Here is a 243,793-nt window from a genome sequence, read left to right as displayed (position 1 = left end):
TGGTCAACACAGAGGCCCCCTCACGACGAGGGATAACACATGCATTTCTTTTTTTCAAAATCACTTTAAAGTCATCAGCAGACAGTGCGGGAGAGGAGGTTTGGATGTGCGCAACGGAGCCACTGCGGGCACGGAGTGCGCGGTAGCTTTTATTTATTTTTTTAAATGAATTTTGCTTATTCGAGCTCAGAAGTATCTTTGTTTTTAATCCTCTACTCATCCTATAACACATTTACATTTGGGGAAACTCTACTTTGCGATGGAGCCTGCTGTCGAAGATGATTTGTTGCATGCTTGGATTGTATTCCTCTAACAAGTGGTGAGGTGGATCCAGGAATAAATCCACTGAAAGGAGAAATAAGATGTTTGATCTGAGCATTGTGTGAGTAACATTTCCAAACGTGATGTTCCTCCGCACTCTGTGACCCTCCGGTGTTACCGACGACTCAGCACATTTCTAATGAGGATGTCCTCCGCTGTTTGCGAGCAAGATTTGAGGATTTCACAGAAACTGGATTTCTTTTTTTTGTATTTGGGGAACAGGCTGATAAAAATAGCCCGCGTGCTGATGAGGTTACAATGAACAGGTTGGTGTTCAGCTGAAACTTCCAGACAGGCGGAACGATGTCTTGTTTTAGGACATTTTAAATCAAAGTGAGTGGAGCATCAAAGAAAAGAAAGAAACAAGGATCCGATCATTTATTTGTTTGGAACAATTTATTCACATCAGTGTAGTTCACACGAGGAGCGCAGAGACCAACAGGCGATCCTGGAAGCAGCTTGTTGATGGCACTGCGCACCGGGAGGACTTGGTTTGGGCAGGTCTTGCGCAGGGTCTTTCGGCTGCAGGGCTCCTGGTTCAGGCGATCGAGCAGTCTCTTGTGTCTCTCCGCGAACCAGGAGCAGGATCTGGGGTTCTGTCACCGGGATCACTACAAGGCGGCGGATTTCCACCGCTGCTCCGACTCCGGCGACCACCGCGGTCACCGTCACCGGAGCGCTCCTTTCTGCGCCTCCACCTCCAGGCGCTGTCCACACGGTTTTCCCCACGCTTGCTGCGCCTTCCCGGGGAATCCGAGGGGACATGAGCCCCTCGGTTGCCGGTTCCTGTTGGCCATGAAGCGGCAAAACGTGCGGACCTTGTCCCTGATCATCTGCACGTTTACATACCTGCTCGTCGGGGCCGCCGTGTTTGACGCCCTGGAGTCCGACTTCGAGATGCGGGAAAAAGAGCAGCTGGAAGCCGAGGAGAAGCGTCTCCAGGGGAAATATAACATCAGCGAGGATGATTATCGCAAACTGGAGACCATCATCATGGAGGCAGAGCCCCACAGAGCCGGGGTGCAGTGGAAATTCGCAGGGTCATTTTACTTTGCCATCACGGTTATAACCACTATAGGTAAGTGTCCGTTTCTTTAGGTGAGCCTCAGTCAAACCCGATAACCATTACAGGTGCTTCTCACTATGGTGTAATACAGCTGTTGCGCAACAGAACATGGTTTATTATGAGGACAATTACATTTGAGAGGTAACAAAACGGCAACAATATAGCGAGAGCACATGTTCACATCCAGAGCCGCCACGAGCTTTTCTCTTGAGTCTTAAGATAAAGTTTTTAAAGCAACATGTTGCAGTAGTCTCTCGCTGGTCCGAGGGGAGTTGTGCTTCACGAGAGGATATTTGGATTCATACTAAAGAACAACTGGAGGATGACGTAGCGCACGCACACTGTTTAAACACACACACACACACACACACACACACACACACACACACACACACACACACACACACACACACACACACACACACCATCTGTGTTGCAGCTGGAAGACGTTATGATTCCACTTTGAAAGTGTGACAGTTAACGGGTTTAAGGTTTCCTCTCTCAGCCTGCAGATATGGAGGATGACGAGGCTCTGTGGTGCTGAAGGGACAGCTCCTCTGGGCTCAGGAGTTCGGAGAGTTGAAGAGACTTCTCCTGATCCGGCTCTGCTTTCATTACATGTTCGGATCTCTCTGAGGTTTGGTGTGTGACCAAAGAGCTTCACTACAACAAGTGATTCTAAATGAAAAAGGGGTTTTGGGTGAGAGCTGGTCCAGTTTCCATGAATGCATTCACTTCTTCTGTTTCCCCCTAAAAGGAGACGTGTATTGCATCAGTGTGACGCGACTTACGATGATGCATTTACGTCATAAAGATTTATTTCAGGCAGTGAAGGGAGCACTGAGTTTCTCTCTTTACACTCCACAATCAAAACCACATTCCTGCATTTTAATCTCCAAAATACAGAATGAAGCTTCAGCGAATTGAGTTACAGTTTATTTAATTGATTCAAATGTGCACGTTACTAAAATGAGTTGGCGGCAGGACATTTTGAAATGAACTCTCTCGCCCTGCAGAGGTCACTCTGAGGAGCGCTTTCTCCATTTTTGAAGTCAGACAGTGTTGTTGAAGATGAGGACTTTTTTATCAGGGGGGAACTAATGCACCATGCCTGCCCTGCAGTTTGCCAGGCAACACTTAAAAAGAGACGTCTGCACGGAGCTGTGGATGTGGAGCCGCTGTTGTTTCTAGGCTACAGCAACGAGAGCCATTGTAATATTCATGTTCTGTGAAGTGGATGCATTTACTGCAGCGGGCTGAGTCTGTTCCAGGACGCTGTTATACATTATCATACTCTTAACACGAGGGAGAAGAGTTCAGTGGACAGTCAGAGTTTTACTGCAAAATGTACAGGAATTGAATATTTGAATGGAAACACTGAATAAGAAGGAAATGCAGTTAAAAGACAGGAATTGCATTAATTAGTTTGAGAACAACTCCTTCAGAACAAGTGCTTCTTCTTGCTGATTGCAAAGTTCAAATTACAATGTTTAAAAAATGGAGTCGGGTCATTAAGACGTTTCTAAATCTGCTGTCTAGTTGAATACATCCTGGAGACTTGTGATTATAAACTAACACATCAGCTGATTTACACATTTGCCAACTTGTGAATCATGAAAAACACAAAGGATTAAAGGATGAGTCTGGTGACGTTTTATACTTTTTATTATCGTCAGCAAACCTCAAGAAAACAAATAAACCAACAGTTCTGATCCTAAAACAGACTCTATGAATCCTGATGTATTATTCCTCCAATATCAATTAATCAATTAATTACAATCAACCTTGTAGCTTGTTGTGACTCAGTCCTACAAACACTCCTCTGCTGCTGTTAATACTAACAATAGAGCAACAAATGTGTATCAATCCGCAGCTGAAAATAGTCCCCAATGAACGCACAATTCCTTCCTTTTCTAAAACTTAAAAACGGAAGTGCTCAGCTGGTTTAGGAAGTCATTTAGCATATTTTTAAAATGAAACTGTACGTCCGGGAACGTTTTGACAGACGGACTTTTCACAGATTTGTTGACATTGAGCACACATGGCATCATCAAACCTCACTTCCACAGCGACACACAGGACATGACCTCGTTGTGAAACGGACGCAGTTTAAACACGTGGTGAACGTTGTGAAGTGAAACAAAAGATCTTAGTTTGGGTTCAACACGTTTTTCTTTCACGTAAAATAAAACAAGTCAACGTTGAGTTTTGTTTTTACAGGATATAAACAGCGAGTCATGTGTTCGGTCGACACATTCCTCCACCCTGACCTCCTCCCTCTGCAGACTTAGTCACTGTTTTTACTACGTCACCTTACTTCTTCTTTTGCTCCTGACATAATTACTTCGACCACTAAAGGTCGCCGCACCAATTAACGTAAATATGGGTCGTAATAAGCAGACAGGCGACCTATACGTCCAGTTTGGTCGGAGAGGATGGTCTGGAATATTACCCGGTTTATCCTTTAACCACAATGCCTGTAAGTCAAGTGTGAGGCCAAATGCATGAGCTGCGTGTCGGAGCGAAGGCCTGCAGAGTATCTGAACTCTAATTTACTGAAATGACCAATGACCACCATCATTACATGAAACACCAACAACTTACATGAACGATATGTTTCAGTATTCTTAATATTACTGCAGTTACTTGATCTCTCTCTCATCACCTTGTGCTCTCACCTGCTGAGGTCTTACACGTCATCTTCCTTCTTAGAGATAACAAAACTATATTCTTTCTTCTGCGCTCCATCAATGCATTTCCAAATAATTATTTTGAGCGCTAAAAGTGAAAAGAATCGAAAGCATCTTCGTGCAGCTGAAACCTGCTGCAAAGATAAAGAAAACAATTTGGACTCAACTACGAGCTGTTTGTGGAAACTAATTAAATGTGGGACAGTAAAAATGGTGCAAAGATGTGTATTAAGATATGTCGTGCTACGATTGTGGACGTGCACAGTGACAGCAGAATAAATCACCAGAGAACAAATAATACATTGATCATCTGTTCACTACTAACCTCAAGCTGCACCTTATCTTCTGACAAATATTATACATATTTATTTCTCTCTCGACATAAAAAGGAAATCCCACATATTCACAAAATAACATTTGAAGGAAATGTAAATAGTATAATGGAAAAGAATATGGAGTAAAAAGGGATTTAAAGGCTCAAGTCTCAGGAGCTGCATCATTATTAAATATCCTTGTAAAAGTAGTGTTAAGATAAGCGAAATCAACATCTGGAATAGATTACCTTGGTGCCATGAAGTTTGAGGCAATGGAAGTAGATCGATGTATGTTGCGACAGGGTTCGTGCAGCTCCGATATAAGGGGCAAGATTGTCTTTGTCTGAGGGACACTACGCGGTTGTGCTTGGAAGCAGGTAGTGTTCCCATTATTATTGTTTGTTGTGCAACGAAATAATAATTAATCAACTATATCTGTGTCTGTGCTTTATTGATTCCTCTCTGTTTCATACCACAATGTTGTGAGCGATAAATATCCACGACAGTAGTTCCGGTATTTGTAACCTTTAATAGTAGTAGTAGTAGTATGCATGAGCAGTAGACGGTGTAGACATTGCAAAAAGGCAGCAGTAGAATCTTGCACCGAATGTCTTTGAGTGTGTGGAACAGAAACAGTGTCATTAAAAATGTAGCAGCAGCTGGAGTGGTCAACGCAGGTGCAGTGGTAGTTGTGGTAACATTAGCAGTAGCTGCTGTATGAGAAGCCTGCACTTTAAACTGAGGCTGCACAGTCACTCATAGAGGACTAAACACACCTGCAGCTGCAGGATCAGCTTGTTGAAAACACAATGTTAATTTCTAGAGAACTTGTAACTTGTAGTGGTGATCTGTGAGCAGATGCTCATCATCATCATCATCCTGCCATAAACTGCTCCGAAAGAAACATTAATAAGACTGGAGGTCTGAAACTGGAGCCCAGCTGTGATACTGTCATACATGCCAGCTGCCCCCCCCCCCCCCCCCCCATCACCCAGAGAGACGCTGAGAGTTGACTTTATTTATACCTGCGACTAACTGCACCCAATGTGACACTAAGTGATGGCTGCATGTGGTGAGGGCAAATTGTTCTCATATGTATATATATATATATACAGTATATATGCGCACATATATATATATCATATGTATATATATATATATATCATATGTATATATATTACATTACATTACAGTTCATTTAGCTGACGCTTTTGTCCAGAGCGACTTACAAAAAGTGCAAACAATCATATATATGATATATATATATGTGTATATACATATATATATATATATATATATATATATATATATATATATATGTGTATATACATATATATATATATACATATATATATATATATATATATATATATATATATATATATATATATATATATATATATATATATATATATATATATATATATGATATATATATATATATATGTGTCATGGTCCCATCTGTATCCCTAGAGTTTTCCTGTCCAAGACCACTTCTTCTGCCCCACAAGACCGAAGACCCCTGCAGGCCACATTGTTGGTGAACCATCAAGCTATCTCCCTGCCAGCCCTGGTTGATTCTGGAGCAGATGAGAGTTTCCTGGACACCCAATTAGTGGTCTCGGCTGATATCGCTACTCAACCTCTGTCAACGCCCCTATCTGCTAGAGGGTTGAATGGAAGGTTCCTGGCCCAGGTCACTCATATCAATGAACCACTTCATCTCATCCTGTCAGGCAACCACCATGAAGAGATAAGGTTTCATGTTATGCCTTCTCCCCACACACCCCTAGCACTAGGCCAGCCTTGGTTGAAATTGCACAACCCCCACATAGACTAGTTAACTGGAAAAGTCAAGAGCTGGAGCTCTTTTTGTCACTCCTCCTGCCTGCAGTCTGCACTTTCCCCAGCGGGTTGCACCAGACCCACATCCAAACCCGAGTCAGTACACTTGTCTGCAGTTCCTGCTGTTTATCATAACCTGGGAGAGGTCTTTAGTAAACAGCGGGCCCTGTTTCTGCCTCCTCATCGACTTTACGACTGTGCCATTGACACTCTTCCCGGCGCTCCTCTAACCTTCAAGCTGCCTATTCAACCTGTCCCGACCTGAGTGAGAGGCCATGGAGGTCTACATCCGGACAAATCGCTTCGGCCATGTATTGATTATCGGGGTCTGAACAACATTACTATTAAGATCAAGTATCCCCTGCCCCTCATCAATTCAGCCTTCGAGCCATTACATGGAGCTATCATCTTCTCCAAGCTCGACCTCAGGAACGCTTACCATTAGGTCCGCATACGGCAGGGGGATGAGTGGAAGACTGCATTCAACACCCCCCCTTAGTCATTTTGAATACCTGGTGATGCCATTTGGACTCACCAATGCACCCGCCGTTTTCCAGACTCTAGTGAACGATGTCCTCCGAGACCTGCTGAATCGTTCTGTATTTGTCTATCTGGACGACATCCTGATTTTTTCCTGCACTTTGGAGGAGCATGTACAACACATGCAACAACTTCTCCAAAGGCTTCTGGGGAATAAATTGTTTGTGAAGGCCGAGAAATGCAAGTTTCATGTGGATTCGGTGGACTTCCTGGGGTACATTATCGAGAAGGGGTAGGTCAGGACGGATCCAGAAAAGGTTCAAGCAGGGGCTCAGTGGCCCCAACCTACCACTCAGAAGCAGCTCCAGCGTTTCCTGGGTTTCGCTAAATTCTATCGCCGGTTCATCAGGGACTACAGCCGGGTTGCCGGACCCCTTAATCAACTTACATCCCCGGCAGCATCCTTCTCATGGACTCCTCAGGCTGAGGGTGCATTTACAGAGCTGAAGAAACGGTTTACGTCAGCTCCGATCCTCATTCATCCCGACCCAGCTTTGCAGTTTATCGTCGAGGTGGATGCCTCCAACTCTGGAGTAGGGGCAATTCTGTCCCAACGCTCTACGACTGACCAGAAGCTCCATCCTTGTGCGTTTTTCTCCAGACGCCTGTCTGGGGCTGAACAGAACTACGACGTCGGCAACAGGGAACTACTCGCGGTTAAGCTGGCGTTGGAGTTGGAGCAGCCGTTCATCGTCTGGACGGATCACAGGAACCTGGCTTACATTCAATCCGCCAAGAGACTAAATTCCCGGCAAGCTCGCTGGGCATTGTTCTTCGGCAGGTTCCATTTCACACTGACTTTTCGTCCAGGTTCCAAGAACGGTAAACCTGATGCTCTGTCCAGACTGTTTTCCATTGACCAGGATTCGGCCGCTCCTGTTACTATTGTTCCCTCTTCCAGCATAGTGGGCGTTGTTACGTGGGAGATAAAGGGAGTTATCAAGAATGCTCAAAAGGACCAACCTGATCCTGGTAATGGTCCAAATAACCGTCTGTTTGTTCCAGATTCTGTTCTTCAGTGGGTTCATGCCTCTCGTTTTGCATGCCACCCGGGGTTAACCGGACACTTTCCCTGCTTCGCCGTCACTTTTGGTGGTCTTCGATGGAGGTTGATTCCTGGGCCTTTGTTCTTGCCTGCATGGTCTGCGCCCGCAGCAAGGGCTGCCGGTTTGCTTCTGCCGCTCCCAGTTCCTAGTCGCCCGTGGAGTCACATAGGTTTGGATTTTGTTACTGGTCTGCCCGGACAAGCCTGGTGGGTCGCCTGGAGGCTCCCGTTGAGGGGGGGCGGGGTTCTGTCACGGTCCCATCTGTATCCCTAGTGTTTTCCTGTCCATGTTTTCCCTGTCTCTTTGTGCGTGTGTGTGTGTGTGTGTGTGTGTATGTGGCATGGGCGCGGTCAAAGACTTCAGCAGCTGATCTCATTCAATCCATCAACTCCAATCTGCTCACCTGGCTACAATCAACTCATCCCAGCACAGTTTATCTACCCCGGTCTTCCAGCCACTCATCACCAAATTGTTGTTTCTACTACCCCGGAACACTGCATAACTTGTCGCTCATCTCCTGCCTGCCTGCCTGCCTGCCTGCCTGCCTGCCTGCCTGCCTGCCTGCCTGCCTGCCTGCCTGCCTGCCTGCCATTATTCTCGCACCATCCTTTTCTAGAGTCTAGTGTTCTGCGCCTGGGTTTACTCTGGACTTACCCATAAAAATATGTGTGTATATATATATATTTATTTAGTGTATTAATGTTTATATTACTGTAAGTATTTACTTTGGACTTGACTGAGTGAGTTCCTCTGAAACAACAATAAAACACAACATTAGTAAAGCTCTTCCTGAAACTCAGACTAATGAAGTTAATCAGGGTGAGCGGCTCTTTAAAACCCTATTAAATGGCAGACAAAAACATAATTGCTTTTTTAATGAACACCATATTTGCTACAAACAATAATCAAAATGAAAAAGTGTTCTGAGAATTAAAGTTAATAGAAAATTGCGTTTGGGCCTCTCCAGCACTTTGTTTCTAAATGTCAAAACTGACCAATAAGTCATCTTTAATGAAAGGCTGACGGCCGCGTCAATCGCCATCAGCTGATTAAACGGCAGTTTATTAGTCGTTATCTGGAGCAATGATTGGAGGTGGTGTGTCCTTACAACTGCCTCCTGATTGGCTCCGCTGTCATCTATTGGTCAGCTGGATCACCGCAGCAAAGTTCAAAATGTTTAGGCTGCGACCTCCAGTTTCCATAGTTATTATGACGGGAGCAAAGAATAAGACTCATTCTTGAGTTCCGAGACGACGTCTTCGTCCGGGTTGTTTCACAAGCATCTGATAAAAAGATAAATTATTGTCAACTGTCGGCTGACAGCTTCCAAGATTTCATTCTTGGCCAACGTGTTCGGCCTCTTCTGCATCAACTGTTTGTATTCAACCAAAGCCTGCTGGAATTTGATTGGTCAATACTAATCGGGCTACAAATGGAGAAACCAGAATGTTTCATAAATGCAGAATCTGTCAACATGTCGACTTATTTTGTCTTGCGTACATAACTTAAGTTACATAACAAACCTTTTTCTGACCCAAACCATGATCTTCTTCCTAATCCTAACCAACTAGTTTCATTGTTTGAATGTAAACGAGTTGTTTTGTTTCAAACTCGCTGTTAATCTCCAACCGTCAGAAATGTCGTTTTGGTGACATTAGCTGTTCTGTTGTGTTAAAATAACTGTTAAGATTCTATTTACAGAAAAATATAATCTGAGTATGTCACAACAAATGACAAATCACAACATCTGATATATTATCGGCTAATCATGCACAACACTTGCCTATTTACACATCCAGCACATTAGCATTCGTTTGGTTTCTGGCCTCCTGACAAATCGTATTTAATCTTAGTTTTGGTCTCCACCAACTAAAATATTGTCGGTTTCTTCAACTGTAGCGTACCGTACAGCCGGTTGATCACAACTTTCTTTCCCCCCCTGAGAATAGCTGCAGATGGAGAATCAAAACAATGAGCTAAAAGGCTATCAACACACTTAATTGCTGAGGGGAGCTGCAGAGTTGGATGTGCAGCTTTAATGTAAAACATAGTAAACACAGCGCATCACTGACCATAAAACACTCTTGTTATGCTAAATAAATAACTGCCGACAACGAGACAAGAGTGTTCGAATGCCAAAGTAACTCACGAGTGTTGAAAATAGTTCATGAATATTTACATAATAGTGGAGTCAACTGCAACCCCCCCTCACAGACACATTCAGCGGCCCTCCTTCCTAATGAAAGCGCTCTGTGAAGATGAGTCAGATGCCGGGCCCTATTGTGCCAGTCACAGTTTCCATTACGCTGCACAGCAAGTGCCACTTACAGATTTCTTAACTTGCACTCACACATTATATACAGTTTGTAGCAGTAGGACGAGGCCACTAAAGGAGAGTGCATTATGAATCAGCCCATTCAAAGAAGCCATTATAACGTATAAGGCATTTTATAAATGAGTGTAATTCTGTAGAGTATTATTATTATAAATGTAGATTATACTGCACAAATCCTGTCGCCTTAATGTGAGCCACTACAGGACATTAAGACAATATGTTTTTGTATTACAAGTTATATTTAAATATGCAAATGAAGCATTATCTTGTTAAATTTGTGCTTTTTTGCTACATTTCCGGAACAGAAATGTGAATATTGGATGAAGCAGGTTCAAAGTTCTTGTTTTAATTTGTTCACATATTGGAGTCAATGGTTTGTCACTCCATAAATCAGACAATACTGCCATCTAAGCCATAAAATATATCAATTTTCACTCTTCTTTAGGAAAGGGTTATGAAATATATGTGTACAAAGCTTGAGAATATAGAGAGGAATGAAAGTGGAAAGTTTGGTGTATGTAAGTGCTGCTGAAGTGGAGACTTCTGCTGAAGAATGTGAGAAAAAGCTCCTTTAGAGAAAAGCTCCTTTAGAGATATGTATTGTAACATTCATACATGTTGTACACACTACAGGTGAACAGAGTCATACATGTTGTACACACTACAGGTGAACAGAGTCATACATGTTGTACACACTACAGGTGAACAGGGTCATACATGTTGTACACACTACAGGTGAACAGAGTCATACATGTTGTACACACTACAGGTGAACAGAGTCATACATGTTGTACACACTACAGGTGAACAGAGTCATACATGTTGTACACACTACAGGTGAACAGAGTCATACATGTTGTACACACTACAGGTGAACAGAGTCATACATGTACACACTACAGGTGAACAGGGTCATACATGTTGTACACACTACAGGTGAACAGAGTCATACATGTACACACTACAGGTGAACAGAGTCATACATGTTGTACACACTACAGGTGAACAGGGTCATACATGTTGTACACACTACAGGTGAACAGAGTCATACATGTTGTACACACTACAGGTGAACAGAGTCATACATGTTGTACACACTACAGGTGAACAGAGTCATACATGTTGTACACACTACAGGTGAACAGGGTCATACATGTTGTACACACTACAGGTGAACAGTCATACATGTTGTACACACTACAGGTGAACAGAGTCATACATGTTGTACACACTACAGGTGAACAGAGTCATACATGTTGTACACACTACAGATGAACAGGGTCATACATGTTGTACACACTACAGGTGAACAGGGTCATACATGTTGTACACACTACAGGTGAACAGGGTCAAACATGTAACTAACAGATATCATGAAGCTTCCCCACTTCATGACTCACATCAACACAACTTTATATTACAAGTGTTTAATATGTACATGGGGCGTTATGTAATGTAGCTGTGGAGAGTTTAAATCTACACACACACAAAGTTAGAAGCACAAACTCTGGATGTGGATTTTAGATGTTTCTTTCCACTCGTCTGAAAGAAGACAAAAACAAATGTATTGACTATTTAGCATATTATGACTTTTTATTCATGTATACCAAAATAACAAGTGTTTATGTGTGAACATGCAGACCAGTCTCACACTTCTGGTTAGAACTAAACTGATCCCACAGCACAGGAAAGCATTTTATTCACAGACAATATAAGAAACATATTTGACTGAAGGATACGATGTGGCAGCTATAGGGGGATTGAAAGGTTTTCAAGGATGCATTTGACGTGCTGTTCGATCCGTCCGATTCTTCCTCACAGGGCCACAGGCGGCTAAAAGCCTCATAATACACTCTGTAATCTTAACGCGGATTGTGTGTGTGGAGTCCTGCAGATCTGAGGCATGTAGACGCTGATGAACATGAGTCAGCTGAGCTGGAGGGTGGCCCGGTGTAGCCAAACACACAGATCCTCCATCTGTGTTGTATGTACGATTAGAAGGGCATTTCCCCCTTTGCTTTTCCTCACAGGCTGCTTTCATCCCCAAAGAGAACCTGTTGATGCTCCAAATGTGTTCACGCTCTCGTCGAACATCAAAAAGCTCAAAAAAGCCCGTCTTTAATAACATACGGCTGTAATGCTCCTACTTCCTCAGTATGTATATGTGCATCTCCACTTCATCAAGGACACAGGATTTCACAACTTGTTTCCTCGAGCAGCAGTCAATAAAACGATCGAGCATATTTTAAATCCAGGTGATTGGCTCATTCATAATGCAAGATACTGAGTTTCATAACAGAAGGACATCAATACTTTGATTTATCGGCTTCAGAATGAAGAGACAATTTGTAAATGTCCTGATGAAAGTCTTTTTCACAGATTTTATGTTATTTTTTAGTCATCTAAGCAAAACAAATAAAATATAAAAAAGCACTCAGATCCTCATTTAAATGGCAAAAAACATAAATTCAGTTTTCTTTACTTTTATCCATAATTTCTGTTTCTATTAAACTTCTTCAGTCTTGTTTTTGAGATGTTTGGCTTCAAGGCATTTATTCAAAAATTCTGGATTTGTTGATTAAAATTACAATAAAACTTACCTGCACTTTTTATTTGTGGTCCTCACGGCATTGAAAACATAGAAAGATAAAACCTTTAAGTCTCATTACTCACACAAATCTGTTCGTCAAAGAAATTAAGCAGCAAATTGATTGAAACAACGATTTTAGCTTCAAAATTCCATCAATCTCTTTTTATTGGAGTTTTTGTGACAAGACAATAACTTTGTTTGTTGTTGTTTGATCCAGACAGATTACATTTTGTACTGATATTCATATTCACAGACGTTTCCTTCCTCGAGCTCCACCATGAGGTAGATTTCTGTTTGTCTCATGACACAGTCTGACTTGGTTTCCATTACAGTTGGTACAAAATATCACTAAACTGTTTATGCAAGTTCTAAGTTCTCAGAATCAGCTGTAACTTGTGTTTCGTGCTAATTAGCTAACGTTAGCATGCTAACACGATAAGCTAGCATGGTGAGCACAGCATGTTAAGATCGTGAGCATGTTAGCATTAAAGCTTCACACCGCTCGTCTTCTTGTTACTACATCTGTGTACATTTACTTCAGTAGTATTTATAGGAGGCTAATACTTCCAGAAAATAAGAAATATACGTCACTGAATGTACTCGTGAGATCCCATCGATGTCCCCACATATTCAGACATCTGGTGTCGACGTGGTCGCTCTACATTTGCGAAACTCTTGCAAGGTTGTTATGGTTCGGATAGGTTGTCGAGGGTTACCATAAACACACGACCCACTTCGTTTGAAATCACACAGATCGCCTGCGGCTTCAATAGCCGTGGACTCTGGACACTTAACTCATTCTGTAATGCACAACCTATAGAAGGACGTTTGTCTTCTTAACTTCACTTAATGAAGTCATTCATTTAATCTGTCATGTTCATTTTAAGCAATTTGAGCCGAGCAGTTGATGAATATGAGCTGTGTTGCTGTTTTTAATGTCTTTCATTTCACCAGTATTTGCATCTTGGATTTTTAAATGATGGCGTTTTTCATTACTCGTGTCTTCGAGTTTGATTTAGCACTTTTAATGAATTGATTAAAACTAAAATAAGTGAAGATTCTTGTGTTGCCGTCCCCTCGACTCTGCTGGTACATTAGCTGGACACATCCTGTGTCAATGATTAATGGAGTGTTGCTGAAGTGTTCTGTGGTTTCGTTCACTCCAGATAATATTTCCATGGCTCCTGTTTGTGAGATCAAATCTGTGCTTTGCAGCCGGCTGTGCTGCCTCATGCTGCTGGATGGATTTCTACTCACCTTTCTTCTCCAAGCAAGAAAGTTGTTAATATACGGTCTGACCGCTGCTTATTGAACAATGATTTGAGGCAGTCGCCCTAGTTGCACTTTGTTGCCAGTAGATTATTTTCACTTTGCTGCAGCGTCCTACTGGGAGCTTGATGAAGGTCTCCACACAGATCGATGGGAATGTGTTCCTGTGGCGCTGATGCTCTCTGTGGGAGTCACCCGCTCTCTTGAGCCGGCTGCTCTGTTTTCTCAGCACACAAAGTCCCTCGGTACAAAATACTCTAGTATGTCAACTATCCTCATCTTAAAGGGGCAGTCTTTGAGTCGGTTCGCCTGTCATAAGAAGTTCTACGAAGTATAATGTCGCTGTGGCTCTGAAGGGAACCTTTCAAAGTCTAAAAGAAAATACCTTTTAGTATTTCCTGAAGGCCTCATCAGGGGTTATCTCGGTTTAGTCTGAGGCAACACATTTATAGCGACACCTTCGTTACATACAGGAAGTGGAGCAAGAAAGACCACACACAAGATACGTTCAGGATGTGAAGATGCTTCATGGTGCATTATGGTAAATGAAGGATCCAGTGGTTTTTGGAGCTGTCAGAGAGGAGCCATGTTGGACTCTGGTGTCCCGAGAGACACAAATATCAATAAACTGCCATTAAATACTCTTTTAATATCATTTTAAATTCAGTCCTGATCATAACTACTAAATATTCTTACATTTTCATTGAATTCATTATTTTCTGTACACAAAATGCTAGAGGCATATTTTATATCCGTGTGGGATATGTTGATGATTAGCAACATTGATCTTCATGTATTTTTATTTATTTGTAGTAACAAGTACAAGTTTGAAGCCAAGGCTCAGATTGAAAGCCTGATACAATATCATTTAATGGGGACGCTGACTGTATTTTGGCTACACAGTTTATTACAGACTTATTGTGAGGTCACTTAATAAAAGAATACACAGAGTTTAAAGGAGAACCAACATGGCGTTACTGCCCCACTACAGATCTATATACAGAGTCAGCTTGGTGACTAAGCAGCTCTTTCATAATCTCTGTGTTGAAATTCCTTCTGGTTGGCAACAAATGTCCAAACAGAAATAGCATCAGGTATGTCTTTCAATGCACCTGCTTCCCCAGCTCTAACAAATGTTCACGGTGAACTCCTGCACTTTGCAATTAATAAAACAAGCACACCTTTTACCGTCCTGGCACAAACGCACTGGCTCTGAATGTGAATGTAATATTTGAGACGGTGATCCAGGAAAAGAAATGTTTGTCCCAATGAACTAAATCTGACTCCAGATCTCGATGTTCCAGCTTCATACCGTCTCCAACATCGCTCCCATGACTTCATAAAAAAATGAGGGGCATCCACTGCAAATGGGGTCAGCTGATTAATTATACAGAACGATTAATGCAGTTATTTCCTTGAAATATTGATTGAATCCTATAACATGCATTCTGGGATATATTATGCCGTATGTGAGATGGAATCAAAGTTCAGATTTTGAAACACAGATTCTGCACTCATGCTCCTATCAAATATTGACATCACATACATTATATTATATATATATATAATATATATATATATATATATATATATATATATATATATATATATTGTGTAACACATTTTAATTAATGTCTAAAAATGTTTAATTTATGAGGAAAGTTTTACATCTTTACAGATTGTGAAGATCCCTGAGGCACATTTTTAATTTGTGATATTAGATAATAAAATGTTATTATATTCTAATATGCAGGCATCATATGCTTCATTATTATTGGTTATTATAGCCTTTTTATTTATCGGGTTCTCTGGGAACCACTCAAAAGTTAAAGTAAAAATATCAAAAAGATATCGTTGTTTAACTTCACAGTTTATAAGTTAATAAGATATTATGAGCAACATTTTGTATTTGCTCACTTTAAGTTTACCTCTAAATAAAGTGCTTTGTTTCCAGCCATCGTCTCTGTAGCGATGTCACCATGTTGCCACTGGGGGACATCGTCCTTCCTTCTTGTAAGTCAAACCCACATAAACTTTCCTGATGCTGTAAAACAAACTCTTACTTTTCATCTACGGCTGAAAATAGTTTCCAACAAATGCACTTCATCCTCTTGTTTAAATAACATGTTCTAAAAACTACAGTTCCCAGAAACCATATATATCTGTTGGACATTTTTGGATTCTCTTGCTGACATACCTCTTATTACCGGCTGGTGAGGAGGTCATTAGCGTAGCTTAGCATCATGGCTGCTGTCAAACTGATTATTTATTTAAAGTCTTGGTAGCAGCAACTGTCTGATGGGTGGTGATGGCCTAGTGGTCTGGAGGTACGCCTTCCAAACGAGAAGGTCAATAGTTCAATGCCTCCATTGTATCCCTGAGTTGCTCCAGGGAGACTGTCCCTGTAGTTAGTTCACTGTAAGTCGCTCTGGATCAGAGCGTCTGTGATGTAATGTAGTGACAGGAAGAGGAATGCATTGTTACTTTTGGATTTGCTGGAAAACATCCTTCATCTTGTATTGTGAACTTACGTACAAACAAGTACACAAGTTCTCTCCTAATCGTTCTTTACACGACATCACTTCCTCCTTTGCTCCCTGAGTCATCCCACCAATCGACGGCAGAGTAACACCACAACACTTCAAATCAATGCTCCCGATAACACCTGATAAAATCCATTTATCGGCTGATAACATTGGAAGCGTGTGTTTGAACTTCACGCCTGAATCTAACAGATGTTTCCCAGCAGTGGGATCCAAGTGGACTCTGCAACACAAGTTCTGACATCTACCTCACGTCATCCTTTGGCTGCAGGTGTCATTCTGATCCACTCTGACACCCCAGGCTGTGAGTCAGCAGGACAGTGTCCAGCTGCCAAACTGCAGCTCACACACGAGACAGATTTACATTTCATCTTATTGTTATGCTCTTACACTGTGTTCCTGGAGTCACACGTCATGTCTCCCTCTCTGATATGCTTAAAGAGCTCCAGGGTATTTTATGTAATTTGTCAGTGGGTACAGTAAGCGTGCAGATGACCAACTCCATCACCACCACCACCTGCTGTTAGTTCCCTCCTCCTGCTAGACCCTGACAATCATCTCCCCTCTGTAGCGCTGCTCTGTAATGCACTCCCCCGCGGTCTTATCACAACCACTTGATTCCCTCTGTAGAAGGAGTGGGAGTGTGTGGTCTCCTGTATGAGTTATTGCCGTGGAACAGCAGCATGAAATGAGCGTCGGCGGCTGCTGCACAGTGTGTGGTCCGCTGGTGTTTTTGATACACGAGTAGTGTCTCTGATACTAAATGCGGTTCCCCCCGAGGGTGGAGAACAAATACAGTGTGATCGCACAGTGACGGTAGAATTAGGTTGAACAAGCCCAAACTAAGGCAGTGTGATGAACGCTGCCGCAGCATTCCCTTCACTCTGCGTGGCATTGCTCAGACTTGCATGTTGACATAGTTTGTTCCTAATTGTACCGATTATTAATTCTTGATAAATGAAAGGAATATAATGTGCAGCATGAAACACGATATGCAACTTGCTTTTCGGGACTGCTCCGTTGCGTGATTGCTGCCATATTATGCACGCAGGTGTTCGCTTCGTGCAAAGTAATCATGATATATATGATGATTTATGGAACTACAATTAGTTTCAAGTCATTGCATGCGTTTTATTAAGGCTGATATGCTGCAGGAATTAATTGTCATGAAAAGCGATGTGAAGTGTACCTTTGGTGAAGGAAGTATTCGGATCCGTTACACGCTGAACGCAGGATTTTAATATTATTGTTTGTTATTATTGGAATAATCTGCTGATTATTTTCTCCATTTAATGATCAGTTTGTAAAAAAAGCTCTGAAAATAGTGAGAGAGTCACACCTGGTCTTATTTTGTAAAGTACTATAAGTAATATCTAGAAGCAGAAAGTGACTCAATAATAACTGGAACAATAAGTAACAGCTTCCCAAACATGTTGTTTTAGTGCTTTGTTACGTTCCACTTCTATTTGGCGTCCTTCAGCCTTGGGGGGTCAACAAGCTGCAGCGTGGAGACGAGTTAGTGAACGCTAACCCTAACCTAACCCTAACCCTAACCCTGCTGAGACCAACATCGTCCGTCTTCGTCTCGCAGAGTTTTAGAGATGACCTTCTGACTGCAGACTGTTGGCAGAGAGGCAGCAGGGCACGGCGGGCCAAGTGGTGTCAGTTTCTCTGGGGAGGGGGTTTTAGCGGGAACAGCACGAGTGCCTGTTGCTTAGCAGCACTCAGTGGCTGTATTTCCCGATGCTTCATTAGGTGAGGCCTAACAGGGGACACAGAGCGACGCCTGGGACAGCTCAGAGTCCTGCCAGGAGCAGGCGGCAGGATGCGTCTGCGACGGGACTTTAAATGTCTGAAGAGATTGTAATGATTGCTCATCGGGAAGATTGTGATGAGCACGCTGGGCTTCAGCTCATGAGCTGTAATTGGTTCGGTGTAATGATCTGCACAGAGGGTTAATTGACATGTTATAGGAAGAGAAAGGAGATTATGCTTTGAAGTTAATGACAGTTATCAACACTGGGCAGAGCTGAGGTTTTAACTGTGCTCCAGGTCCTTCAACGCAACAGTTCATCTGCCTGAAGCAAAGTCAGTGTTCAAAAAATAAATCTTATACTCTAATAGAGAGAGAGAAGAAGAGAAGAAAGGAGAGAGAGAGAGAGAGAAGATATAAGAGATCGAGAGACCGCGCGTAAAGCTCACTCGTACTCTCATATCCCGCTCAGGAGAGATAGAAAGAGAGCGAGCAGAGACATAGACAGAGGAGAGAGAAAGAGAACAGAGAGACAAGACAGAGAGATAGAGAGAGATATAGAGAGAGAGAGAGAGAAGACAGCAACAGAGAGAAGACACAAGAAGAAGAGATAGAGAGAGAGAAATAGAGAGATAGATGAGAGATAGATAGAAAGATAGGAGGACAGAGAAGACAGAGGACAGGATACATATAGAAAACAATGGATAGAGATAGAGAGAGAGATAGAGACAGAGAGATAGAGAAGAGAGAACATAAGATACAGATGAGATAGAGAGAAGAGAGGAGAGAGAAGAGAGAATAGATAGACAGAGAGACAGAGAGAGAGAACGAGAGAGAGTATAGAGACAATAACAGAGAGGAGACAGAGAGCCAGAGGGAGAGAGAGAGAGAGAGAGAGAGACAAAAACAGAAGAGAGATGAGAGAGAACAGAGACAGAGGAATAGAGAGAGATATACCAGCGATTAATAGTATATATAGACGAGACAGAGAGAGACGAGAGAGAGAGATAGAGAGAGATAGAGATAGAGAGAGAGAGAGAGAGACATGAGTATATAGACGATGATGAGATATAGATATAACAGTAGAGAGACAAAGGTATAGACATAGACCAAATCAGATTCTACTATAGATCAGATACACGGACGATATCGAAGAGAGAGAGATAGACAGAGGAGATAGATAGATAGAGAGAGAGACAAGATATAAACAGATAATATAGACATATATAGATTAGTAGAGTATGATCAGTCCGAGGAGAATAGCATACTATATATATCTACAAGATAGAATAGAGAGAGACGAGAGAGCCACGTAGATAGAATATATCGAGATTCCAAACATCTCTTTAGACATAGATGATATAGACAATAGATACACAAAGATAGATATAATATATACAGAGAGAGAGACATAGATATACATATAGCTCTACAGAGAGAAGATGATGACATAGAATAGTAAGAGACCATAGATATACATGAGAGAGAGTCAGACAATATAATAGATTAGTAAGAGAGAGAGAAGATATAAATATATATATAAAAGAGTAGAGAGATATAGAGAGAGAGATAGGAGAGAGAAGAAAGAGAGAGAGAGAGAGAGATAGAGAAAAGAGAAGAGAGATATAGAGAGACAAGACTATGATTCTTATTAGATACTTCTACGAAGATAGATATAGATAGAGATAGATGATAGATAGACTATCGAGAGAGAGAGCAGAGACATAGCTAGAGAGAGAGCGAAGCAGATGACGATAGAAGAGTCGGAGAAAGAGAAGTAGATATAGAGCGGAGAGAGAGAGCGAGAGAAATCGAGAGCGGCAGAGAGCTAGTATACATATATAGCTTATAACATCTATCGTCTAATATAAGATAGAGAGAGATAGAATATATATATCTTTAGTAGATAAGCGAGAGAGAGAGAGAGACTAACAGAAGAGGAGAAGAGTGAGTAAGAGAGATAGATAGAGAGCAAGAGAGAGATGAGAGATAGAGAGAAGTAGAGAGCGCAAGTCGAGAAGAAAGAGATAGAGAGATATAATATGCTAAAGATACTATATTATTATCGACGATGTAGAGAGAGACAGGAGAGAGACTAAGAATATATATCGAGAGATAGATATAGAGATATATAGTATATAATAGATGAGTAGAGCGAGTAGAGAGAGACAGATAAGATAGACAGGAGAGAGGAGATAGATAGAGAGGGAAGAATAGATTATAGATAAGAGATATTCGCGGCTATAGATGATCTTTATTTATCCTGAGTGAAATTCAGGCATCCAGTAGCTTAAAACATGACATACAACAATTACCCATCTACCCCCCCCCCCCCCCTCCTGCCATTACAAATGTACAGTACAAATAAGACTTCAAATAAAATAAAAAGTAAAATTAAGTGATAAATGTTAGAAATACAATAAAACTGTTATAAATACAAAGTGAAAGTGAAAGTACAGGCTGTTGTAATTTGAAATTGAATTGAATTTGAATCCCCCCCCCTCCCCCATCACCAAGAGGAGTTGTGCAGTCTCATGGCCAGGGGGACAAAGGAGTTCTTGAGCAGGACGGGGACAGCAGTCTGCCGCTGAACAGGCTCCTCTGCCGGGTGAATGTCCTGTGCAGAGGGTGGGGGGCGTTGTCCAGGATGGATGACAGTTTATCAAGGGTCCTTCTCTCTGCTACTGTCACCAGGGGGTCCAGCTCTGTGTCCACTACAGAGCCAGCCCTCCTCACCAGTGTGTCCAGCCGCCCAGCGTCCCTCTTCTTGCTGCTTCCTCCCCAACACACCACAGCATAGAAGAGAGCGCTGGCCTCCACAGACTGGTGGAACATCAACAGCAGGTTTTTGCAGATGTTGAAGGACCCCCGCCTTCTCAGGAAGTACAGACGACTCTGCCCTTTCTTATGAAGAGTGTCCATGTTTGCCGTCCGGTCCAGCTTGTCGTCCAGCTGCAGGCCCAGATATTTGTAGGACCTGAACACCTCCACGTCGACCCCCTCGATGGACACAGGTTGCAGGTGTGGCCTGATCCTTCGGAAATCCACCACCATCTCCTCGGTCTTGGAGGTGTTCAGCTGCAGATGGTTCGACTTGGACCACCTCACAAAGTCCTCCAACAGAGCTGGAGAGGAAAATGTATTTTATTTATATTTGTATTTATTCAGTTTTTGCAGCAGCATGAATATAGTTAACAGATGAGACACGCAGTTCCTTCGGGAGTCGGGTCAGAGAGTCATCAGGTGGACACTTCACTCCAACTTAATGCTGATGTTGCTTCTTATCTGCTGGATGTGTTCATCAAATCATCTTATTACTGCACATTTCATCATTTGTATAAAGATGATCATTACTATACATGTGCCTGTGTATGTTTCAGGTATGCTCAGGAACCACACGAGGTTCAAAGTGCTTTTGTCTAAATGTCTTTTAAGAGCGGGTGGATGGGTGTTTACTACATGAAGCCCAGAAACCCTACGGTCAGTGAAGCAGCCTACTCTATCAACCCTGATGAAACTGAAGCATAACTTAAAGGATCATTATAGTTTGTTTTCATAGTTTTGACCATCATTTTAATTGGTTATGATGATTGTATTTTCTTTTTTGAATGTAAAACAAGATCCATCGTCTACCTCTGATCCGGGGTCGGGTCGCGGGGGCAGCAGCTCCAGTAAGGAACCTCAGACTTCCCTTCTCCGGGCCACATCCTCCAGCTCCGACTGGGGGATCCCGAGGCGTTCCCAGTGAGGAGATATAATCTCTCCACCGAGTCCTGGGTCTTCCCCGGGGTCTCCTCCCAGCTGGACGTGCCTGGAACACCTCCCTAGGGAGGCGCCCAGAGATATTAGTAATAATTCCTCATTGTGCACCAAAGGTTTATCAGGAAGTTGGTCTGTAAACTGTGAACTGATTAATATTTTGGGAGCATAATGAAGAATAAATAGATTTTCTTCGACTCCATTTCTGCATATCTTGCAAACACAAAATTCTCTAAAGCTGGCATTAAATATGAGACAGTTTCCCACATCGTCCAAGTACACACAACATGGAAGACACGTTTTGGTTCAGGCTAACGTCCTGCATCAAACATGTAAAGGTTGAGCACAAGCTGTTTGTTGTGTTTGTGATTCTCAGATTACAGAAGAACTTGTGGCCCAGCGTTGATGAAAGGTTCTGGTAGGGTGTAGCAGTCAGAGGAAGAACTCATTACATTTTTAGATTGGATCGGATACACACATTATGTTTCACTTATGGAAACGGCCTCGGCGGATGTCTGCACTCTCCTAATGCTCTTCTATGTTCCAAAGGAGTTGATGGCAAAAAATGACATAAGACGCACGTTGCAATAAACAGAAATCATCCTTCAAAGCTGCAATTTGACAACTTTGCAAGTTGTCAGTGAAAAACGACAACAAAAAGTAACTCTTTGAAAGTTTCAGTAATCCTGTAAGCAGACATCAAAACTGCACACAGCACATTTCATTTGACCAACTAGGCTGTTCTGTGATCATTCTTATACTAAAGGATACTTTAATATTACTTGATAACAGCTTTTCCCCTCCTTAAACGTTCCCTGGTGTGTCCTTAATGACACATCCGTCCTGTGTTTCTTGTGTGCAGCTCCCTGAGGGATAACAAACCTACATCGCTGACCTGCGTTTTCTCCCAAACCAATCCGTGTGTTTGTTTTTCCCGCTGTGAGATTCCCATGATGGCTGCGTTGTAGTAACGTCCTGCTGTAATGTGCAGCAGCTCGCTCGCAGTCTGAGACCAGCGGCACGGACAGAGGACACCACAAACACTCTCGAGAGGGGAGACTTCAAACACAGCTCATAGCATGCATTTAAAAAGGAGAAAATTAGCGAAACATCCTTTCAAATGAAATATGCAATTATGATTTCCCTTGAAGGTTGCAGAGGCATGAGTCACCTTTGTTAATACCCGTCTCCCCCGCGGTGGTTTATCACTGAAATTGCTCCCAGACAGCGTTGTGCTGAAGATTGGAGAGAGATGCTACAATGACTCTCTGATAAGGTGTTGGGTGACTCATTGTTGATTAGTAGTTTACAGATGATGGGTAGGATTTTAAGTCCCCTTTGTGTGTGTGTGTGTGTGTGTGTGTGTGTGTGCGTGCGTGTGTGTGTGTGTGTGTGTGTGTGTGTGTGTGTGTGTGTGTGTGTGTGTGTGTGTATGTGTGTGTGTGTGTGACTGAATGCATATGAGAGATAGTTGGAAAGATAAGTAGAGAATTGTAGGATTGTGATTTAAATCATTTCTATTTGTCTCAGACGCTCTGTTATTGTATCTCATCAGACTTAAAGATACCCAAATGAGTTGTATCAGTCCATTCATACACAGCAGGAGAATAATCTCCCTGATGAATAATATTATAATAAAATCCCTTTTATGTCCGGTGATCCTGAACTAATCTCTCCTGATCCTGCAGCTTGTGTTCTTTAGTTCGGTTGTGTGAGTTACTTCTCCAGAGCCAGTGCAACACCTACAGTAGATGGTCAGTACGCAGACAGGAGCACAGCAGGAAGCTGAGCGATGTACTGCTGGACGGGGGCAGCAGCACTGACTGGTGAAAATACTGTTTTTGTCAATGGAGCCTGGTGGCTTTGGCAAAAGCAAAGAGGGATGTGACGGCAAGGTGAAGCGGTGAAAACATTCAAAATAGCTTCTCCTGTCTGCTTCTCCAGGTAACACGACCCCACCGAACAACAATACGAACTTTCCCTTTCAGTACGTTTAAAGAGGAATTTATCACAACAATAAGTAATATTACGACAGATACATTTGTCAAAGCGTTGGCCTCTGCGACAGCTCGGCTGACTCATTATCAGCAGCGAGAACAACAAAGGGAGGAACCATAAATAATTCAGCCAAAACTGGAAGCTGCATACGATAACGGAAATGTGCAAAAGTCTTGTTACTTTATGGACGCATGTTTCATCCTTCAATAGAACTTTATACACACATGAAGTATTAGCAGCAGGTCAGGCTGCAGTGACGTCAAACGTGCTGTTTCTATTGTATCTTCATGCTATATAGATATAATATTAATACATATACTTCTATACGTTTATCTGGTGTCTGCAGTATAGAAGTAAAGTAAGTACTGCTCCTTATAGTTTTACTCAAGGGATTCACATATTCTAGCAGAGAGCCTATATCAAATATTAGGCTGATGTCACTGCCTCGTATATTGGTGCAAGAGCGTGCAATGTAGTCATATATAAAGTATTTACAAGCTAACTAAGCCCTCAAATATAAGTTCTGCTGAAAAAGTAATGTAGCAGAAGTAAAAAGCCTTAAAACAATGAATAATTGAGTAAAGCACACATTTCTCAAGTAAATGTAATTTCTCCTCTGAGTTCAGCTCTTTGTGTGTGGACTGCATTTTAAATGTTTGCATTGTGTATTTTCTGACTCCATGCTGCAATCATTGCTTTGCTTAAGAGTAAAAGTCTGCAGCCCAGAATGTGCTCAGGCAGATTCAAGCTAACAGCGCTTATTTTTAGCAAATTAGCATGTTAGCATAGCTCTAAAAAAGAACAACAAATGGTGGGAAGGCCACAGTTTTGCAGGTATTTGGGATTAGAAGTGAATTCTATGGATGGATATGAATGTTAATAAGTTGTCGAAACATTTCATTAACTGCGGATCTCACGTTGATGCTACAGCCGCGCTGTTTGTGAACATTTCATGGCAAGACAGCCAATCGCTTTGGAGATATTTCAGTTGGGAACAGAGTGGTGGAATGTAAAAATGCAGACATCACCTGTCTAACACACAGGTTGGTTATGTGTTATGTTCAGCAATAACTAAAAAAAACTGTATTCAGTAACTGTTTCAGATAAAATCAGATTGCATTCAGTAAAAATGGGCATATTATACAAATAAAGAACAATACAGTACCAGGCAGTTACACACACGTTACGACACTTCACGACACGAGTCTCACACAACGTCCGACATCAGGGAAAGAATGCTTTTACTGGGTGGAGGTTTCAACATTATTTTGGAGGCTTTTCGCTCTTTCCAGTTCATCACGATTATTCTTCCCGCCGAGAGGCCTCCCAGCGTGAAAAGAAAGAAGAAGAAGTTGCAGCATTTTCCTTTTTTTTTGTCTTTATTTGCATTTGGTTTTGAGGTAATGCAAACGTAAAGGGAAGTAATCAAGTTATGTAACTTTAATATTGTGATCTTTGAAGTACGCCTCCCCACCGTGCTTACTCCCGCTGTCCTCGTTAGGTCTAACTCCGTCTTATTATTCTACGTGTTACACGCTGCTGTCTGTGTCTGTTGTGACTGATTCTCCCTCTGCCATCCCAGATCCTTCTTTTATACTTTCTCATTACCATACTTGGCGATGGCATCTTGTGCATTGTGCGTGTCCCATATCTCAGTGACGTGTGTCTGTTGGCTTCTGTTCTTTATAGCCGTAGGGGGCTGTTTGTTGCGCTTCCTGCTGGATTCCTGCACTGCTGCTTGCATTCATCAGGGAGCACACTCATGAGAAGAGCCTATTTCACAAACATAAGAGTATAACCATTCATGGAATACATTTATCTCCATCCCTTATGCAAGTGTCATTGAGAGAATTACAGTCAGGATAGACATTACAGGAGATGGATTACATACCTAGCATGCATTGGCTGTACCTCAAGATTTAAGGAATCTGACATTCTCTGTGGAGCTCCAGCATCCATCTTCCCCCAGCAGTACTGAGGATTACCAGCCTCTCTGTTCAGACTCGCTTTTGTGTACCGTCTACCTTGTCTTTCCAAGAAATACTGAGCTCTTCAGAGCAAACAGACAACTGAGGGAGGACAGATTTGAGGCTGCAGTGTCCTTATTGTAAATTGACTCTGCAAGGGTACACTCGCTCTTCTTAATCCAGCTGATTTCACATTTTCTGCTTGACCTTGAGAACTTTTCTAACGCCACCCCCTTACAGGGAATGTATAAGTAAGTATGCAAGCAATGTGAGCTTTGATTGTTTGGCAGCTTTGTAAATGCTTCTCATTACAAACTGTCTTAATATGCATATTGGGTCTTTTTGTCTTCCATAAACTGATTCTTTTGTCAGACATTTACAGCCATACAAACATGTGTTTAACCTTGGGAAGGAAGATGCAGCATATTATAAGTTCTGTACTCTATGTGGCACTATGTCTGATCCATTTTCCAAATCGGAATGTTTCTCTCTTGTGTTTATGATTTAACAACAGGTGGAAACAAAGTTTTACCAGGTTAATCTCTCCAGGTTTTGTTAAATGATTTAAACAGGTGGAAAAAAAGGTTTTGCCATGATCACTTTTTTAGGTTTCTTTATGTGTTTTCTTTTTTAATACGTCAGCCACAAGACGCTGAACCACTATCCCATCTTCTGAAAAATATCTAAAATAATTCATGTTTTCTTCCCACTGAGTTGTAATTTCTACGAGCACGATTAACACAAAGTACATATATTATGTACTTGTATTGTGCACGCAACATGTTTGTAATTAAACCTCACCTGGAAGAAAACATGGAGGCATGGGGTAGTGGTGCACTTCAGCCTCTTGTGGACGAAATAGGTATTACAACAGAACATTGTTTTCATGTATACACAGATTCAATACATAATTATGGGGCTTATAAAGTGTAGTCTGTTCTTAAATCATAAACACAGGAGAGGAAACAATTTGGATGGAAAATGGATTTACCATTTAATTGTATTTTTTACTTACCGTATAATATAAAACATTTTGTGTTAAATAAGTTGGTTATTGACAGCAGAATTTAATTTTTGTTTGTTATGTGATCCCGCACTCGTGTCTGGATAAGAGCTGACAGAACACTTAACATATAAATGTGATTTTTCCAAGCTGCTGGCATGCATCTCTGATATTGGTGCGATGGCCTCTTTGTTGGCGTAGAATTTTACGTTTGACATTTCCCCCTCAACAATAGAGTTCAGAAGACCTGCAGCTAAAAGACCACAACCCTGTTGGTGCCGTAACAAAGTCGAATGGTGGGCGGTGTTTCAAAAAGCACTGATAGCGAAAGGTTCCCTGTCTGTAGTAGGTAACCATGGTGTTCCCACTTTCCAGACACATTAAGCTCTTGTCGGTGACGTAGTGAGACTCAGGCAGAGAGCTGAACAACGTGTTCTCTCCTCTGGGCTCCCTGCTCTTCTTGACCTTCATTAAAATGTCATGGCCTGTGAGCAATTAATGCCACCGGTGCACCTGAGGTAATACGAGACCGATTAACCTGCGGATCAAAGAAGCAAAAGGCGTTGGTTTAAGCAACTGCTCGACACTTGTAGAGTAACTACTGAGGCTGTGTGTGGGTACTAATGAGGGACTACCTTGATACTGTGATGAATAATGTATGATATAGATTACGTGTGAAAAAGTGAAAACCAAAGGAAGGTATCCTCGACTGCGTTCTCTGACAAAATGATGTGTTCAAAGGATCAAATGTTAAGTAGCTATGTTTCTATTTTAAGTTAGAAGTGAATATTATATACCGTTTGAGTTATTCATGTCCTCAATCCAATAAAAAAGACACTCGTATTTCAGGTATGCAGAACGTTTTTATTGAAGAATTAAACTTTTTAACCCCAACATTACAAATAACATAACATTTAAACTTGTACCAACATAATACCAGCAAGGGTTAATAAGAACATAAGAATAAACTAAGAACATTATTGTTATTTTGCAGTAACAATGGATCGGATGTATAACTTCAAAGGGGTCGCTGGTGGTGACGAACCTCAACATAATGTTTGTAGTTCCCCTCAGCTGTACTGAGCGTTTTAGCGTCTTTCAGCACATTGTTTTGGTTGCACGCCCACAGCCAGCTGTATTCAGCATAACAAATCTGATAAACCGAGATGCACCAAATGTCTGATTAGCAACTAGCTCGTAGCATTTAGCTGCTTCGGAGCTAAATGTTTTTGGTCGGTGGAGACACAAGCAGAGCTAAAAGGCGCATGACATTTATCAGGTGGACAAAAACACGACTCAAAATGAATGTTGCTTTGTGTCTGTTAGATGTGCAAATAAGCAACTCTTTGCTAACACATTAGCCATTTCATAAACTAATAATATTTGAATACATTCACTGAAAATAATGAATTAATGTTCTTACAAAAACATGATCACGTGCATCTTTTAAAGGCCTTGAAATAAAAAATGTACCTGCTTTTTATTGTTAGTAGTGACGTCCTACATAAACACATACTTATTTATTATTTAATAATAACACTTATGTTGCAGTTTTGAAGTTGCTTGCTTTGTGTTAAAAATAATAATGATAGATAACACCCAGGAATGATTTAACTTTAGTTATTTAGTCATGAATATTATTATTATTCTATTATCGTATTTTATTACTAGAATTGTTGCTTTGAGGATTAATGTTGAGTCACTCGGCAAATGAGAGGCTGCGAGATCTTCGCTTCTGAACTCGACGTGTAGGCTGTTGGTTAATTCATTAAGCCATTACATGACCGTGAGATGTTCCTTTTTCTAGTACAGGAAAAATCTAATATTTATGATTTAATAATAGAATGATATAATAATTGGATTTAGGCTGCCAGCTGTGTCAATTTAGAGTTTGAGCAAAATGACTCACTCTCACTCACAGACCTATGGAGCTCACATTGTGGGTGTGGGCAGACATTCAAAATAAGTCATAGTAAAGTAGATTGGAGCCAAACAAAGGTTGAGTCATGCAGTTTATGATGAGCGCTGCCATTGGTATATTCGTAAATGTGTCAAACATTAGAGGCACTCTGGATATAACTGTGGAGGCCTAATGGGGTGTGATACATTTACTCAACTATAGATTGAATTTTGTGATGAAAAATAAGTTTTTCAGTAGGTTTCATGTAGTGATGTCTTTGTACAGTTGTATCGTCTAATATTCTTATTCTTTGATTTTCTAATCGTCAATAATCATTTACATTCACATGTGTTCATTTGGCAGAAGCTTTTGTCTAAAGTGACGTATAACGACGTGAGGTTATAGTAGATCAAGAGGAAGCCTTTCGAGGTTTCTGACCCAATTTAACCTACATTAAGTTAACATGTAAGTGCCTAAAAATAATTTTTTAATTTTTTAGAAAGAGCTATGTAAAGATAAAGAGTATATTAGCTGAGTAATTACTCTCAGAGGAGCTCGGTCTTCTACCGATGTTTGGAGGGAGGACAACAGGAGAAGAGTTGCAGATTGTCGTCTTTCATTTGCAGATTGTATTGAAATCATAAAACCAAATGAGGGGATTCAGGCAGGTGGTGGCTGCCGTGCTAGTAGCCGCTATGCAGGCGAGCTTTAGCGACTTGAACTCAATGCTAGCAGCAACAGGGAGCGAGTGGAGAGACTCAAAATTGCAGTTTGTCTGCTACTTGTTTGTGCAATACTAATGACATTTCCATCAGCCTCAGATGTACTTCATGTTGAGGGCTTGTCAGCAAGTGTTAGCATGCTAACGGGCTAATCTAAGATGGAGAGAGCCTGCCTCATGCGCATGTTAGCACAGCTGCTAGCATGCTAACATTGAAGCCTCACAGAGCTGCGAGCATGACTGTAGACTCTTGATTAGTCGTAGCTGGAGTTGTAGGAAGAGATTGTGACCTGGAAGTATGTTGAGTAACAGTTTTTTTTTTACCTCTTCCTACTCTCAATGACTCTAAAAATATTTTCCTGAGGCCCCTTGTAGATGTGTTATCACACTTCCCACTCTAGTTTGTTCAAACATTTAAAGAGTGACTCAACAGATGTGCAGTGAAACAGAAAATGTTCAATTTCAAATGTTCTGAGAGGAACTTCTGCACTGAACTGACCTAAAATACAAGTATTTTAAACTCACACTAAGGTACACAGAATTCTTTTTACTTTGCTTTTCATTTTTCTTTGCAGATGGCGAGCAGATTTGATTTTATTCCACTTTTAAATATCAGCCTCATGGAGCAATGCTATAAATGATTTTTTTTTAGCTGCAGTTATTACAAAATGTGTTTTGTTCCATTAAAGCATTTAGTTTTTTAATAACCCAACCTCCTTAAATATTAAGATGAACTAAAAGAGGCCCAGAAGGATTTCTGTTTCACGAAAATCTGTTGAGGAGACAATTTCTCAAAGATTTCTTGTGCACTTCCCCACATCAGATTTACATTTGGGAGTCTCAATTATTGTGAATTGCTTCTCTGTTGCAGACAGACTTTGTGCTTCTGGCTGATAAGACTGATGTGTTTTTGCAAACAAATCTTGTCTGCTACAGCTGGCAGGAGAATATTGAAAATATGTCACACGTCTTCTCCCTCAGGACGCTTGTGTGGATGTCCAGAACATGACCCTCCATTTTCCCAAAGTGTCTTTTTATGTAATTTAAATGACCGGGCCTTTCTTGTGCTTTTATCCTTCATTACAGAGTGTGATTCTCTTTCCGCTGCACTACACACTGCGCTGAACACACGCGTTCACCTGTGCACACATGAGCACACATGAGCACAAAAGCACCTGTGCATGGCAGGGCTCAGTATGGCAGAGCAAATATGTCTGTTCCCAAGACAACAGCAGATAATAGAGTCATTATAACAGGACAAACAGATTACACGGAGCGAAAAACCCACACGTCTCATCGACGACATCCAAGAAATACTTTAAGAGACCGGCTGGGAAACAATTAGTCCATAAAAGAGGCCATAGTTGCATCAGAACTTGTGCAGCAGAATATTTTCCTCAAAGCAAACTAAACAACTTCATGAACTTTTATCAATCCATGTTAGACAGAAGCCAAGTAAACATTATATCAACATGTCACACATTATAACTTGTACGAGGTAATATTCGCTCTGCAGGTCATCTCACTGAACACCTGTTTGTCATCCTGATGAATCCTGATATCATAGCAGTTTATGTTTTAGGTGAAAAATGGATTTTGCCAGGATAATGTTTCTATATTGCTTTTTTTTCATCTGTGTAAATTGGTGGAAACAAATATTTGGCAGGTGATTTTTTTAATTGTACGTCAGGAGAATCTTTCTGTTGTGTTTGTTGTTGTAATACTCACTTCAACCACAAGAGGCTGAAGCACACAACTACCATGTTTACATTGAACTTAAAACAAGCAATTAAAATACATTTCTAGCCAGAATCAGAATCAGAATCAGAATATCTTTATCAGTCATTATACTCGTGTACAATGAAATTTCGCAGACTTCTCTCTATGTGTCTTAAAATAGTAAACACAATAAATAAATTAGAAAACAGTAAGTTGTAAACGGTAATAGCAGCCAAAGAAAGACATGACATGAATGTTACATAACTTACACACAGTATATGTATCTACCTATATAGTGTGATTGGAGACTCATCTGGCAGAAACCATGTATGCTTATAGATATATTATTTTTTTTTATTTTTAACATTCAGCCTCTTGTGGCCAAATCGAGCATTACAACAACTTTCACCTGTTAGACAGATGGAAGATTAACCTGGCAAAAACAGATGTTCACCTGTTCTTAACTCTCATACACACACGCACACACACGCACACACACACACACACACACACACACACACACACACACACACACACACACACACACACACACACACACACACACACACACAGTTTGATCAGACTTAGAAAATGGATCACCAGAACATTTCTTTCTTTCTCACTTGCCTCTCCGGGCTTCCACAGTTTTGACATCACTGACAAATCCCATAATATACAGACTTCATGACTTTGTGTGTTAGTTTTATCACTAACCAGCTGTGGCCGATGATGAATTGATAGCAAATACTCCCTTCTGATCACAGCATGGAGCGGCTGATGAGCTCGAAAGTTTATACAATGTCTTTGAGTGTAAAACGTAACGTTGAAACATTATCTTCGGAGGAGACTTGTGCTAATCTGTCTGCACACTGGAGTCGCAGCGCAAATCAAATGAAAGTTGTCATTTCTTCACAGCTGCCACCGTAATTCATTATGTCCTAATTACTGTGCGAGAACAAATTTAAGCAATATGAATCAATATCAATTAATTTGCTAATTTTAAACAAGAAGGGAAGAAGACAGAGGGCTGGGAGGAATACAAATCCATCCTGAGATGTAATTAGAATTGACCAACACTTTTTGGATGCCACAAGCATGTTTTGCTCTAACATGTGTACATTGATTGTTCACAAGCAGCACGTGGAGGTTAATATTTATGTCTGTATGAAAGATTTGTGTGTTTAACTAGGTTGTTGATACTGCTGATAGAAGCCTGTGGAAAAGATGTGCATATACTTATTGTTCAAGGAATTCTATCAGCTCATCTGCAGTCGGCACACACCAGCACTGCACTGGGCTGCTGATCCTTAAGACTCCTACACAGACCCCAATTTCCAAGCACCGACCAGTGTTTCTGCATGTTTTACTGCATTTACATATACTTTACCTTTTCCCAGAGCATGCCACAGTATTTCAGATTGTATTCTTGTAGCTCACTATGAACTTGCAAAGACTGAAACACACTTGAGATCATGCAAACAATCCGCCACACTGATTTGATTTAGCCTTAAGCATCATTAAAGTTTTCTCTGTTGCCATCACGTGACGTTAGTAGACCTTGAGTTTTTCTTTAAACTCCACCGATAAAACCTCAGGCTGATAACACACATTGTATATGCAAATATAAGTGTCCTGGTTGCATGTGCAAATAAGAAAAGCTAGAACCGAGTAATTTTTTTCAAAAAGTGCATAACTCAACACATGCTGGAGTGGGTGGAAAGCCATATGGGAAAACACAGAATCAATATTTCAGAGTGCAAAACACAGAACTTGCTCAGGACATATCTGAAATAAATAGATAAATAAAAACAAATGCCATAAAGTACACCAAAAATATTATGTCTCCATTTGGAAGGCTGTTGTTGAAGTGGTACACATGCCAACGGATGGTGGGTGTTTGTTGGCCATGATTTTGGTGTTTAATACTCACAGTTAAGGTCTGTGGTAGAGGAGCGATAATCAATACCACACTCTTTTTTCAGCCCTGCACATTCAGGAGCAGTCGGCTTCATTCATACTGTAAACTCCTGCTAAGCACATAAAATCATCTATACGGAATTGCAAAAATAAATCAAATATAGTGCATGAATCCTATTGTAAGCCCCACAAGTTGATTTCTAAAAGTCTGTTTGTGTGTGAGTCAGCAGTTTGTGGTCTAAAGATAAAGTTCAATTAAGCTAAAAGCTTCATTGGCTTCCCCCATGACTCCTCTCCAATCCCTCCTCCAGACCCTTCTGCTTCACCGGAAACTTCTGACTAATTGGACGCCCCACCCACCATAATCTTTGAGCCCAAATAAGATTAATGAGCGGACACATTTCCGTCCATGCACCTATTCAATAACCCTTCTGGCAGTGCTGGCCGTCTCTAAAACGAGATTTCTTGCATGGTCATGTTTGTAAACAAAAGCTGATCTGGGGGTTTTTGAGTAGCGGGTAGAGTTCGTGAACCCACTGCCACTTCACGAGCACTTTGGCCAAATCTTTCCCGCATCACTAATTTCTGCTGTCTGTCTGCTCTCTTCTCAGGCTATGGGCACGCAGCGCCAGGGACCGACGCAGGGAAGGCCTTTTGCATGTTTTATGCCGTCCTGGGAATCCCTTTGACTCTTGTTATGTTCCAAAGTCTGGGCGAGAGGATGAACACTTTTGTCAAGTACCTCCTGAAGCGTATCAAGAAGTGCTGTGGCATGAGCATCACTGATGTGTCCATGGAGAACATGGTGACTGTCGGATTCTTCTCCTGCATCGGCACACTGTGCATCGGCGCCGTTGCCTTCTCCCATTACGAGGATTGGAGCTTCTTCCAGTCTTATTATTACTGCTTCATCACATTAACAACTATAGGCTTTGGAGACTTTGTGGCCCTTCAAAAGAACCGGGCGCTCCAGAAGAAGCCCCTGTATGTGGCCTTTAGCTTCATGTATATCCTGGTGGGCCTGACGGTCATCGGGGCCTTCCTAAACCTGGTTGTGCTCCGCTTCCTGACTATGAACAGTGAGGACGAGCGGCGGGACGCAGAGGAGCGGGCCTCGCTAGCTGGCAACCGGAACAGCATGATCATCCACATCCAGGACGAATCGCTGCAGCGGGGCCGGCGGCGGCGCGAGCCGTACCGACAGGAAGTGACTGATTTGCAGTCAGTCTGCTCCTGTATGCACTACCACTCGCATGACTTCGGCAGCTCTGGGGGAGGGATGGGAGGCCTGGGCTGTGCCTTCTCCCATCAGAACTCGTTCAGCTCACAGCTGAATCCCAATCAGTACTTTCACTCGGTTTCCTACAAGATCGAGGAGATCTCGCCCAGCACCTTGAAGAACAGCTTCTATCCGTCGCCCATCAGCTCGGTGTCTCCGGGTCTTCACAGCTTCACAGACAATCACCAGCTGATGAGGAGAAGGAAATCCATCTAAAGCCTACCACACACGGGACAAATGAGTTTCCATGTTTTATACACAAGGTCAAACATTTCCAATGCTGCTCCTTACCAAATCATATTTCAGCAGTTATTTTCCTCTTTGGTCGTGTGTAATATAAAAAGTATTCTTGGAAACAGATGAAGAACACTGAGCAGAACAGCGTGGACACAATGAGATGCAAAGCATGAAGCATGGATGTCTATTTTTTCAAGAGATTGCTCCATTTACAAACACTACACGAATGACTTAACCTTCCTTAATTCAGATTTACAGTACAAAATTGTTATATTAACTTTGGCTACATGCCAAATGATGCACACTTGGGGAAATGCTATTTTTCAAAAAGGGAGTATGCTTGTTTCACCTTAACTTGAAGAAACTTTTACCATTATGTACTATTCCATTGCCTCACTGCAGACAGAGATTTTAAACTGACTTAAAGCATCAGGTATTGTTTTCTAGGAGCAATCATATATTCCAATGGTTTCACCACACATCAAGCCAAAATATTGTTGCCAATATAGCATGTGCATTAGATGTCATTTAACGAGTGTGCCATGGTTTTGTGACATTCTTCAGTCTGTTGATAGAACAGCCATACGAAGGTGTCTGTTTGTCTTGGATTCAAGGGATCATGCTGCTGTTATTAATACGTCACCCCTTCTTCTAAATCCGATCCGGCCACAAGAGCTTCGTTTCACTTCAGGCCTTTTAAATGATGAGATGTCAAATTGACCCAAAGGAGAATCCACCCTGCCCCATACACCTTTACACAGAGTTGCCTGTTATGGGGTCTGTATCATTGGTTGCCTGTGTTGTTGTCTTCCATTAATATTCATAGTGTAAATCAGTTACGTGCACTCCTCTGTGCGTTGATCATTTTGCACCAATATTCAGCATTTATATTCAAATTCACATTGAGTATTCCAGAAAGCTGGGACAAACAAGGGATAGATTTCTAAAAACGGAATAGTCAAGATCGATGCAGCAGAGGGTTACATATTCAGACTTTCATGCAGTGAAAGTTTGATTTGATTTTTCGCTCGACTATCTAGTACTTCAGCGATATAAACCCAAAAAACACATTTGGCTGTGATTTAATTGCAATAAATGAATCAAAATGACGCCCAAATAAAGACATTTTGATGCTGATTTGTAAAAAGTCGTAATTTGTGCTTTGTCAGGTTTGTCAGGTAGCAAACATCTTTTAAAAAGCTTGTTTTCTGAATGGAGTTCACACAGCATTAGTCCTCAGTAAGGATCACAAGCTCTACAAAACACTGAATCCTACAATTCCCATGATGCAACTCAATGGCATCTTTCATTCGACCCTCACTACCTTCGGAAATCCTACAACTCCAGTTCGTAACGGAAGCTTTCGTTTAAATGCCGAAGCTGAGATAACCCCGATCACTATGACGTCATCAGAGCTCCCTCCAGAGACACACACATTATACGACTGAGTATCACTGTCATGCACCGTAGTGGGTGGCCAGGTTGCTCCACACCAACCTTTTGTTTGAATGCAACAAGTTATCTTTTGAGAGGCATTATGGGAAATGTATTTGAAACCAATGAGTCAGGTTGAGGGAAGTGGATTTATGGGTTCTTGGAAAATGATCAAATGACTGTAATTAATGAAGTGATGATATGAGACAGTGTCAGAGGATCAGAAGGTGGACTTTTACCTTTAACCTTCAGCTACCAAAGTGCAATTAAATGACTCCAGTTAAATGTATAAGCAGTTTTAGATAAAAGGACTTGCATGATTATGCTCCAAAGTCCTGAATAGTACGCAATGCATGCCTGTAGCAGCTGACCCGGCGTCTGCTGATGAACCCTTCTCAGATCTGACGACGCAGCACTGACTGCAGAACTGTTCACGGTGACGGAGAAGCATGCAGATCTAAACTGACAACTCTGGAGGTTTGGATGCACTCTGGAGCCATTAGGGAAACACGGCCTGATAAACGCATCAACACGGAAATGAGCAGAAATAGTGAGTGTGAGTTAATGTGAGCGGACAGCTGAGGATCACAGATAAGAAAAAGTTAATAACACCAGTATGATCCTTTGGTTTTCTGTAAAATATTAGAAGAAGAAAAGGGGTAAGGACGATTTGTTTGTGTTTGAAAGATCTGATAAGTGCATGAACTTTGTATGATGAATGGGGAAATAATTTCATAATTTAAAAGGTATCTTAACAGCAAATGTTCTTAAGAATGATTTACAACACAAGCTGTTTCTTTTGCCAAAGTCCAGCAGGTTTTAAAAGGGATACACTTTATTTATTTTTAATTTCTCATTCAAACAAACTGTACAATAATGTTTGTTGTCAGGTTTGAATGAATCACCTTTTTTGTTTTTGGGTTTGCTCCTATAACGCAATCACAGAAGTGCATCGGCCAAATAATAACAATGTACATATCAAATCCTCATTTCCAAATGGTAGGAATTTTCCAAGAAATGAGATGCATCATCTCACTGAGGCCCGGGCTGCGTCTCATGCAGATACACCAGGAGTCCGTTTGCATTAAAGGCATCATTTGTGACAGGGCTGGAAAGTATTTGGGCAGTTCTGGATATTCATATTGATAACAGGCCTGTTTTAAAGCCCAAATACGCCTTTTCTGTCACATATTATGCCAGCTGTCAAAGACTATTCACTATCACTGAGCTCCTAAATTCAGCAGGATTCAAGCGCTACACATGATTTCTAAAAGCCTTTTAAGATGTAAATCTATATTTAAGTATAAATTGTTTGTAAAGACTGGAACAGCTTTTTTGTTAAGTTACACATGCAGAGCTGGGAGCTATTTTATTCCCTTAGCAAGTTCTATCCTTCAAAATCAATCAATACTTCTGGAAACCAACAATTCCTACACCAAATCTCTGGACTTTCAGGAAACGTTATCATCAGTATTCTTTGCAGCCGTGTGTTTAACAGGCTTCTGTTAATTTCCTGGGTAGTTGAGCATGCCTCGCAATGTGAAGGCCACTCTGTTTGGGCAAATGGCAGAACGCCATGGATCCCATCCAGCCGTGACAAACATAACTAGGCGTGGAGTCCGAGATAAGCCCTTAAAGCATTGTTTCATTATTGGAACTATAGCGGCTTGTCTAAATATCCTGTACAATATGTTTATAACAACCTTTGGAATAAAAAGGCCTTTTCATGGCTGAGATGCATATGTATTTTTACACATTAGCATACGTGCCTTGAAGAAACAGCGGTCAGTGTTTCTGTTGAAGTGGGCACATTTAAAAATGGTGGATCTGTTTGTGCTTTAGCAAACCTATTGGGAGATTACGTAAGTCTGGAGCGCAGATGTGGTTAATGTATAGACAGATCTAAGTCCTGACAAACAAGTTCATTTGAGGAGATGACATTTTACACCTTCTATAACCACATACACACACAGCAGACTGAAACACTTTTAAAAGACATAATCATCCTATAACAGCTTAAGAAGTAACTCCAGTGTATAACAACGTGGGTCTTCTTTTCATGGTTTTGACCAGAAATCCTGTCAGTAATAATAATACTGTAGTCACAGAGGTTGCTGAGATTTGGGAATGTCCACATAATTGCTAAAAAGAAGTTAGATGGTGCAGGTTACAGGTTTAAAGCAATGTTCCCTCTCTAAATCCTATTGAAAGTCCAACACCATCAATGATTTGATCCTAATAACAAGTATTTCCTATTTAGCCAAAAGCTGGATTGTTGCACTGACGGACATGTTCTGTTATTAAGGTGAATATGGGCACTGTAGTTTATTTTGAGTTGATCTCGAACCCTGAGAGGCAAGTAAGAAATAAGCAAATGTGGTTATCGATTTTCTAAGTCTGATCTTCGGCGTGTGAAGATTTGTTGTTGTTGCCATGATCGTTTGGTTCGTTGTTGTAATATTCATTCTGACCACAAGAGGCTGAAGTGCACCACTGACCCCGTGTTCTCAATAGGACCAACAGCATCAGTGTTTTCTCTTTGCGCTCTAAACACAAGAAGGTGCACAGCAAGTTTATCAATACTGTCACGTCATGGAGAAATTAGCTGAAAAACAGACATGCTTTTAGTATTGTTTAGAACATGGGGTAGTGGTGCACTTCAGCCTCTTCTGGCCAAAAATGAGTAACACAAGACTTAGAAGAATTATTCTGACTTTCAAGTTTCACCTGCCAAAACGTATTTCTTTCAACTGTCTAAAAATAGCAAATAACTAGCTACCTGCTTTAAAAGCTGCATTGCTTTTAGTTTTTTGGCCACTTGGGGGCAGCAGAACAAGCTGAAAACATTCTTATAGTTTATATTTATATTTAGAGTCATGTATCCGGAGACTTGATGAATGTAAGCCCAATATCACTCTCCCTTTAAGCTTTATTTTGGTCTCTACCATTTCCTGAGCAAAAAAAACATCTGTCTCATTAACTTGATAGATACTTTGCTATGTTCAACAGCTAGCCGCTAACTCTGTCTGCTTGCTGTTTGGCGCCGGACAGGTAGCATACAGTTGGTTTATTTTATTGGCTTAAATAATCCGGCTGAACTATTCGCTCGTCATCACTTGTTGGTGGTTTGTCTGATCATCGGACTTTGTCGCAGTGATGTTGCCTTGTTCCCAGATCTCAGCTGTTACTTTGGTGATTGCAATACCGTTAAGAATGACGGCCAGAGAAAACCCAAATTGTAATAAACTGCAATAATCTTTTTGAGCAAACATCTACATATAACGAGAGTCACTGACGGCGATCAGTGTCGTCTACCTTCCATTCTCTTTACACTCAAACTTTTCCAACATTTCGGGGGAATGTATCAGCCATAATGGATCGTTTTCTCTGAAAGGAAGCAGCAAACAAACAAAGTCATTTGCTTTTCATGAGCTGCAATCAGATCGTTTGTCATACCCTTCCCACACGCTCATATTACTCAGATTTGTCTACCATCACACCACATGTCATATTGATGGTCCTCGACTGAATGTTGCTCTATAACACAGATGGCACAGAGAAGCAGCCACACGCCACATATCTCTGCGGTGTTTCCCTGCCACACGGAAATCAAACAACACACAGGTGAACTGATCCCTGATTGGTTTGTTTTTTTCGGCATTTCGTACATAGCCGCTTGGCTTCCAGGCGTCATTTGCTGCACGTGGCAGCATGTGCAGCGCATTTCTCTGTCAACAGTGCCATGTTTTTTCCAACAGGGACAAAGAGACACAAATTGCACTACTGTCTGTGTTATACAATATAATAGGAAGGCTGTGTTCCATAACTTCTCTTTGTGAAATATCTTTTGCAATAGGTTCTTCTGTAGGTCTGATGAACAAATAATACCATGTACCATATTATTTACAGGAGATTATATCCCATCTCGTTGGCATCCGTGTGATTTCGGGTTACGTTTAACCGACTGACGTCTTCTGTCACAATTTTGAAACTGATGTCTGTACAGTGCAGTGTGGGTCCCGTCTCTTCTCGCCTCACGGAGAAGAGATTGTTGAGAGTTGTTCAGAGTGAAATTAACATTTTACATAACATTTGTATGTTTTCCTTTCTCTGTATTTGTTTTTTCTTTTTTTCCGGTGCGTGTGTGTGCATGATTTGGTGTGGATGACTCACTGGGTAACACAGCCTGAGTGAAGCCATAACACACTTGAATAAAAATGATGAGCCTCCTTCTGAAACCCCTGTCTTCTTCTGCCACCTCCAGCTGCTCCACTCAGAAGTTTGATTCACAAATGAGTCTTTTTTCCATTGTTAAAGCTCAAGCCTGGAGTTATATTACTAAATATGATTTAAAACAGCTCTAATGATTTACAAAATATGCCCGAGGCTATTTAACTGACTCAAGATCAACTTTGAACTTATTACTTTAATAATTCATTTAGTACCTCTTGCGTATATTACACTCACAAAACTAATATTTTAAAGTCAAGGTTGAGAGAAGTGTGGCCTTCGAAAAATACTCAAGCGAGAGAATCCAGACCTCCAAGAACATCTCCTGATAAATAGAGAAAGACACTGAATCGTCTTAAATATTCAGACTTCCAGGCAAAGATCAGATCAGAATAGAAAGAGATAATCTTATGCAAACTCCATCACTATGTTTTGACTATTTCATTTACATAAGTCTCAGTGTTTAAGGAATCTTTTGTAATTTTAGGAAATGCGCTTATTTGCTTTCTTGCCGAGGGCAAGATGAGAAGAACTGGGTGGCAAAAAAATATATTCAGTGTCTAAATATGGCTACAAGATATAAGTATCGGCAAAGAAGTCTTAAAAAACCAAGGTTTTTAAGACTTCTTTGGGGTGAAGGGCTACGTATCTGGCAGAATTTGACTGATAAAGAATTTCTGCTGTCCAGTCTTCTTCTTCTTCTTCTCCTTCTTCTTCTTCTTCTTCTTCTTCTTCTTCTTCTTCTTCTTCTTCTTCTTCTTCTTCTTCTTCTTCTTCTCTTCTTCTTCTTCTTCTTCTTCTTCTTCTTCTTCTTCTTCTTCTTCTTCTTCTTCTTCTTCTTCTTCTTCTTCTTCTCTAAGTGGCCCATGTTGTGCAGCTGGATGTTCAGTAGGTGGGAGATTGAGCAGCAACATCCCTTTTTATCTCTTCCCACACCGCAGTAATTATACTGTCAGCCCTGAACGTCGGGCAACGCAGAGGGCGACACAATAAGAACAGAGGCAGAGGGGCGTCGAGGCCATCGCTTGGTGTCAAGCCTGTAATTTTGCATCTTAAATGATCATGTAAGCGTAGCCAAGTTGTTCTGCAGCGGGACCATCGCCACCACACCAATGATATGATGAAGCTTTGCAATAAGCAGGTGCTGACATGCTGATTATTTTGGGTAAGGGGGGGCCCGAGGCGAGAGACTGAGACAACGGAGAACAGGAGATTTTCAACAATGATTGAGTCTGCTTGATGAAAAATGGATCTACTGTAGGAGGCACAACGGCCCGCTAATACCAGTCTCATCCATCGCAGGAAAACTCTACGACAGTCTGCCTCTAAATATAATAAACGAGGCTGACGTAGGAGCGATGGAGCTAAAATGTAAAAATAAACTGCTGTTTTGAAGTGATTAAGATCTGCAGGCAACACATCATTGTCTTATCTCGCCTGTCTGAAGATATTTACTGCGAAGACTATTACCACAGCTGATCAAAGTTGAACTCGAGTGACTGCAGATAATATGAAGAACATGTCTCTGATATTAAGCTGCAGTAGCTGTTTCCAATATTCAGTCGATTAGAAGGTTACACATCCTGTACTCTTTATATCTCCTTTGTGACAGTACGATATAAAGCTGGATTATTCTCAGTTTATTTAAGCTTAAAAAAACAATCATTTTAAATATGCTTCCAGTGTAAACACAAGGCTGTAAAACACTATGCTGGTGTACAAAGCGTTTGGTGTCTATGGGCTGAAACTCAAAACATGTTTCACCTCTTTGCACACAACAAACTGTGACGTCACAACAGATGATTTCCATTCGCTGCTACAAATCTAATCTTGTACGGAAGCCCTGAGAGGCAAATGAGAAAAAAAATCTGGTGATCCATTTACTAAGTCTGTTATAAATAGTTTTCTGTTCTTTGAAAAAGTTTCCTTAAATGCATTTTATTTATTTAGTTATTAGGTGGAAATAAAAGTTTTGCTAGAATAATCTTTGTCAGGCTAAAAATGTAAGTTACGTTATGTTACTGTCAGGTCTTTCGTTTGGCTAGAAATGTATTTTAATTATATCAATACATGTATCTTTGCAGTTAGAGCAAGATAGAGATGTACCTGTACAAAAACATGAATACTTTAAGTCCTATTTAGGACATGGGGTAGTTCTGCACTACAGCCTCGTGTGGCCGAAATGAGTATTACAACAACAAACACAACAAAACAAATAGATTATTTTGTCAAAACCATTTTTTCACCTGTTTTTTTCTCACTTGCCTCTCAGGGCTTCTGTATTTTTGGCTTGTATATTCTCATGTGACCCCCCTCATCACAGCCCCACAGTCTCATAAATACTTAATTGAAAAAACCCCAGTATATTTGGATAATATAGTATGCATATTTATCATTTATAAATATGTTGTGAGAATATCTCAAAGTGCAAAAGGAAGCTGCATTGAAATATTTGGAGACATAGCTTCATACTGTGTGTTATCTACATTATATTAACATGTGAACACGTACAGACTCGGCTCATGGAAGATGAATCCAAAGGACTCAACACGACTCTGTAGCGCTGATCTCCAGCAGCTCCATGAAGGCTGGCTGTGTTCCACACAGAACCATGACGAGGCCTCAAAACTCCACAGGTGATGCTTATATGCAGAGGAGGTCTCTGGCCCCATCTAGTGGCGACAGGAAGAATTCCTGCTACGTTCTTCTTCATTATCATCTGAGCAGCAACTTGCCATTCCCTTTATGTCAAGTGTAAAGTTGCACCGTGGACGATGAAAACAAAGTGGCCTTGTCATGAGTGTACACATTGGCTGCCACTAAGCTGGAGATGATTAGAGATCACTGCGCTCCACTGTGACCCTAATCTGCTTAATTACATTATAGCAGCTGAAAGCCTTTCCAACTGCAGTGACACGTTCTTCGCTCAGGTGGCACACACCACACAAACCCCGGGACAACCAACAGGATCGTTCTCCTGCACTGCAAGACATTGAAGAAGAAGTGGAGCAGGAGATGTTTGTCAAACCTGTGAGTATTCTGCACCTCGCCGACAAATGATGCGGATTAAAATGCTCCGTCAGCGGTGATGGACGCAGCTAATGTTAGTTTGAGTGACAGATTGTAATCAACTGCTTCAAGCATATTCAGTACTGCATATTAGGAAACATTGCAAATAAATATGTATTGTTCTTGGGTTTGATGAGGACATTGATATAAAGGATATTTAAGTAGTAAATATTATTAGTAGTTAATGGTTCCACTACCGCACCTTCGTCAGACATGATGTCTTTAGATGTGAGCAGTTTAACAGAAGAGCCTCTCAGATTCTTTCAGAATCTTAATCAGGAATACTGCATGGATCCCGGGCGGGAAACTGGGTGACAGAAATAAAAAAATAAGTTTTACTTTGAATCTTTAGGAGTTATACAAACACAGTAGAAGGAAAAACAACTAATACATTCTGTCTTGATTTGTCTCATGACCCACTAGATTCATCTTTTGACCATTTGCGGGGTCCAGACCCCCATGTTGAGAATCATTTGGTCCAAAATAAATAAAACAAAAATATTAGCATTTACATTAAGACGTGATGGCTGATAACCATTTAGTAATTCCATAATAATATTTATAACTGCAGAAGAAGTAAGAAACCTTTGACCCGATGATTACTTATTTTAAATATGCCAATAACTCTGCAGTTGTAAATATTAAGAAGCAGTTAATAAATAAAAAATATTTTAAACATTTAAAATATATTTAAAATAAAGCAGCTAAAGGTATTTCTTAGTACCTGCCACTGAACACATTTATATAAATAAGCCTTGTTAGAAGTGATTCATCTTCATTTGTTACATTGAAGTACTTTTATACTTTAATTATTGTGTTAAAGAAAGAAACACTGTGTGAGTTGTTTTGAGTTACTGATGTCTGCTTTGTTCAGGGGGCTTCCCAGCGAGAAGAAATGTTGACCCTCCAAGTTAAAAATACCATGTTGCAACTTAATGGTCAAAACGTCAGACTGGCGGCTAAAAATGGCCGCAATTCTAAAATACCTGGCCTCCATCTGTCAGCAACACATGGGAAGGAGACAGTGGGTCAGCTTACGGCCTGCACGCCGACCCAAGAGGGCACAGCACAGTTGGACTTGCTGTTGCTCAAGTCACCCAGGCCTGGCTCAGAGAGGGAGGCCTTGAATCAGCCAGTCAGACGCCCTCTGAAGCTCGCCCCGCTGGAGCTGCCGGAGGAGGTGAGGGAGGCTCAGAGGCAGAAACTTAAGTTCATCCAACAGGAAGTCAAACCTGCTTCCTGTAAACTGGATGTGGCGGTAAATGAGCCTCGTGTGAGGAAGGTGAAATCCTGTGTGAGACAGAGACTGGTGAAAGCTGCCGTGTGCCCTTCTGCTTCCACTGATCCACTCAGAGCCCAACAGCAAAACACCTCCTCAAGGCCCCAGCTGACACGCTCCATCCGCACAGAGCAGAGTGGAGACAAGCACCTGGTGGATGTGGCGTGTCGAGGCACCCCTGCTCCTCAGCGCAGCAAGCCTGCCCCTCCTTTGCTTTCTCCACGAGCTAAAGCTCCGGCCGCACGTGACGCGACAGAGGTGGCACGCCAAACCCCGAGCACCCTCCAGCAAGAGGTGGGGAGGAGGCGGCTGAGGCTGAGGAGAACACAATGCCTAGAAGAGGATCAGTGCAATCCAAACGCGTCAACAGGGGGATTATCTGCAGATAAAGACAAGCTGGCCCAAGGTGTTCAAGGCAAAGTGCAGCAAGGGGAGAGGGCTCCGAGAATCCGGCTGCATGCTGCTGGAAAAGGCATCAAAGAGCCTGCGGCAGCCTCCGGGGAGCACGGACGTGTCAGGAAAAACCATCAAGAGGATTCCAGTCAGCAATCTGCAAGATGCACTCCGAGTCGACAGTCGGCTAAAGGTGGAAGCGGCGAGCACGTGCTGGACAGTGTGAAGCCAAGTGCTTCTACCTGGAGATTAAAGAGGAAAACAGCACAACAATGCAGTCCATCTGGAACGTCTCCAACTGTAATTAAATTGGATCTTTCACTTTTGCAGCTCAGGACTTTGTGAAATGATGTCATGCTTAGAGATGCACCAGAAACAGGCTTATGAATATATAGGCTACTGAACCAATGATGTGAAGGATGCATGAACCAAATGATGTCATCAGAAGCTCTCAGAAATAAAAATGTTTCCAAGTCTGATCTAAATCGGTTTCCTCTCCTGTGTGTATGATTTAAGAGCAGGTTGCCAGAATGATCTGTTTAAGTTCTGTGATGAACAACAGATGCACCACCACCCTGTGTTCTTTACAGGAAGCACTCTGAACACAAAGTAATGTGTGTTGTGTAACATTACTGTCATGTCACAGTAATCTCCTCGCAAAACTATTTTTTACCTGTTTTCACACATGAAGAGAAGAAACTTGTTTTTTCTCACTTGGCCTCTCTGGGCTTCCGTACCTTGCTTCTACGTTCTCTTGCGACCCCTCTTCACAGCTCCAGGCTGAGAACCATCGGCATATATACTTAATTGAAAACATCCAGAACATTTTTCACCTTTTCTTCATAAAGTCATAAACACCGCAGAGGAAACAATTTAGATAAGACTTAGCAAATGGATCATCAGATTTCTTTATTCTCTTTCCTCTCAGGGCTTCTGTGAAAAGCTTTCTAACGCCATTATAAACTGCTTTACACGCATGACAAATAAAGATGATTTTAGACACTTTTTCTCAAGAGTTTTATTTAAACTGCACAGTCTGTATTGTTGAGATGTATTATTTGCAATTTTTCTTCCATGTTTTTATTTAATGAAATGGCCCGTACAGGGTTGTGTTGAGAACACAGCAGCTCGCTGGAACAAAGCCAGACGCATCTCGAGTTCATTAATGTTCCGGCTCACTTTCCCTCGTGTTCCCAAAATAGCAAAATAAATAAATAGATGAGCAACATTTCATAAAAGTGTATGCCAGGTCGCTCTAAGTTATTGATTGTCCCATTTCCAAAAGCGATTCCCCAGATCAGAGTCTACGCTGATTCAATTAGCAGCCGCTGCACAAAGCAGAGCTCCTGGCACATCACTGGCACAGTTACATCAGACGAGCCGACATAATGAAACCAAAAGTCCTCCGAGAAATAAAGTTGGTACATCACTTATTTAACACTTGATGACCAGCAGCCAATGAGCATCCTCTGATGGGTACTATACATCTTCGGGTCTGACTGTCCTGATACGTCACGTCCCTGTCACATGACACGTTCCCAGAAAACTTTAAATGGTATCAGCCTTGATTAGCTGCATCTTCAGTGACCTTTGTTCTTGGGATATTTATACAACAATGTGGTTTTTAGAGTCGTGAGGTAAAACAGTTACCTTAAAGGTTACACCTAAGCTCTACCTTTAATTATTATTATTTTTTTTAAAGCATCGTCTGTTCTGCTTCAACCCACATGATTGTTTTGAACATATTTCTAAGAGCCTCTTTCTAACGTGGGAGGTTGAAAGCTGGCTGTCACTCAGATGACAGGTGGCGTTCTGCGACACGACACGGTGTTCGCAGCCTCACGCTCGCTCCACAAGCTGGTCACCTCTTTAGCCCTCTCACATAAGGCGACAGACGGTTGCTCAGACTGACACCATCGCTCATACCGTGCATCTGCCTCAAATCATCAGTCCATTTCCCATCCACTTCACAGCGAGCCTAAATATAGCCCAGCCTGCGCTCACTTTCCTTGGCTTCAAAGGCACCACAAACAGGCCTGGATGTAACGGCTAACTCGTTTGTTGTCCATGACATTCAAATATTGACGCTGTTGTTTTAGAGCGTTTTTGGTGCCTCGACGGCTCCACGGCAGATCTGGGATGTGTTTTGCAATGCAGCAGAAGCATGCGGGGACAGCTGGAGGCGCACTCTAAAGAGGAAGGTTCAACCGAGAGCTGCCAAAATGAGACTTTGCGATGCAGAGGACTTTAGAGGAGAAACACAGAATGTCTGGCAGACAGAGAGCTGCTGTGTTTCACATGACGAGGACGTCAGTGTACGCTGGAATGAGAAATGACATCTTCTAAATGTGTAAAATCACAACACATGTAGATTTATATGTCAACACTCTGTTACAAGTAAAAGTACTCCATTCAAAAGTAAGAGTATTAGCATCAAAACACATACTTTACTTTAGTACTTTAAGGAGTCTCCTTTCATAATCATATCTATTATATTATTGGATAGTTATGAAAGCATTAATGTGTAAGCATCACAAATGCTTCTGCTGGTAAAGGTGGAGTTATTTTTAATATTAGTAATAAGTAATACATCCTAATTTATTCATTGATTTATGTTTTTTTATTAACAATCTAAATCTGCAAAGTAACAAGTAATTAATGATGTTAAATAAATAGTAGTGGAATAAAAAAGTACAATTTCAAAATGTATTATTAAAGTAGAGTAAATGGAAATATACTATAAATAAAGTAAAAATACTTAAAGTTTGTACTTAGTACTTCACTAAGACTAAGTTAGATATGTGACTCCAGGAGTTGTTTGCACTGTGGGGTTTGTGAGTGTGTTTGCTTGCTGTAAATAAATAATGAGATCTACAAAGCGAACATTATATAATAAAACTTTCATCATCTCTGAGGAAATTGGGATATTACAAAGAAACAACAAAATGTTTTGCACAGGAAAACAAATTACAATTGAAAAAAATGTGTTGAAATAAAACAAACAAGAGCAACAGAAACTACTGAAGCAAGTAAAACAAATAAATGAAAGATATATATTTAATATGTTATTATGGAAATATGAAAAGAAGAAATATGTTGCGGTCGGACATGATTGTAAACTTGTCAAAACAGCATGACATGAGTAATAGATCACAGGACTTCACCGTAACTCAGGACAGACATTTAACACAAAGCTGCGAGCACCAGTGTTCTGTAATCATTCCTCCAATTTAAATACAACCCTTCTCTATAAGTGTGTGGCTGCTTGAAGCCAACGCGGCCCGGCCCACCACCGGCCCCAGGGCGGCTCCGCTGCGGCTGTCACAGTGGCAAAGGCTGGACAGTTGAGGCGAGCTACCAAGAAGCCTTTTCTTTTGAGGGCAACACTTCAGATGGGCGCAGCCATAAAGGAGAGAAAATAAAGGACAAAAATATCCAGAAAGTTGCGTCTATAATTGGCTGCGCCTCTCAGCCTTCTTTCATGTGTGAGCACAGCCCAGTCGAGAACAGTAGAAGCCACTCGGTCCCCCAGTGAAACCCTACACTTTCCCCCCGCGCAGTCCCCTCCCACTCTGTCCCACTCAAGGTTTCTGTTGCTCACCTCACCTCACTTTTTAACAACACTGTACACTGGATTGTCACCCTGGATTAAATGATAATCTCATTTTGACTTCTGGCGCGTGCAGGGGAGATATTTTGGATTATTATCACCAGATAATGATGCTGCCCCGCTGCTGATTCAAGGTGTGATAGCTGGAGGCAGAAAGAGACGCACCTCAGGATCACTGACTAACAAGTGACAGGACAGGTAAGAAAGAAATTAGCATCATAAAATCATTCACCTCTCACTACTGTCTTGCTGTAACAACTCGTTTTAATATACTTATTTATTCTTTAACAGTTTTGAATTGTTGGCAAGAGCTTTTTTTGTGTTGTTCAGATGCTCAGAGAACAAACACTTTTTTTTCCTCTTCTTCTTGGGTTGCACATGGAAAAAACTGTTTCTGCTTTTCACATTTTGGGAATGGTAAATGTGGTGCTTCTGTTATAGACATCTACATTGCAGTCCCAGGTCTACCATTGAGAGAGGAAGTGGAAACGGGCCCGATGATACAGACCCACAGTTTGTAAGGAACCTGGCCTCAGGTTCAAATGTTGACGGAGGCAAAGCAGCTTGTTTTTAGATTTACTTCGGATACTGTATCTGCTTGTAAAACTGTGAATTGATTCAATGTCGCACTGGGAGAGACGCACTGTGCATTTAAATGTAATCAGAGATGAAAGAGAGACAAATTAGAATATGTTAGACTTGTGCAGAGTTGGGTAAAGAGGATTAGGAGCATGAATCCAAATCATGTTCAGCAGCTTTCATTGGGCGGCTGAGGTTCTTTTTTCATTGAAGTCTCTCTGGGCTGAATCCCTCAGATTTTAAATGCACACTAATTGGGGCAATTAGAGTGATTCAGATAGCGTGCCTATTCTGCTCATTAATAGTGCCAGTTAAACCAAGCAGCAGAAATAGCCCAATGGAGAATCAGATAAGGAAACTTGTATCTGGGGGCCAAAGCACTTTTCCTTTACCCACAGTAAATAATGCGCTCTCAGTTTCACTGCCTATACAAGCCAAGCCACAGTCAACAGGTTTCTGTTTCTAAATGGACCATTTCCTAGAATCATTTTCTGCTCAAATCTCTTTCTATTTCAATCATCATACAAACGAGTTCACTATAATTACATGTATTACTCCCACAAACTGCTCCTGCTTCATTTTAAGCCCCAGAATTCCACTGACCTTTGGTTCAAAGATGGAAACGTATTTATCTTTGAAACACGAGAAATGCATCATTTAATAACAACACAGCACAGTACAGTTCACATAACTTATTATTTATGAATCTCCATTAAAGGATTAGCTTAACTTTAAAAAAAACAAACAAACACGTAGGATAAGAAGATCGACACCGTTCTCATACAGCTTCAGCCAGGAGAGGGTTAGCTTAGCTTAGCTCAAAGACTTGAGGCAAGGGGAAACAGCTAGCCTGGCTCAGTTCGAATGTATCAAAATCTGCTACTTAAGCACACCTAAACTCAATTACTAACTTTTGTTTCTTGTGTGTTTTATGTGTACAAAAAAACAAGTTATGGTGTTACGGGAGGTTATGTGTTTATGGTGTTATCATGGTCACTAAAGTCACTTTGCTTACTCGCGGATGTATTAAGGCTAACTGGATACCACATTCAATGACGGCAGTTCATTAATTTTTGAGTGTATACGATGAAAAAGACTGTATATAAAAGAAGAAGCTTATTGGGCAAGTGTGCGTTACGTAATGAACGCGGAGGTTGCAATACCCGATGCAACCACTATGCCAAAATCGCTTCACAGTCCAGCTTCGCTCCTGGGGTCTGGAGTCACTTCTCTGGGATAAGAAATAACACGAAACACCACTGTAAAACCTCAACATGTCATTTTTACACTTCAGTTTTTGTGAGTATTAAACAAACGGGCTAAAATGTGGACCGAGCCAGGATTGCTGTTTCCAGTCTTTATGCTAAGCTATGCTATGCTATCTGTCTTAGTTATGAGAGCAGAATCAATCTTCTCACCAAACTCTCGACAAGAAAGAGAATAAACATATTTCCCAAAATATCAAAGTATTCCTGAAAGACATTCTTGACAGCAGCATGTAGGTTTGGATGCCAAGACAAAAACAAATAGCCCTATTCATAGACATTAACAATTTAAACGCCCGAGAGCGCAGAAAGGAGGTGAAGGATGGTTAAGAACCTTTTAGAACACTAGGGACTCGTATTATTGCTTTCCCGGTTGTGCATATCTCAGACTTTCCTCAACCTCCCCCTGGGATCCCCCGCAATGACACATATCTAACAGTCTGGATGAGTGCATGTTATGGCTACGGTCAGTGACACATCAGCCCTAAAGGCAGGCATCACAACCACCGGTGTACAATAACAGCAAGAATAGTTTTTTGCTTATATTACAGGTTTCTGTCAGTGCCACCCAGGTACAATGGCCTCATAAATGAACCCAACACAGAGATCAGATCAGAGGACTGATCGGCCCTTTGGAGGCTTGTGGATAAAAGCTGCACAAATTTCACTCCAGCAGCTTCGAATGACAGATACTACAGATACCTGCGTGAATTTCAAACTTTAAAACATTAGTATGGAGAAATCATGCAGTGCAACATCAGCTCACTCCGACTTTGTTGTTTTACTGTTTTGTGGGTGGAGATGGTAAAAACAATAGTTTGGCTGCGAGTTCTAACAGTCTTCAGTGAGTCCAGTTTTCTCTGGTGAAGTATTCACTTGCTGCTGTAGAGAGATGTGTATTTCAGTCTTACACTTTAATTATCATGTCCTGAGAATGAATAACATTTCCTGCCAGCTTCCATACCAGAAAGAAATTCAACTAGGGGACGATAGAAATACTGCACAATAGGGGGATGAGATAGAGAATTATTCTCTTGTTGGAGCCCCAGTTTCTTTATACATATAAAGTGCCAAATGCAATCTGAAATCAGCTTTCCACCAATCCTTTACATACTGTAGCGATGTGACAGCAGCCATTGTAGGAAGCTTGTTTTTGTTTTTACTGCATTATGCCTGCACTAGAGGAACTGCCTCATCTACTTTGGTTTCACTGTTGGAGAGAAATAATCGAAATCCTAAAATGTCTTAAAGGTCTGTTGTACATTTACAAAGAACCTCACTGTCGTGTCTGCGAGAGGCCATGTAATAGCATTGTTGATGTTTCCCCTGACCTTTTCCACAGACTGGAGAGCTTGATGGTGGTAATAAGATAAACAAAACAGACCCAAACCAAGGCCGAGATGGAATTACGACTGGGATTTAGGATCACCCTGATCTTGGTCATCCTGGCCTTGTCTCTTTCCGGCGAGACAGTGGAAGCACAGAGGGCAGGTAAGACCATTAAGGAGGCTTTCACATCACGCACCCGGGCCCGGATCCGAGTACACTTGACCCCAAAGTCCAGTTTGTTTGATTAGTGTGAACACTGTTTACCATACCTGGGCACGTTTTGTTTATCCGTGCCCAAGTCCGCTTGAAAAGGTGGTCTCAAGTACGAGCTATGTGTACTCGGGTGTGGTTCTGTAGCGACAACAGCAACAACTGTCTCGTAGATGATGACGCAAGTGTACTCGGGAACGGAACAACATTAATTATGTGAAAGCTGGGCAGCGGGAGGGTGGAGAGGGGGGCAATCAAACATCATAGTATTGAATATTCTGATACAGAGCTTGTATTTACTGTATGTGACTAAATCATCCTTTATTTACTTGGCAGGATGTAAGAATGTCCACTATGACTTGGCGTTTATTCTGGATACCTCATCCAGTGTTGGAAAAGAGAATTTTGAGAAGATCAGGCAATGGGTGGCAAACATTGTCGAGTCTTTCGATGTGTCACCAGAAAAGACAAGAGTAGCCGTGGTTCGCTACAGTGACAGACCCACAACTGAGTTCACCCTGAGTAGACACAAGACCCTGGAAGATGTGAAGCAGGCCGCCCGTAACATACGCTACCTGGGGGGAAATACAATGACCGGGGATGCGATCAGCTACACCACCACCAACATCTTCACAGAGCGGAACGGAGCCAGGCCCATTGCCAGAGGCATTCAGAGGGTGGCCATCCTTCTCACAGATGGCCGAAGCCAGGATTATGTTCTGGAGCCCTCTAAAACAGCTGCCAAAGCTGGCATCAGGATGTTTGCCGTAGGCATCGGGGAGGCGCTGAAGGTGGAGCTGGAGGAGATTGCGGCCGAGCCAAAGAATGCCCACGTCTTCCATGTGACGGACTTCAATGCCATCGACAAGATCAGAGGCAGGCTGAGGAGGAGGCTGTGCGAGAGTAAGTCAGTCACTCGGCTCAGTGCCAACACATCACTCACAATGCATGCCACATGGCTTCTGTTTGAAGCCTCACTTTACAGAGCCTGCCTCACCCTGAACGTGCACTTAATCAAACAAGACTCTTATTTGAACCTTAAAGGTCTATTCGGAGGAAAGACCCTTACCACAAAACCCCACCCCAACCACAAAGTGCTGCGGCACATGCATACAGTGCTATCATGGCTTACTGAATATGAAGCGTGTGAGGGGCGTGTTGCAACAACTGGCTTGTAGATGACAGTTTTCTAACCAAGACATTTCTGTGGTGTAGCTCCCTTTTTGACTGCTGCTTTGCTGCAGAGGTGTTTAGCACTGGAAAGCCTGTCTTAGGCAAACCTCAATGGTTTTTTCCTACCAGTGTGCTGGGAAAATCTTTCAACACAGGCACACAGGTTTAGAAAGTAGCTTACATAGTCAAATTAATTAACAAAATAGGCTTAAAAATGCAGCTTCATGTTGTCTGGGAGCTGAAGAGAAGTGGAGAAGTATCTGCGTGCGAGAAGATGAATGCTTTGCACTCCAACACTTAAATTCTTGCCTAAAATTAGCCAGACAGGAAAGAAAAAGATGCCATAAGTCTTAGCCGCCAACAGTAAATACAAAAATTACATGGTTTAGCGCACGGATGAGCAAAGACAAACTCTCAACTCTCACATTAAGTTAGAATTGTCAAGTTTGACAAGGTAAAAGTAGACATTCCTCTGAAGGAAGTGGTGAGTCAGACTCTAAAGCACCTTAATTTTATTTTAAAGGTATATCATCTTGCAGCACAGAGATTCATTTTAAAGCCACTGACTTTTCACCTTGACTCCATCGATTTTCAATCCGTCAATTAATAATGTTGTAAAACATGCTGTGCACGCACGTTCAGGACTCTGTAGAACTAACCAAAGGCTAAATTTACACAGACAGAAAGTTCCAGTGTTTTCTTTCTCTAATCTCTAAAGTCACCACGACGCAGTCTCTAAGTATATCAGTGGTCAGCACCACTGGCTCACCGAGCGGTGCAAGTTATTTTCTCCCAGAAAATTATAGCTCTAATGTTTCAATTGGGTCCAGTGCAGCCGCTCCAGTGTCCATACTGAACGATTTCACCTTTTAATCTTTAAGGTTTAAAAATGGACGCTACTTATTACGTTCTGCACTGATTCATTAGAGCATGTGTGGCCTCGCTTGTGTAACCCTTTTTAAAAAGTTGCTCTGATGTCCTAAGAGGACGAGAATGTCCATGTCAAATACTAAATGTATATATTAATTATTTATATTTTTAATTATTAAATCTGTAGTTTTAATCATCACTACCACATATTCATTCATTTTCAGGATTGATGTTTGAATAAGGCCACAAACAAACAAAACAAAACACAATAATGCAATCATTTTCTATAAGCTAAATGCTCTGGGGATTTTTCAGTGACAAGAAACTTAATTTTTATTTCGCAGTATCAGACAAAAAAACCCAAACAATAACCTCCCATTTGTTACTTTAGAGGACAACAATGTCCCTTTCTAAACCTGCTATAAAATACTAAATAATAATATTATTTTCCACTTCCACTGAGTTAGATTTTGAATCAGCATCTTTATTTTTAGAAATGTAACCATTTAAATGCTAGTTTGATTAAATAATTCCACCGTTTTATTTTATTTTAAACTTCGCCCATAATACAGATTACCAATATAAGTAGACCAACTCATAGGATCACACACTTGAATGTATATGACCCCAGGGACGGAGAACTATCATCCAAGCTCTTGTCTAACACCTGCACTGTGTTAAAAAAATTCAGCAGCCATAATGATGACTGTCAACGCTGGTAATAGTAAGAATTAAAGATTTATTAGACCCTGGCTGCAAAAAAAAGAGGGTTGTTATGTGTGTAATGCTCAAGTTTATTCTGATACTACGAACCTGTCTGAAACACTCGTTTCCAAAGGCAGGTTTGACATTGCTTCCATTTTAACTCACAGCCGGATCCCTAAATTATAGCTCTAGGGCCACGAGTGCAGGGAGTAGCTCAGCTATCTAGCATGCTAAGTGCCAGGGCTGTGTGACAACAGCGTCTTTAAAAAGAGAATGACGCACTTTCATTCATTCACGGAATGGTAATCTTTGGTAGACTTGCTGTCTTTTTAAACCATAAACTATCTCTTTTTTTTTGGATCTTCAATTATCACTTTAAAAAAGATTTTCAGACAACAGTAAAAACAAAAGAATCACTGCTTAGCAAACTTAAGACAGACACAAACAAGGACAAACTATACTGCTGGAATTAGCTGTCAAATGCAGATAACACCACTTGTAGAATCACTAACAAGTATGCAAGTGCTGACAGTTAAATTAGCTGCTTGGATTTTCCTATTAGGCATGGTCAACAACGCTGTGCTCATAATGAACACCACAAAGGTTAAAAGCCACTCCGACATGATGGTTTTTATAGCTGTGATTTAGGAAAATTGCAGGGCTTGATAGTAGATGTGTCACGGATACTTGATCTATTAGGGAAGTCGGAGCGTCTCACTGTGATATTTTCAGCCACAGATGATATTTAGGGCTGACAGTCAGGACGCAGACAAATTGTTGGGCTGATATTGTGTTTAATGAGAAGTTCCTCTGAACAGATTGATTACATGCCGATGACAGGATCCTGATTTGCTGTCGTACTTAATCAACAATGTGAAAATGTATCTTTCCATGTGGGACGGGTGAGAAGGCTCTATTCAAATTCACCTTGTCAGTTGTAAAATGAATGCAGGGGAGCAGATCAGAGTTATGTACAAACACTGATGAAATTTGTCTTGATAGATCTAAGATTTCATTTGTGTAATTAGATACTGGGGATGGGTCATTATTCTTTGTTGCAGCCCTGCTATTTAATTTAGATTAAAGTGGAATGTATTCTCACATAAAAGTCTTACATAATGCAGTGGTAGAGGCATGCGTCATCCTCTTGTGGTTTCAAGACATGCAAACAGTTTGGGTTTTATTTACCCAGGTTTCTTGCACCAACCAAATGCAATGGATGTAATAGGATTTTAGTTTATTGCATAGACTTTATATAAGAAGTGGACGTAGTTAACATGACGTCACCTTTTGGTTTGCTTTGGGTTTTGTACGTTGCCATCTTGGTTAGTCAGCAAGACGCATCTGTAATTCACATTAATGTTAATTAGGATGCTAATTTTAGCTAACGAAAGAGGCTGGTAAGTTTATAATGTACTTACCAGAACAAATTAAAAGCCGACTCCTGTGGAGTCACCCCCTGCAGGCCATTACAACGAATGCAAGTTTAAGGCTCTTTCACATTGGCTTCACTTTTCAGACCCAGTGGTTGCCTCTTGGTTTATTGTGCACACAACATTACAACATCACATTAATGCATTAATACGGGTCTACAGCCATGCTAGCAGCCATACTAGCAGTTTCATGGCAACACCTCCAATAGTTGTTGAGATATTATAGTCTAGGCCAAAGTGACAAATTGCCATTGCCATACTGCTAACACGTCTAAGCAACCTCGACTCGCCACCTCCAAGTGACAAAATATGTTTGTTGATTTTAGCAATTTAGTTTGAATTGCCCCTTTAAAAATGTCGATCTCAATTCTAATGTTGACATCTACTAAACTAAACAGAATCTGTACTATTTAGCAGTGAGGCTGGCCTCTTGACACAAATAGAAAATACCCCTCCTGCTGATGGTGTTGCCTTTCTCATGTGTCATCACCATCACTGAAATATGTGTGTGTGGAAATATGAAACTGTTACTGCTCCTTGGGCTTGTGGAGGTGCCTCCTGCTCTTGAAGATCCACACACTACACTCCCCACACATCCGACAGGAGAGAATGGAAGGCAGTCTGTCTACGCCATTGCTCCTCAGATCACATATCAGTCCAGAGGATGTGTTTCAATGACATCACCATTTCCTACAACAATCCAATAAGTCACAATCTTCTCATCTGACCCCTCATAAAGTTTCAGAATGACTGCTTCATGTCATAAAACATGATTGCCAACAGGAGGACACAAGGTTACCAATAAAAGTGTGTTAACAGTCCTCTTTGCCTACCATGTGCTCCCTGAAGATCCTCCTGATGTGTCTAACTGAACTATTGTGCTCTCTCCTCAGATGTCCTGTGTCCAAACATGAAGGTTCAACCTGATCGGTTCAAGCCCAACAGCACCAGTTATGGTCTTGAAGAGGTTCCAGGTATGTGCAAACTGTTGCTTTTCTAACGGTGACATGCAGCGCTGGCAATACTTGTCAACCACAAAGGTCAACCACAAAGGTTGACAAGTACACTCCCAAATTCAGCTTTGTTACGGGAAGAAAAAACGTTTTACTCACAAGTTCCTCTATTTCCATCTGATCGGAAACCAAATAGATTTTCTTCATGACTTGGAAATTGCTACTTTTCTGCCACATTAATTTTCTGTCTCGATATACTTTTTACTCTTTACATCTCAGCTCACAATTTTGCAAACCAAGCTGCTGTGTTTTAGATATATTTTGTTTACGGTCTAGAGCAACCATTGACTTCCATCCATTTCCATATGGTGTCCCAAAGTCCCATTTTTGTAAATAGGCCTTTTCGCTTTTTCAAAAAAGAAAAGCTTGGTAGCTAATGCGTAAATATCCGGTGAACACGAAAAAGTTGAAGTGTTATAAAAACAAACAAGCCGTTTCCCCCTGCTTTTAGTGTTTATGCTAAGCTAAGCTAACAGGCTGTTGTTGGTAGCTTCATATTTACTGTACAGTCATGATCGCATTCCTCAAAATGTCAAACTATTCCTTGTAGGAGGGAAAACTTGCAAACAGAACATGTTCCTTTAAATGCAGCTGATATTTAGTCGAACTAGTCGTCTTCTAAGTGAAGCGCATTACTAGTCCTCCAGCGTTTGATAACTTTATTCAATATATTCTAAGCTGCTGTGTTAAAGTTTTCTCAGAGCTCTTGAATAGCGTTTAACCAGAAAGGTCGGATGTTGTTTTAAGAGTGTCTTTTGGGGAATCTGAGTTCCTGTCTGCCTCTCCCACCCACATCCATCATGCTGAGAGAAAAAACAGATGCACTGGCATGACTGTTTGCACTCCTGCTATGTTGAAATTCATGGAAAGAGATGTCAGAGCAGTGCAAGCTTTTAGAAACTTTGATTCTTAACAAATTTGGCCGGCACAGTGACACCTTATAATCAACTGATATGGGTTTTCATAGAACATTACTGATATTTGAACCAGTATACAATTCAAATTCCTCCCAAATAGTAGTCTGTGTTTATAATAAGATACTAGAAGGTGGTGTTAAAACATTTGCAGACCACTGATTGTTCAGAGACTTGTCAATAGCGCGAAGCAGGACATCCTGTACAAACCCGAAATATATTGAGTCAAGATGATGTCATGGCAAATGTCACGCCTACACTGACATGGTACTGTTGCAGTGGAAAGTGTATAAGTCTAGAAATGCACCTGGTACCAAAGGTGAGTCGTGTCAAATGGATTTGAGCTGAACATGCAGATGAAATGAGGCATTAGTTGCTTTAGTTCAGCTTTAGTTAGTGTTGCTGTTGGGTAGAGAATGCTTTAAGTTTGATATCTACAACTAAAAGGGACTTTTTGGTCACAGTGTTAAAGAGCATACAATCACTGGGGACTTGGCATGCAGAGTATTAGTTTGTGATTCTGATCACAGCTGACTTCCCACTGTCGAGACATATCAGATAATCACCATAGAGCAAGTGTTAATTATGCTTTTTATGGCTTTTCATCTAAACTGCACAGGAATTAGAACAAACTTGAGATAAATCACTGAAACCCACGGATGTTTTCCAACGCATATGCAGCACTTTGTCAGATGTGCTGTAAGGCAGAAATCCTTTTGGGCTGTGTGTTGTTTGTCTTTCCAATCCAAGTCCTGTTCCACTGGAAAATTATATGAGAACGTTTTTTCTTCTAAGCCAAAACTGGGTTATTGTGGAACACACTATAAATATACTGATGTATAAGTTACCACCACACATGGTGCTCTCTACGAGCTACTATAATCATTTCAAATCCTTGGTTACTGTCATGGTGTAACTTTGGAAACAGATTTCTGTTTCGTAACGGTTCCCACAGTATGGTCCGAGGACCACCAGGAGAACATGAAGTAGACACATTAGGTCCCTCAGAAAGAAATAGTTTCCATTTTCCTTTGGATGTTGGCAGTGAGAGACGGTATGAGGAGGATTAGTGATATTCTGTACCTGCAGTATAGCACAGACAGATCTGAGAGCCCAAACCTGCATTGGGCCTCAGACGGCTGTTATCAAACGGCGGACTGAGGCCTGAAGCTCCCTGACATGACAAAGATGTCCGGGGTTTTCCCAAAATGCAGTAAGTCTGTAACTGAGGCCGAGTTTGAAGACGAACATTGTTATTTCCCTCAGTTTGCGGGTAAGCACATAGAGATTGTTTTCTACATGCAGAGAAGTACTGTACAGTATTAATCATCACTACACCAGTAGCTCCTGTATATAATTTTAATTGCCCAACAAATGTTCTGTACTGTACGCTGGTGCAAAGAGAGCTTATTACTCCATGAGAAATGACAAGACTATTCTGCCACTGATTATGATTTGACAGCAAGAGACCTGCGGTTTGAGTCAGACTTGTATTTATCATGGGCTGTCTCGTCTAACCCCTCAGGGTACCGATCGCACACACAAGAGGCTGCAGAGCATCTTTGTGGCTCTGCGCTCGCTATCGACTGCACAGCTGTTACCATCTGCTCTGATCAAAAGAATGCTGTGTGTATGCATTTTGCCTTTTTTCCCAGTCAGTGAACTCATCTGGCTTTTCCCGCAGATCACCCCATTGGTCCTTTTTGGCCGTCCAAAATAACTTTTCGGGTTGATTATACACTATCCACTGCCAGTCCAAATTACAGCTCAGTGCTGAGAAGGCCCCCAAACAGCCACAGAAATGGCGCGGTGAGCAAATGTGCACGATGCAAGCGCGGTGACAAAGAGAATCGAGGCCATCAAGACTCACAGCTGCATGGCTTCCTCGAGGCAAACCCTTCAGCGACGCTGATAAGCAGCAACACATCCCTGAGTATCGCATCACCGATGCAGAAGTTGCCTTTTCACTTGTTAAATTATTATCACAGGTCATTGTCGAAACACTAGATTGATTCAGAAGTAAGACAAGTGTTTTTACACCAGGCTTCTATCAGCGGGTTTCAATAGTTTCTTCAATTAGCTGCATGTGTTCAGCTTGAGATGTTTTCGGAAGTATGAGTGTGTCCTTTGGTTTTAAACATTGGAAAACCTAAAGACTACATAGGTACCTAGAACAATAGGTCTGATATCAGATATATTACTTCTCCTGATTAAGATTATAGTATAAGCAATTAAAGAAAGCATGCAGATATAAAAGCTACATGTATGCTGCTGTTAACATAGACAAGAACATCATCTAGTCGGCCGGACTCAGTTTAGAGTTGAAATACTGCGCCCTATTTCTTTGTAGCAGGTGGCTCAGAATTACACATTGAACCTTTAAACGCGGCCACCATTACACAACTTTCCCCCGTTTTTTATTTCCTTGTTCAACGTGGAGGCATGCGGAACTGAAGGTAACACGGCGTGAGTCATTTATGTACCTGATCATTTTGTAAGCCATGTATCTTTATGTTTTATCAGAAATCCTTTATTAGTCCCACAACGGGGACATTTATCTCGTCACAGCAAAAGAACATATAAAGTAAAAAGGCAGTACACAATAATTAAATAGAATAAAAAATAATATAAGTACCAAGTGGTTGATAGAAAATAGAAAAATGTGCACATGGCACAAATGATAAAAAAGTGAGTAATGGCAGTGGTGCAACAGTCTGTTCTTGGTGTGGGGGTCTACCTCTCTATCTCTCCATGTTTGTATGTTCCGCTCTGCAGAGAGCTGCTTGTTGGGCCAAACTCCGCCAAAGAGCGTTAACTTTATCCAAACGCACTTGGCCCTTTAGCTCGTGCAGTTCGGCATGTTTCGTGCAGTAATGACGCTCAAGATTATTTTTCATCACCACAAGTACGTGCGCACAAACTAGACACACTGGCAATTTACTTCCACAAAGAAATAATCGTTCGTCCATTTCTCCTGGAAAGTGCGACATTCCGCATCCAGCTTTCTCTGTTTTACACTGGCCATGCTGCGTTCACTGATGTCAACGACCGTCTCTATTAAAATTGAAGTTTTTTGACATGATGGCACGTTCCGCTCGTGTTGTGTTCAGGGACCCTGACCTTGGCCAGGAAAAACAGTCAGTCGGCCGTTTAAAATATTGGCGTCTAGTTTTTTTTGCTAGTGGATTTATTTTGCGTGTGTTTTACGAATTACCTCGAGGGCCGGATCAAATGGTCTCGCGGGCCGTATACGGCCCGGAGGCTGGAGGTTCCCCACTCCTGCTTTAAGCCAAAACAGAGACAGCAACATCTACTGACCAGTAGAGAAATGTCCCCTGAAAAAAAGTCTTTATTCATGTTCAAACCAGAACAGATGAACTCTCCCCCTGCGGTGAATGTTCACTTCACTGGCAGACAGAACGTAGCTGGGCTGTCATGTCTGTTCTGATGGCTCTTTTTTCACTGTTATTTTTTACTCTGTTGCTAATGGCACAGGGGCAGCCTCTGTGTCTGACCACCTGTTCACATGCTATTTCTAATGACCTCCACTAAGCTTTTGCCAGACTCTCACATTACCACCTTAATGTTCCGGTTTCCTCTTTGGAAGATTGGTGCGCTGGTGGGAATATTCCCCACCGGAAACCTTACATCTCATAGATGTTGCTGCATTACTGAGGCCGTGCAGGAATATGTTGACGCTGCACTCATCCTGATGGCTCACTAATGGCACCGTCTGCTTTCAGAAGAGCTCAATGCACACAACACAACCACCAGCTTTCAGAGAGATCTGCTGGACAAACGGGCATTGCCATAGCTACAGCACTTGTTTGTTGTACAAGGGAGTGTCCTTTCTAAACCACCTAAATATGACCTGTGGTTACACCACTTCAAATCGCACACTGCAGGGCAACTCACACACACGTGCACACACACTCTCAGAGTCACACGTGGACCTTAACGGCGATGGCAACTAGTTTTTTCCTCTGGCAGCAAATCAAACACATGTTGAATGACCAACAAATGGTTCTATTTTCCAGTTATTCAGTGATCTTAATCTCTCTCCTAAAAAGCCACAAACACAGTGGCTGCAGGGTGTGGTGGGGCTGACCCAATTAAACCTCGGTACACCCCGAGAACTCTGTCAAAGTCATAACTCAACCTCAACACATACGAGCCCTGTGTGCGTGTGTATGTGTGTGTGAGAGTAACTACTTCCCTGTGTTGCTGCAGGGTTCGACCTGATGCAGTTCTTCAACGTGAAAAATATTCTGGGAATCACAAATGAGGAAGGCCAAAGTTCTTACGTTCGTCTTGGCACCATGCCCATTGTGCAGCAAACAGAGTAAGTGAAAATCTGGACTCATACATACATACATTTCTTTTTTAAATGTGTTTCTTGAGAAAAGTCTAGATTCATGATGCGTTCTTAAAACACATAATTGTTATATTGTCATAATAATGAATTATAATTCATCATAATTAGCAGCTGAACGCCCCCACAATCGACCTGCAGGGCCGTGTGCTCACACAGAACTCAATAAGGAGAGTTGAGATAATTAAGTCATTACTGCCCAAACCAAAGAGGGTGGAGGTGCTCCTGCAGGATGCCATCTTCACATTTAGTAGCAACAGTAGTGGATATAAAATAACACAACAAAATGGGAAGCTATTACCAAGTAATGTGTTTTTTGCATTTATTAATTCACCTCAGAAGTCATCACCAGCACTTATAGATGATAAAACACAATACTATGCACAAATGTTTTGTTCATAATCAAAACAATGCAGCGTCGCTCTGCAGAGGAGGGAAGACACAGTTCATATAGACAGTAGTGGTTACTAGGTGGTTCTGAGATTGTACTTTAAAGTCTAAACTGTAACAGGTCACTGCAACTCTGTTTATCTTAAAAGTCCAATAAAGTACAGATTATTTTTGCAATAACAATGTTTTGTCCTGCAGGGATGTGTTTCCTCAAGGGTTGCCAGATGAATACGCCTTCGTGACGACATTCAAATTCAGAAAAAGCTCCAGACGTGAAGATTGGTACCTCTGGCAGGTTTTTGACAAATATGGAATCCCACAGGTGAGTCAGCTGAATGTAAATAGTAGTAAATGTGATTATTACCGCATGTGTCTGGATTTGACCGATTGCAAGGTCAACTGAGGATAGACTCAACTCACGCACTGAACTTGTCTTTTGTCAAGATCTTTTTAAGTAAAAGGAGCAACAATACTTACAAGTAAAAGTCCTGCATTCGAAGGTTTTAAGGTAAAAGTGCAAAAGTATTATGTAATGAAGGAGTTGCTGATCCGATACTTGCTATCAGTCCGATACTGGTCAAAGAAAATGGAACTGGATCGGATATCATATTTACTTACGATTTTGCAGATGTATAACTGGATTGTACTCATTGATTAATTAATGTGTACCTTTCTTTAATATTGCAGCTGGTAAACGTGGGGCTTTTTTTTAATGACTTTATATATAATCCTGAGTATCTTGTGAATTTCCACCTGGGGATCATAAATCTTTAGCTATAGAAAATAGATACTCAAGTAAAGTACAAGTACCTCAAAACAGTGCTTGAGTGCAGTACTTAAATACTTCATGTTACCCTCCATCCTGTCAGGTGTCCATCCGCCTGGACGGAGACAACAAGGGGGTGGAGTACAATGCCGTCGGCCTGACAAAAGATGCGGTCAGAGCTGTGTTCAAGAACCCTGAAGTTGACAACCTGTTTGACCGCAACTGGCACAAGATCGCCCTCAGCGTGGAGGCCAAGTCTGTGTCTCTGTACCTGGATTGCAAACACATCCAGACTCTGCCCATCGGGGACAGGGAGGACATCGATATCCAAGGCAAGACAGTGATCGGGAAGAGGCTGTATGACAGTGTGCCAATTGATGTGAGTCTCGTGTGGTAGATTGACAGTGAAATGGAGGGTTACAAGATGTAGTTATAGATTTGAAATTCACCAAAACTCTCGACTGTCTGTGTCCGCGCAGTTCGACCTCCAGAGGATGATGATTTACTGTGATTCCAAGCATGCGGAGCTGGAAACCTGTTGTGATATACCCAACGGACCTGTGAGTATTGGAGGCACCATTTGTTTCTGATTGCAGGTTTAACGCGATAAGCTGCTTTGTCTTCATCCTAAGTGTTGACTTTCATTTAAATCATGTTTTTAGCTGTTTTTGGTTTTGTTACCTGCAGTAGCTAACACCACCAGGCTCATTTTGTAATTGGACTGAATACTAATACTGAGCCAGTGGAGGGGGGGGTAACACTCTGAGAGAAGAATGTGAATTTCGAAGAATAAATTCATAAATTTCAGAGAAATAAACCTCAAAATCTTCAAGATTTAAGTCATAAAATGTACAAAAAAACTCACAAATTCACCAGAAAAACTGGATTATAAAGTCAAATATTGGAAAGAAAGAAATCAGAAATTCTCTAACTTTGAAGCAACAAATAGTGTTTTGTTTTTTTGTCAAAGAACTTGTAGTTTTCTTTCTTTTTTACCTACAATGGCTCTAACAAGCTGTCGTATGAAAGCGAGTGTAATCAGCTGCAGCTACACCGATGAATTCCAAAATGCCTACAAGTTGAGTGATGTTGCCTGAAAACCATTTTGTGTCCAGCCACAGTGATTTAATGCTCATCCGATACAACTCACCATTCATTGATTTAACTATTACTTTTAATAAATAAATCATAAATCTTATCATTTTAGTGCCCGAAGAAAGTTGCTACAGAAGCCCCCCCCGTGGAGATCCCCACTCCAACCCCGACTGCTGTGGAGCAGCAGCGAGGCCCTGCAGTGAACTGCTCCTGCCCTGCAGGAGATAAGGTAAAGCCCCCTGACTCGCCGCCGCTCTCTTATTTTCCCAGACGAGTGGGAATCATTTCCAAAGACGTTTCTATTTTCATTTCTCACAGGGAGAGATCGGTGCAGCCGGTGTTGCAGGTCCTAGGGGTGGAAAGGTCATCTACAGTTGGCTTTACTAGTTTGTGTTTGACGAAAGACTAAAGTTTCAACATATTCCAGTTTGTTCTACTTTTTTTTTATTGTGTGAACATACGTTTTCAGGGCGACTCTGGCCTTAAGGGCGCCACCGGAACGCCTGGAACCAGAGGAGAAAAAGGAGAAACTGTATGAACACTGTTTTGTTTTGGTTTTAATGGTTTTAATGGTTTTAATCGCTAGTTGATTTAGTGACACATCATGTGCAGAGCTGCTGGTTTCTGTAGACTTATTTCAGATTGCACGCCTCCCAGCTATTATCTCATCTGCTTTTCTTCCTGCCTCGATAATAATTGATCCTTATCGATTAATTATTTGCAGGGCAAAGTTATATCTGTCAGAGGTGACAGAGGTGAGAGGGTAAGTACACCTGCTCTTCCTGATGCTGCATGAGCATCACGCTAACCCACATTTGTCTCGGTGCATATTCTATATGCATGTAAATCTTTGACACAACATTTTCACTTTACTTTTCTGTCTTTCCTATTTTTCATTTAGTGTTTTTCCTTTTTGCGGTATTTTTGTTGTATTTCTTTTTTATTATTTGGCCTCTTTTCTGTCAGGGAGTGGCTAGGAAAATGCTCAAACAGCTGTTATTGTCAGAATTACAGGACAGGCGACCACAGAGGATGTGTAGCAGAGAGGGCAGGCCCACGCAGACGCCCACCCAGCCTGCTCAGATCACCGCCTCGGTGCTGCCTGGCAGTGCCAGCTGGGAGTCTCGCAGTATAATTTGTTCCTTGAGACAAAATCCTCAACATGCATCATTCAAGCTGTCCAGAGAAAGACACTTAAAATAAAGAAGAAGAAGACGAGACGCGGTCTTCTCACTCGTGTTATCGTCTTTGGTTGTGATAGTCAGACAGACAGCAGAACTCTACACATGAGAAGTTTTCATCTTCTAGTTCTTGCTGCTGGAAACTTTGCTGGTTTGATGAAACTGCATTAAATCAAACTTTAATGCAGAGCATCCCCTGTTGCTTTTCTATTTCTCACTTTCTGCATGAGCATCTGTCTTCACTTTCTCCCGGAGAAAGCTGCAATTTGTTGTCGTAAACTTCCCCCGAAGCTGATGAAGAAACATGACGTAAGCCGACCCCAAGCTGCGGTTCAAACCGGCTCCGTCGGTCATCCAGTCACATGGAGTGAAAGTGAATTCATCCGGCTTTGAGTGCGTCTAATTGCATCTTTAGCCAAACAGGCAGTTCCCCGTGTTATAGATAATGTCTTCGTCTTCGTTAAAGGGCTCAGCAGAGCGGAGGCCTTTCTCCTAATCTCTGCAATGAAAGAAATGACGAGCATTAAAGCGATATAAGCTGCTAAAGATAATTAAAGGGCTACCTTCTGTGACTTGTAAAGTGGTTTATGAAGCAGAGGGAAGTCTTGTGGTGGCCAAGACCTTTCAGTACTGTGTCATTTGACAAGCGTTACTTTTCACTCAGGCCGGCTTTTGAAATCCAAGAGATTCCTTGGCAAAGCGTTTGACTTCAGTGTACAGACAGTGTGAAGACAATGGGAAGCCATTGTTCCTTGAGTCTTGGGTTGGATGTGCGACCAGACCAGAGCGGGTCTTGGTCTTGGTTAACATATTCCAAACATTTACTCAAAGGTTTCTGTGTTTTTGTGAACCTTGACTTGTTTAACTCTTTGTGTTCTGTGTGATATTAACTTCTGTCTTTTGTCCAAATGTCTGTATTTACTGTTTGAGTCCATTAATTCATCTCTAACATTTGTTCTACATTAATTCCTCCAACCCTCATGTACTAAACCAGGCTTATTCAATTGGCTGAATCCTTTTAAAGACGTTAAACCGACTCTTTGATCATTTATAAACACAAATAAAAAAGCATAAATAATTTGTTTTATTAATTTCCTCCAATAGGAGTTTTTTATATTTATTTAAAATGAATGTATTAATTCAATCGCAACCTGCTAACATAAGTTTATAGGTTGTTTGATCATTAGAAGATAATCATTTCATCATTATGCTAATTTGCTAATGTTTTGTTAAAACGTTTTAACCCAGACTGCTTAAGCTGTCAATCAAACTTTAAAAAATGTTAAATGCAACATTGTGTTTACAACATACTTCTAATATTAAATAGTTGCATTGTTTTCACATTATAATTCTTTAGAGCTTTACAGGTCAGACATTGTAAATGTCCGGCCCCTTTTTTTCAAATCTGGCGCTTCTGAAAAAGTCATTGAGTAGGCCTGTACTAAACCGTGTTCTGTGACGCTACCAGGTTGATATTCTGACAGCACGCCATCGCCGCCTGTACTACCGGACATCTTGCATGCTTGTGCAGTACACACCCGTCAAAGTAAATACTTGCCTTCTGTCCACAGGGGGATTCAGGCAGGATAGGGTTGACAGGTGCTCCTGGACAAAAAGGAGAGAAGGTGTGACACTGAACCAGGACGTGGCGGATTTCTTTAATACGTTGAATCTTACGTTCACATCGTGGTATTAATCATGTGTTTCTGCTCCACAGGGACTCGGTGGGGTGCCAGGTATTGATGGCTTATCTGGAGACAAAGGAGACAAAGTAAGAAGAACACGCTTTGATAGTTCACTAAAGGTTTGCAACACGTACACATATGTGTGTTTTCATCCCTGTGTGTTTCTGCCAACAGGGTGCAGCAGGACGGGCCGGGGACTCAGGGCTGTCGGGTCCAGCTGGCCCAAAGGTGCGTGAGTGTCGTCTTCCAAGTGCTCATGCATCGGGTTCATCGTAATGTTGATGTGCTGTTAAGTGGGCGTACATACGCTTTTTCTGGACAATTACCCCTCAGCCTGTTATCGATTTCCTGTGAAAAAAGGGGCAGTTTGGTTGACTTTCCTTTTGGATGAAGCAGCAGCTGGTGGAGGAGAGGGGGTGGGGGGGTTGGCCAATGGACTGTGACAGGCTCGAGCGAGTGATCGCCCCCTTTAGATACAACACAGAGAATCCTCTCATGGCAGAGCGTCGACACACGACTTCAAGATGCGAAAATTGGCGTAGACACAGAATAAATAAAGAAACACACACACACTATATATATATATATATATATATATATATATATATATATATGTGTGTGTTTGTGTGTAAGTTTATACAGTTGCTTTTGACAGTTGCATACTGTGGAAGCCCATAGAGGAATTCCACAATAGAATTATATTTATTTGTTATTAATTGTGGTATTTAAGTAGAAATTAAATAAAAATGCAATAATCCAATTTGCATTTTTATTAAGGGAGCTCTATGAAGATATTCAAATGTATTACCCCCCCCCCCCCCCCCGCCCCGTGTACAGTGGACAATATTCAAACGTTAATTAAAACTTGAAAATTAAAATGCAAGATTAACGATTATATTTAAGTCACAGTGCAGAAATTAAAAAGGAATTTTCTAACGATTTGAAAAAGAAAACATTTAATATTTAATTTTATAAGACTGAACCTGCTGTTCAAATGTTAAATATCATTTGAAAATAAAAATGCAATATAAACAATGTAGCCAAGGAGTCACAAATAAAAGCGTTAAAACTCCCCCAGTCTCAGTGCATTTATGTCCATATGTCCGCACGCTCTTTTAGTATTAAACTGAAACCGTCCTCACATCAGGGCGCATCTTCGGCCACATACGTGCTAACGTTGCTTTGTGTTGTATCATTTTTATAATTCATATTTTAGGTGAAGCAGAGATAACAAAGCTTTTTGCCAGCAGGCTTACAGACTGAAAGTGGAAGACAGCTGAACTCCATATTAATTACAGCTTAGGACCATTTGACAGCAGCACAGGTGCTATAAATAATATTAACGATGGCTCAGTTCTATTCAAGTGTCCCAGTGAGACATCACTCATTTTAATATTTACACCTGTGCTTTTTGTCTGTGACATTTCAAATTGTCTTTCTCGACGAAGGATTATTTAATCCGTTATTCATTACAGCACATTAGTGCACATTACACAGCAGCAGCATCTTTTCTTTTTAATGTCATAAAACTAAGCTTTCAGAATCAAGCTGACAACATACGGATCGTTATTCACATATATAGTCATTGGAATAAACTTGATTGGGATTAAAAAGGAAGCAGAAGTTTTCAATAATACTGTGTTTACTTCAAACTGGCTTATTATATTACTTTACATAAAGAAGAGCAGCGATGAAAATAAAGATGAATATCAGAAAACACATTTCTTTGGCTTGAGAAAAGAATGAAAGTGAGGTCAGAGGTCAAAGTTCAAAGCACTGACAACTGCTGTCAACTGTTTCTTTTTTTTTCCGGGTTTCAGGTTTCTTATATTTCTCACATTGATTCACTTCTGACTCAGCTCTCCTCCACTTAGTCTACAGTATATCGCTGAGTAGCACAAAAGTCCCAATTCCCACTAGTAAAATGTTGTTTAATTCATATTTCATAGGGAATTCAAGGTGATGAAGGAACTGCTGGCTCACCAGGACCAGAAGGTGTCATTGTGAGTAGAATCTGAACCACTTTTACCAGGTGATCAGTTAAGATCTGATCATAAATAATAATATTTGTGTGTTTTGTTGTAGGGGGAATCGGGTATAAGAGGTGAAAAAGGAGCTCCGGGAGTCAGGGTAAGTTATGCTGCACCAGTTCTTTCACATAAGACATCACATGTTAGGCTTTAGCGTCTTGCTCAAGAGCACTTGATTCCGAATCCTGAGTTGCTGAAGGGCAACAGAGAGTTACACACTCACCTTCCCTGTTCATGTTTTCCCAGCATTGTCCCGGGACTTGAACCGTGTACTGTATGTTTGATTGGACCTGTGCAGAGTACAGCTCATACTGAGTTCTGAGGACAGGGTTAACTTCTGAGAGAGGCCATTCTTCTCACAGGAACTGAGAACTTGGGGGGCGTAATCATGCAAGCAGATGTGGCTTCCTTGATTCACTCTCCACACTTCCTGTCTGGGATCCTTTGGGGGCGTTTATGGCTAAATCGCGGCTCATTCAGGGCTTAGTGGAGCCGTGTTGATGTCTGAAGTTGTCCTCGGAGCTGCTCGCACCTTCCTTCTTTCGCCAACATGTTGGACTTTAAACTCGTCAAGATGTTTCTGTGATCATGATACTATAAGTAGCAGATAGAAGTACAAAAAAACAATGTATCAACTACTTGTGCATCACGCTGAGACATCCACTTGAGTTTGAATTCAAAGGACTTGGACATGGAGTGTGTATGAAGCAGTAAACAGTCAGGACACTGATTACTTTGCCATATGGCGTGAGGATGTGCAGCAGGTTCCTCGCCGTATTGCAACTCAATTCAAACATGCTGAGGCCAGGTTCAGAGCTGTCTGTCATCCAGCAGGACCCGTCACTAAGCAATATCCTGGAAAAACTGGAAAAGTACTTTCCCCAGTAAAGCGATTAAGGGGATGAACGGTTACGACGAGGCACCTGGGGTTGAAGTCAGGGCAATGTCTGCTGACTGAAAACTCAAGAATGTGTTTTTGGGTTACACAGCGCTGCTTAAAATCTGCTCTCTGTCAGCCGTGCTTAGCAGTGTGGCTGGATGGGAACATGCGGCACCACCACTTTGTTCCTAAGTAGAAATATCTCAACCGGATGGATCGCCATGAAATTTGGTTTGGAAATAAACGGAGCTCCGGAGACGAATCCTGATCTTTTAAGTGATCTGCTGGCCAGAAGGTCTCACAGATCCATTGGAATAACTTAGCACGAAAATGTAAAATCACTTAACCTGATTGGAAATGTGATAAAGGCCAATAATGTAAGAATAATAAAGTAATACCTTTCAGGTGAAAGCTGATGTAATAATTGATGGATAATGTAAAGTATAATAATACTGTTAGTGTCGTGTTGACCCTCTGAAGACACATTTGACTGAGACGTCGTTGCTGACATTTTAGTTTCTTGTCTATATCTGTGCAGACATGGCAGCTATTTCTGCACATGTGCTGGTTATGCAATTTCTTTTTATTGCAAGCAAACATAACATAAGCTGCTTCCTGAGTTGACTTGTGATTATAGACACTTTATAATGTTTTCTTCTGCACTTGTTTCGATGTTAGGGCGAGGCAGGTTTGGATGGATTCCCTGGCAAATCTGGTTTTCCTGGGAAAGACGTAAGTCGTGATCCTCAGTTTTAAGACCTGCAGTTACAAACAGACCTCACATATTAATGTGGCGATATTGTGAGTCACTTGTGTATTAATGAAGCTTTTTGTCTCAAACGTATCAGGGTGTGAGAGGACTGGCCGGTACCTCCGGGGCCAGTGGAATTAAAGGCGTCAAGGTTTGTCCCTCCCTGTGCTGCATGCAACCTTGTCCACTTGATTGGCAGGTATATCAGATGTTTCCTTAAGCGTAATTTTATTAAGCTTTGCTGAGGTATCGTCGGTTTCCCTCTCCAGACATTCTTCAGTCTCCTCTGTGCACCATCAAAGTCAGCTCACTCGTTTGTCTGAGAAAACAAAATGCAGAGTTCATCCGTCTGTCTGTAATTACCGACTTGATGATTATTCCAGCGGCGCACACATGCTCACACCACACCCATATGCACGCACGGGGATGCACGCAAACACACATATGCAAAATAAATTCCCAGCGCACTTTACCCACAAGTTTCACTTTCCTTTAGGCCTACAATAACGTGTCATCTCATAAATTATGGTCGTTGCCGTATCATTACCATAATGCCCGAGGTGCTTTAGCCTGAAAGTCTCTTGATTCTAATGAATCTCTGTTGTATCTCCGTCACAGGGGGAGAGAGGGCTTCCCGGATTACCTGGGGATGTGGTGAGTACCAGAAAAGGATGAAAAATGACAGGCCTGTTTAGAAATGAAGTAAATAATGTGAGTGATGGACAAAAGCAACAACGAAAAACAAGACAAACAAACGTTTTAATTAAAGTTCATATCGTGCATTTAATCTATGAACAGTTTTTTATGATTCTCACTAACCGGGTCACGATGGACAAGATTGACCTGCTGACCCTGTTATTAAACTGTGAACACGTTTAGTTGATTGACAGGCAGGTTTTTGATAATTTATTCATCATTTCATCATTTATTTTTAGCAAAACATACAAAAAACACTACAATATGATGCCTGTATCTGTTACATATGGTTTTGTACTTTTGCTTTGCTATTTTCTAATATTTTATTTGAAACAATTCATCCAAAAATAACAAGCAGAATAATTTAACATGAATCGTGAGTTGCAAGTGAAATACTACGGACGCCTAATATAAATAGTTTTCTCTTCTGTGTGATTTAAGATCAAGAGAAAAAAGGTTTTGCAGAACAGTATAATCTTATTTATTTCATCTTTGAAAACAAGTGAAAAATATATTAAATATATTGTTTGTTGCACAATATTGAAAGTTCTGTAACAGTTACTGTAAAGTAGTACCTTGTTTAGAGTGCATGCAGAAATTAAAACTCACCTGGAACATGAATACTTTAAGTCCTAGTTAGAACACAGGGTAGAGGTGAACTTTGGCCTCTTGTGGCCAGAATGGGTATTACATCAGCAAACACTTGATCTGAAATATAAAAATAAAAACTTTATTTCACATGTTTTTAAGTCTTAAAAGAGAGAAAATAACTTAAATCAGATTTAGAAAATGAATCACAGGAATAGTTTTTCTCACGTGAGTCTCAGTGCCTCCGTAAATCCTTTGACAGAAGAAGAAACCATCTTTTCTACATGAAGCAATAAATGTTTTTTGTCACACTAAAGATACCATTTTGTGTTTGATAAGGTTGCCACTTGTTTCCTGTGGCCTCATTTCTTACAATAATTAGTCGAAGGTAGCACAATGAATCTGTCAATTATTTGACTTCTTTAAAAATTATTATTTTCTTTTAATTTCAGTTTCAAAAAGAAGGATTACGTGGTGATAAGGTGAGTGATGTTCAATATCGTATCATGTTCATTCACAGGAAAGCAAAGATTGAAAGACTATAGAGTTAAAAATCATAAAGTATAATTAACTGTATATTGGGAAAATAATTGAGTAGCAGATAATTAATAGTGTTAATGCCATGTTGAGAAATGCAGGGATCAACACAAACACACCACTATGGACTGTACAAATAAACATATTAAAATATGTCTTTCAGGATTTGTTATCCACGGTGTGAACTGTAATCTCAAATTGCAATATAAATATATTATGTATGTAATGATACGTGTAATACTGAAACATTCTGAAACAGTTTTCTTTAATCTGTCTTATTAAAAACATTATAACTTTTACCAGAAGAGTCTTCGACCTTTCTTTTTTTTATTCATTTTTTTATTCTTACTATTTTAATGGTTTAATTCCCGTCTTTTTAATTCCTACTGCTCAGTTGCTGATCTTAATTATTTTAATACTTATTCCTATCCTACATGTATTATTTATGTTCATTTATGGCCCCATCTTTTATCTTGCTGCAGTGTCAGTCTTAGCTCACGCGTCGTGCAGCACATTGTGCTTCATAAATAAAGTTTAACTTGTAACTCATGTGTTTTATCTGTTTTAGGGAGATGCTGGACCTCCTGGGCCTCCAGGAGCCGAGGGCCCCCAGGGGTCTCATGTAAGGCTCATGATGTATTACTTCCTCCTTCCTGCTGTTTAGTCCCTTTAAGTGAAATTTGCCTTTTGTTGTTGTGGAAAAACCATCTGTTCAGACGTCGTGCTGAGCTGCTCAGTATGAACTGAACATTTTATTCCTCAGGGTCCTCCGGGTCTGCAGGGTCTACCGGGGGAACCTGGAGAGTTCGGGCAGCGGGTAAGAATCTCAGTTCTTTCTATCTTTCTGTGGTTTCTGGCTTCCATGTACTGCAGTAGTATCTCTGCCTGAATTTGGATTCTTTTCTTTTGTTTATGCACCTGGCATCGATCATTTAGGCTAATAGGGCATATCTGTACTTTGACGGAAGCATTAACTTGAACCATGAACTTATAACTTTGCACGGCAAGAATGAATTCAGCCTCTGAGGCCGTGTGTCTCAGTCTGCATACAAATAATATCCCATATTATATTGACAAGTTGTTAACAGTTTGTGTCTGTTATCATCATGGATAAGGAAACATTATTAATGAATATCTGGAAAGCAACACAAAAGTTAAATGACTTGAAGCTTAAGACGCAACATGCTTATTTTATTTATATGTAATTGAATCCCTGATCTTCCACAAACCTTAAACAAAAGGTTTGTTGCTCAAACTTAACCACAGCCAGGACTCAGGATGAGCGGTCTCCTGGAGCAGTTATGTTTCTGAACAAAACATGTACAGTTTAGTATATACATGTCATTTAAAGGAGACGGTTTGTAATCACGAGAAACTAGAAACCAGTTCTTGCAACACAATGACTACTTTTGTAAATCACAAGAAACCAAACCTCATAAAGTAATTAGTACGGAAGCCCTGAGAGGCCAGTGAGAAAAGACATTCTGGTGATTCATTTTCATTTCAAGTTTGATCTAAATTGTTTTCTCTTCTGTGTTTATGACATGTGAAAACAATGTTAATGATACAATGATAATCTTTGTGAGCTCCTGACTTCGTACCTGGTTGCGCTTGTTTTCTTCTCACTGGCATAATGTTGTGCTAATGAGAGAAAGTAATATCTTCATGCATCGTGTCTTGTTAAATATCTCAGCTTTCTGCTTCGTCCACTGAGTTTTGACTAAAATTTGATTATGTTGCCTTCAGAGAAGCTCTTGTAAAACAAAACAGTAATCCGCTGTAATTGGAAGAGTATGTGATCCCATAACTGTACTTATCATATTCCAATGGGATTATTTACAATGAAGAAAAGTGAGATCTATTTCTCATGCTAATGAAAGCTGATGCTGTAGCTGTTATCAGTAATTGTAGAATTAACTACAGAAAGTGTCCCTTGTCTCTCATATTACTTTCCATCCGTCTCACTCCACACTGGTCCCAGCGCACTGGTGTGTAATTAAAACAAGTAAACAGTAGTGGTTCTACATGACTTGTTCTTCCAAAAAACATTACAAAGATAGTGACCTCCCGTCTGTACTGGGAGCAATTAACTTCTCATTAGCAATATGTTGGAATCAACATGTGCAGCTGCTCAGCTGGGCAGCAGAGGCGAAGCGAACCCCCTCCGGACCTGAATTAAAGACTTTTCTACCACCAAAATTCACTTTGTCCTTTATAGCTTTATAGTTTATTTATATGAGTAAAGTGATTAGTGAGTAAAATTATTATTGGAGGTCCTGCTGAGTAGTTTGACAGTCCCATGAGATGCTTTGTATGTGAATCCTAAAAAACAAATAGATTGATTTATTTTTTCCAGGTTTGGGGTTGTTATAGCTCAGCTGAAGATGCACAGGGAGTGTGAGTGTGTGTGTGTGTGTGTGTGTGTGTGTGTGTGTGTGTGTGTGTGTGTGTGTGTGTGTGTGTGTGTGTGTGTGTGTGGGGAGGCTGAGAGCTGTGATAATAGGGTGGTCTCCACTGCTGCCTGTGCTGATAGAGTGGGCTGTATGGTTGAGTCGGTATAGATTGAGCCGCTCTCACCTCCACAGCTGCAAAACTGTCATCAGTCGTGTGTGTCACCGCTGCCGAGGTCGGTCTCTGCACCTCCAGCCTGATATGACAGCACCTACAAACACATGAAGAAACATACTTAAAGAGCAAGTGCCAGGATTCTCCTGTGGACAGTCCCACGGGAATGTGACAGGGATGCAAGTGAAAAGAGAATATCCACAGACAATGTTCTTTTAGCTCAGTTGTCCCTTTTAAACTAGTTTGTTCCCAAAAATGTACTTTATTTTTGACTATTTACAGTCCATCTTTCATAGGAATTACAGTAAGTGCTATATTTTGCTGCATCTGTCTGCATCTAATAGTAGATGTACTATTAATATCTGTATTGAAATCAACATAATACAAAGCAATACTTTTAAATACGTGATTTGAAGGTAGCTAAACCTACGTAGGTCCTTAGTGCTCAATGCATTGCACATGAAGAAAACACATTTTCACCAATTTGATAACACATGCTCAGCATTTAAAAAAAACCGCTGCAAATAGAGGAAACAACCAAAAACAGAAACCCTCTGCCAGGAGCACAACTGTTTCCAAGGTTCACTGAAGAAGTGATGCTCACCACTTGGAAAAGGCCGGCTAATAATTAGCAAAAGGCTAAAGCTAGGTTAACAGCAGATATCTGAATCTTGCCATCACAATGTTAAAACAAAGTAGCCACTAACTCAATGTTAGCTTATTTTTCTACACCACTGATGGATACATACGCCAAACGCCCCCAACATCAATTGTGTGTCAGCAGTTTCCGTTGTGTTGCTATTTGCAGAGCCTTCCTGTATTTGGTTGTGTTCCGTCTATTAGCATTTGTTTTCCTAAGGCTAAGGGTAAGGCTGAGGGTAAGGCTAAGGCTGAGGGTAAGGCTAAGGCTAAGGCTAAGACTGAGGGTAAGGCTGAGGGTAAGGCTAAGGCTGAGGGTTAGGCTAAGGCTGAGGGTAAGACTAAGGCTAAGGATAAGGCTAAGGCTAAGACTGAGGGTAAGACTAAGGCTGAGGGTAAGGCTAAGGCTAAGGCTGAGGGTAAGGCTAAGGCTGAGGGTAAGGCTAAGGCTGAGGGTAAGGCTAAGGCTAAGGCTAAGGCTGAGGGTAAGGCTAAGGCTGAGGGTAAGGCTAAGGCTGAGGCTAATGGAAACAGCTGATCCTGTCCATTGATGTCTTTTACCTTAGTTTTTAATTTAATTGAAATGTTGTCTTTCAGGGAAAGAAAGGTGAAAGTGGTTTGCCTGGAGTGGACGGCCTTCCTGGACCCCCTGTAAGTACAAATTCAGTTTTATGACAAGCAACATGTACATGCATATTAATAATACACTTGTTTAAAAATGTTTATGTCACTGCTTGTTCTTGCACATTCATTTGGTGTTTTAATTGCTCAATATTTAATGTGACCCACAACGTGGTGTGTTCACTGTGTGTTCTGATAGTGGGGAAATAAACAGGCTGGATTCAAAGCAACAGGTTATTTCAATTAATGTTCCAAACTGCTCCCTGGAGCAAAATAGAAATACACTTATAAGTGGTGCTCATGGTTGAAAGAACTGTAAACAGTTCTGTAATACCTCCCTCTAGTGGCTGCTCACTGGTACTAATGCACAATGTCTCTTAGCAGTGCATATAGATCCCTTCAAAAACCAACATTATATGAGATCTTTATGGGATCATGATTCACTGGTATTATTTTTATTTTGCAGGGTCCTCAGGGTCCAACTGCGCCACCAGGAAACCAAGGGCACACCGGACCTCCTGTAAGTGAGCCGATCAGGATGCAATCATTCCTAAATATGATCCTTTGTTTTGGCAACAAATGAATGAATACGCTGCTCTTTCTTTATGAAGGGTCTACCTGGTGAAATTGGATTTTCAGGCAAACCTGGAGAGTCTGGAAAGTCTGTGAGTTGGCCTTTTTATTCTCACATAAAACCATTTGATGTTATTGCTACTTTCAGTCAAAGGTGTTCAAACCGCTGTTGTTTCTCTGTTCCCGTCTCTAAATGTCGACCTTTCGTCACTGATCTTCAAAAGGGTCTTCCTGGTAAAGACGGACTGGACGGTCTTCCTGGAAACGATGGTGCCATGGTCAGTATGACCTTTAGAACGACCTTTCTTTTCTTTTCTTTTTGCCTTCCGTGCTCAAACTTCCTGTAATGCTTAAAAATCTCCACCAAACCAAAAATGTACATGAACAATGGTACAAATGACGATGTCTAATGTGAAAGGAGTTTCTTATAGTGACGAATCCACACAGAATTCTAGCATAAATCTGCAGTTCTACTCAGCTTTATGGAGTCTTTTAGCTCATTGTTTTGGTTGTTTTGCAACTTTTGGTTCATTCTCACTGCTCCATCTGCAGCAGGTAATCATTTACAGTGAAAAGATCAGAACTATATGCTCCAAAAGTGCAGTGAATACAAAAACAAAGCTAGAAGGACACTGAATATTGGACTTCATTTCCTCAGCTGGACAGAAACACGACTACATTTGATGCTATTGTTGCTTTGTGTCTGCTAGATGCGTAAATAGGAAACTGTTTGCTAACAAGTTAGCCATGTCAACTTTATGAATATGTCAAGTTCTGCCCACAAGGTTAATACAGCTTTAAGTTTATCACTGTGAGCGCTGCTCAGGCTATTGACTGTGAGGTTTATAACTTCTAAGTCTCTTAGATACAAGTCGTAAGTTTGCAAATATGGAAACATCTGCATAGTGTGTATAAACAATAATGTGGAACTTACTACAGTTTTTCTGGGAATCTCAATGTGAAGTTAGCAACAGAGTCTGCTTCCAGACATCTGAAGCATTTAAGACAATAATTCATTCAGATTATCAAAGAAAACAACAAACAGTTAAAGCAAAACATTGTTTTTTGGACATTTAATTGACAGTTCATGTGATGGGATTACCTGATGTTTCTGTCTGACGCAGGTTTTTGAAAGTATGACTTTTGTCTGTGCAGGGGCCAAGGGGAGAGCGCGGAGCAGATGGTTTTTCCGGCAAGGCTGGATCTAAGGTACTGCGACTTCACTGTACACCAGGAAACACTGAAAACATATGCAGCTTATGAGATAACATGTGTGTTTTCCATATGCAAATACGATTTGTTAATGTCTGCGCGCGTCTTCTCTCCAGGGAGACGATGGACCTCCCGGACCAAGAGGACCTCAAGGGGAGAGAGTGAGTTCACAGCTGCCGACTTTCTTTTGGTTTGGTATATTTTGTAAGATAGTGAATCATAGTTCGTCCTTTCACACGCATGTGTTTCTGTCTTTCAGGGACAATCTGGTTCCCCTGGTCCACTAGGTGAAGCTGGAACAAGAGGAGACAGAGGTGGTGCGGTAGGTGTAACATCCGGAGTTCACTCACAGCTGTAGAGATCGTCCCATGTTGTTGTTTATTGAGACGGTGTGTGTGTTCCTGTGTGTGTGTGTGTGTGTGTGTGTGTGTGTGTGTGTGTGTGTGTGTGTGTGTCCGTCTGTTCGCAGCTAATCTCACACACTATTGGTCCCATCAGCCTGATATTTCTTGTGCACATTTAAGCTCAACGATCTCTCCTGGAAGCGGCGATTCATAATTTTCGAAAAACGTAATTTATTGATTGATTGATTGCAAATGATAAACAACTGCTTTAGTAAGCAAAAGGCTTTACTGGCAATTGTCTCGGCTAAAAACAAGCCTCCCCTCGTATGTTGCAGGGAACATGTTCTGCTCTAGTTGTCATCTGCAGATTAATTATATCAGTGGTGGGCCGTCAGGGCCAGCAAAGGCCTTGTCTGCTGGCCTAAACATCATCAGAATATAAATTTAATTTTGAAATATTTTTTCCACAAATATGTATTACATTATCCCCCATAGTCTATTCTCTTTATTTCATAGCTTTCCTCTTGGTTGCGCTGCTTCCAGCCTCAGATCGAGATGTGGAGGTCTGGCCTTTATGTTAGAGCTTTTATCCAATCATATTTCAGCCATGATGTGTTGCCAGGGTCCAATAAATCTGCCCTGAGGCCTTCAGAATCAACAGTGCGGGCGCCTGTAGCTTAAAGTGAACGGAACAAAACTGTGGCGTTAACCAATCAGATTTCAGGCGTACGATAACGTCAGCACGTTTACTTCTTTTGATTGGATACGCACTATTGAGAGGCAGAGCTGTGCAGAGCTAGCAAACTGAAGTTGAACGAGCTAATTTGTGTAGATTTCTACAAGCTGTTTTTTTACAACCCACAATGGCTGAAGGAGGACAAGAGATCGATGTGGTCGCAAATATCATTACAACGCCATTTTCAAGACGAACTTTTCAAGAAAAGATAGACATTGACGCCAACCCCGACGCTAGCGAGCCTATCACAGGGTTTATCCGCCACTTTTAAATCACTAACTACGAGCGGTACCCCTGGCTCACAGCCTCCAAGAGGCACTGCACATTGTACTGCTGGGAAAGCCTGCTATTTACAACTGATCGATTTGGTGTTTGGAGCCACACAGGGTTTGGAAACTTGAGTTGTCTAACCAAGGCAGCAACGAGACACCAAAGCACGGCTGGGCACTTACAAGCAACGGTGCTTTTGAAAACCTTTGGGACACCCGAGTGGATCTACAGCTCAACGAACAAGTGCGCAGGGAAACGGAGCTCCACAACGAAAGGGTGAACAAAAATAGGGAAATGCGGATTTATTGATTATAAATGCTTCGGAAATATTAATATAACTCTGTTGTACTTGACTATATTAAGGTGATGCAACGCCCGGTTATACTGCGTTTCTGTCTAAATGTAGTTTCTAGAGACATGGCATCATAATGATGGTATTAAGAGGTGGAATAATTCAGGTAGGACTGTGTAGGACATCACTGAAGGCCTAGGTGGGAAATGCACGGCCCGCCACTGAATTCTATACCTGATACGTTATGATCCACTAAAGTTAGGCACCATAACAGATGCATACTTCTCTCTCTTTGTAATCTGTGCTGCTTTCTTGACTGTAAGGAAGCCTGGAGGGACATTTGAGATTCTTCCCTGTTTGGCAGCGCAGAGGGAGAAACACGCCGAGTGCACGTTTCTAGTTTAGTATTGAGTTGTGTAACATCTGCAAATGTGTATTGGAGACATCCTGAAGGTCGTTCTTATAACACCAAAACATTTGTGGTAACATAAACATTATTCAAATGAACTGTTAACCTTTGGACACCGTCAAGTGCTGCTGGTCCCCAGATGTCCCTCTGAGACACGCTGCTCTTGACTTCGGCATTTCCCTGCATTAAAATGCAAATAGCATCCGTGATCTGTAGAAATGTATTCAATTTGATTCAGAGGGGAAATTCCTTTTTTATATTTGGTCTCCTTCACAGGGAGAGAGAGGACAGGATGGACCACTTGGGCCAAAAGGTGATAAAGGCGACAAGGTAAATACAAACTGAGGGGTTTTCTGTACAAGATAAACATAAATGTCAAGTACATTCAGAAACAAATGTATTCTGAGGTGTGTTTCAGTCCAGCAGTCACAGCTCCTCTGTCTCTAATGGGCACCCTGCGGTGTTCGCTGTAATAAGGTCATTAGTATGCAGACAGTGTGAATATATTGTCTCTCGCCTCAGGGGGAAGTGGGAGGTCGGGGACTACCTGGCATTCCAGGAAATGTAAGTATCATTTCTGCTGTTTCTCGTGCTCATGTTAACACACTATAAAGACATAACCCTGATATGAATGTTTTTTATTTTATTTTGAACAAATAAGTGGAAAAAAACAAGAAATAAAGACATAGAAAACTCTCAATATATAAATCCTCACAAACAATATAAATACATTTTAGGTGTTGGAAGAAGTGTTGACTAACATGATTGTGTCTCCATAACTCAAACTGTTAAAGGCTGTAATGTTCCTTCTGACTCAGCAGCCATGTTTTTATCTACTGTTCTCTTTTTCTTCAGGTGGCAAACGTCATCCCTGAGCCTGGAGAACCTGTGAGTCGACTTCTTCTTCTTATTGTGTTCCTCATCTTGTCTTCTTCCTTCTCATTCAAACGTCCAGTGACTGAAGAAGTGTTTAGATGTTTGTTGGATTCCTGGTTAGAGTGTGTGTTCTTGCTTGCAGGGAGAGCCTGGAGACACGGGAGAGAAGGGGGATCAAGGAAAACCCGGAGAGATGGTGAGTTTCTACTCTTCGTTTCGTCGTCTTTCCCTTTTTACGGAACTGAACTACTTCTGCTGATACTCAGCAGAGTCCACTAGATGTCAGTAGAGATCCAGTGTGAAGAAGTGTGTGAGCTCAGGGGCCTCCCTTAGTAAATCAAACTGTAGGAGACGGTAATGCACCAGGACCAGCTTATAGATGCACAGTATGTTGGGTGGACCAGAACACCATGCATATATATATATATATATATATATATATATATATATATATTAGTATATGTAGGTTGAAGTAGCCCAGGAAGCAGTATACAAATGCACAAATGCATTATGTGCAATAATTAACACACACACACACACACACACACACACACACACACACACGCTTTAATCTATTTCCATTATCTTTTCCAAGCACCCTGTGAAGGTGTTTAGTTCATAATTTAGTCACAGAATATTGTAATATATCTTCGTGCATGAACGTTTGTCATTGTCTACAACTGAGAGTGTAAACTAGATTAAACTAGAACACGTTTCTAACAAACTGCACTGAGCATGTCCACTACATTTAGTGCACGGAAGGAAACAGTTCCTGCATCTTAATATTATTCTTATACATTTATATATTTTAAGTGGTCATGAAGAAAAACGCATATTTGGCGGTTCCTGTTTTAACTTTGACTTATTTACAGATTTATACATAATGTCATAAAATGTTAAGTGGGCACTTTAGGCCATTGCACTGTTAAATAAAATTTAAGAGCCGCACATCATGAAATGCTTTTTGTATCGCACACTGATAAACTCCTGTAATGGCAAACGGTGAGCTGTTTAGTCGTGTTGAGAGAAAGTGAGTTTTCTTTGGCACGTGAGGATTTCTGCTCTAGATGTGAAAATGAAACTTACCATCGTTATTAAACTTGTGTGTTCTTTCGTGTGCCTTCTGCTGCAGGGCCAAAGAGGGCTCCCTGGTGAACAAGGCTTCAAGGGACCGGCTGGATTAGCGGTAAAATGCTGGTGATCCCGTCGGTCAGAGTTCTGTACGGTGAGTTTAAGTGGAATACGTCTAATTTGCCATTTTTATTCCAGGGTCCAAAAGGTGAAACAGGACTAACGGGAGAGACTGGACGTGTTGGAGACCCTGTAAGTTGTGTGATATAGAGTAATACACCGTTTCACACTGTACTGTACCAACGTTAATATTATGTGTGTCTTCAAGGGTCCACCTGGTATAGTTGGTCCTCAAGGTCCTCGTGGATTACCAGGAAATGTGGTGAGTCTTTTCTAACCTTTTCAGACGCTAAAGTCACTGGTCACTTTTGAGAGTTTGGACTATTTAGCTTCTATAACATGTCTTCTTTCTGATCAATGAGAACGTTGTCCATGTGCGTGTGTGGATTTCTGCTAAACTCTCCACAGCTACATTACATAACGCCTCATGTACATATTAAACACTTGTAATATAAACTTGTGTTGATGTGAGTCATGAAGTGGGGAAGCTTCATGATATCTGTTAGTTACATGTTTGACCTTGTTCACCTGTAGTGTGTACAACATGTATGACTCTGTTCACCTGTAGTGTGTACAACATGTATGACTCTGTTCACCTGTAGTGTGTACAACATGTATGACTCTGTTCACCTGTAGTGTGTACAACATGTATGACCCTGTTCACCTGTAGTGTGTACAACATGTATGACCCTGTTCACCTGTAGTGTGTACAACATGTTTGACCCTGTTCACCTGTAGTGTGTACAACATGTATGACTCTGTTCACCTGTAGTGTGTACAACATGTATGACCCTGTTCACCTGTAGTGTGTACAACATGTATGAATGTTACAATACATATCTTTAAAGGAGCTTTTTCTCACACTCTTCAGCAGAAATCTCCACTTCAGTAGCACTTACATACACCAAACTTTCCACTTTCATTCCTCTCTATATTCTGAAGCTTTGTGCAGAGGGCTTTGTCCACATGTCACTCACAGCCTGAGTTATAGAACTTTTCATTCCTAAAACAAGCCGATTTATTATGTCTGTTGACAGTATTTTCTGATTTATGAAGTGACACAAACAGATAACAAAAATCCCTTCTGGAAAAACCTTTGACTCTAATATGTCAACAAAATGAAACAAGAATATTGAACCAAATGGCTTCAGATTTCTGTTCTGGAAATGTTTGCAAATGAGCACATATTTAATAAGGTAATGCATCATTTGCACATTTAAACGTAACAGTTCAGAAAACTGTTAATACGAAAAATAGCGGTCTTAATGTCGGTAATCAACTGAGGAAGTTTCATGTTTATATATATATATATATAGTATAATATGAACAGGATCATCACACATCTCTTCAGTTTGGATCTACAAGTTGTTTGTGTCTTCCAGGGCATCCCGGGGATCATCGGGCCTCCCGGTCCCGCTGGACAAAGAGGAGACAAGGTCAGTCATCTGTCTTTAAAAGCTATGTGTATATATATATATATATATATATATATATATTTAATTTTTACAGTTTTCAGACTATGTTCAGAACGGGTTTGAAAAGGCAGAACGAAAATAAATCTGCAGAGAAGCAAGCGAGTGACCTTGTGTGTCCTGCAGTATTGTTTCAGAGAAGTTTTTCAATTTATTTCAATCCTGCAGCGACACGCAGCTGTCGAGTTTCACAATTCAGCAATTCAGAACACTTTCCACTGTTTCTCTCTGCTTCTCTTTGTTCTTTCTCTTTGTGCTCTTTCTCCTTCACGTTACGACAGCGGGATTTGATTCTGTTCCCACCGTGTCATTAGTGTTCGCTCCCTTAAGTTAAGATGAATCATAACGTGAAGTATTACACGTAGTAGGAGCGAATAGAAAGAGAAACTAAGGTTCCTACTGATGTACCTGCTGTAGCCTGTAGACAATGAAGTTCTTTCTTTCTTGTGATTATTTATTTTAGGGTGAATCAGGTAAAGCAGGACAAGCAGGTCCCACAGGCCCAGCCGGAGATCCCGGTTTGTCTGGACCCCCAGGACCACCAGGGAAGGGGAAAGAGGGGCAAAATGTAAGAAACTAATCTGGAGAAATTTTCTAAATTTGTCCAAACGGTTGTCTGGAATTGAGTTTTCCTTATTGTTTTATATTTAGTCTTTGGGCTCATGGGACTACTGGTCTGTATTTCATTATATTTAAGGATGAGTCCGAAGACTAAATATAGTCTGCTAATAAAGTGGCTGTATCTCACAAATACACTAAAATTCCATTAAATGCAAATATTCCAGATTATTTTGTACACATTTCGTGATGTATTTAATATCTTTACAAACATTTGTATCTCCATAAATTGTCTCAAAAGTAAAGTAGTGCTGTGTGTGTAATTATACCTCCCAGGACATTTTGAAAACAGAAATGCATGTTCATCAGTTCCCTTCCAGCAGTAATAGAAACCTCATTAATGTGTCTCTTGTATTCCACACGTGTTCAGCTTGTAAACGTCTCCCTGCATATAATACATGTTCAACCACAAACACACTATGAGCAGCTGCATGGGAGGAAAACCAGCACATTGGGCACATTTTTGCACTGCAGCTCGACATGTTTCTTCATAATGTTTCACCCCCGACATGTGGCCGTCCTGCTGACGAGGCAGCAGCGAACAGGAAGAACATTGTAAAGACATACAGTGTGGCATTAAAGCAACACAGGAGCGCAGCACATTGTGCTCACAGCAGTTCTGTTTTTTTTACAGCTGCCAGGTGCAGCCCTCAGGCCTCGCCGCGTCAAAGAACAACTCATACACACTTTTAGCTCTGAATTATTTATCCAAAAGAGGTGTTGTTCCAGTGTTTGAGTGGCAAGACATGTGATTGATGTCAATTTGCGATATTACAGGGGGAGCCTGGACCACAGGGAATTCAAGGACCCCCAGGGCTAAAGGTAATGTCATTTCAGAAGTTTGCAAGACGTGTGTGTGTGTGTGTGTGTGTGTGTGTGTGTGTGTGTGTGTGTGTGTGTGTGTGTGTGTGTGTGAACTGTGTGGGTTTCCAGAGGTTTTATTTAATCATGCACAGGTGCTCTTTTTGTTGATGTGAAAAACTTTTATTTTCTGGCATGGATAAGAAAAAACAATTCATTTTTGTTGAGAGCAGAAAAAGCAATTTCTATGTCCACTGCACTGTGACCGCTGCTTTGATTATGAGCGGCTCTTTGCCGTGAAGAACTGGATGTCGGGGGGGAACAGGACGGACAGCGGGCATTTACTGGATTTATGGTGTCAAATCGCTCACCCTCATCACCGATACCGTTTTCTCTTCTGAGTTCCAAAATGTCAGATTGTAAACAAAATGTTTTCATCACAGATTAAGACCAGAGGTGGCATTTCTGGGATCAGCAGGCATCGCTGAATGTGACATTTCTTTCAGAGATTCTTAGCCAAACAGCTGAACTGACATTATCTGCGGATGCTGTGAAGTAAACTTTGTTTTGTTTTTTCTTCTCCCAGGGCCAGTCCGGGTCACGAGGAGAAGCAGGGTCACCGGGGGACAGGGGTTCTGCAGGAGAAGGCAAAGTGGGACAATCGGTACGAGCATCAGTGTTATCTTCATTTCATTATTTCACCTCGCAGTTATTATCAGTCCGTTAAATTGCCAGCTATCATCGGGAGCTCAGATTTGAAGAGGCATGGCCCTACTGGATAACTAGCTCAGTAGGCTGTTATCATCTATTGGTGAGCTGGATCACAGCAGGGAGGATAAAGAAACGTTAGGTGGCGACCTCTAGTGACCGTAGAAATTATGACAGGTAAAAAACATATTTATTTTAACCCTAATTATCTTTTCCTTACCAAGTGGTTTTGTTTCAAATCACAACCTCAACAACCTGCTGTAGTTGTTGTGAGTGTGTGAGTAGGTGCAGTTTTCCGCGTCTGAAGCATGGTGATAACAACTGATAACGACCTATTTAATGGGCTGATAACATTCAAAATGGTTTATTTACACATTTGGAAATGTGCAATGTTTTTTGTTTTGTAGGGGCCTCCAGGAAACAATGGGGAATCCGGACCTGTGGTAAATATTGTCGAAGGATTCATATTGAATATGTTTGTGTCTATAAAAATGTGTTTCTCTAATATCTGTTTATTGTTGCAGGGCTTGAGGGGTTTACCAGGAGTCGCCGGTCCTCAGGGCCCAGCAGGACATAATGTGAGTCCAACAAAAAAATAAAACAATAGATCAATTAATTGTCCCATTTAGACCAAAACAACAGCTAATGACGTGATCTGCCTGGTTAGTTCATACAGAGAATATAATTTGTTTTGCCTTTGCACCAAATGCAGGGTTTACCAGGAAGGCCGGGAGACAAGGGATCACCAGGAGAGGCAGTAAGTACAGAAAGTATCAGGGAATAAGCAATAATATCTGCGGCACTGGTACTGTACATGTTATTACTATATTTGACTATATAGTCAATACATCCTCTGAATACTGTATAAAGTAGAGAACAATTATGCACTCACAAGCACATCATGCACACACTCTCTTCTTAAGGTAAATATTAATCTTACAGCTTCACTCTTTGATTCCCTGTCTCTCAGGGAAAGGCAGCAGACATCTCCGACCTGAATCTGAAGGTAAGGAGCATTTCCACCCGTCTTCAATGAGAAACACTTTTATATTTGGATCCTGAGAGCAATCAGCTGATCACAAACATTTCTCTGACATCTTGCAGGATGTTTGCTCAGACTGCCCTGCAGGTCCAGCTGGACAACCCGGTCTCCCAGGAGTCCCAGGAGACAAAGGACACCAGGGACTTGTGGGGAAAAACGGTCAAGATGGCTACCAAGTAGGACACAGTCATTAATATTCAACCATAAGCGCACTTCTCCTGTATTGTGAAGACTATGACCGCTCCTCTTTAAGGAGTATTATACAGTCATGGATGGACTACTGAACGGGTCTCAGGTCCAGAGGCCCCTTTGGCCTTCACCTACAAAATGTCAAAGACACACCTACGAACCAGGACACAGGACACAAAATGACCACAAAGAAACATGAAAGAACTACCAAGAGACACAGAATTACTAAGAACAGACCAAAACAACAACAACGAGATGCAAAACAGCTGGAAAGAGATTAACAACAGCTACAAAAAGGGGAAAACAACCACAATGACACAATGAAAACATTACTACAAAGAGACACAAATTAACTACAAAGAGACACAAAACAACTACAAAGAGACACACATCAACTACAAAGATACATAAAACTACTTCAAAGACACACAAAACAACTACAAAGAGACACAAAACAATCACAAATAAAAAATAACTACAAAAAGACCAAAACAATTACATAGTCAGACAAAGAAACTACAAAGAGACGCACAAAGACCACAAAGAGATGCGAAACAACATCATAAAGAGGCTGAACAACTATAAAGTCTGTGTGTCTTGCTCATATGTAGAAGAAGTAGTGGGGACTTTTGCATGTCTGTGACCAGGGGCCCATTGTCTCATAATCCGCCCCTGTATATAGTAAAGTGCGTGTCTCCACCGGATTAGCCCTGTAAGTGAGGCATATGGTCCGAGCTACACGTTTGTCATCATCAGTTCCGGTTGGTGTGAGCCGTGAGACGGATAGACTCTCTGTCTGCACCATTAGCCGGGCCTCCTCTGGGGGCAGCAGTGAGTGATTAGGACCCGTTTCCTGGACAGAGACTGATGCTCTGCCGTGTCATTACAGGGCCCGCCGGGAACAGTTGGACCTCAAGGGCCCCCTGGAGCTGACGGAGGAAAGGCAAGTTTGCGACACTAAACTGCACCTTTATTGCCCCCAAAGGGCCAAACGTTAATTAGTTGCTTTTTTCAACTGTTTTTTTTCAGGTAATAGGGAAAACAAAACACCCACTCAAGAATGTTGAATCATGTTGTAGAAACAGCAAATCTATTGTTACTCGTATCTTCCTCCCTTGTAGCATTTTGAACATTTTGAGGTTTTCTTTCTCTTTTGACCAATAGTTTAGGGATGGATGCTTTCCTCTCGAAATATGACATTTGGTCTTTCTTACCTTTTCACAACAGGGTATAAAAGGGGATCGAGGACCCCCTGGAGGCCCTGGAGACAAAGGAGACAAGGTATATTTGTCGTTTATGACTCACGAGTTTCTGATGCTTCATGAACCACATGATTTTAATCACTTTCTTGTGCATTAACAGGGTCACCCAGGACCACCTGGCCATCCAGGTACTGCTGGCCTAATGGGAACACCTGTAAGTTATTATTCACTATGTGCACTTGAAATGGTCTTAATACTTTAGCTTTTTGTAAACAGGGCAATTCTGCCTCACAGTCAGTCATTCTATTTCTGTTAACCTCCACTGACATGGTCTCTTTCCTCTTCAGGGTAACGATGGACAGCCAGGCCCCGTCGGCCCCCCGGGGCCCCCTGGAGAAAAGGTCGGGCTGCACTCCATGTACTTTTCCCCTCAGAAAACTTATTACCCATGTGTCATTATTGTACAAACCTCTTCCCTCTAGCATGTAGGTCAGCCAGCCTGTGTGGTAATAGTGGCCATTAATCACTTCTTTTGACCCGTTTGTATTTGTTTGTTTTTCACCAGGGCAAAGAGGGTCTCAAAGGAATCCAGGGACCGTCGGGTCTTCCCGGCTTAATCGTAAGAAAACTGATTTGATGTACAGCATAATGAACATACCCACTGTTCCAGCAGTGTTGTGTAAACAGGCTGAGTTGTAAACGTAATTGTAGACCTTTGCAGTTGCTAAATGATCACTTTTATTGATCCGCAGGGTCCGTCTGGAAACATGGGAAAAGATGGCAGAGCAGGTGAAACAGGAGAACCTGTGAGTAGATGTTTACCTCGTCAGACATCCAAAGAGTATTTACCTTGCACACATTGTCTGTTTTTAGACAAATGTGATAGTTTGAGGTGACAAGACGATGCACTTATTTCTGATTTATTTTCAGGGCAAGCAAGGTGAACCTGGACCAACAGGAAACCAGGGGCTCAGGGGACTCCCGGTAAGTAACCACCAGTAAACGGATCCGATCAAGGAAGCTGGCAGTGCACTTTACTGTGACTGATTCACTTATCTTCCTATACAGGGCTTCAAGGGCCACAGAGGAGAATCTGGAGCTCCAGGACCAAAGGTGAGTGTGTTACGTTGTGTTTTTCATGTATTGGGAAAAAGTCAAAACTTTCTCAGTGCTTCTGTACAAAGCAGTGAAAACTTCTACTTTTTGTGACAACAGTGTTCAATTTTATCATTTCACCTTTTACACATTTTTCAATGGTGGCAGTGTTTTTACTCTGTTGATGAGATGTGCAATTTGATGAGCGCTGCATGATGGAACAGCTGTTAACATAGCACTAGTGTCTCTTCAGGTCTAATGCAGTCATGAGTTTGACATAACATATAAATCTTATCAAATCATTTTCCACACAATTGGAACGACGCCAATTACCTTCATCAAATGACAATAATACAACTGAAAGAAAGTGTCTCATCTTCACACTTTACTGCAGTTAAAGACCTCAAAGGTATAAAAGTGGTGAAGAACATTTGGAGAGATAACCTCGTCTGCTCGACAGCCATAACTGGAACCATTCACTGCACGTCAGGAGACACAGACTGCCGCAGTGTCCAACACTGTGATGTCAAGATCTCTCTGACACTTTCTTCTACAAACACCTTCTCGAAGAGAACCGCTGCACCTGCTGCTTTGTCTCTAACACGGCACACACCCGCAGGACAGGTTCCTGCCACAGCGCCGTGACCAATAGCACGGCTCATTACAGACGGCTCATTACAGAAAGCTCTGACTGAGCCACAGCGAGGCGGGCGGCCGCTCAGCCCTGCAGCCCGCTCTGCTGCCACACACACAGCAGACAACTTATTACAGGAGCCGTGAAGTGTTTCCATACACACTGAAAGTGACTCGTAATCATTGTCACTAAATATCAACCTATATTAACCTGTTATTAAAAGTTAACGTATAAGTGTCATAAAGATCTGACTCTGTGGATCTCAAGTCTGCTTTTATCTCTTTTTATGCACAACAATTACTTGTCTTTATTATCTAATTTTATAACTTTATTTACCAATTTATTCCTATTTTAACTAATTTGTATTTTGGCATCGATACAATAATAACAATATCCTAATCTCGTTGTACTTGTACACCAACAATAAAGATATTCTATTCTAGAAGCACTTCTTGACAAAGAAAATCACACATGTAAATATAAGAAATATTGCAACATTTAAATATATGGAATCAAATATCACATAAATAAAATATATCATGTCACAAAACAATGCACGCTCCACCGATGAATATGTCTTCATCAGAAACTCTTTTGAAGAACAAGGCAGTACAATAAAACACAAGATGATATAAAGCATAAACACATGTTAAGGTAAACGTCACCTTAAATAAGAACTTAAAGTTTCTCTTATTCTGTCTTTATTTTGTCTTCTGTGCCAAATAGGGAGAAGATGGAAAGTCTGGATCTGCTGGACGTGATGGTAAACCTGGGAAGGAAGTAAGTTCAACTTTATATTTGTAGAAAGTTTAACTTTATAACTTAATAATATATAAACATTGAAAGTGGTTCATGTGATTTATTTATTTATTCATAAGGGAATAAAAACGGAAGCAATTATATGTATTATGACTCAACTGAAATCATTTTTAGTTTCCTTCTTAGACATCTGACACTTTCTGAGACACACACACACACACACACAGACACACACACACACACACACACACACACACACACACACACACACACACACACACACACACACACACACACTCACACACACACACACACACACACAATAAAGCTACTCTCTTACAGTAGCTTTCCTTTATCCATTTACCATATAACATTAATATAGTTGCCCCCACAGCAAACATTTGTCTTCCCCATTTAAATCCTGTCCACCATTCTTTCCTCTGCAGCATCTCTTCCTGGCTTAGTCCCACAGTCTGTGAATAATCACTATCGCTGCCTGGAACCAAATCCTCCATTGATTGAGGGAATGCAGATAAAACTCCTGAGATTAAAAAAGGTTTTGGACAGAATGCAACATTTGCAGCAGACCCCAGAATATGAAATCCCATCTATCTAATACTGGAGCTCCATTAGCAGCAGTGCAACACTTTAAAGCGGAGCAGCTATACATCTTTTGACATCGTGTGGGAGTTTTACACCATTTGTCTTCACCAAATGACACCTCTCACGTACACATTTAAAGGACTGCAGCACTTTTATCCCCACATTTGTCGAGTAGCAGGATGTAACACTTCACCGAAAATACCTTTTTAACTCATCCTCTGGCTGTGGGGCTCGGAGACAGAATGTTCTCACAGCATGTGAATGTTTCTCCCACTTCCTTTCACAAAAGGAAAGAAGGAGTTCAGGTTTAACACGTTTGCAGTTTTTCCTCCTCATGCTCTAAAGATGAGCTATGATGAGCAAGGAAAAGGTCAATAACAGGTACATAATAAAACGGTCACTTTCTTTTTGTTTTGGCAGGGCTCTATGGGACCTCCAGGCCGAGAAGGACTTAGCGGACCAAGAGGGGAGTCGGTGAGTCATTTTCAATCTCTTGCAGGGCTGTCTGATGAAAACAGAAGACAGACGCAGCACAGTGTCAGGCAGACGGATAGATACGGACATAAAGTGGCACTCAAATCGTTTCTCTCGCTGTCCTTCCCCATCAATTTCCTCATCCTGTCTTTTTCTTTCCTTTTGAATCGCAGGGCAAGCCAGGTGAACCGGGTCCATCTGGAAAATCAGGTCTTCCTGGAACTCCAGTGAGTTAATATTCCTACTGTACATAATCTTTAAATATGCAACAAGCTCTGAGCTGACTGACAACAGAAACAACTAAACACGTCCCTGCAACACCTCAATGCAAACTGTCAACTATAACATGTGTTTAACAAAGTCAACACACATATACAGAAGCCCTGAGAGGCAAATGAAGAAGGAAAAATAATCCTAGGGATCCATTCTATAAATTAGTTTTCTGGAAAACATTGTAGTTGTTGTAATGCTCATTTTGGCCACAAGAGGCTGAAGTGCACCACTGCCCCCTGTTCTAAATAGGACTAAAAGCGGTAGATTAACTCCGATTAGCGTTCATTCCTAGCCAATAGAAATGTATGACAGTAATGTAACATAACTTCCGTACATTTAATAGAATAAATAAGAAAAATGAGAAATAATTGGGCATTTTCAGAGCTAATAGATCAAACATTGTGTGTGGGATGCAACTGAAGTTGAGAGGAGGGTGTGAAGTATTTCTAGAGGAGATGAGCTGTCATATTATGATGGAAGATTGCAGTAAATGTTGTCCTGGCCTCGATGGGAACATCACTCCCGCCTAGAGCATCTGCTGGAGGCACAAGGCCGATAATTCCCTCCACAGGTTTGAATTTCAGACGTGCATCTATAGACAAATACCTACGCAGTCCCTTGTGACAGCGAGTCTGAAGCATCTGATGATGCAGAATGCATTAAGGTCGTGTGGGGGTCAGGATGGCAGCATGTCTCAGGGGAAACGCCCAGCCTTGGTCGTCCTTCATTTATAGGTGCCAGCCTTTCATGCAAAGACGTGCATGTGGAGCTGAGTGTGTCGCCTTTACACCTGGCATCAACAGTTACTCAATTATAATGGAAGTGATGGAAAAATGCATTAAATCCAATCGTAAATATTTCCAAATAACAATAAAGTTTGTTGTTATGGTGCGACTTTGGTGAAAACAACTCCCGTGTTCTGAAAGGTAAAATTATTGCTTTTGTCAATGGAGTCTGGCGTCTTTAAAGAGAGCATATATAACAGCTTTAGCTCCTTGTCTGAAAGGGCTGTCTGGCAGCAAGGTAAAGAGGTAAAATATTATAAATAAAGTGGAGATTTACACTAATATCCATTTTCTTTAGGTGGCCAAATTACTTTTTGCTGCTTCACTACGTCCACAGCAGTACATTGCTTAGCTCAATACTCCTGTCCAGGTTATACACTACTATGGTTAAGTACCTCATACAACCAAAACATCCAAACGAGACACTGTGTCAGGAAGTCTAGAGGAAGGAAACCAATGGAGGCAACGAGTGAACCTGGGAAAGACATAATCAGGATGAATCTAATCTCAATGTCTCCTGCTCAGATTCACAGACTGCACGTACTGTGTGGTTCTGTCGCGTCTGTGAAGGTTCAGGTCTATTCTGCCTTGAAAGCAGCAAGTGCCACAAGTGGTTAGGACGTGTGCACATCTTTATTCCTGACCCTCATCATCTTTAATCTTTTAACTTGTGAAATATGAGCCTTGTACTTACACGAGCAGTGCCGGTCCTCATAAAGCTTTTGGAGCCTTTATGTACTCTCACATTTCCGCTGAGCACGCAGGTGAGGTCAATTAAAGTCAGCGAGGGTTCGGTGATTACAGAGTTTATAGGGAGACACTGGCACCGCGGCCTGGGGACGAAGAGGAGGGAGAGGAAGGCAGAGGTCATCACGACAGATATAATATGTCACGGAAATAAAATGCAGTAGATAGAGATAGTGAGTCCTGTGAGTGAGGAGAAGTTTAAATGTCGCCATTATTTGCAGTAAAAATGTGTTTTGGACAGAAATAGAGGCGCAGTGTTCCTGGGGAGGAAGAGTAACTGTTAACTAACTGATATGCAGCCAGCTATCAGAGAGGAGTGGATGATATCAGTCAGCAGAGGGAGCAGATCATCAGAAATAGCCCGGAGGAGGCGAGCAACAGCCAGAATGAGAAAGGTTGAGAGAGGAGATAGAGAGGGATTTCAGAGGAGGGGGGGGGGAGGTATTTCCAAATGTACCACAAAGAGAGAGGAGGGTGCAGGGAGAAGCAGAGGAGATGTGCATCTATTCAAGAATATAAAGATCAGTGTGGAAGCACATAGAGGACTTTATTAAAACGATAATGTAAACTTCAAAACGTAGCATTGACTTTTCCTCATATGTGATATTTGAGTAAAAATGAAAAAACAATCATTTTAATTTTCACATATAAGCGTTCTCTGACCGTGGATGTTTGATAAAAACATTGTAGCCAAATGGTCCATTTGTGCAAACATTATTTAATTTAATTTAATTTTTCTTGAAAATGCAAACAGTATTATACCGTTCATTCACAAAGACTTCACCTGCTGCACAGTGGACTATAATCTGCACACATTAATACATTCCTTTACGCCGGGGTTACCATATCCAGCTTGTCTTCAGGCCCACATGTCCCCAGTAAATATGAATTTTAATCTCCTCAAGCTGGCATGTCCCACCACAAGATTGGTTTATGAGATTTCTTTTATCCAGGGCACTGTCGCTTGTTGATGCAGCTAAATGTTAATCTTGCTGGATCCTCAGTAATGAGCAAGGCTTTTAGAATACAAGTACAGTATGCCACGTGTGTGCCATGTGAGACACCATATCTCTGCTGTCATATAGGGTGTGAGGGGAGACAAGGGGGAGCCCGGCAACCCAGGATTACCAGGCTTCAGCGGGCCGAAAGGCCCAACGGTGAGCGGGAGATTTTACACATTTTGATTCTAACATCGCAGCTCACAAATATGACCAGCTGTGGGTAATGTTAACTTTTATATTCATTTCCAGGGTCCAAATGGTCCAATTGGTCCAGAGGGAAAACAGGTAAGCACTTCATAAAACTTTGATGACTAAGATCATATTTTATATATTTGTTTCTTGCTCACATTCGCTGTTTTTGGTGTTTTTAGGGGATGCCTGGCAGAGTCGGTGATCGAGGTCTTAAAGGAGAAAAGGTGAGTTCTAGAGAAGGAAATAGATATAAATAGATTATTCAGATAGAAAAAGATAATTTGCTCATAATAGATGAAAACCTGTGAACTGAGGGATACAAATGAGTCATAACTCAAGCAACAGACATCACACACACACAATCATTCAAATCCAAATCCAAAAAAAAGTGCCTTTATAATTTCCATCCATGTTCAGTTCAGTACAGTTCATTTAGCAGACAATAAGTGCAAACAATCGTGAGGATACAACTCCGAACAGCAAGAATCTTGCAGGTACATTATCTTCAAATAAGTACAATCCTTTAATTGTAGAACAAAAGCTTCAAATAAGCCAAACAAAAGAAACAACATACAGAAACAATTATTACAACTATTAGCTACACATAAGCCAAACCAATTAGTGCAACATACAAAGATCAGTGTTTTTTTAAATTATTATCATTTTATTTTTCTATCCATGTCTGTACAAAATAACAAAAATAACTTTTCTAGATTTTTATCAATAGTTTTCTCAACTTTATCAATAGTTTTCTCAACTTTCATCTCATTACATCGTATATATATATATATATATATATATATATATATATATATATATATATATATATGCTGAAACACCTGTTCTATTTCCACTATTATGTATCGCCACTTTAGACTGACTTTTATTTATTTATTTATTGTGATGGTTGGGTGCAAATAAATACAATTGCTGCTTTTAGATCTCATCTTAAAATATGCTTTTTCAGAAAGGTAGATGATTTCCAACTATTTCCGGGACACATTCAGTTATTTTAACGATTCTTCAAGCCTGAAAATGTTTAATTGTTGTCATCTAACCCAGGGAGACTCAGGTACGAAGGGAGATAAAGGACAAACAGGAGATTCAGGTATGCCCGGAAACCCTGGACCCTCCGGCAGAAAGGGCCACACAGGGATGATGGGCATGTCAGGACCGCCTGGAGAAATGGGATCTACTGGGTCACAAGGACCTTCAGGAAACCCCGGTATCCCAGGCCAAAGGGTGAGTCATAGTCCTGAGAGCTTTATTGTTGATGCCACAGTAATACGTGCAGAACATTAAGATTATTAATTAATAATGGAGTTAAAGATAAACATCTTTGATGCCACAGGGAGAGTCGGTATCACTGGAGCAGATGAGACGGCTCATCCAAGAGGAGCTGTCAAAACAACTAGACGGTGAGGAGGCGACTTCTCTTACTTCTCATCTTCTGAGAGAAGCTGAACACAGATACATGGACAACGTTTAACTAACTTTGCTTTTGTGTGCAGCCAAAATGGCTTACCTCATGGCCCAGATCCAGCCAGCACATGTGAAGAGTACAGCGGGCCGCCCAGGACCTGCAGGCTCTCCGGGTAAAGATGGAAGCTCTGGACGATCGGGCCCCCCTGGAGAGCCCGGTATGCCTGGACAGAATGGAGGAGAAGGACCCAGGGGACCCATGGGCCCTAAAGGTAGGATAAAGACTCACAGAAAGACGTGAAATGACCATCGCATTAGGTGGTGGTGGCACATATAGTGTTAGACAGGATTCAGGTTTGGGCAGCAACTTTGGTTTAGGAAAGAAAAGATCTTGGTTTGGGATAAAACAGGTGCGTTTGTCATGTAACTTTACTTACATAGTTTAAAATATGACCACGTTGACACCGACTGCAGTCTCCTGGATTAAAGTCTCGTGAATGACCTCTACATCCACCCCAACCTCCGCCCTTTGATTAAAACCTATTTCTGTGTCCATTGCGACAAACTTGACTTTCAATTGGCATTGTTTGTGTTGCCAGCACTAAATATAACTATAAACTGACTGGCTAACTGGCTCCCAGGAGACAGTAATGTCCAGTAATGTTCTAAAGTTCAGTGTAAAAAGTAACCAACAGGTTATGGTTCAGGGGGGTGCAGACTATATCTTGGTGTTGCACAGTGATTTCCTGACATGGAGTTCCCCTTTAAGTTGACTTTTTCACCCAGGGACATGCCTGATATTCCAAACAGTCCATCCATGTGTCATACGTTTCTACACACAGTAATGCTCACAGTTGATTGATAAATATAACAGCTTTTAATGTTCAGAAATCACAGTGAGTCTTTTGTTTTCCAAACGTCCAGGCGAGAAAGGAGGAAGAGGAGAAAAGGGCGAGCATGGTGTCGGTGAAAGAGGAGAACAAGGACCTTCTGGCGCAATAGGTAACAACCAGTCTCTTACTTTCCCATTTATTATTATTATTAGGTTGGTTTCACCCAATTTGGAGCTCTATTGGTCTATGTTGATGTTTTTTTTATGCTGTCTCGCACCTCATTTACATCCTATTTTGAATCAATTACTTTACTAATTGTGAATTAGAAAATGGTCACCCAGCTCCCTATCTGGCCGGTGGGCTGTAAGCATCACTCCCCTAATTGTTCCTCTTCTTACTAAAGGTCCAGCTGGTCTGCCTGGTTATGGTAAAGACGGAGGCCCGGGACAAGCCGGAGCCCAGGGAGAGGCAGGAAATCCCGGCCCCCACGGTCAGGCTGGACCTCCCGGTCCCACTGGCCAATGTGACCCCACCCAGTGTGCCTACTACGCCAGCCTGGCACACAGACCCCACACCAAAAATGTCAAGGGGACCTAAGAACAGAAGAGACACAAAGAGCTAGAAGTCCGGCTGTATTTATGAACTTGGTCTGAATCAAGAACCTTTTTCTTTTTCAGGATAACCTCAGTATGGAGGGCTGAAGCAATATGTGCTGCCGGTCAGATTCTTTGTTTTGTTAGTTTTTTGGTAAGACGCTTGGGATGGATGGAGATTCTTCAGATTTAATATTGGGTAAAGAGGGCAGCTAAAGTGTTTTTTCCTCACTCAAATGCTTCCTGTAAAATATATAAGGAGATAACAACAGATGATGCAACCCCCCCATCCTGAAGAAAGGTTTGTCTGATATTGTAGCATTTTAAAAGTAATCATCTCAAAAGTTCTGCAAGGCATTTTCTTACAGGAACCTTTTTCCTGCATCCCACCATTTTGCATCGATTCCCATTCACAGCCCACACTGTCCCACATTAAGCAATAGATGTCAGTCACTGCTCACTACATTGATCTCTTGCAGGGGCTCCTCTGTGAGTCTATTGGTAATTACTCAGTCAGGGGAATTATCTGTTTTATTGTCACTGATGGCGAAGGCGGAGGACAGACAGTGTGAGGCACAATCCCAAATAAAATAGTGATTTTGTGCAGGAGGAGTGTTAATGAGTTAGTGTGGAGAGTGATGAATTACCACTTTTGTGCACTTCCTGCCTCCAAGCAGCCGGCAGTTTTCTTCCTCGTTTTGCATTGGTGTCCCAAAACATTGCAGAAAAATAAAATTACTTTTAGAAAAGAATCCCAAGAATTGGATTGAAATTGGAAACAAATTGAGATTTTATTCTGGGAAAAGAGAGGAGGCAGCAGAAATGAACTCTATCACAACTCATAAATTAGAGCCTTGGCAACGTCGTTTCAAGCTTTTGGAGAGATTTGCAGTTTATTTGCCTTAAGAAAATGCAACACACAACCCACACTATCAATCGTTTAGTGTGACTAGGGATCATTTTATATGTGGATATTCTAATTTTGAAATGAAAGTATTTTGAATTGGCTTGTAAATGTGTCCAAAAATAGTAATACGATGACATGTACGCATCATTCAGGTCACCTATAGGATGCTTATTAAACCTGAGACAGTGGAGACAGGAAGAAATGTTTGATTTGTACTTTTATGTTTAATGAAGTGGCTCTGGTCTTTCTCTTTTCGGGGGTATGCGTAGCTTCGAGCAGTAAACAGCTTTGAGGAGGTGGTATAATTGCAGCCTTTGTTCACCTTTCCTGAAAAGCTGCTTGTTTCGCATCGCTTTCTCTAAATGTGTCACTTCCTTTCGGTCCGCTGAGGCTTATTAAGTGCCTGCACTGTGGTGGCGCCCGGGCAGCTCAGGCCGGCTCTGTATAGACTTTGCTTTTTTCTTTTCTTTTTTTTTGTCCCCTGGAACCTAAAATTGGAGAGTTGCTTTTCTGCATCCTGATGACCAGACCGTTGTGGTAACCACTTGAAAGATATTTGGACTTACGTCCCTCGAGGACCAATTACACTTTTCCCCAACCTCAGATGTTCTGGTCATCTGGAACTTGTTAAATAGCCTGGACAAAAAGGTTCCACATTTACCTTCCTCTCTAAAACATGAAGAAACAGATCGATAAGAGGTAAGACCTGCGGGTCAAAGTTCATCTTTCATCCTTATTGTCTCCTGCTCGGGTTACCAAACGGAAGGTCATTCATAAAAGCTTTTAAATGTCTCTGTCACAACTTAGTTTTGAAGATGTCGGTAAAGCAGAATGTAGTTTTGAGTTTGATTCATCGTCATTTAATTTGTCAAATTAACGCGAGGCAAAGAAAAAATAGCACATTCTTCATCTTACAAATGAAAAGTTGCAAAAAGCAATAATTGCAAAATTTTAAGGGCAAATTTAACATTTATCATTAAGACGTTTTGGACATTTTATTGCCTTCAGAGCAGCTTTGCCTCTGAGAAATGTCCGCACATTGGTAAATGTTTGTAGCTACAGCTAATTATATCTCCTTTCAGTCAAGTGGTAGAGAGCAGTTCAAATTTAAATCAACTTCAGAATCAAATTTGGTCCCACGTGTATGATCGGAGAGATACCATAATATCAAATAATCTATTAGCTTCTTTGTCGATGGTTTATTATCGAACAATCAAACCGTATCAGTATTGCCCTTTCTTGGTTTTGTAAATGCTTGTTACAGTGACTGCGTTATAGGGTAGGATGGTAGGTTGCTTAACATTTTGTAATGCATATAAACCAAACATCTTTCATTATTCAAATTAGCATTTCTTTGCTAATTAAACTTTTTTTTTTAAGTTATACTGCTAAATTATTCATGATTTGAACCAATACAAAATTGTTTTAACACACTAGCTAAAATGTATTAACCCGTTTTCCAACATTTGGTGCTAAGATATGTTAAATGAGTGGCATATTGTAAGTATGACACATGTACTGTACTGTATAATAAAGACTGGAAAGGATTCATTTTATAATACACCCTTCGCTTTGTTTTTTGAATGCTTGCGTCACGTTATTTCTCCTGTCATTATATTTAAAATCCATCATGTTGTAAGATGAATATGTAAACCAGCTGTCTGTCCCTAAATGAAATTGTACAAACCTTGTACACCCTGTAATTTATGCACATAACTTTAAATCCACTGGCTCCAAGCCATGAGACAACCTCTTAAATCAAAGCGACGTCCTCGGGATGCGAACTCGTCCCAGCAGCTTGGCAAAGGGCAGACTGTGTGTGAATGTATTTGTGCTGTGCAGACAGAGGTAGGGATGATGTTGACTGCCCTTTGTAACCAGGCAACAGTGAAATGTCCTCCTGAATCCAGATTATATCCATAACAAACAAGAGATATGTTCTTTTTAAAAATACAGAACCATTTTGCCGTCGAGGCGCCGTGGATTGTTATCCATCAACCACTTTGTGGAGACACTGCAGGTGAATAGGGTAAACATTTAAACTAAAGTGTATCACCATGACACTTCATCAATTTATTACTTACATTAAGACAGTATGTTTTTGTATTACAAGTTTTCTGAAAATGCATGTTTAGATATGCAAATTAGACATTATATTATTAAATATGTACTTTGTTTGCTACATTTCTAGAACAGAAATCTGAATATTGGATAAAGCAGGTACAAAATTCTTGTTTCATTTTGTTGACATTAGAGTCAAAGGTTTTCAGATTTGGATATCTCTTTGTATCACTTCATAAATCAGAAAATACTGTCAACAGACGTAAAAAAAAAAAGGAAATTTCTCCTTATTTGAAGAATAAAATGTTAATATAAATCAGGCTGTAAATGATTTATGAACAAGCCTTCAGAATATAGAGAGGAATGAAACTGGAAAGTTTGATGTATGTCTGGCTCAGAGTCCATACATGTTGCAAGACACTACATGCAGATGAATATATATTTTATGTTTAAATGCACTATGGATGCATTATCTAATGCTAACTTTTGGTGAATTTAGTAGAAATCTACAGACACAAATAGACAAAGTTAGTAAAATAAACTCCTAAATGTGTATTTTGCAGCTTTTCTTACCACTAGTCTGAAAGAAGACGTGTTATGGAAGCAAAATAGCCCAAAAATGAGAGCAGTTAGGTGAGACACCTTAATGTATCGTGCTGTGTATTCATGTGATTAATTGTTAATACTTATAGATGCAGCTGCTCTGAAATAGATTCGATGCTCCATTAAATGGGAAACTTAATGCAGTAATGTGCAACTCTTCCAAAACACATTACTTTATTACATCGTTTGAAACATTAACATGACAAAATCAGGAAAAACAGACAAATGATCGCGAATGAAAAAGCACATTGTTGGAGATGTCAGCTCAGGTCTGCACTTGTAGTGAAGTTTTTGATTCTTTTGTCGTTTTGTTTTGGAAGCAAAGACCCAAATTCTGTTCCTAACTGGCTCGTGACTGCAGCGGAGAAGCATCGGGTCAGAATGACTCCTGGTATGCTGTAGACAGGGAGCTTATTCAAGGGAATGAAGAAGTATATGCATGAGAGGAAATCAGAGGGATGTACATCTATAATACTTTACAACCTGCTGATATGTGTTTTCCTGAAGATAATGCATCTTTAGTTGTAACTGCACAGGTTTGTAAGGGACAACTCGTGGGCATGTGTGCCTGTCGTCAGCTGGAAGAAGTTGCTTTGGCTTCAGCTATCTTTGAACGTTAGATAAGCCCTCACTAAAATCACATACACGTTAAAACGTCTATACAGTATTCTACAATTGTGCCTTGTCTCTGTTTCCCTTTGTGTCTCTTGGATCCATGGTTCAGATGGAGGCTTGGAAGGACTCCCAAAGATCCTGAAACGTGATCACTGCAGGATGAGATCTGGAGTGTGTCCATGAGCTGTGATGTCTCACGGGTTTTTGTAGCTGGCGGACTTTTTCCCACTGACCATGTAGAAAGGTGGAAGTCTGCTTATACAGGTTGATGGATCACAAAGCCCGGGCGACCCTGAAGGTCCCCTTGGACCGGATGCGCCTGGGACACCGGAACTTCCTGCCTCCCCACGTTCTCCGTCTCTGCCATCCTGGCCAATGCCAGGATTGCCTGGTGCACCTGAGAAGAAGATACGAAACATTGGAAATATTAAAGAAAAGGTGATTGGTGCAACATGGGGACTGAAAGTCATGGATATATAAAGAGAACTGGATACAGCTTTGGAGCTGTTTATTCCTATAAAAGCTGCTCACTGGCACATGAAGCCCAACAAGTTTGATTTCAATTCAATAAAAAACTTGTCTTTAAACTCTAATCTTCCTCATGGAGCAAGCACCTCCAAGCTTCACTGTCTCAGGCTCATTCCAATCAGGAAGGAACATAACTGTGCTCTATTTTTGTTTCAGTTCCAGTTGTTAATAAAGAGAAGCAACGTGCTCTAATTACGACATGAATGTAGCCTTACCTTGTGCACCTGCTGCGCCTGGGCTTCCTTTGATTCCTACACCGTCCTCCCCCTTGTTTCCCTTATCTCCCTTATCTCCGGCATCACCTGCAGAACAGAAGGTCACAAAGAGGACACGCACATTAACGCTGAGATGAAATGGAGAGCCGAACTGTTTTGGCAGTTATGTGGGATGTAATTAGAAAAACTGTTACGACTCCACTTCTGATTCCACCTTGTTTAGTGACTCATTGATTGTGTAACGTTATACACGGGTGCATCCCCTCCATCCGCAGCGCTCTGCATAACTTCTCTCAGTGCTGTGACAAAGCGGTTTTCTCTAAAGGCTTCACTTCATTTCTTGCCACTGCATACGCTCAACTGTATGAGTTCTGGATGCTCTCCAGGAAAATAAAGGAAAAGCAAAACGCTATCGCAGCCGCACAGCTTATCTCTCACAGTATTTGCAAACCGCTTAAAGCTTTGCTGAAGGCAGCAGCTTTGGTTATCTTAGGTCTGGCTCTGTTGGAGTTCAGAATTGAGTATGTGGAGAAGGAATTTAAAAAAGCTTGCTGACCTTTCTTGCCCGGTGCACCTGGAAGTCCAAAGAAGCCTGGATGGCCTTTGGCCCCCGTACCCCCCGGAGCCCCATCTGCTCCTGCAACTCCTGCTGGTCCAGTGGGGCCGGCAGGTCCTGTAGGTCCAGGAGTACCAGGGGAACCAATGGCTGCTGGCTTCTTCAGGAACTCTTTCATAAACTCTAGTAATTGTTCTACAAAGACAACGCACAAATTAAAAACGGTAAAGCATTTTCACAGTAGTTTTTATCGAGGGTTAAATAAAAGTGAAGATGGATTTGATGAATTAAAGTGAACAAACTGCACCTTCAACAACGGCTGAACACATTTCACGAAGCTTCTCATCATTCACTTTTGGGCCCTGTGAATGAATGAATGAATGCTTGAATGAATGAATGAACACTGCAGAGCCGACTATATTGTGATTTTTATTTTTGAATTTGTTTTAAAATACTGTCATGACTTCTTGAAAATTAAATGCAATACTCTGACTTTTAGGATTATTAAGATAATAATTTAGGGTTTTTCTGTGACCTACGATACTATGACATTTTATTACATTTTTAGAGATAATATACTAGGATTTTTTTATGACATAATATATCATGAAATGATTAATGACATACTGTACTATGACTTTTTTAAATACATTTTTTAATAATATTTTATGACATTTTTTATTAATAATAATACATTAGATTTGTATAGCGCTTTTCTAGAAACTCAAAGACGCTTGAGAGATAAGAGATAATATACATTTTGTATGACATACAATACGATAACTTCTTTACAAAAGCAAAGAAGAGTTTTCTTCTTAAAAAAATAAAAATATTTATATTGTTTTGACACATATACTTGTTAATTAACAAGTAACACAAGGATCAACTTTTTCTTTTCACTGTATCTTTAAACAGGTATCATGTTTATGTTCACCATCTTAGTTTATCCTGTTAGCATGCTAACATTTCCTTATTAGCACACACTACATCTGATTCTGATGGGAATGTAATTAGTGTATTATGCAACGCTACCACTTACAGGTAGACCTCTGGGGCCTGGTGACCCAGGTAAGCCTGATTCTCCATCCAGCCCTCGAGTTCCCATCGGACCAGCCAAACCCTCGTGGCCCGTCTGGCCTGGTCTGCCCCCGTCTCCTGTAGCTCCTCGTGTGCCCTTCTCGCCATGCTTAATGTGGGAAAAAATAAATCACTTTTGTTCACATACAATGTTAGTAATAGCAGGTGTTACAGCAAACTACTACAAATAGTCGTGTGAGAGCTGCAGTGCAGACTGTAGTTGTATTCTTTATACCTCTCCTTTGATTCCAGTAACACCAGAAGGTCCCTGAAAACACACAAACAACAGTTGACTTCTTTCAGATCCACTCAGACAGGTTGCAGCATTTTCAACAGACATGACGAGTTCTTAAAACAACACTCAGCTCCACACACACCTGGTCTCCCTTCACCCCCAGATCTCCTGGCACACCCGTGTCCCCCTGACTTCCTTTTGGTCCCATTGGTCCAATCGCCCCCTGGACAACACATGAAAAAACTTTATGTACTCCACCGACACCTTGTGATTGATTTTTGAAAGTAACATCGGTAAAAGGAGATTTTTCTAACCTGATCACCTTTGTGTCCAGTGTAACCTTTTAGTCCTTGTGCACCAGTGTCACCTTTATCTCCTTTGTCACCCTGGAAAAACAACATTTTACATTCACGTATTCTAAACATTTGATATTTATAAAATCTCCAACTGTTTTGTAAAGCATTGTGGCTTTCACATGTGCTTTATAAATAAGGTTTCTTATGATTTAATCATCAACGTATATATAACTGTATATCAATATGGTCTCACCTGGATGCCTTGAGGACCTGTAACCCCCACTGGCCCTTGTTTTCCTGTTTCACCCTGGAAATTAATCATATATGGAGTTAACACAACAGCTGCAGTTTACATATCAACTTAGCAATACTGATGTCCATGAAACCTTTAGAAAAAATTACCGACACACAACTGAAAAGTAAATGTAAACTCACAGTGGATCCTTTATCTCCTGTTTTCCCATCTTTTCCATCTTCTCCAGGATCCCCCTACATGAAAACACATACTGGGTTTGAACATTTGACTTTGCAGGACATGAACAGTGTATATCGTGTAATAAGAGTATGATAGGAGGCTTGAAAGGAGACTCTCACGCTCTTTCCAGGAAGTCCAACGGGCCCGACGGGTCCTTCAGTACCAGTATCACCCTAAATCCAAAGCAGGGAGTGTGTTAGCCTACAAATTTCCATCAGCTCAGGCTGCGATGAGTTTTATTGACGTCTAATGGTGCGGCAATAACATTTTGGATGCACTGTGTAGACATGCCTCATTAAAGAGTTGATGATTTAAATTACCTCTGCACCAGAGGGTCCAACTGCTCCCTGCTTCCCTGGCAGCCCCTAGGAACACGGAGCAGAACAAAGAAATAGAACATTTTGTGTGTATGTATGGATGGATTTAGACTGTATTAACAACAGGAAGGTCAATGGGAACATCAAAAATATTTTAAACATGACTACAGCCATACTTATGCTGCATACTCGTCACACCAGAAGATTTATAGAAATAATGGCATCAAAAACAAACAAATATATATTCACACGTGCACAAAACCTCCTTTTAAATGTCATTAGTGGAGCAGCGTTAATGTATTATTCCACGATGGGTTGCAAATCGTTTACGACAAAAAAGTCCCCGGTGTGCTTCCTGTGTAAGGCTTCACAAATCATCTAGAAAATGTCTCTGGAGTGAATAAAAGAAGAGACTGCACAGCTTCTTTTCAGAAGATAATAAAAAGTGCTGTTCTTTTTCCACTGTGCTGGATCTACATAACCCTCTCACAGCGGAGGGAGACGCTCCCTCGGCATTAGATTTTCCTTCGGGTTGACTTTAATGTTGACCTCATTGACCTGCTCTGTCTATATGGGGCTTCTCCTCCATTACTTTTCCTTGCTTTGACTATTCAAAGTAATAATTACCCAAAATTGTAATGTGTAACAAGCTTTTGATGAATGAAAATGTAGTCAGACTTACTGGAATACCAACAATCCCCCTGACACCAACAGCTCCAGCAGTACCGGCCTCTCCCTATTGAATAAAGTATACGCATACAAATATAATAATGAATAGGATTACATATATTTCTTTAGGGCTGATGTAATGTAGTGCCTCAAAGAAAAGACTTGGAAACATCTGGCTACAATACAAAGGCTACAGAAGTGAAGTATATTGAATACTGGAACAGCAACAATGTAGAAGTCACCTTGACTCCATCAGCTCCAGGAAGTCCATCCAAGCCGTCTTTACCAGCATCTCCCTGTAACGTCACAACACACAGTTGTAACTCAGCCACACACTGAACAACGCTGTGCTAAACAATGAATGAGATCGTCCTCCATCAGCGTACTTACCCCGTCTCCCTTTTCCCCTGCAGGACCCTGCTCTCCTTGAGATCCCACAACTCCCTGATCAAAGCCAAAGTTTTTTTTTAAACGAAACATTTTCTCGAATAATATTTGGCAATATAATCCAAAAGTGGAAGTGTGGAACTCACATCCTCGCCCTTAGGCCCCTCCAAACCCTGACGACCACGGATTCCCTCCACGCCCTGAGAGGAGAGATCAGAGGCATATCTGAGAGTTAGTTTTTAGTTATATCCCGCTAACCTTCTTGGTGTGAATGCCAACGATCAAAGGACGTAGAAGTTATCAAACTGAGACTGCTTACAGGAGCTCCAGGTGGGCCGGTAGGTCCTGTGACACCATTGAAGCCAGGAGGACCCTGTGAACAGTAAGGAGGAAACAAATGTGTATATGAGCATCACATGCCAGTAGACGTTATCTTTATTTGTTATAATCTTTAGTTTAACGTACTCTATCTCCCTTTTCTCCCAGGGTTCCAGGGAATCCAATCGGCCCTCTTTGCCCCTAAAATGACAAGAGAGCATTAAAGAAAAAGCAGATATATTCTCTAACAACACACTGTGACTAAAGAAAACGTTTTCTTACATCATCTCCCATGCGACCTGGTGGTCCCTGAGGACCTTGCTCTCCATCTGTTCCCTGTGTAAACAACAACAAATTATTAAATTGCGAGAACAGGGCTGATCATATTAAGCTGTTTATAGGCTGCCGTCTAATAAGATTGTGTTAGGTATCCATCACTTTCCATACATATGACCTGTTACTGGAATCCACACATTCTTGGTGCAGAGGAACATGATTTATGAAGTGTCAGAAGAAAGGGAGGGATATACCTTGTCTCCAGGTACCCCATCTTTTCCAGCGTCACCAGCCAAACCTGTGTGTCCCTGAAGGCAACAATCAATTTTATTAACAATCTTGTGCAAATGCATTAACACATGTATTAGACTTTGATCTTCTTACTTAATTTTAAAGGTCTGAAAGTGTATCCAAGAGTTTCCCCTCCTACTGATTACCAACAGTGTTTCATTCTTACATGCACACCTCTGTGAGGTAATTAAACACACTCATTGTGCCTTTAAGGATCATCAAAGTTATAATAATTCATCATAAGGGGAACCATGAATGTCTGCACAAGATTTCATTACAATCTATCCAATAGTGGAGACATTTTATTCTGGAAAAAACATTTTATGTCAAAGTTTGCATCATGCAGTAAAATACAGCACTAAGGGGTTATTCAGAAACGACTTTGTTGTGTCTGACATTAAACAGCCACACTATTAACTTACAAAGCTACTAACTCCACACAATCTGTTTCATGATGTCCAGGTTTGCTGAGTGTTTGTCAATTTCTGAACCCATCGGCTATGGTTTTAAGACACTGGGGGCAAAGGTCAATATTTCTGGGGTTTCCCGTGTAGCCAGATAGCCGATGTGTTCCGACCAAAACGCGCTAAAACGCGATGGATCAACACTACTTGTACTATAAACGGAAATCAGAGCGCTTCTAATACCCAAAATATTTTCCCGTTGAATACAAATTAGTTCATGTGCAGATATCTGTTTATCAGGTGCTAGTCGTCTGTGTATGAATTCAATGCGGAAAGTCATCTGAGCCTTGTGTATCCTACAGAGGGAACAGTTCCCAACATTGCCTCACTCTAAATAACTCAACATTATGTTTTGTGTGGTCCAAAATCATTGAGATTACTCACCTTTATCCCTGGCAGCCCAGCCATTCCCTGTGGGCCAGCGGGGCAGGCAGCAGGACACTACGCATGAGAGATGGAACAGACATAACAGTCAGATACTCAACAAACAAGTGCTGCTGCAGAGCCTCTTCCCTTCAATGACATCAGAAATTCACCGTCACCAATCCAATTGCCATGCATCCCTGAAACATTTGGCAGTGTGAAAGAAAGACAGTTAAACACTCACAGGTTCCCCACTTTCCTCATTGCTGGCACCAGGCGGTCCCTAAAACACAGCACAGTGACATCTAAAACAACCGCACGGGGGTTTAGATGTTCATATAAATCCACAAGCAAAAGATTCCCAGAGAGTGAAACAATGTGAGAAGAGACGTCACCATGCAATCACGATTTCACAAGGAAATCTGAGCTCAAGAGGAAATGTTTGAGTGCCCAAATGGAGATGAGACATTAGTATGAGCGTTACACATGCTCAGAAGTTGGTCAAGATACAGTATGTGGAGCTGTGATTGCAAGTCATGCAGATACTGATCATTATCTTTACAAATATACTCTTAATTTGTGTGTACAAATCAAACACAGAATATAGATGGCTAAATATGGAAGATCTAAAATGCCTAAATACAAACAAAGAAATAAAATGACAAAGAATGCACATTGTAATATGTGTATTGTATGTATAATATGAAAATGATATATTAGTAAATGTAAAGAAAACAGGGGTTAGTTTTTGTACCGCAGGCCCTGGTGGACCAGCAACGCCCGGAACGCCTGGGATGCCGGCCTCCCCTTTGCCTCCAGGTTGACCCTGCAAGTACAGGAAATAGTGTCATAACATTTGATATTTGACTAACAACAAAGCTTCAAAATATTAAAATGTTTAATTCTGCGGTAAAAAATACCCCATTACAAGTAAGTAGTATCACTAACGTAAAAGTACTAAAGTATTGTCAGGAAAATACACTTAAAGTATCCAAAGTAAAAGTATTCATTCTGCAGGACATGATATATTAAAATGACAGATTATCAGAGTTATAATATTGATTGATCAATGTGTGAGCAGCATTATTATGCTGTAGCCAGTCGAGCTGGAGTTACTTTTAATATCTTTATAACAGTTTGGTATTTCAGTCCATTGGTTCCCAGCCAAGTAGACTAAAGGCCTTTACCGGGGGCGTGATGAATAATCGACATGAAAATGTGAAATACTTGCCTGCAAATATTTTGCATCAAAACTATTTATAACTGCAGGGATTCTGCCAGAGAGACAGATTTAACAACATAACACACAACATTCTCTATTTTATTGAGTTTTATGAAAATGCTCTGGATGAATTTGAGTTCCCGTTGGTAAATGAGCTACATTTATTATTATTATTATTACAGAGGCAGAATTGGCTTCCGTACAAATTGGACCATTGGCCATGCAATCAGGAGCTTTGTGAAAGGTAAGATCAGAAGAAGTGGATCTGGTCTGTGATTGGTTGATGGTTTTAGTCGCGGAGCAAAAGCTCACAAAAATGAAGAATGACGTCGCTTTTTCAACGCGTAATATTTGCTTTCCGTGTGAAAGTATTCATGACAAAAACAATCGGCCTTTAAAAAGTAAGTCTGAAATGTAATGAAGTAGAAGTTCAAAGTAGCGTTCAATCAAAATACTCATACTACATAAGATGAATACCTGAGTATATGTAATTAGCTACTTTTGACAACTGGCTATTTTCACGTTGGTACATATCAACATGTGTTCAAACTGAAAGTGTTTGATTATCCGACCTCAGGCCCGATGTTTCCTTCATCTCCTGGGATTCCTGGTTTCCCCGGAGAACCCTGTCAGAGACACACAGCGGTTAATACAGCAGCACACGTGTTGCTAAGCCATCAGAGCAGGTTTAACAATGTTTTAGAATAAAAAAAGAAGATGTAGAAACACATACGGCGGGTCCTTCACTTGTTGGGCCCTGTGAGAGGAGAGACAGAAGTTATAGATCATTGGCAGCTTCTAAACAGTCACATACGATGTAATCTTAATGCATGTTGCTTTAACGAGATGTGTTTCCACTTACAGCAGGACCTTGAAGTCCAGGAAAGCCAGGAAGTCCCTGCAATCAGGAGGTTTGAATACAAATCAGTCACATTGTCTATGTTTGTATAATCATTTCGGAGTGATATAAATAGTTACTCACTCTCTCCCCTACAGACCCTCTGGGACCCATTGGACCAGAAGAACCCTGCAGACAACAAACACACTGTCACAAACAGACTGTACGGGCAGATATTATAAAGAGTGAGTGTCAGTGGATGATGGGATGTTTCCTACACCAGCTCCTGGAAGGCCAGGCAGGCCTCTATGTCCAGGAAGACCGATCTCCCCCTGCTCCCCTTTGCTGCCCTAGGAAACAGAACACAACAGAAATAAAAACAGCTTTATCTTCTTCCTGGATCTCTCGCTGTTGTTGCTAAGATACACAGAGGCCGTGACAGTCAACATTTAATCAATGAAAGACGGACCACTCTTGTTGTTTCTTAGAACAACGACAACTCCAGCTCGTATAAGGCTATGCAGATAACACGGGGGTTTAACGGGAAAAGTGTAACAATAAACGAAGGAGGCACCAGGAAACATGCTGCCTCCACTTAACCATCAATAAGTAAGTTATTAAAGCATTTCAGGGCTGATATGTATCAGTGAAAATACATTGTGTGGAGTTATTTGTGTTATCTGTAAGATTGACTTGAAAACTAAAATGGTGTGAAATTAATGATAGAACATTGATCATCCTAAAATGGAGATAATCTGGTTCCTTCACCAGAGTGACAAAAGGGGACATAGATGGGGAGTAGGAGGGCTTGGCTTCCTTGCGTAACTTAAAGACCCACTAGAAGTAAACAAATCGCTTGAAACCGCCACTTCTCACTGCTACAAACATTGTCTGAATAAGCAGCGAGTTTCTGTGACTTTGTGTCAAGCATTTTTTTAAATCAAGGAAGTAAGTGATGTAGGAAAGATGGAAGTCCAGACAATGATCTTCCTCTTCTATATATGTTTCCAAAGGAAGTAAAGACTAAACCTTTACACACCAATGCAACGCTGTTTCTTTGTCAGTTTTTCGGAGAATCACGATGAGCTTTCGACTGGTCAGACTATTGTCGCCTGCAGCAATGCTTTAAAAGGCAATTAATTAGCATCTTACAGAAATGTGTTTCTCTGTTAGCTTGCACTGTGACCTGGCTCCAGATGAGCAGAGGAACATGGATTGATGGATGGATTTTTACTCTATGAAAGTGAAAGTGTCTTAAAAGTGAAATTGTTTGATGTTGGTTTACTATAGTCCTTTTTTATTGAATCCAGTGTGGATTAGAGGTATGTTATCCAAAGCTTCATACAGCAAAACAACCCAAACTCAACCTCAAACACTCAGAGCCTCTCAGGTTTGGGTCAGCTTCAAGCTGTCTTGGACAGTTTTGAAATGTTGTGAATGCTACACCTCAAGAGGTAAAGTAATTAATACATACACACAGAGGGAGAATGGATCCACAGTCTACACAGTATTTTGTCAGCACATCATTCAGCATTTCATACTTACAGAAGTCCCTGGACTGCCAGTAGAACCTGGAAGACCCTGGAGAGGTGAATACAACAACATAGTTAGAGAAAGCAGAGACACAAAGAGAAAAACACTTGATCTGTGTTAATAGAAATGATTCAGACAATGAAGGACTTAAGAGATTTGTAGAAAGAAAGAGAGGAGGAAACACTTACATCTCTTCCATCTCTGCCGTTTTCTCCTCCGGGCCCTCGGGGGCCCTCTGGGCCAGTCGTTCCAGGGGGGCCTTGGACTGATCTGTCAGGCTGAGAGTGGGGACAACCAGTCAGCAAATCACAGTGATATGATGAATAAAAAATGTGATTATAGCTTTTAATTAAACTCCAAGGATCGGCCTATAATAAATATTTTATATTATACTAAATGATATTTGATATATTGTGCTTATAATAAAACATACAATCAGAGAAATGCTTGGAGGACAATTTAATTTGGTACTTATATGTTAATGTAACATTCAACAAGTACATTTGTCTTTCTACAGCCTGCAGGCGTGTTTCTAATTTGGGACATTTCAGGTATAATTCAATATACCTGTGCCCTAAAACAGCAAACAAGCAAAACAACCATCATTAATTAGGTTTAGAACAAAGCAATGAGGCAATTAGGCAACCGAAGCACTGAAGTAGATTATTTGCTTAAAATCACAAAGCAAAAAGAAAGTAGAGTAGATAAATAAATACCTCAGCATTGGCATACATCTGAAGAAGCAAGAGAGATCAGATAAAGGGAGAGTTAGTGAAAGTAGTCACACCACCCTCACCAAAAGTGTCAGCAGAAGCCTGTTTATGATCATAGTAGTGAGTATATCATGCTGTCATTTGAATATACAGCCCACACTCCCCGTGTACAGAACCACCTCACAGCTTGATGCAGGAATGTTAGCCTGAAATGTAATAGAGCGCACCAGTCCAGGAAATATGTCTATCGTGGGAAGGAATATTTGCATCTTCATACAAGTGATTGAATAACAAAACTCTAGATGGTTCTAAGTAACTGCACTGCAGACTTTAAACAGAATGAGATGTGAGACAGCAGAGTGACTTTGTCATTATAGGCTACGCTTATTTCTCTCAGGCAGGAAATCTCAATAATCGTGCAAAAGCCACTCTGAAATGAAATGAAAGATAATATTTAGTCATGAATGCCAGAAACTGTACACAACTTTACATAATGAGTTTTCATCTCAGAATAACATTTGTCCTAACTTTCCTACTGGACCAACAAAAACAGAAACCATAAAATTAATGAAAAATAGCTACTCCATAGTTTTTTACTTACAGCACACTCTGTTTCGAGTTGCCAGCTTGCTGCGAGTTACACATCAACAAGGGTGGAGGAAACCACAGTTAATGGTCTCAAACAGCAGGCGGCAGGTGCTATATTGCATTCCTCTCAGCTGATAATCAAGTAGCAGCAGGTAGCGTGCTTGTTTTAGGAAAGTTATTTAAGGCAGGGCAACATACGCTACTTGTTAAAGCATTTTCTATTAGCCTACATTATATGTACAGATCACCGAGACTTTTAATGATGCCAATTTGGGTGTGGGCAAAATCAATGCAATAACTTTTCATTATAGATGTAATTATGCAAAACCATGTTGTTAGGCTTCATGTTGTTTTCATGTTAAAGGAAGTGGCGTGTGCTTTATTCTGTGCTGACTTGAGATGAAATTGCAACCACAAAAATCTAGCACTATGCACACTTTGCAGGTTTGGTTTCTGATCTCAGACTTTTAATTTGAACTTCCTCTTTGTTATTACAGTTTGCCAGTAAGCTAACTAGCGTTTGTGTTTTGGCTCCATGCATTGAGGTTTAACTCAATGAGATCATGTCTGCTCGCTCCTTAACAGTTCTGCCTCAAAGAAATGTTTGTAGAGCTACAACTCCAATCTGCTGTCCTGCTTGCGAATTGTTTTGGATGAACTGCAACCTCTGGATGTACTGAAGGAAACTCCTTGGCAGAGTTTGTGTTCTCAGCATTTCTGCCCTTGTTTTCTCTCAGCATGCTGTAAGCATCAACCCTGAATAAAACCACAAACCACAGCAGATGCTGAGCAGATCCGAGTCCTTGTTACTGTACCTCGGTGGCAGGCAGCTCGTTGCAGCTCTCTCTCTGGGCCCTCTTCGGGTCGCAGTGAATCAACATCCACTGGAGTTCAAACTGAAAAGATATGTTATAGTGTTACTGCATATACACTGGTCTACTATGCATTCATTTTCAGATGTGACACTGACAATTAATGTTGAACTGCTTCGTCATGGTGCCTCTGATTTGGGTTGTTTATTTGTTTGTCAGACGACAAGGGTGTAGTGCGGGCAAGGAAGAATCCCACCATTACATTTTGGAGTGTAAACGGTGGACACACAAATCATCTTCAACTTTCATTAACACTGCGAGATCGGGCCTTTGGCGGTCTGCGCTCTCCGAGTGCCCTTCTAGTTTCATTGTAGTTCTGAATCAATTCCCTCTAAGGGTTGTTGGGCATAATGTTCCACCAATGCTATTTTCTGCAGGGATTAAGTGTTTTTCTTTTTTTCCCACCGGAACCCAGCTGAGCAGCTTTGCTGTGACAGCAGCACTTTAGAATTATAACAGAGCTCAGCACACATATAAACCTGAACGTGTTTGTTCACAGAGAGCACCATTTCACTGATAGAGCACATTCAGTGAACAAGATTAAATGCAGCAGGTAATTCTCTGTCCTCGCTTACCACTACGGAGGCGTCAGGATCATAATCCAGTCTGCCAATAAGAGTGTCTCCCTCTGTGTTGATTGGGCCTTTGTCCTTGATGGGTCTCTGATCCACAGGCTGGCAGTCCACATACAGAGTGACCTGGTCGCGCTCCACGCCGATCATCACTTTGTGCCACTTGGTGTTGAAGAGCACAGAAAGGCCGGGAAAGGTGGCGGTCTGCAAGTTGCCATCGGCGCCCATCAGGAAGTACTCCAGAGCCTGCTGGTCGCCGTTCAGCCTCAGTCCGGCTTGTTTGTTGCCGTCTTCGTCCACTATTTGCCAGACGTTCCACACTTTGCTCACAGTGTTTTTGATCATGCGGAAAGTCACCATGAAGGAGTACTCGTCGGGGAAGCCGCGAGGAAAGTTTAGCCTGAAGGGGGAAATTGAGCAGAGTGGGTTCAAATCAGTTGAGATATCCGGGTAGAACCCGGCTTTCCTTGAACGACACTCAAAGGAAAAGAAACGCATCTCTCGCCCGATATGTTTTATGTCAAAGTTAATTCATGATCACAAAATAAACACCACTCAGCAAAGCTATCATTAAATCATAAGACATGGATAAAAATAACTTAAAGGCCTTGCCATCTCTGTCTTTGAGAGTCAAATACAAGCTACGAGCTTCAAAGACACAAGGCATGCTGTTAAATCAAAAAGGAGAAAGAGGCTGCCTCTGTGCATAAATCACTGCTTCAATTACAACATGCAGTCCAGGTTAGCATCCACAGTCTGGAGCTTTCTGTGTTTTTAACAAGCCAGATTCTCAGTAGGTGGTGCATTCATAGATGGGCGCTGCAGCCGGACTTTTACCATCTTGTAAACAATCAAGGTGAGGCAATAAAAAAAGAGTTTCCTGTATCCAGTAAAACAAATGAAGACCACTCTCCTGCTTTGCCTGAGGTGAGAAAGTCTAAAGTATGTGCTGCTTTTGTCCTGCAGAAAAAAGGGAGGGAGTGCAGCATGAAGACTGCTGGCAGCAACGGACTTCAAAGACACAGTCTGTGCCACGGGACTTGTGTGGAGAAATAAACATGTATTTACATTCAGTGTGACAGGCCCGAGAGGCGTAGGTGCAGGGTGCCAGCCAGTTGCGTAACACCTTTTAAGGAAAGCTGGCCTGCAGGGAAAGATTAGCTGAAACAGACTGGAGCAGGCACAGTGGAGAACACCAGGAGATGTCTTTGGTTATGTAAAGTAATAAAGCTATTAACCTGCACACTCTGTACTGAAACCAGTTTTGCAAGATTGTCTTAGTGTAAGAAACATGTAAATGGTTTTATTTTGATACTACAGTTGGGATGTAGGGCTGCAGTATAGACTTCAGTGAGAAGCTGCCCCAGGACTACGGAGGAGCTCAAACCCACAGGTTCACTATTTATCATTTTGTCTGTGGGCACTTCACATATTTTACACATGAAGTTCTGTTTACTTGCGATGAGGACAATTACTCAGTTTGGCTTTTGAGTTTGAAGGTTTGAAGGAATAAACCTGATCACTACAAATCTTTAACTGACAGCATGCGTTATAAACCAGGGCTGTGGAATTTGAAAAACATGGTCATTTACCTGACACTGAAGGTCTAATAAAAGGTGCTATTGAGATGCATTATGGGATACGTAAGGTTGAGTATTTTCATAGCTTGACTAATACTACGGACTTAAAGTTGTGGCTTTGATTTTGACCTAATTTGTCTTTTTTGCAAGTCCCTTAACTTTATGGAAGAGCATTACAAATAGGTAGAACACATATTTAATTATAATATCAACAAAATCATAGCTAGCTACATTAAGATAATGTAGATAATGTAGATGTGGCCCTTCTTTGTAAACATATACAACATACAATTGTTTTCAATATCAATCAATTAATACATTTATTATTTTGTCAATACAATGGTGAAAAATGCACATAACCAGAACGTAATTGCTTGAAGCAGTACATTTACAGAGATATACTCACATTGGAGAAGCTAATATGTTTCTTTAATGATAAATAATTTACAGTAATGGGTCTAATTTACCAAAGATGTGGATATTTACAAGTGAAGGACGGTCTTACAAAAATATGAAATTGGTTGCATTATAGGAAATGTAGGATTCTGCAGGAAGATGTCTAAATATCTTCCTTTTTAAATCGGGTAACACTTTACAAGATGAATTAACGATTCTCAAAAGTAATGTCCATATTCAGCTTTTTATAATTTGATTAAGTGATTTGAAAACAACATACCTTTCTTTTAAAGGGGTGGGATCGCTCAAAAGGGGCCCACAACTTATTTTTGCCCCAGGGTCCCCAAACCGGGTAATCCGGCCATGTTGCTACAACTAACCTTTAATTAAATACTAGGCGGAATCTTAACAGGAAGCTTGTGCTGTCTCTGTTCAGTCTAAACCTTTAAAGGAGTATGTGGAAGATAAATCATTACCAAAAAGGTGGTGAAATATGTCTTTGTACTGTACATTTACAAACGGCTTTAAGAAAAATGCTTTTCCAATCGTCCAATCCCTCACTCTCATACATAAAAATGTCTCTAAGAGATGCCAAATAGGTTCAGACATGTTTTCCTCTACCAATTATATGCTTTTCTCCATGTAGTAACATCTGTAGTGGACCTGTAATAATGGACCACTGCTGCCTCCCAACATTTCTGTGTGTTTTTATCTGTTTTCTTTTAAACCCTCTTTACCATACTTACATGGTTGGAATTTGGAAGTTGGCCTCTTTGTCGAGGCGGTAGGCCACCTGGAGGGTTGTGGAGCCGTCCACCTTCCTCACACCTTTCAGAGGGATCACATCCAGCTGGAACTGCGTGATCAGATCAAAACCTACAAAAGGATAACGTATGTTTATAAGATGGTGGCATAGATGGAGAGGCTGATTAAGTTTTTAAATCTTATTACAGTAAGTAGAAGTAATGCTAGTAGTAGCAGTTGCAGTTACAGCAGAGGTAAAAGCAACAACAATAACATAAACAGGCTATCATTAGCCTATTAGCATTGTACATACCACTGTTAGCCTTGGTGCTTTATCGTTACGGATAACAGATCTTTGGTTTTGGAAGATATTTTTAGTTCAGAATGTTGATAGGAACAACAGGCCCTATTTTCATGAAACTTGGTAGAAGGGTGAAGCATGGGCCAAGGAAAACCCCATTACAATTTGGAGCAGATCAGAATCAAGGGGCGGCTACTCGCCATGGAAATAGTCTTGGCGGAGGTCGGCCATTTACCGCACTCATAGTTTAAATGTTGTTTTCTGGTAATCATGCTAAAGTTTCTTTGTGACCACAACATGCTGCACGGAGCTCATTGAGACAAGGTAGTACATCATCTTCATGAAACAAAAGCAGTCAATATAGTTTTCTTGTAGCATAGCATTAGAGCATGTTGTCATGGCAATGGTATAATCACTTCACAGTTGCAGGAAATGTATGATAAAGTTCATGATGACAAAATAACTATGAATCACATGTGAAAAAACAACTTTTCTGTGTAACAATGCATCACTTCTACAAACCACAGAGCAGCATGAGCACAGATGTGTTGGAAACAAGGCAGTGGTGAGCAATTACAATCTTGCTGAGTTTGGATTGCTCCAACTCAAATTCCGTACAGCTCAAGTGGAACATTTTATTTGCCTCATTTGAAATCTCGAGGTGTTTTGAGGCACGAGGCGGCCCACCCTGTTCAACGCTCCTGTTTCCATTAAACGCACCATTTTATTTATCTTTGGATCGTCTATTTTCTCCTTTAGGGATTTTCAACAGCTTATATTTGTAGTTTTACAACAGCTTAAACCGCTGCTTTTACTTTTTAAAGCCAGAATATACAGTAGGTCATTACCTGGAAGGTCATCTTGTCCGTTTCTCATTGGTGGGCAGACGGTATCGCCATCCAAACGGTTGAGGTCTAGTTCTGATTGGACAAAACAAAAAGTAGTAATCTTGTTATCCTTTATATTCCTGCTCTTGGCTGAATTCAACAAATGCAATACATCACCGGTCAGTTTAATTCAGTTGGAGTCCAAATACAAGGGACAAATGTCAGAGGGAATTGACATCACTACGCACTGTGGTGCATTTTTAATGTGCGTTTCAACAATTCGAAAGCACAAACACTAATCAACTTAGATTTATAATGCAGACGGCTGTCAGACACCCATTGTGTTCCGAATATGTCCTCAGAGATAGAAACATAATGGTGATAAATATGGCAGCTAGTGTGGCATAACTGTGGCCAAAACGATATGACATTGGAAACATTTTAGACGGTCAATGTGGCAGGTGAGACACTTTCCTTTTTATTTATGTGTAAGATTTATCAGGCTGGAAGTCTCCTTTGGTTTAAACGCAGTTCATCATGCTGCCATTTGATTTGCGCTTTCATCATTACTGTTTTTTTTTCTGAAAACATCTTCACTTTTATGTTGGCAGAGTTTGTGTTTTGTTAATCTACAAAATAAAAGCCATTGACCCACAACCAAAGTGTTCTCTTGGCTTGACAAGACAAATCTGGAAACATTTTCAAAACGTTTCAAAACTTTTCAAAGTTGAGTTTTTACTATCAAATTATATCTAATATGTTGACACTCAACTACTACAAGGAGCACACTCAAGTATTTGGTATCTAGAAACTCAAAAGAAGTTGAATATTACTGATTGATCTTTCATGTCATCTAATCTAAACGTTGTTCTGTTGGATACTTGCTCAAAGTATGTCCGTACTAGATTTCAAGACTTTAGACTGATCAGAACAAATATTGTGACATTTTTCCATATCCTACTAAATAAAGTCTTTTGGCACAAATTATTATCAAACCGCCTTTAACGTAAATTATGAGTAAATTCAGAAACGCTTATACGTTGAAAGGATCCAGTTGAGGTGGTTCGGGCATCTAGTAAGGATGCCACCTGGGCACCTCCCTAGGGAGGTGTTCCAGGCACGTCCAGCTGGGAGGAGACCCCGGGGAAGACCCAGGACTCGGTGGACAGATTATATCTCCTCACTGGGAACGCCTCAGGATCCCCCAGTCGGAGCTGGAGGATGTGGCCCGGAGAAGGGAAGATTGGGGTTCCTTACTGGAGCTGCTGCCCCCGCGACCCGATCCCGGATAAGCGGTAGACGATGGATGGATTATACTTGACGGACTCATTCAGTTTCAATCCAACTGCTGTTTAGTTCTTGTTACACATTATGCAGCTCCCTATGTTTAAAACAACTGAAAAACACCCCAATTTCATACAGTGGAAAATCAATTCCTTGGATGTGTCAGAAGAGGGGGCTATCCCTGAGTCCCTGCGCTGCTGTTACGAAGGAGAACAGCCTCTAAAATAAAATCTCCATGAAACGAGGACGGTGACAGCCAGAGGGCCTCCCCAGTCAATAACCTGAGTCAGCTCATTTACAGAGAGCAGCGTGAACACATCTGGAAGCCGTTCCCAGATCCCACACAACTGCTGAGAAATGAGATAAAGTGGTGAGACGGTATTTATAATCCCATATTTACTACCGCTAAACACTTATCTGACTGTGCATGTGGGCCTCAAGTTGTTAAAGTTACTGCCTGCCGCGGCATAACGCTCAGAGAGCCAGTCATTAGTGCAATGAGCGGGAGACGAACCACAATTAAGATGTCACATGCCGTTTGCATGTGCGCGCTGTGGTAATGAGGCGAGTTTCAAAAAAGCAGTACACCTACTGTGTCTGGCACTTACTGTGTTCCTAAACAACAGTGGAGAATGGGCTTGTTTTGATTATCAGAAGGGACATTTAATCTGATTTAATCCTACAACACAGACCGGCTCAGTGTGTCTCTTATTTCTGGTCTTTGCTTTGTGAGTTCTGATAAAGAGAATGACCTAGCAACGGTCAACATGCGCACGTTACCTGAGTCCTCTTTGTCTGTGTTTACAGGACAAACAGTTTCATAGTGGTATTCATGCGATATACAAAAACACTGATGTGTCGAGTATTGTGCAGTGCACTATGGTGTGACTTACGTCCAAATGCTGGAGCGAGGAGGAGGGACAGCAGAGCCACGAAGACACAGGAGCACGGCGACATCGATGGACACCACGGTTGCTTTCTGTTCAGGAATGATGGAGAAAATCAGTATTCAGTCGTGCATCTAATTCTGTTTGACAGTTTCGTTGTGTCTGAATCAATAAAGCACCACAAGGATGACATGAAGCACTTTGCTGGTGTCTGATTCCTGAGCACATACAGAGAGAAAAAAGGTTTTCTTCAAATTGAGTTTGCTTTGCTTTGCAGTGAAGATGAAGCAGATTACTGTAAATGGAAGCTGACAGTAAATAGCAGGTGGAGGTACAACAGTTTTCTTTAATGAATTCAATAATACAGATTATTACTTGTTTAAGATGGGTATGCCCAACTATGTCTACCAGTTCAAGAGTTCAAGCCTTGGAACCTCTGTTTGATGCATGCTAACATAAATTACCTAAACTGCTCATTTTAAAACTGCTATAATATATATTTTAATATTAACAATGGATGAAATTACTGCGTGTACGTGAAAGAGTTTTCCCATAGTGATAAACCTACAGACATATATCACACATCATCCTTCTTACATTGCTGTCGAGTTCATTATCCTGAAAGTTAGCACGCTAGCTAATTAGCCACTTACTGTAGCTGAGAACTAGTTAGACATATTTTAGGTCAGGTGATCTACACTCGACCTGGACAACATGTAGCGTTACTCAGACAGACTATTGTTCCTTGGCTTCTCCCATTCAGGTCTAACTCAACCAATCAGATCATTTCACTATTAAAAACTGGAGAAGTTGGATAATAAATGACAACAATTTATAGTATTTTCCAGTCCCACTAAGAGCAAAGGCTTTCAGGCTTTTGTAGAAGAGGTAAGTGTACTAAATGGTGTTCATGTATGAATATTATCTTGCCAGTATCGTGACATTTTGTTTGCCACAGAACATATCTTCTGCCAAAATCCAATTGAAAAATCCTATTGGCTTTTTGTTGAAGATATCAGGATGATGCTAATTTACGTGTCGACCAACAAAACGTCATCCATTTGTCTACACTTTCACTCACAATAGCACACTCTCCTCCTTCTGCTTCTTTTATGTGTCTCCTACGTTGTGAAAGCTTTTAACAGCAAACCCAGATCCATCATCAAACGACTGATAGTGATTGTAAGGACTCTTTACCTAAAGCAAAGGTTGTAGCTCATCAATCTGAGGAATGAATAATGTGGCAACCCATCTCCGACGTCTGAACTCTCTTGCAATTATGTGTTTGCTTGAGGAGTTTGTTCATGTATGTGTGAGTGCACTGTCAGAGCAAAAATAACTAATGGCTAAGTCAGCAAGCTTTTCAGAGAAGACGCTGTGCTCTCTCACTTTGTGGCCTTCAAGTTAAAGGAGCATCTTCAGAGCCCCAGCGGGATTGGCTGCCTGCCATCCACAGTCTAGACAGGTGTAGCTACACGTCACTGATGAAATGTGACAAGATGGAAGCTTTCAATGCCGGACTATTCAAATGTATTACCCTATTGTTATTTAGGAATAGTTTGACATTTCAGCAAATATGCTTATTGGCCTTTTTGGAAGAGAAGATTGATACCACTCTCATATTTGAACCTTTTAGCTAGCTTTTCACTTGCTTCCTTTATACTAAGCTAAGCTAACTGTTTCATGGACACGGTTTCAGATATTTCTGTCTGGTCTGTTGTGTCACTTCATTTTGCTCTTAGATTAGTCCAATGCAATCTCTACAGTTTTGTGAGTAAATACATTGTGAGGGGTTTTTAATCTGGAGACTATGCTGCGCCTGATGAACAGCTCTGCACTGAACTGTGAAATGAGCTTCTAACTATTGTTTTCCTGCAGAAGACAAACCCTTTCCTAGTATGTCAAACTATTCCTTCAAGACATGAGCATGAAGAAAATGAACACCAAATGAACATCATGTACAAATCAGCTTCTCACTCCTCACAGTGTTCAGTCACACTTGTAGCTCTGTGTTTAGCAACCGAAGAGAATGCGAAGACAAATATTGAATCATTATCAACAAAAGCCTTTTTTTTTTTGGTACAAAATAAACATAGTGACATCTGTCCTCACGTTTAGGCTAATAAAGCGAACAACCTCGCAAAAAAACAATTACTGCTTGAAGTTTTGTAGCGTAGCAGGCGAAGAGAACCCTTGAGGGGAACGTTTTCATTGTAAGACATGAAAGCCATTTGAAAATTAAAGGATTCAGAGTTCATCTGTCTTAATGTAGCTGCCTGCACGACTTCTTACATTTTTACTCGTATTAGTATTACTCTATAATACTAACATGAAATGCTGTCAAACATGCACCCATGTCATATTTTCTGTAATTATACATGTGTGTAATCTGTATCCTGCGAGATTAAAGGTGCTGTTTAAGAGTTGTGGTTGAAGAAAAGAAATTCCCCAAATATATTCCAGTAAGTATCCCGTCATGAAAACAATCAGTCGAGTCAGTTAGCTAATGACATGTCATCTGCTTTAGTTCCTGACATTCATCAACATTTGATGGGACTTTCCTTTTGCTGCCACTCGTCTTTCATGTCCCTCAGGTGAGAGTGAGCCGACACTGCTGGCAGGACTTCTGCTCTCTCATTTGTTTCAATTACCCCAAAATGGATCGCTGGTGAGCATGAAGCAATCAGCTGTTCAATCCAGTCATATGAAAGTAGACTGTCGGACTTTGAGCAATAGATGAGTGGAAATGTCTTCACAGATGATGCCGTGAGGCGTTAATGAAATGTAGATTCATCATACAATATATATTTCCCAACAAAGTGATTGAAGCGCTGAAGACTTTTACTGAAACGTCTGCATGCTGCAGAGTTTACAGGCTGTGTGTGTGTGTGTGTGTGTGTGTGTGTGTGTGTGTGTGTGTGTGTGTGTGTGTGTGTGTGTGTGTATGGGCCAGATTAAATGGAAAATGGCCAGTTTTTTAAATCTGTGCTAAACTACAGATTGTATTGAATCCAGTTTACCAGTTTCCTGCTTTTAAAAGGAGATTCTGAATGTAACTAAGTACATTTACTCAAGTACAGTACTTACTTACTTTATGCTACTTTATACTTCTACTGCACTGCTTCTTACTCCACTAACAGCTTCAGTTACTTTGCAGGTTCAGATTATTAATACACAATTAACCCCACCTTTACCAGCTGCAACATCAAAGTGATGCTTACATATGAATGCATCAATATAATATTATATATATGATTCTGAAATGGGCCACTCTGTATAGCGAGTACTTGTCCCTTTGGTACTTTAAGTATATGTTGATGCTAATACTTTAGTTTGTTTTTGAATGCAGGACTTTTACTTGTAATGGAGTATTTTCACACTGCAGCAGAGCTAAAGATCTGAACACTTCTTCCACACCCAGTATGAAGAGAGTCTTCATTAGTATGGAAATTATACGAAAAGCTCAAAGCTCAAAAACAGAAATTCAACACGAGATATTTACCTCTTCAAACCAGAGCTGGGGAAGGCCATTTTTCACTCCCCTCCTTGATGGGAGACAGTCAGGTTCAGCGACGAGCAGCAGAGGTGAGATGCAGGAGCAGAAGGAGCCACAGAGATGAAATTCCCTCCTGAAGTCAGTCCAACCTGCACATGTTGAGGACTGACAGAGAGAAGCGGCGCAGGAGATGCTCAAGCATTTTCTGAGGACACATAAAAATTAGTTCAATGTGTTCCCATTGGCCAGGAGTTCTTCAGGAGGTGGTGGCTACATTTTATTACCAACACTTAAAAAGATGCAGGCCTCTATGTGGAACCCCCCCTCTGCTTTTTTTTCTTCACGGTGCCTCCTAATGACACGTATGCCTGTGTGTAATTCTCTTAATAATCATCGTCAGGATCGGGAAGAAGCGGCAGTGATGAAATGTGGATTTCATAATCACGTGTACTCATCAGTGTAGGTGAAGAATGCATGTTAGCCTGTCGTGTTGACATGAAGAAAGCCTTGTTATTACCAGAAGGGCCTCAGGCACACATGCTGTTTGCATCCTGCATGTTATGTAATTGATTCTATGGCGTTTGATCTTTGATTATCGCTGTGAAAGCCTAGAAGGAGCCGCGACGGGCTGATTCCCTGCAAGAATATAACATTAACCTAAATCAGAGAACACATTGTGTGGCAGTCTTTATTGTTACGACTTCATTAAGCTCGTACAGACACTTTGACATTTCTCACAGGTACGATTGTCTCATGCCAAAAAAGATGTGTCAGCTCCGATGATACACAACCGCTTTGATGTGACGGGAAGCACTTTGCCCGCCGGGCACAGAAGCGTCTGCAGAAAATGTCATTTTCAAAGCATGAATGTGCAACGGGTTTTTGCAAAACTTGCTTTTAATGGAAGGCAATTGTGATGTGAGAAAGTGATAACCACCACTGCTGCCCAGGAGCATAATGCTCGCTTTCACTTGGACATGTTTTTACGAGGGTGCAAAACTTAAAAGGACAATTTATCCCCAAATCCAAAATGCATATTTTTCATCTCACCTGTAGAGTTATTTATCAACATAGATTGTTTGGGTGTGAGTTGCTGACTGATGGAGAGATGTGAGAGAAGAGAGGAACTATTTCACCCGCCAACGAGTCCATGATGAAATGTCTACTTCCTACTGATGCAGTTTGTGGGTGTAGTTCTGCAGAAAGAAGATAGTTCCTGCATGAAACGGCTCACAACAGTGCCATCTAGTTCCATTATATGTAAGAGAAGGCCGACATCTCTACAGACGATATCTCGGCAACCCTAAAAACAAAAAGTTAAATATCACTCCAGGTCAGAGAAAGATTTTGTATTTTTGTTTTTGGGGGTGAACTGTCCCTTTAAGTATTTTTCCAACGCTTTTATTCTGAAAAGTGTTTTCCTGTGTGTATATCTTGGGTCATTGGTTTATTGATCCTGGCAGTTGCTGTCTCTGCTGCGTGATATGATATGAAGGATCAATAACCTCACAGTCATCTGATAGTCTGCAGTTTACTTCAACCAATAACATAAAGGTCACGTTTCACATATTTGTGACTGTATCATGTGGCATGATTTGATTCTTTTTGTACCGACACCACAATGGTCATCTGAGAGCGCTGCAGGGGAAACTTGATGCAGTGACTTGGCCCCCTCAGAGACGTGCCAGAGAGATCATGTGTCCAGCATGGATAATTGAGAGCTCATGCTCCCAATGAGCGCGTCGCCGCAGACAGTGCAGGCGGAAGGGAAGAGAAAACAGTTTGTGATCATTCATCCACGCAGTCCTTCTCATGACTAGCACACTTGTGACCCAGAGTCTCGTACGCCCAAGCCCTCCAGCTTCTGTTGTGAGAAATGTGTAATGGTCACAAAGCTGCAACATCATGCTGTGGAGGGGGGGGGGGGCAGCTTTACACCTGGTAAAAGCTGTGCAGTGGGTGTAGATTATTTAATGAGAGGTTAAAATAAAAGTTTGAGGATCAACTGTTTCTAAAAATGATTAATTAATGAGGCAAAGCAAACTGTTGTCCTGTCGTGTGCTGTAAGATCAGATCAGGTGACCCGACAGCCAGCGAGACCTTCAGGTTCAACATGTGGCTTTAATGCTTCACCTAACAAGTGAAAGAAGGCGGTGTGACTGTTCCAAAGCATTCGCGTCTTCAGATTCTCCTGCTACGTGTCACCTGTCTGAACCAGAGTTATCTGCCAAATCAAATCAAAAGCAAAATGCGACCACAGTAATCACAGTTGTCCTCTGTGCTCTTACCTTTATAGACCAGAAACAATCATCTAGCTTTGATATATCGGACTGTGTAAGAATTAGTGTCCTCTCTGTGTAACCTCTTGGAAATTATTTCTCATCTGGGCTGTGGGAACGGTTGAAAGAAGAAAAAGAAATCGATTCTCTTTTAATCAAGAGTGCTTGGAGCTTATGGCAGAACGCCATCATAGAAAAAGCAGCAATTGACTTTGTGTTTTTAAGGAGGAAGGTGAAGCCGCTCGCAGAGGAGGAGCCGGCGTCCTGCATGGGTTCACTGGGTGCGTCAGAGGTTTAAAACACCCAAAGAGACCCACAGAGAAAACGTTCCTCTTGTTGACGACTGTTAAACACACAGTTAGCAACGCAAACAGCTTATGAACCACGGACATTTTACATGTTACATAATCCTCCCCCCCCCTTATCTGACAAGTGATTAGTCTGTGAGCGGTTGTTTAACCAGGACAGATGGCTTTTTATTGCAGTACCTGTCTGCCAGGAACACACGAGACAGTGCTGCTTGTCTATCCTTAGTTACTCATATTGTTCCGTTTGCTCCACTGAGATGCTTCAGAGGGTGAAACAAACATGTGTTCTTTAAACTGAAGCTTTGTTTTATCAAGTAGAGTTTCCATAGACCTCTTGACTGACACTGTGTGTGTTTAATGCTCTTTAACTGTTATTCAGTCATCCACTTGCCCTGTAATTCATTTATTCTGCAGCTCTTTCACGCATATTAACCTCTAAATGTCTGCGAGAAATGTCATGTTTGACTTCCTCCTTGATGGTTAAATGTATATTTAGCACAAGCAACATAACACCAGATTGCAGAGCACTTTGCACACGGCCAGATTAACCTGCCAGAGGGCCCGTGGGCAAAAAGGAGCTGTTGGACCCCTATTATGAAATACTGTCTGGCACCTGGTTGCTGCATTTTGAAGAGGTTGACGCTCAGAAAGGATTCTATAGATTGTTTTTATTAGTACAATTACTCATTCTTGCCTTTAAGGTCCTCAATATGTCGACTGATGTTGAGCATATTCCCAAACCAATGGTTTTAGGGCCCCTGGAGATCTGGGATAGCAGGACAGTAGCACGCTTTCAGGCAATTTTCTCAGGTATTGATTCTGGTCAGTTTGGGAATATACTGTATATAACTATATATATATATATATATATATATATATATATATATATATATATATATATATATATATATATATATATATATATAGTTATATACAATCTTTTTAGATGAGGTTCCCACAACAAACACCTATTATCACAATATTATATAATCTAGTTACTATTTGAAAGTGGCAACCCGTGAATGAACCATAAAGCTTGTTATCTACATCAACTGTCAACCAGACAAAAGGGGATAATTATAAATCAGCAGTTACAGTTATCTTGTGTCTTACCAGTTGTATTGATTTCTTCCTATATTAACAGTGTTCCTATACGTTTGTAGTGTGTAACATTGCATTGCCAGAGAAGTTGTTTTTTGCTCCACTAATCCTCCGAGTCACGTGACACCCGCATGCTTTTATTGCATTAATGTTTTTGTTTGCATAACACTCCTCCTTTGGTTCTCAGCATGGTCATGGCAGCACGGTTCACTTCAGCTTTTAGGGGGCAGGCTGTGACGTCAGCTCGCAGATGGACGCACACACTAGCCTACAGTGCAGCAGCAGCAGGACACACCACACACACACACACACACACACACGCACGCACAGTGACTGGGTGCTGCTGATAATTAATATTCCCCTTATGAAACTACCCACAGACAGTCTGTATGTGTTGTGTGTGCAAAACACGGCACGGACCGGGAGGATAAACACAAAGGCGGATTCCGCGACAGACGCTGCCGCACTTTCCCAAATTGAAATCCTCGTCAGGAGGGAGAGAGAGAGAGGGAGAGAGGAGAGGAGAGGAGAGGAGAGGAGAGGGGGGGGGGGGACTTCACTGCAGAACATACAGGCTCTGGATGAATAACCATGGCAACAGCAGCAGCAGCAGGAGAAGCGGTGTTATAAACATTTCAAACGGCGCATCTCTCGCCAAACAGCGTTGTACTCCGTGAAGGCTGGACCACGAACGCTGTGCGGATATCATCACTGCTAAGGTGAGGATGTTTTATTCTACATGTGACACCCTCCTTCTGCGTTAGTGGGATGCTTGTTGTGTGCATGTGTGTGGAACACGAGAGGAGCGTTTACCCTCCTGCAGGCTGCAGGGGGGTGAGAGCGCTGTCAGCCTGAACGAGGATGGATTTGATAGGAAACATATGAGTCTAAAGGAGGATTTATGGATCATGCTTCTGTAGGGCAGGCGACAGTCTTTGTCTGACTATTGCATGTGTGGTCACTGGTGTAAATAGATCTAACACTGATCCACGCTGAGTTAGCAGAGCAGCAAAGGACCATTTAAATCACATTAGCCTCTCAAATAAAAGTATTAATTAAAGGAAAACATATTCAAGCACTTGATCTTAATGAATGTAATTGAATTTAGATTGACAAACTACGCTGTTGTGCTTGTGCTGTCTGCATCTCTATGGCAAGCGACGGTGTTTGTCCAAGCTGTTCCAGCGCAGTAGGCTCCAGTGTCTTCTGTTTATTATCAGTATTTCACAGGCTGGAGTCTGAACAAAGTCCCACACTGCTGTGGAAAAGGAACAAAGCTTAAGCTCCTACTTCAACATGAAACAATGCAGAGTTGCCACAAAAACAAATTAATGGTTGGATCAGAGTTGTGAATACAAATAGTGAGTGTGTTTATGGTGCTGAGTGCAGATCGCTCCAGCAGCTCTCCAAACTGTGCACAAGACTTCTGAGGAAGTGAACCACGTCTACTCCAAATTACGAAACTGCTTCCCAAATGAACGTTAAATCAGCGCTAAGCTAGGTACATTACGTGAGTTACGTAGGTGTTCATTTACGTAACGTTGACTTTTGGTTTCACATGGGACGCTCTGTGGCGTCCTGGGTTAAAGTCTTGAGTTTGTTTGACCTTTGCATCCACCCTGACCTCCTCCCTACACAGACTTTGTCGCGCCATATATTCCATCACCTGACTTCCTTCTTTGCTCCCATCATCCTTACTACTCGTTTCACCTGCTACATGGATTTACTCAGACTTTGATTAGAAACATATTTGTGATGGGTGAAACCAGGAGTCAGTACTTTCTGACTGGAGACCAGATGGTAACTTTATCTGTCTTTGATCATAAAATAATCTCATGTGATAGCATTAATGCAGGTCACATCCTCTAGAAGTCCTATACTGACTCTCTTTAGCTTGATAACTCCACTTTTGTTTGTCTTTGCAGGGATTTGTCTTTTTGACAACGAAGAGCCTAATACAGCATCACGGAGGGTATTAGCTAATGCTAGATTATTCCCTCACGTGATGCTGCCTCAGTGTTTTCCTGCAAAGGGCCCTCTGCATGTCCAGTGTGCAGATTCCTACCACTTAAAATCAGAAACATTGTTACAGTAACTTGGATTTGAGGGAAGTTAATACGCTTAAAATTCTTTAAAACCTACAGAAATGACCAACATTTGCATTATTTCCTGTCTTTTCATTGGTTGAAGGAGTTGATGTCCCTCCATCACATGTCCCTATATTTTGAGATAGTCCTGTTCCTGTTATTGAGTTCTGCAAAGGGACTTAGATGTTAATGAATGGAATAATGCCTGATATTAATTTCCGGCCCTTTTGAGCTGTGCACACATACAGCAGCTCCCAGTCGTGGCACACAATGACTCTCTGTGTTACACTGACACCTACGCCTACGTAGCCGCACAATCTCATTCCACATTCAGTAACTATGAACGCGTTGCCTCTTCATCCTCCCCAAATTGAGATGGGAGACGTCAGTCAACGTTTTCCAACTGAGCTGACAGCACCAGGAGCGGCTGGGAGTTTTTCATTTTTCATTAAGGTGCAAAAATGAATGCAAAATTCAGCCCTCCAAGAAAGCCAGCGTGTGTGTCATTAAATAGTAATAATACAGCAGATGGCTGTTTTGTAATGATTAGCGTTTAATGATTCGCTGCAAGTAGACAAGAGATAAAATGCACAAGCGGCAAAGTTTCAGCATTAAAGTGTTGAGTTTGTGCAGCTCTGTGTGGGACAGCAGCCATCAGAGCACAGCATGCACTTCAACTGGGATTTGAAGAAATCCCTGATTAGGAAAATTACTTTTACTGATCAATTGATTGATTGTTGATGTGTTCAAACGTTTTCTATTTCACTTGCTTGCTCATCAGTCGATCATGCCAACTGCAGTCTTAGTACTCAAGGCACGCAGCTCAGACACAAGCTGGTTACAGCTATTGTGAAATAGAAAACAATTTACATTTAAACACTAGTTGAGCTGCTACCGTCGAAATCCAGAAGAAGAGCAGCGGATGTACTTTATGTGTTCACAGTGCAGCCACGCAAACACATGCACGCTGTAGGTCAGCTTTACGGTTTAGTGTCTTCAACTCTATTTTCTTCAATATTTATGTAAATGTAGCAATTATTTCAACAACTTAATGTAATATCAACACAATTAACTAAACTAATCTGATTTTTTAGTTATTTACAGGAAGCTTTCAAGATAATGATTAGGGATTTATGCAGAACTAACAAGCACATGAAGGTTTAAGTTCTGTTTTCAAAGCTCTGTGAATCCCCTGTGGGGAGTTACTACATCCTGGTTGAAATGAGTAGAACTAAGGCTTAAAGAAAAAATAAAAATAAAATGACATTTGGGATTTTTTAAACTAATATTTCTGTCCATCTTTGAAGGCAAGCTCTAGCTCCGGGCTGAAAGCAACAGGCCTGATGCAGCGACGATCACACGCATTGTTAGTTTTGGTCTTCACATATATACTGACAATAAGAAAATAAGAGTAACCCCACGTTGGACTTTAAAGACAATGTCTTATTCATCAACATCATCATCATCAAACCCACGTCTCCCACGTACGGAGATGAATGACAGCTGTATGCCTTTGAAGCTGTCAGCGTGGGTGTTTTGGTCTCTGCCTCGCTGATTTGATTAACTTATTGATGAGTGTTTGTGTGCTCGAGAGAGATACTGTAGATTGTTATGGTGGGAAAGAAAGCGTGTTAGTCCCGAGTCACCGGACTGCGAGCCTCCATTTAATTAAGTACACTGTGTTCATTCTCCAGCTGGAGAAGTGAAGCTCTCAGACAGCAGATACACTGTAGTTCTTGTTCTTCTTCTTTACATGAACATGGTCTCCTTTGTATTCTCCTCTACGCTGCTGGCGTTGAAAGGCAGAGCTTCAGGTTTTACTGAAGATTTACTGGCCTTTCCTTCTCCACACTTGGCAAGATTGTTATAACACATCTTATCAGCATAAACAAGGTGGAGAAGAGTGATTCACTGCCAGCTGAGAGAACACCTTAGACCCACCCTCTGTTTTGCACAAATTAAATTGTGCAGACTGGAATACATTTTCCTGCTCATAGGATGTGACAAATCTGAACTGACTGTTGGCTTAATCAGGATTGTTAAAGGAAGCAAATCGCAGACCAAAAATGTACCAACACTCTTAGCTAAAGTAAATGAACCTCTTCTCCAGACGACTAAATCAGAACTATAAATGTAAAAGGCGTACTTGTAGATTATTATCTACGTCTGCTAAATAATGAACTTCCTGCGCAGGACATGTAGCTCAAGACTCAATTATTAAGCTCAATATCACACAGCATGTCGCCACTAACTGATATACACTCATTTCACAGGGTTCTAGTTTCAAATCGAGTCAGTTTAAAACATTAAAAAGTCTCCCGGAGACGATGTTTCCAACAAAGTAATGCAGCTCCTGTTAGCTTAATTGGCTAGCTAGCTACAGGCTAAAGTAAGAAGACTGATGGTACTCGCAGGATATCTGCAAGCTGGAGTAAACTGTAATTAGCAGTAACTTTTGCATTTAAGTGGCAGAGAATTAACTTTTCACAATACCCCAGTGTCTGAGCTCTGGTGAAATAAAACCAGCCTGTCGAGATAAATCTTCCCTCCTTAAAGAAAGTGGACTGAAACACTTTTATGTTTTTAAACCAGCTCAACTGAGGACTGGTCGTAACACACACGTGTTCCACGACTGAAGTGTTTCCCAGGGACCACGTGTGTCTGCATCTTTCCTGAATCTCCATTTATAGAAATGTCCAAACAACACACATGCAAGGATTATGTTTCAATGAGGGGTTATTGGAGACACTTAAGTGTAAACAGTGTCAGTGTTTCCTGTTGTTTGGCGGCAACTCAGTATTTACAACTTCCACTGCACTTTGTCTGAACAATAAAGAGTGTAAAGTCCACATTTACTCCTAATGGATTCACTGGATTTAAAGTCAAATCAGACGCTTCATGTTTGGACGTGCTGTGGATTCATTGCTGCTAATGGAAAACACTGTTTACATGGGTGTGACTTGAGCCTTGGATATGTTGATCACAGGTTCTTTTAGAGACGTCCATTTCCAATGGTCTGATGCATTTAGGAAAATTGAGTATTTGCCTGCAGTTCTCTCAATGAGCTGAAGCATTGACCATTTTTACACAGGCCAGTGTCTTAAACCCTAAAGAAAATAGTAATTTTAGTCATTGATTAATGAAACACTGAGCTGAGTTTGCTGTCATGTGTTTAGATGTAGGTACATGTATAACAGGAGTGTCTTCCAACAAGATCAAGGGCTTCAGTGCTGTGTGACCAACACAGAGGTTTTTGTTTAAACTTCAACTAAAAGCCCAAATAAGCTAAAACAGGCAGAAGACAATGTGTAAAACGTGTGTTTGCAACATCAAAACATTTAGATTTTCGTGCCAAACAGGGTAACAAGACGTGTGTCTGAAACATGAACAAACATGATACACTGAGAACTCTCTGGGATGCTTTAGGCCTTTGATAACAACAATGCTGACATTGACATTAATAGAGGATGAACTTATTAGGACAGATACAACACAGAGAGCAGCTGCAGCTGTTTTTACTCTGAATTAATGAAATCATAGTCTGTTGCTCATTTCTCCAACATGTACCTGAACAGTGATGGTGATAACTATTCACAAGATGTCTGTCTTGGTCTCACACTGTCTGCACACTGGACTGCATGAGTCATATCACCTCAGCCAACAGAAGATAACAGTGTGAGCTAGTTTTAGAAAGTTAGTGTCGTCATTTGTCTTATCTTTCACTGTGGATATTTCTTATTTATGTCATTTTTCACCGTTTCTTCTCTTTCCACAGGTGATGAGTGGGATTATATCATGTCTGAAGTACAGGGAACACTGGAGTTTTCTGTAGAGTTGCACAAGTTTCACAATGTGGATCTCTTTCAAAGGGGGTAAGCAATTTATCTGTGCAGAAATCACATTTCAAGACTCGTGATGTTTGTTTATATTTCACAACTGGCAACTCAGCAAACTCACAGAGCATTTTCAGTTTGCTGACAAAGGATCCACACATTTGACACATTTGTCTTTTTATTATTTTGACTTTTCTCTACTTTTAGGGTAGAGAACCCTGAAACACACATTTATTACTTTTGCTCCCTCAGTCATGACTGGCAGGCATCACAAAACAATTTCTTAAAATTCAGTGTAAACATGCTAACATATCCCTCCAACCAATTAACAAGTTTTTAAACATGGCACCTGTACATACCATATATATGTATATATATATATATATATATATATATATATATATATATATATATATATATATATGTATATGTATATATATGAAAATATAGAGAAAGATGGGTGAATACTAATGATTACGACTCCTCTTGGAATGATGAAGGCTCAATTTAGTCCATCCTCCTTCACTTCTGTTGGACAAACTCCTCGACTCCACCAGACAACAAAAGTGTCTTCCGTCTGAGCTGGATAGCGTTTGGCGTGTTTGGACCCATAATCCCCTGAACATGTATGTCAGGACGTCATGGGGTTTAACGAAAAGGCGGCTTACAAATCAGCATGGGTTGAATATGTCTAACAGATTGACCTCCCCTAAAAGGCTAAATACAATATATTGGGTCACAATTTAGACCAGAATCAGGCTTTTTGACATTATTTACCATGTAAAACATATGAATCCATAGAAATGTAAGATTTCTGTGGAAGTAGCATGTGCCGGGAGCAGGTGTGAGATGGACATGTCTAACCTTAGCTAAAGCTAAAGCTAAAGCTAAAGCTAAACTCACTTACTTACTGTTGTACATTCAAAAATATCAATTTGTATGAAGTCAGATCACGATCATTTTAATAATTCAGTTTGTTACTCCTCATAAGTAAATGAAGCGGCAGCTAAATTAAACCATGATGGAAAAAAAACAAACAATATCAAACAGATGTTCGTAGCTGAATCTAGCTGAGTTTGTAACGTTTGGCTGAATTAAACTCCCTTTAAATCACATATTTAAATATGTTTTTAATTAATTAATTATATTAATTTCAAATTTCTTTGAACTAAAGAATAATATGAATAAAGTAATTAATTTAAAAATAACACATTTTGTTTGTGGACTTCACATAACCTGAATATTAAAAGAGTGCATCATAATGTTCTTATTATGTTTTGGGTAAAAAAAAAAAAGGAAGGCATTAACACATTCAACACATTGTAATAAGATGCACCAATAAGAAGAAGTCTGAGTAAAAGAGAGTTCTTCATGATATTTTATGACATTAGAACTGGGTCATGTTTATCCTGCTGATGTGTCTGCAGGAAGATTAAAATCTCTCATCTGGTCGGCTGAACTGCCAGTTTCATCAACATTATTTCCCCTCTCCGAATGGGAAGGGCTAAAGCTCTATCACGTAATCCCTTCATCTGAGTGCACTAATATGTTTGTTTTTGATGGTTGCCACGTTGCTTCAGAAAGCACCAGAGATCTGATGTGGACACTAAGAAAAAAATAGCATCCAAATCTAAAGATGAAGCGGAATAAGAATAGTTGAGTTACCAGGACTTGTGTATCTCACCGCACAGCAATGTAATTACTGGAATCAATACAAATCTGTGTACCAGACTGGGGCCATGCAGCTGTACACTTTGAAGGGCCCAATTGTACACTGATTGCATTGAAAATACTGATTAAATCTGCATTTGATTTGAAGGAAGGCGATAAGAACACAAATGGAGGAAAGGTTAGAGTCTTAGATTGCTTCAGATACTCAAATTAGGAACCCAGCTGCATTTTCTTAATGTCATTTATCACCTCCGCCAAGGAGGTTATGTTTTCATTTCGGTTTGTTGGCTAGTTTGTTTGTCAGCAGGATGACGGAAAAAAGATTTTCAGGATTCTTGGTGGAAGGGTGAAGCCAAGGACGATCTGGCAGATCTCTCCGAGTGCCCTTCTAGTTCTACACTACTCATATGATCCATTGTCATCCGGCATTTATATAGCAAGAAATACTTCAGATGTGTGACTTCTAAAGTAAATCATATAGCATAGCATATAGCAGGCACTCTAACTGGCCACGCAGTTGACGTATTTCGATCCCTAAACATCCCTTTCTTTATTTATCAACCTTCAAAAACCTTTCCCGTGCTCTTCTCTGTCAAGCCTCCGTCTTTAGGAGCGCTGTCGCAACACACTGATGTGATGACTGTGTTCATAGCCACGCTTTGCTCTCAGGTTGCCGATTTGTCCCCAGAGAGCCGAGATGTGCTTTTACAAAAAGCTGCTTTGACTCAAACTGTCAAAGTGACCTTTTCAAAGACATGTTTTCCAATGCTGCCGATGGTCTGGGCTGTCCTGTAAAGAATCTTTATATAAATCAGCATTCTGTTTTCCATTTTCGTTCTTATAAATGAAATTACTTTTGGAACTTGCATCAATACATTTTAATTGATTCTTTAAATGTTTGCTACTACTGTAACAAACCAGTGCTCATCTGATACCATGTTCAGTAAACTTCACAGCCTTTGAATAGAGCTACATTATTATGTCTTTTTCATTATTAATAACCATTTGCCTGTAATACTTAAATAATTGAGCTACGTTTGTACATTTCATGACTGATTATGTTTAACATGACGTTGTTAAATGGTCGACCGTGTCAGGAAGATTCTGAAGCTTAAACGCTGCACTTATAAACATTTGAATGTCTTTTCAATGCTAAAACACAGCACCCTGTATTCCACTGTACGACACTTGAATACAAGTTTATCTGAAATAAGTAGCCGTAGTGAATACGGAAGGATATACAGTTACAGTTCTGATACACCCTTCCACCAAGTGTCTTGAAAATCGGACTGGTAGTTTCAAACAGACTGACAAATCTAAATGAAAATATAACATCCTGGCCAGAGGTAAATATATTTAAAACATTTGACCCTGAGGATACTTTTCCATGTCCACCCACAGCAGGAGACTCAGTACAAAGAGCAGATGACATTTGGAGACATCAGTGTGAACATTTATTAAGTGCAGTTTTACATTTGACTGTTTTGTTCATATCCCTCAGGTTCTACCAGATACGAGCAGGGCTGAAGGTCTCGCCTCGAGTGCCCCACAGGTTGATACCATCAACACAAGACAATACAGGTACTGCAAGCACGAGTGGACATGAACTACAGCGGGTCAAATACATTCACATTTCACCAGATAGAACAGGTGTTGTGTGTTCCATGGAGGTACTACTTAGAATAAAATGAATCCTGCATACGAGCAGACAAACAAATACCTTCCATGAAACAGCATCTGTAGTATCAACACTCAATAATAGTGACATTTTAATCAATGTCACCCTGCGCCTTAAATATAGATGATATTAGTGTCGTCTTATAGTTTAGATCACAGGTTTTGTTCCATGTCCAAAGAGAACTGTGAGAATATCTCTCTAGACGCAGGGGAACCGCTTCATGACCCCAGTTTGCGTCTGAATGACACACATTGTCACTCTTGTCTTTGAAGTCTGTGTGAAAACAGTCATTTATCGCAGTGTTTTGTGTTAAAGTACATGGTAGCGCAGGGAATGTTGTTATTCTGCGCCCTTTCCTGGAACACCATTGTACAGTATAATGTGGAATATGAACATTTTCTACAACCTTCTCTCGATTGTCGTCGTCTCACAGGATTCATTTCGATGTATTTCTGACATGAGTTCAAAAGAGCTTCGATTAGAGACATTGACGAAGGATTCTCTTAAAATAGAGCAATCCACAGACGGCACAGGAAAATATAGCCATATATTTCACGGTCTGCTTCTTGAGGTGTACTGGATGGATTTACCTCGGAATGCACCATAACCTTTTATTGTGGATAAAATCTACAGGATTAGAAAAAGTTTTTAAACAAGTAACTGTGCAGAGTAAGTGGAACTATTGGAGTGTTTCTGTCATTGTCCCAGTTATCAAAGCTATGCATCAGAGAATGAGAGCGGTGTCTGGGATACTTTATGGCTCTACCTTGATTTAACACATCTGGGTTAAAGACTGACTCACTCTGCAGAAAATCATGCATCTCTAATATATTCCAAAATCAAATGGTGGCAAAGATGATTTCACTCGTTCTGAATGTAAATCATTTTCAGTTTCAAACCCTGTGTCATCTTCCATTTCTTTGCGCCGTCCCAAGACATTTGCACTTTGTGAAACTGTTACGAAGCACGGAATGAAAAAACATAGGATCCAAAATACACGACTCCACAAAGTGTCTGACGTACAAACAAAATATATTTTAATTCAAAGTTTACCCATTACCAACAACCATACACTCGACTAGATTAACCAGATGAACGGGCACAAGACCAGGGGAGACAGGACTGTTTATACATGAGGTAAGGGCACACAGGTGACAACAATCAGGGGCGGAGCAGACCATCACAGAAGCGGGAAAACACACAAAGGCAGGAAGTTAAGTGACCTGGAACGAGAGGGAAAGGTGAGTTTCAAAACAAAACAGGAAGTGCAAGACGACACTAGACAAGCGTGACGGTAACTTAACATAACGAGACCTGAGAGACGTTAAACACTGAACCAAACTATAACATAAATACATAACGTTAAATAATCTGACGGGACATGACAGAAACAAAGAAAACTCTATTGGTATTTCTGTACTCCAGGAGGAAGATTTCCCTCTTGTTATAATGAGAGATTTAGGATTTAGGAAAATTACAAAATAGGCTTAAAACTGGAGGTTTGGCATAAAGAGCAATAGAACATCTAATCTTGAAATGCTTTACTTAAAAGGAAACTACATGTATTTGTGGCCTGGACATTTAAGTTGAGCTGATTTTCATTTGTAAATACTCTTTTCATCCAAGGTGTGTTTCTTAATTAAAATACTTTAGATTACCAGCAACAACACATGCAGCCAACTAAGCAAATGGGAATAAAAACAGCACTTTACTTCATGCTCTGTGGATCCATTAATTCCTAAACTCAATTACTTGCAGATGGTTTCTGCCATGTGAGATTCCTCACGTCTTGTCCTGTTTTGTATTCATAGGTTGTGACACAGTGTTTCTGAATGTACCCAAGCGTTTAAAATCTGGATCTCTGGCAAGGCAGAAAGCTGTTTCACTGGCAATACTGATTCGCAGTAATAACGGCTATTTTTAGCTTGTCATGACTGGAGCGCTGTGTGTTTGTGAATGGTCTGATCTAGCTGCTCTTGTGAGGACCAGTTCCTGACCACTATTCTTGTGAGGACATGTTGGATTGAGAGGACGTTTATGTCCCGGATATGATTTTAGGCTCAGTTTCATTTTATATTAAGGCAAGGGCTTTGGTTTTAGGCATAGCCCCTATGGTTAGGGTAAGGTATGTCACCAGGGAGATAGTGTGTGAGTGTGTGTGTGTGTGTGTGTGTGTGTGTGTGTGTGTGTGTGTGTGTGTGTGTGTGTGTGTGTGTTGGCAAGGACATGTTTGATTGTGAAGGCGATGTGTCTCAGTCTGAGTTGTGATTCATGTCTTTTCAAGTGTTTTTTCCAGAAACACAGTGACAGGAATTTCCTTGTCCTCATTAGTACATGGGGAGAGAGGAATCCTTAATGGCCAACATATTAATAGATTGCTATGGAAATGATAAAAATAGCAGTTCAGTAGTCCTGCTCTCAATATCCTATTTTTTAGGGTGCTACATCCTGGAGGTGCAGATTTTACATGATGTCAGGTGAGGAAAAGAAGGGAGAGCATAGTCCAGCTGGGGAAGTCTGCAGTAAAGCAGACGCAGCCTTGCCACTGGATCTTGTGTCAATACAGTATGTGTAAACAGACACGTTTACTTCAGTTACCATAGTATACTGTACGTATTCATTCATAGAATTGTATATCTCAAGGAAATGACCTTGAGTTACTCAGCAGCACAAACAAATATCCAGTATTTAGAGATTTATTCTTTTCAGCTAAACACAGCTTACGTTATTAAATATTTTGTGTAAGACTTAATTGCTTTCTATGTTCTTACGAAGCAGGCAGCTTATTTCTGGGTAAAAGCTTAAATAAAATCACTACCAGACTCAGACCACGGACACAGTTAGCGACTAGCTGGTGAACATAGTGGAGCCACATATTCATAAGCTGCTCCAAAGCAATAACTGCAATCCTACATTTTCCAAGTCAGTAGTATAGATGGTAAATAAGGAACACTGCAGCAGTGTGCATTAAAATGAGCATATCCATATTGTAATTGGAAGGCTGCAGCCCTCCCCTCCTCTTTGCAGCTCCTTCCACAAGGTCATGTATTCAGCCTGTACACCTCACAGGCTGAATCCTGAGCATCAATGCACCAGCCGGCTCTCCGGTCAGCGAGAGGAAACACATTCATCACACAGACACACGGAATAACCCTTTACTGTGTTCTCTGTGCAAGTGTATGCTTGACATTTCAATTGTCTGTTCCCCTCAGACAAATGAATTGTGTGAGAAGGATCCTGCCATACACTGCACTGAAGTATTTAATGACTGTGATTCATGCACAATAACATGGTGATTTTCAAGTCACAATGTGAACCGGGAGTATTAGATTTCTGCTTAAGGTCTCTACTACTGCACGGACTTTAATACTTCCCTCATAATAGTATCATGAAGAGCAATTCTGCGTCGGGAGTTTTGTGTTTTACTGATAGGGAGAGACTAGCAGACGCACACTCTCACACACAGCAGATGTAGAGCCCCAGAGGCTGTAAGCATATTATTTCCAGCACAGACTTACTGTGGCTAACGCTTAAGGGCATTTCAGGTTTTAATGTGCAGGAAGTGATAATTCCCCAACAACTGTGAGAACTGCAGTATCCAAAAAAACTGGGCCAGTTTGATGTATTTCTTTTGGTCTTACTCACTGTAAACATGGATGGGAGCACTGCAACGTATTCTAATCACATGGGTATCCAATGAGGACAAGAAGAGCGTGGAAATAATATCAAACATTACAAATATTTCATAGGTTTGCCACACCTTGGCGTAGATCTATACTGACATCCATGGAAGACCATTTCTGCCAGGATGCCATTTTGGGATGCAGTGTTAGGTTATAATGTAGAATACTGGTCTTGGAGGTCTTGGGATGGAAGAGGCCCCTCCTTACAAGACCTCTGGCTCAGACTCTCACCCCTCACAAAGTGCATTTATATTTTGCACTTTGCTACAGTCTTACCTGGTCTGGTATGACCAGTCACTGACAGGCTTCTATTAGCAGACTTTGGATAGAGATTGCTTTGTGACTGACGTACGACTCTTCTCTACATGTGCTACTTAGCATTTAACATTATCCCATTGTGAGGCCTCTGTTCAGCAAAAATGACATAGGCTCTTTAAAAAACATACATCATTTTACAGGCAATTCTGTAAAACTAAATATTAAGTATACCTTACAATAAACATTCAATGGAATTCAATGCCAATCTCGAAAATAACAATCGGCACCTTTCTGTCGCAACTAAAGTCAAACAGTATAAACTGTATGGCTGATGTATTGCATTGCATTGTGCAGGTGCTGCTTTCTCCTTGTATGCAGCAGCTTTCTTATCAAGGTCTTATCGCTCCTGCTCCCTTGGTATCCAAATTTAACGTTTAATCAATCCCGTAAAACAAACTGGCATTCCAAGAAAGTACAGAATGTGTGATTGTGTGAAAGTAGCAAGGGCAACTGGAGCAGCTACACTTCATTGATTTAGTCACTTTCACCACACTGAAGGGCCACCCAGCACAAAGAGCGCATGGAAGCACCTGGGGGTAATCACACGTCCTTCACAGGTCAATCATTTATGGTAACTCCTGCGCAGTTTACGGTTTCTAATCCACCTAACTTGTGTTCCTGTAGACAGTGGGTGGGAACCCAAGCAAACACAATATATATCAAAGTCACATTCAGATTGGGAGGTGACAGCGCTCACAGAGAGACACAACTCCTTCCACATACATACCCAGAGATTACACTGCCGTCACACATCCACCAAGTCTTTGACAACAGTCACGCGCCCAAACATACGCCAACCTGGCAGAGGCTGCTTGATGCTGCAAGCAGTGACGGCATTATCAGGAGGAGGCCTGCGGAGAGAGTGAGAGTAAGAAGGAGACTGGCAAGAGCACAACCTCATGGGACTTTCAAAGACCTCTCACGGCTCACAGCTGGACGGTAGAAAGCCGGGGAGAATGTGTCAGTATCAATAAGTAAACAGCCATCATGTCGTACACAATAGTGCCGCAACATGGCCGATGTTGAACATTTAAAATGAATATCTGTTTCCCTGTTTCTTGCTTTCACTCCTTATGCTAAGCTAAGCTAAGTGGACACTAGCTGTTGCTTCAGACAGATGTGTGATGGGGTATCGACCTTTTCATCTCCCAGCAGTTAGATGTAGAGTAGGTGAGATGTATCATTGTTCATTGCGTACATCTCGTGAGTACACATGTTTGATAAATACCACATACTTAGACGCTGTATAAAATATGGACGTAGTCTCCGTGACGTCAACGATAGGTTTCTGAAGAGCCGTTGTGAAGCTCAAAGTGGGCGTCTCCGGTTGTCGCCATCATGGCACCGCCACCGTCTAACTCTCGGCTAATCCAAAAATAGGCATTCATCCCCTGTTGTTACGAATAGAGAAATGAGCTATAAAGACCAAAACCGTTGTTGTTATTTTTAGTACCAGGCTGAAAACGTGTTTATTTCTGAATACAATTTGGGCATTTTTTACATTACATTACATTACAGTTCATTTAGATGACGCTTTTGTCCAAAGCGACGTACAATAAGTGCAAACAATCATGGAGATACAACTCCGAACAGCAAGAATCTTGTAAGTACAATAGCTTCAAATAGGTACAATCGTATAAGTTTGAAGTGCAACATACAGAAACAATAGAATACAAATTCAACTATTAGCTATAAATAAGCCAAACCAACACAAGTGCAATATACAAAGAACATGGGGGTTCTCATAGGCTTCACTGCTCAGCACCGGAGGTTGCCGCTTGGTGTTACCATGGTTATCAATAATAATGATGTATTATTATTATATCATATTATAAGAAGGCTTCTTAAACAGATTCCACGACCAGCAGATGGATTTATTAGTTTGAAATCATGCTAAATCTCATATCTGTTAAAATCGTGTGGTTGAAATGCACCAGAATCCACCTGGAAGGTTGTTTGGTTGGCTGCGGGGTTGATTGACAGCTTCCTGGGTGAACGTACCTGAGTTTGTTAGGTGTGGAAGCTGATTTCATCATAGTACCTGTTGAAAAATGTGGGCAAATAGAAAGCAAACACAAGTTATAGAAAGAAAAACAAACATGAGGTACGACTGTAATACTACACATATTCACAAATATTAGCACATGTTTGAAGATCTGAATACACACACACTCAGATCCCTCACTAATCCCAGCAAACGCTTGCAAATGTCAGGTCACACATTCACAAGACTTATTGTTTATTTTCAAATCTGAGTACATATTCACAAATCTGAGCACATGCTGCAAATATCAGATGATGCGTTCGCCAAATGAAAGGTCTGATGGGATTTCTGCTTCTGAAATTGTAATTATTGTCGTGTAGAAGCTCCGCATGTTGTGAGATAATTGACTAATGCAGTTTAACAGTGATACTGCAACTAACTGATGGCTGTTTGTGTTAATTGTGCGTGTTGTTGTTTCCCACAGCAGGAGAATGCAGCTTCAGCTCGGCGGGGGTTTACGACGGCACAGTGTTCAGCCGGATATTTCAGATCCTTTACAGGAATGAGGAAATTACAGTTAACGACTGTATGATCTTCAAAGTCCACCTGCTATTAGACGGAGAAAGGGTGAGTCATGCTGGTGACATTTTCTGTACACACACACACACACACACACACACACACACACACTTCCTGTTGAGAATGAGGTGTGCCATTTGGCTGCTTGAATTGTATCAGTAACAAATTATATGATAGTTGAATTAAATGACAATTAATTAATGTATTTTTATCCTCCACTTTTCCTTAATACACCACCTTCTCAGTAAAATCAAATATACTAAGTACATAAAGTAAAAGTATGTTGCAGCTGGTAAAGGTGGGGCTAATTCATATATAATTGTATATACTGCTTGGTATTTTAACCTACGATAATATATTATCATTTATTAATTGACTTATTAAAATGGTCAAATAACTAGTATAAAAAGCGGTCAAATCTAGTGTCTTGTCAATTTTCTTCCGTTTGTTTAGCCGTTGGGTTCGGCTGCGAGTAGTTTGACCCGAGACGAATGTTTCTTTGACATATTTTAGTTTTTAGAAGTCTGAAAAATATGTGTAGCAAGAATATGTGTTTTTTTCCACCCGCTTGACTGAGCTGGAAAAGTGTGTTTATCGATCAAAACAAAATGTGACAAAGTGCAATGGAAAGAGATTTAGTGAATAAATAATAATGTACATGTGAATCATGTGACGCTAACATTGACTGAAGCTTCTTCTCTGCTGAAGAGATGAAAAATAGCAGCAGATTAAAACGCTCCACGTAGATCTGATGTAACCTACGTCACAATAATACATGAAACAAACAGAAATGTCATATTTCCATCCAATGTTCAACATTGTTTATTAACGTTTGAGTTTCTCTTTTAACGACGCCACCTTGTTGCGACCTCTTCTTCAGCAATGGTGTAATGGTTTCCCCACTGGAGAAATGGTGCCACGATGAACCAACTCCTAATAATCAAAGCTCTTAATATTAATGAAAAGGTAGTGGATGGAAACAAGCAATCATTTCCATTTTCTCAGAATGCATTTGGATGGAAACTGGCGTTGGTGTGTAAATAACGTTTGACCCAACAGACGGGCTCCATCCTGGGTATGCCTGGTTGGACTTTTTAAGATATCAATGATTTGGAAAAGCTGATGAAAGGGTTTGAGATTGGGGATCCAAAGCACAGAAACAGTGTGAGGATTATTGAGTTTAACAACTTGCCTCTCTGAATGATTGTGCTGCAGATATTTTAATTGGCTGTGCCCCAGACTAGCCATGTTGTGTCGAAATGATCAGGCGTGTAAACCTGCTCGACAGTTATCGATGTACTGTCCTTTACACTTTCATCGTGGGCGCGACCCCGAAAACCCACTCTGCCTGTTTTTGTTGTTGGGAGCCACCGGAGCTCAAATTGATCAGCGGTGACAGCGATGACACAGGCCCGGGGTTGGTGTGTGGGAGTAAAGATGGCCCCCGCTCCAAGCTAATCATCCATATGATAGCTATAGCTCACATGTTGACATTACCCTGCTCCGTCGCTCAGCGGCTCTCTGACAGACGGATGCCCGGATTACTTTGGAAGGATCCCTGCTCCAGCCAGAATGTGGATATTCTGTCTGCATGAATCCTAATTTTAGAATATTTCATTAAACATAGACATTAATGTGGAGGTGTGGAGACAGAGGAGATTCAAGGGATATCAGATTTCAGCTGTAAGCTCCCCCGAAGGCTCCCCGCTCATTAACCTTCCGGAGGTTATCTGCCGCTCACAGCTACAGATAGCACAGACAGAAATAGCTCCCTTATTTCCCCTGTGTACACCCGCATGTGTGCTGAATCAATCAGAACAATCAATATCGGACAGAACGGCAGATAGTTGTATGTTTGCTGTTCAGTATGTGTGTACGCGTTAGACGAATGTAGGAGAACGAGAGGAACAACGGTGCTTATTCTTTATTATAATTAGCAAACCCTGCTTCTCAATCTTCAAAAGGCTCCGCTCTCGGCATCGCCTTTTTAGTTTGCTTTTGTTTTCCAATTCAAATGTGTGCTCCGTGTTTCCATGAGCCGTGATATTGTATGGCTCTTTGAACATGAGAGTAGTTCAATTCTGTTCAACCGACGCCAGAGTAAAAGAAATGCAGGAACACAGGTTGTAGATCACACAGAGAATATAAACATGTCATGAAAAGAACTAAATCAGCAAAGGTCGGTCACATGAGGTCCGATGGGAGTATTTATCTACGCCGTACTGTAAGTAGTGCAGATGTCATGTCCTCGTTGGTCACGTCCTCAACCTTCATGTCCTGCAATACGTACAACGTGTTGACCTTATCAATAAATTAAAACAAAATGAGGAAATATTGTTAGTTTGAATCGTCATTTAAGAGAATCTATGTTCCAGAATCTAGAACATAGGTCTTCAACAGGGGGTCCGCGACCCCCAGGGGGTCCGTGGAGGTACTGCAGGGGGGTCGCAAAATTGTTTGTAGATAAAGCAATTAAAAAAAATGTTCTAGATAATCTATGATCTTCCTTTGATCATTATGATCTTTAGTAAAACATTAGTCTTCAGACCATTACACATTGCGTAGATTTCCTCAGATGACATTTCTCCTCTTTGTTCCTCTATTTCCTGTCTCATGTCGAAAACTCACAAATAATGTTCATACATTTTAACAATTATGTGGCGTTTTCATTCTGCGGTCTTCTTCCACTCCTTGTCACCTCTTCCTATAATGTCAATACGTTCACAACACTACTGTACTAATGTTTTGCAGGTGGAGGAAGCCTTGAGTGAGGTGGACTTTCAGATGAAGCTGGATCTTCATTTCACAGACAACGAGCAACAGTAGGTGTTTGATCAGTTTGGAAATGTGAGATTGTGGGTGTTTGAGAGAAACAGAGAGAGAGAGTTTGGACACTAGACTTTCCACTAAGAATGCAAACTAGGCATGAATGAGGGCTATTATGTCTTTTGGCTCGTAGCCACCTCTTCAAGCACCTGATCACAACTTCTGTGCAGGCAATACATGATGTCTGTTTTCTACAAAGAGAAGAACAAATAGGTAGTTGGCATTAACTCTTTTAGTTACAACACTGCTCTTGTATTGGCCTTCAGCTGTACATGAGTGAAGAGGAGTGTCCTGTTTGTGTGTTTAAACGGTTAATTCACCATTTTTGTCATACCTGTGTGATTATAGTACTTGTCACAGGAGCGGGAATTATGGAGCAGCTTGTCCATATCATAGCATGGACACTGGTTGCTTTCTGTCTGTACGACTGTAGAATATCTACGAGGTGTGCATTACATTCCAGACATGATCCTGACTCGTTCTCTCAGAGCTGCCATGACAATATGGGCTGCAGATCCTAAACTATGATGTTAGATTATTGGTGAACTGCACATCCTCAGACACCTTTAAACATTGCTGTCCATTGTCAGACATGTTCACCTGGAATAAACACTAAAGATGGGGAAAGGACCATAAACAAGAAATCTGCAGATTACCCCTTTAAGAGTTTATTCTTTGTGCATTGGGTAACGTCTGTCTCTCTTCTTCCGTTCCTCAGGCTGGCAGAGATAGCGACTGTGCCGTTGATCAGCAGTCGGACCCTCAGCCTCCACTTCCACCCGCGGAGAGGCCTCCACCACCACGTCCCTGTCATGTTCGACTACTTCCACCTGTCCGTCATTTCTGTCTCCATACATGCTTCACTGGTTGCCTTACATCAGCCGCTAATCAGGTAGAGTTCACAGGGGCTTTGCGTACATTTGCATATGACAGACCTTGAAATTACAAAAAACCTTTTTGATATGATCCGATCCCCGGGACACAAGTTGTCCTTCTTAGTTACTGTTGCCTGTCAAGCCATCCACTCCGGCACATATCCAGTTTAGAATACGAATGGCAGATTTACTCATTGATCCTTGATTTCAGACACAGGTAGAGAAAAGCAGAACAAGTGAATGAACCTCCTATCTGTTTTGGCCGTCACAATTAAGAGTGTATCCGTTAACAGCTTCAATCGATAGTTTTCCAAACCCTTTATCTGAGGAGCCGTCATATCATAAACTCAGTGTGGAGCCGTGCATTACATAGATTACAGCAGCACTTGATTGATTGGAACAGTAGCAGCTCCCGGTCGCTCAGTTTATCTGTCTTCCTACACACACACACACACACACACACACACACACACACACACACACACACACGCACTAATGGTTTGTCCCTGCATGTGTCCTTTCTGTTCTCTCTGCAGCTTTGCACGTACAGGGAAGGGCTCCTGGCTGGGGAAGGGCTCTCCAGAGAGCCCGAGTGACCCATCTGCCATGTCTGTAGAGAACCTCGTGTTCGGAGCTGGCTACTGTAAGCCCGTCATCTCTGAGGTTTGCTAACCTTTATCAGTTCAGCTGCATTCAAATAGAAAGTCCCACACAGCCAAACGCCTGTTTTGTCTCACAAATCTGATCACAGCCACAGGAGTCACTCTCTGCTCAGCTGGTCGGTCCCTTTTTGTTGATGTAAAGAAGCAGATAAAATGCCAAGGCATGACGTTGATGTGCTCTCGGTTTAGGGACAGAGGCCGATGGATTTAGTTATGATTTATTTTGGCATGTCTCCCAGAAGCAACAGGATTCAGCCCAAGAGCCGAGCAGACAGTCGCTGTGATCTGGATTACTGACTCTGGATCTGTCTTCAGAATCGGTCATTTGTTCCCTGGAGTCTAAAGGCTTTAAGACCAGAGGCCAACGCAGAGATTATTACTGCGCTGCACTGTGGCTTTTCTTAATATCTGATTAACCCACCTGCCCAGGCATGTAGGCTCCAGGCTGAGCATCTGGAAGTGATAGCAGCTCCGCCACCTTCCTCTCACGCTGAACATTTACTGTACAGTTAAGCTGCACAATTGCACGATGACACAAATGATAATCGAATTACTTTATAGGAATTAAATAATTTCATCACCCTTCAATTACTACACTTTTGTTCTTGTTCACATTGACTGCTTTGATACCAAAGTTTCTCCAAGTGACACATGATGATTCAGTTTCAGGTGAAGTTATACTCAGAAAACAGAGATAATGACTAGTACATTGTAACTATACACTTCACAGTAAACTTTAATTAAAACCGTCTGGAAAAAGCTAGTTAGTGGATGTTGAGTTTAAGGAACAGTTTGACATTTTGTGAAATACAGCATGTAGTTCAAGCGTGTAACTTCCTGTAAAACCACACATTGATGTTTTGTCTGCGCACGGAGTATGTGATATATTTAGTTAATGAGCTTTAGAGGTTCTTGTAGGTGTATTGTTTTACCTTTAGACAACAAAACTGTCCAAAGATGTCCAGACTTTATGCTAAGCTAAGCTAACCTTCGCCTGGATCTAGCTTCATATCGAATGAACAGACATATATCACCTCGCTCTCAGTGAGAAAGTGATGTTCTTTCAGCACACTTTACCTTTTCATACAAACATTTTATATAATCGAAGCTCCTTTGGAAGCCAAAGTTTTCTGAGATCTTCCTGGATCAGTTTAATACACACTTAGTTTTAATGTGCAGCCGCGTGTGCCTCCTCCATTCTATATGTGCAACGCACTGCAGGAAGATTCAGACTTCAATGTTACAAAAGATAGAAGACATAAAATATACAGTATGCATAAAGTAGTTGATTGACATCCTGTTAGTATAAAAGTATCAGTACGTAATATAGATTTGGGACGCAGCTACAGTGTCCATCAATAACACATTTATAATCAATTTATTATGCATACTGACATCTTTAAGTCCAATTAATTTATGCAGCTTTCCAGTGTCAACGTGCTAAACTCAAAACCTGCTTACATTGTATATGTGGGAACGCACAGCTGTGGTCTGTGTTAAAAAAACCTCTTACTTTGCCTATTTTCTGTCATTTTGCACCATTTTAATTTAATTCTCTGGATCGTATCCTTCATTTTCAATCACAATCTTTCATCTATAATTTTCTCTTGTGTTTGCCAATTATTTCAACTTATGTGCAGTTGTTAAATCGTCCCATTTTTTTACATCTTTTTATAACATGCATCTCTGAGGTCCCTGTGGACATCACAGTCTGCACTGTAAATCTTAATGAGCGCCATGGTCGCCCCCCCCCCCTCCCCAACACTCCTCCTGGTTTTTACTCCCACCCCTGGCTGGGCGCTTTAATAAGCTCTGCATTTAGCCAAGCGGGGGGGTTTCGTTTGATCACTGTAATGAGTTCTGCTCACAAGCGCCACGTACCACATAGCTGCAGGTGAAATCTACACAAAACGCCGCCTCCTCCTTCACCTTTATTTATTTAGAGCGTTTCACCTGCGGCGACACTATGTCTTCAGCACTTTCTCTCTGAGCACCACAGCATTTCCTCTAAGTGTTATGTTGTTATTTCTGAAAATAGCTGTTACATATCAAAAGGAAGGAAAAAGTTCCCTCGTGGTATAAAAGGGTATTTGCGAGGGAAGTTACGCCGTTAGAAGTCAGACATAAATCCTGCTTCTGAATGTAACAACGCATCGTGATTGGACTCTTTTTCAACAAACATTTGTTAGTAAACAGGGAAACTTTTACTTTTTTTATATCTGTTACTTATTCATTCTCTCTTTCAAACTTTTAAACCAGATTACGTAATTATTGGAACAATAGAAAGTCGAACAAAGACGTTGTTTTCTGTCGAGTTTGAATGAAGACAACGGTCAGTGAAGTTCTTTTCAATGGAGTCATGTGTCATGTTTTTATCCAGTGAGAAATGGGCTTTAGATACCAACACTAGAATGATGGAAAACATGCATCAACAGCAGCAAACAAAAGCAGAACATGTGACTGAAGCACATCCCAGACAATGTCAGCGCAGAGAGAAACTATGGTTTTAGGATAATGACTAGTTCATACAGAAAAATAGTTATTTTTCTCGGCCCCTCGCTCGCAGACTGATCCAGGCAGGCCTCTATAAAAGGTAAAAATAATTATGAAAGTAAACATACAGATGTTCCTTCCTGGTTTCAGGTATACTGCACTGCTGCAATTACAGAGCGCACACAGGTATGATGATAGGGTCGGAGACTTTACTTGCTAGAGGCAAATTACAGCACATCCCTAGATACTCAGGCATTACATGCCTTTCAAAGCTCAGAGCGCTCACTGGCGCTGCCAACACATCCCAGCCTTGGGGAGACGTCGCTGGGTTGCAGGTTCAGGGACCAGCACATGCCCTGGCTCCATGTTAAGATGGCTGATGTGTCCAATGATAGTTGTTTGAGTAGAAGGCCATTAGCTCTCCAGGGAGATAAATGACACATGATTATAGTGTCAGGGCTTTGGTGATGTGTGGCTGTTAACTTGTGTTACACTCAACACAGACTGTGAGACGCTTTATTCTTCTGCTGCATTGTTAGAGAGCCATCTGCTGGAAACTCCACATTACAGCGTCACTCAACAGCGGAGTGGACGAGAACTGTTTTATTTTGTTTTAAATAATATTAATTCATTGATTCATTTGTTTTTTTGTCTCTGTGTCTTGCCAAACCTTTGGCCCATTTCACATTGGATTACCAGATGCCACTATTTTACATACATCTTCCAGTTTTGCTTATAAAAAGCATTTGGAAAAGGATAAAAGGAAAGATCAGAAGCACAAACACACTAAAGAAATATGAATTATAATTATAATAAGAAGAAACTTTATTTGTTTAGCACTTTTCATACAGGAAATGCAACACAAAGTGCTTTACAATTAGGGAAAATGAACATTAAATGACGGTAGAATGACAAATTATTGTGTAATTACATGGAAAATAAAATACATTTGATAATAATAGTAAAGATAAGAACAAAACAACTAAAAACAAGGAGAAATAAGATGAATTAGAATACATATATGATATAAGAAGGGAAATAAAACCCACAGAATAATAAAAAATAAAGTTACAAATATTAAAATCAGTTGTAAAATTCGTTAGTTAGATTTTCTGATTTTTTCACACCATTTTCCAACAATATTTCTCGTTTCTTTTGCTTGTAAATCCCCAGACAGTAAAATCAGACGCCTCAGATTCTGTGTCAACTTCCTATACTTGTGAACTTTTAAAGGTCAAAGCAGGGATACGTTACATCCTCCTGAGGCCACATGCACATATTGATCTGCTTTTACAGCTCGCAGAAAGCTGTGTTTAGGGGCCATTTGTTTCTAACGCCCTATTTGATCTTCTGAGTAATGATCTTATTCGCTCCCATTCAGAAAAAAAGCTCCTTTTAGGTCAGTGACAAGCCTGTGCAACTGTTGTATACGTGAACGATAAAGGTCAAGTATGTGTACATACTGTTATTAAGGCTACGACTGACCTACATAGCAGCTGACATTTCCTCTGTGTCTCCTTCTCTGCAGGGGAGCTTTTATGTGGCCAGTGAAAACTGTCTGCAGAGAGCTCATACGTGGCACCGGAGGCTCTGTCGCCTCCTGTTGGTCGCACACAGAGGCCTGCACACCTACCACTCTGCACTGATGAAGGAGATCCCTCAGCTGCAGCAGACTCCTCTGGACTCAGGTGAGCAGAGGCGAAGCTCTGCAAGTCAGGCTTTTATTTCTGGTACTTCAAATTCAAATTTAAGGTCTTAATAGAGTTTTATCTCATCTAACAATCCTTTTCTGTGTTTCTGTATTTACTCAAGTAAAAGTATAAATGCAAGAATGTAAAAATACTCAAATGTACAATTATAGTAATAAAATGATCAAAAATGGAAGTCTTGTGTATATTGACTCCTTTCAGAGTCTTATTACCTAACTTGGATTATTGCATTATTCAATTTGATTCAAAACATTGTATTTGTCCTTGGGGGTTAAAAACATGACAAGTGCATTCATGTATTCATGTATTCATGTATTCATGCATTCATGTATTCATGCATTCATGTAGAGCATTTCGTTTTTATTTGCATCAGGAGAAAAAAAAAAGGAAAAAAAATCTATGGGCAGATAATAATAATAATAATAATAATAATAATAATAATAATAATAATAATAATAATAATAATAATAATAATAATTAATATTAAAATAAGCAATACAAATTATAATAGTAATTATAAAGATGTAAGAATAAAAATATTAGTGCAAAAATAAGATAAACACAATTCGATAAAAATAATACTACTGACACATTAATGTGAAAAAAAAACATTTTAATGTTGTCATTGTTATTGTTGTTTGATATTTTTATACACTGGTTTGGAGTTTACTCTGTAATAGCGCATCATCATGTGTTTTGGATGAAGACTGTAATCTGAAATGTAACTAGTAACTGTCAAATAAATGTAGGAGAGTAAAAGTGTCACTTCCCACCACTGGTTATTATTACACAATTAGATGTTATGTTTTAGTTTTCAATCCCAGAATTTTTTTTTTTTTTTTTTAAGTGGAAGATTTTAAATTGGTCATAAATTCTGTTATTTTCTAACGATTTTCAAAATAAAAGATATTTCTTTCATTAAATCCCAATACAACCCTTTGCACTAAACTCTGCAAATATCTTTTCTTCCCCCAGAGGAGCTGGCTGTCGAAGAAACTCTAAATCAGCTCACAATAGAGCTGCAGGTATGTTCAACAAACTGCATCTGACACCCACATTGTTATGATTCCTCTGTAATTGTGTGTTACGCTGTTATCGTATCATTTTACATTTAGAAGTAAAATGTTTGACCTGCCTGCTGTATGTAAGACAGTTAATTCTACACACAGACACTAATGTCTAGACGTCTGTGGCTGAAAAGTTATACTTTCTTGTTGCCAAACTAATCAACACATTTGGATTAATTGAAAACAGTCATATGTGATTACACTGTAGGACAGTGGACTTCAGCACAGTCATTGGTATTAAAGGGGATGGATGTAATTACAACATGTTCCTTGATGAATAAAACGCTGAGACATTAAACATTCATGTCTTGCGAGTGTTAAAACAAGTCTGTAAGCTTAAAGTGAACTATCTGTGTGGACGGGTATGATGTTCACACAGCGTGGGTGGATTGATTGAAGATTTTAACTTGACTTTTCTACAACGATCCAAAGACTCCGAGTCGGATCCTAGAATAGAACGCTGTATTTTAGGAATAATATATTTTCTTCTGACCCCTCTCTGTCCCCTTCAGCTGCAGGAAGGCCATGAGAGGGTAGCGGAGCAGATCAGCAGGGACGTGAGCCAGCTCTGCTCCCAGCTGGCTGCTCTGTGGAGCCGCTTCCTGGAGGCCGCTGTGCTCAACCCCCACATCCTCTCCTATCTGGCCCAGGAGCATCACACGCTCAGGGTGAGAGGGACACTCCATCAAAGGCCTGCTTACACAACGCTCAGACGCCAACATTGCCTGTGTGTTCTCTGGCTGAATCACAGTCCAGATCGTCTCCATATTACAGTTACATTTAGACATTTGTATCCTCAGCACCCACATGGAAAAACCAAAATACTACAGAACAATGGAAATGGTTTCATAATCATTGACATTTTCGCTCTTATGGCATTTTTTGACCAATTTCCAGTGGTGGATGAAGCATTCAGATTCAGTAGAAGTGCTAATATCACACTGTGAAAATACTCTGTGACCTGAATTAATCATTTTACTTAAGTAAAAGTATATCAGTATAATCACGAAAATGTACTTCAAGTAATTAAAACAAATTAAAAAAGTACTCGTAAAGAAAAATGTCCATTAATATAAAATACATAATATATCATTAGAATATTATTGCATTTATGTGAAAGCAGGATTTCTCTTGGTTGAGTTTGAGCTCATTTTGATCTTTTTTCTAATGTTAATTTTGATTATTGATTAATCTGCCGATTATTTTCTACAGTAATCTATTGATTGTTTGATTATTACGTAATAATCATCAACATAATTTAGTTGGCATTTCATTTTCTAATTGATTAATGAACTAATATCAGCCGTACTTGTGTATAATGACGGATGGTTTAATTGTTTAACAAAACATCATATTTGATAAACTCTTCACATGTTTTTTGTGCAAAAATCTACTTTTCAAATATTGTAGTGGAGTAAAACGCTCAATATTTACCTCTGAGATGTAGCGGAGTATAACGTAGAAAGTGGTATGAGACTAACAGTCTCTCACCACACTGAAATGATCTAAAAATACATTTAAAAAATAATTTATACCAGCCGAGGTGAGGAAGAAACCTCACATGTTTCATATGAATTGTGAGTTCAGATGTAAGACTTACTGTGGGGAGTAATCTGTGAACTACAAATGGATCTACAGACCTCCGCCAAGTTACCATTAGTAAGAAATTATGTGTGTATACGCCCCGTGGGTTTTTCCTTGACCCATGCTGCAGCCTTCCACCAAGTTACATGAAAATAAGGCCAGTCGTTTTCTCGTAATCCTGCTGACAAACAAACAAAACAAACAAACGGAAAACCCAACCTCCTTGGCGGAGGTAATGTTTAGTAGAATGATAAGATGCTCAGTAGTTTAAACCTGCTGAGCAAGATAATATGATTCCTAATCACTGGGCTGTTTGAAAATGTGCTTCACAGTGGAGGAGCTCTCAAGGCTCTATTATGTGGCACTGTTTCGTCGCGCGAAAATAATGAACATGTTTGCTTTGGTATTAGATTACCCCGAGGGGGGTACTGTCACGCCTCGATGCACCAGTGGAGTCTGGATTTCAATTAAAACTTATTCTGTAATTATTGTGGGGTGAACACAAACCACAAATAATGTTCCTCGTGATGTGCCTGACACCGTGGCGGCCATTCAACGATGATACAGTTCTAATTGGAGCTGGAAAAGCTTGCATCCAGATTGTGTCACAGACCGGAAGAAGTGATTTGAGTCTCTCTTTGTGTGACTACTGATAATAGTACGCTGTAATTCCTTTAAAGAAGAGACTGAGGCTCCACCGAGGTGAAAACTGTTTTGTCTTGTTTCTGGAAACACCAGGTCAGGAGGTTCTCAGAGGCATACTTCTTCACTGAACACTCCAAAGAGATATCTCTGACTTTTCAAGAGGAACTGTAAGTATTAGTACGGAAGCCCTGAGAGGCATGTGAGAAAAAAAGTAATTTTGATGATCCATTTTCAAAGTCTGATCTGACTTGAGTTTGCCAGGATAATATGTGCAAGTGACTTTATTTGTTTTCATATGTGAAACAGGAGGGGGTGTTTTGCCAGGTGAAAATAAAATGTTGCCAGGATCATTTCTCTAAGTTTCTATTGAGGGGGAGAACTGAACAATCACCTGGAAGAAAATGTGATTGTTTTTAGTCCTATTTAGAACATGGGGTAGTGGTGCACTTCAGCCTCCTGCCAAAATAAATTATACAACAGAAACTGAAAAAGGTGCTGCTGATGATGAATTCTCACTTGCCAAAACTTTTTTTCCCACCTGTTCTCAAGTCATGAACACAGGAGATGAAACAATTTACATCAGACTTTAAAGAAATGTATAATCAGAATGACTTTCTTTCTCTCTTGTCTCTCGGGGCTTCCCTATATTAACCTTTTCTTAATTCTATAAATGGAGAGAAGTGTATTCATGACATTATGTTGCTCATACAGAATCAACAGACATGGCCAGATAGCTTCAGAAGTGCGGAGCTCGGACTACCTGACCAAGATGCCTCCTTTACCCGTTGAGTGCCTGGACATCGATGGAGACTGGAACAGCCTGCCCATCATCTTTGAAGACAGATACGTGGAGTTTCCTCAAACTGGTAATATGAAAAGTGGCATATCTATTTACTGTTTTTTGCTTTTCTAGACAAAATGTTTACTTTAATGTCCTTTTCTTTCCAGAGTGTGTATCACATGTGCCAACCACTGACGGGCAGACCAACTCAGGTCCCGGCATCACTCGGGCCAACGGGATTTTTGAAAGGGGCCAGAGAGCCAGATCACCAGCAATACCCAAGGATCCCTTGGACAGTGATGACTGTATGGACCTGCCCACATATGTCTCACTCATGGCAGAGCAGAGTAAGACAATCACTAACATCAGAAGTACCCACAACCTCATCCCTACCAAGGACAGTGCTGGACCCTCACTAGCAGAGGGCAGACACTTGAAGGAACCAGAGGAAAAACAAGACCAGTTTGAGGAGAGCTGTAACCCAGGCCTGAGGTACAGCGCAGTTAAGGCTTGTGATGTGGATCCATGTCGAGGAGAAGCAGTCTCCTCAAACCACAATCCCCTCATTGACTCCAAAACTAGCAATGATGAGTCTCCTCATCATCATGTAACAGAAAGTACCGTCCAACTTTGCGACGCCACAAATGACAGCAATGCAAGAGAAAGTGAAAACAATGAAGAGGAGTCTGATATTGCCATGCCATTAAACCACTCCATGGATGATGAGAGTGAGGATGCTCCTCTCGCCAGCCTACCCACTGCCTATGCACATCCAGTTATACCTCCTTTCCCAGGTGATCTTAGAAAAGAGATGACTCACCGTGGAGGCCTGGTCGGCTCCAAAATCATGAAGCGCTCGTCCTCTGTTATTTCCGACTCAGGTATCGAGAGCGAGCCCAGCTCAGTGGCCTGGCCCCTGGAGGCCGCACTGCGACGCCAACCTCCTCTTGACTTCTCCAGTGAACGGGAGATCCCACAGCAAATAGTGCGTCACCACCCGGTGCATCGCTGCTCTCTGGAAGGCCTGCAGATGGAACGCAATGGCAGTGGAGGTATACAAGCCTCCCTCACCTCTATTAGCTCCCTGCCCTACGAAGAGGACCAGCATCAGAGGCAGCTCAGCAAACTGACAAAGTCGGTCTCTGCGCCGCAGATCAGCAGCCCTGAAGACACTGAGGAGGACCGTGAGCTCAAACAGAAAACAGATACTAAGAGCTTAGTGCAACATTCATTGCAAATCAACTGCTCTTCTTTGAACAGCAACCTGGATTCGGAGCCATCAGAATTATCTCTATTAGATCAGAGTTCAGCGGTAAATCTTATCCTCAAGGAGAATATAAGCTCTGAAAAGTCTGCACAGTATCTGTCAGAGACGTACAGAACCAAGTCAGTGTTAAGTGGTGTGTCTGAAGTGTTGCTTTTACAAGAGTCTGTTGAAAGCCCTCATGTGAAGGAAAGTGCTGTTATTGGCAGCCAGGAGGAGAATATGAACCATCAAACACACATCAGTGGAGAAAGCGCCACGGTGGAGGATGTGCATCTCGCTGAAACGAAAGCAGTGCCCTGCAGCTGTGGAAAAAAACCATGTGTGCATAAAAGTGAAGTAGCTCAGGAGAGAATTAACACTGGAGATGAGTGCCAACATTTCCATCAGAGTGAACTGCTTAGTGTTGAGGTCCAGGAGTGTCTAGATCCACTGGGGCTTCAACACACCAACGACCTCTCCAGCAGTAGGTCTACCACCACACAGAGGCCAAGTGACCTTACAGGGTTGATAGCCAACGATATCGCATCACCCGTTGACCTCAATAGGATTTCAGTCGGGGAGAAAGAGACTTTAGACTGCCAGACTAAGCCCGCTAAGATCCCCAACTCAGGGCTGGCCTTTGTGAATAAGAAGATGGTGGAGGTGGTCAACATGTCAGTGTCCTGTGCCCCTACTTGCCTGCCATTCTCTTCTGCTCTGAGAGAGTCTCCATCCATCAATGGGATGTCCACTCGCCAGGCTACCTCACCTATCACCCATCAGCCCCTGGGCTCCTTTGGTATCATCTCCTCGTCTTCGCTCAATCCCCTGAACATGGACGACGAGACCAATGAACGAATGCTAAAGTGAGTTTATGTTTTAGCTTAACATAGCAAAGGCCAGATTGTGCTGAGGTTTTGAACCCCAATTTAAACACTTTAAACTCCGACTCGTCTACTTAAAGGCTTGGAGGCTAAAGGTGCATTCCTGAGACCTTTCCGTACCAAATAAATATTGTCTCAACAAATCCTGTTTTTTTGCAGATTTTTGACTGCAAAGATTTTAATCTCAGTTGAACCTTAGTTATTTGTGTTAATTTGTGCCCTCTTCCAAAACATTGTATGAGTGAGATTATAATGCAAACCAACTACAGGAAATAAGGCCAAAACACAAGGTTGAATGGGTATCTGGAGAGGGCTGTTGACGTGCGGTAGCTGGCAGTTACTCATGCTTGGAAAGCCTAGCATAACAAAATGAAGTGAGGGTAAATATGGAGCGCGGAATTCAAGGCAAGGTGAAATGCCTCTTGAGTGTATTAAGTCATATCAAAGTGCAGACAAATCCATCATGATTAGCAGAAGGTACTGGAGCTGGAACTGGATTTGTTTTGACTCCTCCACAGCTGAAATCTGTAACCTGGCAGGATGACAGATAATACAACTTAGAGGAGCTACTTGTAAGTCTGTGGGACTTTTGTTTGGAAGCCTTGATTTGCTCAGCACTCAGCAAATGTGAACTGAAATTAATCGAATACAAAAATGCAAGGAAGTTATTCTGTGATATTGTGATTCACCTCTAAGAGATGTACTTTTAGTGTTATACAAACTAAGGAATCTTAGATCAGCATTTTGTCTGTCTGTGTTATTATTAGCTTGTCTTTGCAAATGACTGGAAAGGACTTTTTTCATTTTTTTGCTAACATATGGAATATAATCCCTTGTTTTATTGTTGTTGTTTTTCAAATGTCATTTCCCTTTTCTCCAGTTTCTACAAAGCCAAAGAGGAGCTGCTGAAAGAGTTGAGCTTTCAGGCCAGCTTGTACAGCGACCTTCCTCTCCTGGCGTCAGATCTGCCCTACTTCCCCCCCGAGGAGGACGATGAGGAGTTTGATGACGGCATACACCTCGTGGTGTGTGTCCATGGGCTTGATGGTGAGTCTGCATGCAGCTGAAGGTTCTCAAGAATGCAATAGCTATTCCAGTGCTCCTTGAAAGTATTGGATCAAAAAATAAGGCCTTCATTGGTATCAAAATGTCTTGAATCTTTTTTTCTAAAGTGTTTAAAATGCTAAAACATGGGGGAAGTAGGATTTTATGGATCGTTTTTTTTTCTAAAATTACAATTAAAAATAATCAGTAAGAACTTTTTCAGTTTTGTGTATTTTAAAGTTGGTCTTACATTTAATTCCGAGTGACATTAAAAAAGTCTTAAATATAACTTGCCTTTAGGGTTGTCCTATTAGCATTGTAAATGTAATATAGTGTCTGTCCTACATGTATTCTGTGATAACTAATCCCAAGTGTCTCTTAAATGATTAATGGGCCAGAAACTATGTGAATAATTTCCTCTTTACTTCCAGGCAACAGCGCAGACCTTCGGCTGGTGAAGACTTTCATTGAGTTGGGACTGCCAGGCTCCAGGCTCGACTTCCTCATGTCTGAAAGGAATCAGGTACATTGTAGATGACGCTGGCGATGGGAGCAAATTGGTAACATGTAACGTTTTGCAGAATGCTGACGACTTGTGCTTTTCTTTGCCGTTTCCCTGCAGATTGACACGTTTGCAGATTTCGACACAATGACTGACAGGCTGCTGGATGAGATCATTCAGCATGTCCAGCTGTACAATCTCACCATAGGCAGGATAAGGTCAGTCGCTCACTGTTAATCCTGTGCAACAGAAACATTACTGACAACTCTCATTGTGATTGATTATATGAGTCAGAACAGTTGGCAGTCATCAACTTAAGCATCATTTTACAAAGTCCTGAACAAACCCGGCCTACAGCAGCCAGACTGAACAATTCAGAACTGAATGGGACAGAATATAATTCGCTGAAGGGTTTTTCTGTTTGTGTTTTTGTGTACCAATAAGTATTAATATAAGGGTGCTTGTGTCTCTATAGATACATGTATATTTGTTTATATAATGTACAATCATTTATAAGATATATTTCTAAAATTGTGTTTGGTTTAACCGCAATCAACATGAATTACAAATAATACAGTATAAACAATAGTGAAAAACAGTAAAAACATTGCGAGAGCTTGGATTCTGCTTCTGCATGAATGCTAATAAAACTTAAAACTCATTTATTTGGGCAGTAGATGGCAGCAGAGACTGAACATTGATACTTGGACTCAGCATGAATGCCTGAACTCCTGAGAATCACTGTTTCATTATAATTTATAGACCGTACGTACCCAAAATTGATGAAAAGCTTTTATCATACCCTGCCAATACGTTTCTGACTTTCACCAGATAGACTGTGCTCCTTTATTCAGCAGTGTGTTGCCTGGTTCCCATCAAATTAAGTCATTCATCTTCCCACTTAATTGCCCTCAATGTGCCAATTAATTTTTTTGTAAGAGTTTCTACCCAAGTGTGTTAACTTTCTTTATTGTGGCATATTCTCCGGAGAGTAAGTATCAAAGACAAAAGCGATGGTCTGCCACAACAGCATCTGGTTCTTTCCTATTTAGTTTGGTGGGAGACAGATGAGAAGGAGCTGGCCCGGCAATGAGGGATTTTGGGTAAAGCTATAACAGTTTAGTAATTAAACTAAGTGACAGACATATAGCTTGATGAATCTGCTGGGAAGACTTCATTTGTATGGTATGTCCTCTATATGAGAATCATTAAGTTGGCATTGCCTTTGAGAATGTTTAAGTGTTTAACAAGTTAATGAATTTTCTGAAATGACCAATTGTTGTAGCTAAAATCTCCAAATAGCCTCAGCTGGAGCCAGTTCCTACATGCAGAAGAGTCTATGATAAACTATGGGCCAGTGTCACAGGTCAGCAGTGTTGGAGGCACTGTTTTTCCATCCGCCCACTCAAATTGCGAGTTTGTCTCTGAATGTTGTTTGTCTTCGGCCAACAGCTTCATCGGCCACTCTCTGGGGAACATCATCATCCGCTCTGTGCTGACGCGTCCTCGCTTCCGCTGCTATTTGCCCAAACTGCACACTTTCCTCTCGCTGTCAGGCCCACACTTGGGAACGCTGTACAACAGCAGCACATTGGTCAGCACAGGTGAGGCCACCGCACAGCTGTGGGGAAAAAGTCAAAGTAAAATCGCAAACTGCAGATGTGTTGTTTACAATGGTGTACAGCGATGCATTTCCATGTTTTGTGCTCTTCAGCAGCATTTTTTATTGAAGAATATCATCCAAACTGCTCTGCTTCTATGCCTGACTGTTTGTGTGTGTATGTGTGTGTGTGTGTGTGTGTGTGTGTGTGTGTGTGTGTGTGTGTGTGTGTGTTGCTTAGGTCTGTGGTTGATGCAGAAGCTGAAGAAATCAGGATCCTTGCTGCAGCTCACCTTCAGAGATCACGTTGATGCACGGAAAACGTTCCTCTATCTCCTGAGTCAGAAACCAGGTACCATCTGAAACAGAGACAGTATATTGACTGCCTCCCTTTACAGACGATTACTTGAAAGACAGTCTATTCAAATATTCATGAAAATGTTGTCATCTTGTCTTTTTTGTCAAATTTCTGTACGTGTCAGCTCGCTAACACTCAAACCCCTGCCAGCGAGCTGCGAGAGGCCTGTGAGAGGCCTCCCCACTGTTTGAGTGGAACAAAGCAGTCGTTTGTCACACAGGCTTGAAGAAGATAAGCCTGAAAACACTATTTTACCCCTCCAGAGCTGTGGCAGGCTGACAAAATGATTCAAACCCTGTCATTGGAAACCCACCAGCACACTCTCTTAAAAGCACTCTGACAGCAGACTTGAGGAAAAAACACAGTTTTATCGTATCAAGCCTGTCATTGTACTTTGTGATTGCACGTTGCGTTTTACAACCAATTCACTCCTTTCCTCTCTTCCTCTCTCTCTCTCTCTCTCTCTCTCTCTCTCTCTCTCTCTCTCACACACACACACACACACACACACACACACTCTGCAGTCTGATTTACTAGTTTGTTTTGTGTCTTTTTAGGGCTCCAGTTCTTCAAGAACGTGGTGTTGGTGGCATCTCCACAGGATCGTTATGTTCCTTTCCACTCTGCCAGAATAGAGATGTGCAAAACTGCTCTTAAAGACAGGACCACAGGTCAGAACTGCATGCATTAATGCCATATTGGTTTCCTTTTCAATATTTTAGTACAACAAATCCAATTTTTTCTTCTTCTTTTCATCGAATATCTATGTTATACGATTATTTAAAGGTGAATTGTGTAGGATATGCTAGAGTTAAAGTTTAGAACAATAAACAAATAAACCAATATGAGAGGTAACAGTGTTGACATAACGTCAAAGACGTTTATGTTTTGTGTTGCAGAGATATCTACTGAAGTTAGCATGCTAACTAATGAGTACCGGCCCGTCCACTCTTGTAATACCATTTGTTCCTCTAGAGGTGATAGTGAGTCACTGTAGCGCCAGTCTGCCCTCAGTACAGAGGGAGAAGAAGTACAGCTGCATCAATTGGCTTGCCAATATTAAAGCTATGTCCATGTCTGTTTCATAGTTTGTTTATTGGTTTACATTCAAAGTGGCAGAAATGAGAAACTGACCCGCACCCTCGCATCGTCCTCATAGCCGCCAGGAGGCTGTTTCGCCGAGTGTAGAGAACACAAGTTGTGGTTTTATTTGGAGTTGTGTTCCAGACTTCAGTATTTTTTGGCTGTTATATGAATACAAAAGGTTTATGTAGTTGGACTCACCCAACATTTCTCATCTTTGCCCTGAAGGGCCTGTGTACACTGAGATGATCAACAACCTCCTGCAGCCACTTGTGGAGGCTAAAGAGTGCCGGCTGATCCGCCAGAATGTGTTCCACGCTCTGCCCAACACAGCCAACACCCTGATAGGACGCGCCGCCCACATCGCTGTCTTGGACTCTGAGCTTTTCCTGGAGAAGTTTTTCTTAGTGGCAGGGCTCAACTACTTCAAGTAAAGGTGCTATACTGCAGGCTTAGGGGACAGAACATGTTGGTGACTGGTTGCGCTGATTTGGACGATAAGGTCCTTAACTTCAAATTGTAAAGTATATTTAATGTATATAACCCCTGGTATCCAAGAGACAAGGCCTGTATATCCAATTTGTTAGGATTGTTAGCAGTGTTAAAGATCAGTGTTTTGTGACTGTTGAAAATGCTAACTCCCAAGTCTGAGTTTGACGTGTAGCCATGCAAAACAAAACATCTGACATCTATCATAGGATTGATTTTGGATGTTTTATGGCCTTATTAATAACCAGAGTCAGCGAGAACACAAACAGATGCTAATTATGGTCGAAAGCATTTACCTACTTTCCCTTTAGAGTTGTTTTCAGTATGGCTGGTTGATTATTCTTTCCTTAGGGGTTACACCCATGATAGTCACTATCCTTAGAACCAAGGCAATAGATGAGCAGCATTTATCCCCTTGATTGTACATGAAGTGTTTTGTTGTACAAAACATATATGTTCCTTTATACAGAAATTAATATATTGTTTTAAATTATTTTTTATCTGCTTATGTATCTACAGTGTCGGTAGTCCATCCAAATGTGATCTTTTGTGTGTTGTTCTCGTCAAATCTATCAAATGAAAGCAATGGATGTGGAAGTGTTTCCCCATATAACCCCAATAATTCAGTATAGTGGATATCTACAGACATTTCATTCAGTCTAACTCATTGACCCTGATTAGTTAAAGAGGGAAACACAGTATCTTTGTATTGGCTCTACCTGTTATGTTAGCCTTCGCTTTTTTACGGATTCTTTGCACTGATTGATTGTTGGTTGGTTGTATTTTTATTGATAATTTTCCAAGCCGTGCTCTCCTTAGTTACTGTTGCTGTGCCTGTCAAGCTTGCCAGACCCACATGGCACATATACAGTTTACAGTGATAACGGTGGCAAATTACCATTAACATTCGGAGTCTCTTGTGAAAAAATGAGTCCTTTATTTCAGACAGTTAGACAAACGCAGGTTTCTTATTCCTCTTAGATCAGTTGTCTTAGATGACAACAGCTGCCAAGATCCTATCAGCTTTAGCTCGCTAGCTAATGTAATGTTGGCTACATGATTGAAAAAATGTTCTCAGGCTCGAAAGTTAGCATCTTCCTTGTTCGCTCGACGAAAAGCCCACAGGATGTATCCATTGGATTTTGCATTATTGCAAAAAGTAAACTCTGTGATAAACAAAAGTTTATGACACTTTGACATTTTGTTCTACAAATGAAAACCACTTTTATGATTTTTGAAGTCAGTAGCACGACTTCCACGTGACCAGCACTAAGCTAAAGGCGGACTATTGTTCAGTGTGATGACTTGTAATGTCTCCGACAACCTCTGGAGTCCCATTTAGCACCTTGTTAGCAACCGCCTTTTTTAAGACTTCGTAAAAGCTTCATAATTATACAGCGGGGTGTTTACTGACATATTTTATGTCGTAGAGCAAAACACAAAAATCTCTTGAGCTTGTGTTGACCACAGACCTTTTTTCAGGCATCTATATAAAGTCCATTCAAAAAAACAATGACTTCGAGACGAGGAAACCCTAAGTGCAAAAATGCTAAGTCATTTTCTAATTTAGGACTCATTCTTACATAAATGTATTACGGAAAGACAGACTGTTATTTTGTTCTATCATCGCCCTGTTTGGCAGCTTAGCTTAGATTTGTTTCAATCATTATATTTTCACTTTAACGTTAAAAAGAAAAAGGCAAATATAAAATCCTGGCTTACGTTGAAAGGGTTTCTAGACTGTAAACTTTCCCAAAATCCAAATAAGAACAGAGATGCTAACGTTAGCCTAACCTCCGATAGCCTCCATAACAGGTGATGTCTTGTCCAAAAATGGCCGCATCCCCTTACCCTAACCTTAAGACTTCAGGGGTATCGATTTCAATAGACCAGTATGTTATATCGAATAATCCTCCCCACTTTATGCGCATGTGCAGACATCTCGATAGGGCACACATTACGACAGGATACCGGTTTCAGATAATAGAGAAATAGCTACACAGGGAATCTTCTGGGTGGGGCTTTTATAATGTGACCCACTAACTAACGCTACCTAGTTAGTTAACGATGGGCTACTGGGCCTTGGTTAACGCTGTAAACTGATTAAACTCTTGCTCTTTTATTTAGGAAAGTCTAAAAAAAGAATGCTGAGCATCTCCCTTACTATAGTCCCATGTACTCACTTCAACATGTGAATAAAGCTTGACAGGCCTATCGTGAATAGTCAATTCTTTGATCTAACAGTATTGAAGCAAATCTATTGCATTAAACTACCTATATAACACGATTAAGATACTTGACTTTATTTCCATTTGTTCCTTGAATCGTGTGACAGGGAGACAGAAAACAGGCTGACTGATATGATTAACAGCAAATCTACAACACTTATAATGTGAAAGAAACTCATTATCCATGACTATACAGTACAATCTTATGGTCTAATGACCATCACTTTCTTAATGAACCGTTTTAAATTGTGGATTAAAATTGTCTACAGAAGGATATATTTCATAAGGCACTCATTATTTTTTAAATGGCTTAAATCAGGGTGTCATTGCTTTTGTTTTCTTGAAAAACTGGATGATTTTGCATAATGCGGACGGACCCACTGCCAAGATTCTCCCTCATTTTCTATAAACCAACTTAAATATGATGCATGATGATAGCAGGGAAGCACCGTCATACAGTAGCAGACACTGTCTTATGTCCCTTAACTTAGACAATGTCATATTCTTGATCATCTGCATCTGTGTGTTTTAATTTCTTCCACAACCTTTGCTGTCACATCCAAACGTGACTTGAGATGTCGTTTACCAGCACACAGGGTGAGGACTGTTCATCGCTGAGCTGTCCATCACAGGATGTTTACATTATGACATTAGAGAACTGTTATCATAGTGTTGCCACAGACATCCCACATCCAGCGATAGTTGTGCATCTGCTGCATATGTATGTACATACAGAGAGCTATATTTAACCTTTGCACTGGTTTGATGGCAAGCGCACTTTATCGAGAACCATGAATCAACCTCCACTAGCTTTACAAAATCCAAACATCTATTTTTCTTGTGGTTCTCTTCGGTCTATACATGCGCTGCTTCTCTCCACCTGAAGGTCACATCGTGCATTTGTTTAAAAACTGACCACAGCTGTCCGTCTTGGCCATTCAAGCATTGTACCGTCTTCAAAGAGTACAAAAGATGACATCGCAAAGTACTCTTTTTTTGTTGTCGTGGTGCTGCAAAGTAAGCAGTGTGTCACCGTGATTGACTCTAATCAAATGGGCTCCTTCAGGACGCAGAGATCGCTCTCAAGAAGCCACTAAGCAAAGCTGCGTAAGCAAAACAGAGGGAGCTGCCGTGCATCATGCATCATTTCTCACCCCCCCCCACAACACCAACACATACTGTATATGAATGAGGCTTTAGCTTGTTTGCGTTTAGGGCCATGCGTGTTTACTCAAAAGGGTCAGCGGGAATCGATGGAGGGAAAAAGTGCTCGTGGTGTTGAGACTTCAAGGACAAATACTGGTTTGTAATTGTTTCATGAGATGGATTGCTGTGACTGTGTAGGAGGTTTTACTTGAAGGCATTTAGTTCAGAAATAATTGTATATTCATTTTTGCTGAACTCCATTGTGTAGAAAACCTTATTTTCTGGGTTTTGTATGACTAAATATGTCTCCGAGAGTGTTAACTGTACATTTATGCTGCCGTCATGACTGAGAATGAATTCAGAGGTGATCTATAAATCCAATAGATCCTTGCAAGTGCTGTCAACCTTCAAAACTAGCTGACTTGAACCTTTTTGTATTTGATTGCCCTTTACTGAAAGTCCTGTTCATGTGTAGTGTGTGTGTGGAGAAGGGTGTGTAATGTGTGTGAAATGAGACATGTTATCATTGTCTGCCCGTTTCTGGAACATCTTTCATGTGTTTGAACCGAATGTATAAAAAAGCGTTTGACTTCACTGTGAGGAACATGTATTTATTTCAATCTGCACTTCTTTTGCTGAATGTATAACATGTAAAGTACAATAAGTACTACTTCATCTGTGCCAATACTACTCTAATATTTTTCTATGTTGCTGACTGTGCTGTATGTATTCCTTAGTAGCTTGTGTTCTATGTAAAAATATAAATACAAATATATATATATAGCATAGTATTATTATAAACAGATATGATGTGACAATAAAATTTTCCTTTTGCATAATTATCTTGTTCGCTGTTTTCTGTTTTCTTCAAAACATTTTTTAACTGATTTAACCTTTTTCATTGTAACATACAGATATTTATGGTCTCAGATAATGAAAATGCAGCTTTTTTATAATGTGGCATTTCATTTAGAAACTAAGGAGGTTGATTAACACTTTCTTGTACTTAAAGTTTTATATAATGTTATGTGTGTTATATGCAAATGAGGCCTTATCTTATTAAATATTTGCTAATTTTCCTAAATTCCCAGAACTGTTTCAGGCGATTAAGACCAATAACTCATCAGGCAAACGTTGACTGCGGTAATAAATCACGTGAGAAGTAGGCTGCTTTCTCAAAGACTTCAATACAATTGGACTCATTTTGCAACCAGTGGATATTAGAAATAATTCAGGTTCAATGCACTTCTGCACTGGCTTCACTCTTCAGACCCGGGGGTTGCCGCTTGATAATAACTTTTTTTATGTTCTGTTCTAATAACAAACAGCCAGTGTATTGTATTATCAATTTTGCACCAGACACTGTAATTAACCAAACTATATTGGCTCTATTTTATGACATAAATTGTTACTTCATTTTTCCTTAAAGACCAATACAAACCCACAATGAACTACCTGCAGTCGCACCCAGGCTGTCACCCTGTCAGTGTCAGTGTCCCTGAGTGGTGCTTGTGCTGTGTGCAGGTATGTGGCTGTTTCCTGCCTCCCTGAACCACAGGGTCCAAAGAGGCAGATTTGTCACGGTATTTAACTTCTGTCTGTGTATATTCTATTAACGAGCCCTGTTGTGGGACAACAATGACTCGCCATTTGTATTGTCCATCGGTGCCACGCGCAGTAAACGAATCATAGCAGCAATCCCCCATTGGAGCCCCATTTCAACTGCATCAATTTACGACTTCCAGGTTTGGGATATCCCACGGCTATAAATCTAGGCCACAACAATCCATACTCAATTTGATTTCAGGGTGTATTTTCTCATTCCGCCATCCATTTGTCACTGCATGTTGAACTCATGATCCAACAGAGGCTAGTTGCAGTCCCTCCACTTGCTTTTTCCTCCTTTTTCTTCCCTCCCTGAGATCAATAGAGCTCATTTTTCCAGCTCGACCCTAAAAACATCTCTCCGTCGGCGAAAACTGATGAGGGTGCCGCGCTCACACATAGTAATGCATTTAATTTGCTGAAAGTTAACAGCAATTGGTTGGTCACATTCACTTATCATCAAATGCAATGAAATCACAGCAAATAAAAAGCAACGCTCTTGTTTACAGCTCGGCTCTCGCACAAACACATCCCCTCTGAGACCCATCTTACTCTGCATGTGTCACTCCTCCTCGCCCATAATGTGGAAGGGAAATGATTTTGCCATTAAATCCATCACTCGGAGTTGATTGAAGCGGTGTTCATTCCATTGTTTGCCTTTTGAAGGAGGGAAACCATTAGTCCCAGAGTGATACTTTGGGCAGGCATCGTCAATAAGCAGGCCGCTAGTGGGAGTAATTATTGCTGCATGAAACTGTCGGTGCTGGAAGGTAATAAGATCTCACATGGTCTCATTATCTCCCATGACACTGATTTTGCAGGATTTCACACCTGAATATCAAGAAGATGAAGGAGCACAAATACAGCAGAACTGGTCTTTCCATACTGTTTTGAATTATGTCTTTCAATCTTGATGTTTTTTTTAATCTGGGAGAATGAAATATGCTACAGGGGAAACCAAACAGTCACAGATCTTCCTGCACAATCATGTTTGCGCGTTTTGTTTGGAGACTCTTTTCTTTGAAGGTATTCTCTGACTGAGAACAATAACACCCCGGCACAAAGAACAAGCTTTCAAAAGCAAGTGTAGTGTCTTATTATGACCAGTAGACAGTGAAGACTAGACTCCTTTTTATGTTAGGACACTGCTCCATAACACAAAGTGAACATAATGGGGGATGATAGGGCTATAAATCAATACTAGTAACTATATTTTTAGCTTTTCTAACTCACTTTTTGTCCTGTAATCTGTCTTGTCATATGAATATATTATTATATATAAAAAACAAACAAACAAACAGTATAACTGAAAACCTGAACCTGCAATGATGCTAATGACATAAGTGTGGGTTGTCCTAAAGGGAACATCAATGTCTATATCAAATTCCATGGTAATGCATCAACAACAATAGTTTTTAAGACATTTCCCCTTAAAACCACAAATGTCAACCTAAAGGTGGGCTCAATGAAATGTCACGGGATCACCACAATCATGAGGGTCTTGTCACACCTACATGGGTATTTATTAAAACGTTGTTTTAGGTCACTGAAAACTGACCTTTTGTAAAATTCCTTCCAGGGTAAAGATTCTCAGAACCTCTTTTTTTGGTGTTGAAGTGTAAACATGGAAAACAGAGTTTTTTTGGCTTTTACCTTCAGAGAGTGCTCCGTTATCTCTTTTGTAAAGGCGTCACATAACCAAATAGTGCCATGTGACACCTCACACAAGGCCAAATAGCGCTTGTTCTAACCTTGTTAACAGGACTTTTAAACATGTTAGCACACAAATGTACAGTTTCTCTTTCAATATATTGAGGAACAATGTGTCACAATGTGTGAGGAACAATGTGTCGGATAGTGCTACAGAGTTCACTAATACCTTAACCAACACTCCCGTGACACAGACGCCAACATCGCAGCTTTTGAAGAAGACTGGTGTGTAGCCCAACCTGCCCATTGGCCTCGATCGAGCTTCAATTGAGTTTTTGCATTTCATTTGAACAGGGATATTTTTGAGCTCTAGCTCACTCTGTCTGACAGTCAGTCGGTCTAACAGTCCTCAAAAATGTCCCCAAACAGGGGTGATAGCCAAGTGAGCAGAGAAATGGGGACATAACCGAGGAGGCTAACGCAGGGAATTGTGAGCATATTCCACCCAGGGCAGCTGAGAGCTCCAAGTGGAAGGGTTTCCGGAAGAGAGACAGCAGAGCACTGCCTGCAGCTCCTGATTGGCCCGCTCTATTTGGCCATTAGTCTGGGGATGGTATCCAGAAGAGAGGCTAGTAGTGGCTCCCAAAGCTATGAAGAAGGCCTTCCAGACTTGAAAGCTGAACTGAGGGACTCGGTCAGAGACAATATCTGAAGAATGACCATGCAAACGGAAGACGTTGTCCACCAGGAGGTCTGTGGTTTCCTTTGCTGAGAGAAGTTTGGGCAGAGTAAGAAAATGGACAGCTTTGGAAAAACGATCAATGATGGTGAGTATGACCGTTTTACCTGCAGATGGGGGGGAGACTAGTGATAAAATCCACTGCACAATGTGACCAAGGGCTGCAGGGAACTGGCACAGGGCGGAGAAGTCCAGGCCTGGACCTAATAGAGGATTTATTTTGGGCACATACAGTACATCTGCACCTTCCCCTTTATAATCAAGTAAACTAGTAAGGAGACTGTGAAGACATGGAAGTCACATTTAACATACAACCTGTTCTCAAGGAGGAATTGGAGTACCATGGGTACATGCAGCACATTTTCTGCGGGAGAAAATCAGAAGGTCATTCAAATAAACAAAAACAAAACCAGTTGATCATGTCTCATTAACGAATGCCAAAAAAACAGCACGAGCATTAGGTAAACCAAAAGGCATTACCGGGTACTCAAAGTGTCCCAGGGGAGTGTTGAAGGCTGTTTTCCATTAATCCCCCTCCCGGATGCGAACCAGATGGTTTAGAGAAGATGGTGGTCTGAGAGTCTCATCTTAATTACCTACAAAGAAAGAACCAGCGCCCAACAGGGAGGATGAAGGTTGGCTAATGCCAGCTGCCAGGGAGTCCTGTATATACTTCTCCATCGACTCCTGCTCAGGTTTGGCGAGGTTGTACAGCTGACTGCTGGGGAGATGAGCACCAGGCAGGAGGTCGATGGTGCAGGTCGATGGTGCAGTCATACGGGCGATGAGGTGGTAGGGACAGGGCGTGGTCTTTGCAAAAGACCGGGGCAAGGTCTAGGTACAGAGGACAGGTCAGGAAGCTTTGGCTGGTGGAGTGGCAGAAAGCAAACAGTTACTGCTTAAGCAACTTTGAGTTCTAGAAAAGCGCTATAAAAATTCAATTTATTATTATTATTACTGTGACAAAAAGTGATCCAGGATGTAACCTTACCCGTGGTCCAGTTAATGTGTAGGTTGTGGATCTTCAGCCATTAATACCTGAGCACCAGTGTAGTGTGGAGACAAGTCAATAACATGTAACCTGATCTCTCTGTGGTTACCCGACAGCAACAGGGTCACAGGAACTGTTCTTTGTTGCATGGTCTAGGGATTGGGATCACTCGTGATAATTTTCTCCCGTTGAGTCTTGGGAAAAATGCTGGTTAGCCGCAAGGAGCCAAGGGGAAAGAAGATGATAGCGGCGACCTGGAAGTCCTCTCTCTACGACGCTCATGCAGCTGATTATCTGCCTGGATGGCAAGGGAGATCAGCTGGTCAAAGCCCGAAGGCTCGTTACGGGTAACTAGCTTAGCTTTAACACTGTCGTTAAGAGAGTTCTGGAACGCTCCCTGAAGAGCCTCGTCATTCCAGCCACTCTCCACGGCGAGTATCCGAAACTCAATGGCTGATTCAACAACACTGCGTGAGCCCTGCTACAGGCAGAGGAGATGCTTAGCCCCGTCTTTACCACGGACAGGGTGGTTGAACACCTTTGTCATATCTGTGATGAATGCGTCATAGGAAAAAGTGATGGTGAGTTGCTTCTCACACACTGCTGATCCCCAGACGAGCGCCGCTCCTCTCTGTGAGCCCAGCGGTAAGAGAGATCTGAGGGGTATATATAGTACTGCTGCACAAAAACCAGGGAACATTGCAATAAAAAGGTTCCACAGGAACCAAGGTCCAGGGGTTCCAGTGCAGAGTGGAGCCAGGGAATGGAGAAGGCGGAGGCAGGATGGGGTTTAGGGCTGAAGCAAAGGGGGGACCAAGCAGGCCGGAGAGCTAAGAGACGGGCACAGGGGAAAGCCAGGGAGAGCAAGGACAGGATCCAGGAGGTCTGGAGACAGAGGGGCTCGAATTGCCAGAGATCTTTCTGGAAATTCAAAAGGAGTCATGTCAAAAGGAGTCATCTTTTTTTGTTTTTCCAGGGTCAGTCAGACTGGATTCCTTGTGAATGAGCAATAGATGGTGGCATCCATCATATATGTAAGTTAACATATATACATCAATATATTAGGACACAAATATTCTCCTAATTGTCATTATTTCTCCCATTTATTCACTTGCTATGGCCATTTTCTGATATCTCTCCAGCAGATGGTGCTACTACTCTCTGTTCTCACCTGTTATGTGACACAGGCTGCGGTTATTAAAAGGTTCGGCAATGAAGCCATTTTGTCAGTAATATGAGTTTGACAGTAATGTGAGACCAAAATTAACACAGTGCCCTTTAAATTGTGATAGATTGTCCTATTGCATTGTGTTTAGCTAGATCCTGTGTGTGTGTGTGTGTGTGTGTGTGTGTGTGTGTGTGTGTGTGTGTGTGTGTGTGTGTGTGTGTGTGTGTGTGTGTGTGTGTGTCTGTGTGTGTGTGTCTGTGTGTGCGCTGAAAGCTGGCTTACAGGTATCTCTATCTGCTGCCAGGGAGCTGATGTAAGCCTATAGGTCAGACACATGTCTAATGAGCAGAGCAGTGTGAGAGACCCGGTACAGTGCAGAGCTATGGGCAACGATATTGATCCAGAGACATTTAACATTTACTGTAGCACCCTCATTGGCAATAAAGTGTCAAGATGCCTCGTCTCTCCAGTAATTAGTTAAAGAACAAGGAAAAACACAAAAGTGAGAATATAAGGCCAAAGAAACATCACTTCTAAATCCACCCTCGGGCTTTGGAAGCCAGTGACAGTCCGTTAACTGAACTTTTCCTTTCACCTTTCCTCAAGGTGACCAACCTTTTTTCGTGCCGGATAATAGCAAGTCAACTCCCAAAAGTGATTCCGACAATACCCACCAATTTTGTAGCATTGCTGGTGAACACACTTCAGCAGTCACATCCATATCATTTCTCTGATGGGGTGTGCTGTAACTGTAGAGGTCAGTGAATCCTGAAACCAGATAGATCTGTGGGGGATGACAGGCTGTCAACACAGAGAGATGCTAAGAGGGAGAGAGAGAGAGAGAGACGGGGGGAAAAGAATTAATACTATATGGAACAATGCAGTTTTAAATAAATACTTCAGCATTTTAGGAAATATGCTTATTTGCTTCCCAAAGAGAAGATTGGTATCAGTCTAATTTCTGTGCATTGAGTTCGCTAAAGTCAGGGTATGGCTAACATATTTAGCATAAAATAAATGGAGGCAGGGGAAAACAGCTAGCCTCACCATTTTATTAAACCTCCAGGGCTGAATATCACCTTGTAACTCCTTTTTAATCTGTACAAAAACAGAAATCTCAAAACAACAATTTGTGATTTAAGAGGAGTTACTATTTCTATGATGATATGACATGTATCATGTCACATCATGTCCTCCAGCTGAGCTGATGTTCAGCCTAGCTTAGCATAAACACTTGAAGCAGGGGGAAACAGATAGCTTGTCACTAATGAACACGTGGTGCCAGTTTTCTTTAATAAACAGAAATGTAAAAATGATAGATTGTGGTTTTAACTATTTCTTGATGAGCAACAGCTGGGTGCAGTGGCTGTGCACAGATTACTAAAGCGTTGTTGTTCCCCCTCTCCACTACCATGGAATGTGTTCCGTTCCAGCTTTTGCAACAAAAATTAACCGTTTGAAGCATTTTAACAAAAAATAAATTGGGTCGAAAAAAGAAAAGTTGGTTTCCAGCTGGAAACACAAAATAGCAGGTTTTCCTTGACCTGAAGTGCAAACTGTGACAACATCAGTGAGCGTGTCAATATTCAACAGATTGGAAAGAGTGGATGGAGTCATGCACAAGAAAAAACAATTATCTGTAATATGTACATGTTATAACAAACGCTTGGAGTTAATCAATGAGATCCGCCATCTTGCTACTGCTGTTGATTTTATAATTCCTGCATAAGTGGATGCTATTTCTTAGCTGCACATATAGTTTTTACATTTCAGTTTATGTATATTCTTTTTGTCTTTTACGAAAGGGGCTACAAAGTGCTTATCATTCATCTTTCAAATGCAAAGATGTATTTGGGATGTGTTAAGCCTAGCTTAGCATACAGACTGGAGCCTGAGGGAAACAGAAAACAGCTAGCAGAGACATTTTGTTTATTTTCTCGACCTCGTGGCCCAGTACATGTCATTTGTCTTTAATGGTGTTTATATGTAATTTTTAAATTTGTACTGAGCCAGGCTAGCATTTTCTCCTTTGCACCATAGAGCTAATTTAGCTAAACACCTCCCGACTCCAGCTTTGTACTAAACGCACATATTGCTATCAATATTCACTCTCAGATAATGCATATAGTCATTTTTCCCAAAATGTTGGACTATTACTTAAAGTAGCATGTCATATAATTATCTCTTTTCTTGGCCTATTATATTTTTGCTTCACATGTGTTTTTGGTGCCAATAATTTCAAGCATATTTTTTTCCCTTTCATCCATATAATATGTGAATTCCATAATGACAATGTCATCATAAAATGACCTTCACATTTGCACATTACAGCTCGCTGCATAGTTAATGATGTGTTTTTTTTTCCGACACAGCAAGGCTGCTGTATCTCATTCAAAGCCTTGGGGACACGGAACATGCCACAGTATTTGAGTCTTGAGGGAATCTTAAAGCTTGTTTGGTTAATAGGTATACATTAATTTTTTTATTGAGATATATAATATTAATTTTGTCTTTCAAAAGTAGCTGGGAGTTCTCAGAAATCATTTCAATGAAGGAGGATTCAAATAAATCACAGGTTTTTACTAATGCTGAGAGGGTGGAAATTAATTCTTTGAGAAGCGTTCTGGACGGTGGAGATTCAGCTTCTTACCAAAAACTGCTGGATGGAAAAGATAAAGACAGATCTGGCACAGGGGTTTAAAAAAAATATGAAGTAATCTCCCTGTAATCCCAAGAGATCCCAGCATGCAAAGAAATGGTAATCCCATGTAATGATAGATGATCCTTACAAAGGTCCACTCTCTGCCATGCAACAGAAAGGCTGTGAAAGAAAAGGTGAAAGAGGATATACTGTGCAGGGAGAAATAGCCACATGGACTTTACGTGTGGACTCTCAAATAAGTCATCATGACTTTCAACAGAATGTGCTGCATTGGCAAAACCCCATAACACGCTGAGCGAGAGATATTGTGTCTTGATATGTTCTGAATCCATTTCATTTTTAACAACAGATTAACCTTGATCCTGCATATCTCTGGATTATCCACTCAGTGACAAGTGCATATGGTGTGCTTTTCTGAAATGCATCCAAATCCCCCCCTCCCCCCCCCCCCCCCCCCCACCACACCCCATCAGGATCTGCCTCCTGATCTGGAGCAATGCTAGGACTCTCGGGAATCAACAACGCTGTCTTTAGATGTCACGGGTCCCTGTGATCCTCCTCTGAACATCACACAGCTCCTCCAAAGGCAGAATCACATGCTTTTGTCCTCCAGATGAATTCTATTTTACTTGTGTTTCTCGCTGCCGTCTCAACCGGTTTCTTTTATGACAATATAGAAGCTGAATGGTGAAGACGTACAGAGGGAAAAGCTGAGGATTTAAATCAAGAAATTGATAATAATATAAGTAAATCATTATAAGACCTTTTATGAGAGCTCCAAGAGAGGAGCATGTCGAAACAGAACCCTGCTTGTCTGTTTACTTGTGTTACAAAGTTTGAAAGAGATCTAATGTTGATGAGTCCGGCTTTTTCCTGGATGCAAGTCTTGCTCTCTGCTGTATAATAGAGTTTGTTTTTCGCTGAGGTTTTGATTTCTCACTGCCTGGGATTACAGAATATAGTTGACACCAGACTTTCTTTAAAAAAAAAAAAGACAAATCTGCAACATCTCAGCAGGAAGACACAATGACTCATGTTTAACAAAACAGTGTGTTTTTATTTACTCAGAAAACAAGATGAATGATAAAAGCAAACGTGCATACAAACTAAATGATGCTCTGAAAGAGGTCAACGAATCAGAACTGGATGCTAAATACGGCAACAGAAGTTTATTTCACAAAATGACTTTACATAATAGAAAATAATGTATGTCACAAATGTCGCCTGTAACTGAACTTTAACGAGGAGAATCAAATGAAAAGAAAATGTGAAGGTGAAATAATCAAACATTTAAGTCATGTGGCCATAACAGTGTCTCATTGATGTAGGCTGATCACACGTGTGTATCCATACACACAATAAGGTGCAGTTCAGCTTTGACTTAGCATTTGTCCACCTCCATCTGACACAGGTGCTTTGACAGGGATAAGCGGGGGAAGGGTGGATGGAGATGGATGGAGGGACAGCTGGGGGAGGATGGGTGTAATAGCTGCCTGGGTGTCTGTAGATGTGCCGGGGCGGTTGCTTCGGCAGGACCTCTTGATAAGACACGCAACACAAATTTTGCTCATCTTTACTCGTGCTCGCCTCCCGTACTCTGTGGATATTTAGCTGTACATACATATGCAGGTAAATAATTAAAAGTCTCATTCAAAGTTAATTAGCTGATGAGTAGATGAAGGTCATCCTCAGAAGATTTCTCTTGCCTTACAGTTTAATTAAGAGAGAGAAAGAGGAGCAACTAGGATCCATCAATTCTAAACATGTAGCCTCCCCTGCTAATGCAGTTAATTGGCAATTTGATTAAATTTCAGAATTGAATTGAGAAGTTGGCTATTCATCCTTTTCATTTAACAGAGAGATAGTTTTCTCACTCCCTGACTACGAGAGAAAGTCTATTAATAAAAAGTAATATGATTCTGAGGTAATTTTTAAAGCTACTGAGCCATCTGATCACTAGCTGATGTGAGTTTTCGGTAAAGATGTTTGAGACAAAAGATTTGACCGTGGATTACTTTTAAATGTTGAGTTATGCTGCTGGTGTGAAAAATGAAACTGATTTTTAAACATGAAAGCTTCGTCTTCCTCATTGGGGTCATCCAGCAGGGGTTCCAGCGAAGACAGGCGGGAGAAACCGGTTTCTGAATTTGAAAGAGGGAAAAAATTAATGCGAACTGAGAGCTGTGCTGGCCTCTTCGGCGCAGGCGGAGCTCGTATGTGGACAACGCCGTGATTATCATTATCATCTCTAACCTACGGTGCTGCCCACGATCAAGAGAAGAAGAAATACAGTGAACACCTTGTAATAGAACTAATGAGGAAGGAACAAGGAATTCACGAACACAGGATTTCCAACAAAGAGCAGTCAGGAGTCGGTTTTAATTGAAAGACGGCCTCAACTCATTTGGATAGAAGCGGTGCTGGCAGCTTTGATGTTGGGATATCTAACTGTCAGGATTATTTTTTAATGGCGACAAAGAGTGAATAACAGGAATAAATGAGGACGGTTTGTTCAGCAGAGTCAACATTATGCAAGACTTGCAACAGAGAGAAGATCAATGTTGATGCATTTTTCATTATCTTACAGTGGGAGGATGTCAGAAAGCAGTGAGGAGCTGATCACATGCCGACCTGTTGCAGAGTCAACAGGGCAGAAACATCCAGAGTAACGCTCACTTTCTAAAGGAGACACAATGTTTTCTGGATGGTTTGTTGAACTAGAGGATGGAGTAGGGCTTGAAATTCCAGTGTACATATTTAATACATGCAGACTATGTATATATTTGAAGAACAGCAAATGGACTGCTTTTATATAGCGCTTTTCCAATCACTCAAAGTGCTTTACAACACATGTTATTCACCCACTCACACACATTCATACAGAGTCAGAGGCTACCATACAAGGTGCACATCAGCTCATCAGTAGCATACACACATCACACACACACACACAGTTGGCCATCCGGAGCAATTTGGGGTTCAGTATGTTGCCCAAGAACACTTTGACTGCTGACTGCAGGACTGGGGATCAAACCACCAACCTTCCAACCGGTGGACGACCACTCTACCTCCTGAGCCGTCAAGAAGTTCGCAGAGTTACAGTATTTAAAACTACAAAATGAATTCATTCCATTGGAGTGGCAGTGATCACAGTGATCACAAGAGGAGGCGAAATTAAGTCCTGCATAGGGTTCAACTTTGGCGAACTTTGACCCCCAAATAAGCACCATTGACCAATAGCAGGCCGGACACTGCTGAGTGGACGGAGAGCTGGAGAATTCAAAATGAAGGACGCTTTCATACTTTACTAGCTGTGTTTCACCGTTAATTTAACGTCCTCTGTCGGAGTTTTAACAACTCCATAAAAAAAGCAATGGTTTACTCAGGATTATGAAACAGGAGTCGATTAAACAAGCAGGGCTGTACTGGGTGTCATTTTATTTTACATTCAAAGCTTTGATGGAGGTTTTCGAATGTCTGATGTCATATTTTATGACGTCATCCCCCTAAAAAAATGTGAAATTCTCAAACAAATCCATCAATTTGAAGTGATTGATCGTGTTAGATGAGTTGGACATTTTAGCAGCCTAAAGAACACTATTAAATTGCTAAACTTGAAGTATGCAGAGAGTCGGGTTCCTCTGTCCTTCTCCCAGTAACACTGTGGCAGCATGATTCAGATTTACTGATGCCGCAATGTGATCGACAGTGATGTCAAATCAATCCAGCACTCCCATTGCGGAATAGTGCGCATTTGTGAAGTGATCAGAAATATGACTTACTTCCCTCTTCTGCTTTATTAGACCAACACACACACGCACGCACGCACGCATACGCACACACACACACACACACACACACACACACACACACACACACACACACAACTGTCGACGGAGAGGAGAGATTCAGGAAGCTCTAAAATTTACACAGTTTACTATTCAAACAGCACCTGTTCAGTAATGATAGATCAACACTGCACGGAGAATGAGAGAGCATATTTAATTGGATATTTACATGAGAAATAACTTCAACCATATGGATTAGATTATTGGACCATATGCACTTCGATGCTTCATCTGGGCGCCTTAATTGCCGAAGTTTCACATAACTCTCCAAAGAAAACCTGCAGGGAAGAAATAAAGGCAACTTCCAATACCATCAAAATATCATATTTCTCCTTTAAAAAAACAATAATTGATGAATATGGGCAAATAAAACACAAATGTTTTTAAAAACCAAGCCAGCGCCACCATGCCTTATGGCGCATTAATACCTTTTGGGGTTTAGCAGGAAAATTAAAAGTTAAAAGAAATTAGAAATCTGTTCAGGAAAAGGCACATGTGCTTTTAATGTCAGTGTTTTTAAAAGTTCAAGTCACTCAAGGATCTTATTTATTACTTTGTAGACAATGTATTTTTACAAATGTATGTTTCACTGATGGCCTTATTAACCTGCAAAAATGAGTTGTGGGCCCCTAATGCTCAACTAGAGTAAACAAATTAAACATATGTAGTTCTGAAAATGTATTTAAAAGAGTTTAGATTAAAAAGGTTAATGACAAAGCCGGCGGCTTAATTGATAGTGAACATATTGGTATGTAGCATCCCTACAGGAGCAATATGTAAGACTTAGCATGGAACAGGGCAAGGCATCAAGATTAGGAACAATAAAGGACCCAGTTAAAGCCATGTTCTTGTGATTTGCTGTTTAATATTTTGTAATTCATCAGGTACCACAGATTGAGTAAGAATAAGGCTCTAAGGGGTAGAGCAAAAAAGTCCGATAGATATAGCCTATACTTAACATTTTGTATTATTTTGTATATACTTAACTTTGCCAACAACCACCGCCTGACAAAGAACGTTTTCATTATACTAACTAACCATTGTGCGACCTGAAGTTTAGCTCCGCTCCATTTATCAATCCATTAACTGAAGACCTCGTCCATTTCAGTAGCTCACGTAAATATGTCCCCATGAGTCGCCGCTTTAAGATTATAAGCCCCGTCATTATCCACTGCACAAACTCCAGCAATAACATGTCATTAAAATAAAATTCTGTACAATTTAATTAAGTGAAATCGTTAAATAAGACGACTCTTTCTGGTTCATTCATCTCCAAAGTCAATGGGAAGCTGAGCATCACAAAAGTGAAGTGTATTATGGATCTGTGTTTTTGATTTGATTATGCTTTGGTTCAACAGGTAAAGACTACGGCCGTTCTGATGGCTGTAAACAAAAAATCCTATTAGGTCGTGATAAATGATTGTCTATCTTTGAAAAAATCGTTCATCTTTCTCCCATGTGCATCCTAATTATGTCCCTTGGTCCCGGTGAATTTAAAGAGGTAAATAATGATATGATTTTTTTTATTACGATTCATCAACTTTGCCTTTTGCTTCCATTGGAACCGGAGAGTGCCCCGAGTCATCATCTCTCATTAAGTAATGAATAGTGATTGGTATGAAATTACTTCACCCCACTCTGCTGCCTGTCCATTAGTCCGTTAATCAACAATATGCAACTGCCAGGCTGCACAAAATCCTCCTGCAAACAAATCACCCTCGCCCTCCTTCCCTTCCCGTCCCCTAAAATACAATTCCTAATTTGCATAATGAGGGCCAAAGGAGGGCAATGTTTGCTCATAATCAAAATGCATTTATTCACAGGAAGCTATCCTGTTGCACCCGCTTAATTCACACCTGCTCCTTTCTGTAATCAAAGCCAGGGTTCAGGTGGAAGCGCAGGCCTTGTAATGTGTTCTCTCCGGGCCGGCAGTCTGCGAACTGACAAAAGAAAGATGTTTGTAATTCAGAAAGCTTGGAAAGTACAAGAGAATCAGGAATATTAACCTTGGCGAATACAGTACATCATGCACATAAGCAGCAATAATTGTCAAAGCAGGTTTATACAAGTGGCTTACCTAGACTTTGTCCTTAAAGTATTTAAATGATTGGCTGCAGGTCTTCTCATTTCTTCTTAAGCACGGGGGACGTTCATCTAGAAAGCTTCCATTGATATAATCTCAGGTTGGGAAACCTTTCTTTGTTCTCACTTCTTAGTCTTCTTCGTGCATAATGAAAGCATGAAATGTGGCAGAATGCTGGATAATAATGTGCAAATGGTCATTATTTCATCCCCACTAATTTGAACATTTTATAAATTGTTTAGTTGTCTTGTTGTCACTGCATAGCCATCGTCCAAATGAACACAGACAGTTCCTTAAAGCTGCTCTAAAGAATGTTTTATTTTTTAGAACGGAGAATTAGAACCCGACTCAGCAGTTCCCTCAGCTTTACGGAGCATTTTATCGTCTTTCAGCTCATTGTTTTGGTTTTGGGGTCTGCGACTTTACATTGTTGGTTGTTTCTCAGCACTCTCATCCACTTCATTTTCCAGAGCAGCCATCTCTTTGTGCTTCTTGCAGATCAAAAGCTGGATGTTTCCCTTAGGAATTGTTGGAAACCAAAACAGAGATCAAAACAGAGTAAATATTGGACTAAAACTCGACAGACCTTCTAAGAAATGCTAATATTGCTCCATGATACAGAGTGTGGAAATAAGGACATGTTTCTTACTGTGTTAGCTATATCTACTTAATAAAGATATAATATATCAATGTTGTGTTTGTGGCTTGTTGTGCTGCCCAAACATATTTTCAGTGGCATTTGTGCAGGAATACACTTTTACTTAATGACAGTTTTTCTTTATGTGGTAGTTGCATGGCAGTGGATCAGCCATGTTGTTATTCAATATATATATAATATAATTACCTCTTTGACGGAGGTAATTATATTGTACAGCTTAGATTTCTATATTTTATTATGACTTATTTCATTGAATTGGCTGCTTCTATGTCATATTGTGGTTGCCATGTTTTTGGTAACACATTTCCACATTGTGAACAATATAACTTGTTAATTAGCGACACAAACTACGCTAACATTTTACATTACCTAACATGAATGGACTCAAACGGATGCATGCTATATTTTAAAGAGAGCATGTGTCACAGCGCTATCAAGCCAGGTAGCATTTGCATATTTCTGCAAAGGAATAGTGTTATCTTTTTCCAGAAATAGTATGTTGATGGGTTGTCCTCTAAAAGAAACTCCTGCTGCGTTCCCTCTTTAAACATACTGACTTTCAAGCCGGGCGCTTCAAGATAAATTGCTGCAACCACAGCTAATGTTTTTCGTTGTATGGAAGCACACTTGTGAACGCAGTGCTGTTCCCTGGTTGTTGTCTCACTAACATAAACAGATCGTCTTGGTAACGCTTCAATAACCTCATAGCTCTGCAACACTTGAACTCCATACAAACGCTTAGCGATGTGCCACCCAAACATCTGGTCGAAAGCACCGACAAAAGTCCAGGAAAACCTGAGCAGACCACTTTACTAATAATAAACATTATAGCACAGTTCCATATGGAGCAGCAGGAGATTTACTCGTGCACTGGTTGACCTGTGACCCAGCAGTTTGTCCACTAACACAGTTACAGAAGAGAGGATATGACAGTTCACAGTGTGTGCAGTATTTGACTGGTGGGTCAGTTAGGTTTTTGTGGTGGAAATCACCAACTTAATAATAGTTTAGGAGTTCTTCCCTGCAAACGTTATTTTGATATAATCCAGTTTATATGCTGAAATGACAAAAGGCAGATTTGCATCCAAATATATTGCAGAAGAAGTGAATCAATGCATTTTCATCCACTACCGATACGCGTGTCAGAAATACATTAAACTGCTGCAGAAGTCGATGGTGCAACAAGATGACGTAATTAAAATAGCTATTTATATATGAAAACACCCAATTAACATAAGCTTTTATAATACTTTATTTGTTGTTTAATATTACATGATGTGTTGGAGGAGTATATGGGTCAGCCTGGCTCAAATTTCATCCCCCATTCTTGTATCTGCCATTGCACGCCACAGTCTCCATGTGCTAATCCTGATTAGCATCTTGCTGTGGCGTTTCTGCACTGCACCTCCCAGAGGTCACTTGTCAATCAAGCAGTGTTGTTTGGTTTACTGTGATGTCTCTTTGATTTACTGCTTGGCTCTGTGAAGGCAGCAGCACTCTTTACTTTTACTGTTCAGCCACGCTAGCTTTAGTTTTATTTCATGTGCATTTGAGGGTTGTAGGCATAATCCAGAAAAAAAAGCTTTCATGACATTGGTCCATATTTAGTGTTGATAGATATTCATTTATATGGAAATATCACTTAAATATACACACTGATATTTCAAATAGTCAACATTGCTTTCTCCTGGTTTCAGTTAACCTGCAGTCCGAGCAGCTCTTGTTCATTATGAGCTCACCTCAAATGTGACAGTCCCCGTGACACATGTAGATGTGAATATGCTTTGACCGAACAAGGACGCCTTGTTAACCGGCATCATTCTATATGATGACATGAGAAAAAGCAGCCTTTCCATCTCTGTCAGAAAAACAAGCAGCCTAATAGAAGAGATAAGGTCAACACCAAATGTCAAACGTGTTTACCCTCCGGAGGCGGACAGATTAGCCAGTATTCATCATAAACACAACAGGTTCCCATTACCCAAACATTCCCTCATCCCGCATTTGAGCGTCTATGTCTCCTTATTAGGCTTTATTGCGTGAAAATGAAATGAAAGAAAAGAGATGCAGGAAATCTCAGTTTATTCCTGCTACGCACAGCGGGACAGAAAAGGTCATCTTTTTGCGAACGGTGACAGATTGCAAGCCTGTACCCTCCTGAGACCAGAGCTTGTGTTTTGTAAGCACTTTCATTTAGGACCATTAGTATAAAAACTGAGCTTTGCTTTTGAACAGGAAGTGAAATAAATGATGAAGTTATATTGTGTTTACATTACTGTATAACTCCAGTGTTTAACAAAGTATAAAAGTGTTTGTTTTGCAAACAATGCAACACTGTTTTGCTCCAAACTAAGAATGTCCTACGGTCACAAAATACTTGAACATGTCTGAGCAAAACTTGCAGCCAGTCAGGAGACTCTCGATGGTGCGCCTGTAGAAGTTGCAGAGTATCCTGGAGTCTATGTTGAACCTCTACAGCCTGCGGAGGAAGGAGAGCTGCTGGCTCGCTGTCTTTGTGATGAGTCACTGATGTGAACCCCGAGGAACCAGAAGCTGCTGACTCTCTCCACCGCGGTCCAGTTGATGGTGATGGGGGTGTGTCTCCCTCTCTGTTGCTTCCTGTAATCCACAATCAGCTTGAGATGCAGGTCGTTGTCCACGATGTCAGGAATCTGACCTCCTCTCTGTTCGCCGTCTCGTCGCCGTTGGTGATCAGGCCGATGACGGTCGTGTCGTCATGCAATCTCGATGATGGTGTTGGAGCTGTGTGCGGCCACGCTGTCCGGCGTGAACAGGAAGTAGAAGAGAGGGCTGAGCACTCAGCCATGAGGGGCTACTGTGTTGAGGGTGAGGGTGGAGGATGTGATATTTTCCGGCAGTGTGGAGGGTGAGGGCGATGTATGATGAAGTTCAGCAGAATGAAGTATAAGGTGAAGGAAACACAAAATATAACGTCCCCATATGAGGACGCAGGGTCGCTGGAGGGGATCGCTCAAGGCGCGTGTGAGAAACAGTGTGTGTGAGCAGATAAAAACTGAGAAAATAATATCGATTGTGGCGCTTGGTGCTGTTACAAACAAGAAATTGGGGAACTATGAGTGGCAAAGTGAGATGGATTCTCCTCCTCTGTTGGAGAACATACAGTATATCACAGAAGAACATTCCTCGACGGTATTTACGGTCCGTCTGCTGTGCACGGCAATCATGAGGGCAAAATTGCTCAATAACACATCTTGACTGATAAAGATTCATGACCTCAAATTCCCCCACGTCACTGTGTAATTCCTGTGCTTCATTACATGTATAATGGAAGGTGAGTGTTTAAAAAGAGGGCCGGGACGATTTATTATTCCCTACAAGACCCAAACTGTTGGCGATCAATAGAACAAGAGTTAGGAGAGGGCTAAGGGTGCAATGTGTCATCATTTTAATGAAATATAGATTTGGGACTATTAAACAGCTTGCTAGTGCGACTAAAATTGCTCCCTTTTTCACAGCTAAACAAAGTCATCCATTTAACTGTTGAAGAAAATCGATAGCGGGCTGTGACCAATATGTACCTTTCAAATGTGGGTACAGTTACATTGAACGGTAGCTAATAAATCAAAGCAAGGGTACAGCATCTTTTATAGTCATCGCATCGATATAAACCTCTGTGGCTCTCCGCAGAGTCTCCAGTAGAGTCTTTCATCACGGAGCTGCGTATTATGAGCAGGTACGCATAGGATTTGCAATGCATTTTTGATCACAGCTCAGCATATGTCATCAACATGACTGGAGAGGCCAGGACAGAAACATGCAAACAAGCCGAAATCTGATCAGACCTTTCACGCTGACCATAAGGGAAAATCACAAGTCTGTACAACACACGACACCCTCGATAGAAGCAATCCCAGAATCTATTGGCTATCGGTCTGACGACAGTAAACCTCTGGGGGCAACATATCTGGAGTTCCAGTGTAGCCAAGCGGATAACCGGACCAAGACTTCCTCTTCCCGTGCCGCATAAATACAGCTGTTATCTCATTGGTTTGGTTTTGAAAGCTTAGCGGCAATCAACGTTGAAATAATTGGTACTTTGAGTGGTAACTTCGAGGCGTGGCGCGTCGCTCTCTCCACAGGAAAACAACGGCACAGCTGATTGTGTGAAAACAGCTTTAAGGTTAATCAAAGTAAATTATGTTTATGTATGAGATGTTGGTACAAAATTTAAATCCAACAGCTTCCTTCTCCTGTGAATGACGAGGCGACTAAATAAAGTCCAGTTTCACTTAACAACGTTATATTTGTGTGAATATTGTGACCTGGAAACATTTTACTGCCATTTGTCATCTATAGCCTTTCTGTTTATGTGTGCCATGCAGTAAAAATGAATGAGATTAGGCTTGGTAGATGTTTTATACTTGCATAAATCTTTCACAATTTGAAATTTACAGGCTGATAACAATTTTATTATCGTGGTTCATTTTCAGTTCCCAGTGCCAGATATCAGTCAGCTGACATGCTGTGAAGCAGCAGCTCAGATAGATCAAGTCCGACGGCTTTTAAGCAAAGAAACAAATCAAAGTTGTAATGTATCGGCAATTAGAAAATGTCCACGATGGCACAACAGGGTCAACTTGTGATAGAAATCATCAAGCACTCTGTGAGCAGGTCCCATTTAATAATAACAGGCAGCTGAATGTGAGCAGGGTGAATACACTTTGTGTAGCGTTTATGAATTCCAAACAAGAGAGACATGTTATCTGGACACATTGTAATTTATCCCTGCGTGATGTGTTTGTTTCTGTTTTGCAGCACTGCATTTAGACGGAAAGATCAAAAGGACGGAAGCTCTTTGTATCAAGTGATGCTTCTCGTAAAAGAGGTCCCTGTCTCGTAGAGCCGTGTTAATGGCCACTTTTAAGACAACCTAAGTGACCCTTTAAAGTGCGGGTGGTGTTAAAGTGGAATAAATGGATCCATAAAAGCCAACGAGGATGTTTTGTCATCCTTCTTCCAAAATATCTTTGGAAAACATGTCATTTTCTTTGTCACTTTTTGTCAGATAGATATGAGACCAAGACCCTGTACTTTATTTCAAGCCTTTCAAATAACTATTCCACCTCTGACTTGGAGATCCATTTGAGCTTGGCTGGACTGAATCTCTTTTCCATTATGCATTAAGTTGACAACCATATGGGAAAGCCTTGGAAATTGCCTCGCGCTGAATATGTGATGAAGAGATGAGTTTACTGTCAGTTGTAATAATGTGGCTGATTTACATGCGTTGGCTCCATTGCAGTGGATAATTACAGCGGCGGGGGGTGCCATGTGTCTGATCTGTATCATGTAATGCAACTGAGCTTGGAGTCTTTTCATAAGTGATGCAGCTCATTCTGGGTGGCCCGTTATCGTATTAGTATCTCTTTATCACACAACGGCTATGGAGACACAGTGAACGCGATGCTGTAGCTGCTTCGAGGGAAATGTCAAAACTAACCTCTCGTCAGTTTCACTTCACACTTCAATGCGACCTGCCTGATCGGATAGTGAGCGGGTACATTCCGTTACTTTTTTTTGGCACTAAGGTCAAGTTTTGCATCGTCCTCCTTTTGTAATATTCTCAGCGATTTCCTTAAATATTGTTTTATTTCCATCACTGCTCTTAAGTTTATTTTGCACAGTGGTGCCAGAAAACGGTGCTAGAAGACATTAAGAAGAATTAAGGTTTTTTTGGGCATGACTCATTCTCGGGAATAAAGTCAAAAGATGTGTTGGGAAGTGCAACAATAAATCACTGGAGTACCCTTTTAATTTAAAATATTTTGGTGATCAGTTAATGTGTTATTATGCTCTGGTTATTATTCAACATGATTAGAATCCGTTTATTTAGATAGTTTCTTTACATAACCTTTCAGTTTAGGTGTAGTAGTTTGATATTACGATCAATTTCTTTCAACCACATCTCATGGTCTTCATCAGCATACAGAACTATACCTTCTGATGAAAATGAGATGTTGTTGAAAGGATCCATCTCTCATTGCGTTGTGGATTCTGAGGGACAAAGCTTTAAATAAATAGTCCAAATACAATTCCTAAAAATGTAAATAGAAACACCTGCAGTTAACTCTCCAACATCAAATCAATAAGCATTTATCTTTTTACCTCCCTTTAATATTATCGTTGGGTTGTATTGTGTGAGATACAATTATACATAAGTGGACATGTTGTGTCATTCCCCACTTTGTAGCACAGACGCACTCTAAAGCTGAAGAAGAGGGGGGGAGGGAGAGGTGCTTGAATAATGCCTCGTGGAGTGTTGATAACCTTTCAGCTTATTATCCCAATTAGAGTACACAGCTGGAGGAGAAAATTAATTCAACACAGGGCCATTTTGTTTGTTTATTTACCGATGTGTGCGAGTTGGAATGGGGTAAACAGAGCTTGATGATCAAGGCTTCTGGTTGGGCTCCGCAATAACGGTCATCGCTTTAACTAGACGCACAATGAGACCATTTAATTCCAACAGCAACTTTAAAATGTGGTTTAACGAAAAGGTCCATCCGTTTGTCCGTGCGTCTGCAAATTAAGCCGCTCATGACCACGTTTGTGTGATTTGCATATAATGGAGGAATATCTAGAAAGAGATGTGAGAAAGTGAAGAGTCGACGTCAAACACCGTGAAGACAAATGCCACAGTCAAAAGGCCAACAGCACCAGCTATGGAGTAAAGGGGAAAGCATGGGGAATTGGTAATCATGCAGCAGATGGAACATTTTCTTTTGAGATCACACAGTGGGCACATTTTAAACTGGAAGATGTATGTGAGCCAAGAGGAAACGGCACTTTCCTCTTTTCTCCTCCTGCCATAATGTGGGTTTCCTCTGAACTGGTGTAATTCACCTCCCAAGGGGACAAGGTTGTTCCACATGAGCTGGTTCCCTAATAACCAGCCCAAGCCTCCCAGTGAAAAATCCATTAAGGTCAAGTCATGCATAGTTGATTGAACATCTCGTCTGGTGGTCTGCTAAGGAGAGCCATGAGCCTAAGAATACCACATTAATCAGAGGCAAAATGTTTTTATGGTTATGGAACCGCAGATGTTCTTTAGGGGACACGTTCATATCTTTAGCGCAGAAGTCTGATTTAGCAGCGCGTTGATGTACGAGCGTGAAGTGAAGTTGCATGTAAACAAATCCGAGGGACCTTTTTTGAATCACTGCGCAGAAAGCCCCGAGGGAGCTCCTCCGGTTCTAACCCCGAGGGGGAAGATCCGGCAGCCACTAAATATTACTCCCCTGTCCCAAACAACCGTGATGACAGTAACCTGCTGTTGTGAAAACACAAAGAGGTGCTTCAAGAGCACCCTGATCTCTCCTCCACCTCCTTCTATTCACAGCCAGCCTGTGTTCTCCCTGCTCCATTAGTTCAGACACCGCATCCATCCCGCCGAGCCTCGCACGGGGGAGGCAGAGCCAAGGACGTCACCGTCTGATGCCGTGTGTGTGTGTGTGTGTGTGTGTGTGTGTTTTTGTATTGTGGCGAAGGTGGCGGCAGTGGAGTGTGGCAGCTACGAAACGATGCAGCCAAGCATGAAATCACCTCTCTTCAGCTTTAAAGGGCTTACATGGATTTTTAATGATGAGCCCATATCTTTTATATGCCATATATACTCAATGACTCCATTCTTTTTAATGCATATTTAACAGTAAGAAAGAGGACGGGACTATAACAGGATTAATGGGATATGCATAGATGCAGGTGTGTCTCTCTTCATCTCTTCACGTCGACAGTGTCATGAGCAGCACTTTGCATTTTTAATTTTGTGATTTTTGTGGGTTAAGCAAACTGGACACGAGGCTGAGAGGAGGACAAATTAAATTCAATAAAATAAATCTAATTCAATCCTAACAAAACACCTATTCATCTTCCATAAGCAGTATGTGAACAAGTAATTAAGGGTTTATAACACCATGTAATGTAAACTGACTAAGTGACAGTTTATGGATATTTCATAGAATATTCAATGCATTAAAAATAACAGTAAAGAACAATAACTATATAATAAACTTTAATTAACTGTATAATAAATCCAAATAAAGAATGCAATAGCTGCGGGAAGTTTGTGTAAAATGAGCGATTTGGATTCTCTTTCTGTGTAATGTTTTTTAATATTTAATGTTTTATTTAATTAAATATATAATTTTAATATTATTTTAGAAATTAAATATAATCCCAGCTTTAAAAATAACAATTTATTTTGATTTATTTATAAAAATGAATGAAATCAATGCATAAACTGGACATTTTAAAACCTTTTTTAAATTTTTATTATTTATCTTCCATCCCAAGTTTTAGCGACCACTAGTAGGGGCCGAGAACCAAAGGTTGGGAATCAGCTAATAATCATAACCAGTGTATGAACAGCAAATAAAACTCTGTTCGCACGTCGCTGTAAACATTTACGCGTTATATCAAGTCAATATATACCGACTGTGTGAGATTTGGAAGTAGAAAACGGGTCCCATTTTTTCTGTACTATACATATTATGAAGATTTAAGAAACCGCTCATTAATATTCATAATGCTTTACAACAAGGATCATTATAAAAGCATTTTATTATGAATTCATATAGATATATTTTGATTGTTTTAAACTCCAAACTACACATCTGTACAAAGATATAGGATGTATTTGACCTAAATATTCATATGAAGTATAGTCTATGTGTATCCCTCCACACATCCATGCTTTATTCAAAAGACCAAAGTAGGATTGGAGTGTGCTGGTGGACAGTCATTACTTATACACCAATGTCAGTGTGTTTTCTGCTGCACACACACTTTATATTTAGAGCTTCAGCTTCACAGAGTATCTTTCCCTTTATTTATTAAGGCTCATAACACAACAGAATTCCAGTAGTTTACCACATAACTCTTCGCAGGAATGTGAAAAAGTAAAATGCAGTTTTGTTGCTTCCTCCCTGTTTACATTCTTTCAATTTAAGTATAAATGTTTGTTTTCGTGCAAAACGTAGAAAACTGTTGAGACAGCAACTCTTCTCACAAACAGCTGGCACGTTTGATGAAAGTAGCAAAATACAGAAATAGAAATAATGCTATAACACTAGCATAGCAGAAGAGTTAAAGCCTCGTTATTACACCACATATGGGAATATAACAAGCTGTTCTCATGGTCACGTTATGAGACAACTTCTGTAGATATTTTAAACCGAACCGGGATCTTTTCTCAAACCTTAACAAGACGTTTTGTTGTTGCACCGCAGGAGCTCGTGTCGAAGGACATTCGTGAGAAAATGCATGAAAAATAACAAAATAAATCACTTTTTGTTGCAGTTATCATTGTTTTTACATGTTTTGCTCAAACAAAGAGATGACAAACCGTCATGTAGTCTGTTATCCTGCGTAGTGAAAATATGTTTAACCTGTTTTATTTTCACTATAATCGTTTATAATCTTCTAATATGGAAGAGATATATTTGTTGACAACAGTTGCACATTTAATAACTGTTTATACATATGGTATTTTAATTACCGTTTAACCTAATTCAAAGCTGTATTTTGTCATCTTACATGTTACGGTTTTTAGTTTCATCACTAGAAAACCCATGTTAGACAAAGTGTTTGTCAAAGAGCTGCACAGAGGTGAGATTATACTTGCATAAAATTTCACGAGCAGCGCAGCAGCAGCTCCCATCTGCTCGGCACAATGAAAAAACTCTCGCCAAGTCTGCGGCTGTACCGCCGGAGGGGAGAGCCAATCAAATTAATCACTTACTCCTCAACCCTTCTGGGAATCCCTGTGTGCATGAATAGAGAAAACTGTATTTATAATGGGGCATGACCCACCGATAAGTACCATGGGTGAAGTGTGTGATTAAATTAATGACAATCGGTCACATGTTGCTTGTGGGGGGCAAGAAACCCAAAATACATCTCGACGTGAAGCAAAAAAGAATCAACACTCAGTTCATTATGGGGGATTTTAGAAAGAATTCTAATTATTATTGGCTGCTATTCAAAAGTCAATTCGCTGGAGGAGTTTTACTCCAGGATCTAATTGTGTCAAGAAGAGATAGAGGGCAGCGGCCATCAATGCCCCATTTCTCTTCTGCAGAGACATGCAGGGAATGTGTTTCCCTTTCTGCCCCTTTTTACCTGAGCAACTGCATCTTCCAGATTAAGTAACGTGTCAATTTGCGTGACACTTCTGCATCAAAGTCTCTTTTTGTCGTTGTTTGTGTGCACGCCTGTAGCGCTCTGAAGAAGAGGGAAGGCTTGTTGTCTGGGGAGGAAAATAATGAGCTTCAGCATGTGTGACAAACACTTTACCGCGAGTCTTTACACAGCCGAGGGCTTCCTCGCCGGCGCTCAAGCATGTTGAGGCTGTCAGAGGAAACACTCACCTCTCACAGCCACCGGTGTTCAGGTTACAAGTCAATGGAGGGAAATTGTATGCAAATGTGACCTTCAGTTAAGTTGCCCATCTCTCTGCAATTTAGACAGTTTGTTCAATTGTCATTTAAGTAACTTAATAATTGCTCGACCTCCTGGAGTACAGTCGCACAAGCTCGCATATTCAGAGATGAGTCAATTTTAAAAAGGACATTATGAAAGAATAAGAAAGTTTTGCACTGTTAAACAAACTTATTTCCTCACATTATACACTAATATCTACACGATGCTTTATTTATCTAACGATTCACTAGGGAGGCGTTTGAGGCGGTTTCCGGTTTCCTTAAATACTGCTTATTAATCATGTGACAGATAAATCACCATAGATACCATCAATACAAAACAACATTATCATCCTCTTCTTCAAAAAACTATTTCCGAAATATCATTACTCTTAGTTGACATACAATATTAGAGTGATGGTTTCAGAATATTATTAAAAAAACATCTTACAGGCTCATTATTCACACAAATCTTTCCAAACACAGTCTATCTGCTTAACACATCCATCCAGCAGAACTCTGTTTCATGAACTATATAACTCGAACATAATTACTAACGAATATTAGGCCCATTGTTGGGGAAAGAAAAGTAACATTTTCAAAATAAAATGATACGTTATTTACATGAAAGGTGTGTTATTCATGCACTACATCATCATCTTGGAGGAAAGTGTAATAAAGATAATACAATTAAATAAAAAACAACAACAACATTGAATTATTTATTTTAGAAATAAAAAAAACATAATATTATAAAACTTATTTAGAAATTTTTTTTTGATAATAAAGATTTTTAAAGAAACATAAAACAAAACCTAATTTTACAAAAATAATATTGGAACAAAATTTGGATAATTAGCCAAACTACTAATAGAATAAAGTCGCAATTTTAATCCTGCCAGTGAGCGACTGTAAGGAACTTATCACGTGTGGTTGTTACAGTACAACTTTTGAAGGACTTCTTCGGTTTTGGTTGCTGGAGCTTCTGGCCGTTACAAACTCTGGATGCCCGCACAATGTCATCACTTATTGATGGCCAGACATTCTCCTGCCCTTACTTTGCTGCTTCCACTCCTCTGTGTCCGTTGTGCCGTAACACAGTCAAGTACTCTGAGTGCAGTGATTTAGGTATAACTGCTCTGTTTCCTTTCAACATATTGTTGTTTTCAACAATGTGATCATCAGGGAAACCGAATAATGGCCTCGCTTCATCTCGCTTCGTCCTTTTTGAACGGTGCAACTAAGTGTTTCCTAGTGCAGTCTGCAAACTGTGTGTCCTCCTGTGAAAGTGGAAAATATCAGCTGGACGGCCATAACCTCGAACTCGTGTTGGCCCTCCTTCTGGGAGCTGCAGTTCTTTGCACAGAAGGGAAGATTGTCATGAAGGCTTACCTTTCTTGTAAACTACAGTCTGTAGCCTTAATATTGTAAGCTGCAAGTATGCCAGGGCCATGCCCAATGGCTTCCTATGGATTCTTACCAAAGAGAATACAATATGAGTCCCACAGGGTTCTGTTCTTGGCCCACTTCTCTTCAGTTTATATTTAACTTACTTACCAGAATCATGTCCTTCAGCATGTTTTCAGGTGCATGTGGACTATATGGTCATATATCGAGTAGAACTATTTCATTAGTTTCTACCCACAGCGGGGTTTGAAAATGACAACTGTGCCCAAAAACATTGAATTCAACTTGGCACCATATAGACACTTTATGCACTATATTTATCCTTTCCCATAATTCATATTGTATTACATGCTGTGTGCAAGATGGGGAAACATTCACCTCTAGTCTTTATATAAACAAAAACATTATGCGTTTACCTTTTAAACGGCTTGGCCCCTCCTCCATTACTTGACTTTGTTTACCTTTTCTTCAAAGAACTCTATAAAAATCCACAAGGATATATTCTATGAGAGATCGTGCTGTACTCTTTCGTCCCAACCTTTTCTGTAAATATGATAACGTATAATCTCATACAATAGACTCGTACATAAACATGCTCTAAAGGTGACCTTGTGGTTCCTCGCGATGCGTTAATGGGAACTCAATATTGATCATTTTGAACTCAAGCAGTTTTTAATAACGGAAATCAGTCTTGTTGTCTTGGATGATCTGGTGCTTGTCATTGAGTTTCATGATGATTTTATTGTTTCATTGTCACCACGAAGGAGGTTCTGTTCATCTGTTTGTTTGTCAGCAGGATCGCAGAAAAACTACAAACCCAATTTTCCATAAACTTGAAAGTCCAAGGAAGCCCATCTGAATAACACACAATATTTTATTACTTTCCTTAACATTGTGAAACAAGTCTGCACTTGCTGAGAGCCGTTCTAGTTTGTGATTGTTACAGTCTTGTGCTGTTCTGTATATCAAACATCCTAACCATGCCATTATTTGATTGGATTATCAAATAAAAGTTATTTCTCAAGGGCAATCTCAGGAACTTCATTATGCAAAAAAGGTGAGAGAATAATGAGGAATCATCTGATGTGATGGAAACAGCACATGGCTGCTGTTCTGCTGCTGTGTAACACACATGGCGGTAAAGATACTTCAAAGCTTTTATTCAAATCTTTTGTGTAATTTCATTTGTATGCAAATGCAGATGTTAAGTCTGACGTAAATGTGTATCTGCCATATTGGAAATCTATTCTATAGGCTCCTCTACTGCAGCGTGAACTCTAATCAGCTCTCCTTCCTCATGTTTCTACATTCTGCTAATGCGATGCATCTTATGCAATGCAGCATGAACAGGCAGCGCAGGACACGAACAGGCAGCGCAGGACACGAACAGGCAGCGCAGGACACGAACAGGCAGCGCAGGACACGAACAGGAACAACGATCCCATAAGGAACACTGACACTGAGAATGTCATATTATTTGGGAAACATATCTGCTGTTATATCTTTAACAAGTCTGTAATCCGGTGTAAAACACTTATTGAAGATGCAGTTTAGATGAGTCGGAATAGAATGTTTGGACAGTGTTGGTCAAAACATATTCAGTGTTTCATCCGTTCTTTAAAAACTCTATGCACTTACAGAAATGCACTTGGCATTTCAAGATAAATAGCACCATTATAATGTGTTTCTTACTGTGACTATATAAAGTGAAAACTTTTACATAATTCTACTATAGAAAGGTGACTATTTGCATAAAGTTGGGCGTGTTTGACGGGCTGTAGGCAGCAGTACAGAGTCGGAGACTTGTTATTGGTTTCGGGTTTAAATCAAGTGAACAGCTGTTTACAATGTGAATGAATGAGAACCATACTTTGAACTTCACCAACACTACCAACGTTTCCTTGAGCAATGCATTGAATGTAACAGTGGCTCTGCAGCAGCTGATAATGCCAGTAAAGACGTTGCAAAGAAACAACATATGGAAACCAAATTTCACCCAGATACAACTGTATGTCTCCACACATCCAAACGTTGTTGGTTTAGGTACTATATCTAATATAATTTAATATTATTATATCTAATATTGGAGACCGTCTTCCTGCTTGTGTGCAAAAAGGTGCAGCAGAAACTCCCTCAAAGGAAACAGACGTAGACTAGCAGAAATGTGGTATTTATTCCATAATGTCAGAGCACTGACTCCACGTTATTTGACAGCTGAAAGTTTGAGGGCAGGCAGACAGATTGTCAGTCTGAGGCGATTTGTCACGCAGGGCCTGGCGGGTCTCTATCCAGTTGCAGACACTCTGGCCCAATGTTTGCTCCACTGACAGGATTGTCAGAGCTATTTGTCACAGCTCTGTTTAGTGATCAGATTGGTTGTACCCTTTATGGCCTCTTCTATCCATCGCTGGCAACAGTTAAACCTTTGGCTCTTAATCAAATTATCCGCTCGCTGTACGGATGTTTGTTTTCCTTGCTTTCCAACTTCAATGACATATGAGGACAAAGGTCCACATTCTCAAAGCGTTTGCTCACCAAACTGTCCAAATCAGACATTTGTGGTTGACGTGCACAGTGAGAGAAATAAAAGCTTTATATGCTGATAAAAGAATATATAAAAATATATATTTTTGCAGCTACAAATGATGTTGATGAGAAACTGAACCAAAACAATGAGCTGAAATATGTTAAAATCCTCTGAAGATTTGAGTCAAGAGATAATTCTCTCAGAGTTTGTCACTAGACTGATTTACCGTGGGTCAATAAAGAGGTCGACGCTGTAAACGTAAATAATGTGTAGCAAAGGGAGTAAACCAGTTGAAGGGCCACAGGGGCCCATTGTTGATCTCATGCTTTCAAAATATGGATCCGATAGTTTAAAACATTTACAAGAATGGTGATGAATGTGGTTTGAGGAGGGTCGTTAAGTACGGCACAGATACGGAAACTAGGCATGATTTCCAATGTTATTTATACTATTTTAATTCTGCTATTGTTATAATGGTACTTCAGACTCATGTACATCTACACTGTGATTATTGAACTGTAAATGATCTTATTCTGTCTAATCTTGTACTAATTGTTATGTTTTTGCTGTGAAGCACTTTGGGCTGCAATTATTGTATGAAAGGTGCTATACAAATAAAGCTTATTATTATTATTATTATTATTATTATTATTATTATTATTATTATTATTATTATTATTATTATTATTATTATTATTACTACAAGACAGAGCTCGGAGACGGGCACGGGGGAAAAGCCAGAAAACAGGGATTAGGAACTGAGTTACAGGCAGAACAGTAACTCACGGAGCTTCAACTTGACTGACTGGATCCAGAGTCCACGATCTGGCGTCAGGACCGGAGCTTTATAGCAGAGTTGACTTGGATTGTTGGCAGCGGGTAACCTGGCTCCCGCACACCTGTCTCCACTCCTGCATCACACACACACACACACACACACACACACACACACACACACACACACACACACACACACACACACAAAGAGCACAACCCTCATCGGTTTATAAAGAGACTAAAAACTGTTTCAAACATTAAATTTCATTTTATATAATTAAATTACAGGTTATTTTAATTCTAAATTCTAAGTCTAAATATTCTGCCTTCTCTCCCAAAAAAGGTTCCAGTCATCCAAACAGAAGAAATCAACTTTAATGAAGGTCATTTAACTAAAAGGTTCCCCTATGTCCTCGTAGACAATAAAACTAAAAACAAACCTCTTTCTTTTCTCCTCACACACAACCAACAAAGTGTGTCGTCCTCTGGAGGTGAACATAGACAAGAAGTCCGTAGTTGTTGTTTGTACAACTTATCAACAGACACTTTCAACATTTGTCTCCCAATCTCCTGAAACCACAAAGTAACCTGTTCTGGATAATGAAAGATTCCTCCTCATCAGCTCAGGGATGACCGTGAGAAATGTCCCAATTAAATGTCTTTTATCGAGTCTCTGATCGTACATCGTCACAAGTCTACTCCGAAGCGTTTGACATTCATCTCTGATGTTTTGAGGCTCCCGGCTCCACTAATGGCCAAAACTGAAGGAAATTTATGGACTCCCAAAATAGATCAGAAAGATCCATGATGCAAAGTGTGACAACTTCTATGTTCACAGAAACAGAAACATGTGAAGCCTCAGACTCAGGGCGCACACATGAACTATCAAAGTTGTGTATAAATATGGAATCCCAGATGACCACATTGTTTAACTTTGAGCAGTGCTGACGCCAGTAATCTACTCGCTGAGCCAGAACACGGATGGCTTCTCTAAAGGACCAGGGTATTAGCACACAACTTTGTTTTCATTAGTGTGAAATCACTTGAAACTAAAAGTCGTCGCCTTCCTCAGAGTCGGCTGTTTGCACCGCCATGGAGCTCAGACACAGGGCCTTTCACGTTATTACGTAGTTCTGGAGACGCTTGTCATACTGTGGTAACGCCATCCTTCGCCTGAAGTAGTGTTATGGTAAGGCTGGTCTCTGAGGCGAAGGTCCTAAAAGATACGACGGCGGTTTCTCGGTTGGTTACATCATGAGGTCATTTAGCAGACACTCTTATCCAGAGCGACTTGCAGTGAACTAACTACAGGGACAGTCTCCCTGGAGCAGCTCAGGGTTAAGTACCTTGCTCAGGGGTATAATGGTGGCAGCCTGGTATTGAACCTTGTGGTGTTCTGTTTGGAAGCCGCACCACTAGGCCATCACCATCCTGGTTGACACTAGATGCCACCAAATCCTACACACTGTCCCTTTAAATAAACCTCCCACCAATGATTACTTTTCCAAAATGTACTATTTGTGTTGTCTCTTGATTTACCACAGTATACTTGGTCTCTATTAATGTTCAAATATAGATATAGTGGAAATTCAGCACATCATAAAGAGAGTGCTAGTAAGGATTACCAGGAAGTAAGTGAATAAAGCGATGTAATATTGATTTAATTTTCCTCATCACTCGTGTAAAAGTCAAGAGGGATTTGTTACCTCCTACAGTATTCTTCACACTCCCACTGTGAGCCAGACAGCCAGGTAAACAGGATCGAGCTGCTCGTTTGCTCGGGATCCTCTTTGATTTCATGCTCCAACACTTTTTTCCTCCTTTATTTTATTTTATTTTTTGTATCCTTCTTGGATGAGCAAGAAATCCCCTGTTCTGTATTTCTGTACAAATGAGTCCTTCATCTTTGAAGCATTCAAGGTCTCAATCAAACTAACAGATATGCATGCAACCGTTTGCATCTGTGCCATGTCAGCAATATGATTTGTAAAATAACAATGTGTTTGAAAGGAAGTATTATATGACACTGGCAGCGGCTGCTCTCAAATGCACAGCATGTCACTGGAAAACCAATGGCAACCAATTCCAGCATCGTAGCTTGTTTTCTCCCGTCCCCTCTCCCTCCCTGCATTTCTTCCCTTTGAATCTCTCCACAGAAAATGGACTGCATTAAATTAACTGTGTTCATCCGCAGGGAAATCAATAGACAAAGAGGCCGGGATTGTATAACTTCCCTGTTCCAAAGATATATTTTGTGGGATTGAATGGGAGGAAAGTTACATTGCTTGTATGGATTTTCTCCCGTATCGATATTTATTTTTTCTTGGGAAAAAATGATTTCACGCAATTTGTCGGTGCTCAAATCCGCAGCAACTTAGAATAATTATCCCACACTGACAGGGTGGTTTCCAAAGTATCGGGGTCATGTGATCCGCGGGAGCTTCATCACAAATGGATTCTGCATTTTACATGACACGGACAATGACATTATCTAAATGACCATGATGCTGATGTTTTGGCCCATTTGCTGTGTTTGCTTTTCATGTTACAAGTTTAATGGCTTTGAAAGACAGTGTGAGGTTCAGTGTGTGAGCGGGGGAGGGAGGATGCTCAAAGGTAACACGCAGCATCCTGTTACCTTTTGTGGCAAATCTCTTCTTAAAAGCCACATTTTGTAGAACTTTAGGAAATGAAATTAGAATTTAAAAACGTTACTGCTGCTCCCCCCCCAGGTCTTTTCCAGTTAAACGCTATGTTCCTTTGTAGTAGTAACCAAGTACCAAGCAGTATTATCCAGTTAAAGACACCTGCATTCAATCCTTTTTCTACCCAGATCTAGAGCAAAATGCTGTTTGCAGCAGCTACAACACGTTCAGTATATGCGGTCGGGAAGTTTGAGACTTGGCTCAGATGTACACGATGTTGAATGTTTTAGTCGTGGGAGTTGAGTGATTAATATAAAAAATATTTTTTTATTGGCTGCAGACAGCGCTCATTTTGACGAAAAAAAGACAAGACTAAAATGTAGTTAAAAATATCAAATGTGAGGCTTTTACTCAGAAATCAGGTTGAGGTTCACTAAATATAATAAAAAATATTTTTATATTTGCTGCAGATCAGCCGGTCTATATTAATAACATTGGTTTAAAATTGCTCATTATCGTTAAATTCAACATTTTATATTACAAATAAATTCTAATTGATATTGTATTACTCTATAATGTCATGATCGTGATTTTTCTATATCCTGTTTTATTTTGAAGTGTTCACTGCACCTTGTGTCATGTCAAGTTGTACTTCCGGTCTCTGTGTTTTCCCTCCCCCTGTGATTGTTGATTAGTTTCCACCTGTGTATTTGCCTTTCTCTCCCAGCTGTGTCTCGTTCCCTCATTTAGTGGTTGTGTGTATATATCCCTGTCTGTCTCAGTGTTCCTTGTCCGGTCGTCATTCATGTTACGTGGTGTTTTCCCCTCGTGGCGACCTCAGCTCAATCATTTCGGTTTTATTTGTTACTTTGCAATTTTGCAATTTTGTAAGCTTTCCTGAAATAAAGCTCTCTTTTGTTAAAAAGCTCATCTTGCATTCTGCGTTTGGTTCCTCACCTTTTCTCCCCCGTGACATATAAGGAGAAACTACACCTTTAAAAGTCAGTATAAGATTCCACATGTCTTACAAGTTAGGAAGCATTTTGAGCATCTCCTCGACGGTAGATATTTCTCATTAGTAAATAAACACTTACAGATGCAGACTTGATGTTAGAGTGAACAAAGCAATCTTTAATAACTTACAATAACAGCGTGTTACAAGAATCACGGAGAAGCTTCAGGACTTATGAACTGATGGCAGCCTGAAGTCAGAGCTGTCGTGCAGCAGAACCCTGCAGGCAGGTGGATGAGGGAGTTGTTTATGTCACTCCTTCCAGGAAACACATTTATGATGTCATCTTGTGATGAATTCCCTTTGTTGAACCTGGTTCAGGTGATTTGTGGTTGTTGTGGGTACTGTGAGAACTGTGAAACCTCTCATATCTCATAATTTAGTGCTGAACTAAGAACATAAGTGAGAATCATACGACAGCGATACAACCCTGCAGAGGTGACAAGACGTTTGCTTAATGAAGTCAGCGAGCAGCTGCAGCACTTCTCTGAGCTCAGGGTGCACACGTGTCAGAGTGGCCATCAGTTCAGCCTCAGCTGTACCCGACTGACTGTTGACCTGCAGCGTGCGGGTTCAAAGCTCCACTACATGTTGACCGGGATCTGCTGAATATGTGCCTGCCTACTTAGTGTCAGATGGAAATTAATAGACACAGATGTACTCCACAGCTTAGGATAATCACGTAGCCCTCGGGGCAGCGGGGAAAGAAAACCACAGTCTAAATATCTCATTATTTCAAATTCCGGGAGGTCACGGCGAGGTCCTGCCGTCATGGCACTGACATTTTAATCAGAAGTCCGCCCAAGTCTCCATTTATAGAATAATGGAGATTATGATAGCAGTGCACTGTGTGATAACACCTTGGCACATTTAAAGTGCACTCTTTTTCTCTTGAATCCACCTGTGAGATATTCCAGCATTGATCGCTGCTCTGCTGCTGATATGAAGAGATGTGTTTCTCTATCTTCTGCCCGTTCCTGCAAGAGCAACACCTGCGAGTACGATTTACATTCGACTTACCGCCCGAGGTCGTGCTAAACGACACACTTATACATGTGAGTCGCACAGTGATTCAATAATCCAGCTTCCTAGATACATTTCTCATCTGATCTCCTCGGTGTGAGTGCCGCTCACTGTTACCAGCACAACAGCTGTTTATACTCTGCAACAGAGTTATGGGAGGAATGTGATGAGTTTGAGGTATTTAGTTTGTGGCACCTCGTTTCCTGATTTATTTCGCAGTTTCAAAACTAATTAGCAAATGCTGCATAATGGCAGCGCAACCTTTACTAATGGGAACATATTCACAAGGTGTGTAACAGCAACTGAAATATTACTGGTAATAAATGAAGCCAGTTTTCTGTGTCACTCTGCTAAATGAATACTCAAATACACAAATAATGTTCCTATAAAAACAATGAGAATCAGGTGGATTTCTGCTCCTTAGAGAAGAAACTGTGATGATTTCTAAGTACTTGTATTTTCTAGAACTGGCGTGTGTGTTCACATGCGTGCACGCCGTGTGTGTTTTTAATTAACTACTTTAAACACACTCGTGCTGACTTTGTGAATTGAACCTAAGGTGCATAAAGGAGAAAATGTGTCTCGCATACATCCAAATAGAGTCGGCGCTGATAAGGAGGAGATTAGAATAAAAATTCATTCCTGTTATCGAGGATGGATTATCCCAGCAAGAGCCCCGAGGCAGACGTTCTCTGTCGATCCAACCCCCCCCCCCCCTTCATGCTGCGCTCAATCACCATTCAACCCTCTCCCCGAACCCAAAACGTTCCCTTCATCCAGCCGACTTCTCTCCGTCATCCACTGAGGCTCCTGTAAACCTTTGACAGGATCGTTTCATTTGTTTCCAACAAATGTCATTTTCTGGTGCCGTTATCTATCATAGAGCGCCTCATTTTAATATACAGCTAGTATCAGTATATTACTTATTATTAAAGAAATCCTTTCTATGTTCGTTATGGAGACTTTACTGTGTTTATGTCGCTGCAAGAATGCTGCTCAACGATTGGGTGATTCGGTCTAAGCTGCCCGATTGTGGTTATGAAACAAAGAATCATTCTGTAATATTGTTAATACAAATGTTAAATAACTCATGTGCTTGAATAAAATCACCATGTAGACCAAGTTGCATTTTCCAAATTTGTGGGGTCATCGGAGCAACAACTCTATGAATAACAACAACATGAAGATATTGAATCAAATCTAAGAAAGAGCTTTCTCTCTGTCTCCCTCTGTGTGTGTGTGTGTGTGTGTGTGTGTGTGTGTGTGTGTGTGTGTGTGTGTCTCTCTCTATGTGTGTGTCTCTCTCTATGTGTCTCTCTCTATTTGTTTCTTCCTCTATGTGTCTCTCTCTATGTGTCTCTCTCTATTTGTTTCTTCCTCTATGTGTCTCTCTCTCTATGTGTGTGTTTATCTATGTGTCTCTCTCTCTATGTGTGTGTTTCTCTATGTGTCTCTCTCTCTCCATGTGTGTGTTTATCTATGTGTCTCTCTCTCTATGTGTGTGTTTATCTATGTGTCTCTCTCTCTATGTGTGTGTTTATCTATGTGTCTCTCTCTCTATGTGTGTGTTTCTCTATGTGTCTCTCTCTCTATGTGTGTGTTTCTCTATGTGTCTCTCTCTCTATGTGTGTGTTTCTCTATGTGTCTCTCTCTCTATTTGTTTCTTCCTCTATGTGTCTCTCTATGTCTCTCTCTCTATGTGTGTCTCTCTCTATGTGTGTGTCTCTCTCTATGTGTCTCTCTCTATTTGTTTCTTCCTCTATGTGTCTCTCTCTATGTGTCTCTCTCTATTTGTTTCTTCCTCTATGTGTCTCTCTCTCTATGTGTGTGTTTCTCTATGTGTCTCTCTCTCTATGTGTGTGTTTCTCTATGTGTCTCTCTCTCTATGTGTGTGTTTCTCTATGTGTCTCTCTCTCTCCATGTGTCTCTCTCTCTATTTGTTTCTTCCTCTATGTGTCTCTCTATGTCTCTCTCTCTATGTGTGTCTCTCTCTATGTCTCTCTCTCTATGTGTGTGTCTCTCTATGTGTCTCCCTCTCTCTCCATGTGTCTCTCTCTCTATTTGTCTCTCTCTATGTGTCTCTCTCTCTATGTGTCTCTCTCTCTATGTGTCTCTCTCTATGTGTCTCTCTCTCTATGTGTCTCTCTCTCTATGTGTCTCTCTCTGTCTCTCTCTCTATGTGTCTCTCTCTATGTCTCTCTCTCTATGTGTCTCTCTCTCTATGTGTCTCTCTCTCTGTGTGTCTCTCTCTATGTGTGTGTGTGTGTGTGTGTGTGTGTGTGGGTGTCTCACTCTCTATGTGTGTCTCTCTCTCTCTCTGTGTCACTCTATGTGTGTGTGTCTCTCTGTGTGTGCGTCTCTCTATGTCTGTGTCTCTGTGTGTGTGTGTGTGTGTGTGTGTGTCTCCCTCTCTCCTTCTCTCTCTCTCTCTCTCTCTCTCTCTTTGTGTCTCTCTCTCTCTCTCTATTTGACTTAAGACTGTAGATACAGTGTGACTGCCAACAGTGAGGAGAGGTGAGGGTGAGACATGATCTCACCACAAGGAGAAGTTACATGTGTGAAGCTTCATATCACGTGAGCTTCATCAGATAAACAGATTTCTCCAGCATCAAGAATGAACGTTTGAAATCCTCTTTCACATGAAAGAAATATAATGTTTTCCAATGACAACTCCAACTACTCATGAGGATTATGTGATATGACAGAAGCTTCTATATGGACCTTGTGGTGAGATTATTCTGTCAACATTAATACATTAATTTATGGAATATATAAACATCTATTCAATTGTCCTTTTTGCAGAAGCTTGTGCAGACACATGGAGGCTCCAAGTTTATTCCAACAAAACCACATTAGTTAATGCTCGGACATCTGATATAGTGTCTGAGCTCTCACTCAGTGAGACCGGTGATGGAAATATTATTCTCCCTGATTTATTCATGGCACTGGAAACACTTCACGTAAACAGCGTAACCTGAATAAGACCTGAACTGAAGTGAAGCCAGGAGCTAAGTTACTTTCTGTGAGCATGTAAACATGATTCCCCTCTGGAAGTAAACAGCATTCTTTTATTTTGACGGTCTCCTCCGCACCACATCCAGACTTATTGTTTCCAGCCTTGGTAGTGACTTCTGTGCCTCCAACAGCAGGTCACACTCAAGGTTTTGTACTAAGGTTCATGTACTTGAGGCAGTATTTAAACTCTTTAAAGCAGATTATAATGTGGGGCAGCAGGAATGAGTCTGGAATAAGTCGTTAAAAGCTCTGCTGCAGAGAACATTCATAAATCAATGCATCTGTGGGAAGTTATTGATTACTAATGTCAGAATCTGACAGAAGACAGAAAGTCACTCGTACATTCTTATCAAAAGAAGCCGATGCTAAAATTAAGAGATGAACTGAAATAGAGATGAGAGATGATATGGCTTCTATTTATAGAGAAGCTCCAGCAGCTTGTCATGTTGAGGAATAAGGAAGATAATAGCTACTAAAGATTCACCCCAAGAAGTTGTAAATTATTGATATCATATCAAATGTCATTTAACAAGAATCTAAAGCCTTACTGCAAACCTAATGTTACAACACCACGCAAAGGGATTAGACAGAAGGAACTCAGGGGTGTCAAACATGCGGCCCGAGGGCCAAAACCGGTCCGCCAGAGGGTCCAATCTGGCCAGCGGGATGACTTTGCAAAGTGTAAAAATTAGTTGTTTTGATCATAAAGTAAAATACTGTTCCAGATACCTGTGACGAAATGTTGTGTGTCTTTGTAGATACACTGTGACCTGTGACCTGTACGTTATAACACACATGTGTAAATGATCAAATGAAGCTTAATATTGTTGAAATTGCACCTTTCTTTCTTAAAACATTTCAGGTTGTTCATGATGTTTTGTGAAAAGATTACATTTCAACATTTTCCGAATGTGTAAAAGGGAAAAGTTGTGAGTTGTTGTTATTTACAGGTTATCATGCTGTGATGTTACTGGTCCGGCCCACTTGAGATCAAATTGTGCTGCATGTGGCCCCTGAACTAAAATGAGTTTGACACCCCTGAACTGATGATTTTGCTTTTCTCATCAGAAAAGACATGCGGTTAAAAAGTGGAGACTTTACGTTCGTGGCGTGGCGTCAAGTTTGTGACTAAAGGTAACGTTAGCGTGCAGCTAACACATCATTGAGGCCTCGCCACTGTCTGCGTGGTAAAGCATCCAACATTTGGTTGCATAAATGTTGTGATTCCACAATATTAACAAAACATCGTTTCCTATTTCTTCTACGACTCTAGAACTCACAACATGTACGACTTGGGACGCTTTGGACTTCATAGAAGAGACAAACTCCAAACAACCTTCTACCTGGTCACACCTCCATTCAGATGTTATCGCTGTCATATTTTTTATAGGTGATAGTGCAGGATTCAGATTGCCTATCTAAACACAGGGGATTCACAGGAAACGATGCAGCATGTAATCCAGCAGTTTTATCTCTTGAATATCCACCTCACTGTTTATCCCCTTGGTATCCAATTTCATGGCAATCTACCTATTAGGTTCTGAAATATCTTGTGCACAAGTGGAAGTGTCTGCCTGATGGTAGCGCCGGGGAAATAGGTTTACAGGGTCACAGTAGGATTCATCCTCTGTGCACCAGACGTATTCACAGCACATTAAATGCAAATCCAGCAATACATTTTGGAGATATGGTGACTTGTCAGGGACCAAAGTGCTTTTGTCAGGTGACATTTTAATTATGGGGCTAGAGAGGAAAGGCCAGTGCTTCACCAAACTCTTTAGAAATAATTTCCTGGGTACCATAATTATCCAAACAGAATGTCAAGGCGATCTGCTCAGCATATCATAATACCTTTCCACCTATCACATGGCATTTAGTGATTGAACATACATCTGTTTGCATATTACTTACTCCTAGACCGAAGGCAAAACAACCACAAAGTAACTGCAACAGAAAACCCTTTTTATTCCACCGCTTCCCTTCCTTTTGTGCTTTCCATTGATCTGTGAAGTGGCAACCTGGTGTGTCAGAATAGAAGTAAATTGCTCGCTCCTAAGCAGGGCACATATTTTGATATTGATTGCAGTTTATCGTCGCTTTTTCGAGGAGATTAGCTAAATTACCTTCCCCATAATTGGGACTTGCACTTAAGTAGAACTCCACTGTGAGGGAAGATTTAAAATTCCATTAGTGTCAATGACAGCTCGGCAGTGGGTTTAAGACGGGTCTCGTCTGATCAGCGTCCAAAATGTTCAAGGTAATTGATGATGGAAAAATTAGCCTGCCACTGCAGGGTGATTGATACGAGCGACTCTCTAATTAGAGAGTCGCTCGTATCAGAGACCCTCGCACTAAAGCGTCGTGAGGATATCTCCGCCCTATTCCTCTCGATTCAAAGAATGACAGGGCATCATCATTTTCATTCACGGTGTTCGTATGTGGTCTAATCACATAATAGCTCCTGAGTCCTGCCCCCCCTATTCCTTGTTATGACATCCAATTTGAGCTAATTGTGTAAGAAACAGAAAATGTGAAGGGTGTATTTTTTTCTGCTCCTAAGCTTTAATATGTGATTTCTCCTATAGAAACCTCGCTGCACGTAACAGCACATTACTCTAATACAGGGGTCTTCAACGTTTTTCAGGCCAAGGACCCCCAAACTGGTGGAGAGGGACCCCCTACTGTATATATTGTATGGGGGGGCGTGTTAGGTCTTGTTGAGGTACATGCAAAGCAAATTAAATTAAATAGCTTTATCTACAAACACTTTTGTGCCCCCCCCCTCCCTAGCAGTACCTCCGCTGACCCCCTGGGGGTCGCGGACCCCCTGTTGAAGACCTATGTTCTAATGTCTTCACTGAGTTTAGTATAAGTCCATCCTGACTACATGTACAAATAAATAAAACTTACATAATTTAAATGAAGAGATACACTAAGTTTGGAACTTTCCCTCTACCTCCGCGTTGTTGTTAAAATAGAGTTAATTAATTAAACTCTTCTATTTATCTTTCTAACTCATTGAATGTAATTGTATGTGTTGAGAAGAAGCTTACCTGTAGCTCAACTAAATTGAGGTCATGCTCTTAAACTGTGAAGTACTTTAGCATCACCTAATTAATTATCTTATACCTGTTGTGTTGCGTGTTAGTTAGCAAGCAAACAGCTTTTCAAGTAGAATAAAAAAAAAAATGTAAATGCAATAAAGTCTGAGGCTTACGTGAAGATTAAAGACGTGTACTTGAATATGAAAATAATGTTGCGAAGATGCATATTCATAAATGTATAGTGTAGTTGGGAGACCTGATTGATGAGCTATTAAAATAATTAAAGTGTGAATCGCTGAGATATCACGTTTCCCTTCTCCACTTTGATTAAAATAGTTGTGACACTATTCGTGGCGTCTCTGCTAATGTTAAAATGTTAAAGTTAATTAATTACCTTTTATTACAAGGCTCCATACAGTGAAACTGTGATTACGTATTAAATTTAATCTTCCCGCTTATTGTTTGTTGAAGTCACAACACATTCTTGTGATATTTCTATCCTCTGAGGGATGCGTGATTAAAGAAAGTGTAATAAGCCGTTTCGAGGAGAGAAATTCATGCCTGGATATTTGCTGCGTTTGTATTCCAGGTGTCACAAGATCTCCCCGCCGTCTGCTCCGCCACCTCCAGAGAACAAGGTTTCATCGGCTGCTTTATTTCACACTTCACTGGCCATATTGTTCACGGAGCAGGACCTGCGACTCATCAGAGCCCCACGGCGGTGGCACAAATGTTATGCAAATGTTCGAGTGGTCTGTGGAAAGTGGAGAGGAAGGGGAAGCAGATCTGAGCACAACCCACATCCACTGTCTGCTTCTCTTTTTAAAGGGCAAACTGTTTCCTCAATGGCTGTAATGACACATCTTTAGTTAAGTGAATATGAGTCGAGGAAAATACCAGCAGGGTAACAAGGTGAAGGGAAAAACAAAGAAGCTGAACCCCAGCGATGGCAATAAAAAAAAAACCTTAAGTTAAATAAGTTATGGCTGCATATAGAAGCAGCTGAGCAGTAAATGAAATGAATTTTTATAAATAATGGATGTATTTTTCTGGAAAAACTATCATTTGTCCGTGCTGAACTCAGTTTCACCCCCGATGTCAATCGGAGAACGTTTAAAATTCAGCCTCGCAACAACTTTAAGTACTTTTGCATCAATAAAATATTGACAGCAAACTACAGGGTTAAATATTTACAGGTGAAGTGTTGTGATGTTAACGTTACGAGAGGGAGTTCTGATGAGGTTCTGATGTTCCTGACTGATGTGTTCAAGATGTTTAATCAGCAGTGACATGCTATATACACACACATACATGTCACTCATAGTGTTACTATGTAATGTCATTTAGCTAACTGGGTTTCCTCTATGCTCAGAGACACATGGCACTGGACCGATTCCTCTGTGTGCCCTCGGCATCCAGACACCGGGAAATGAGAGTAAATTGAATCAGCGCGCTGATTGACGGAAGCTTTATGGGTCGGCTGGTCGGCCGTCAGCAGCCGAACTCACAACAGGAAAGGAAGAAAATCTCAGATGTCTCCAGCGCCACCATCAGGCTCACTTCTGTGAATCTGAGTGAAACGTCAACTGTTGGATGGGTTGGGGCCATGACACTTTGTACATTCACGGCCCCCTTAGGATGAATTATCCTCACTTCTGACCTCCTCTGTTTTCATCTAGTGACATCATCTGGTCAAAATCATACTAATTTGAATCATAACGAAGGACGTTCCCGTCAGTCCTCAGCTGTACTTTGTGTTTGAAGCTATTTAGTATATTTGAACACGATAATCTGGCTGCAAACACGACTGATCCTGCTGGACACCGGGAAGCCTTTTTGACATTTTCCTGGATTCATCCAAACTTTCTTTTTTTCAACACAACATCATTTCTGTCAAATGTTGTATTTGTACAATGTTGTTTATCCTGTACACACGACATCTATTGCACGTCTGTCCGTCCTGGGAGAGGGATCCCTCCTCAGTCTCTCCCTGAGGTTTCTTCTATGTTCCCCCTTTAATTATGGGGTTTCTTTTAGGAAGTTTTTCCTTGTGCGATGCGAGGGTCTGAGGACAGAGGGTCTGAGGACAGAGGGTCTAAGGACAGAGGGTCTGAGGACAGAGGGTCTAAGGACAGAGGGTCTGAGGACAGAAGGTCTGAAGAGAGAGGGTCTGAGGACAGAGGGTCTGAGGACAGAGGGTCTAAGGACAGAGGGTCTGAGGACAGAGGGTCTAAGGACAGAGGGTCTGAGGAGAGAGGGTCTAAGGACAGAGGGACTGAGGACAGAAGGTCTGAGGAGAGAGGGTCTGAGGACAGAGGGTCTGAGGACAGAAGGGTCTAAGGACAGAGGGTCTGAGGACAGAGGGTCTAAGGACAGAGGGTCTGAGGACAGAAGGTCTGAGGACAGAGGGTCTGAGGACAGAGGGTCTAAGGACAGAGGGTCTGAGGACAGAAGGGTCTGAGGACAGAGGGTCTAAGGACAGAGGGTCTGAGGACAGAGGGTCTAAGGACAGAGGGTCTGAGGACAGAAGGGTCTGAGGACAGAGGGTCTAAGGACAGAGGGTCTAAGGACAGAGGGTCTGAGGACAGAGGGTCTGAGGACAGAGGGTCTGAAGGACAGAGGGTCTAAGGACAGAGGGTCTAAGGACAGAGGGTCTAAGGACAGAGTGTCTAAGGACTATTATTTGATTAATGTAGGAACATGGTTCTAATAACGTCAGGCTTCTGGTTATGAATCCAAATGCAGATATTTTTTACAGCTGCATGAAGCTTACTTAAATAAGTGTAAACTTCTCACACACTTCCCTTTAGATTATTAATTCTGCATACAAATTAAATACTTGCCTGGAAAAGCAAAGAGAAAGCAGAACAAGATATAGTCCAAAGGTTAGCTATTAATTCCCTTCTCCCCGGGGACGCAGCTGCCAAGGTCATTCGCCACCATGGCCCTGAGTATTTCTCACCTCTGAAGCAAAAGAGCAGCGTGTCATCTTACATCTGGATGTGATGGCTTCTATTTTGTCGAAAGCCTCATCCTGCTGTCAGAATACACACACAGTTCACCCGGCACCATCGCAGGATGTGCTGAGTACCAGAGTGAACGTCGAAGAATAAAAAGGACTCGTGATGGTTATGCGTGCTCGCTGATGACACACACACACACACACACACACACACACTTCTCATGTCAGCCTGCCAGTGATACTCCAGATTCTGCAACTATTAACTTAAAATAAAACATTTGACTTACTGTTCTAGCTGTAGATTTGTAAATTATATCCCAATAACTTTATAATATCATGGGAATAAACAACACTTTATTTATTTTTTAAGTCCCATTTCATCTTGGAAGGTGAAGGGAAGATTAGAAGCTATTGCTCACTGAATGCTCACACATGCACACAATTGAGCAGGAAATGAATCTTACAAACAGCCGTACAGATGTACGTGTGAGAAGGAAATCACAGGTGCAATAAGTCTCATTTGTTCCTCCACAAAGTGACCATAATGCAGTATATTTGTACTTTGGGATGCACGTCCACAAAACATTGTACAAACATTCATGTTCCCGTCAGGATGAATTAAAAACAACTTTTTGTTTGTTCAAAACTTTGGTTTACGTCCAAATATTTGCAAAACTAACGACGCTCTCTTCAGCCTCAGCCGTCCTTTGTGTTTAGTGTTAATTAGCAAATGTTTGCATGCTAACATACTAAAGAAGAAGGACACTCCTGGCAGCTGTCACTTCTTTGCAAATCACCACCAAAAGCTACCTCAGTCATTTAAGGAGCTATTTATAAATAATATAACTTGAGAGGAGAGAAGGAGAGCGTTCTGAAGTAGTGACAAACTGTCAGTGGCTCCTCTTACAGCAGTATTCCAGATCCAGACTTATCTTATTTGTGTTGGTGTACCTGTGTATAAGCAGAATATGTGTCTGTCTGTGCCCTTTGCCAATGACTAAGCCTGCACAGTAATCTTGTTACAGCTGCAGTGAAAAACGCTGGAATGGAAGCACTTGTGTAATATTGAGTCTTGGCTGCAGAACTTGATCTCTTCACAACTTTCCTGCAGCAGCTCGCCGTCATCAGTAAAACATCTCACAACAAACTTAAATACATAAATAAAACGTTCTACTTAAAGTTTCATTTGCAGCTTAGAGGTAAAACGAAATATTGTGTCCAAGCCTATTAAATGTATTAATATCATATTTGTATATTAATATATTAATAATGTATCAAATGACAACATAATGTGAAAGGAATCATTTGCAGAGACTATTAGCGTTACACTTTTGAACAATGTCAAGCATAAAGAGACAAAAATATACATTTATATATATAAATATATATGAGAGATATTTCTCTCAGGATTTGGTGGAGACCAAAACGGAGGTTATAGGAGAGTGAATATTGGAATTACATTTGTCTCCAATTAAATGAATCATATTTCTTTGTTAAACGTGGCACTATATTCTCACACACACACACACACACACACACACACACACACACACACACACACACACACACACACACACATATATACAGTGTGTTTTTAGAGCTTTTCTTGTCTATAACATGATGCAGCTGATTTACTCTTTTTGATTTTGTGTCGTATCATTCTCAATAACATTCTGCATCTGGTTTATGTTCATTAGTAATGTGTTGTTTGCATGTATGACACATTAATAAAAACGTAGTTTTAATTATCACCACCTGAGAAGATATTCCGGTTTCCTTTCTGATGGAACGTATTCTGCCTTCAGCCCGGAGCCCTTCCTGTGACGCTTCTTCTCAGAGTGTTTGACACTATTGTTGTGTGTGACATTATCCTGTTGAGTGCCATTAAGCCTTCATAAGTTGATTTGTCAACACATTGTAATGTGCCAAGTATAAAAGAATTCATTCTGGGTTGACATGTATGGGAATAATAGAGGGCCGAGGGGGACGTTAACTTGCCCGTCTATTAATTGCACTGACTGTTGTCTGCAGCCTGACATCATGTCGGGAGGCTGTGCGATGGTGCACAGCCTCCCGACATGATGTCAGGCTGCAACAACAGCAAACTTAAGAAAGTGCACTAGATAAATAAAAGGCATTAGATAACATGCAGTGCAATACCTAAAGCAGTGACTCCTCTTATGACTTGTGGTGCATCACACAGGAGAATTCAAAGGTTAATCTCTAAACACTTTTATTAGCTTTTGAAAGTAGCAAACCAGACTACAGTAGTTACCCAGGAGCCTCTCTGTTAATGTTACGTACTAATGAGAAATTCATGCTGAATTAATCCATTATTCACTTTTTACACAATTGATCAGATTGTCTGCATTCTGCATTAATAGAAAGGGACAGTTGTTAAAATGACTCAGATTAAAAGTGATATGTTTAACATCAGTGACAAATACATAAGAATATAGTCCCATGACCCTTTGATAAAGTCAAAGATACACTTTTGCATTGAACATTAATAATTCCTGACAAAGAACACATATCAACCCAATAAACCTGTAATCATTTACTGTGTCAGAATCCTTTCTTTGTTCATGTCACACTTCCTGACTGCCTGTGGTCCACGTTTGATTTCCAATGTACAATGAAGTCATTACAGAATGTTTTGTTTTTGCCTTTACCTACATTTAATTAAAGAGACACAAGCATGGACATGCAAACGCGCTGTGACAGCAGCAATGAGACTGAACTGGTGTTAGCTGTTGGTGGAGGAGGAAGACCTTTGATGGCTAATTAGTGCAGGCAGCTGTCAGAACAGTAGCGGCGGAGATTTGAAAGTTTTGATGCTACGTTTATATTTGTGCTTTCACAGCTCACTTTGTTCTCTCAGGGATTATTGGGTTGCAGAGGATGCCACTGGAGAGGAGGAGAAGAGGAGAGGGGAACATCAGATTTCCTCTTCCCGCGCTGAATGTGACCACATTAATTATAGATCCTGGGAAGCAGACGTTACTTTCATTCGGCATATTTTTAGAATATAAGAGGCTGATTTATTTCTCTAATCAAGGCGACAGGTGTCAGCTCGGTTCAGAAAAATAGATACTGAAAGCTGCTTAAAGTTGTCAGATGGTGACATTCTGAGCAGGCTGAGGTGTGAAGAGTCTGTTTGTGAATTCTTCCCTGAGGCTATAAGGTGCAGGTGAGGAACTTAGGTTTCACGTTGCTATTAACAGTGCGGGGTGCAATCTGAAAACCTCCTCATCAGGTGTTACCAGGGCTGGACAGAAGGTTTAAGAACTACTTTACATTTATTGAAGTACAAGTGATGTAAAATATAAACTTCTATAAATGCAAATATGAGCTGCACAAAAATATTTGAGAAATACAGAACGGTTCCCAACACAGAACGTCCTCCCATCAAAGCAAGATGGAAATACTTCCACAGAGAGAAAGCTGAAGAACATTCCTCCTCGCTGATCATTATTTCATAAACTGGGTATTCTAAATGTATTTTAATGATTAAATCATTCATACATCAAGCTGTGTGGAGAAGTATCATCACTTTAGTTCTCCCTGCTGTTGGGAAATGTCGATCAGCTCATCAGGCCGTTCCCTCTCTGAAAGTGTCAATAATATCAGATCAAATCTTCAGCGTTGCAATGAAAGTGATGCAATGACTGTTTCTTAAATGTATATGTTCTATAGACAAGTGCATATAGTGTCATGATCGTGATTTTTCTATATCCTGTTTTATTTTGAAGTGTTCACTCCCGCTTGTGTCATGTCTAGTTGTACTTCCGGTCTCTGTGTTTCCCCTCCCCTTGTGATTGTTGATTAGTTTCCACCTGTGTATTTGCCTTTCTCTCCCAGCTGTGTCTCGTTCCCTCGTTTAGTGGTTGTGTGTATATATCCCTGTCTGTCCTAGTCGGGTCGTCATTCATGTTACATCGTGTTTTCCCCTTGTGGCTACTGCCGCTCACCCTCTGGTCTGTTTTTTCGGTTTTAGTTGTTACTTTGCAATTTTGGAATTTTGTAAGCTTTCCTGAAATAAAGCTCTCTTTGGTTAAAAAGATTATCTTGCATTCTGCGTTTGGGTCCTCACCTTTTCTCCACTGTGACATATAGGTAGAAACAGCCTCATGATAGCTTAATTATGGGCAGCTTTTAGAAATAAAGCTACTTGCTTGAAACTAGCAAATACTATTTGAAGTAAATACATTTAAATAAGATTAGAAAGCAGCACGTGTCCTTTTTTACCAAACACGCCTGATTCAAGTAACAGTGGCAACTAGTAGCAATGCTAATGCTAACGAAGACGACACAACGTTAGCTTTACAGGCAGCAGTGTGAGAAATAATCTGGTGAAATGACCCAAATTTGAGGTATTTTTCCGATTAAGGGGCCAATAAAAGTATGTGAAAGTCCCACCTTGCAAATACTATTATGTATGTACAGAAATTAGACAGATATAACACAGGATCATGAAGAGATTTATTTTCTCTCACATTTTAAAATGTGATGCATTTTCCTCCTGAAGCCATCAGTCAGCAGCTCTATCAGCTGTCACTAAATTCCACACTGAGACTCTAAACGTTAAAGCTGATCGTAGAGCCTGACAAACATTTGCATGATTCATTTAACAGCCATAGATACACAGTGCAGGTGTGAGCTGTCTCTGACCAAATCAGCTGATTCTGCACTCGGTGTTAACAGGGAGGTTTTCCTACTTGCGATAATGAACATTTTCCACAAAGGACTTTTGTGATTTGAAGGCACAAAAACAACTTTTCATGTTGGTCCAGATTTAAGCTTCCTGTCATTTTGGTTTGTATTCCAATCACTCAATGAGCCCAGTAGGATCTGTCTTCCTCCGTTTTGTAGCTAATTCAAATAATCAGTAGGCGTTTGCTTTACTTTGCAAATCTACTCGTATTTACTATAAAGATACTCACACTGCTGCAGAAGGTGACAACATTTAGTTTCGCTCTAGTATTTTTTCTCATAGTTCCAGCATCTTAATGTAGTTATCAGTGATTGTAGAGCACTTGAGGCTGTCTGAGTGCTCCCAAGTGCTTCCGAGCACTGCCGTCTTTATATGGCAGAGCACTGAGTCTTTTTTAATTCTTTTGTGGGGCCACCTTTGAATAGGTTCAATAGAGCTTAGGTCTCAGATAGGTGCTGTTCTAACCACACACAGGACCTCAAGAAGCCCATACTTACACGTTTAAAAATGTTCTGCATGTGCATTAAAAAGTGTATACATTATTAATGCTGTGAGTAAAATTATTAAATTGGCTGAATACATAGTGTGGCAGACTATGAATGACCTCTTGATGGCATTCAAAGTGCAAGTAAGGTCTGTCACGATAATTATGTTATCGACTTGTCGTACGATATATGGACATGACTTGATACTGCTCATTTTTGTTTACAGAACCCCAGAATCAATGTTATTGATTGTGTGGTTTCATTTTGTTTTGTTAATTTGATTAATTGTATTTTATTACTTTATTTTTATTTTTTTTATTTTTTATATTGTTTCCATATTCCAATTCCAATGTCTGAACATTCATTGCCCCATTAAAGATTGTACTTGTATATCATCAGTGGCTTAAAATAACATTAATATTCTTTATCACGTTTATTTCTGGGACAATATATCGTCCAACAAAAGTAGTTATTACGACTACATATGGTTTACCTCAATAAACCCCAGTAGGCCTTGACAGAAATAAATTGCGTTGTGGGTAATGTAGGCGCTAGGTTTTGATAACCGTACATTTAGGGTAGTCACATTTCCAATTGATCAATTACCCATTTCAGCTGCCTGGGTTTGAATCCACCCGCTCCCTCGAGTTGACGGATTCATCTGGCAAAAAGCGGTTTCTCGATAAAAAGCAATCGAGCCAATGAGCACCATGGGCGATGAACGATTAGCCAATCAGCCCCATGGGGCGGGACTAAGGCCAAGCTATTGTCAAGCTGTGCGTCAGCGTTGCCAGATGTACGATAATTATATTATTTGTACTGTGCAATCAAATAATGACATTAGTGCCGAAATATACGAGAGTTTTACCATTTTGTGGCGCCTATAGTTAGTAATAGGTTTTAGTTCGTACTGTCTCATTTTAATACATTTTTACGGATTGCAAAATATGGATCCTACATGTGCTTTTACACATCTCTTCTCACGTGAGCTCAGGCAACCTGACATGTCAATCTGTACATTCAACTATATTTCTATTTGGACTAAAAACAGAAATATAAAAGCATAAAATCTGTGGGTGGATGATAGTCTGTAATAACTAACAGCAATATTAGAGTCTCTAAAGTGGAATCATCATCTCATTAGATAAAAAAAAGTATCAAGTGTGTTTACTCTTAAGAAACAGGTTTCCAGCAATTCTTCTCTATTCCTAGTGTATCCATTAGATAGAGCTGTGCGCCTAATGGATGAGAGAGCAACTTACCTCACCTTCTGTGGATGCATTTTATGAGGCAGTGCTGAGGGACTCTCCCATTCTCACATGGCGCTTCAGAAGCGATGAGGCCATTAAGACTTGGCAGAGAACATGATACATCCCAACTCTAATTTGTTTAGTCCAGGGATTAAATTAACTCATCTAAGAGCTCATTTGCAAAGGAGAAGATTAAGTCCTACTCTCTCACTCTCTGGTGTTTTTCTGGTGTCACCTTGGGTGGAATTTCCTCTTAATGTGGTGCAAAATGATCAATACCCTGAGTAGTGTAAAATGGCAGGTGACATCCTCTGAAGGGGGGATGTGATAATGGATCCAGCGCCACGTCTGATACCAGCGGCATGTCAGCAGCCTCTTCCTCCGATCTCTCCTGCGGTCTGCTCGAGGTGTATCATATCAGCTGATTGTTTTCAATGTGACTTTGATTGATATCAGATCCACGCTGTTGTCTCGTTCACAGACCAGAAAGCTGGCTCTCGTGGGGTATTGGTGACCTGCGAGTCATCACATTACCTTTGCTACAACTATACTCTGATACATGTGATGGCACCGCGATACCCCCACATCTGCTCAGTCTACCCATCCAGGATGTGTCATGTTCTATAGATCAAACGGAGTGAACAGAGTCACTCAACTCTGATGGATCAATACAGCACTCAGAAATGTGTCCTCCGGTATGACAGCTCAAGTATGAGCTATTTTTCTCAATCTCTATCATTCTCCTTTCATTTTATTTTGCCACAAATGGCAGAAACTGGCTCTGCTGAGGTTTGAGTTGCTTCAGTGACATAATGGTAAAGGTATGCCATGAGAGTGGACCATTTGAAAAGCACGACATACAGTTAATGGCGTCAATAAATGTGGGAGGGATGGAGCATGAGTGCAAAAACAGATACTGTGTACAGGATGCGTCTTTTTCAAGAAAAATCCGAAATGTCAAATTGGAGGCTTGTAAAGATTGTTTTATTGTTTTAACATGTAAAAAAACAAGGTTAAGGAAAAAAATAACAAAAAATATACAATAAACAATATGAATAGATTTTAAATGCCTGGAAATTGAGAAGTTTACCCTTATACGATCCCACCCCTTCTCCATAACTCAAAAAATGTACTTAAAGGAAAACTTCACCCCCAAAATATTTCTATATAAATTGCTCACCCTGCGTTTCCTTGAATTCTTGAAGAAAACTTTAATTTGGCTCTCAGCATGCTGTGGTGCTCAGCCATGGTTGCTATGGACACATGGTTGGCAGTGAGCAGCGGCGAGCTGGAAAAGTTTGACAATTTCAGTTAAAGTCGCAGCAGCAAATATGCATTTACATACACAGTGGAAGTCACCCTCTCTCTGCCTGATGCTGCCGTGTGATTCAGTGGCAGGGCTGAAAACAATGCAACTGATTCTAATGCTACTATTCTTCTTCTCTTTTTCATCTACAAGATGTAGCTGCTTATACATTTCGAGCATAATGTAAATCAGAGAAGAATAGGGCGTACATTAATGGTTTCCATTGCATTTTATTGGCCCTAACACTGAAAAATGAAATCAGTTAGGTTGAAAAATGAAATAGCCCAATGTTTTATTAATAGAGCCCTGCTGCTTTAAAAAAAAAAAAAAAAAAGTATAAACATATGCAGAAGCTTCAGTAAATCCATTTTGACCAAAACTGAGTGGATGGTGAGTGCAGGTGAAGCTGCAGGGCTAAGAGAGGAAGTCTCTCTCTGTTCCAGTGAATCAATGTCAGTGGGTCGCCACATTACAGAGTCTGCCTGGATAGATTGTGCTGCTAAGGAAATGTTCCTTATTGACACGCTTTTCAAATTCCATTTAACCCCCAAGGTGGGTTTAAAAACTCTCTCAGGTTCTGGTGTAGTTGAATTTGGCCTATATTTGGATCATATGCTACAGTATTTGTAATCCAGACTATATTTTAATTATAAACTCTTTACTGTAAATGACTGTAAACGGACTTGTGTTCTCATTGCACATTAAAAAAGTATTACTCTGCAGGCAGTCGTGCTTGTAACTCCAAATCCTCAACCCTCACACGTTGCATATTTTGTATTCATAAACATAGAAATAGGAAACAAGACGTTGCGTTTTAAAATCCGGCAGTGCCACAATTCAGAGAGATTTCCTGACATCCGACAGTTTGGCCTCAAAGCCGAACTGTCAAAGTAACAAAGTGTTACAGGAATGAGTCCTAATTTCTAAATGTTCTTTTAAAACTACTCTTAAGTGAAAAAGGTACTCGCATTACTAAGTGATGCATTACTGCGCAACACTGAACTTGGACAGAGGGCTTTCTGTACATGTATATTGAATTGGTTGATTTCATCTGCACACTTAAAATAGGAAATGCTTTTATTACATCAGCTGTTTTCAAATTGAAAGCAACTGAAGATGACTGGATATTGATGTCTAGTTGTGTGTCTGTTAAGGAATTGTACACACATGTCGATATGCTCAAACCCTATTACAGGTACATATTTGGCAGAGCACGTACTAATCGTCTTCAGGTCAAAGGTCAGTGTACAGAATGTTCCTTCTCAGGTCGAGCTGTTCCCAGAACAATGTGTAGCTCTCCCTGGTTCCCCGGACACAACAAACCCCAGCTGCAAGATGAAAGTTAAGATGGCCGCAGTGTTTTCAGACGGGCGAGGTGAGGGAGATGCAGTGACGGTCTTACTGAGAATTTTAGGAGCCATCGAGGGGATCCATCTTTAGGGAAACAGTTTATAGATTGCCTTGTTTTAGGATAAATGTGGAGAGAAAGTGACTGTTTGCCAGATTGGATGGTGACGTACAATGTGACAGCATCTCTGTATTCGCTTGTATTGTTCATTATCTGTTCTCCTCGATCTAATAAACCTTCAGGGTAAGACATCACTTCTGTCTCCTTTGGATTCCAGAACTCTGCTCATCAAATGTCCTTCTTAAAGGACAGAGAGTAACGAAGGAATGTTTAGTGTTAAGACAACAGCCAAGTGTCGTACATAACGAGAAAATCAACAAAGAAAATGAGATTGAATGCTTGATTCCATCCACTGCAGTTCATGGAGATAAGCAGCAGCAGTAGTCTGAAAAGCATTATACCATTACAGAAGAAGATGGAGCAGCAAGATAATTAAAAGACCCTCGAACGGCGAGAAATGGTGTAAACGACTGTTGGTTTCATGTGAAGAAGGTTATATCGGATCGGATTTAATCTGCCGCTGCCTTTCGTCTCTTCAGCGTCAATGGACGTTGAAGTCACATGCTTTATGTACGTTATCATTTATTCGCTAACTCTGTTTCCATTGCACTTTGTCGCATTTTGATTTGATTGATAAACCAACTTTTCCACAGTCAGCAAAGCGTGAAAACCTTTTCGCGAGGAAGCAAACCGATGATAAACAGGTTGTACATGTTTACAGGTTATCTTCACACCGTGTTGCCTCGGCAACATGAACAATGTAGCTCCTCACACCCACAAGCTACTTTAACCAATTAGGCAACCAATTGCTCAAACATGCTACAACTGTACTGCAGTTAATCTGCACTGTATGCAAATGTACTATTGATTATAGAATCATACAATGTATTGGTTATTTATAACTGTCACCTTGCTGCCTGCCGATGTATTTATATGTCCCAACGTTGCATCAGTCTCGCTGTAGACGAGCTTGCACAAAGTGACAAATTAGCCCAATGCTATGCAGCTATCTAGAGGCAATCACACAATGAGCATGCTGACCAAGCCAATATATTATTACCAGCCCCATTTGGGTTCTTTTCATAAATATAAAAATAGATGTTTTTCTAGGGTATAGTGTAAGGGGGGGGAGAGTGAAGTAACTCAGGTATTAGGGTGCACAGATATCTCTGCATGTATAAATGAACAACCACGGTCAACAAAAACATGCTGTGATTCCTATCAACGGGGAAGTGCAGGCAATTTGTGTAGAAGCAGCTCTATTTGCTAGATTTCCATACCCCCACCCCTGCTGTTCCCGCAGCCCCCTCTCGCATCGGCCGACAGGAAATAGGCATTCAATGCTTTCTAGATGACTTCCTGAAAGAAATGAATCTCTCACGGAAAATGAGAACAATGAATAATGAAACGCTGGATGGGATGTGCCTGACCCATGCTATTCACACAACCTGTGCCATCGCAGAGAGCCATGTATGAAATTGAAGGTTGTGATCACAGGCCTGGAAAAAGCCATGGGTAGGACCATTAGAGAGAGGGGAAACAAATAGCTTTTTTCTTGGTGCACATATAATCATTTGATTTAGACTAGATGCAGACCAGAGCGCTTCAGTCGGGATAAATCTTGCATTTTGCAGCTGTAAAATGGATTATTTATTTTTCCTTCATTCTTAACATCCTGCATTTCTTCTGGGAGCAGTGGGGGTTTTTCAATCGCAACCGTTTGACAACTATTTCAGGCTGCGGAGAATTGAAAAATGTATATAAAACTTTAACCAAGTCTGTACAATAAAGGCCTTGAGTGTAACTGAATGAAAAGTTCCCCAGGGGGGAGTAATACATTCAGAAGTATTTCCACTGTGCGTCAGCCACTTTACGGCATCAATAGTGTTTTAACAATTATAACCCCACAGAGAAAATAGCCCAGAAACGACAGCAAATGTATCTCTATAGTGACAGAAGAATGCCAGGGCCCGGCGGTATTGTGGCATTTGACAGCCTTCTTCTCTGCCTCACATTAGCCTCAGCAGGACGGCCAAAAAAGTGAGTTTTACGAGGCAAAAAAGGAAAAAAGTTTCTTGCGCCATTTTAAATAAAGAGTCCGTCTGCAGCCCTCTAGCTACCGCGGCAATCCTGACATGAGGAGTCAGCTTGAGCACTTACAAATCTTTCTAATCCCTTTCAACATAGAGCAGCATTTGCCAGACCCCGGCTCCTCCAGGGTCTTAGAGAGAGAGTGTGTGTGTGTGTGTGTGTGTGTGTGTGTGTCAGTTAGGGTAAGTAAGGATGTGCAAAGGACTTTTGAGAGTCACTCGGAGGAGAGACGAAGCACAGCGGCTGCTCAGTATGAAGCTCCACACTGTGCTGTAGAGCTATCACTTACCCTATGGATGTTTGGGTGGCTTACTGCCTGTGTGTTACCAAAGGCTGTGAAGTGCAAGATCAAGTAATTACTGAACACTGTCAAGGCTCCTGAGTGTGTGTGTGTGTGTCATGTCACACGTTCTCATTGAAGTGAATGACTTCACTGTTCATTTGGCTGTGTATAATCATATTGAGAGTCGTGGCAGGGGTTCCTCTCTGACACCGAGCGCCAACTGCTGCGTTCCGGGTCAGCGAGCGCTGTTTATGAATCATTGATTTTGTTGTACAACAGCAAAGAGACACAAGGAAAGGCTTCGCCTCATCACGATTCCCAGTGAGGCACCAACAAACAGATGGGGGGGGCCACCGTGAAGTGTCACAGCAGCCCAATTATGTTTTAGTAATAAGCCGTGCCGGTCCCCGCGGGACCTTCAGCGCTCGTTAATTCTACCGGAGTCGCCAATCCCAATCTAATTCACGCCGTCATTTTCATCTTCAAAATGTTGGAATGGGTAATGAGATGATTGATTGAAGAGAACTGCTGTTCTGACAGAATACTGACATGGACACAGCTGGCTGCCTGTCAGAGGAGATGGCTGAATGATATATGAGCGTCCTCGCTCGAAACAAAGCAAAAAAAACGCCCACATTTGCGAGGTGTTACTGTAGCCCCATCGCTAATATCTGTGTTCACTCATTACCCGAGCATGTGAAGCATATCCAGAGACCTTTTTGCCTCACGACTGTTCTTCACACATTTGTGATTTTTTTTACGTTTCTCTGAAAACCCTCAACATGTCTCTGCTGCTCAGGAAGCATCCAACAAAAATCCCAAATGATGAATCATTTCATGCATTATCAAAGCCCAGCTACTTACCAGATACCTTCAGCGATAAAACACTGGAAACCCTGGTTTCAGTTTGCCAGAGAATGAACCACCTTAAATCACTATCTATCTATTTCCTCCCTTATTTTAATGAATGCTGTGACTACAGTGCAGCAGAGTGATATTGAAATGCAAGAATACTCCCACACATACAATCTCATAGCTCATATTAAGTACAGACACAGTCATTAAAAGGGAGAAAACATAATAGAGCTACACTCCATTAAAGGTTAGCACTGTGGAAAGCTGCTGCTGCTCAAAGATAATAAAAGATAGTGTGTTATAATTAAAGTTTGAAATGGTAAAAAGAAATTCCCTTCCCTTGCGATCTAGTGTCCTACAACAACAGCACAAACAAAGTCACATAATAAGATTCATAAATGTATTTAGTGTCGAGCCTTTGCACTGGATTGCGTTACTTTGTGTCCACCCGGTCTGTAAAATGTTTTAGAATGAAGAAATCTATAAGAAAAAAATCAAAAATCCATCACATACTTCTCCTATGATCTGATTGCTGCTGAAGAAAAGTGCGATTGATTGATTTGAGTCTCTTTATCATGTCTATTGATTGTGTTTCGGGTGCTGTGGATTACAGCCACATGTCCATACTCTCGCTTTCAGAGCCAAGAAAGACAAAATGTCGTTTCACATAATGAAATATGAGGATCTATTGAATCGGAAAAATAAATGCTTTCGAAAATATTGCTCTACGAAGCTAAATTGACGGGCTTCTGAAATGATCATTATTTATGGTGGGGACAAGCCGGAGGAGGTGACATGGCTCATCCCATTCAGCATTTTTCATGCAACAGGATACTACACAACGGCTAGACTGTCTGCACATAAAAGACTGGACTAAAAGAAAAAGTGCATGCAGCAATATGCGTAAAGAAAGCTGGATCAATAACCAATCTGGAGCGCAGAGAGGGTCAGGTTGAGCATGGGGGGGTTATCATATACCGCGCCTCAACACGTGCACTGGAGCGCTCCTATGTGCTGGAGCAACTCGAAGATACAGCGATGGCAGACATAGTGGAAAAGGTGAAACCAGAGGTTCATTTCACCTTTAGCAGATTCCCTTAACGTGCCACAACAAACACACAACAAACACACAACAAATACACAACAAATACACAACAAATACACAACAAACACACAACAAATACACAACAAACACACAACAAACACACAACAAACACACAACAAACACACAACAAATACACAACAAACACACAACAAATACACAACAAATACACAACAAACACACAACAAATACACAACAAATACACAACAAATACACAACAAACACACAACAAATACACAACAAATACACAACAAACACACAACAAATACACAACAAATACACAACAAATACACAACAAACACACAACAAACACACAACAAATACACAACAAACACACAACAAACACACAACAAACACACAAAAAACACACAACAAATACACAACAAACACACAACAAACACACAACGGACACACAGCGTCTACGAGTCTTTGTGTTCCGGAGCTCACATTGCATTTACTTCTATAAGAGATTTTAAGCAGACGACATCAACAGAATCTATGAAAATATACATATTTCCGGGTGTGGTAGGAGCTGCAGGATGTGTTTAAAGAGTCTGCTTGATTCGTACGGTTGCAGAATCTTCTGCTTTTGCATTTTTACTGAGCAAGAAGTTCTGCAAATGAAGGAGAACAGAAGTGTTGTGCCACTGGTGACAACATACTAATACACTAGTTTAATTAAAACATTAACATACAAGACATTGTATTACAGCAGGAGGGGAACCTTTTTCCTATCAAGGGCCATTTTATTTTTACAACATCCTTCGAGGGCCGTACTAATTATTGAACTCATAACCTAATATTTTAAGAGGCAGCTCATTCATTTCACTTTTCTTTTAACAACAAAAAAGCAACTTTTGTATCCTGTAACTTCTGTTTTATCAGAAATCCTTTATTAGTCCCACAACGGGGACATTTATCTCGTCACAGCAAAAGAACATATGAAGTAAAAAGGCAGAACACAATAATTAAATAGAATAAAAAATTATATAAGTACCAAGTGGTTGATAGAAAATAAAGTGAGTATTGCACATGGCAGTGATAACTGCACAGCAGTGGTGCAACAGTCTGTTCTTGGTGTGGGGGTCTACCTCTCTATCTCTCCATGTTTGTATGTTCCGCTCTGCAGAGAGCTGCTTGTTGGACCAAACTCTTTATCCAAACGCACTCGTCCTTTCAGCTTGTGCAGTTTGGCATGTCTCGTGGTGTAATGATGCTCGAGATTATTTCAAGCACGTCCGCACAAACTAGGCACACTGGCCTTTTACTTCCACAAAGAAATAATCGTTCGTCCATTTCTCCTGGAAAGTGCGACATTCCACACCCAGCTTTCTCTTGTTTACACTGGTCATGTTGCGTTCGCTGATGTCAACGACCGTCTCGTTTAAAAGTTTTTTGACATGAGGACATGACGTGACCACGTGATGACATGTTCCGCTCGTGTTGTGTTCAAGGACCCTGACCTTGGCCCGGAAAAACAGTCCAGCACCCGTTTAAAATATTGGCGTCTAGTTATTTTTGCTAGTGGATTTTTTTTGCGTACGTTTTACGAATTACCTCGAGGGCCGGATCAAAAGGTCTCGTATTACGGCCCCGGAGGCCGGAGGTTTCCCACCCCTGTATTACAGCTTCAGTGAAAACATGGTGCAGCTCACTTAACCACTTAACTTTACTAACTAACTTGTTTCTTTAGGTTAACACGTGGAGACACGAGGGCTGTGTCACCTTAATGTCTCTTAAGTTCCTCTAGTTGTATTTATTTATAGCAGATGTTCACAATGTCAAACAATGCCTCTGTGTGCTGTGCATGTACATGATAGTTGTTTATTTCTGCGTGTCTTAAAAGCATTCATACGCAGCTCCTCCTCATGTCTAAATGTTTTGGATAATTGAATGCAGTGTTTGTCAAGTATTCATTCTTAAGGGGAAACAATTGTACATTTTGTTAATGATAAATTGATCATTCTCTGTAGTTTCACCACCTTTTACATTTTGAGTTTAAATGATGACCTGATGGTGGCACAAGATCAGGACAACCATCACCATCAGGTCATAATTTATATTTTATATTGTTTTTGGACTCTTCCTGTAGCTCCACATTCAGAACTAAATGTCTTCTTGAACACAAGAAACAGTGTTTAGTGATGATCGAGGTCATCAAACGTTGCTTGAGAGGGATAAAACCTTTAGTTATGACCACTGGACAGAAAAAGCTTTTCTGACATTTTTAATGCAAAACCTTTGACGTGATGCAGATTGGTACACGTTATGAATCAGAAATCCTTTATTAGTCCCACGATGGGGAAATGTACCTTGTTACAGCAAAAGAACAAGACAGTAAAGTGGTGAGTACACAATTAAATAGAATAAAATAGAGTAACAATAGTATAAATACAGAGTCGTTAATAAAAAATTGTAAGAGTGAATATTGCACATGGCAGTGATAATTGCACAACAGTGGTGGAATAGTCTGTATTGGTGTGGTGGTGTGCCAGGGGTCGTGGTGATTGTACTGTCTGACCGCTGCAGGGAGAAAGGATCTCTCTCCGTGAGACACTGCGGGTGAAGTCGCTGAACATGAGGAAGTATAAATACATGTGCATTTCTTTAACACACAAAGGGAAAGTTCCCCCCTCTTATTTTTATTTACCCAAACCCCCAAAAATGGTGAACTCGGTGAACAGCTCAGGCGTGGTTTGTCTCCCGCGTGGCTGTAACCCCTCAGAGTCCAGCTTTATACTGTATATCTTTCTGGTTTGACAGAAATCTCAGCAGGCCGGCTCCTGAAGCAGACGGGAGTCTCTGCTGGAGCGACTCGCTGAACATGACCACAAATGCAATTTCAGTCTTAAATTTTTCAGCTTCAAACAACTCGCTCCAACATAATTATAGTAATCCAGTTCTTTATCACATTATTGCTGTTAATCCCTTAGTTAAACATACAGGAATATATTAAACACTGATATGCACCAGGGCAACAAAAAGGTATTAATTCTGAAAATAATGCAAATACTACTGAGAGTAGCAAACAATCACAAATCTCTCCTGTTTGAGTGTGTTTACTCAAAACTAAAGCCCACCTGTTTTAGGAAATTACATTGAAATTCATGTTATTAATGTCTCCAGATAAATTGTAATAACTTTACTGAATCCTAACTTTTCATCTAGCGGCAACATCAACATTTTTATTGTCCAATTCTTGGTTTTTGACCGAATATTAGCAAAATAATGACATTTCCATCAGCTGTACTTTGTGTATCGGGGGCTATTGTACAGTATAGCACAACTATATTATTTAATTAAAGGACATCTTTAGGCTACAAAATAAATTGCATTAAATGTCAACATCATCGACAAGAGCCTTGATGTATAAACCAACAATAAATTAATTTTATGGCACTTTGCAGCCTGCGTTTGATTAACAATTATAAATATATAACCTCATTCCTCACTAGAATTAACCAGCAAAGAGACAAAACTTAGACAATTAAACAAAATTGACCAACAATACAAAGTGTATGGACACCGGGGTGGGTGCAAGCAAGCATTGTTAAGCTACACACGTTAGGAAACCTGACGCTGAACAGCAGAATGAAACAATATAAACTCCACAGTCGCTGCAGCTGCAAACATACATGTTAAAAGTGGAGTCAGTGATTCTAATCCAATACATTTTATTGTCAAACTGAGAGAATATCTCTTCATGGTTTGCTCGCTGTCAGTTCTGTTTGTGCACTGAGAGAATATCCTGTGATCACACACAGCCCTGGCTCTGTGGATGGGAAACAAACAAACACAACACTATTCCAGCCAATCAGCAACAGTTGGCATTCGAGCCCATGCACAGTACGGGGGAAGGATTTAGTTTAAGTCTACACAGACCTCCCTGCCCAAAAACATTTGTGGGGAATTTGCACTTTGAGAAAATGTTGATATAAGTTGGTAATAAAATGCAATTTTTAATTTGTTTAATAGACGATGTGAAAATCATTTTACATATAACTCAAAAAACTGTGTTGACAACAAAAGCAGAACACAAAAGGTAATTTAAATACTTTTGATATTAATCAGATTTGAGGTTGACCTCAGAAACAAGACTTGTATCAGCTGTTATGCTCCATGAATACACTGCATTAAGGAGCGTAACACAGCAGCCAAAATAACTCACTTAGTTAATTGAAACTGGTAAAAGATCAATAAAGCTCAAGGTCCCTCTCTTCTAATTCTCCAGTATTAATTAAAGATACTCAAGATAGTTTTTTCTCGTCTGTATCAAGTTAATTAGAAACTTTGAAGCAGTAAACGGCTCAAAACTAGATGAATGAAGAAACATTAGATCACATTAAAGCCTCGCGATCTTAATCAGAATTTCAACAGAGAAGCATTTTGTAGTGAATTGACTACAAATCCGTGTCACGGTTTCATCATCAACTGAATCCGTCAGTTTAGTCCAGCGAGGATGTGTCTTCAGCAGCTTTCAACTGGTTTCATGCTCAGAATTTAAATGACATGTCAGGGGTCTGGGACAAAGCAGCACTGCCCTGAAATTGAAATTGTTCCACAGTTGCCTTAAGCGCAGGAAATATGAGCAAAATGGCTTTCATTGCATCATAACCTTGACCGCGGCGGCTGCTCTGCTTTGAGCTCTGGCCGTTGATGTGCTTAAGGGCCACTTTGCTCCAGTATTACCCGTCCATCTCGTCCTGCCATCACAGTGAAACAAGCCCAGTGGCAAAAAAAATAATAAAATGAAATGTCAAATCAAAGAGAGGACAGAGAACGGTCTTTACCACAGGGCTTACATTTGTGAAATGGGAAATTGTATTTACTGCCGGTATTCTGTGTATTGGCGGGATATACTGCTAATTGAGTCTCTAAGTAAGTAAGTAAGATGTTCATCCTGTGAAACAAATCACGACGTTCAGCGCTATATAAAGAATTGTAACATGAATATAGAACTTTTTAAAGAACTTATTTTTAGACAATTGCATTATTACTGTAAGTTAATGAGATTCTTCCAGCAGGGTTATACGTATATCAGCACAACCTTCCCTGTTTCAACTGTATTATTGTCATTGTGTGCACCCAGAGAGAAAACACTGAACACTATCCTTCATAAAAGACCGTAAAAAACACCTTGTTAGAGAAATTCACTATTCACAGTTCACTAGAACAAGATGCAAAGACCTTGTATTGTGAGACAGATTTCTTCCCCTGCCCCCAGTGACATGATGAATGTTGTACCTCACACTTGCTCATGCAGCGATATTATCAACACTCCATGGATCAAGCCGTTATGACAGCCTCCTTAGAGTCCAGATGCTGCAGGGAAGACCTCCGTTGACCTCCCAGCAGACCCGGGATCAGTGTACTGTGGGCCTTCAATGATCATCCTAGGGCCCTTTTAGATGAGGTGTGCATAATGGGGAGGTTTCTCTCGCTGAAGGATGAATCAATGTGGCATGAAGAAGAGAATTTCCACCCCATTTCCCCCCCTGATTACCCCACCACATACAGCTCCTTAATAGCTTGTTGTGTATCATAAATCTCTTTTTACCACTATAGGATCATAGATGTATTACAGTGTATGCCTTACATTTTAAACCAAAGATTTGGTGTTGAGACGAGTACTGTACGGATTCAGGCAATACTTTTCATTTGTCGGGGTGTCAGGACTGAGGGTAAGCAGCATCTGTATGCTCTGTATGCTGGCAAACAGCTCCCTGGTTTATAATGAAGCTGTCCGTGTACAGGCGGATGAGAGGGATGCTGCTGCTCTCACCTGGTAGGTGGGACTGTAGTGGACGCTCAGGCCCTCAGGCAGTACAGCCTGCACAAGCCTGAGGGGTCATAGTGATCAGGTACCAGTGTCTCCTCTGGAAGATATAGCTTCAAACCTCCCGATGTGTTTGCACAAACAAGATCGAAACACAATATTGACATTTTATCACCTTATACAGTACGTCGTTACAGTTATCATGCTAACACGCTAAAAGAGAGTTTGGTGAACGTGCTATATATTTCCGTTTGCAACTTATGAACGCGAAGTTGACGACGCTTACGCTCTCATTGTGTTTTCCGTGTGAGTTTTTACTATTCCATAGTCTTAAAGCTAGTGAGCGTTAAGCAGTTGTAAGCTAGCGCTCGTCACATGCAATTCTTGCAGAAATATCCAAATTTAAAACGTTTTTGACACCAAATCCCAGCATTGATTTTCTACAGTGTTCCTCGAGGTCTTGGTGTCTTAATGTGGCATTTAAGAGATCAAAATTATTTTAAATTTGGCACGAAATCTGTGTTACAAATGTTATTAACCTTAAAATTGCAGCAAATACTTATGAGACACAACAGAGCGTGGGAATGGTCAACATATACTTCCATCATAATGTTATAAGCCCTTACACATATTGTTTATTACAGATGTATAGAAAACCTTGACACACACTTGAGCTGCATTTCAAATGAATCTTCAGGTTCCCAGCTTTCAGGTGATTTCCACCACTTCTACGTGGAATACACTGTTTTACTCTCACTTCTCTGGAAAGTCTCTTTTATGTGTACGTACTATTTGGCTTTCAAGTTTCTGCACCACTCTTGTATAATCTACATGCATTTGCACGGCAGACCGTGATTTGCTTCTATTGATGCCGATACAAATCACAACCCTCACCAACTCAGATTTCAGGGAAGCAGAGAAGCCTTTAATCTTTAGCAGAAGGATGTAAACAAAATAAATGCACATATTTTATATTGAGAGAAATCCAAGAAAACGCCTTTTTGAGTTCAGGGGGTCTTTAAGTCAAGGCCAAGGATTTAAAAAGAATATGAATCAATTAAGACTCTTTGAGGTATAAAATAAATCACAGCAGGAGTCTATCGATCTTGTCTGTGAAGAAATTCGACATCAGATATGAGGACAGGAGCGAGAGTGAGGTGCAGGAAGCTTAAGCAATGTTTTCATTGTGCCTCGGCCTGCATCATCTCTCAAACCCTCTCAGACTCATCGTTTAGCTGATGGGGTCCAGAGGGAAATGTTTATTTGTCAGAGGGGATAAGAAACAGATTGTGTTTCACATTAAATTACATCTGTACAGAGTTCGGTACAACACTTGGTATGTCTCAGTGGAGGTGCAAATGGATATATTCAAACTATTCATGTGTTTGCAGAACTTATTGTTTTTACAGTCAACCAATTACTGATGTAAGGCGGATACCCTGGTGCTTGTATGTCATCTTGTTTCCGAGAGAGAAGTGCAAAGTCTGTACCCTGCACACAGAACTCCAGCTACATTATTAGGTGATGGGATTTTTCTTTGCTGTCAGAGCTACATATGCAAATGTGACAGCAATGTACCAACTGGTCATGAAGAGCAGTTGGAAAGCTCTACGCATTAGTCATCCCCGCAGAATGAACCCACTGACAGAACCACTAATTAATGGTTAAAAAAAGATTCAAGAGTGATTTCCATCCAGCTCTCCTACACCTAATCAGTTTATAATAGCGCTTTTGTCCTCCGGGATGATAATGTCTCGTCTCAGATGTCTGCTTGCTCTGTCATTAAGCCCTTGCAGGAGTTGAAGTGGATTTGTCTCTAGGTGTTTTGTAAAGACTGTGCTTTTACTGGAAGGACCGTAAATAACCCCAAAAAAGAAGCATACATTCCCCATTGTTTAAGGCCACATCACGCAATTAAAACCCAGTATCCAGAGGAATCATGACCATATTGGATAATTCTATACCTCTTGGTTTACATTCAAAGCCAGCATTCAGTGTCAATGCAAGAAGTATAAGCAGGTGTGAGGGCCTCACCTGGCCTTCACCTGAATGAGACACGTAGCAACCAGGAAGAGACTCAAAGACCACAAAGAAACGTAAATCAACTACAAAGAGATTCTAACCTGCTGCATGGAAACACAAAGAGACTCAGAAGGAATATAAAAAAGATCAAAACAACCACAAAGATACGCAAAAACCACAGAGCGATGTGCAGCGACTACAAAGAGACATGAAACAACAACACCAAAGACTAAACTATAAAGTCTCTGTGTCTCGCTCAGAGTAATAAATATGGATCAGGATCAGAACTGACCCGAGGCCTATATACTTTATTTAATCAGGAAGTCACTTTGATTTTAACATCCTATTTATGTGAGTACAGACAAAAAATAAATAATAATGATAATTACATACAAATAAATGTCCTCGCTGAGGTCTAAAAAGGGAATACAAATACAAGCATATCATATAAAACGGGCTCTAACATATTTTAATGTATTATCAGTGTGTCAAGTTACAGAACAATGGGACAAAATATGTGAAAGGCGTCTTTCCAAGACGAGTATTTCTTGCAGAAACATGACGTGTAAGTCCGACCTGAGAACACTTAGGTAAGAATAATGTAATTTCAGAAGTGACCTGACAGAGAGGGCGGCCACCTTCTCATACAGAACGCCTCTACAAGTGTTAGCAGTGATGAGTTCACTGATGTATCGACTTAAAATGCATTTAAATTCAAATGTGGTAGTTTAGCTAACAATGAACCTTAAAGTCACAGAGACGTATTAAATACTACACGTCGGTTTGGATCACTGACGATCATTTCAATATTTTACAAATAATTTCCTGTGTGGAAACACCGGATTAGAAATTAATAGATCTTTTGTTCTATCTGTGTTTCAGTTGTTTAACCCAAATCATGACCCAACCGGAGTTTATTTTCCAGAACAACAATCATATCCTCATTTTATTCATACTATAGAGTGTAGAAAGTACAAAGTGGTAACTGTACCTTATCCAGTATGTTTCAGAATCATCCATAGAAGTTATTCTGCGACAACTTTGGGAATTTCATTGTCCCAAGTTTCGTCAGTATATCAGAAACAAGGTTTTTCAAATGTAATAAAATAAAAGCGTGTAAATGTTTTCAACACAATCCCCAGAAATGGCATAAATCAGTAATTGCATTGCATCCCCACCAAAATCCAATAAAGTTGCTTTTCAAAGCATCACAAAATTGTTTTATTGCAGAATCTAGAATAATAAGGTTTGTAAAGAACGTGTCTATAAATTGACAACATTCTGGTGTCTGTCCCTCATGTTTGTATTCAGCGTCTCTTACAGGAGGAAACGCATCATGCTGATTAATGATAACGTCCCGCAGCAAAATCATTCTCCAGTGTTTGAGTTAAAACCTTGAATTATTCTGACTGAAAGTAAAAGTAAGGATCGAAGGAGCGTGAGGGATTTTTATTCAAACTTTAAAGACTTTGCCCATAGGGCAGGAAGTATAACGCATAATTGGTAAATAAATGGGAAATATGTAAATGACTTCAGAACAGAGTGGACTTTCTAGTTTCATTTTTATTTTTTAAAAGGGTAAACCAAGACGAATATAAACGTCACATTGAGACATCTGTTAAAGACACACTGTGTGTGAATACAGTGTGTGGATGTGGACCATTGCCTTAATAATCCCAGTGTTTAAACTGATATATTCTTCCCACAGGAAGAGAATGGATTGAGAAAGCAGCAGTTGCAGGGGTGACGTGGAGTTCATTCATACCTTCACTATGAAAATGAAGTTACAGCAACACTTCATATTTGTTTTCCAGCCTCATTTAAGAAAAAAAAAAAGGTGTCTGAGCAGTAACTTGTTCATCACAATAGAAATTCAATTGGATGTTTGTCATACCCTGCTGCACTGACACTGTTTATATGAATAAACAAAAATACATCACCCCCCCACTCTCTCTCTCGCATGAAGTGAATGCAATAATCATGCACTGTAAGTGAAAGGCTTAGTCGACTCCATGAGAAACCATCGACTGTTAAGAAAGGCAATACATTAATTTAGTCAGGCTTAAACATCTTTTTCAGTTCGCCTGTCATTGATTGGTTTTGGATCCATGTGGTTTACAAAGACAAATGTTTCGCAGTAACCGTCTGACTGTCCTGAACAACAAGCCATTCTTCTTTTTGAAAGGTGAGCAGGATTATGATGTATGTGGTCACTTGTCTGTATGGATCCAGCACGTGCGTTATCCGTAAAACCCATAATCGATACAGCAAGAACCACGGGAAGAAATACCAATCGTGTTTGAACCTGGTGTGAGCGACCGTACAAGGTTTCTACGCCTCCACGGCACAGATGGCAGTAACCAGAGGAGTTATGTTTCCACCCGTATGTCCACACGTCCCAATCTCATGAAAGCCATTTTGAGGAAATTTCTTAAAATTTGGCACAAACGTACTTTGACTCAAGGATGAACTGATTAGATTTTGATGGTCAAAGGTCACAAAACACATTTTTGGCCTCAAGAATTTATGACAATTTCACTCAAATGTCAAATTGTCAAAAAATTGAGACATTTTGGATCGACATGCAAACGGATAAAGCACCCCAAACGCATAAAGCATTTGGGGTAAGGGCTCATTCTGGGCAATGAGCCCTTACCCCAAGTGAAGGAGTTCAAGTACCTTGGGGTCTTGTTCGCGAGTGAGCGGACGATGGAGCGAGAGATTGGCCGGAGAATCGCAGCAGCGGGGGCGGTACTGCAGTCGCTTTACCGCACCGACGAAAAGAGAGCTGAGCCAGAAGGCAAAGCTCTCGATCTACCGGTCGATCTTCGTTCCTACCCTCACCTATGGTCATGAAGGCTGGGTCATGACCGAAAGAACGAGATCACGGGTACAAGCGGCCGAAAATGGGTTTTCTCAGGCGGGTGGCGTCTCCCTTAGAGATAGGTTGAGAAGCTCAGCCATCAGGAGAGACTCGGAGTAGAGCCGCTGCTCCTTTACGTTGAAAGGATCCAGTTGAGGTGGTTCATCTAGTAAGGAGCCACCTGGGCGCCTCCCTAGGGAGGTGTTCCAGGCACGTCCAGCTGGGAGGAGACCCCGGGGAAGACCCAGGACTCGGTGGAGAGATTATATCTCCTCACTGGGAACGTCTCAGGATCCCCCAGTCGGAGCTGGAGGATGTGGCCCGGAGAAGGAAAGTTTGGGGTTCCTTACTGGAGCTGCTGCCCCCACGACCCGACCCCGGATAAGAGGTAGACGATGGATGGATGGATAAAGCATTTGTTAATGTTGGTACAAATATATAATACTTTATATATATGTTCAAACAAATGAAGACTTGTTGAGGTTTGATTCTTGACCTTGGAAATAGAAGTTTTAAATAAACAAATGACTGAAGAAGTGGCTAAAAGCTTCTTGAGTCATGAAGTAAATGAACCTCGTGGCCTTGTTGGGCTCATGGAGTTTGTTTAGTTGTGTTGGAGGGTGAGAAGTCGACCACTTATGGAGCTGCAGTCATAGTTTTTGACTTACAAAACATTAAACAGTCCCTTTATATGTGGATGATTGAAATAGTATTGTATTGAAAATCCTCCACTCCAGACTGTAACAAACAACTGTAACAACTGTAACAAACAAACTGACTTGTTTTTTATCTTTTCACAAGTCAGATTAATAATTATACAAAATATCCTTTGTTGAGCAGAATGTATCCAAACTGTTTTAAACTGAAGGAGTCTGCACTACATCCTCTTTAGTGCTTTTACAGCACGAAGTATGAAGACGTTTTTTCTCCTTTCAGAGGAACACTTTAGTGGAAAATGATTATGGAGTTCCCTCTTAAATCATACCTATTAATCCCAAAGTGGATGACAGGCTCGGCTTTGATATCATTTATTTTGTGAATCGTGTCACCTCGATGTCTCCTGTACACCAGAAGAGGTAATCTCCTCGTATCACAACTCTTTCAGACCAAGAATTAGTTTGGTAGCTTTTCTCTGAACCTTCTCAATCATTTTCTATTTATTCAAATTCATCAGGACAAGACAGAATTTGCAAATTCAAGACAAGATCTCAACATATAATGGTCGGAATATTTCCTTGCTTGAATCTTGGAGATCCAGTGAACTTTCAACCCCGACATATTTATCCTCCTCTTCCACTTGCTGATTTGCTAATTCTCCAACTTCATATTAAACTGTTTTCATTTGATTCCATGGCGAGTAACTGTTTACATTTTCCTGGATTTAATATTAGTGACTAGATACATGTGCTTACAACTACAATATAGTGAGCTACAAACCAGATATCCTTTTATGTAATATATATTGCGGGAGGTTAAAACAAAGCGTTCCCAGCCTGTAGAGATCATTTTAACACCGACAATATCAAATATCAAATTATATTTACACGATACGGTCTTGAGCTGTTGATTCTCTGGTTTTGAGGGACGTCTCTGTTTTCATGTCGTAGGAGTCAGAGGAAGCAGAGGAGACATCTCTGAGCAGTCCCTCCTGTTGGAGTTCAATGGTGCACATCATGGAGAATAAAAAGTGAAAAAGGTGTAGCTGAGAAACTACACGCTCAGAATAAAAAACATGCTGGAGCGTGATACTGATATAGCACATATTGCAGGAAGGCAATGCAAGTACAAATGTGACGCAATTCAATTGATACGTCTGAAATACACCAGGGAGTCTCATTTAAATGTCCAGTATAGCCATATATAGTCATATAATAATAAAGTTTAAAAAGCTGTCACAAAATTAACCAGAAATTATATTATTATTATTATTGTTGTTGTTGTTATTATTATTTTTAAAATTATTATTATCATCGTCATCATTATTTTTATTATAATCAACATTATTATTAATATTATTTTAAAATATTAAAAACATTATTATTATTATTATCAATCATCATCATTTATTGTTTTTTATTATTATCAATATTATAATCAATATCATTATTATTATCATCTTATTTTTTTATTATTATTATTGTAAGTATTTTTGTTTATTAATATTATCAATATTAATTTTATTTGTATTTATTATAATTATTATAATTCTAATTATTTTTTATAATCAATATTATTATTATTATTATTATTATTATTATTATTATTATTATTATTATTGTGTACTGTTGAAATATTTGGACGGATTGTATTGTGATTCTTTGGCACTATTCTTCTGGAGACTTTGATGCCAAAAAGCCGCTTTGAATTGAATTGGAAGTGAGCCCATCAACATGGAGGTTACCAATTATAGTTTATTTTTGTGGCAGTTATCAGAAAAATAATTAGCAATTTGAATGGAGTTCAGGATTGTTGTTTGTTTTTTTAATTGTTATATATGTTTGTTTGTTTAAGTCCAGGAGTTTACAGAGACACAGATTTGTCAAGATGTTCTTGAGGTTACACGATGGCTCAAATATCCGTGTAGAGTTTTAACTTCTTAACTTTTTTCGTACACTAAATGTTTTTAGTTGGCAATGCCTCCTCTAACTTTTGATTTGATTTTGATCTCTTTTATCTCCAATGGCTTCCAACAGTCCTGTAATAGAACATTTTGTGTTGCTATGCAAACTCAGCAAAGGGACAAACTGTAAGAAAGGAGAAGCAGTGAGAGCGTTGTGGTCTCGTAGTGCGGTTGTGAAACCATACATGACCGTTTGGATATTTCTGTTTTCACATAGTTACAAGAGGTCAGAAGTACAGTTTCTTCACGGCCAACCGCAACGACTCATTTCCTACACTTCCTGCACTTCCTGCACTTCCTGGAACCAGTTCCGCTTATGGATGTGGAGAAGCAGATATAACAGACATAACTTTCTTTAAAAAGTTTGTTAACCTTTATTGAATAACAGAATTTCCACCACAGTCCATGCTTAAGGCATTTAAGCATACAATAATTCATAAACAACTCAACATGTTGACACACACACACACACACACACACACACACACACACACACATACATATACAGTACATACATACACAGATTCATCGACACTACATATCCACATTTGAATCCAAATGTCGCACTATTCTTAAATTGTATTAGTAATGAATTCCATGAGTTGATAGTTCTGAAAATGAAATGCTAACTGGCTTTTTAAACTTTTGAATTGTCTCACATGCTGTACTACTGTAGGCCATCATTATAGTAATGATGTAGTTCATTACATCCTCAGGTCTAATCCCACTTATAGGGAGAACAGATACAAAGCCAGTCAGTGTTTTAAACTGACATCGCCTCGTCAAGAAATCCAGAATTCAAGATGAATATACTTGCAAAACAAAACACAAGTTGAATTTTGAAAAGAAAAAGTGAAATGGAAAAATCCATCAACTCTTCCGATGCAGTGTACGAGTATTTCAGACGTGGCAGTTCAACCAGGAAGTAATCTTCTGTCTCTTTACCGAGACGATGAGAGCTGCTAGATTGTTTGGCGAACATACAAGAAGAATCTATTTTCAGTAGCTCAGGTTGAACCATTATTGTAGCAGAAGTAAAAAGAATGCAACAGTGCATACCTCAGCACCTTCTATCTTTGTGTTTTCCTTTTATAGGCAGAGACAGAGTGAGCAGCTGAGGGCTTCAGTCAGAGTTCACTGAGACTGCAGGACAGCACTGCCGTCACAGCGGAGTCCTCCTCTGGCCCTGCATGCTGAGCAGCCACCAGGCGACCTCTGACCCCTTGGCTAGTCACAGGGTTTTGATCTGACCGTCAGCCAGCGGCAGCACAGCTGTAGCAGCAGAGGGAGGCATCCTTGGGCCCCAATTAGACTCCTGAGTCCCAGCCGGCCTGCCGCGGTAGCCTTCCTCCAGGGAGCCGGGGCCTGACACTGATGCGGCTGTACAGCAGCTGAGGGGGAGGGCAGCGAGAGGTGCTACCTTTGAGGCAATGCCAATAAGTGGTTTAAAAATGTATGGCAACCCTTGTCAAACTTTCTTCATTTCACGGTGCCATGGCAACCGACTTGGGCTTGTGGCGTGGTTGGCGGTAAGAAAAAGCAGGGTCACATTTTCTCTCTTTGTCCCTTACTGACACACACACATCATTCACATTCCAGTGACTGTGGCTATTCTAGTGAGAGGAAGACGCCCAACACTGGTAGAAAATGACAATGACTAAAAGAATAGAAGAGGAACTGGATTGTGCTGAGTCAGTTTATTGTTCAATCAATACTGTAATAGATGAAGAAGGTTCAATTTGCCTCCTGTGAATTAATAAACACGTTTCTCTTTTATTCAACCCTCATCCTACAACATATGTAACATACAAGGACTACTCACAGTGGTGTCTGGGGACCACTAATCAAAACAGAAACAGAAAACAATAAGAAGTCATTAGGAAGAAATTGATTAACTATGTCCTGATAATTGGATAAACACCTGTAAAGCACCTGTGAGATATGACAAACACTATACTGTACCTCAGGTATAAAAATGATGAAATGGTGGCTAATTGTTCTTTATTCCTGTGAAAATTGTCACCAGAAAACAAGTAAACACTAAAATCAATAAGACAAACCTACATATTCTCAGTGTTGATGATAAAATGTGTCTCTGCTGCAGCTCATAGTATTTGCAGTCAGCAGCGAAGTTTACACACAACCATTATAATCATTCAAGCTCACTTTGCTCTCAAGTTCACACCGTGAGGTGGAGAGCAGCGGCCGGGCGGTGCATGATTCCTGGGTGACTGCTTGTGCTATACAGGGCGAGCACAATGGACTGACTGAGGCACGCCTGACAGAACATGACAGCGGTGCTCCGGCCCCGTCATGGACGCAGTCAGGTGATGCCGTTGCAAATGCTTTTGCATGTTTATGTTTGCACAGACTTGCCCAAATGTGGTCCAACACTCTTTGTCCAGTGTAGCTGGAGCTAAAGTACAACCTGACCTGGAAGGCTTTGCCAGCGTTTGCTATACTGGCACCACTTGCTACATAAGCTAAAGCTACATCCAGAGGCTAACAAGCTTAGCATGATTTAGCTAATAGACAACAGCCGACACATTGCCAAAGCTGTCATTTCTTCTCACTGCTCTAGAATTTGATTGTATTTCGCTGTGTTCACATCAAACAGGAAGCACATTTTTCCCTTTGCATTGCTTGCATGAGTTTGACCGTGGGATCATTATATTCGCACGTCAGCCGGCAGAATTAATCTTGTTTACTACAACGGTATATAAATACAGAAGCGACGTAGTTGCTTCTACACATATATCTGCATACTGTGTAACTTTAAATTATATAAACTCATCGGCATTTAAGATTATTTTCTCCTTTTCTGATTCATCGTCAGGGCGTCAGTAGAATGTAAACGCAGATATAGAATAGAATTTGGATCTCTGTTTGTCTATCCATCCACCTATCCATCCACCTATCCATCCATCCATCTATCTATCTATCTATCTATCTATCTATCTATCTATCTATCTATCTATCTATCTATCTATCTATCTATCTATCTATCTATCTATCTATCTATCTATCTATCTATCTATCTATCTATCTATCTATCTATCTATCCATCCATCCATCCATCCATCCATCCATCCATCCATCCATCCATCCATCCATCCATCCATCCATCCATCCATCCATCCATCCATCCATCCATCCATCCATCCATCCATCCATCCATCCATCCATCCATCCATCTATCTATCTATCTATCTATCTATCTATCTATCTATCTATCTATCTATCTATCTATCTATCTATCTATCTATCTATCTATCTATCTATCTATCTATCTATCTATCTATCTATCTATCTATCTATCTATCTATCTATCTATCTATCTATCTATCTATCTATCTATCTATCTATCTAATTATTTATCCATCCATCCACCCACCTACATATCTCTCTATGCTGTACAATGAAACATCGATATGTTCTCATTTTATAATATAAAAATGCATAAAACTTGCTGACAGCACCTTCTCAACTTATGTTAATGAGCATCTCCCATTTGGAATTGTGTCCAGCACCCTGGCAGTGCGAGGGAGTGAGAAACTGTGCTGTCAATTATCCAATGTGAAAGCAGCCTGGTAGGGACAGCTTGTAGCCTTGCCGCTTATCGACCAAATATAGTCACCTTAATGCATGCTGCCTCTACATCAGATCCTATAAACGAAGTCTGAGCCGTGCATTATGAAATAAAAACAAAAGCAAAGCCAAAGATGGTTTGATATAAAGGAGGCAACATGTGAGGGTGGCCTAACGCGTCATAATGTGTCCAGAGCCTTTTGATCAATACAAAATGACTCCCTAATTGTTTCGCCTGAAGCGGAGTATTCTGGCTTCATTCCCAAGCCAACCCCCCGCTGCTCACACACAAATACACACACACACACACACACACACACACACCCGTCTACTGGCATCTCCAACCTCTGTGCGATACAGTACGGCGCTGAAAGCAAATCACAAAAGCTCCCAAGGTTAAAAAGTGAGGCTGACGAGGCAAAGCTGCATTGTCATTCCAACATTTCTCATGGCGACATGTTTCCTTTTCAATAGACGTTTCTGTTGCATCCCTGCTCTAATTAACCGGCGCGCTGCTCTGCATGCTGAAGATGGGACTTGTAAAGGGGTGGAGAGGTCTCTGTCTAACACCTGGTTATGTTGTTGGAAATCCTCCTGCTGACAGAAATAGAATAGACTTAATGTCCCTTTAATTTGTGCTTAATTTTCTGGTTTTGACAGAAGTGGGAATTAAATATGATCTGCTCTAAAGCCCCCTTCCATACATCATGCGCATGTGAAGAAGACAAAGCTTTCATTAAGGATTGAGAGTATGGTCATGGTAGCCATATCAAATTCCAGAAGACCAGCTGAAGCTATTCAGCGTGGATGCAAACCTCTCTGGAGGGGCTCTCGGCGGGTTCAATCCTTGCCAATCATTCCGGTGCTTTGTTCATTTGCAATTTTGCTCTTTTTGTCATGTTTAATTACATTTGAGAGGCAATTGTTTCTCTGGCATTAAAATAATTGCATTTTCAGAAAATCCAAGTTTTGTGTTTGGAGAGGGTCAGAAGACGCATCAGATCCTCCTCAGCTCGGAAACACACGGAAGCTGCGAGTCGCATGCTAACAGAGGATCTGGTTTAGTGCTGAAGGTCATGTTTCAACCCCGTTTCTGACTTTGGTGGACTTTGATTAGAAGCAGATTAGTGATAAATCGAAAGCAAAACGTAATCCAGGACAAAGTACGTTTACCTCGAAATGTAATTGAGAATTGTTTGTATTGAACGTCATTTATTGAAGACGTGTTTTCACTGTTTCTCACCACTTAAGAAACAATAGCCTTCACATTTAAAACACCTCAGATGTAACTGACAGACTACGAGGGGCTACTTGCTCGTACATCTATCACTGTACATAGTTCTCAGGCTTGCATCATCCTGTGAGAGATATATATATCACAAGATGATGAAAGCAGTCTAAATACTAGTTAGGGATGAAGATGATTTTAATTTTTGGTTAATTAT

General features: G+C 40.7%; 5 protein-coding genes across 5 annotated transcripts; 4 read left to right on the top strand and 1 right to left on the bottom strand.

Moving 5' to 3' along the window:
• Positions 1-347: 347 nt before the first annotated feature.
• kcnk9 (potassium channel, subfamily K, member 9) lies at positions 348-40,478 on the top strand. Its single transcript, XM_029443798.1, has 2 exons — positions 348-1,399; positions 33,908-40,478. The coding sequence occupies exons 1-2, from the start codon at positions 787-789 to the stop codon at positions 34,789-34,791; spliced, it is 1,497 nt and encodes a 498-aa protein (XP_029299658.1). The 5' UTR covers positions 348-786; the 3' UTR covers positions 34,792-40,478.
• Positions 40,479-43,005: 2,527 nt separating this feature from the next.
• LOC115016081 (uncharacterized) lies at positions 43,006-45,691 on the top strand. The gene is made up of 3 exons (XM_029443741.1): positions 43,006-43,112; positions 43,407-43,506; positions 44,420-45,691. The coding sequence occupies exons 1-3, from the start codon at positions 43,006-43,008 to the stop codon at positions 45,560-45,562; spliced, it is 1,350 nt and encodes a 449-aa protein (XP_029299601.1). The 3' UTR covers positions 45,563-45,691.
• A 6,380-nt stretch (positions 45,692-52,071) lies between these two features.
• Positions 52,072-100,918, top strand: col22a1 (collagen, type XXII, alpha 1). Its single transcript, XM_029442461.1, has 64 exons — positions 52,072-52,162; positions 52,547-53,113; positions 57,285-57,365; positions 62,549-62,660; positions 63,279-63,402; positions 63,950-64,225; positions 64,326-64,406; positions 65,054-65,170; positions 65,260-65,304; positions 65,411-65,473; positions 65,666-65,704; positions 67,694-67,747; positions 67,840-67,893; positions 67,982-68,035; positions 69,757-69,810; positions 69,893-69,937; positions 71,396-71,449; positions 71,566-71,619; positions 72,087-72,122; positions 73,205-73,234; positions 73,858-73,911; positions 74,053-74,106; positions 77,091-77,144; positions 77,581-77,634; positions 77,726-77,779; positions 77,912-77,965; positions 78,843-78,896; positions 79,016-79,060; positions 79,159-79,221; positions 81,227-81,280; positions 81,473-81,514; positions 81,806-81,838; positions 81,969-82,022; positions 82,959-83,012; positions 83,096-83,149; positions 83,226-83,279; positions 84,400-84,453; positions 84,953-85,057; positions 85,885-85,929; positions 86,495-86,572; positions 87,024-87,059; positions 87,141-87,194; positions 87,329-87,373; positions 87,587-87,622; positions 87,721-87,834; positions 88,737-88,790; positions 89,075-89,128; positions 89,210-89,263; positions 89,397-89,450; positions 89,615-89,668; positions 89,802-89,855; positions 89,980-90,033; positions 90,118-90,162; positions 91,505-91,558; positions 92,561-92,614; positions 92,788-92,841; positions 95,505-95,576; positions 95,670-95,705; positions 95,792-95,836; positions 96,675-96,854; positions 96,964-97,030; positions 97,124-97,306; positions 97,959-98,036; positions 98,271-100,918. The coding sequence occupies exons 1-64, from the start codon at positions 52,072-52,074 to the stop codon at positions 98,462-98,464; spliced, it is 4,869 nt and encodes a 1,622-aa protein (XP_029298321.1). The 3' UTR covers positions 98,465-100,918.
• A 1,351-nt stretch (positions 100,919-102,269) lies between these two features.
• Positions 102,270-125,001, bottom strand: col9a1c (collagen, type IX, alpha 1c). Its single transcript, XM_029443467.1, has 37 exons — positions 124,973-125,001; positions 121,477-121,562; positions 119,321-119,392; positions 118,174-118,303; positions 115,455-115,851; positions 114,823-114,903; positions 113,423-113,440; positions 112,895-112,984; positions 112,719-112,754; positions 111,452-111,523; positions 111,318-111,362; positions 111,198-111,233; positions 111,069-111,092; positions 110,908-110,961; positions 109,868-109,939; positions 109,358-109,396; positions 109,135-109,191; positions 108,250-108,303; positions 108,002-108,055; positions 107,867-107,920; positions 107,721-107,774; positions 107,548-107,601; positions 107,405-107,458; positions 107,257-107,310; positions 107,028-107,081; positions 106,349-106,393; positions 106,148-106,201; positions 105,989-106,042; positions 105,807-105,860; positions 105,572-105,643; positions 105,400-105,480; positions 105,258-105,290; positions 104,985-105,131; positions 104,253-104,307; positions 103,946-104,140; positions 103,390-103,476; positions 102,270-103,043 (listed from the first exon to the last, which is right to left on the bottom strand). Exons 1-37 carry the CDS (start codon positions 124,999-125,001, stop codon positions 102,841-102,843), a joined length of 2,850 nt encoding a protein of 949 aa, XP_029299327.1. The 3' UTR covers positions 102,270-102,840.
• A 4,243-nt stretch (positions 125,002-129,244) lies between these two features.
• On the top strand, positions 129,245-168,543 carry fam135b (family with sequence similarity 135 member B). Its single transcript, XM_029443473.1, has 20 exons — positions 129,245-129,373; positions 134,517-134,613; positions 137,747-137,826; positions 144,393-144,535; positions 147,239-147,309; positions 148,032-148,205; positions 148,725-148,851; positions 152,872-153,031; positions 154,028-154,077; positions 154,632-154,787; positions 156,442-156,515; positions 157,060-157,214; positions 157,297-159,241; positions 160,140-160,306; positions 160,735-160,826; positions 160,926-161,023; positions 162,258-162,409; positions 162,647-162,757; positions 163,321-163,434; positions 164,075-168,543. Exons 2-20 carry the CDS (start codon positions 134,537-134,539, stop codon positions 164,278-164,280), a joined length of 4,152 nt encoding a protein of 1,383 aa, XP_029299333.1. The 5' UTR covers positions 129,245-129,373; positions 134,517-134,536; the 3' UTR covers positions 164,281-168,543.
• The last annotated feature ends 75,250 nt before the right edge of the window (positions 168,544-243,793 follow it).

This window comes from Cottoperca gobio, chromosome 11 (assembly GCF_900634415.1).
Source record: "Cottoperca gobio chromosome 11, fCotGob3.1, whole genome shotgun sequence".
NCBI lineage: Eukaryota > Metazoa > Chordata > Actinopteri > Perciformes > Bovichtidae > Cottoperca > Cottoperca gobio.
This window is presented reverse-complemented; position numbering and strand designations above follow the sequence as displayed.

Bases quoted from the DNA above. Each gene is read 5' to 3' on its own strand.
- kcnk9 (XM_029443798.1), top strand. From the start codon at position 787: ATGGCACTGCGCACCGGGAGGACTTGGTTTGGGCAGGTCTTGCGCAGG. The intron at 1,400-33,907 runs GTAAGTGTCCGT...CTCTCTTCTCAG, and splicing joins CACGGTTATAACCACTATAG to GCTATGGGCACGCAGCGCCA.
- LOC115016081 (XM_029443741.1), top strand. From the start codon at position 43,006: ATGAATCCAAAGGACTCAACACGACTCTGTAGCGCTGATCTCCAGCAG. The intron at 43,113-43,406 runs GTGATGCTTATA...TTCTTCGCTCAG, and splicing joins GAGGCCTCAAAACTCCACAG to GTGGCACACACCACACAAAC. The intron at 43,507-44,419 runs GTGAGTATTCTG...TGCTTTGTTCAG, and splicing joins AGGAGATGTTTGTCAAACCT to GGGGCTTCCCAGCGAGAAGA.
- col22a1 (XM_029442461.1), top strand. From the start codon at position 52,072: ATGGAATTACGACTGGGATTTAGGATCACCCTGATCTTGGTCATCCTG. The intron at 77,145-77,580 runs GTAAGTACAAAT...TTTATTTTGCAG, and splicing joins ACGGCCTTCCTGGACCCCCT to GGTCCTCAGGGTCCAACTGC. The intron at 77,635-77,725 runs GTAAGTGAGCCG...TTCTTTATGAAG, and splicing joins AAGGGCACACCGGACCTCCT to GGTCTACCTGGTGAAATTGG.
- fam135b (XM_029443473.1), top strand. From the start codon at position 134,537: ATGTCTGAAGTACAGGGAACACTGGAGTTTTCTGTAGAGTTGCACAAG. The intron at 159,242-160,139 runs GTGAGTTTATGT...CCTTTTCTCCAG, and splicing joins ACCAATGAACGAATGCTAAA to TTTCTACAAAGCCAAAGAGG. The intron at 163,435-164,074 runs GTCAGAACTGCA...TTTGCCCTGAAG, and splicing joins TCTTAAAGACAGGACCACAG to GGCCTGTGTACACTGAGATG.
- col9a1c (XM_029443467.1), bottom strand. From the start codon at position 125,001: ATGGCCTTCCCCAGCTCTGGTTTGAAGAG. The intron at 108,304-109,134 runs GTGAGTAATCTC...TGTTGCCTTCAG, and splicing joins CTGGGCTGCCAGGGATAAAG to GGACACACAGGTTTGGCTGG. The intron at 107,602-107,720 runs GTAAGCAGTCTC...CTCTCCTCTCAG, and splicing joins CCGGCCCACCTGGAGCTCCT to GGCGTGGAGGGAATCCGTGG.